The 288,358-nt window shown below is 38.3% G+C and overlaps 2 protein-coding genes across 2 annotated transcripts; both read left to right on the plus strand.

Annotated features, from left to right (window-relative positions):
• The first annotated feature begins 35,067 nt into the window (after positions 1–35,067).
• On the plus strand, positions 35,068–156,398 carry TNFSF4 (TNF superfamily member 4). Its single transcript, XM_058540055.1, has 5 exons — positions 35,068–35,151; positions 124,477–124,579; positions 137,164–137,325; positions 151,489–151,537; positions 153,076–156,398. Exons 3-5 carry the CDS (start codon positions 137,173–137,175, stop codon positions 153,423–153,425), a joined length of 552 nt encoding a protein of 183 aa, XP_058396038.1. The 5' UTR covers positions 35,068–35,151; positions 124,477–124,579; positions 137,164–137,172; the 3' UTR covers positions 153,426–156,398.
• A 103,907-nt stretch (positions 156,399–260,305) lies between these two features.
• On the plus strand, positions 260,306–269,440 carry TNFSF18 (TNF superfamily member 18). Its single transcript, XM_058540056.1, has 3 exons — positions 260,306–260,479; positions 266,612–266,642; positions 269,094–269,440. Exons 1-3 carry the CDS (start codon positions 260,321–260,323, stop codon positions 269,438–269,440), a joined length of 537 nt encoding a protein of 178 aa, XP_058396039.1. The 5' UTR covers positions 260,306–260,320.
• Positions 269,441–288,358: the final 18,918 nt, after the last annotated feature.

Here is a 288,358-nt window from a genome sequence, read left to right on the forward strand (position 1 = left end):
CTCAAAAAATAAATAAATAAATAAAAATAAGAATAAAAAAATTTTTTTGAAAAGATTTTTTTGCTTTCTAAATAACTTAGCTGCAAGTAACTCCTTTAAAATACCACTGGCTCTGGGGGCTGGCCCGGTGGCGCAAGTGGTTAAGTGCGCGTGCTCCACTGTGGTGGCCCGGGGTTCGCTGGTTCGGATCCCAGGCGCGCACTGACGCACTGCTTTTCAAGCCATGCTGTGGCAGCGTCCCATATAAAGTGGAGGAAGGTGGGCACGGATGTTAGCCCAGGGCCAGTCTTCCTCAGCAAAAAAAAAAAAAAAAAAAAGAGGAGGATTGGTAGATGTTAGCTCAGGGCTGATCTTCCTCACAAAAAAATAAAATAAAATAAAATACTGGCTCTAATTTGTTATCAATATTGGGAAGTGAAAAAATGTAACTTAAAAATAGTTTTCAAGAGAAACTTGAAAGCAAGAGAAAAACAACTAGTTATGTACAAAGGGAACACCCATAAGACTATCAGCTGACTTTTCGGCAGAAACTATAGGCCGGAAGGGAGTGGCATGACATATTCAAAGTGCTGAAAGGAAAAAACTTACAACCAAGAATACTTTATTTGGCAGGATTGTCACTCAGAATTGAAGGAAAGATAAAGAGATTCCCAAGTAAGCAAAAGCTAAAGGAGATCATCGCCACTAAACTGACTTTTTACAAGAAATGTTGAAGGAAGTTATTTAAACAGAAAAGAAAAGGCCATAATTAGAAATATGAAAATTATGAAAAGAAAAATCTCACTGGTAAAAGCAAACATGTAGTAAAGGTAGTGGATCAACCACCTATATAACTAGTATGAAAGTTAAAAGACAAAAGTAGTAAATTCATCTCTGTCTACAATAAGTAATTAAGGGCTAAACAAAATAAAAAGTTTTAAAATATATTTTAAATATCAAAAATATAAAATGGAGGGGGGAGTAAAAAATGGAGTGCTTTTAGAACACACTCAAACTTAAGTGACTATCAATTTAAAATAGACTGCTATACACATAGGTTGTTATATAAGTACCTCACTGTAACCACAGCCAAAAACTATAGTAGGTATACAAAAATTAAAGAGACAGGAATACAAACATAACACTAAAGAAGGTCATCAAATCACAAGGAAAGAAAGCAAGAGAAGAAGAAAGAAACAGAGAAGTACAAAAACAAGCAGAAAACAATTAACAAAATGGCAATAAGTACATACCTATCAATAATTACTTTCAACATAAATGGACTAAATGCTCCAATCAAAAGACATAGAGTGGCTGAATGGATTAAAAAAAATCCAGATGCATATATATGCTGCCTACAAGAGAGTCACTGGAGATCTAAAGAGACACATGGACTGAAAGTGAGGGGATGGAAAAATATGTTCCATGCAAATGGAAACAGAAAGCTAGGGTAACAATACTTATATCAGACAAAATAGACTGTAAAACAAAGATTGTAGCAAGAGACGAAGACGAGTATTACATAATGATGAAGGGATCAGTCCAACAAGAGAATATAACACTTGTAAATATATATGCACCCGACAAAGGAGCACCTAAATACATAAAGCAGATATTAATAGACCTAAAGGGAGAAATAGACAGTAGTACAATAATAGTAGGGGACTTTAACACCTCCCTTACATCAATGGATAGATCATACAGACAGAAAATCAATAAGGAAACATCAGCCATAAATGACACATTAGACCAGATAGACTTAATAGATATATACAGAACATTCCATCCAAACACAACAGAATACATATTCTTTTTAAGTGTACATGGAACATTCTCTAGGATATATCACATGTTAGGCCATAAAACAAGTCTCAATGAATTTAAGAAGATTGAAATATCAAGCATCTTTTCCAGTCACAATGGTATGAGACTAGAAATCAACTATAAAAAAAAAAAACTGGAAAAAAGACAAACACATGGAGTCTAAACAGCATGCTATTAATCAATTAACCAATGAGTCACTGAGGAAATCAAAGAGGAAATCAAAAAATACCTTGAGACAAATGAAAATAGAAACACAATTTTCCAAAATCTATGGAATGCAGCAAAAGCAGTTCTAAGAGGGAAATTACAGTGATACAGGCCTACCTCAGGAAACAAGAAAAATCTCAAACAATCTAACTTTACACCAAAAGGAACTAGAAAAAGAAGAACAAACAAAACCCAAAGTTAGTAGAGGGAAGGAAGTAATAAAGATCAGAGTGGAAATAAATAAAATAGAGACTAAAAGGCAATAGAAAACATCAGTGAAACCAAGAGCTGGTTTTTTGAGAGGATAAACAAAATTGATAAACCTTTAGCCAGACTCATCAAGAAAAAAAGAGAGAAGGCCCAAATAAATAAAATAAAAAATGAAAGAGAAGTTACAACCAGTGCCACAGAAATACAAAAGATAATAAGAGATTACTATGAACAATTACATGCCCCAAAATTGGACAACCTAGAAGAAATGTATAAATTCCCAGAAACATACAATCTTTGAAGACTGAATCAGGAAGAAATAGAAAATATGAACAGACTCATTACCAGTAATGAAATTGAATCAATAATCAAAAACCTTCCAACAAACAGAAGTCCAGGACCAGATAGCTTCACAAGGAAATTCTACCAAACATATAAAGAAATGTTAATACCTTTCCTTCTCAAACTATTCCAAAAAATTGAAGAGGAATGCTTCTAAACTCATTCTATGAGGCCAGCATTATCCTGATACCAAAATCAGACAAAAATACTACAAAAAAAGAAAATTACAAAATATCCCTGATGAACATAGATGCAAAAATCCTCAACAAAATATTAGCAAACCAAATTCAACAATACATTAAAAGGACCATACCCCATGATCAAGTGGGATTTATCCCAAGGATGCAAGGATGGTTCAATAGTCTCAAATCAATCAACGTGATCTACCACATTAAAAAAATGAAGAATAAAAATCATATGATCATCCCAATAGATGCAGAAAAAGCTTTTGAAAAAAGTCAACATCCATTTATGATAACTTTCAACAATGTGGGTATAGCATGAACACACCTCAAAATAATAAATTCCATATATGACACATCCACAGCTAACATCATAGTCAATGGTGAAAAACTGAAAGCGTTTCCTCTAAGATCAGGAACAAGACAAGGATGCCCACTCTCACCACTTTTATTCAACATAGTATTGGAAGTCTTAGCCATAGCAATCAGACAAGAAAAAGAAATAAAAGGCATTCAAATTGGAAAGGAAGATGTAAAACTGTCACTGTTTGCAGATGGCATGATACTATATATAGAAAACCCTAAAGACTCCACCAAAAAACTGATCGAATTAATAAATGAATTCAGTAAAGTTGCAGGATACAAAATTAATATACAGAAATCTGTTGCGTTTCTATACACTAATAATGATCTATCAGAGAGAGAAGTTAAGAAATTAATCCCATTTACAATTGCATCAAAAAGAATAAAATACCTAGGAATAAATTTAATCAAGTAGGTGAAAGACCTACACTCTTAAAACTATAAGACATTGATGAAAGAAATTGAAGATGACACAAATAAATGAAAAGATATATCATGCTTGTGGATTAAAAATATTAATATTGTTAAAATGTCCATAATACCCAAAGCAATATACAGGTTCAATGCGATCCCTATCAAAATACTAATGGCATTTTATTTTTCTGATTACAAACCAGTATTTATTTATGAAGAGAATTTGGACTATAGAGAAACCACAAAAGGAAAATAAAAATGACTCATAGTTTATCCCTGGAGATAACTACTCTTTTTATAAAAAAATTTATTGAGGTTATATTGGGTTATAACACTGTAAATTTCAGGTGTACATTATTATATTTCAGTTTCTATATAAACTGCATCCTGTTAACCACCATTAGTCTAGTTTTTATCCACCACCATACATATATGCCCCTTTACGCCTTTCATTCTTCCTCTATTCCCTTCCCCTCTGATAACCACTAATCTTTTCTCCTTATCTATGTATTTATCTTCCACATATGAGTGAAATCATATGGTATTTGTCTTTCTCTGTCTGACTTATTTCAGTTAGCATGATATCATCAAGGTCTATCCATTTTGTTGCAAATGGAGTGATTTTGGCTTTTTTATGGCTGAGTAGTATTCCATTGTATATACATATGACATGCTCTTTATCCATTCATCTATTGATTGGCACTTGGGTTGCTTCCACATCTTGGCTATTGTGAAAAATGATGCAATAAACATAGGGGTACATGTATCTTTTTTAATTATTGATTTCTTCTTCTTTAGATAAACACCCGGTAGTGGATTAGCTGGATCGTATGGTATTTCTATTTTTAATTTTTTAATAAATCTCCATACTGTTTTGCATAGTGGCTGTACTAGTTTGCATTCCCAACAACAGTGTGTGAGAGTTCCCTTTTCTCCACATCATGTCCAACACTTGTTATTTCTTGTCTTGTTAATTATAGCCATTCTGATGGGCATGAGGTGATATCTCATTGTAGTTTTGATTTGCATTTCCCTAATAACTAGTGATGTTGAACATCCTTTCATGTGCTGGTTGGCCATCTGTATATCTTCTTTGGAAAAATATCTGTTCATAACCTCTGCACATTTTTTGATCTGATTGTTCCTTTTTGTTGTTGTTGAGTTGTGTGAGTCCTTTATATATTTTGGAAATTAACCCCTTGTTGGATATATTGTTTGCAAATATTTTCTCCCAGTTGATAGGTTGCATTTTCATTTTGTTGATAGTTTCTGTTGCCATGCACAAGCTTTGTAGTCTGATGTAGTCCCATTTGTTTATTTATTTCTTTTGTTTCTCTTGCCTGAGTAGACATGGTATTCAAAAAGATACTGGTAAGACCAATGTCGAAAAGTGTAGTGCCTGTGTTTTCTTCTAGGATTTTTAGGGTTTCAGGTCTTACATTCAAGTCTTTAATCCATTTTGAGTTAATTTTTGTGTATGGTGTAAGATAACGGTCTACTTTCATTCTTTTGCACCTGGCTGTCCAGTTTTCCCAACACCATTTATTGAAGAGATTCTCCTTTCTCCATTGTATGTTCTTGGCTCTTTTGTTGAAGATTAGCTGCCCATAGATGTGTGGTTTTATTTCTGGGCTCTCAATTCTGTTCCATTGATCTGTGTGTCTGTTTTTATGCCAGTATCATGCCGTTTTGATTACAACAGTTTTGCAGTATATTTTGGATTGAGGGAGTGTAATATCTCCAGCTTTGTTCTTTTTTCTCAGGATTGTTTTAGGCAATTCAGAGTTTTTTGTTGTTCCATATAAATTTTAGGATTCTTTATTCTATTTCCATGAAGAATGTCATTGGGATTCTGATTGGGATTGCATCTAATCTTAGGTAATCTGTAGGTAATTGCTTTAGGTAATATGGACATTTTAACTGTGTTTCTTCTTCCAATCCATGAGCATGGAATATCTTTCCATTTCTTTATGTCTTCTTCGATTTCTTTCACCAATGTATTATAGTTTTTAGTGTATAGGTCTTTCACTTCCTTGGTTAAATTAATCCTAGATATTTTATTCTTTTTGTTGTGATTGTAAATGGGATTGTATTCTTGAGTTCTCTTTCTGCTAGTTTGTTATTAGTGTATAGAAATGCAACTGATTTTATAAGTTGATTTTGTACCCTACAACTTTACTGTATTCATTGATTATTTCTAATAGCTTTTTGGTGGATTCTTTAGTGTTTTCTATATGTAGAATCATGTCATCCACAAGTAGTGGCAGTTTTACTTTTTCCTTTCCAATTTGGATCCCTTTTATTTCTTTTTCTTGCCTAATTGCTCTGGCTAAAACTTCCAGTACTACGTTGAATAAGAGTGGTGAGAGTGGGCATCCTTGTCTTCTTCCTGTTCTCAGAGGAATAGCTTTCAGCTTTTCACCATTGAGTATGATGTTAGCTGTGGATGTGTCTATATGGCCTTTTGATGTTGCAGTACTTTCCTTTTTTACTCATTTTATTGAGTTTTTATCATAAATGGATGTTGGGTCTTATCAGATGCTTTCTCTGCATCTATTGAGATGGTCATATGATTTTTATTCTTCATTTTGTTAATGTGGTGTATCATACTGATTCATTTTCAGATGTTGAACCATCCTGGAATCCCTAGAATAAATCCCATTTGATCATGGTGTATGATTCCTTGAATATATTGTTGTATTTGATTTGTTAATATTTTGTTGAGGATTTTTGCATCTATGTTCATCAGGAATATTGGCCTGTAATTTTCCTTTTTTGTGTTGTGCTTGTCTGGTTTTGGTATCAGGGTAATGTTGGCCTTTTAACATGAGTTAGGAAGTGTCTCCTCCTCTTCAATATTTTGGAAGAGTTTGAGAGAAGGATACATAGTAAATCTTCTTTGAATGTTTGATAGAATTCACCAGAGAAGCTGTCTTGTCACGGATTTTTGTTTTTTGGGAGGATTTTGATTACTGTTTCAATCTCTTTACTTGTGATTGGTCAATTCAGATTCTCTGTTTCTTCTTGATTCAGTTTTGGGAGGTTGTGTGATTCTAAGAATTTATCCATTTCTTCTAGGTTTTCCGATTTGTTGGCATATAACTTTTCATAGTCTTCTCTTATAATCCTTTGTATTTCTGTGGTGTCTGTTGTAATTTCTGCTGTTTCATTTCTGATTTTATTTTTGAGTCTTCTCTCTTTTTTTCTTAGTGAATCTGGCTAAGAGTTTGTCAGCTTTGTTTATCTTCTCAACGAACCAGCTCTTAGTTTCGTTGATTGTTTCTATGTTTTTTTTAGTCTCTATTTTTCAAATTTCTGTTCTGATTTTTATTATTTCCTTCTTTCTACTGACTTTGGGATTTCTTTGTTCTTTTTTAGTTATTTTAGGTACATTGTAAGATTGTTTATTTGAGATTTTTTCTTGTTTGTTGAGATAGGCCTGTACTGCTATAAATGTCCCTCTTAGTACTGCTTTTGCTGCTCCCATAAGTTTTGGTATGTTGTGTTTTCATTTTCATTTGTCTCCAGGTATTTTTTAATTTCTCCTTTGATTTCTTCATTGATCCAATAGTTGTTCAGTAGTGTGTTGTTTAGTCTCCACGTATTTGTGACTTTTCTAGCTTTTTTCTTGTAGTTGATTTGTAGTTTTATACCATTGTGCTGAAGAAGATGCTTAATATGATTTCAGTCTTGAATTTATTGAGGCTTGCTTTGTTTCCCAGAATATGGTCTATCTTTGAGAATGTTCCATGTGCACTTGAGATGAATATGTATTCTGCTGTTTTTGGATGGAATGTTCTATATATATCTATTATGTCCATGTGGTCTAGTGTTTCATTTAATGCCACTGTTTCCTTGTTGACTTTCTGTCTGGATGATCTATTCATTGATGTAAGCAGGGTGTTAAGGTCCCCTACTATTATTGTGTTGCTGTCAATTTCTCCCTTTAGGTCTGTTAATAGTTACTTTATATACTTTGGTGCTCCTGTGTTAGGTACATATATATTAATAAGTGTTATGTATTCTTGTTGGAATGTCCCTTTTATCATTATATTATGCCCATCTTTGACTCTTGTTGTCTTTTTTGTCTTGAAGTCTGTTTTGTCTGATATAAGTATGACTACACCTACTTTCCTTTGCTTGCCATTTGCTTGGAGTATCATATTCCATCCCTTCACTCTAAGCCTATGTTTGTCTTTAGAGCTGAGATGTGTTTCCTGGAGGCAGTATATTGTTGGGTCTTGTTTTTTAATCCATCCAGCCACTCTATGTCTTTTGATTGGTGAATTCAGTCCATTTACATTTAGAGTGATTATTGATATATGAGGGCTTAATACTGCCATTTTACCTTTTGTTTTTGGTTGTTCTATATTTCCCTTGTTTCTTTTTCCTTGTATTTTTGACTGCCATTTCAGTTTGGTGGTTTTCTGTGATGTTTTTCTCAGTTTTCTCTTTATGATTTGTGACTCTGCTCTGATTTTTTGTTTAGTGGTTACCATGAGATGTGTATAAGTGTTCTCGTAGATGAGATAGTCCTTTTTCTGATAGCCTCTTATCTCCATTAGCTTAAGCAGGTTCCATCCCTTTCTTCTTCCCCTTCTGAGTTATTGTTGTCACAAATTATTCTTTTCTGTGTTGTGAATTTGTGACCAAATTGAAGTGATTATAGTTATTTTTGATGTCCTCTTTCCTTTTATCCTTTATGTTATAATGGAGTGTTTACTAACCTGTTCCAGTATAGAGCTGCCATTTTCTGATTCTGTCTGTCTATTTATCTCTTTGTTCAAAGCTTTGTAAACTTTTGCTGTTTTGTTTTAGATAGGAGGGTTCTTTTCAACATGTCTGGCAAGGCAGGTCTAGTGGTGATGAACTCTGTCAGCTTTTGTTTGTCTGGGAAAGCTTTTATTTCTCCATCATATCTAAAGGATAATTTCACTGGATAGAGCATTCTTGGCAAATAGTTTTTCTCTTTCAGTATTTTGAATATATTATTCCACTCTCTCCTAGGCTGTAGTCTTTCTGCTAAGAAATCTGCTGAAAGCCTGATGGGAGTTCCTTTGTAGGTTATTTTCTTCTCTCTTGCTGCACTTAATATTTTTTTCTTTTTCATAGACTTTTTGACACTTTTAATATTACATGCCTTGGAGAAGATCTTTTCACATTTGTAATTAGCTTCATGTACTTGCATGTCCAGTTCTTTCCCCAGGTTTGAGAAGTTCTTAGCTATTATTTCTTTGAATAAGCTCTCTGCTTCTTTCTCCCTCCCTTGTCCTTCACAGATACCTATTTTCCTTATGTTACTTTTCCTAATTGAGTTGAATATTTCTTGAAGAATTTCTTCATTTTTTAAAAATCTTAGTTCTCTTTCCTCCTCCACTTGAATCATTTCTAGGTTTCTATCTTTGAGCTCACTAATTCTCTCCTCCATATGGTCTGTTTTATTTTTATTGCTTTCTCCATTACTTCTCATCTCATTAATTGTGTTCTTCATCTCCAGAATTTCTGTTTGGTTTTTTTAGAGTTTCAGTCTGTTTGTGAAGTACTCCTTCTGTTCATTAATTTTATTCCTGAGCTCATTGAACTTTCTTTCTGACTTTTCTTTTAACTTGTTGAGTTTCTTTATGACAGCTCTTTTGAATTCTCTGTCAGTTAGATTGTAATCTTCTGTGACTTCAAGTTTGGTTTTTGGAGAGTTGTCATTCTCTTTCTGTTCTGCTGTGTTACTGTAGTTCTTCATGGTACTTGATGAATTGATCCTCTGCTGGTGCATTTGTGGTAGTAACCCCCTTTCTTATTTGGTTACAGCTTTGGTTACTTTGGTTCTGAGCTGCTTCTGGTTGTTGTTGAGAGCCTGCACTTTCCACCCTCCACTGCCTCTGCTAGAGGCATTGTCAGTGCCCTCCTTGTGCTGCTTGTGCCTCTGAGGTTTCTGGTGCCTTGCTGCTTATGATGTTGCTGCAATCTCAGGTGTCACCACCAGGGTCACCAGATGGTGAGCAGTTCTGCTGCTTCTGGGGTCATCTGGGTCTTGTGTTCCTCCACTGGCTTGACACAGGCTCTCCATGGGCTTGGATGCTGCTACCCCATGCACCACCTGCATTGCTGTTCCTGGGTTGTCTTGGGGTCCTGGTTGCACAACTGCCAGGGCTGCTGGGCTCATGACTGTTGCTGCTGCTGGTGGGGGCGTGGGGACCCAGGTACTTGTATGTAGCTCCTGCTGCTGGTGGAGGTGGTGTTGGGGGGTGCTGTCACTGGGGATTGGGTCACCAGTTGTGTTGTGGTTCCTGAAGCCTCTGGTCACCGGTTCCATGTACCACCACTGGGGGTGGAGCAGAGGCTAAGCAGGGAGAAGTTGTTGTTGCAGCTCCTTCATGCAGACTCTGGTCTCTGGTGCTAGCTGGTGTGTTTTGAAAACCCAAGATCAGGGTGCCCCACCCAGCTGGGAAAATTCGAGTTTTATATACTGTCCCCACTGTTAGAAAAAACTGGCCACTACTGGGGGAGTGGGCACCTACGCTGGATCTGCTGGGTAGTGGGCAGGGAGCAAGCCACACCTGTTTTTTCTTTTCCCATTGTATTCACTTGCAGTTTCATGAACTGTGGTACCTGCCGCCTCTGCTCTGCTCGCAGTCATGTGAACTGTGGTGTCCGCTGTTCTGCTCTGCGCCCTGGATCGCTGCTGTTGGGCAAGGGGGAGGGGGAGGGGTCTGCTCCCCTAGTTCCTTTCCCTCCTTGGGTTCAAGTCCACCCATCTTCAGATGTATAGATGCGTGGATCTCTTATGCATCCTGTTGTGCTGTGTAGGGAATCCTCTGTTGATCAATGGATGTCTGATTGCTTGTAACTTAGAGGGGAGAGACAAAGGGAACTACTCACTCTGCTGTGATGCTGATGTCACTCTCCCAATGGCAGTTTTCACAGAGCTAGAACAAATAATCCTAAAATTTGTGTGGAACCAGAAAAGACCTTAAATAGCCAAAGCAATCTTGAGAAAGAAGAACAAAGCTGGAGGAATCATGCTCCCTGATTTCAGACTATACTACAAAGCTATAGTAATTAAAACAGTATGGTACTGGCACAAAAAGAGACACATAGACAAATGGAACAGAATAGAGAGCCCAGAAATAAACCTATGCTTATATGGTTTATTAATCTACAACAAAAGAGTCAAGAACATCAATGGGAAAAAGATATTCTTTTCAATAAATGGTATGGGAAAACTGGACAGCTACATGCAAAAGAATGAAACTGGACTACTATCTTACATCATATACAAAAATAAACTCAAAATGGATTAAAGACTTAAATGTAAGACCTGAAACCATAAAACTAGGAGAAAACACAGGCAGTAAATTCTTTGACATTGGTCTTAGCGATATTTTTTTGGATCTGTGTCCTCTGGCAAGGGCAACAAAAGCAAACATAAACAAATGGGACTACGTCAAGCTCAAAAGCTTTTGCACAGTGAAGGAAATCACCAACAAAATGAAAAGGCAGCCTACTGAATGGGAGAAGATATTTGCAAATGATATATCTGACAATGGGTTAATATTCAAAATACATAAAGAACTCATACAACTCAATATCAAAAAACAAAAAACAATCCAATTAAAAAATGAGCAGAGGAACTGAATAGACATTTTTCCTAAAAAGATATACAGATGGCCAATAGACACATGAAAAGATGCTCAACATCACTAATCATCAAGGAAATGCAAATCAAACCCACAATGAGACATCACCTCACATCTATCAGAATGGCTATCATCAAAAAGACAATAAATAACAAGTGTTGGCCAGGATGTGGAAAAGAGGGAACCCTTGTGCACTCTTCTTGGGAATGTAAATTGGTGCAGCCACTATGGAAAACAGTAAAAAGCTTCCTCAAAAAATTAAAAATAGAATTACCATGTGATCCAGCAATTCCACTTCTGGGTATTTACTTGAAGAAAACAAAAACACTAATTCAAGAAGATATACACATCCCTATGTTCATTGCAACATTATTTACAACAGCCAAGCTATAGAAACAATCTAAGTGTCCATTAATAGATGAATGGATAAAGAAGATGTGGTATATATATATATACAATGGAATATTAGTCATAAAAAAGAATGAAATCTTGCCATTTGTGACAACATGGATGGACCTAGAGGGTATTGTACTAAGTGAAGTAAATCAGACAGAGAAAGACAAATACTGTATGATTTCACTTATAATCTAAAAACCAAAACAAAATAAATGAATAAACAAAACAAAACAGAAAAAGACTCATAGATATAGAGAACAAACTGGTGGTTGCCAGAGGGGAGAGGTGCAGGAGGTGGGCAAAACAGGTGAAGGGAATTAAGAGATACAAACTTCCAGTTTTAAAATAAATAAGTCACAGGGATGTGATATAGAGCATAGGGAATATAGTCAATAATATTGTAATAACTTTGTATGCTGACAGATGGTTTCTCGATTTCTCATGGTGATCATTTTGTAATGTATATAGATGTTGAATTACTATGTTGTATGCCTGAAACTAATATAATATTGTATATATTTTTATTGAAGTCAACTATATGTCAATTAAAAATAGTTTTCAAATATAATGATTTTTTATCAACACTAAATTTAATAACTAATAAAATAATTTATTAATTAATTATCATTATTTTAATAATGGTGTATTTTTTAGACTTTAATGTAGTAACATTTATTAATTTACATTTCTCAATAGTTATTTTTTGCAGCCAATACATATTTTTTAGCTCTCAAAATTTTCATAAGCCCCAGAAGAGCTGAAGGTCTTTTTACTGATCCTTTGGTGATTATAGTGCATAAAACAGACCTAATTGTGTAGGCTTTCTACACAAATTCTCTTTCTATGTGTTTGTTCTCTTCTATAATTGGTGTGCTCTTGGTTGTATCAATAGGAGGAGCGTTTCTGAATTTCTTTTGACTAAAAGAATCATTTCTTAATTAGAGTCAAAGCCATAAAGAAGTCTCAATTAAGTTGAGACACAAATGCCTGTGTTGGTTAAAGCATTAAAGATACTCTCATCTTGCTCCAGTCCTGCCTAAGGAACAGGAGAGGGGGTGTGGCTGCACAATTTAACCATTCTGTGACCAATATCATGTCATGAATATCAGTTTTATGATGCTTGTCATGCCTCCAAAGTGGTCCGTGGGCTGCTGCTAGTCCACCAACTATTAATAGTCTGCAAACAGATAAGAACAGAAATCGAGAGTAAATATTTAGAATATTATAAAGGCAATATGAGAGAATAATTTTATTTGTGAAATTTAATAATAATAAGTTGGGCTCACTTTTTTAAAAGTTATTTTGTTTAGTAATTTATTTTTATTATATTTATCATGATGGGTTGGGGAAAAAAGTGTTCCTTTACCATAGATGATTTGAGAAACACTGAGGTACACTACACTTAAATATAGTAAGTTCTTGATATGTGCTTGTTTTAACAAATAAGCTAAATATCATGTGGTTTTGGCCATAAGTTACATTACAAGTTTTCTTCTAGATCTGGAGTTTTCCCACTTGGAAAAGGCCTTTGCTCTGAAACATCTCATGTAGTCCGTGGTACTGAATAACTTCTTCTGAGTATTTTAGAGAAAATTGATATAGTCTTGAAAAGCTACTCAGTGATAAAACTGTAAGTTTAAATATATCTCATTCCAGAAAGTCAGAAGTACCTTCTTGCCCTTTAAAAATTGCCAAAAAATCTGTTTTTGCACCACAGTAGACTCCCTTTCATCATGTGCCTCTACAATTTAGGGTATACTTGAGTGATATATATATTTTTTAGCCTTCACATTTGGCTACAATATGATTTCATGGGGGTTTCTAAATCCTCAGTAGTCTTTTCCTGAAGTGGCAGGTTGTGGTTGAATGCAAATAGGTGAAGAACTCGCTTGTGATATTTCATCTTATATTCTTTTTTCCTTGATGACTAGACTTTTTACCCTGAAAGATGATTAGACTTTTTCCCTATAAGGAATATGAATGGAATATTTAATTTGTTAAAGCAACTTTTGTGGAGATTGAAAAAGCCAGATTAATTTTTAAAATCCTCTTACCATCCATTTCCATGCATGTGACTATATTGAATTTTTAAACATGCTAATTGGCCTATCTCAGCAAGTACCTAGGATGGCCAGCGTTTTTTTTTATCTAAATATTATAGTTTTAAATCACAACTGAAAAGCACAGAGAAGACTTAACCATGTATAAAAGGTAGGAAACAAGATCATCAACTTTTAGTGACCTTGCTTCTGTTCTCATCCCTCATCCTTCCTGATGTCTCTTTGTTATTAGATGCTGTTGACAACTTCTGCCACCTTGAACTCTCTCCCGCTTAAGTTTCTGCTGTGTTGATTCACCCTGCTGCCTACTTCTCTTCCTCATCACCCCCACCCTCCATTCTCCTGCCACTAACTGTGGGCATAGCTTGTGTTCGGTGCTCAGCCTGCTTCTCCGTTGTACCTCACTTGGGAGAGTGTGGCTATGACTATTAGATGAATGGCTCCTCAAAGGGATTGGTATCACCAACTTTGATGTCATTCAGCCCTCTCTTCTCTGTGTTTCTGTCTACAAGTTTAGCATTACAGCACAATAAACGTAAGTACAGCAGTGTTCCCAGTTATCAAATATTAAATAATGCAGCTAATGATTTTCTTCTTTCAACAGTGGTTGAGTCTCTATTTTGTGCCTTCCAGGCCCTTTGCAGCATACTGGAAAGAAAGCAGAGATCCCGAGAAAACAATTGCTCTCAAGGAGCTTAAATTCAGTAATGCACACACAGAATGAAAGAAGTTCTGTAATAGAAGTATGCACAATGGATGTGCTGTGAGAACACAGAATAGGAAGTTGTATATCATCAAATGCAGGGCATTGAAGGCTGAGAAAATAGTGTGAGTAGAGGCAGTAATATATACAGCCTGATTGAGAGTTAGTAAGTATTCTTTTGGTTCAGTAGGTTCAGAAATGAATCAAAATTAAAGAGCTCAAGAATGGGAAGAATGATGTAAAATAAAAATCAGTAAGCATAGAGGCCAGTAGATTTTAGTTGTTACTAAGATTATAAAACAATGAAAATGTAAACAATATTTCTTAGAAGATAAGATACATAAGTTAAGAAGAAATAGAATAGTCATTTGGATCAGAAAGTTCAGTTAAAGTTTGTGAGATAGGCAGAGGGGAAGTTGTCATATTTCGTAGTTGGAAATCATTGATTTTGATCTAGGAATGTGGGTTCAAATGTATTTATTATAATTATGTAAAGATGACTATAGGGTAAATAGGATGTATGACTAGTAAATCACTAGACAAGAAGAAAAAGCTAATAAAAGTCAATGCAGCAAAAGATAGAATTATAAGGAAGGGAAATATCGAGAAGTATAAAAATAGAAAGCATATAATAAGATGATAGTAGTCATATCAGACATATCACTTAGCGTAATTAATATGAATGCTCCAACTGTCCCTATTATAAGACACCCTAGGCTGGGCCCTAAATACAAAATCCAAATATTGCTATTTACATACAATGATACATCTAAATCTAAATGACTAGACAGTTCAGAATAAGGGGATGAGATTTGGCCTCTCTATAAAAATGTGTAATATGTAAAGAGAGAAGATATACTTCCCATGATTAATGAAAATTGACATGTCTTTAAGAGAAGTACTGATAGTCTATAAAAATATGCCGGATCCTAGGAGAGATTATCTAAAGATAGTATGCTCCCTTAAAAGAGAAAAAAAACCCAGAGAAGATCAAAAGCATTGGGAGAATTTCTTGAAAATCAGATCAGTCTTGTACCTTCTCAGAAAAAATATGACATAGCACTAATATATGAGAGATGTTAAAATGTACTGTTATAATTAAACATGTTACTGCTTAGGATATGACAAAATTAGAGGTATCTGTTTATGTGTAAATATGATATTCCAAAACAGTTCTGAAGCAAAGTGGGCACACAGTATGTATGTAATTTAAAACAAAACTGAGTTACCTTATTAAACTGAAAATGTTAATAGTTTTTATCTTGTGTTTCTAATGAATTCTTTATTGTCTTTGAATTTCCTATTAAAATTCTAAGTATCTAAAATATCTGTATTAAAAAATCACATAAAAATTGGAAGGCAAATTATAAACCAGAAGAAAAAAAATAAATTGTGTAATGGGCAATGAATTGATATCTTTAATGTATCAAGATCTGCTATGTAGAGGGGACCATTTTCTCTTCTTCCCAGAATCCCTACTTAGGCCACTAAAATAGAATTTTCAGCTATGTAGTAGAGAAAGGAAGGGAATTTCCACTCTACATTCTGTCCTACTCAAACCTTCAGTGAGATTGAGAGAAAGAATTATGTATGCATGCGGGCAGGGCTGCCACCTGACAGGGCTGCCCATTTGTGCTGGTGAGTGAGGGCTGACACTCAGCTGAACTTCCAGGCCTTGTGCCCTGGAAGAGAGCTAGGTTTACCTGGAGGAAAATGTTAATTCCAACAAAGATGTTGTGGAGTCTCTAAGCCCTGTGCCTGAGGGTCTGGATCCACCTGGAGGAGGTAGCTCTATCTACAAACTTGCCATTTGTGTTAGCTGGGGGCCCTGTGAGCATGTATATTTCAGCCTCTTCTAGATTCTTTCCTCTTAGATCTGCCTACCCCAGAGCCAGGGTGTTCTAGTTTCCTTTTCTCCATATGACAGGCTTAATGGGGGAGAGACATTGTCTCCTGAATTAAGAGGCCTATGGTTTCTGCATGTAACTGGGGGGAGGGACTGGTGTTGTCTGATTAATTCAGGAGTGAAGTATTAGCATTTGGCCTCTGCATTCCCCAAATTGTCTTTGTTGGTAAGAAAGCTGATAATTTGACTTGATTTGTGTATTCTGAGTCTTTGTCTGCTGTTTCCTCATGATTAGATTTAGGTTATGCATTCTTGGTAGGCATACTACATTAGTGATGTTTTGTCCTACTCAATACATCGATGGTATATAACTTAAAGGACCTGGCATAAAGTAGATTGTCACTATATATCACCTTACTTTTATATTTTTTATTGTGAGCAATTTCTCAGCATTTTTTGGGAAAAAGTAGAGAATGAATTGCTTTAATATATAAAATTTTCTTTTCTTTTCTTTTTTTTTTAGCATTTTATGTGTGTGTTTGTCTTAAGGTTGATGATGAAACCTGAAACAGAAGTGAAGTTGCCTAAGACTGATCATTCCAAGAGGAAATTAAGGCGATAGTGTTCTCAGACCTAGTGCGGATGCTTCAAGAGAACCATTGGGAAAGTTTTTCATGTGTTCCCCGAAGTTGGAGGAATGTAGGGACTGGCATCTGACTCATAAGTACAAAGTCTAAAGTTGATAGGTGGTGGCCTGAGCTCCATTGACTTAGGGCAGAGTGAGGAAAAAGGTCTCTGTTGGAATCCACCACAACTTCTAGCCTCTGGCATGACAAAGGATGCTTGAATTTCTCATGAACCCATGAGGCCCCGCAGGAGGGAATCGTATTGGGTTGTTCTGAATGGGACTCCACACAAGAGGACTGAACCCAATAGAGGGGTGGGCCACAAGAAACCGGTGGCTAAAGGGGAAGTTGTAAGAGGCCAGCTGGAGGACGCATAGCGTACGTCCAAGGAACTGTAAGTGAGGGATCTCCAGTGATAGAAGTTGTCGCTGAAAAAGCCACAAAACCACTCCAAGAAAGAAAGAATTGACATTTAGAACATCTCTCACAGAGAGGATACCTACACTAGAGTATAACTGAAATAATGCCTTACTTCTTTTCACTCATCTCACTCCAATCCCTGAAAGGTCCCAAAGCATCAATTAGAGAGTGAAGGAGAAGGTGGAATAAAAGCTAGAGATGAATCTAACCGCCCGCATCTTCTTTCATTATAGGCCTCCAAGCCTGAAGTGCGCCAGACCTCAAAGAAGGGAGAAGTTTTAAATTTGATGAGAACAGAGTTTTGATTACTATACCTGACTAGATTTCTTAATACCTGGAAAAAGAGATTACTAAGTTTCATTGAGTCTAAGATGCCATTGATTATGAGATGCTCCATTATTTTATATACCACTAAGAAAGAAAAAAAAAAAACCTTTCCAATTATGATTATAAGATTACATTGAGATTCAGAGATGAGATGTTAAAATGGAAAAATATGTTCATCTTAGAGTAGATGAAATATAGGAATATTTTTTTTTATCTGAGAATGATTGGAAAAGCCATGAGATCTGCTTGAAATTTCATCAAAGGGAGGGAAAATGAATTAATTATAGAGGGTTTAAAGAGGGGCAGTGGTGATAAAAAGTAAAATTTATTCCTGCCTGTACCCTACAGTGTCCAACTGGCCAATAAACTGGTTAAACAATGAAATTTCTTAGTCTAATTTCAAGCAAACAAACACATAGGAGCTACACCTGCCTTTCACATAAGCCTAGACAGAAAAGGGGATCCAGGTGCTCGAAGGCTCATTTTAAGGTTCACCTTCTCCAACTTAAATATGTCTGATTCTGCCCAGAAAGAACAGAATACATTCCCTGAATGCTAATATAGATTTTCTTGGTTGGAATTAAAAATTGGGGTACGTGGAAATAATGAAATACATGGGATGTTCTCATAATTTATGAGGATTAACAGGATAGGTTATATCTCATGCTCTCATTAACACATTTGGTAACATGTGGAGGGTAACAGTATAACTAAAATATCCTCTGGCCTCTCTGCCTCTTAGATGTCTAGATAAACAAAACGGAATCTTCCCAAGTCTGTGGTCTGTGAAAGTTTGAAGAACTCCCTTGCTTTTGTGAATTCCTGGAGAATTACATTTCACAGTCTCTGCAGCCTCTGGCTCTCATGTACATCAATCTGGATTTGGAACTAGACTCCTTTGGTGGTTTTAAAATATGTCCAAAAATTCTTTGACAGTCCTCCCTTCAAGAGATGGCTTTTAATTCGTCTCCCTTTGAGTGTGAGATGGACTAAGTGACTTAGTTTTAATGAAAGGAATATGGTGGACATGACATTGTGTGACTTTCTGAGATTAGGTTGTAAGGCACGTGGCTTCCTCCTTGCCCTGTTTCTTGGATTGCTTGCTCTGGAAGAAACTATCTTCAAGGTCATGAGGACACTCAAGAAGCTCTCTAGAGAGAAAGGTTCATATGGTGAGGAACTGAGGCCTCCAGCTAACAGCCATGGAATTAAGCCATCTTGAAAGTGGAGGTCAGTTTCTTTGTCAATTTATTGAAAGCAAGGGACATTTTAGAAGGATAGGCCAGAGTTTGTATTTATACTTCTGTCAGCAGTGATTATATCAAGGCCAAAAGTCAATTGGCCCCAACAATACGTAATACCTTAATAAAATAAAGTAATACTTTAAAAAGTATAGTAAAGGTAAAATATTAATAAGGTATAATACTTACTACCTTAATAAGGACTTTTCATTCATGAGCAACTGGGTCTCTTTGCCTCTGGGTTTTCCCCATTCTAAAGCATTATCTTCAGCCAGTGAGATCTCCCTATAACATTTATCTGATCATGCTATCCCTCAGCTAAAAAATGCATCCATGCCCCACCAGCTCCCATTGCCTCAGGATGAAATCCAAACTCCTTTACTTGGTTTATAAGAACTCTAAGTACTGCTGCAATGCGAGATTGTGGTTACTTCTCTGGCCATGGGATATTGATTTTGAATCTCATGCAATTAAAATTTCATTTTTCACAAGTTCTTTGTGAAGCAGAAGACACCATAACCTTTACTTGGAGACTTTTTTGTTCTAGAAATGAATGCTTATTTTATGTCAGTATTTCTCACATACACAGAATTAGTGGACTAAGTGACCAAATCTTCTGGGAAAGAGATGACTGTTTTCAGACCTATAAAGCACGCACAGCTATAACTCTGTGGGCGGTTGAAACTGGACAGGAGAATTAAAAGAATTTGGTAGAACAATATACTTTTCTTCTGAAAAGATTACTGTATTAAATTCTTAAACAATGAAAAAGAAAAGAATAGTTATGATATATCTACTATGTAGCTATTGAAAAAAAAAGGTAGATGTGTCTTATTGACCTGGAACATTGCCCATCATATGGAGTGGAAAAAATGGTTAGAGAACAGTGTGTAGAAAATGATCACATTTAGGTAAAAGTTTATATATGCATAAGCAAATACAATGTATAAGGCACTATATCAAATTGTTAATGATGATTATCTCTGGCAAAGGGGCTTGTGAGGGGAGTTTATGAAGTGCTTTCTTCTGAATTTTAAAAAATGTGTAAAGACATATCCTTTTATAATTTAAACAGATGGTTCCATTTTGTAAAGATCAAGGATCATTACTAGGAACTTTAAATTAACATCTATCCCTTTGTTTTCATGCAGACTCTCATTCAGATCCTCCTGGGATGATGGAAGGTTTGATGTCACGGTTTAATCACATCTTAAAACCATATTTCAAAGATGTCATTCATAACCTCATCAGTGCCTAAAACACTGTATCTGTTATTAAATTTTTCCTCATAGTTAATCCTCATGTTACTTCACATACATTTCCCCCCAGAGTTTAGTTAAATCTGGGAAAAAAAGAGTTGATAATTCTCCTTTGTTTAAAAATGATTAAGTGATTTTAATTTTCTTTTTATAGCTTGTTTCTCTTTTTCCAAATTTCTTGCCCCTGATCATTTCTTGGAAGCAACATGGTAAAAATGAAGAACGTGGGATTTGAAGTTGGAGGAACTGGCCTCATAGCCTATTGTCTTCATTTACTGGTAGGCTACCTGTGGGCACACCATGACCTTAAACTCTCTGGACTTCAGTTTCCTCGTCTATGAAATGGGGTGAGAGTGACTGAGAGGATCACAGGGTATAAGGAAAGCGAGAGTGTGATAAACAATAGCATCTTGCAAATATGCTGCTTGACCCTCCTCTTCCTCTTGCCCCTCTTTCTTGCTTTTTCTTACTTCTTTTCTTACAGAGTCAGAACAACTCTCTACATATCAATATCCTCTTCTGTAAAACAGAATGAAAATATTCCCTGCCCTCCTGTACTTCAAAGGGTCACTTTTGTAAGAATCAGCTGGGCAAATAGGCATGTTAAAGCCTATTGTAAAGAATAGGGTCCTAATGCTAGCTATATTTGTATTTTGCCATGTGAGACCCTACAACTGGGTTTGTCAGAGTGAATATCATCCTTCCCATTTTACAGACGAGGACATAGCTGGAGAGGCTGTGACTTGCACACTGTCTCACAGCACTAGATCCCAGGCTTCTGGATTATTAAAAGTCATTTTTAAAGTTTCTTTCTCTTCTGTAAATTAAATGATCTCAACTCTTAGTTTCTCTTCGTAAATTCCACACAGCAGCATAACCAACAAAGAAAAGCAAATGAATTGTTCAAATAACTTTCTTCTCTGGAATTTTGCTATTAAATTTGGGCTGAATTATGTGAGCGCTGAGAGAGTGTCAGCTAGCACTGTGCGGGGAACACAGTGGTTAAGTGGGAAGACAGGGTTTGTGCCTTTACAGAATGTATGTTTTCTGGTGGTTGGGGTAGAGTGAATGGATGGTAAGCAGAAATTAAATGAGTAAATAAATAAGTGAACAAGATAGTTTGGGGTAGTGATAAGCATTTTTTAATCAAATAAAGCATAGTGATGTGAAGGAGTGACAGTGTGGTGGTGTTGGGCGAGGAGGTGTGACCTATACCAAATGATCAGAGAAGGGCTCTGGAAGGAGATGTCAGTGAAGCTGAGACTTCAATGAGAGCAGGGACTTTGTCTTCACCACTGTGTCCCTGTTCCTAGTGATTAGACCAGTGCTTGGTAAACAACACGTGGTCAATAGATATTGGTTGAATGAATTAGTCAATGAATGAAGGAGCCATTCATGCAAAGATCAGGGAGTGTTTGGAAATGCTTTTGCTGTAATAGCTGCTCTTGATTTTGTTCTTGTTACGTGCCAGGAACTTACACTTGACGATTTATATTTATTTAAAAGTTGAATCCTCACAACAACCCAAAGAATTAATTACATTATTAACCCATTTTTCAGATAAGGGCTATCATGACATTTGTGATAAAGAAAATAGAATTTTATATGTTAAAATCTTTAATATTCTTGTTACTCCTTTTTATCTCAAATACTTTAAGAACAGTGTTTGATCACATTTTATTGGCCAAAATGCTGGGAAATATGGTGTTCTGATTTACCTCATTTTCTATTGAAACATATTTGTTAAATTTCTATATAAAAATAATAGTTTCTCTATCTGCTTTGTTCATAGGCTAGTTATAATTGAATCATAGAAAGTCTGAGTTGAAAGCAACCATACATTTCAACCGGTCCAATAGTACTGTTTTATATATAAGGAGACTTAGGCATCAAAAATTAAATGAACCTTTTTTTTTTAATGACTGTGGACTTTTGTAGTGAGTAAAACTATAATAGCAAGAATGGCTGTCATTTGTTAAGCATACGAATCACCTGTTTTGCACACAGTTCATTTGCTCTTCATAAGAGCTGCAGTGACAGAGACGTTAGAATCCTCACTTTACTGGTAAAGCACCTGAGGCTCAGGGGCCTAAGTAACTTGCTCTAGGTCACATTGACTCTAAATGGTAGACTTGGGATTCATAGTCAGATATACTCCTCCAATACACCATGCTGGGACTCCCCAAATAGGATCAGTTCATGGTAAAAATATTTTAGAGATTGAGCACAGAAATTACAGGAGTTTGGATTGAGTGTTTACTCATCCCAGGACACTGGAAAGTAGGTTGATTTTGTTTCTTTTGGGGGGAGGGGAGCAAATTTCTCTCCACCTGAAAGTAAAGGGTGCAAAAAATTCCAGTTACTTATATTTCAGTTAATGCATGTGGCCTCACACATCCAGTAATCAACAAAATCCAGTTCATTTGGACAGTGAGACAGTTGGCTCTTGACAGCTACAGGGAGGGAAACCCGACAGAGACTCTTGGGGAAATCCCTACCCTAAGAAAATCCCTCCATGACAACAAAGTGCCCCAGGGACCTTTGAGATTCTCTAAAGGCTGATAAAGTGCAATCTTAACACCAGTGGCAGATACTATCTTTCAAGTCTTCTCTGAATGAGTGAGGGTTTCTGCCTCTGATATTCTTCTCTCCTCCTCTTCCTCATAGGAAGTTACTGGCTGGAGAAACCCCCAATATGGGTGGGCTAAAGGTAAAGGAGTCTGGGGCTGCTTGGTCTTTCCCAGGGGCTTTAAAGATCAACTTCAGCTTTTATTTTGTCTGTCTGTCTATCATTATCACCATCTATTTTAGAGGAGTTGGGGGATTCTAATGAGCAACCATCAAACAACCAACAGAGTCTAGGGATTTACTGACCTCATAAAACATGCCTTCCAGAGATTGGGAGAAACCAGCCTAAAAGAAGTTTTAGACATTTGAGGCCAGTTGAGGATGGGTTTAAACATCACGTAGTCCTTGTATTTGAGGAAACCCTCAGTCCTGACACAATAGCCCCTACCCTTCACCCCCACCCCCACACACACTTTGGAGACATGCTGGAATCCTAATTTATCTAGTCATCACAGTCTGAGAAACAGATGAATTCTGCATTCATGATTATAAATTTAGATTATTTCTGGAAAATCATTATGTGTCATCTCAGAAAAAGCCTTAATTCCACGCTCATCAATCAGTCAGTACAAAAAGCACTTATGAGTTACTTGCTGTGAATCTTTTGATAAAACATAGTGAAATTTAGGTGCTGGGTTGTCCTAAACCAGTAGAAAAATATTTCTGGGAAATAGGCAGAAAAAATGCTCAGTTCCCTGAAATGATGTAAATGTCAAGCCTTAATCTTGTCTAGCTAGTCCTTTGGCATTTTGTCCTCACACCTGCGTGATATTACTCTCCCAAATGGATTACCCTAGCCTTCTTGGCCATCAAAATCAGTGTAATGACACAACAACAAAGACATTTACATTTTATAACTAAGGAATATCAGGGGATATACTTTTTTCTGTGTCGAGAATTTGCACACCCCATCTCTTCCCTAGGATATATTGCTCCATTGTAGACCTACCACCCTCTACTGTATTTACTCCTGTGCTGCTTTCCCTCCTTCACTGATCTAAGTCCTTTAAAGGCAGCTCACAATGCCTGTCTCACTGTGCTTATCTTAGACACCTTGGGTACCTCTAAAGCTGGGATGACCCCTTCAGAATCCTCTCACTTTGAGGCAAGGGAACTGGGTCTTTGTTGTTCAACCACTAGTCCCCATATGCAGGCGTGACCCTGGGCAAGGCAGCTTTCATAGGCTGAGGGCAGTTCCCAGAGAATGACTCCGCTGAGAGCTGTCAGCTGCTGCCAGTACTCCCAAAACCTGGTGAATAATGAGTGTGCTTCAATTCTGAATGCAGGGATCTAGGTGGCATACCACAGTATCCACTACAGTACTCAAAAAATATTATTAAATAAGTGACATTATAGTCCAGCCATTTCTCCAAGTGACTAGTGTTTTTGATTTCACATGCGTAAGTGGAATATTTTAACTAACTGAAGATGTATCACCCATAGTTTTTAGTTTATAAGCATCACTTTTAGGTACTACTTATAAAGCTATTAGATTTTGGCACAAATTTTATTTGACGTAAAATTCCTTTCATTCATCCAGTGTGATCTGCTTGAAGAAACTCTGAGACTTGAGTTAGAAGACCTGGGTTCTTATTAGAGCTCTGCCACTTACTATAGGCCAAGTCATTTTACTTGTTTGTTCTCAGTATTCTCATCTGTAAAGTGGCAAAAATGATATTTTGGCTAACTCTTTCACAGGGTTGTAGTGCACAATAACGAAAAGGATGCTTGTCAAGGATGCTTGAAGAAGCTGTGGGAGCCGTCAGTTGGTGAAAGAGTCCCAGTTAGCATGCAGAGTCCCGGACTTTGAGGGCAGTGTGGGTAGTACAAACAGAGAGGAATAGGGGCAGAGATTGCAAAGGGAAGGGCTGAAACAGAAGAGTGGAATTTTCCTGAGATTCCAGAAACCATCTCTCTACTTCACCATTGCAACTCAGGTTGGCTCAACTGAAGTAAATTCAAAACAAAACAGAACGAAACACAAAAGAGACAGACAAATCAGTTGACTGAATTATATACATTAAGTAAATCTTTATGTATCTTAGAACTTGTTTCTCACCCCCTGTCCCCACTAGGTAGAGGCCGTAGCAATCATATTATTGGGAGGAAAGGAAAACCACTGTATTTGTTTAGTTCTGGGGGTTCTTGGCTACAATATAGGATCTATCACCTCAACAACACTTTGACTCAACTTGTTCATCCGAAAGCAAGTGGGTGTTCATTTCTAAGTCTCTCTTTATCTCTCTCTCTCTTTTTGTTGTGGTTGCTTTGGTCTCATTTTTAATCTTTACCCGTGACAGTCCTTCTTAGTCCCTGTCCTGAAAGTAAGTGATCATCCTTCAGGTCAGGGTAGAGTTAGTGTGGACTTTCCCAGACCCTGCCCACAGCAGCAGAAATGGTTCCTTTGAACTTTAAACTTTTTCAACCCTGATGGCAAAACCTTGGTTTTGGTTGAAAACCGGAGAAAAATGTCATGTGGTCAACTCCAGGAGGTGTAGTTGGTTTATTTCTAACCAGAGGCATTCCTCGACTGGCTGCCCACATGAGGCTAGTTTTGTCTTCTACTCCAGAGGTTTTCTGTTGCACATTGTGCTCTTTTCCCTCTCCTCTTTCTTCTAACAATCCATGCATTCATCCCTCTCCCTCCATCCCTTCTGGTTAACAAGCAGGCTTGGGTTGCATTGCATATTTCATATTCCCTTTTGCAGCCTCATTGCTTGGGCTGGATGTGGATGAACTCTGCCTTCAGCTTGAGTGCCTTGCTCCTCCTGGGACCCAAATTTTTTTGGCTTGGCCTCCATCTCTGGGAGCTGGTAATTGACCAGGATAATTTCAGCAAAGCAGCAGGGCAGATCAGGGTCAGGCCTGCTTTGTGCTTCCTGTTATCTCAAGATTTATGGGTTGGATGAATCTGGCACTCAGCCCTGGCCTTGTCAACAACTTGTTTGTTTTTATCCATAAGATACCCTAGAAGGAGACCACACCAATGCCTGGGAAATCTGACATTACTTGGACTGTGACATATCTGGCCTCTATACCAATGCCCTTTTTCCTGTGTAGCGAGATAACTCCCCACTTATTCCCCAGGTTTCTTAAAGGAAGCAAGGGATCATGTATCGTTTGATGGTGTATGAATATAATGGAAGAATTTTTCTCGTGGAAGGGCACCCTGACCCCCTAAGGGTATTCTGGGTACCCGTCTTATGCACTTTAATGGCACTACATACTTTCCCCTGTATTTTCTGTATCCTTCTCTCCTACTAGACACTATGAAGTAAAAAAAAATCTCTTGTTCATCATTGTATCTCTAGAGTCTGGAACACAGAAGTGTCAATAAATATTTGTTCACTAATTAACTGAACTTTGGAAAGTCTGGATCCTCTTCCTGTTTCCTGGGAAGGAAGAGAATTAGCAATATCTGCTTTTCTGGGTGCTCTCTACCCAGGGCTCTGTGGCCTGTTGAGAGGCAGTGCTGAGAGTAAGTAGAGGTTGGGTTCTTACATGTGATTTTGCCTCTTCATCACTTCTGTCCAATCCATGCCATCCTCCTTGCTGTACCTAGAACTTGTCAAGCACAGTGTTCTCCATGGGGTAAGCATGGTTGGCAATGGGTAGAGGTGATCAGGAGGAAATAGCAAGCTGCTGATAAACTTGTCCTTTTCTTCCTGCCTACTCATGTCCATTAACGTGGTAAGGGGATGTGTGCTTAGCAGTGTTTTCCGTGCTGTAAAGATCCTGTCCAAGCCTCTATTCTTTCCTTCTTCTGTCTCTCACTAAACACCCTTTTAGTCTTCTCTCCTGCCAGTTAAAAAAGCCACCACATCTTACATAACTTAGAGTAAATGATCACTAGTATGTGGCTTAGGTGGCTTTTAAAGCTGATTTAGATTACTATTCAACCTCTGCATAATTTTTTATCTTTAAGCTCTATCCCTCCAACATATTGTGACCTCCTTAAAAGCATGACTCTTCCTCATGCTCTCCCTTTCTCTCTGACTCCAGTGTGTAGAATAGACACCTTCTGTGTAGCAAGATTTTAATCAATATTTGTTGGGTAGAATTGAAATTTAGGTGGTTAGATATCCAGGTTGTAATGGGTAGTTGTGCTTGATACATCACCTTTTGTCTCCAAGAGGTCAGGGCTTCTAGCTGAGCACATTCTCTTCCTTGCTCTTTGTCTAGCTAACTCATACTTATCTTAAAAATTCCTTCCTCTGAGAAGCCCTCTAGAGTGATGCGAATTTGGGTTAGGTATTCCTCTTATGTGGTTTCATAGCACCTTTTACTTTCTCATATCATAGGAGTGTATTATAATTCTATCATATTGTAATTGTTTGTGTAATTTGTCTTTTTCTCTCATGAGACCAAACGCTTCTTGAGGGCAGGGACCTTGTACGTGTCTTCTATTTTTTGTGGTCAGACTTCTTTGAGCGATGCTGTCCAGTGATGGTGGAAATGTTCTGTTCTGCACTGTCCAATAAGGTAGCCACTAGCTAGATGTGGCTATTGAACACTTGAAGTGTAAGTAGTGTGACTGAGGAACTACATTAATTGTATTCAATTTTAATTAATCTATATTTAAATTTAAATAGCCATGTGTGACTAATGGTTACAGAATTGACAGCACAGTTAGAAGTTTGTCTATTTCTGTTATTCTTTCCAAAGAACAAACTTTTGGCTTTGTCGATTCTCTATTTTGTTTCTTTTTTATTTCAATCAATTCTGCTCTTTATCATTTCCTTTACTTTTTTTGTTTTTGTTTTTCCTCTTATTCTTTTTCTAACTTCTTAACTTGGAAGCTTATATCATCAATTTTAACATTTCTTCTTTCTAATCTAAGCATTCAAGGCTGTAAATTTTCCTCAAAGTGTTCCTTTATTATATTCCACAAATTTAATCTATAGTATTTTAAATAAACTTTATTGAGATTTAATTTACATTAAATTATACATTAAAGTGTACCCTTTTAAAGAGTACAGTTAGATGAGTTTTGGTGAATGTATACACCTATTTAACCACCACCACAATTAAAATAAGGACTTCTTCCATCACCCCAAAATGTATCCTCATGCCCCTTTGCAGTTATTTCCTATCCTATTAATCTGTTGTCACTATAGATTAGTTTTGCCTTTTGTAGAATTTCACATAAATGGAAACAAATAGCAGGTACTCTTTGCCTCTGTTTTTTTGGTTCAGCAGAATGTTTTTGAGAGTTATCCATGTTGTTGTGTGTAACAATAATTACTTCCTTTTTTTACAGATTAGTATTCTGTGGGATGGATAGATCACAATTTGCTTATCCATTTATTTTTCGATGAATGTTTGGGCTGTTTTCAGCTTTTGGCTATTATGAATAAAGCTTCTATGAACACACACATACAGGTTTTTGTGTGGAGCTATGTTTTCATTTTTCTTGGGGAATTACGTAGGTTTGGAATTGTTGGGTTGTGTGGTGGAGTTACATAAGAAATGGCCCAAGTGTTTTAAAAAAATGGTTGTATCATTTTCAATTTCCATCAGTAATACATGAGAGTTTCAGTTGCTCCACATCCTCATCAATACTTGTTACTGTCAGTCTTTTAAATCTTAGCCCTTCTAGTGGGTGTGTAGTGGTATCTAACTGTGGTTTTATGTTGCTGTTCCCTGATGACTAATAATGATGTGCATCTTTTCATGTGCTCATCAGACATTTGTGTAACTTTTGTGATAGGACTTTTCAAATATTTTGCCCGTTTGAAAAATTAGCTTGATTATCTTAGTATTCAGTTGTAAGAGTTCTTTATATATTCTGGATATGAAATTTCTTGTCAGTTTTATATATTGCAAATATTTTCTCCTTGTCTGCAGCTTTGCTCGCAGTCTGCTCTTTGAAGAGCAGAAGATTTTACTTCCAATTAAGTTCAGTTTATCAACTTTTGTCTTTTATGGTTCATGCTTTATGTGTTCTATGTAAGAAAATCTTGTCTATCATAAGGTCACAAAGATATTTTCTTCTATATTTTCCTCTAGAAGTTTTATAGTTTTAGCTTTTATGTTTAGGTCTGTGATCCATTTTAAGTTATTTATTATTTTTTAAAATAAATTTTATTTTATTTTATTTTTTTATGGTTCTAGCATTTCACATTTTATTTCTTTTTTTATTGTGGTAACATTGGTTTATAACACTGTATAAATTTGACGTGTACATCATTATACTTCTGTTTCTGCATAGATTACATCAAGTTTTCATGTTCACCACCCACATACTAATTACAACCCATCACCACACACATGTGCCTAAGTATCCCTTTCACCCTCCTCCCTCCCCCCTTCCCCTCTGGTAACCACCAGTCCAAGCTATGTCTCTATGCATTTGTTTGTTGTTGTTATTATCTTCTACTTAATGAGGGAAATCATACGGTATTTGACCTTCTCCCTCTGACTTATTTCATTTAGCATAATACCCTCAACGTCCATCCATGTTGTCACAAATGGCTGGATTTCATCGTTTCTTATGGCTGAGTAGTATTCCATTGTGTATATATTACCACATCTTCTTTATCCATTCGTCCCTTGATGGGCACCTAGGTTGCTTCCAAGTCTTGGCTATTGTGAATAATGCTGCAATGAACACAGGGGTGCATGTATCCTTATGCATTGGTGTTTTCAAGTTCTTTGGATAAATACCCAGCAGTGGAATAGCTGGATCGTATGGTAGCTCTATTCTTAATTTTCTGAGGAATCTTCGTACTGTTTTCTGTAGTAGCCCCACCAGTCTCCACTACCACCAGCAGTGTATGAGAGCTCCCTTCTCTCGACATCCTCTCCAACACTTGTTGTTTCCTGTCTTGTTAATTATAGCCGTTCTGATCTGCGTGAGGTGATATCTCATTGTAGTTTTGATTTGCATTTCCCTGACAGTTAATGATGATGAACAACTTTTCATGTGCCTGTTGGCCATCTGTATATCTTCTTTGGAGAAATGTCTGTTCAGGTCGTTTACCCATTTTTGAATTGGCTTGTTAGTTTTTTTGTTGTTGAAATGTATGAGTTCTTGATATATTTTGGGGATCAACCCCTTATCAGATACATGGTTTGCAAATATCTTCTCCCAATTGTTAGGTTATCTTTTCATTTTGTTGATGGTTTCCTTTGCTGTGCAGAAGCTTTTTAGTTTGATATAGTCCCATTTGTTTATTTTTCTATTGTTTCTCTTGCCCAGTCAGACATGGTGCTTGAAAATATGTTGCTAAGACCGACGTGGAAGAGCATACTACCTATGTTTTCTTCTAGAAGTTTCATGGTTTCAGGTCTTGCATTCAAGTCTTGAATCCATTTGGAGTTAATTTTTGTGTATGGTGTAAGGTAATGGTCTATTTTCATTTTTTTGCATGTGGCTATCCAGTTTTTCCAACACCATTTGTTGAAGAGACTTTCTTTTCTCCGTTGTATGTTCTTGGCTCCTTTGTCAAAGATTAGCTGTCCATAGACATGTGGGTTTATTTCTGGGCTTTCGATTCTATTCCATTGATCTGTGTGTCTGTTTTTGTGCCAATACCATGCTCTTTTGGTTACTATAGGTTTGTAGTATATTTTGAAATCAGGGAGTGTGATACCTCCAGCTTTGTTCTTTTTTCTCAGGATTCCTTTAGCTATTCAGGGTCTTTTGTTGTTCCATATAAATTTTAGGATTCTTTGTTCTATTTCTGTGAAAACTGTTGTTGGAACTTTGATAGGGATTGCATTGAATCTATAGATGTCTTTAGGAAGTATGGACATCTTAACTATGTTAATTCTTCCAATCCAAGAGCATGGAATATCTTTCCATTTCTTTGTGTCTTCTTCAATTTCTTTCAGCAATGTTTTATAGTTTTCAGTGTACAGATCTTTCACCCTTTGGTTAAGTTTATTCCTAGGTATTTTATTCTTTTTGTTGCAATTGTAAATGGGATTGTATTCTTAATTTCTCTCTCTGCTACTTCATTGTTAGTGTCTAGGGATGCAACTGATTTTTGTATGTTGATTTTGTATCCTGCAACTTTACCATATTCGTTTATTACTTCTAAAAGTTTTTTGGTGGATTCTGTAGGGTTTTCTATATATAAAATCATGTCATCTGCAAGTAGTGACAGTTTCACTTCTTCCTTTCCAATTTGGATCCCTTTTATTTCTTTTTCTTGCGTGATTACTCTGGCTAGGACTTCCAATACTGTGTTAAATAGGAGTGGTGAGAGTGGGCATCTTTGGCTGGTTCCTGTTCTCAGAGGGATAGCTTTCAGTTTTTTACCATTGAGGATGATATTAGCTTTGGGTTGTCATATATGGCCTTTATTATGTTGAGGTGCTTTCCTTCTATCCCCATTTTATTCAGAGTTTTTATCATAAATGGATGCTGTATCTTGTCAAATGCTTTCTCTGCATCTATTGAGATGATCATGTGATTTTTATTCTTCATTTTATTAATGTGGTGTATTACGTTGATTGATTAGTGAATGTTAAACCATCCCTGCATACCTGGAATAAATCCCACTTGATCATGGTGTATAATCTTTTTAATGTATTGTTGTATGCGATTTGCTAGTATTTTGTTGAGGATTTTTGCATTGATGTTCATCAGTGATATTGGCCTGTAATTTTCTTTTTTTGTGTTGGCCTTTTCTGGTTTTGGTATCAGGGTAATGTCGGCTTCATAGAATGAGTTAGGGAGCTTTCCCCCCTCCTCAATTTTTTGGAAGAGTTTGAGAAGGATAGGTATTAAGTCTTCTTTAAATGTTTGGTAGAATTCACCAGGGAAGCCGTCTGGTCCTGGACTTTTATTTTTGGGGAGGTTTTTGATTACTGTTTCAATCTCCTTACTGGTGATTGGTCTATTCACATTCTCTATTTCTTCTTGATCCAGTTTTGGAAGGTTTTATGATTCTAAGAATTTTATCCATTTCTTCCTGATTGTCGAATTTGTTGGCATATAGCTTTTCATAGTAGTCTCTTATAATCTTTTGTATTTCTGAGGTGTCTGTTGTAATTTCTCCTCTTGCATTTCTGATTTTACTTATTTGAGCCTTCTCTCTTTTTTTCTTGGTGAGTCTAGCTAAAGGTGTGTCAATTTTGTTGATCTTTTCAAAGAACCAGCTCTTGGTTTTATTAATTTTTTCTGTTGTTTTTTTAGTCTCTATTTCATTTATTTCTGCTCTAATTTTTATTATTTCCCTTCTTCTACTGATTTGAGCTTTGTTTCTTCTTCTTTTTCCAGTTCCTTTAGGTGCATTGTTAGATTGTTTATTTGAGATTTTTCTTGTTTGTTGAGATAAGCCTGTATTGCTATAAACTTCCCTCTTAGAACAGCTTTTGCTGTATCCCATAAATTCTGGCATGTCGTATTTTCATTTTCATTTGTCTCCAGGTATTTTTTGAATTCTCCTTTGATTTCTTTGTTGACCCAATCGTTGTTCAGTAGCATTGTGTTTAATCTCCACATATTTGTGGTTTTTCTGAATTTCTTCCTGTAGTTGACTTCTAGTTTCATGCCATTTTGGTCAGAAAAGATGCTTCTTATTATTTCAATCTTCTTAAATTTATTGAGACTTGTTTTGTGGCCTAATATGTGATCAATCCTGGAGAACGTTCCATGGGGAGTTGAAAAGAACATGTATTCTTCAGTTTTTGGATGGAATGTTCTATACATATCTACCAGGTCCATCTGTTTTAGTGTGTCATTTAAGGCCAATGTTTCCTTATTGATCTTCTGTTTGGATGATCTATCCATTGGTGTAAGTGGAGTGTTAAAATCCCCTACTATTATTGTGTTACTCTCTGTTTCTCTTTTTATGACTGTTAATAATTGCTTTATATATTTAGGTGCTCCTACGTTGGGTGCATAGATATTTACAAGTGTTATATCCTCTTGTTGGATTGTTCCCTTGATCATTATGTAATGCCCTTCTTTGTCTCTCTTTACAGTTTTGTTTTAAAGTCTATTTTGTCTGATATGAGTACTGCTACCCTAGCTTTCTTTTCATTGCCATTTGCGTGGAGTATCTTTTTGCATCCCTTCACTTTCAGTTTGTGAATGTCTTTAGGTCTGAAGTGTGTCTCTTGTATGCAGCATATACATGGGTCTTGTTTTTTTATCCAATCAGCCACCCTATGCCTTTTAATTGTAGCATTTAGTCCATTGACGTTTAAAGTAGCTAGTGATAAGTATGTACTTACTGCCATTTTTTAACTCTTTTTTCTCAGTGTTTTGGTAGTCCTTCTCTGCTCCTTTCTTCTTCTGTTGCTCTCTTCCCTTTGGTTTGATGGCTTTCTTTAGTATTATGTTTGGGTTCCTTTCTCTTAGTTTTTTGTGTATTTATTATAGGTTTCTGGTTTGTGATTACCATGGGGTCCATATACAAAATTGATGGTCTCTTTAGTTTGACTTCTGTCTGAAGGCTCTACTCTTTAACTCCCCTCCTCCCACATTTTATGTTTTTGATATCATCTCTAACCTCTTTTTTGTGCATTTGTATCCATTACCCTCTTATCATTGAAATAGATAATTTTTCCTATTTGTGGTCTTCCCTTTTCCCCTTAAATTGGTCCCTTTAGCATTTCTTGTAGCACTGGTTTCTTGGTGACAAACTCCTTTAATTTTTGCTTGTCTGGGAAATTTTTGATCTCTCTTTCCATTTTGAATGATAACCTTGCCGAGTAGAGTATTCTTGGCTGTAAGTTTTTTCCTTTTAGCACTTTAAATATATCGTGCCACTCTCTTCTAGCCTGTAAGGTTTCTGCTGAGAAGTCAGCTGATAGCCTTATGGAGTTTCCTTTGTATGTAACTTGTCTTTCTCTTGTGGCTTTTAGAATTCTCTCTCTATCTTTTTATTCTAGACATTTTGATTATGATGTGTCTTGGTGCGGGCCTCTTTGGGTTTATCTTGTTTGGTGCGCTCTGTGCTTCCTGTACCTGGATGTCTGTTTCTTTCCTTAGGTTAGGGAAGTTTTCATCTATTATTTCTTGAAATAGATTCTCTGCCCCTTTGTCTCACTCTTCTCCTTCCGGGACACCTATAACACGGATGTTAGTGTGCTTGATGTTGTCCCAGAGGTCCCTTAGACTGTCCTCACTCTTTTTAATTCGTTTTTCTTTTACCTGTTCAGCTTGGGTGATTTATTCTAGTCTTTTGTCCAGCTTGCAGATCCGTTCTTCTGTATCCTCTACTGTGCTCTTGAGTCCCTCTAGTGAATTTTTCATTTCCACTATTTTATTCTTCATTTATGATTGGTTCTTTTTTATATCTTCCATTTCTTTGTTGACATTCTCACTGAGATCATCTATTCTTCTCCCCAGATCAGTGAGCATCCTTAACACTCTTTGAACTCTCTGTCGGGTAGGTTGCTCATTTCTGTTTCACTTAGTTCCTTTTCTGGGGTTTTGTCCTGTTCCTTTACTTGGAATGTATTCCTTTGCCTCCTCGTTTTGCCTCTTTCCCTGTGTTTGTGTCTATGTATTAGGTAGGTCAGCTACGTCTCCTGCTCTTGGATAGGTGACCTTATATAAGTGATGCCTATGAGGCCCGCAGTGTGCTTTCCTCAGTTCTCAATGTTCTAGGGGTGACCCCTATGTGGGCTACCAGAAGGACCCCTATGTGTGTCCTTCTGTTGTGGTGTGTTTCCTCTCCCTGTAGGTGCCCAGGGAGGCTGAGCTATGCTCCTGGCCAGCTGTTGTAATGCTCAGCTGCTTGTAGTTGTTGTGGGCCCTTCAGTCTCTTTATTAGGTGTGGGGAGCTCCAGCACAGTTGGCTGGGAGGTCTAATACCACATTTGTGTTGCAGTATTTCTTTTAAGTGAGTAGGCCCCCAGCGTGGCAGGTCGTTAGGCTCAGGGGCTTACAATTGCTATAAGCCTCCAGCATTTAAGTCTCTTGTCAGCTCTCTGAGGATTGCAGCTGGGTGGAGCTGGCCTCAGGCACGTGTGCACCCAATTGTTTCAGGCTTTGGAAGGTGGGGCCAATCCCCTACATGGCTCTTTGAGAAGCACAAGTCTTCTACAGCTGACAAGACCTACTGCCCACAGCTCCACACACACAGTCAACACAATCCTGCCCCATGTGCGCACGCCCTGACCTCCTGAGGTGGACCCAGCCTCTCCAAGGTGGGACCCCCATATACTCCACCGCTGCCCTGCTCTCCACCTGCTCCTTGCATACGCCCTGCCCCACAGAGGTGGACCCACTCACCAGGCTGCAGAGAATTCAGACAGTTCACTTAGCAGGTCCACAAGTTGCCCAAGGGCTTGTTGTTGGGTGGGGCCTGTCACTAGGGTAGGCTGCCTGCCCTGGCTGAGCTGGATTAAATCAGTGCTCTAGTGGGTGGGGCAGACCTTGGGCTAGCACGCCATGGGAAGAACTCCAATGATGTCTGCCAGCATCTGTGTCAGCACGCCCACTCCAGGTCACAACAATGGCCGACACCAATGTCCCAGTCCCTGGAGAGATCTCACCTCTCACCGAGATGCACTCAGAGACTATCAGGTGAGTCTCTTTTTAGCAAAGGACTGACCGCCTTTCTTTCTGGTGATTTTAGGTTGCTTTCTGAAACGGGTGAATTTGTGTGTGGGCCCTTTAAGAGCCAGCTTTAATTTCTTTGTGAACCAGCTTTTCTGGGGATATTCCCCAATGTTGTTAGCAGCAAGCAAAATCAGATATTATACCACTCATCTCGGTTGTGCAGGGTCCAGAAAATGCTTATAGCAGGCATGCTTCCCGGCTCAGGTCTCCCACTCCTCCAGGGAAGGCTCCCTACCTTTGGGTTGCTCCCAGGTGGCCGTGAAGTGTTGTGGCTTGTGAAGATGGTGTTTTTTCTCTCCAGAACGGAATTTTTGCCTCTTCTACCTCAATTAGGACTGTCATTTGTTGCAGGGGTTCCTCTTATCCAGTTTTCAGTTCTCTCTCAGGGGTAATTTTTCCAAGCGTAGTTGTAAATTGGCTGTGTCCGTGGGAGGAGGTGAGTTCAGGCTCTGCCTATGCCCCCATCTTGACTTCCCTCCTTGAGTTAATTTTTATGTATGGTATGAAAGGGTCAAAGTTTATTTTTTTTTCCAAATGAATATCAGTTGTTCAAGCACCATTTGTTCACTTTTCTTTCCCCAGTAAATTATCATGGCACTTTTGTTGAAAATAAATGGACCACGTATATGTGGGTAATGTAATGGGTCTATCTTTGGGTTGTCTATTCTGTTCTGTTCATCTATATCTATACGTTATGCCAATACCATACCATCTTGATTACTGTAGTTTTGAATTGTCTTGAAATCATATAGTGGAAGTCCTCCAATGTTGTTGTTCTTTTATAAAATTTGGCCACTCTAGGTCTTTTACTTTTCTATATAAAGTTTAGAATTAGTTTTGTCAATTTCTGTAAAAAAAAATGACCTTGGATTTTGGTTGGAATTGCGTTGAATCTACAGATAAGTTTGGGGAGAATGACATAATGATATTGAGAATTCTAATCCCTGAACATGGTATATATCTCCACTTATTTAGATTTTAAAATTTCTCTCAACAGTGTTTTATAGTTTTCAGTGCACAGGTCTTGCACATATTTTGTTAAATTTATCCCTAAGTATTTCATATTATTTCATTCTATTGTAAATATTTTTTCTTAATTTCAGTTTTAAATGGTTATTTAGACATACAACTGGTTTTTCTATAATTGTCTTTTGTATCCTGTGATATTGCTAAATCCGTTTAGTTCTAGTAGCCATTTTTTTAAATAGAAGGCTTAGGATATTCTATATTCACAAACAAGTTGTCTAAGAATAAACAGTTTTACTACTTCATTTCCAATATGTATGATTTTATTGTTTTTCTTGTACTGTTGCATGGGCTAGGAACCTCTAATATAATATTGAATTGAATAGAAATTGTAGGGTCCAACAACATTTCCCTCTTCTCCGTCTTAGGGGGAAACATTTAGTTGTTCGATATTAATTGTGGCACTAGTTGTATGTTTCTTAAGGATGCTCATTTATCAGGTTGAGGAAATTAATTCATTCCTAGTTTGCTGAGAGGTTTTATCATGAATGGGTGTTGAATTTTGGTAAGTGCTTTTTCTGCGTCTATTGACATAATCATATGGTTTTTCTTAATCTCTTAACATGGCTAATTACATTAATCGATATTTGGATGTTAAACCAACCTTTCGTTTCTGAGCTAAACCTCACTTTGGTGTTTATTATGGGGTATTGTCCTTTCTATGTATGGCTGGATTTGATATGCTAACATTTTGTTAAGGATTTTTGTTCAGGAGGAAAATTGATTTGTATTTTTTTTTTGGTAGTGAGTTTGTCTGGTTTTGGTATCAGGTTAATGTTGACCTCTTGAAAGGCATTGGGAATTGTTCTCTTCTCTATTTTTTGAAAGGGTCTGTGTAAAACCAGTATTTTTTTCTTCCTTAAACATTTAATATAATTCACTAATGAAGTCACCTGGACTTGGAGATTTCTTTGTGGGAAGATTTTTTGTTTTTCTTTTTTAATAAATTCAATTCATTGACTATATTGGGTTATGAAGTTTTCTGTTTTTTTGTGTGTGTTAGTTTGCCAATTTGTGTCTTTCAAGAAATTTGTCCTTTCTATCTAATATGTTGAAATTATCGGTATAAAGTTGTTCATAATCTTCCCTTATCATCATTTTAATATCTGTCAGCTCTGTTTTGAATCCACTCATTTTTTGTATTGATAATTTTTGTGTTTTTTTTCTTAATCACCTAGACAGAGGTTTAGCAATTATATTATCTTTTCAAAGAACCAACTTTTGGTTTCATTGATTTTTCTCTATTGTTTGTCAAGTTTCTTTGTTATTGACTTCTGTATATATAGTTATTATTTTCCTCGTTTGTATACCTTGGGCTTGATCTGCCCTTCCTTTTTAACTTTTTAAGCTTGAAGCACAGATAATTGATTTTAGAACTTTCTTGTATTTTAATATAATTATTTAGAGCTATAAGTTCCCTCTAAGTACTGCCTTATCTGCATCCCACAAATTTGGTTGTGATGTGTTTTAATTTTTATTTAATTTAAAATATTTAAAATATTTCTAATTTCCCTTGTGATTTCTTTTTTGACCCATGAGTTATTTAGATGTATATCTTTTAATTTCCAAATATATGTTATTTTACACATTTCTTTTAGCTGTTGGTCTCTATTTTTTGTCATTTCTAACTTCTATTTCTATTGTTTCAATCCTTCTAAATTTATCAAGACTTGTTTTATGGATGAACATATGATCTATTTTGGTCATTGTTACATGTATAGCTGAAAAGAATATGTGTTCTGCTGTTGTTGTTTGTAATGTTCTATAAATATCAATTAGGTTAAGTTGGTTGATAGTGCTGTTAAATTCTTCTATATCTTTATTGATTTTCTGTCTACTTGTTCTATCATTTACTAAGAGAGCAGTATTGAAATCTCCAGTTATATTTGTGGGCTTATATATTTCTCCTTGCAGTTCTGTCAGTTTTGCTTCACATATTTTGAAGCTTTGTTAAGTCCAGACTTAGGATTGTTATGTCTTCTTAATGAATCGACCCTTTTATCATTATGCAATGTCATTCTTTGTTCCTGGTAACATTCCTTATTTTCGTATCCGTTTATATGATATTAATAAAACAATTTTAGCTTTATTACAGTTATTGTTTTTAATGATCTCTTTCCATCCTTTTGCTTTTAACCTGTTTATATCTTTATAGTTAGACTGTTTCTCGTAGACAGCGTAAGTTACGCCATTCTTTTTATCTAGTCTGACAGTTGGTTTTAAGTGGAGTGTTAATAACTTTACATCTTTTATGATTAGCAATGTGGTTAAGTATAAATCTATCATCTTGCTATTTGTTCTGTCTGTTCTTTATTCCTTTTTTCCTCTTTCCTACCATTTCCTACTATTTGATTAATTGAGCATTTTTTTAGTATTCTTATTCATCTCTACTACTGACTTCTTAGCTGTATCTCTTTTAGGTGGTTGCTCTAGAGTTTCAATTTGTATCTTTAACTTAGCACAATGTACCTTCAGATAATATTATATCTCTTCATATAAAACAAAAAAAAAATCTTTCAACAGTATACATTAATTTACCCTTTTGTTTTTTGCAGTATTGTTGTCATATAATTGACTTCCATATGTGTTATAAAAACTACAATATTTTCATATTTTTACTTTAACAGTCAATTATCTTTAAAATAAATGAAAAAGCAAGAGAATTTTTATATTTATCACATATTTATCATTTCCAAGTCTCTTCATTCCTTTGTGTAGATCCCACTTTCCATCTGGCATACTTTTCTTTCAGTCTGAAGAACTTCCTATAATATTTTTTCTGTTGTAGATCTGCCAGTGACAGAGTCCCTCCGCTTTTGTTTGTCTGAACAAGTCTTTATTTCCCTTCATTTGAAGGATATGTTTTATGTATATAAATTCATGTTGACAGATTTTTTTTCTTTCAACACTTTAAAGATTTAATTCCCCCGTAGTCTAGTGTACATTATTCTGACAATCTTTAGTCATTCTTATATTTGTAATATCATGTCATATCATGTCATATGATACATATTTTTTCTGGCTGCTTTTAAGATTTTATCTTCATGACTTTTTTAAAGCAATTTGATTATAAGGTACCTTGTCAGATTTTATTTGCTTGTATCCTGCTTATGCTTAATTGAGGTCCTTGGGTCTGTGGGCTTATAATTTTCATCAGATTTGGAAAATGTTGAACTATTGTTTCTTCAAATATTTTTTTTAGCCTCACATCTTTCTCCTCTCCTGGGACTCCAATAACACTTCTGTGAGATTGCTTGATATTGTCCTACAGATCCCTGAGGCTTCGTTAATTATTTCCATCTTTTTTCTCTCTGTGCTTCAGTTTGGATGGTTTTTATTGCATATATTCAAGCTTACTGATTCTTTTGTGGTGTTTAATTTGTTGTCAATTCCATTCAGTGAATTTTTCAACTTAGATATTGCATTTTTTATTTCTTGAAGTTCCATTTGGTTCTTTTTTAAATCTTCCATTTCTACTCCCATGTTCATGTTCTCATTCACACCCTTGAGCGTATTTTTAGTAGTTGTTTAAATGTGCTTGGTTGCTAATTTTTTGTTACTGTCATCTCTTGGTTGTTTTTACTGACATTTTTCTCCTAGTTATGGATCACATTTTCCTGCTATTTGCGTGCCTAGTAATTTTAAAAAGTAATTTTTATGAAATTGTGATTGTTACATTGTTGTTTCTGGATTTGGTTTTAGTTCTTTAAAGAATGTTGGAAAAAATTTTGGCAAGCAGTTAATTTACTTGTGGATCAGCTTCTTCATTTTGAAGTTGTTTTAAACTTTGGTCAAGTTTAAAGTAGGCTTCATTAACTCAAACATTCCTCCACCTTATGAGAGCTCTGGGAATTTTTGCATCTTGGAGCTCTCCTATGATTCCTCACCCAGCCTCACAACATTTCACCTTTGCGTACCATTATGCACAATATTATATATGATGGCTTACTATTTAGCAGTGGACTAAAGGGGACTACTATGCCTATTTCTAGAGTTTTTTCTACGCATCTCTTCCTTTTCTCCAGTACTCTGCCTTGAAAAATATAATCTCTTTAGCATCAGTATCCCTAGCCAAAGCTCCTTTCTCTGTCTTTTCAACTCATTGAGGCGATTGGTCTTTGCTTGGATTCTCCTTCTCTGTACTACAGTCTGGAAATTCCTCCAAGCAGAAAGCCAGGGTGAGCAAAGGGTTCTCCTAGTTTATTTCCTTTCTGTGAGGGATCACAGTTCTGTGTTACCTTGAAACATTGTTTTATATATTTTATCCAGTTTTACAAAGGTTTATAGCAGGAGGACAAGTTTGGTTCTACTTATTTCATCATGGCAGAGGTGGAGGTCCTGATCTGTAGTATTTTTATTATTGTTTAGTTTTAAACATTTTAAAATTTTATTATGATTTATTTTAACCCATGAGTTATTCACAACTATGTTTTAAAATTTCTAAAAGGGGGCCGGCCCCGTGGCTTAGTGGTTAAGTGTGTGTGATCCGCTACTGGCGCCCGGGTTCGGATCCCGGGCGCGCACCGACACACCACTTGTCCGGCCATGCTGAGGCCGCGTGCCACATGCAGCAACTAGAAGGATGTGCAACTATGACATACAACTATGTTCTGGGGCTTTGGGGAGAAAAAAGGAGGAGGATTGGCGATAGATGTTAGCTCAGAGCAGATCTTCCTCAGCAAAAAGAGGAGGATTAGCATGGATGTTAGCTCAGGGCTGATCTTCCTCACACACACACACACAAAATTTCTAAAAGGTATGAGAGTTTTAAATTTTTTTGTATTAATTTCAAGCTTAATTGCATTGTGCCCTGCAAATGTATTCTATATAACAGAAAATTTCTGAAAATTTTTGGAATTTGACATATTGCTTATTATTTTATGAATATTTCATGTGTATGTGAGAAGAAAGGGTATTTTCTAATTGTTAGGGACTGGTTCTATACATGTCTATTAAGTCAATCTTTTTAATTGTGTTCAAATCTTTTATATCTTTACTAATTTTTTGTCTCCTTGGCTATTTATTAAAGAGAGAGGCATACTGAAATCTACTACTGGTCTGGTTGAGTTGTCAGTTTCTCTTTATAGTTCTATCAATTTTTGCTTTCTGTATTTTGACACTTAAAAAAAACTGAGGTGTAAATTATGCACGATAAAGTACACAAGTCTTAAATGTACAGTCCAAAGAATTTTTACACACACACACACACACACACACACACACACACATATAACTACCACCTAGATCAAGATGTGGAACATTTCCAGAACCACAGAAGTCTACCATGTGTCTTCCTGTCAATGAGCACTCAAGTCACTATTTGAACCCCTACCAACATAGATAAGTTTTGTGTATTTTTGAACTTCATATAAATATAAATATACAATATGTATTTTAGTGTCTGTCTTTTTTGCTAACATTATGGTTTTGAGATTTATCTATGTTGTTTTGTGTATTAGTGGATTTTTCTTTTTTATTGTTCTGAAGTATTCCATTGTGTGAATATTTCTCCATTCTATTGTTGACAATCATTTAGCTTGTTTCCATCTTGGAGCTATAATGGATAACTCTTCTATGAACTTTCTTGTACCTGTCTTTGGTAGAGGGATTAAGTGTTCACATTTATTGGTAAATGCCCAGGAGTAGAATTGCTAAGTCGTACGGTGAGTACATGTTTCACCTTAGCAGATACTGCCAAACAGTTTTGTAAAATAATTGTACCAATTTACTCTCCTACCAGTATTGTATGAGAATTCCAGTTGCTCTACATCCTTGCAAACACTTGGTATTGTCTGTATTTTAGTTTTAGTAATTCTGGTGGGTGTGTAGGGATATCTCATTGTGGTTTTTAGTTTGCATTTCTCTGATGACTAATGAGGTTGAACACAGTTTCATATGTTTATTGGCCATTTGGATGTCTTTTTTCTTTTTATTAAGTGACTATTTGGATTTTGGCTGATTTTTTCCCCTTTGGGTTGCCTGTCTTTTCCTTATTGATTTATAGAATTTTAAAAATATATTCTGGGGGCCGTCCTTGTGGCATAGCGGTTGAGTTCATGTGCTCCGCTTCAGTGGCCCAGGGTTTGCAGGTTCTGTGCATGGACCTACATGCAGCTTATCAAGCCATGCTGTGGCAGGTGTCCCACATATAAAGTAGAGGAATATGGGCATGGATGTTAGCCCAGGGCCAATCTTCCGCAGCAAAAGGAGGAGGATTGGCAACGGATGTTAGCTCAGGGCTAGTCTTCCTCACACACACACACACAAATATATATGATATATATTCTGGATAATAATTCTTTGTCACATATGTGTGTTAAAAAATATCCCTGTGTGTGTCTTACCTTTTCATTATCTTAATTGTATCTTTTGATGAACAGAATTTTTTGATTTTAAGGAAGTCCAATATATCAATCTTTTCTTTTATGGTTAGTGGTCTTTGTGTCCTGTTTGAGACCTTTGTCTTCTCCAAGTTCAAGAAGATATTCCTCTATTTTTTTTCTATTAGGATCTTTATTGTTTTAGCTTTCGTATTTAGGTCTATGATCCATTTAGAATAGATTTTTGCATGCATCATAAGGTTGGGCTTAAGGTTAACTTTAAAAATGGGTATCCAATTGATCTATCAATATTTATTGAATTGGCTATTGTTTCCCCATTGAACCACATCTTTGACACAAATCAGACTGTATTGTGACTGTACATGTGTGAGTATGTTTCTGGCTCTCTATTCTTTACCATTGCTCTATTTTTGTGCCAATATAATAGTGTCTTAATTTCTTCAGTTTCATAATGTCTTGATGTCAGATAGTGTAAGTCCTCCAGCTTTATTTGTCTTCTATAGCATTGCCTTGGCTATTCTAGGTCCTTTACGTTTCCGTATAAATTTTAGAATTAGCTTGTCAAATTCCAAACAAAACAGAGTTTAGATTGGGATTGAACTGAATCTATAGAACAATTTGGGCTGAAATGACAACAATTTTGAGTTTTGTAATCCATGAGCATGCAATAGTATGCTCTTCTATTTAGTTATGTCTTCTTTAATTTCTCTTGGCAGTGTTTTGTTATTTTCTGAGACTACTTTGTTAGTTGCAAAAAGTTAATTTTAAAAAATATCTTCTAAATTAACTGAATATTTTAACCTTGCCATGTCTTTTTATTTTAGGTCAGGTGTAGCAAATTTTTTTCTGCAAAGTGCCAGAGTGAATATTTTCAGGTTTTCAGGCCATACAGTCCCTGTTGCAATTACTCAGGTCTGCACTTGCAGAGTGAAAGCGGCCATAGACAATATGTGAACAAATGGGCATGTCTGTGTCCCAATAAAACTTCATTTATAAAAATAGGCAGTGAGCATAGTTCAGCCTATAGGTCATAGTTTTCTGACAGTCTTAGAAAGTTCTCTTGTAAATAGTCTATAACTGGCTCTCTTATAAATAGGATATAATTGAAGTTTTAAAAATCTGAGTGAACGGTCTGTGTCTTTTAATTGTTGACTTTAGTTCATCATATTTTTAAAAAAATAATTATTCTCATATATATTGACTTTTTTCCCTAACGTTTTACTTTTGTTTTGTATTTTTTCTACTTTTTCATGCTTTTTTCTGGTCTTTTTATTAATTGAATTTTTGTGTGTTTATTTTCTTCCAGTTTCTCCTATTTACTTCTATTACATTTAGTAATTACTCTTGAAATTTTACCATTATATTTATCAAAGTCTACCTTTTCTTTTTTTCTTTTCTTTTTTTTCTTTTTTCCCCCAAAACCCCAGTAGATAGTTGTATGTCATAGCTGCACGTCCTTCTAGTTGCTGTAAGTGGGACGTGGCCTCAGCATGGCCGGAGAAGCAGTGAGTCGGTGTGCGCCCGGGATCTGAACCCGGGCCGCCAGCAGCGGAGCGCACGCACTTAACCGCTAAGCCATGGGGCCGGCCCAAAGTCTACCTTTTCTGAACAATAAAAGATCTGGAATATTTTAATTTCATTCGCTTTCCTGTTAACATATACTTGTCACGCATTTACTTAGGTCTTTATTTTTTAACCCATCTATTAGCTTTTATTATTATGGTTTTCTGTAAATAAAATATTTGTTCAGGTTTACCTATATGTTTACCATTTTCCTTGCTCATATTTTTTTCCAGCACCTTAGACTTCTTTTAGAGGTCATTTTTCTTATTGTCTAAAATATATTCTTAGCAATCTCTTTAGTGAAAGTCTGTTGATGATGACTACTAGTTTTTATTTATCTGGAAATGTCTTTATTTCACCTTCAGTTTTGAAAGGCATTTTAATAATATACAACTCCTGGTTGACAGTTTTTTCCTCTCAACACCTTGTAAACACTAGTTTGGCTTCCATTGGTATAATTGAAAAGTCAGCTATCAGTTCAATCTAATTTTCATTCTTTTGTCGGTGATCTGCCTTTTCTCTCTGGTTTTAAAAACTGCTCTTCAACAATTATACTTCTTATTTCTAAAAGTTCTATTTTTCAGAAAACATCTGTGTGCCCATTTTGATAATCTTTTGATTATTGCTCATTTTTGTAACTCCATTTCAAGAAACATTTCATACATAGTTATTCTATATTATGTATCAGCTAGTTCCAGAATTTTAAGTAATTTGTCCTCTAAATTTGCTGTGTTTTCCCTCAGTCATGGTGCTTTTTGGTGACTGGGAAACTAAGCAGTTTCCCTGAGAGTTCCTAGCTGGTTAAAATTAATCTATGAGGGCCAGCCCCGTGGCTTAGCGGTTAAGTGCGCGCGCTCCACTGGTGGCGGCCGGGGTTCAGATCCCGGGCACGCACTGACGCACCGCTTCTCCAGCCATGCTGAGGCCGTGTCCCACATACAGCAGTTAGAAGGATGTGCAGCTATGATATACAACTATTTACTGGAGCTTTGGGGGAAAAAAATAAAAAAAAAAAGTAGACCTTTTAAAATTAGTCTTTGAGGATCCTGAGACCATAAATTGGGAGTGATTTCATCTAGAGAAGATTTCCAGTTGTTTCTACTAGCAATCAGGAAGCACTACCAAACTGCAACCGTTTTCGCCTCTTTCTAGGTTTCTGACTTTCTGTGGGAGTCTCTGATTTAGACTGCCTACTTTGAGGCTTAGTTTTTCACTTAACTGCAGTACTGATCAAAACAACCTACAGAAAATCTTGTCCTTTTCTCTTGTTTCTTACTCATTGATTCCCACGCTGGTTTCAACTCACTTTTTTTTTGGTTTTGTTTTCTGGCAGAGTTGTTGATTGGAGCCTTTAGAGATATTCCCAAAATGCATTCAAAGGTCTGTTTCATCCAGAATCTAGTTATTTTATAGCAGAAGGGTCCTTCAGAGTATGTAGCTCACCATATAACAAAGTGGAGGTCTTCAAGAACTATGTTTAGTTGAACCCAGTGCCTGTCACAACTATTTGTTGAATGAATAACTCACCTTTGACATAGATAGAGAAGGTAATCATCAGTATAGTGTGTCTTGATAGATCTGAGACAGGTTTGCTGCTGAAAGATGTTTCTGCATTTGCTTACAATTGATGCCTGCAATTCTTTTTCAAAATGAGTTTTCTTTCATTTAAATGAAAGCAGTTGTTATTTAGTAAATGGCAAATGCCTACTTGGTTGACTACTGCAGGTAGTCAACTACTTGCCATCAGTCACTTATCACTTATACCTTAGTAAGAATTTAACATACGCATAAAATCAAAGAATCATCACACATTTAAGCTGAAAGGAACCTTAGACTTTATAGAATTTAACAATTTTATTATACGTATTCATATACATATTACTCATATTCAGGGAGTTTAAATGCCTGACCTAAGATCCTAAAATTGACTCTAGAACCACAAAGGAAAGCAGATTTTTGATAAGGAGATTGGGGTGGGGAGTGAGCATGAGAAGTCTTGGAGTCAGACACACCGGGCCTTGCCACTTAGTGATGTATGACTTGGCAAATTCCCATTCTTTCTGTGCCTTAGTTCACTTTTCTCTGAAATTGGAATAATTTTAGTATCTCCTTCATAGGATTGTTGTGAATATTAAATAAGATAAGATATGTAAATCATTTAGCAAATATCTCATTCATAATGAGTTCAATAAATGTAAGTTGTAGATGTTATGATCACCCCATCCCTCTACCTGCAGCCCCAAAACAACATGGAGGAGAACCATTGATGTATAGATTGATCAACTCAAGCCACCAGAAAATATCTAACTGGTATCTTAAGAAAATAGGGTCATCTTTACTTTGTTATGTAAAATGATTTAAATAATAATAATAATAATAATAATAATAATAATAATAATAATAATGAAATTTTGCAGTTTGAGGGAGTATGCAATAACTGCCTGAGAGCTGCACTCGTGCATTAGTGCTTATTCAGTTTCTGATGGTGATATATAAATGAAATATGGTGTGTACATACTACTCTTCCAGATTCCCATTTTCTTGCTGCCATTTTGAGGACAAGGATATTGAGGCTTAGATGTAGGAGTAACTTGCCCAAGGTCATAGAGTCAAAAACCGGCATTCTATACCGAAGCATCCAGAATGTTAATCATTTGCTTTTTCCATTTAGAATATAATATACCCTCTATATCTTGATTCTTTCATATATTGAAAACAAGAAACAGTGTTGAAGGAACTAGAAGGAAAGCTAAGAGAGAGTACAGCTTCAGACCACGGGAGGAGAAAGTTGTATAAAGGAAGAGTGATCCACAACATTGAATGTAACTGAGAGATGAAAAGAAAGATGATAATGTAGATATACATCTGATTTTGAAATGTGGGGGGTGCCCTTGATCACCTTTTTTATAAACTAGAAGTTTATAAAAACTAGAAGTTGTAATTTTGGCCTACAATTTACTATAGGAAACTAGCTGGCTAACTTTTTAAAGTCCAAATAATAATTGAGTTGGTGGCCAGGAGAAAAGAGGTTTTCTGGCAATTTATGTTCATTGGACAAATAAGGCAGCTACTATGTTTCTTGTGGGCTAGTAAGAATTTCTCTTGAAATATGGAATTTTAATTTTACATGTTTGGATTACAAATATGATTTTTCTCAAGATGTTTTTGCAGACATTTGGGCAACCTAACCTATTTTGTGTGCAGCCACTGTTGCTGACCCTAAGATCTTCCAGGGTTTCTAGTGCTTTTACTGGGAGTTCTGGTCTCACTTTCCTTCTTGATTAATTGGCCAAATCATATCATCATACCAATTTATTTCAAGAATGCTTCTGGTAGCTGGGACATGTAACCTGGAAATCTCCCTTTGCTATGCCTCCCATTCCCTCAGCATCATTTGTGTGGAAAGATAGTTTCTCTATATTTATACAATCACTTATATACTAGCTGTGCTCTGGGATCAAATTTGATATATTAAAATGTTAAGTGCAATTTTTTGAGGACTTCATTTTCCAGTGAAAGTTTCATTGAACTCTGCTTCTTAGATATAAATGATTTTTGTGCTGGTGGTGGGAATGACATAAATGATGGTGGTAGAGTTACTTAATAGAGACAAAGACAAGTGTTATTCAAGTAGTCCATCCCAGCTGGAACCTGAAAAATCAGTGAGTGTAAAGGAAGAATAAAATATATTTCTTGCCAATCTCAGGGAGGCTAGAGATAACCAGAAATGCATCATTTTGAAGGATCAGGAAGAAGAGTATAAGAGATACATAAATTCATTCATTCTTTCACCATTAGTTTAAATAATTGAACATCTGTTCTATACCAAACATTGTACAAGGTGCTGGCGAAATAGTAAACAAGATAGTCAAAGTCTCTGGATGCCTGTAATGGGAGACCATAGGAACATATCCTTAATTCCAGGTTGCCTGAAAAGGCTAGGGAAAAATGAAAATGAGATTTGAGGTCTCCCACTTAAATTATCTGAGAGGATTTAGATGACATTTTCCCTGATGGCGAATTTCGTTGGGTACAGAATTTAGGTTTGATACAAGAAAGATTCAGACCTACACTAATACTTGTATGCTGCCTGGGATTCTCGTTGGTGTCATTCTTCCCCTAGTGTAATCCTCCCTCTTATACTCATCATGCTATTTCTGTCAAGAACCTTTTTTTAGAGCTTGGTCATATAACACAAGGGTTAAGAACATGAGTTTTGGAATCAGACTGACCACGGCTCCAGTTTCAGTTTTGTCATTGATGAGCTGTGTATCATTAGTCAGGGTACTTAATGTCCCTGAATTTCAGTTTTCTGTCTGTTAAATGGGGCAATAACAATACTTACTTCATAGGATTGTCGTGAAGATTAAATAAAGTGAATATCCAAACCTATTAGCATGTCTAGTTCATAGTTAGTGTCCATCATTGTTGGAATTGCCCTAGATTCATTTATTAAGTACTTGCTATGTCCCAGCTCTATGCTAAGTAGCTTACATGTGAGTTGACAGTATCTCTGTCTCCTTATCACCTTTCACGTCTCGTTTTTTGTTCTTACTGTTAAAATTCTCAGGAGTCCTAGAAATAGAGCATTCCCTAAAAATTGGAGTCAGTAGGCTAGAAGGGCTATACAGGCCATGGCAGGACTCCAATCTCTGACTCCCAGGTTTAAGACTCCACTTCCCCTCAGCTCTGTATTTAAACCTCCTTCTGGTTATTCTTATGGTCAAGACATCAGAAGCTGGTTGGACAGAACAGATCTGGTGCAGTTACATTTATGAAAGATAATAACTGCTACAAATTCCCCTGTGTTCTTCACCCTGGACAGGTTTCTGTCTGATCACTGTGGAAGGTGGTAGGGTGAATACCATGAAACCATGTGCTGCTTTCTTTTTTACCACAGGCAGAGTTTCACTCTGGTTGAATGGGTTCAAAGAGAAGGTTTCAATCTAACTGATGGCCTTACAAACACCTGGAACATTTGAAGCATTATTATAGCTGACTTGTTCTGAAGAACTAGGGCTCTTCTTATTTTTAGGGACTAGAATTGTGTGTCCTTGTATAAAGGGAGAGAAATGCTGCCCTCAGAAATCAAAATTCTATCACAGCATCACAGTTAGATGTCATACTTAACATCCAGCTGCAGAAAAGAAAACAGCAATGCCGAGTTCTCTGTAGGGAGGTTGAGGGACTCAGGAGCCTGGTTCTTGGGTTGAAGGGGCCCGCAATGAGCAAGTTCTCCCTGTGATTCTGCTTTTGATTCACCCAATGGCCTGTTTTGATCTCCCTTTCCAAAGTGCAGGTATATGGCAATTTTCTTATCAGTACTATTTAGCCAAATTTCTTGAAAATTTGAGGTGTAAAATAGGAAATCTCTGCCAAGTTGAGTTCATAAATTAATGATGGTCATAGGAGCTAACCAGGGATGCAACTGGTCTAGACATCAGCTCCTTTCCTGTGGTTTGGGGGCTCTGACTTAGTGGCTCCTCTTTTCTCTCTACTCATACTCTCTGCTGCTTCATTCACTTCCAGCTTAATGTGCTTTTCCCTTGGCAAGATTACAGGGGTTGACCTGCCATCATGGTGTTTGAGAGTCTTTCCCAGTCATGGGAGATTCGCAACAATTGTGAACGCTCTGAGGCTTTTAGCGGTAGAGATAAGGAGAAAAGGAAGAGGACAGCTGGGAGAAAGTCTGGAGCCTATAGTTTAGAAGGTGTCTTCCTAGGGAAAAATTTTGCTCATTGGACAGCAGAGTTATAGAGACAGGGTAGATTTGGATTAATCTTTCTGTAAACCTATATTGAGATTTTTTTTCGTAAAACAATTGTCACTGATCTTGTCTGTTGTTTTTCTCTCTTTGGCATAGGTTTAAAACAATTTTCTTAATTTTTTTATTCTTAGGTATAATGTTGATTGTTGGCTTGAAATTGATATTCTTTATCATGTTAAGGAAACATCTAGTATAAATTTTTAAAGACCTTTTAAATCAAGAAATAGTGTTCTATTTTATTGAATTTCTTTTTTACACTGACCAATTGAGATGTGTTTATTGTTTTTCTTATTTGATATAATGGTATTAGTGTCAACGACAGTGTTGTAAGATTTTAATGGGTGAATATATGCAAAAGTCGTAGAACAGTGTCATATAAGTATTAGCTGTTATTATTATAATGGATGTGCTATGTTATCTTAATAAATTACAGATAATAACCCATCCCTACATTCCTGGAATTAAACCCAGGAGGCGCTATTAACCTATGCCCCATGACTGACGTATGTGTCTCTGGGAGGGGGGGTCCCCGACAATTGAAAACAGCTTTTTCCAATGATTGAAAACACTTTTTTCTAGGGCACAGTGTGTGTCCTTGGGATTGTAATTCTTGTGTGTAATTCTTGCCTTTGTCCCAGAAAACACTGGTCATACGAGAAGTGTTTACAAATTGAACCAATTTGGTCTCATCCCCTGTCATTCGGATTAATTAGAGTGGCCAACAGAGTGGTGTACCCATAGAAGTATGGAAACCAGAGGTGGATTTGTTCGGAGGCAATTCTCCATGGTGTTTTTACACATCTTATGTCAGCTTTTGTTCCAGACAATCTTTTCAAGGATTGTATAGCACACAGCCTTGGAAGCTAGAGATAGTGTCTTCCTCTGGGTCAGAGGGCAGATTTGTTTCTTGACCAGGATAATGAAGATGATATGTCTCTGTGGGACAAAGTTTGGACAGGACTGCTTGCAGCCCCAGAAAACATTGGAAGTTTCCTAAGTGTGGGGTTCCTCAGCTGGGACATGAACCTGTGTGTGTAGCCTCCACACAGGCCCACTCCCTCCCCACATGGGACTTGGGGACAAGGGGAACAGATGTGAACATGGAGCTCATGTTGCCTGCTCTGCCATGCATAAAACCTTTCTAAGTCCATTTGGGCTTATTATTTTCTTATCCACTAAATTTTGAAAGTGCAGCAAGTTAGCTGCTTAGGGATTGCTTAAGCCCTTGATAAGAATTAAACAAATGACTCAATAGCAAATGGTCAAAGTATGTGAACAGGCAACTCACAGAAGGGGAAATCTAATGACTAAAAACATATGAAAGGGTGCTAAATATTATTCTTACTCAGAAATATAAAATAAAGATACTCATCAAAAATGTATCAAGAATGAGATGCTTTTTTTACTTATCAAATTGACTCACTTAAAAAAATATGTCTAGTTAACTTTTGATGCTGGTGAAAAGATGAAGAAAATAGATGCCTGTACATTGCTGTTGGGAGGGTGAATTCTTACTGTATTGATTTTCTGTTACTGTATAACATTACCACTCATTTAGTAGCTCAAAGTAACCATAAGTGTGTTGTCTCACAGTGGGTGTAGGTCGGAAGTCTGGGAACAGTGCGTCTGGATTCTCTGCTCAGGATCTTACTGGGTTGAAATGAAAGTGTTTGCCGGGGCCACAGTGTTTATTTGGTGCTCTTCGAAGCTCCCTGGTTGTTGGCAAAGTTTGTCTCCTTGCAGTCATAGGACTGAGGTCCCTGTTTCCTTGCTGGCTGTTAGCCACGGGCCACTCTCAGCAACCAGAGATGTCCAGATTCCTTACCATGTGGCCCTCTCCATCTTTAAGCCAATAATGGTGTATCAAATTCTTCTCGTGCTTGGAATCTCTGCCTGTTCTGTGATTAGCTGGAGAAAACTCTCTGCTTTTATTTTTTTTAATTTTATTCATTTATTTTTTTGTGAGGAAGGTTAGCCCTGAGCTAACATCCGATGCCAATCCTCGTCTTTTTGCTGAGGAAGATTGGCCCTGGGCTAATATCCGTGCCCATCTTCCTCTATTTCATGTGGGACTCCACCACAGCATGGCTTGACAAGTGGTGCGTCAGTGCACGCCCGGGATCCCAACATGCACACCCCGGGCCACCAAAGTGGAGCGTGTGCACTTGACCACTACACCACCGGGCCGGGCCTGAAAACTCTCTGCTTTTAAAGGGCTCATGTGATTAAGTCAAGCCCACCTGGATAATCTCCCTATCTTAAGGTCATATAACATAATGTAATCAGGAAATCTTCAATTATTCATGGTACTGGGGATTATGCAGGGTATGTGCATGGTGAGGAGGGGGAGGTCATCTTAGAATCCTGCATACCATTGTTACTATAATTGGGGAAAGTAATCTGGCAATATATTTTGCACTTAAGCATCCATATACCTTTTAATTCTGCATTCGTACTTCTAGAACTCCACTTTATAGAAACAAGTATATCAACATATAAGGATAAAAGTCCAAAGATGTTTATTGCCTTATTTGTAATGACCCCAAATTGGAAACCCATTCTTCATCAAAAGGAGACTGCTTGAATAAATTATAGTTTATCCATAACATTCTTAATATGAGTAACTTAGACCTTTATTGATTGATTTGGATAGTGAAAAAGCAAGTAGTTATGTGTTTAACAATATAATCCTGTTTTGACAATAAAGTTACAAAAATTATATGTGTATATGTACGTGTGTGTGTGTGTGTGTGTGTCTATGAACATGGAGGATGGACTTCAAGCTGTTAATTTGATTACCTCAAGGGACTAGAAAGAGTTAGATGGGATGGTGGGTGGGGGAATATTAGTAACTTCATCTTTATACATCTCTGCACTATTTCACTTGCTATAAGTATGTATCACTTATTTAATTAAAAATAATAAAGATTATAAAAACTAAACAAAAGTAATATATGTTTCTTGTAGAAAATTTACAAAATACAGTAAAACTTAAAGAAGCAAATACAATTACCCACAATCCAAACATCCAGACATATTTCCTGTTAACTGTTTGCTATATTCTATGCACATATATCCAAAAAATTCATAATGTAAATATTACTTTGAAACTTGATCTTTTTCACATGAGTATATAATAGATGAAAGTCTATCCTCAGTCTACATTATATGCATATTCATTAGCATCTTCTACTGCCATTATGGTCTAATTTTTAGACATTTAAATCTTCAATTCCTCTGGAGTTTATTTTGGTGTGCAGTGCTAAATGAGTGTTAATCAATGTCTATATTTTTTCGAGTTGGTTAACTATTATCCCAATAACATTTATCAAATAGCCATTTCCAATGATTAGAAATGCCACTTTTATTGTATGCTAAATTCTTATATATATTTCTGAAAATTCTGTTGTGCTCCCTTGGTAACAATAATCTGACACTGCCACTGCATCCTTTTATAAATGTATTATAGCTTTGTAATATGCTTTCATATCTGGTCGAGAAATCTTCCTGCTACTATTGCATTTCTAACAGTTTTTGTTTTATACTTTCTTCTGTATACCCTCAACTCCGTTGCTACTTTCTCATTTGCTTCGTTTAATCCCAATCCTGTCTAACTCCTGCACAGCCCAGTGTAGTTGGAAAAAAATGTACTACTATGTTGACTGGTCTCACTTTAAATTCACGACCACTCATCTTAAGCATTATGCTGCCCAACAATAGCCTATATTTCCCTAAACTATTCACTCTCCCACTCTCCTAGATGGTTATTTTGTTCCATCTCTTCTCTCTTCAAATCTGTCTTGGCCTATCCTCACTCTCAGTTGTAGATGCTACTTCTTCCTCAACTCCCTGACTTCTAAGCATTTGAGATCCCTAGGGCTCAGTCTTTGGACCTCTTCACTTTTCTATCTAAAGTCATTCCCTCAGTGAGCTTATCCAGTCTCATGACTTTAAATGCCATTTGTATGCTAATGTTCCCAAAATTATAGCCCTAATCTTGATCTCTTCTCTGAACTCTAGAGTCTAGCTGCTACTCATCTTTACTTTGAGGTATAGCAGTCATCTCAAACTTAACAAGGCCAAAATTGAACTCCTAAATATTTTGCCCTAAACCTGCTCTGCTCATTGTCTTCCCCATCTTAGTATAGAGCAACTCTAATTTTCCAGCGGCTCAAATCAAAACAACCTTGGAAGCATTCTTGACTTCTCTCTTTCTTACATACCACACATTTGCTCTGTCAGCAAATCCTGCCACATTTACTTTCAGAGTATATCCAGTGTCTGACTGCTTCTCAGCACTTCTGCAACCATTCAGGTTTAAGGCACCATTATTCTCAACTGGATTAGTGAATTATTGCAGTAGCCTCTGGCTGGTGTCTCTGCTTCTTCCCCTGACACCTCCTTCAATCTATCCTCAGCAGGCAGCTACTGTGATCCTCTTAAGAGATAAGTCAGACCATGTCATCCTTTTGTTTAAACCACAATATTCTGCCATTCTTATTTCATCTACCCATCCTCTTACTCTCCAGACCCCTTTATTAATTATTATTTTCAATAATGCTTTTGGAAATAACTTTTTTAGGCTAGAAATTGTAAATACATATAAATAGTAATTTATTCCACTTTAGTAAGCTGCATGCACAAAATGTATTTTGATATATAAAAATAGCTTTTATAATCAGGAAAGTAAAAGTTGTATTCTGACTATCTGAGCTGAAAGCCAAATTATCGATGACATGAAAAATGACTTCTCATCACATTTTTTGAGATCATGTATTTAGAACTGCAGCCTTTATCATTACCACTCAAGATTTCAAATATAGCAGCTGCAAAATGTCATGATGGGTCCTAGTAATTTTGGTCCCTAGTAATTTTTTTTGCTCTGAAGTCTACTTGTGTAGACTTCTACTTGTGTAGAATGTAGCCATTCCTGCTATTCCTTTTGGTTTATATGTGATATATCTTTTCCTTCCCTTTTACTTTCAACCTATCTATGTCACGATGTGTGAAGTGAATTTCTTGTTGATAGTATATAGCTGGATTGTGTCTTTTAAATCTACTCTGCCAATCACTTTCTTTTAATTGGTGTAAGTCTGTAAGTCTTTGTTACAAGCATACCTCAGAGATATTGCAGGTCCAGTTCCAGACCACCACAATAAGGCAAATATCACAATAAAGCAAGTCATATGAATTTTTTGGTTTCCAAGTGCGTATAAAAGTTATGTTTACACTATACTGTAGTCTATTAAGTGTGCAATAGCATTATCTCTAAAAAAAAGTACGTACTTTAATTAAAAAATACATTATTGCTAAGAAATACAAACCACCATCTGAGCCTTCAGCGAGTCATAATCTTTTTGCTGGTGGAAGGTCTTGTGAAAAACACGATATCTCTGAAGCTCAATAAAGCAAAGAGCAATAAAACGAGGTATGCCTGTACTTGTTTTCTGTTTGTTCCCTATTTCTTGTTCCTCTTCATTGCTTGCCTTCCCATGGGTAACTTGAACATTTTTAAGAGTTTTATTTTGATTTATTTATAACATTTTTGATTCTATCACATTATGTAGTTCTCTTGGTGGTTGCTGTAGGTATTTCCATATACATATGCAACTCTCAGCCTATTGGTGTGAATGTTTTACCACTTCTAGTGAAGTGGAGAAACCTTACTTTCACTTGAGGTCTCTTTAGCCTCTTCATCTTTTAAGTATAATTGCCTTAAATATTTCCTTTACATACATTGAGCCCCACATCAGATGATGTTATAACTTTTATATCAACCATGACATATGGTTAAAGAACCTCATACAGTGAAAGATAGTCTATTATGTTTGTCCCTAGTTTTGCTCATTCAGTGGATCTTCTTTCCTTTAGGAAGGACCCAGCCTTCTGTTATCGTTTTCTTTCTGTGTGGAGATTTTTAAAGCCATTCTTTAAGGATAAGTCTGCTAGCAACAAATTTTCTTAGTTTCCCTTAATCTTAATGAGGGTGTCTTTGTTTCCCCTTCACTCCTGAGGAGTAGCTTTGTCAGGTATAGGATCTGGGTTAACAGTTCTTTAAGCATTTGAAAAATATTGTGCCACTTTTTTCTGGCCTCCATGGTTTCAGATAAGAAATCTGCTGTTAAAATTGGTGTGCCTTTATAGGAACACCTCCTCTCCCTCCCCTTCCTCTCTTTTCTCTTTCTCCTTTCCTTCCTTGACCCCTCTGTCTCCCCTCTGAAAATTAGATTCTGTTGTACTGGCAGTCTGGTGGAGAACTGTTTGGTGCGTTATCTTGGAAGCAGATCCTCCAGCCCCAGTCAAGCCTTCAGATGTCAGTAGCCATGGCTGGCAGCTTGACTGCAACCTCATGAAAGACCCTCAGCCAGAACCATCTAGGTAATTCCTGACCCACAGAAACTGTGAACTAATAAATGCCTGTTGTTTTAAGCCACTAAGTTTGTGGTATTGTTATGCAGCAACAGATGACTAACACAAAATCCCACTAATTATTTTTTTTCTATTTTAATAAAGTTTATTTATTTTATTATACAAATATCGTGTGCTTATTATAGAAAATTTGGAAAATAAAATTTTAACTTTGTTTTGGCTTTTCCATTTCTCCTTTAATTTTAAATTTTATACACTTTTCTTTTTTTAATTTTTTGTTTATTGCAGTAACATTGGTTTATAACACTGTAAAATTTCAGGTGTACATCATTATACTTCTATTTCTGCATAGATTACATCATGTTCACCACCACAATACTAATTACAACCCATCACCACACACATGTACCAAATTATCCCTTTCACCCTCCTCCCTCCCCCCTTCCCCTCTGGTAACCACCAATCCAATCTCTGTCTCCATGTATTTGTTTATTGTTGTTATTATCTACTACTTAATGAAGGAAATCATACAGTATTTGACCTTCTCCTTCTGACTTATTTCACTTTGCATTTTACCCTCAATGTCCATCCACATTGTCACAAATGGCTGGATTTCATCGTTTCTTATGGCTGAGTAGTATTCCATTGTGTATATATACCACAGCTTCTTTATCCATTCGTCCCTTGATGGGCACTTAGGTTGCTTCCAAGTCTTGGCTATTGTGAATAACGCTGCAATGAACACAGGGGTGCATGTACCTTTACAAATTGGTGTTTTCAAGTTCTTTGGATAAATATCCAACAGTGGAATAGCTGGATCATATGGTAGTTCTATCCTTGATTTTTTGAGGAATCTCCATACTGTTTTCCATAGTGGCTGCACCAGTTTGCACTCCCACCAGCAGTGTATGAGAGTTCCCTTCTCTCCACATCCTCTCCAACACATGTTGTTTCCTGTCTTGTTAATTATAGCCATTCTGATGGGCGTGAGGTGATATCTCATTGTAGTTTTGATTTGCATTTCCCTGATAGTTAGTGATTTTTAACATCTTTTCATGTGTCTGTTGGCCATCTGTATATCTTCTTTGGAGAAATGTCTGTTCAGAAATTTTGCCCATTTTTTAATTGGGTTGGTAGTTTTTTCGTTGTTGAGATGCCTGAGTTCTTTATATATTTTGGAGATTAAGCCCTTATCAGATGTATGGTTTGCAAATACCTTCTCCCAATTGTTAGGTTGTCTTTTCATTTTGTTGACAGTTTCCTTTGCTGTGCAGAAGTTTTTTAGTTTGATGTAGTCCCATTTGTTTATTTTTTCTATTGTTTCTCTTGCCCGGTCAGACATGGTGTTTGAAAAGATGTTGCTAAGACCAATGTTGAAGAGCGTACTGCCTATGTTTTCTTCTAGAAGTTTCACAGTTTCAGGTCTTACATTCAAGTCTTTAATACATTTTGAGTTAATTTTTGTGTATGGTGTAAGGTAAGGGTCTACTTTCATTTTTTTGCACGTGGCTATCCAGTTTTCCCAACACCATTTGTTGAAGAGCCTTTCTTTTCTCCATTGTATGTTCTTGGCTCCTTTGTCAAAGATTAGCTATCCATAGATGTGTGGGTTTATTTCTGGGCTTTCGATTCTATTCCATTAATCTGTGTGTCTGTTTTTGTGCCAGTACCATGCTGTTTTGGTTACTATAGCTTTGTAGTATATTTTGAAATCAGGGAGTGTGATACCTCCAGCTTTGTTCTTTTTTCTCAGGATTCCTTTAGCTATTCAGGGTCTTTTGTTGTTCCATATAAATTTTAGGATTCTTTGTTCTATTTCTGTGAAAACTGTTGTTGGAACTTTGATAGGGATTGCATTGAATCTATAGATGTCTTTAGGAAGTATGAACATCTTAACTATGTTAATTCTTCCAATCCAAGAGCACGGAATATCTTTCCATTTCTTTGTGTCTTCTTCAATTTCTTTCAGCAATGTTTTATAGTTTTCGGTGTACAGATCTTTTACCTCTGTGGTTAAGTTTATTCCTAGGTATTTTATTCTTTTTGTTGCAATTGTAAATGGGATGGTATTCTTAATTTCTCTTTCTGCTACTTCGTTGTTAGTGTACAGAAATGCAACTGAAAATCCCACTAATTAGATCAGTGTCCCACAATGTGGATGAGCAATTATTATTACATGTACAATCTAGAAGACATTTTGTTTTCATAATTGGATGGACCTACTGGTATGCAGAGTAATATTCAATATCTGCCATATGTGCTGTACATATTTGAGGGAAAAGTGCACGATGACTTATTTTTCTCTTCATCCATGAAATCCCATGTTATAAAGAAGATATGTTTTCTTCTGATGATTTCATAAACCATAATGTAGCCTGGTAAGTGTGCATCAGGATACGTAATTCCAGGAATCCCACTATGTTTGTAGCAAGAATGAGTGTTGCCCTGCTAATAAATGAGTCTATAAGTTGTCCAAGTTCTATTCTACACCTTTTTTTTTTTTTTTGTGGAGAATAGTTGGTCAGTAATATGCCTCTTGATCTTAATTTATGTTAAAGGAAATAGTGAAAATTGTGTATATAATAGATGATAGTCACTGACTGTGTATATTTTCAGTGCTGTGTAAAGAAATGGGTAGCATGTGAATATAAAACTGTCCTTTTCCACATTAAGAACACTAGATATCAAGAGTAAGGGTCCTCACTTGAGTTTGTAAAATAACAGCTGGGTTAAAAACATTTCTTAATGTCACCGTGGTAATAAGAATGACAGTAGTGACCATTTCTCTGGTTCCATCTGGTTTTAACTCCCAATAAGTAGTTCTTGGATCAACAACATTTCAGAAACACTCACCAAACACATGGTAAACAATAAATGGCAGTTATCGTTGTCTTATTTTTTGAGTGCTCTTCAAATGTTTTGCACTGTGATATATACTAGGAATATAAAAATAAATGTGACCCTTGAAGAGATTCAAGTCTAGAAAAAGGAGTAAGGCACATAAAGCAATCATATGAATGCCAAGGTGTTGCTGTGCTGGAGGAATCCACAGGGAACACAAAGAAGGGCACCCAGTTCAATTTGGATAGGTGGCTGGGAAAGCTTTCCTGAAGGAAATATATTTGAGTGAAATCTTAAAAGAAGAGTTATAAATAGAGGCTGTTATTTGTTGAGGGTTGATTCATGTACTCCATATACCTTAGAAGCCAGACAAGCAGGTGCCTATCCTATTTTTGAGATGCCCAACCAAGACTCTTAGCTGATGGTAGGCCATCTCATTTCTCTACAATGTTGGGCCATATTTTCCTGGTGAAATGTACATACCCTACTTGTAATAACTTGCCTTGTTTTCTCAAACTGTATTTTTGCAAAAGCTGTTCCTGTTTTCTTCAAGTTCTTTTTACTATGTCATCCATTGAAGTAATTCACACCCATCCTTCAAATACTCATCCTGTGTCACTTCCTCTTAGAAAAATTTCCTATTGTCTTAGGTTGAATTGGATATTATCTTTCCACACTCCTCCTACCTCTACATACTCTTTATATTCATTGATGATTTTTTTGTGCTTGTGCTCCAGTATAGTTTTAGCTTTTGGAACACAGTTTATGTCCTATGAAGATGGCTTTATTATTATTCTATTTTATTAATCCGACAAGCAATCATTAAGACCTGCTATATGCCAGGCACTATTGGCCTCTAAGAATAAAACATGATTAAGTAAGGTTACTGCCATCCAAAGCCCACAGTTTAGCAGGAGAAACAAATATATAATATATTCTAGAGAGACATACAAGAATTATGACAAAGTTTTGTAGTAGCACAAGGTAAAAGTTAATCAATACAATGGGGTTCAGAGAAGGCTTTAAGTAGGAGATAACACTTGAACTGGTTCCTGAAGGATAATTAAGAGTTTGCTGGTGGGACAAAGCAGGCAAAGATGGTTCAGTTGAAACAAACTTTATGTTCAAAGGCATGAATAGCCACTTGGGCATTTGGAGGAGCAGTGCTAGTTCAGTATACCAATGGAGAATGTGAGAGGAAAGGAACACCCAGGAGAGACGAAGCTAGAGGGATTGTCAGTGGAGGGCCTTGTATAACAGGTTTAGCAGCCTATATATTATCCCAAAGGCACTGAGGGATTAAGGTTTAGAGGACGAGAGTTTATGATTAAATTTTCCATCTAGAAAGATGATTTTTTGCTATAGCGAGGATAGAGTAGAGGAGGAGGTATTAGAGACAGAAAGGCTAGTTCGGAGGCTATTACCACAAAAGAAAATTAAAATAATGAATGGGAATAAAAAAGATAGCTAGAAAATTTAGTGGAAAAGAATCTCATTCCCGATTGAAATGACAAATGTTGAATAGCTGGAGAACTATCCAAAGAAAACAACCTTAAGGAAGGCATGACTATGTGACAAAACATACCATATTTCTGATTAGGTGATCTCAATAGTAAAGATGTCAAATTCTCTGTAAATTACTTTATGAAGTTGATGATATCAATATAAAAATCACTACAGAATTTTTTGAACTTGACAATATGAATCTACATTTGAAGGAACAAATAGTAAAGAATAGTCAAGAAAGTTTTGAAAATAAGGAACAATGAAAATAAGGAACATAGACTTGAACCACTGGATATTAAAAACTAAAATGAAAACAAATACAGGTACTGGAATACAGAACTAAATGAAAAATTAGAAACAGACCCAAACACATAGAAGAACATAGTATGCAGTAAAGTTGGCAATTCCAACCAATGGAGATTGTAGAGAAAATTAATTAAACATTGGAAGGAAAATATTTTAATCCCTACTTCAATCCATTCATAAATAATTAAAATATTCTAGAAGAATTAAAGATATACATGCAAAAAATGAAATCATGAAAGTACTAGAAGAAAATAATATCAAATGCTTACATAATCTTAGAATGGTGATGACTTTTCTAATCAAAACACTAAATACAGAACCCATAGAGGAAAATATTCCAACTGTGGCTGAGTGCTTATTGATTTATTATTTTGGGATGAAATCTAAGTGTGACTCTTTCCCTCCTCAGAAAAATAGCATGGTGACTATTGTTATAGGAGTGTGGGGAGAGGAGTCCCACTGGAACTTGAGTCCAGCATTCAGAACTTCCTCCACTGTGGGAGAATTGAATTCTGAAGTTTTTAACATTTGAAAGATTGTTTACAATATTAGGAAGCAGAGGCATTTTTCCAGAAGCAACTAGTCATATACATGGAATAAATACATAACTCAAGTAATGAAAATAAATAGAAAACTTAGAGGCACACCCAAACATATTAAGAACATAGCATGCAATAAAGATGGCATTGGTTTTACGTGTCATCTCATGAATCATTTACAGTCATATTCACCTTCTTTTTATGAGATATTAATGACAGAGTGACACTTTAAAACTCACTGTATATACCTTGGTAGTCCCACCAGTTAAAGACAATCTATTTGCCAAGTAAACATGAAAAACAATTTATTAAAGAACATTTGTTAAAAGAAATATGATGTAACAGAAGGAGCATAGTTTCGGAGTCAAATTCTGGCTTCACCACTTCCTGTGTGACTTTGGGCAAATTAATCACTCTAAGTCTTCACATCCGCATCTGTGAAGTGGAGATAATAATCTCCACCCTGAAGGTCTGTGATAAAGATGAATGATAATGTATCTAAAGTTTCCCTTGTGGTGCCATAAAACATAATGTCCATTTATAGTAGCTATTATTCATCCAGGGTCTGCTTAGCTTTCATCTAAGCTAGAAGGAATTCTCATTTATTCATTCAACATATATTTACTGAGTGCCCAGCCCTTGTGCTAAGGATAAGAAACTCTAGAGGAAAAGTCTTTCCCTTTTAGGAGCTCACATGGATTGTGAGTGAGGCAGACAAATAAATAGATAGTACAACACAGAACAATTATAAGAAATGGTGCTTTCCCTCAGGTTGCACATGATCTAGTTAACAGAAACCAGGAATGTATACAAACAACAAGAAAACACTATAGCCCAGGCAACATTTGCCAAATTCTGTGACACAGATGACAGCGAGGAAGTTTTGAAGAGATGGAGATTGTGATATTGTAATTCATAGTAAGAAATATATATTTGGTCTTCGTCCCATTTCTGGCACAGAGCTCCTAAAACTCTTGAAATTTCGTAAGTCAGGAGAGTGACAAAGATGTCTTTTGTTATGTTAATGAGGTGACTTTTGGACCACACCTAAGGATGGGGGCTGGTAGCCAGGGGAATCAACCATGTGATTAGAACTTTCAGTCCCACCCTCCTGACCTCTGGAGAAGGGAAGGGGCTGGAGGTTGAATCAGTTGCAAAAGGCCAATGATTTCGTCAATCATGCCTATGTAATGAAGCCTCCATAAAGACCCAAAAGAACAGGTTTGGAGAGCTTTTGAGTTGGTGAGCATATGGAGATTCAGGGAGAGTGGTATGCTTGGAAAGGGCGTAGAACCTTCGAGCCCCTTCCCCATACCTTGCCTTATGCATCTGTTCCATCTGGCTGTTCCTGAGTTATAGCCTTTTGTAATAAACTGGTAGTGTAGTAAGTAGAATATTTCTCTGAGTTCTGCAAGCCACTCTAGCACTTAATCAAGCCTGAGGAGGGGGTCATTGGAACCTCCAATCTGTAGTCAGTCAGTCAGAAGCACAGGTGACAATCTGGGCTTGTGACTGGCACCTAAAGTGGGGAGAAGGAGAGGGCAGTCTTGTGGGACTGAGCCCTTAACCTCTAGAATCTGATGCTATCTCTAGGTGGATAGTGTCAGAATTGAGTTGAATTGTAGGAAACCCAGCTGGTGTCCAAGAATTGCTTGGTGTTGTGGGGAAAAACTCCCACCCACACACATTGGAATTGGTTCCAGAACCTTTGGTTCTGGATTGGTTCCAGATAAAGAAGGAAGTCATGTGGTTGGATATGAGTTGTCATCTGGAGAGTGAAAAGGATTTGGATATACAGAATGGGTGGGTAGTCATTCAGGCAAGAAGAAGAAAATATGAGCACATGCTTGTGAATGGGAATAATTGCTGATGGGACTAAAAAAGTAACATATCTAAAACTTCCTGTCCACTTACATAGCCACTGATACATCATAGTTCATGCAGGCACCCCATCTTCTGTTTCTAATTCTAAAAAAGTAGTCTGTCAGGACTTCCCCTATGTCCCTTAATCTGTCTACTTCATATTTATAGATCTCAGCTAACTTTCCTTCTTGCTGGGTCAGCAGGCTATAAGTAAAGTCTTACTTGGGGGTATATGATCATAAATAGTTGTAAGGAAACATGTTTCTAGACCTCAACTTCCAAATATATTCTTTTTTAAAATTAACTTGTGATATTCCACCACCTGGGTGTAGGAACATTCTGGACTGCTTTCTCAGCCTCTTTTCACAATTGGCCTATTTCTCTTTTACAAAAGAAAACCCCACCACTCCCCCATCCTGAATTTTACTATGTTACATTGCCCTAGGGGGTAAAAACTTTTGGGGGCTCTAAAGAAAGGGACCATTTGAAACATTGGTATTAGAGATGTCTCCTTTGGGACAAGGCAGCATAAGATTTTTTTTTTACTTCCTCTGCTTTACATATATTTCTATTAAAGGCAAAGCATGCCATGGAAATGCAATATTTTGCCTTGTGGTGTGATATTCTGAATTCAAGTTCACTGCAGAGTGGGGCATTAGAATAATAACCATTTTCTCTCACCAACTTGTCCTGCTTCCCTCTTCCAACTAATGTCACTGAATGCAGTAACCCCGAGGGACCCTGAGTTCAGGGTCATGTGTGAACAGCAGAATTTTAGGAGAAACCAGGGAGGTCAACCTTACTGCATTCAGTAACAAACCTATGACATGTTTCAGTAACTCTTCTCTCTTTCTCTTTCTCAGAATTATAATGGAGAAGGGAGCTGTTGTTACAGGGATGAGGATTAGCATGCTTTTAAAATTGAAAAATAATGTCAGATCCAGACAGAAAGTCAACAAGGAAACAGTGGACTTAAATGAAACACTAGACCAGATGGCCTTAATAGATATATATAGAACATTCCATCCAAAACCAGCAGAATACACATTCTTCTCAAGTGCACATGGAACAGTCTCAAAGATAAATCATATGTTTGGAAACAAAGGAAACCTCAATAAATGTAAGGAGATTGAAATCATATCAAGCATCTTTTCTGATCACAATGATATGAAACTAGAAATCAACTACAAGAAAAAAGCTGGAAAAGTCACAAATATGTGGAGACTAAACATATGCTACTGAACAACCATTGGATCAATGAAGACATCAAAGGGGAAATTAAAAAATACCTGGAGACAAATGAAAATAAAAACACAACATACCAACTCTTGTGGGATACAGCAAAAGTGGCACTAAGAGGGAAATTTATAGTAATACAGGCCTACCTCAACAAAAAGAACAATCTCAAATGAGTAATCTTAAATTACGCCTAAAAGAACTAGAAAAAGAAGAACAAACAAAGCCTAAAGTCAGTAGAAGGAGGGAAATAATAAAAATCAGAGCAGAAATAAATGAAATGAGACTAAAAAAACAATAGAAAGCCTCAATGAAACTAAGAGCTGGTTCTTTGAGAAGATAAACAAAGCTGACAAACCCTTAGCTAGACTCACTAAGAAAATAAGAGAGAAGACTCAAATAAGTAAAATCAGAAATGAAAGAGGAAAAATTACAATGGATACTACAGAAATACAAAGGATTATAAGAGAATACTATGAAAAACTATATGCCAACAAATTGGATAATCTAGAAGAAATGGATAAATTCTTAGAATCATATACCCTCTTAAAACTGAATAAAAAAGAAATAGAGAATCTGAATAGACCAATCACAAGTAAAGAGATTGAAATGGTAATCAAAAACATCCTAAAAAACAAAAGTCCAGGACCAGGTGGCTCCTCTGGTGAATTCTACCAAACACTCAAAGAAGATTTAATACCTGTCCTTCTCCAACTATTCCAAAATATTGAAGAGGACAGGATGCTTCCTAACTCATTCTATGAAGCCAGCATTACTCTGATATGAAAAGGACAAGGACAAGGACAACACAAAAAAGGAAAATTACAGGCCAATATTGCTGATGAATATAGATGCAAAAATCCTCAACAAAATATTGGCAAATTGAATACAACAATACATTAAAAGGATCATATGCCATGATCAAGTGGGACTTATTCTAGGGATACAGGCATGGTTCAACATCCACAAATCAATCAATGTGATACACTACATTAAGAAAATGAGGAATAAAAATCACATGATTATCTCAATAGTTGCAGAAAAAGCATTTGACAAGATCCAACAACCATTTAAGATAAAAATCCTCAATAAAATGGGTATTGAAGGAAAGTACCTCAACATAATAAAGGACATATGTGACAAACCCACAGCCAACATCATACTCATTGGTGAAAAACTGAAAGCTATTCCTGTGAGAACAGGAACAAGCCAAGGATGCCCACTCTCACCACTTTTATTCAATGCAGTACTGGAAGTTTTAGCCAGAGCAGCTAGGCAAGAAAAAGAAATAAAAGGGATCCAAATTGGAAAGGAAGAAGTAAAACTGTCACTATTTGCAGATGACATAATTCTATATATAGAAAACCCTAAAGAATCCACGAAAAAAACTATTAGAAATAATCAGTGAATACAGTAAATTTGCAAGGTGCAAAATCAACATACAAAAGTCAGTTGCATCTATATACTGACGATGAACTAGCAGAAAGAGAAATCAAGAATACAATCCCATATACAATCACAAGAAAAAGAATAAAATACTTAGGAATAAATTTAGCCAAAGGGGTGAAAAACCTATACATTGAAAACTATAAGACATCAGTGAAAGAAATCAAAGAAGATATAAAGAAATGGGAAGATATTCCATGATCATGGATTGGAAGAATAAGCATAGTTAAAATGTCCATATTATATAAAACAATCTACAGATTCAGTGCAATACCAATCAGAATCCCAATGGCATTCTTCATGGAAATAGAACAAAGAATCCTAAAATGTATGTGGAGCAAGAGAAAACTCCACATTGCTAAGACAATCCTGAGAAAAAAGAACAAAGCTGGAGGTACTACGATCCCTGACTTCAAAATATACTGCAATGCTATAGTAATCAAAACAGCGTGGAACTGGCAGAAAAACAAACACACAGGTCAATGGAACAGAATTGAAAACCCAGAAATAAAACCACACATCTATGGACAACTAATCTTTGACAAAGGAGCGAAGAACACACAATGGAGAAAGGAAAGTCTCTTCAATAAATGGTGTTGGGAAAACTGGACAGCCACCTGCAAAAGAATAAAAGTAGACCATTATCTTACAGCACACGTGAAAATTAACTCAAAATGGCTTAAAGACTTGAATGTAAGACCTGAAACCATAAAAGTTGTAGAAGAAAATATAGGCAGTACGATCTTTGACATTGGTCTTAGAAGTATCTTTTCAAATATGATGTCTACTTCAGGCAAGGGAAACAAAAGAAAAAATAAACGAATGGTACTACATCAAACTAAAAAGCTTCTGCAAGGCAAAGAAAAGCATGAAAAAAATGAAAAGACAGCCCACAAAGTGGGAGAAAATATTTGCAAATCATATATCTGACAAGAGGTTGATTTCCAAAATATGTAAAGAACTCATACAACTCAACAACAAAAAAATGAACAACCTGATCAAAAAATGGGCTGAGGATATGAACAATCTACCAAATCAGCTTCTGGATTATGAAACTTCTTAAATTCATTTTAACCTTATCCAACTTGACTGTGTACAAAACCCATTTCTCAGAGTTTTTATTTCATAAACCTTCTATAACCTTTTTAACAAACAAAAGTATCTATTATACCTTCTTTACTGAAAACATACATCTTACTTTCCTTGAATACAAAGATGTTTTCCTTTTTAATTTTTAGTAGCTTTGATCACATATTAGAATTTTTAACCCTTAGAAACCTTAATTTTAAGTAAAAACTAAGAAGTAAGCAATAATGAACTGTCTTTTACATTAGCATTTTGTGGCTTGGCAAGTTTATAAATACTTTTGATAATTTCTAGAAACGTGCTACTTCATAGTAGAATCTTTTAATAGAATACAAGATGTGCTTACTAATAGATCTAAACATCTTTTAGTTTCTCTGTAATAAGAAGCCAAAAGTAGATAAACCTATATTTAGTAAATAATGTCTAATATTTTATCTTATCTGGAAATGATTTAGACAGTCAATGAATTTTCTATTAATTAATTTAACTGAGCAAATCTTCAAAGTTTTAAGTTACCAAGGAGATTTTGGAAGTTATTTTAAATACACGTCATAAAATATAATTATTGTTAAATGTTTATTTATAAACTCTTATCTCACTTACATCTAAATCATTTGCTCCCAACAATTATGTTTATATTATGCATAAAAACTTCATGAGACATTAGACAAAATTAGCTATCATTCTAACTTATTAATTTTGCTGACAAATTTTGTAACTGAGATAACATGAGCTTTTTTGACTAGTAAACCCAGGCTGCATGATTGCATCATGTCCAGTGCTGATAACTCTGAGGACATGTCCATTTTAATCAAACCAACAAACTTAAATAAGCTTTTATTTACCAAAGATTATTTTATATCATCTTAACTTGAAAATCATTTGGGTTAGTTTCTATTACATTTAGAAATAATTTATGTAAGCACTTACTTTAAGCTAATTAAATAGAGCCCTTTTAGAAATTATAGCATCTGGAGGTAAAATATCACACATATATAACATAGACAAACATACACAGAGATTCCACAGCTGTTGTTTTAAATTTACTGTCATGAATCAGTTACAGTAATATGAGACTCACTAGTTATGAAAGAATGACTGGATCCAAATTTTGTTTTAAAAATTGGAAAGAGTTAAGTTCACCTGCTAAATCTCTTTACTAATATTTGTGGAGAGGACATTTAAAATCTTTAATTTTAAAATATTTCTTCTCCCTTTTTGTAAGACAAAGATAGTTGCTTTAAATTTCTCAAATACTTGGGTTGTAGCCTGAATGATACCGAAAGGTGAATCTGCTCATTTAATTACATTTTCTTTAATTTGCTTCTTTATATCAGGGAGAATTTTAGCTAAGAGGTAAATCAAAAGATTTTTATGTTAAAAAGACAAAATTGTCCCATTTGCAACAACATGGATGGGCCTGGAGCGTATTATGTTAAGTGAAATAAGCCAGAAAGAGAAAGACAAACACTGTATGATCTCACTCATATGTGGAATATAAACCAACACATGGACAGAGAAAACTGTACTGTGGTTACCAGGGGCAGTGGGGGTGGGGGGTGGGCACAAGGGGTGAAGGGAGTCATATATATGGTGATGGACAAACAAAAATGCACAACCCAAAATTTCACAATGTTAAAAACCATTAAAACATCAATAAAAAAAAAAGAAAAAAAAAGATTTTTATGTTCTAAAACTTTAGGACAATGTATCACACCTTTAAAAAGTCTGCATAAAGCTTTTAACAAAGGCCGTCTTTCTAAGTGCACAATTTAACCCTAAACCAATTTAACTTGGGAGGGGGGAGCTTTTATCTTTTTTATTAGCACCTCATATTAGCCTCTAGTTTTTATCTCATACTATGTGAGCTCAGGCAGCGCTACTGACTTTCTTTAGTATGTTTAACATTGTCTGAAGTGCAGATTTATATGCTGTCTTACAATATCAAAGGAGAAACATTCCCAGTGAGACACAATGTCTATCCCTACAATAAAGTTTATAATACAGTCATGTAAGAGAGATGTAATCATTTCATCTAAGGCCAATTTAAATATACCAATTTTCCTACAAAATTCTATCTTAGTTCCATCAACTCTTATACCTCTAACCATAGCTTCTATTAGGACTTCATCAACAAGTCTCGATCTTATAATATTGGGTAAGGGAAGCATTCCCAGCCAAACATAATGTCCATTTTCAAGCCACACTTAGGCAAAGTTGATATAGCCTTTTCACATAATATTAGCTCAAACATTCTAACCTTTGTAATCCTATCAACTCTTATACTTTACATTTTTTTTTCAATCTAATTGCAGCCTGAGTCAGGGTCTCAACAATAGGTTTTGGTACCACAGCTTGTGGGATTCCTGCATCAGGGAGTCTCAGAAATTTCTCTTCTCCATCTCCTGGTTATTTTACCCATTTTTGTGCAAAAGGCTTTAAGTCCACAGCAAGAGGTCGAGCCAAGGGACTCTGGCCCTTTAGTTATTCTTTAACTTGATTAACCAGCCTAACTGTTGCCCCCATGTGATTTTTGGTCAGGTTTCTCATTTTGATATCTGCCTTCTGGCTTTTTAAAAAGAGCAGACTTGTTGAGGCCCTTTAATATTGGGGGGGCCAGTAGAGGATCCCTTTAGCCTGCCCAACTTTAGACAGTACTGTTAAACCTTTGTTCTAACCTCATTAATGTCCATTTTATCTCATTTTTTGATAACGGTCTTAAAATTTCCATCCTGCTGGGATGAGTCTCGTGACTCTTCTCTTTCTAATTCCTCTTTGTTTCCCCTTTTAAATATTTGCTTTATTTAGCTATTTTCTACAAGCCCTTTAAAAACTTTTTTTTACCTTGTGGAAAAGAGTCCCTAGACTTTCCCTGGGCTTCTTTTTATTTTTTTATTAATTAACTTAATGCTTTCATTAGCATCTGTAAGACCATGAAAGGAAGCTGAGACCCCAAACTTGATTAAGTTCTTAAGGCTAGTCATTATTTCTTTGTATTTCCTTGTTAATTTGGTCTTTTTATAGGTACCAATAAAACAGCTGTTTATGAGAGCTCTCTAAAAATTTTTCCAATTTAGAAGTTTTTCCAACTTAAATGATCCATTGTCTGGCCATTGATGAGTAGGATCTTAATAGTGACTCAAACTGATAAGACTTTTATGGCTTAGCCATGGGCATAAGAGGCATCCCCAAAAGAGAGTACAAAAGCAGCAGCCCTCACAAGATCCAGAAAGTTCACTCCCAAAAATAGTCTAAGAAAACAAAGGCCTTCGTTGCACAGGTGGAATGCACTAACAAGCAATGAAGGTTGAGATCACAAAGGCCCACATGGACTGGGACCCCTTAAGACAAACTCCCTTGAGAGCTGATACAGCCAGACAAAGAGAGTGTGTCTCGGAACCCCAGTCTATGTGACTGGCCACCAAGATGCATGCCGGTATATGCATCCTCCAGATGGCAGATGGTGGAGACCAGAAATGTCACAAAGCCAAGATCTCAAGACATAGAACAAGACAAAAGAAAAAAAACCTCATCTTATATGCACATTAATGGCTTTAGCTAAGCCTTGGGTCTCTTGGAGCCAAACTAGTACTTAGGAGGGAGGTGCTGTGGGGTTGGGGATTGTGTGTGTTTTACAAGGTATTGCATGGAAATATTCTTGAGGTTGTTGGGGGACCTGTGTCATATACCCTGTTCTGTGACCAACTTATCCTATCACAGAATCTTCTTGAGGTGGCAAGCACCCTAATGGCTCTTAATGGCTTGACCCATGCCCACCAAATTTGTGGCCTCTTTGGCTTCCAAGATGCCCCCTGGCAACGGCTTTTACCTCATGTGCATATTAACCCACAGCAAAGTTTACTGCTGGACTAGCCCAGACAACAGGCTTATAGAGGTGCCTGCATCTTGTCCTATGGTTTTTTCTTTTTATGACAAATGACACAAAGACAGAGACAAGGGAAGATAGTGACCATCTCTGGGAGGAGAAGGGTCAATAAACCAAGAGTACGCAAACCAAATTTCCCGAGTTGCTGAGTCTGTTACCGCACAAAATTGGGTCTCTTGCCCAATGCACATAAACAAGCCAATTAATTATAGCATCAGCCTTTGGGAAAGGAATCAGCTTTATTCTGTGAGATCAATCTGCAGAGAGACTGGGAACGTATGTCCTCAGATCTGTCTCCCTGATTCAGGATTTGAGGCAAAATTTAAGAGGTTAGGGAGAACAGGTTGGCATGTGGAAATGCTGGTGGGACAGGTTTTGATTGGTGGGCTTCAAGCATTTATGATAAGGTTCTAAACATTTATGGTAAAGTTCTAAACATTTATTATGAGGTTCTAAACTTTTACGGTAAGGTAGGGAAGTAATTTTAACACTAGATCTTCGTGAATGACGGCCCACCTGCTTCTGGTAAGAGTCCAACTTTTAAGTTCTGATCATGCCCCAGTCCTTTGGTTCCTTAAGGAAGAAAATCTTTAGTTCTGTGGTCATTCCAAGTCAAGATTTATTCTTCTGTGCATGCTCTGGCTACATGAATTTGCAAATTATCTGAAAGGAAATTCTTAATCACTCTGCTGATGAGAGATGGAGTCAGTTGAATTTGTTCTGGAAGGCCCACAGTTACAAGTCCAAGAAGCTAGCTTCACCAATATTTTCTCCTGCTAATCTAAATTTAGAAAAGGAAAAAAACTCACCACTCTCACTTCCATTGGACTGTGCAGGCAGAGATCTGGGAGACTGATGTGGTAAGAACTCTTACCTCCTACTGGCTCTTGTCAGGGGTCCAGGATCTCTCAGTTGCAGTAGTCCAGGAGTGAGCAGCATCCAGCCAGTGAAATTTTCTCCCATCCTTGTCACCAAACTGTAGGGGAGGAATAACTACTCCTTTATCCTCTAGGTTCTTCTGGCTTGTTAAGAATTAAATTGACATGAGATAGAATAACAGGAGAAGATCAAACAAAGTTTAATAAGATGTGGGAGAAACCCAGGAAAACTCCTTCCTGGAACAGGCCTTCTATCTTAAATTTTTTTAGGCAGAGGGAAGGTCAAAATTTCTTTCAGAGTCTTTTGGTCTTAAAAATAATCAATCCAAAGAGACACATTTGGGGTGGTAAAATCTGATCCCGCCTGATGAGATGTCCTAGTTCAAACAGTGAGGCAGGAATAAAAGGGGTGAATTCCTCCTTCCTCCACTTTTCGTTTTATTCAGGCCCTCAATGGATTGAATGATGCACATCCACATTTGGAAGGCAATTTACTGAGTCCATGGGTTCAAATGCTAATTTCATCTGGAAGCACACTCATAGATACAATCAGAAATAATGTTTAATCTGGGCACCCCAGGGCCAGTCAAATTCATATATAAAGTTAACCATCACATAGTGGTTGCTGCTGTGTGCCACACAGATCCTCCCTTCAGGACCAAGGTATTGATTTCCCTGGTTGCTTGGAATGGTGACTGCTCACAATTTCTGTGGGAATTGCCCTCTGCTAAGGGAGCTGCCCTTCCCAATGCTACAGCCCTCCCTGGGGTCAGCCTACATGCAGTGACTAGTCCAATGCAGGCATCTAAAGTCCCCACCACTGCCTCCATTTGGAATAGATCTGAAGGGCCATCCCAGTTCTAGGTCTCAAACTAAAGGAAGCACCTCTCCATGAAAGAGTAACAGCTACAACTAATAATCATTTGTTAAGCATTGGTAAAATCCCTTTTTTGGTTTACTTCCCAGAAATTGAGAAAGTGAATAACCATAATTGCTGTAGCAAGTTGGGTGGTTTTCAATTTTTTGCTTTCAACAAAATTGCAGTAGGATCAAATCAAGTTGTCGGGTGATGCATATTAAATATAATTTCTGATGATAGCTTATTATCTGATTTCTAGATGTAACTCAGAAAAAGTCCAAAGAATCGAGTAAATTGCTACAGTGAATCTCCTCCAATTCCCATATATTTGTATGAACATAATTTCTCAGTTTAGTTTATAAAAAATAAAATAGGAATAAAGTTGATGCTGGATCATGTCTCATTTTAGAATGAAGTATTATTCATCCAATGATAAATGAACTGTGTTTTCTTAAAAGTTCCATTCATCTCACTAAGAAATACATTTCCAGTAAAATTATGTTTCTACATATTCCTTGATTAATTGTATACTACTAATAATTTTAATTATAATTTAATCCAGAAGAAATTTACCAGAGTCTTATAGTTACAGGAAATAAAATAAAAAATTTCAACCAAGATATATATTTTATTGAAGGGAAATATGATAGGATAATAATTAAAAGTATTTAAAATATAAAACAATTTTGGATAAAATTCTGTGGGTGAAATGGAATGGAAATATGATTTAAAGGAGAAAAAGAAATGATGTAAAATTTGCAACCATTGAGGAAGTATTTACTCATTTATTTTAAAAAATGGATGATGATAAGTATCAAGTTTCTACTCTACCCATCAAATAAACATAAAAGAGTTGCAGTGTTATTTTAAATGTTAATATTTATAATATAGTAGGAATTATATAATTCCCAACTATTTAAAGAGGAAAATATTTTAGATATCAAGTTAAATATGTGTGAGGAGAGAACATAATTTTTAAATTTCTTTTAGGGAGTACGTAAGCAAAAAAAATTGATAATCATTGCCCTAGACTAGATGTTCCTGCCATGTGCTTCCATAGGAAACTCATAATTCTCTTGATTGCATTTTATTGTAATTTGATATTAGTTTGTTTTGCATAATGGTCTATAAGATCTGAAGGCAGGAACTCCTTGCTCATCATTATATCTCCAGAGCCTTCTGTGTTGCCTGATATAAAGCAGCTCAATAATATGTTTTCTTAAGCATCAAAATGTTATTCAAAGTAGAAGAAAGCTGAAAACAATTTAAATGTCCATCAGTAGGGGAATGGTTAAATAAATTATGGTACATCCATATGTTGGAATACTATGGATATACTAAAAAAAAATCATGTTATCGAAAAATGCTTAATTTTAAGGAGCCAAGTCAGAGTGCCAATCTGGATTCTGGTTAGATCTGCCGTAGAGTTTTCCTGAATGGAATAAAAAGTATATAATCCCATGTTTTGGAGAAGCCTCCCTCACATGCGTGTGCCTATGTAATAAATAATTTGGCTGGCCTTTCTCCCCAGTTCCTGGGCAGTATCCTCTAAACCCTTGGAATAAAGAATTTGGCTGGTTTTTGGCCCTGGTTCCTGGAAGTAGCCTCTAAATCCTTGGAATTTCCCAAGTAATAGGAATATCTTTGTTACTCTTGGCATCCTCTGATAGTCTGTGCTAATGAGGTGACTCAGGATGGGCCTCAGAAAGACCAACCATGTGATTAGAGAGCCACAGTGATGTCAGCCTGACATTCAAGGAGGGAAAGTGGACTAGAGATTGAGTTCAACTACAGGGGAGATGGTGTAATCAATCATGCCTACATAATGAAATCCTAATTAAAGACTCTGGACACCGAAGCCCAGCTTAGCTTCCTTGGTTGACAGTACTCTATATTGTCACACATGATGTGCTGGGAGAGTAATGCTAAAATTGGTGTCAGGGGTATAGCAACTCTCCAGCCCTATGCCATAATTTAGTTCACAGGGATCTAGATTACCTTTCCCTTTGACAAGATTTTACACTGGTCTGTTATATTGATGACATTATGCTGATTGGACCAAGTGAGCAAGAAATAGCAAGTACTCTAGACTTATTGTTAAGACATTTGTGTGTCAGAGGGTGGGAAATAAATCTGATAAAATTTCATGGACCTTTGACCCCAGTGAAAATGATAGGGGCCCACTGGTGTGGAGTATGTCAAGATATCCTTTCTAAGGTGAATCAAAAGTTGTTGTATCTGGCCCCTCCTACAACCAAAATGAGGCACAATACCTAGCGGGCCTCTTTGGATTTTGAAGGCTATATATTCCCCATTTGGGTGTGCTATTTAAACCCATTTACTGAGCAACTTGAATGGCTTCTAGAGAATAAGAGAAAGATGTCGGCATAGGCAGACTATGAACTCACCTCCTCCTGCAGACACAGCCAATTTACAACTACTCGTGGAAAAATTACCCCTGAGACAGAACTGAAAACTGGATAAGAGGAACTCCTGCAACAAAGGACAATCCTAATTGAGGTGGAAGAAGCAGAAACTCCCTTCTGGAGAGAAAAAACACCACCTTCACAAGCCACCAGCTTCACGGCCGCCCGGGAGCTGCCCAAAGGTACGCAGCCTCCCTGGAGGCACGGGGCCATGAGCTGGGGAGTGCCCCTGCTGTAGGCATTTTGTGGACCCAGCACAATCGAGACCAGTGGCATAAAATCTGACTTTGCCTGCTACTAAAACATTGGAAACATTGGGGAGTACCCCCAGAAAACCTAGTTCACAAAGAAATTAAAACCAGCTCTTAAAGGGCCCACATGCAAACTCACCCATTTCAGAAAGCATCCTAAAATCACCAGAAAGAAAGGTACATAGTGCTTTGGTAAAAAGAGACTCACCTGATAGGTCTTGAGTGCATCTTGGTGAGAGGTGAGACCTCTCCAGGGACTGGGACCAGGCCATTGTTGTGGCCTGGGGTGGGCGTGCTGACACAGATGCCATTGGAGTTCTCCCTGGGGCCTGCTAGCCCAGGTCTGCCCCACCCACTACAGCACCGATTTAATCCAGCTCAGCCAGGGCAGGCAGCCCACTCTAGAGACTGGCCCAACCCAACAACAAGCCCTCAGGCAACTTGTGGGCCTGCATAGATTGGTGACTGGATTCTCTGCAGCCTGGCAACTGAGCCGACTTCAGTGGGGCAGGGCATGCACAAAGAGAGAGTGGAGAGTGTGGGGCAGTGGTGGAGTGTGTGGGGCTCCTGATGTGGAGTGACTGGGTCCACATCAGGAGGTCTGGGCACACACACAGGGCAGGACTGTTTTGACTGTGTGTGTGGACCTGTGGGTGGCAGGGCTTGTCAGCTGCAGAAGACTTGTGCTTCTCAAAGACCCACATAGGGGGTTTGCCCCACCTTCCAAAGTCTGAAACAATTGGGTGCTCCCATGCCTGAGGCCAGCCCCACCCAGCTGCAATCCTCAGACAGCTGACAAGAGACCTAAAGTGGAGGCTTATAGCAATTGTAAGCCCCTGAGCCTAACAACCTGCCCCGCTGGGGGCCTACTCACTTAAAAGAAATACAAATGTGGTATTAGAACTTGCAGCCAACTGTACTGGGGCTCCCCACACCTGATAAAGAGACTGAAGGGCCCACAACAACTACAAACAGCCTGAGCATTACAATAGCTGACCAGGAGCATAACTCGGCCTACCTGGGCACCTACAAGGAGAGCAAACAGGCCACAATAGAAGGACACACGTAGCCCACATAGGGGTCACCACTGGAACATTGAGAACTGAGGGAAGCACACTGGAAGCCTCCTAAGGCATCACTTACATAAGGTCACCTATCCAAGAGCAGGAGACGTAGTTGACCTACCTAATACATAGAGACAAGCAAAGGGAAAGAGGCAAAATGAGGAGGCAAAGGTATACATTCCAAGTAAGGGAACAGGACAAAACTCCAGAAAAGGAACTAAGTGAAACAGAAATGAGCAACCTACCTGACAGAGAGTTCAAAGTAAGAGTGTTAAGGATGCTCACTGATGTGAGGAGAAGAACAGATGAACTCAGTGAGAATGTCAACAAAGAAATGGAAGATATAAAAAAGAACCAATCAGAAATGAAGAATACGATACTGGAAATGAAAAATTCGCTAGAGGGACTCAAAAGCGGAGTAGAGGATACAGAAGAACGGATCTGTGAGCTGGACGAAAGACTAGAAGAAATTACCCAAGCTGAACAGGTAAAAGAGAAAAGAATTAAAAAGAGTGAGGACAGTCTAAGGGACCTCTGGGACAACATCAAGCGCATTAACATCCATGTTATAGGTGTCCTGGAAGGAGAAGAGTGAGACAAAGGGGCAGAGAATCTATTTGAATAAATAATAGATGAAAACTTCCCTAACCTAAGGAAGGAAGCAGAAATCCAGGTACAGGAATCACAGAGAGCCCCAAACAAGATAAACCCAAAGAGGCCCACACCAAGACACATCATAATCAAAATGTCCAGAATTAAAGAGAGAATCCTAGAAGCTGCCAGAGAAAGACAAGTTACATACAAAGGAAACCCCATGAGGCTATCAGCTGACTTCTCAGCAGAAACCTTACAGGCTAGAAGAGAGTGGCACGATATATTTAAAGTGCTAAAAGGAAAACACTTACAGCCAAGAATACTCTACCCAGCAAGATTATCATTCAAAATGGAAGGAGAGATCAAAAATTTCCCAAACAAGCAAAAATTAAAGGAGTTTGTCACCAAGAAACCAGTGCTACAAGAAATGTTAAAGGGACTGATTTAAGGGGAAAAGAGAAGACCACAAATAGGAAAAATTATCTATTTCCATGATAAGAGGGCAATGGATACAAATGCACAAAAAAGAGGTTAGATATGATCTCAGACCATAAAAGGAGGGAGGAGGGGAGTTAAAGAGTAGAACTTTCAGACAGAGGTCAAACTAAAGAGACCATCAATTCTGTATAGAAGGAGAAAGGAACAGAGAAGGACTACTAAAACACTGAGGAAAAAAATTAAAAAATGGCAGTAAGTACATACTTATCAATAGCTACTTTAAACATCAATGGACTAAATGCTACAATTAAAAGGCATAGGGTGGCTGATTGGATAAAACACCAAGACCCATATATATGCTGCATCCAAGAGACACACTTCAGACCTAAAGACGCTCACAAACGGAAAGTGAAGGGATGGAAAAAGATACTCCATGCAAATGGCAATGAAAAGAAAGCTGGGGTAGCAATACTCATATCAGACAAAACAGATGTTAAAACAAAAACTGTAAAAAGAGACAAAGAAGGGCATTACATAATGATCAAGGGAACAATCCAACAAGAGGATATAACCCTTGTAAATATCTACACACCCAATGTAGGTGCACCTAAATATATAAAGCAATTATTAACAGACATAAAAACAGAAATAGACAGTAACACAATAACAGTAGGGGACTTTAACACTCCACTTACACCAACAGGTAGATCATCCAAACAGAAGATCAATAAGGAAACATTGGCCTTAAATGACACACTAGAACAGATGGGCCTAGTAGATATATACAGAGCATTCCATCCAAAAACCGAAGAATACACATTCTTTTCAAATGCACATGGAACATTCTCCAGGATTGATCACATATTGGGCCACAAAACAAGTCTCCATAAATTTAAGAAGATTGAAATAATACCAAGCATCTTTTCTGACCACAACGGTATGAAACTGGAAATCAACTATAGGAAGAAAATCAGAAAAGCCACAAATACATGATAATTAAACAAAATGCTACTGAACAATGACTGGGTCAATGAAGAATCAAAGAAGAAATCAAAAAATACCTGGAGACAAATGAAAATGAAAATATGACATGCCAGAATTTATGGGATACAGCAAAAGCGGTTCTAAGAGGGAAGTTTATAGCAATACAGGCCTATCTCAACAAACAAGAAAAATCTCAAATAAACAATCTAACGATGCACCTAAAGGAACTGGAAAAAGAAGAACAAACAAAGCCCAAAATCAGCAGAAGAAGGAAAATAATAAAAATCAGAGCAGAAATAAATGAAATAGAGACTACAAAAACAGTAGAAAAAATTAATAAAACCAAGAGCTGGTTCTTTGAAAAGATCAACAAAATTGACAAACCTTTAGCTAGACTCACCAAGAAAAAAAGAGAGAAGGCACAAATAAGTAAAATCAGAAATGAAAGAGGAGAAATTACAACAGACACCTCAGAAATACAAAAGATTATAAGAGACTACTATGAAAAGCTATATGCCAACCAATTCAACAATCTGGAAGAAATGGATAAATTCTTAGAATCATACAACCTTCCAAAACTGGATCAAGAAGAAGTAGAGAATTTGAATAGACCAGTCACCAGTAAGGAGATCGAAACAGTAATCACAAACCTCCCCAAAAATAAAAGTCCAGGACCAGACGGCTTCCCTGGTAAATTCTACCAAACATTCAAAGAAGACTTAATACCTGTCTTTCTCAAACTCTTCCAAAAAATTGAGGAGAGGGGAGGCTCCCTAACTCATTCTATGAAGCCGACATTACCCTGATACCATAACCAGACAAGGACAACACAAAAAAAGAAAATTACAGGCCAATATTACTGATGAACATCGATGCAAAATTCCTCAACAAAATACTAGCAAATTCCATACAGCAATACGTTATAAAGATTATACACCATGATCAAGTGGGATTTATTCCAGGTTTGCAGGGATGGTTCAACATTCGCAAATCAATCAACGTAATACACCACATTAATAAAATGAAGAATAAAAATCACGTGATCATCTAATAGATACAGAGAAAGAATTTGACAAGACACAGCATCCATTTATGGTAAAAACTCTGAATAAAATGGGGATAGAAGGAAAGTACCTCAACATGATAAAGGCCATATAAGACAAACCACAGCTAATATCATCCTCAATGGTGAAAAACTGAAAGCTATCCCTCTGAGAACAGGAACCAGACAAAGATTCCCACTGTCACCACTCCTATTTAACATAGTACTAGAAGTACTAGCCAGAGCAATCAGGCAAGAAAAAGAAATAAAAGGGATCCAAATTGGAAAGGAAGAAGTGAAACTGTCACTATTTGCAGATGACATGATTTTATATATAGAAAACCCTAAAGAATCCACCAGAAAACTTTTAGAAGTAATAAATGTATACGGCAAAGTTGCAGGATACAAAATCAACATACGAAAATCAGTTGCATTTATACACACTAACAACGAAGTAGCAGAGAGAGAAATTAAGAATACAACCTCATTTACAATTGCAACAAAAAGAATAAAATACCTAGGAATAAACTTAACGAAAGAGGTGAAAGATCTGTACACCAAAAACTATAAAACATTGCTGAAAGAAATTGAAGAAGACACAAAGAAATGGAAAGATATTCCATGCTCTTGGATTGGAAGAATTAACATAGTTAAGATGTCCATACTTCCTAAAGCAATCTATAGATTCAATGCAATCCTTGTCAAAGTTCCAACAACATTTTTCACAGAAATAGAACAAAGAATCCTAAAATATATATGGAACAATAAAAGACCCCGAATAGCTAAAGGAATCCTGAGAAAAAAGAACAAAGCTGGAGGTATCACACTCCCTGATTTCAAAATATACTACAAAGCTATAGTAACCAAAACAGCATGGTACTGGCACAAAAACAGACACACAGATCAATGGAATAGAATCAAAAGCCCAGAAATAAACCCACACATCTATGGACAGCTAATCTTTGACAAATGAGCCAAGAACATACAATGGAGAAAAGAAAGTCTCTTCAACAAATGGTGTTGGGAAAACTGGATAGCCACATGAAAAAAAATGAAAATAGACCATTACCTTACACCATACACAAAAATTAAGTCAAAATGGATTAAAGACTTGAATGTAAGACCTGAAACTATGAAACTTCTAGAAGAAAACCTAGACAGTAGGCTCTTCGACATCGGTCCTAGCAACATATTTTCAAGCACCATGTCTGACCGGGCAAGAGAAACAATAGAAAAAATAAACAAATGGGACTACATCAAACTAAAAAGCTTCTGCACAGCAAAGGAAACCATCAACAAAATGAAAAGACACCCTAACAATTGCAAGAAGATATTTGCAAGCCATACATCTGATAAGGACTTAATCTCCAAAATATATGAAGAACTCATGCATCTCAACAACGAAAAAACTAACAACCCAATTAAAAAATGGGCAAAAGCCCAGAGCAGACATTTCTCCAAATAAGATATACAGATGGCCAACAGACACATGAAAAGATGTTCAAAATCATTAACTATCTGGGAAATGCAAGTCAAAACTACAATGAGATATCACCTCACGCCCATCAGAATGGCTATAATTAACAAGACAGGGAACAACATGTGTTGAAGAGGATGTGGGGAGAAGGAAACTCTCATACACTGCTGGTGGGAGTGCAAACTGGTGCAGCCACTATGGAAAACAGTATGGAGATTCCTCAAAAAATCAAGGATAGAACTACCATATGATCCAGCTGTTCCACTGCTGGGTATTTATCTAAAGAACATGAAAACACCAATGCGTAAAGATACATGCACCCCTGTGTTCATTGCAGCGTTATTCACAATAGCCAAGACTTGGAAGCAACCTAAGTGCCCATCAAGGGATGAATAGATGAAGAAGCTGTGGTATATATACACAGTGGAATACTACTCAGCCATAAGAAATGATGAAATCCAGCCATTTGTGACAACATGGATGGACATTGAGGGTATTATGCAAAGTGAAATAAATCAGAAGGAGAAAGTCAAACACTGTATGATTTCCTTCATTAAGTAGTAGATAATAACAACAATAAACAAACACATAGAGACAGAGATTGGATTGGTGGTTACCAGAGGGGAAGTGGGGAGGGAGGAGGGTGAAAGGGATAATTCAGCACGTGTGTGGTGATGGGTTGTAATTAGTATTTGAGTGGTGAACATGATGTAATCTATGCAGAAATAGAAGTATAATGATGTACACCTGAAATTTATACAATGTTATAAACCAATGTTACTGCAATAAACCAAAAATTAAAAAAAGAAAAAAACAACAATAAGAGATTACAAAAAAGGAGCAATTAGCAACAAGTAAAGAGATCTTGTAAACTCAAAGATAGTACGTAAAATTGCAGGAAAAACATAAATGCAGAAAGGTAAGTTGAAGAAATATCACAGAGTGTAGAACATAATGAGAGAGACATGGAAAATGGAACAGAAGACATAATAAAATTATCTGAGTCCTCACTTGGACTGATAGCAGTTGCAGAATAAGTAAAGAGAGAAAACATGAAAGCAGAAACTGCCAACAGAACGATACAAATTTCATTGGCAATAGAGTACAGATTGAAGTCATTTAAGTGCTCTGTAAAAGGAATAAAAATATTCCAAACCCAGGCACATTACTGTGAAATTTCACTACCCCGGGGGTAAGGAAAAGATCCTAAAAGCTTCATGAAATTAAAAAAAAAACAAAACATGACATACAACAGATCAGGAACTGAAATAACCTCAGATGTCTCATAGTATCCTCAGATGGTAATAGTCACTGAAGGAAAGCTTTTAAAATTATCAAGCAAAGTATTTTCAGCTGTAATTCTATACCCAGCCAAGCTATCAGGTGTGAAGGTAGAACAAATATATTTTCAGTCATGAAAAGACTTGGAAAATATCCCCCTTTTAAAGCATTTGTTTCATCAAAATGAGAGTGCAAACAAAATGAGGAAAATATGGAATCCAGGATGCCCAACAAAGGAGAGCAATGAAGAAAACTTCCAGACAAAATCTGCATCAGTATTAGGTGCAACAATCCATCCAGATTAGAGCAGGAAGATGAACAGATGAGGGAAAGAGTCTTCTAGTTAAGGAGAAAGAGAAAGAAAGAAGGAACAAACGTACAACGAGAGAGAGGAGTTAAAACAAACAGTTTACTGGATGTATAAGAGAACTTGGAAAAATTATTCTTTGATGGTTGACCAATCATTTTAAAAATGTGTGGGAAAATAGCAGTATGGACATAGAAAACTAAGCAAATGAAACATGAAACAATTATTAACTTGAGGAAAAACCAAAACAAGAAGTTGTTTGAATACCTTGGCTAAACTATAAATGATATTTGCATAGTCAGAGTAATGTAAACACTGATTGTGGATTTTGAAAAATTGTGATATAACTTTACTGAGAGGACAAAGGAGGAGAAAGTGGGGAGAGGGCATGGTGACATAAAAGAGCTAAATTTCCAACTATTGATAAGAGAAAGTCAATAAAGATTGTTAAATATTGGTAAATTGAAAAAAAAACAAAAAAGAAAGGCTTCTAGTTTCTAGAGGAGCCCAGACCAAGACAAGGCTCTGCAACAGGTCCAGGCTGTTGTGCAAGCTGTTCTACCACTTGGGCCATATGATCCAGCAGATCCAATGGTGCTTGAAGTGTCAGTCATAGATAGGGTTCCTGTTTGGAGCCTTTGGCAGGTCCCTAAAGGTAAATCACAGGGTAGGCCCTTATGATTTTGAAAGCTCTGCCATCCTCTGTGGATAACTACTCCTTTTTTGAGAAATAGCTCTTGGCCTGCCACTGGGCCTTAGTAGAGACTGAACATTTAACCATGGACCATCAAATTACCATGTGACATGAGCTGCCCATCATGAACTGGGTGTTATCTGACCCACCATGCCAAAAAGTTGGGCATGCACACGCACACTATTTCATCAAATGGAAGTGATATATATGTGAAGGCGCCTAAGCAGTCCCTGAAGGCATAAGTAAGGTATATGAAGAAGTGGCCCCATTGCCTATGGTCCTTGCTCCTGCCACACTGCCTTTTCTCTCTGCCTGCACCTATGGCCTGCTGGGGAGTTCCCTATGACCAGTTGACAGAGGAAGAGAAGACTTAGGCCTGGTTTACAGATGGTTGTATGATATGCAAGCACCACCTGAAAGAGGACAGCTGTAGCAGCACAGCTGCTTTCTGGGACATCCCTGAAGGACAGTGGTGAAGAGAAATCCTCCCAGTAGGAAGAATTTTGAGTAATTCATCTGATTATTCACTTTACTTGGAAGGAGAAATGGCCATATGTGTCATTATATACTGATTCATGGGCTGTAGCCAACGGTTTGGCTGGATGGTCAAGTAGTTGGAATGAACATGATTAAACAATTGGTGACAAGGAAATTTGAGGAAAGTTTTGTGGATAGACCTCTCTGAATGGGCAAAAGATGTGAAGGTATTTGTTTCCCATTTGAATGCTCATCGAAGGGTGACCTCAGCAGAGGAGGATTTTAATAATCAATTGGGTAGGATGACCCATTCTGTGGATAGCAATCAGCCTCTTTCCCTAGCCACCCTTGTCATTACCCAATAGACACATGGACAGAGTGGCTGTGGCAGCAGGGATGGAGAATATGCATGGACCCATCAACATGGATTTCCACTTATGAAGGCTGGTCTGGCTATGGCCACTGGTGAATGCAGCAGCCAACACTGAGTTCCCAATATGCCACCATACCCCAGGGTGATCAGCTGGCTACCGGGTCACAGGTTGATTATGTTGGACCACTCTCATCATGCAAAAGGCAGTGTTTTGCTCTCACTAGAATTAGACACTTACTCCGGATATGTATTTTTCCTACGCTTCTTTTGTTCTTATGGCTAGACTAATAATAAAATTGACACAAGACTATAGATTAACAGGAGAAAAACCCAATTTAATTACATGTGCATGGGAGAATCATGAAAATGATGCTTGAAGAGTGAACAAAGCAGGCAGTATATATATCTTTTACAAAAAGAAACAATAAATTTGTGAGGAATTTACAGGACAAAGAAACTTAATTTGTGGGTTCATAATTAAGGAGGAATTTAAACAGAGTTTAGGCTTGAGGTAGTAAATTAACAAGGTTTATTTATTCAGGCTTCTCAGCTCAGTATTCCCTAGCTCTGGTGATAAGCATGTGGGGAGGGCACCTTTCACATGGGAGATTTATTTCCTGCTTTCAGGGGGACAGAGACAGGAGGCTCAGAATGCCCTTTTTGTTTCTCAAGTAACTTTACTTCAAAATAATCAATATGCCATTTTGGGTATTTTGGGGTGCTGCCTTGAGCACCAACAGTTCATGACTCTGAAACTTCCTTGAAAGTTTCACATATTAAAAATTCAGCTGGTAGGTTGTTCCATTATTTCATTGAGTAAATAAGTTCAGTTGAACAGTTGTGTCTCATTTCAGGAGGCAGTGATGCAGATAGGAAACAAAGAAAAACAATGGTTAATGGTTGGAGAAAATTATAGACTAGTTTCTGAGCCTAGGGTACAACCAGTCAAGAAGATATCTAGATGTCAGGGTTGAAGCATCTTTTGCAGTTTGAAATATCTCTGATGATGTCTTTAGGTGCTTAGGTAAACTTTCTAAGTGGCTTACATGGCAACAGGTGTGAAGTTTGTTTAAATATGGGCTATCGTGGCAATCTTTCTTAAATTTATATCAGGTTGTTCAACTTCAGTTTGCAGGGCTGCAGGGAAAAAGGGCAGCTTTAGTTCTTAATGATTCCATGTCAAAAGTGGAGAAAAATTGGAAACATTAGTTTGGAAAGTTGTAGCCCAAATATTGGAGGAAACTAGAAGAATTAGGATCTAGTCCATTCTTTTAGGTAAATAGCAAAACTTCAAGGAAAATGAACAGTACAAGAATCTAATATCCACAAGTTTGTGTTATACTTTCTACTGAAACCAATTTTCCTCTCTAAAATGACCCTTATTTTTATCAAAGATAGTCAAATTAAGACTAATTTGTTTGTAAAATAAGCTTAGTTTCAATAAACTTGGCTTAGTTATTTACGTAAGTACAGCAAGAGTAGTGATTGATCATATAGGCTCTTTTAAATTTGCTTTGCTGTTAACTTTTCACAAGGAATCTCCAGACTGAACTTTTAATAGCCTCTAAAGGCTAAGAAGCCAAGCCAAATATTATGCCTACAATGCCTATAGATTTGGGTGAATTCCTCTTTTCTTGAGGTTCCCAGCATACCTTGAAGTTCTTGCACCTGCCAGAAAGTGATGTTCTTTACTCACCTGGTTAGGCTGTAAGAAATCCTGTAAGTAAGGTACCAGGCTGTCTTTCCAAGGGGTTTTATTGGCTTCATAGAATCAACCTTAATTCCTTAAAGATGTTTGATCATATCTGAGTTTACACATCTCTATCAAACGTGACTTTCCAGTCAAAGCCTTGGTAATATAACCAATGTTTCCAATTGTGTCCTGTTTTAAGGAGAACAGATTCTTATCGAATTTATGCAAATAAATATATTGTCATGAAAATCAGAATACTAACTGAGTTTCTGAACTTTGAAGGGATTAGATAGGGAGAAAAAGTAATTGTTTCAGTTCTGCTTACAAGGATATAATTTACCAAGTTGCTGTAAGTCATAGAAAGCTTAAGATAAAAGAAAAAAAATAGATTTCCTTAAATGTGGAAAAACAAAAGATTAAAATAACAGTAATATTTTAGATAAAAAGTCACCAAAATTATAATTATCCTCATCAGTTAATTCGGTGTCATGTAATTAATTATTGTTCTGTTTGAATCCAGTTTTTCCATTAGCTTTCTCAGCTTTGGTGACTGAGGGTGATAGGGACGGTGATAATTCCAAGAAGTTTGCAAGTTTTTTGTTAAAGCTTGTATGATTTTCCCAGTGAAGTGGGTGCCTGGATCACTGGAGATTGTGGAAGGTATACCCCAAGTGAGAAACACATTTTCTAAGTTTTCTTTGCTACTATGAGGGCATCAGCTTTGTGGCAAGGGAGGACTTCAACCCATCTGGAAAACATACATACAATAACAAGAACATATTGGTAACCCATACTAAGCGGCAATTGAATGAAGTCCAGCTGCAGGTATTCAAACGACCTAGAGGGAGGAGTTCTGAGGGCTCTGGGGACAGAAATAGTTTTTCCTATAGTGGGTGAAGGGATGTAAAAAACCAAAAAATGGGATTTGCCACGGAGCCAGGAAGAACCAAGTGGCTGTCTTGGGTTTCCCACAACTCCAGCTGTTTTTTTAACTTACAGTCATTGTTTACTCATCTTAATTTCTCTGATTTAGGAGCAGACTGTCGCCATGTTACAAGGACATCAGGATTGCAAAAAGTCTGGCAATGAGTGGCCAAATTTTTTTTTTTTTTGGCAGAAGCAGAATGGACCTCATCTACACGTGTCATAACCTTTATAGATTCTGTTATTGCTGCCTTTGCGTGAAAGTCAGCTAAGGTGCTTTCCTGATATTTAGTGTGAGCCTCAATTTTGATGACAGACAACATTTTATACCAGGATATATTAGACTTCCAGGAATTTCACATAATTTCTAGCACTCTTATAGCATATATTTATAGATACAACATAAAGAAGGCTTAATGTTTTTTCTTATTTGATAATGCTTCCAAATAATTTAACATATCAAATAAGCCTAATTAGTTTAATATCCCTCTTTTTTTTTTTGGTGAGGAAGATCAGCCCTGAGCTAACATCCATGCCTATCTTTTCTCTACTTTATATGGGGCATGGCCTCAGCATGGTCTGACAAGTGGTGCCTCTGTGCACACCCAGGATCTGAACCCGGGCCACCAGCAGCAGAGCACGTACACCTAACCGCTACGCTACGGGGCCGGCCCTATAACATCCCTCTTTTTATAAGGAGAGAGAACAAATATTTTGAGATGTTTCAGGGATCCTCTGAAAAATCCCAAAGTTAGCTAGAAGTCAAAAAAATACTTCATTTAGAATTTTAGGATGTTTGTCACAAATACCAAAGGGGTTTTAAAACACTTGCCTAGATAGGATCACAGATCATTATGAAACATAATATTTAATTATTTGTTTAACCAAAGTGACAAAAAAATTTTCAAAGACAAATATAAAAGGTTACATAGCAAAAATTTAGCTCTTTTTAATAAAGAAGACTCAGCTTTTAACCTAAAACACAGAAAATCATTCTGATAAAACACATAAAGGTAAGGAAAAACCTTTCACAGTCTCTTATCAGGAGCAGACCAATATTCCAAGAATACTTTGTTCTTTTAAAAGATGAAAAGAAAATTAAATTTCAGATTGTGTGTGTCTTTTTAAAGTCCAGTTTTATATAAATATACTATTAATATTAAAGCTTACTTTTAAAATTCTTAAAATAACAATAATGTTAGCTAACTTGACCATACAAGGTAAGTTTTTCTTCTCTCTCTCTTTTTTAAACAGGGAGAGAAAACCAAAATTTGATTTTGTACTAGCTTACTTTTGATATTGAAACTCCTTCACTTAATTAAATTTATTCCAATCTTAGCCAGCACTGACCACATATAAAATCTCTTTCCAAAGATGCCTTTTCCATAAACCTTCTATAACTTCCTATGTCCATTTTAGTTAGTCCCTTGTTCTCTTTTTTATTCAGGAATAACTAGCTTTATTTTGGGACAAAATTATTTTTCTTTCTCTCAACAAAATGCGTCTCCATTCCTCACACCTTTTTTTTTACAAAAAAAAAAATCTTATTTTCCTTGCATACAGAGATTTTTTTCCCTTATTAGTAGCTTTAATTATGTCTATTAATTAGAATTCTTAACACTTAGAACCTTAATTTCTAGTGAAAACTAAGAAGTAAGCAATTGTGAACTGTATGTTGTACCCATATTCTTTAGATTGGAAAATTTTTGAATACATTTTATAATTTCTAGAAACATGTTTCTTCATAGTGCAATTTTTCAATAAAGCACACCACATATTTATTAATAGATCCAAATTTATCTTTTAATTTTTTTGTAATAAGAAGCCAAAAGTAGATAAACTCCTGTTCAGTAATTAATGTTTTATTATTTTACCTTATCTGGAGATAATCTAGATATTCAATGAACTTTCCATCATTTAACCTTACCTAGTAAAACTCTACAGTTTTAAGCCATAAAAAAGACTTGGGGAAGTTATTTTTAAGTACATATACCATAAAACATAATTATTGCACCTAAAAATCCTTATTTCAGGGACCGGCCCTGTAGCGTAGTGGTTAAGTTTGTGCGCTCCGCTTCATCAGCCTGGGGTTCGCGGGTTCCATCCATCCATCCTGGGCGTGGACTGACACACCACTTGTCAAGCCATGCTGTGGCGGCATCCCATATAAAGTAGAGGAAGATGGGCACAAATGTTAGCCCAGGGCCAATCTTCCTCAGCAAAAAGAGGAGGATTGGCAACAGATGTTAGCTCAGGGCTAATCTTCCTCACACACAAACACAAAAATCCTTATTTCATTAACATCTATATAATTTATTTGTTCTTAACAATCATACTTAGACTATTCATAAAAATTTCATGAGACATTAAAGCAGTTAGCCATAATCTTATTATTCTTTTTTTGCTGACAAATTTTATAACAGAGATAACATGAGCTTATTTGATTAATAACCCAGGCAGAATAAAATTTGCATGTATGCATTATATCCAATGCTGATAACTCTGAAGACATGCTTATTTTAATTAAACTGACAAACTTAAAGAAACTTTTATTTACCAAAGATTATTTTATATCATATTAACTTGAAAAACATTTGGGTTAGTTTTTATTATATTTAAAAATAATCTATATAAGCTCTTACTTTAATTAAATAGAGTTCTTTAGAAACACATTTTGCTAATACCATCTGGAGGTAGAAAATACCATATCTATAGCATACATACATATATATGGACAGACACAGAGATTTTATAGCTTTTATTTTAAAAATTTCAGCCATGAATCAGGTACAATACAAAACTCACTAGTTTATAAATAATTGTGTCACTAGAAGATGCAACAAGTTAAGGTTACCTGCTTAGAAGGTTTTTGTTGTTGTCAATATTTGTGAAGACTTAAGATTTACATTTGCCTTAGACAAGGAGGCTGTGAGTTAGATTTGGGCTGAGAGAGCCTCTCCAGCAGCTTGCGTTTATAATGAAACATTTTTCCCTTTTTTTTTCTTTAACCTTAGGCTGTACTGATTGCACTAGCCAGATTTAGTCTCAGGCAGTTGTGGGCTGTTATCTGCTGGGGTGTTTACATTCTAAGGTAAAATCAAAGGACAGAGAGAAAAAATGCAAGTGTTTTTGGTGAGAGTTTCAGGGTAATTGTGATTTAAAATTTTCCTTCAGTCTTAGGAATTGAGGATGGTCTAAAGAAGAGTTTCCAGAGATGTTACAAGCCTTTTGAGATAAATAGGAGGAGGTTTTAGGATTGGGGAAAGGAAATGGGTGGAATCTGGACTGCCTTTAGAGCTGCATTTTCAGTTTTGTAAAGATTTGTAAGATAAAGACAGTTCTCAATTCCTCAGAAATTGGGTTGTAACTTAAATGATATCATAGGTTGATCTATTCATCCAATTACATCATCCCTAATTTGCTTCTTTCCTCTGGGTACATAGTTTTACTTTAACTTAGGGAAGAAGGCCCAAAAAAACATTTCTGTCAGGCTCTGAGTATCAGCTTTCAATTTGGCCGCGTATTGGCCGTAGAGCTACCAACAAAAATTCCTTCTAAATATCTTGTCAGTTTTCAGCTGGGACAAGCAGTGAATATTTCTGGCAGTATTAAACAACTCCATGGACCCAAGAGGCATCCTCCAAAGTTATTACCTTCCCAAGATCCAGAGTCATTCTCAAAGAGAGTCAAAAGAAAGGACTGATAGCTTGCATGTCCCAGGCAGGCAGAAAGTTAGGCCAAGCCCTTAGGACACAAAATGAGGCAAGCAAGAAGGTAATAGCTATCCCTGGGAGAGAAAGGGTCCATAGCCAATGGGTCTGGATTTGGAAAGAAAGGGACAACGTGAATTTTTTTTTTTTTTTCCTCTTGACAGGGCATTAAAGAATGACCATTGAGTAGAGATAAAAAGGCTATTGTTCAGGGGACATGAATTCTCTGGGAGGGAGTTCTAGGATACATCTGCAAAGAATATTGCTTGGGAAGGCCTGAGGTTAGCAGAGACTGATTATAAAGCCCAGGAAATCACTCTTTACTGCCTGTCCGAGGTACTTCTGCTGAATTTATTTTATGGATTTCGGTAATTACATGAGTAACCTGTATACTCCTAGAGATTAGGCTGGAATGTTCTCTGTAAATGTTGTAGGAAAATAAAGCTAAAACAGGCAGATGGGGCTGGATTTTAAGAAGGGTGTTTTACGTTGGATTTTTGTATTAAGTTTAAATTTTTTGTTCTCTCATTTTCTTAGGGAGTCCCTAGGCCCAGCTGTTATATATATATATATATTTTTTTTTTTAAGTACTGGACAATAGTACTTTCAATGTCCTGATTTTTAACAGTATTTGCAAATGTCTGAAGGCAAATAGGAAGGGGTCTAAGTGGACTTTGATTTTTGTTCTAATTTCTGTCTTTCCATCTTATTAAGGAAGTCTCAATGGCTATCCATTATACCAATATGAGAGCTCTCTAAAAAAGTTTTTTTTCAATTTAGAAGTTTTTCCAATTCAAAGGATCCATTGTCTGGCCAATTGAGGAGTAGGATCTTAATAGTGACTCAAACCAATAGGCTTTTTTATGGCTTAACCATGGAGGCAAGAGGCATCCCCGGAGGAGAGTGCAAAGGATGCAGCCCTCAGGAGATCCAAAAAGCTCTCTCCTCAAAATACTGTAGAGAGTGTGGGAGATCGGGATTTGGCCATCCTGAAATCTATCTCTTTACCTTGGTTGTTTTCTCTGAGGACATTTGACCTCCCCCACTAACTGCCTAAAGAATTTGACATGGTAGCTCCTTCCTGGAACAGATCTATCATGATGGCTGTAAAGATAACGTCGGGTAAATGTTACAATAGGAAAGGCACCAACAAGCCCCTCTTATCAGAAGTTCTGTCTCTCTGGCCACATTCTCTGGATGACCCTGCGAAGAGTTGCCAGACAATCATTTACATTTATAAGGGAAATCTCCATTTGTAAAGGTATCTCCCTCTCTGTTTGGAGAAGAGAGGGAGATGAGCTCATTTCTAGTGACTTGTCAATGTGGAAGGTGAGGCCTTGAGCTACATAATAAACCTTACTCTTGTTTACTGTGCTTTAGTGGTAATCTCCTGTAACTGACTCCCCCCCCCCCAACTCCTCCTTTGTCATTGGCTGAAAATGATATTTAAGACGAGAATTTCTGCTATTGTGTTGAGAAATGCAGTGTCCCTGCTTTCTCCCATGTATACATGTTATTAAACTTGGTATTATTTTCTCCTGCTAACCTGTCTTGTTGATTATTTGGCCAGCCAGAAGAACCTTAAGGGAAAGGGCAGAGGGAGATTCTCTCTCTTCCCCTGACAAGAGCAAAGACCTTTGTTGCACATGCGATAAGGATGATGTAGTGAAAACGGTGTCTCCAGTCTCCCCTGAGAGCGTGGGACACCTCCGATCACAAACCCACTAATCTGTGACACTGGGCAGGCACTACTGGAATGGGATTTTTCCAGCACTCACAAGCAACGAAGGTTGAGATGACAAAGGTCCTTTATGGACTGGACCCTTTATGACAATCTCCCCTGAGAGCTGGCATGCTGGACAAAGAGAGTGCTGCTTGTGACTGCGTGTCTCAGAATGCCAGTGTTTTGACTGGCCACCAGGTGCACCTTGGTAAGTACGTCTTCCAGATGGTGGAGACCAGAGGAAATATTCTCACTGGTCACAAAGCCAAGTGCTCAGGACATAGAACAAGACAGAAGGAAAAACCTCATTTGGTTTTTACACAGAGGTTTGGTTTTTACACAAACCACAGCAAAGTTTGTCTAAATAGACACCAGTCTGGTGAGAACCGTGGAACTCCCCAGTCTGTGAGGCCGGCTCGAACAGCAGGCTTATCACGGGCCTGTACTTGCTATCCTGCCCTATGCTTCTTCCTCCTTATGACAAATGACACAAGAGATAGAGACAAAGGAAAACAAAGACCTCTGGGAGGAAAGGATCAACATAAGAAATCAAAAGTACTCATTTAACAAATGCCAGAGTCGCTAAAGTCCAAAAAATTAGTTCCACAAATATTTTCTCCTTCTAATCTAAATTTAGAGAGAGAAAAAGAAACTCGCAACCCTTTTATTCCCATCAAATTCTGCAGACAGAGATCTGGGAGACTGACATGGTAAGAAGCCTCACCTTTTTGCTGGCTTCTATGTCAGATGTCCAGGATCTCATAGCTGCAGCAGCCTTAGGGAGAAAGCAGCTTCCCAGCCAGTAAGGTTTCCTGGCTGGCTCACCAAAACTGTCGGGGCATGGGAAAATCCCCTTTCTTCCCTTCTTGTGTTCTTATGGCTGGACTAATAATAAAATCGACACAAGATTAATAAGAGAAAAACCCAATTTAATTATGTGCGCATGGGAGAATCATGAAAACGATGCTTGAAGAGTGACCAAAGTGGGCAGTATATATTTCTTTTGTGCAAAGAAACAATAAATCTGTGAGGAATTGACAGGACAAAGAAACTTAGGTTTGGGGTTGCTAATTAGTGAGGAATTTAAGCAGAGTTTAGGCTTGAGGTAGTAAATTAGCAAGGTTTGTTTATGCAGGCTTCTTGGCCCTGAATTCCCTAGGTCTGGTGATAAGGATGCAGGGAGGGCACGTTTCACATGGGAGATGTGTTTCCTGCTTTCAGGGGGAACAGAGACAGGAAGCTCAGAATGCCCTTTTTGCTTCTGAAGTAACTTTAATTCAAAGCAATCAATATGCCATTGTGGGATATTTTGGGGTGGCCTGTCCTGGGCCCCAACACCATATAGCCAGGCCATTGGTCACTGCCCATGAGGCAGTAAAATCTCAAACATAGGGGTAAACAGCATGCAATTTAGCTCACTGAGCTGATTTGTTTTTACCTTCTTTGATCGGAGTGATGGCTTTCCAAACAGAATGCTTTCCATTTACCCTGGAACTGGCATCCATAAACCAAATAGCTTTTTTTGGTCAATTGATAGCTATTTATAGGGCACTATCCAAGTGGTGATAGGGTCTGGCAGCTTCTCAGGTGGTTTCAAAGGTAGTCCTAGGGGAAAAGAGGCTCCCTACTTACGAGGACCTTATTGCAATCCCCCAGTAGCATGTTGCTGTATAAACTATTTAAACTAATATTATGGAATGCTTCTGGGCACTGTTTTCTCCATTAGAACTGTTTTGTCTGCCAAAAAGAGAGACAGCAATTGCAGATGGCAATGAGGCAGATTCCTGGAGGAAGGCCCTGCACATAGCTGGCAAGTTGGACTGATGCCTGTAGCCCCAGTAGGCTACAAATGGGTCCAGACAGGAATAGATACTGCCTCCGGACTAGGCTTTGCATACCTTTTGGTAAATGCAAATGAAAAAATACTATAAAAGGACCAGCACAGAAGATATTGCACCAATTTGGACCACTGAGTCACATTTCTTCAGACTAAAGAACACATTTTACAGTCCATAATGTCCAACCATGGGTAGAGAGATATCCTTTCAGTGTAATAGTTGGAAAGAGAATTGGAATGGGCAGCTGAAACATTGGTTGTCTAAAATGGGAGGAAGTATAGGTATAAAGGATTGGCTTACATACCTTCCTGAGTGTGTGCTCACACTCAATAGGAGGGGGCCCAAAGGAGGGTTCCCACCACATAGATTCCTCTGCTTTTCTGACATTGTTACTGCACAAAGGGCACGATCTGCTCACCGTGAGACAAAAGCCAATTGTCAAGAGGCAAGATGGTGGAAAAGAAAGGGCAATTTATAAGAGCTTGCTAGCAAAGGGGAAGATGGCCAACTAATATCTCAAAGAACCATCTTATAGAACAAAGACTGCAGGCCAGTTATATAGAGGGCTGGTATCCAAGTGGGGGAGGCATCTGGTCCCAGGGTGGGGGCATCCATCTGATTAGTGGGTGGAGGCATCTGGTCTCAGGGTGGGGGCATCCATCTGGTCTTAGTTCCTGGCAGTCTTTTGTTTTACTTGATATGCATCAGAGACTGGAGCAACGCCCTATACCCTGATCTTCCAGTTGTCATTGGTGATGGCTATCAACATAGACTCTCTGATCACATTCCTAAGGAACTCAAAAGAACAAAGTTATCAATTTATAGCAGCTAGGAGGGGCCATAAAGTCCAGAGTTAGTCAGAGGTCATCCAAAGTTACAATATGGTTTCTTTTCTACAATATGGCTTCCCTTATGTCAACCTTGTATTGAGCCAGTATCAACATATCTGGGGAAGAGGAGGTGGGGGAGGATGCTGGTTTGACAATGACTATGTGTGTATATATATATATATATATATATATATATTTTTTTTTTTTTTTTCTTTCTATCCCACATCATCTCAACTTGCCTTTTTCCTACTGATGCAGTGCTCCTAGGATGAGGGCTACAACTGCCAAGTGTTAGAAATGAGGATGATTCCTAAGCAAGAAAATGTAACTATATATTTAAACCTTTAGGTTAGAATTCTTAAGGGCTTGATGGGTGGATTGTGCCTTCACCACATCTGGCAAAATTGGTGTTTACAGTTGATACAGGTGTACTGCATAATGGTAGAAATAGCCCATCAGTGCTTCACTTGTCATACCACCCTATACGAATGGGAGTAGACTGAGGGAGTGGCACTTGCTAAACTAGTATTGCTTCTGGCAATCTAGACCAGCCTAACATCCCTTCCAAAGGTAGAAAATTTGGGGTATAAATAGAGGGGAGGAGGAATAATAGCTGAGGCAAAAGGAATAAATAAATCGGTCACACAATGAGGGAATACCAATGTATTACATTAACACTTGAAAAAAGGCTCAGAGCAAGAGATGATACTGTCTTTTAGCTCAATTATACCAGATGCCTGAAAGGGTGAAACTGTATGTTGCTGAGACTGAAGCCGGGTATCTGAGGGGTACTGTAGATATTAAACCAATTTGCTATTTTTCCTGTTTAACTTGAGAGGTGACTCAGGGGTCTCGAGGATTTGTGAGCCTGTTTTGCAGGAGAAAGAGAACGCCTTCGGGGAGGTTGCGGATCACCGGATGGCTGATCTCCTGAGGGATGGCAGGCCTCAGCAGCTGTGGAAGCCCAGAAGTCAGATTGCCCAGAGGCTTATTGAGAGTGACCCCTTTTTTTCCCTGAAGCGCCTCCTACCAAGCCCGTTAGCTCTATAAAACCCCCTGCTTTCCGTTCTAGGGGAGGTGGATTTGAGTGAACCAGGCTCCCACCTACTCGTTTTCGCCAATTTGAATAAACCTTTCTCATCTCCAAGCACCGATGTCTCAGTGTTTGGCTGGCTGGGCATCAGGCACACGAACTTGAGATTAAGAGGTTCAGTATCAAGACTACTCCTATTTTTTGAACATGTTAAGATTTAATGGAAGCCTGCAAATCTGAGTGGCCTTGCCAGGAAGGACATTTTGGTTATACTATATGATGATAGACTGACCTAATTGCTAAGTACTGAGTGGGATTCTAGTAATGTGCCAGTATCTTGTTACCCTTATTTTTTGGGTTATATCTACCATACTTATGGTCTAACACTGGAATTGTTGGTAAGATTATAATACCATATCGGTGGTCAAATGTGTTGTGACATTGAGTCAAAAGTTTCCTATACCTACTCCATATTGGCTACTCCAAATATCAGGCATATATTAGAACCGCGGGCAAAGGCCAGGGGGTGGCCTGTATAATAAAGAATTTGGCTAGCCTTTGTCCCTGGTTCCTGGGAGGTAGCATCTAAAACCTTCGAATTTCCTGAGTGATAGGAGAGTGTCTTTGTTATTCAGGTTAGCCCTGATAGTTTAACAGGCTGACTTGTGGGTGGGCCCCTAGATAGTTTGTGCTAATGAGATGATTCAGAATGGGAAGCTGGCCCTGCCCAAAGACCAACCATGTGTTTAGAGAGTTGGGGCTTTGAGCCACAGTGATATTAGCAAGATCTCCAGAGGAGAAGGGTGGGGCTGGAAATTGAGTTCAACCAATGATTCCAACAATGATGCCTATGTGATGAAATCCCAATAAGACTCTGGACCCTAAAGTGTGGTTGTTCTTCCCTGGTTGGCAGATTTCTGTGTATTGCCACATATAATGTGGGAGGAGGGTAATGCATCTTGACTCTGGGGAGAGGACAAGGAAAGCTTTGAGTGTGAAACCCTTGCAGACCTCGCCCTATGCATCTCTCCCTTTGGCTGGTTCTGTTTTTTATCCTTTTGCTATAATAATACTTTAATCATAAATATAGTGGTTTTCTGAGTTCTGTGAATTATCAAAACTGAGGGGTAGTAGGAATCGCCAAATTTGTAGACAGTTTATCAGAAGTGAAGGTGGCCCAGGGACCTTGAAGCTGGTGTCTGAAGTGAGTTAGTCTTGTGAAGGACTATGCCCTTCACCTGTGAAGTTTGGCCCAACTCCGGGTAGTTAAAGTCAGAAGTTTTGCAATACCTCCCTCCCCCTTTTGTTAATTCTGGTTAAGCATATTAGTAAAGTACTGTCTAAATGTATTCTTCTCACTGTAGATGCTATGTGTCTAAAGCCACAACTACACTGGAAATAAAGAGGGACTAGATTAATGTCAGAATCTCCACCATACGGTATTTGGAGTTTTGTGACTTTACTTACGCTAAAGTTAAAGTGCAGTTATCAGTGCATAGGTGTTATTTAAAGCAATTAGACTGGATTAATACTCTGGAGAAATAGAGAAGAGGTTCTTTCTCAGGATTCTAAAGTAGAAGGATTGGATGGTGTCTTCTCCCAGGGAAGAGGAAGTTCTGGGCAATGAGTTCAAAAGTGGAGATGTGATCTAAAGAAGAACAAATATCCAAGAAGATGATTTAATTTCTTTGCCTCATCCACCAAAAGCTTCAGTGTGACCTAATGTTATCTTTAAAATCTATTTATATTTGAACCATATTGGAACTCTTCTTTGAAGGGCTATGAACTCAAGAGCAGGGAATGTGTTTAAACATTTGAGTTCCCCTTAGAGGTAAGTATGTGGCTAAAGATAGAGCAGGAGGAATGGCCTGGCTGCCCACCTCAGAGGGTCTTCCCCAATAGATAAGGGAAGTATCTGTTTTTTGGTTGTTGCAAGTCATGCTTCTAAGGTAGAGTAATAGGGTAATGCAGTAAGAGATGGGTAGAAGCCTCATTGTACCTTCATTCTATCCAAGTTTACTCTTGTTTCCAAGGTCAGCATTTAGATCAGGTTATGAAAGTTTCTCAATTTGACCCTCTCTCTTCTATGGTTGCTATGGGCAGAACTGTGTTCTCTTAAAATTCATGTTTAAGCCCTAACTCCCAGGTGATGGTATTTTGAGATGAGACCTTTGGGAGACAATTAGGTTTAGATGAGGTCCTGAGAGTGGGGCCCTCAGGATGGAATTAGTGCCCTTGTAAGAAGAGGAAGAAACACAGTGTTCTCGCTCTGCCATGTGAGGACACAGTGAGAAAGCTGCCGTCTGCAAGCCAGAAAGAGGGCCTTCACCAGAAAATGAATTGGCCAGCACCTTGATCTTGAACTTCCCAGCCTCCAGAACTGTGAGAATAAATTTCTGTTGTTTAAGCTATCCAATCTGTGGTATTTTGTTATAGCAGCCTGAGCAGACTAAGACAACAGTTTCTGGCAATTTTGCTCAGAATCTGGTAAGTCTTTTACTAAATATTTTATGTAGCTAGTATTTTTCTGTTTGTGTGCTTCCTTCTGTCTTCCTAGGTATGTTAATTGACAATTGAGGCAAAGTCAGGCACTGTTATCTTTCTATTATTTAAACTAAGAAGTTCAGTCTTGGTATTTTTGACTTACTTACTTTATCTTTTCAAGGCTGAATTGCAAGAACTACCTTCTCTTCCAAACTTCTTTTCTCTTTCTTTTAATAATACCCAAGTAAAAATGGGGCTGTGATTAAAATGAATCCTGACCTACACCAACCCTTCCTTCATTGTGAGATTCCTTGGCAGCAGGTGGAGGGAGAGTGAGAGGGTGAGGGGGAGAGAAAAGCTGACAGATGATGAAGGTGAAGCAAGACAAAGCAAAGAAATATTAGGTTAGCTCTAAGCCTAATGCAGAACTCCAAGAAGTTTCAATGGACCCCATGAAGGACTCTTTTTTGCTCTGCTAATATATGCCTAGTTAGCCAACAGCATAAATTCTCTATTTCTGTCTCCCAAACAGAAACTCAAGTTTGGATCTGACCCTTCTTCCCTCTCAGTTTCCAAAGAAGAAGAGAATCCAAAATAGTCCACAACTACATTATAACAATTGTTAACTTGGCAATGTGGTACCATCCAATATCAAATAGCCAATAAAATCCTAAACTTAAACCTAAACAATGCCTCTACTTACAAAACAAAACCTAAACTTAAACCTCTCCATAGGGAGTGGAAAGAAGGGAGGTGGGGAGAAGGAGCCTTGAGCTCTCCCTACAGGTTAGCAATAATGTTTCCATAAATTACGTTTTCTATTATACAGACGTGACTAGCTTAAAGAGGAGGATACCTTCTGAGAAATGCGCCATTAGGCAATTTCATCATTATGCAAATATCATAGAGTGTACTTACACAAACCTGGATGGTATAGCCTACTACACACCTAGGCTATATGGTACTAATCTGATGGGGCCATTGTCGTATCTGTAGGTCTGTTGTTGACCTAAACGTTGTTGTGCAGCATGTGACTATAAACTGACTTTTGCTTTCTTATATAATTAAATTTTGCCACATTGATCATCATGCCAAAGTCTGCTCATGACTTTGAGGAGCATTGAAGTAATTAACAAATTGAAAAGAAAGCATAAATAAAGCACATGGGCTAAAAAAAAGCACAAATATGCTATTGTTATACATCCATTCTTTTTGACCCTTGTTACAAGCATTGTGGTATCAACATGAGTGTCAAGGTCCAACCGAACTTCAGTCAGACCTGACCAAATAGGTTGCTTGAAAGAGAGGAAGCTTGTCTTACCTCCTTTCCCAAGCCACCCTTCGGACCAATTAATTAGAATCTCTGGAGGTGGGACCCAGGCATTAGTATTTAAAAAAAATTTCTTAGGTGACTCTCATGTGCAGCCAAGTTTGAGAACCAGTACACTAGGGCAAAGATGTGTTTCAAACCTAGTTTCTTCCTTCTGAGCTCTATGTTATTTTCTCCTTTTATATTTTATGATTTCATTTTCTATGGTTCCATTTTATTGTAAGCAGTTCCTCTTTTGGTCTCCTTTATATGTCAATTTTGTCAAACTTATTTTCCTCTTGAACACTTCCTTTCAACTCCTGTTCAAATGATGCTTCTAAACTGCATTTAATAAACCCAAGATATTCTAGGTTTGCCGCATTATTCTTGATCTGGTGATCACTCCTCCAGGACCTTGGAACTTGTCTATGAGAAATAAGGTAGAGATCTATATCCAGTCACAGGTCCTCATGTAAAGAATTTGAGTGTTAATGATTTTCCTATACTCACCATACTTTATCCTAGAGTTGCCTTTGCATTACATTCGTTCTTTAAAATTGCTCCATTGAGAACTTGCTTTTTAATAGGACATCAAAGAGTTTAAAGTCTCATGGAGAAAATCATCCAACCGTAACCCTAAACTCAATACTAGACCTAAAGCCTCCATGTCCTCAGTTCTGTATCTGTCATTCTGGGATGCCTTTCAGAAGAGCTGGGAAAGTAGGACTGATGATTACATACTGAATCGTTGGCGACTCTGCCCACCTTCTCCTACAACTAATGTTTAGCCGTGACTAAAGAGACATAGAGTAACTTGGAATCTTTGAGGAAAAACTCAGCTCACTTTAATTTATTTGCTTGCTTCAGCTTAAGTAGGAAAACTCCGTAATGCCAGAGGAGCTTGTCTACTGGCTTCTCAACATTAAATAGTATTATCTGACCACAAGTTCTCCACACCAGAGTAGGGCAGAACCCAGGAGCTGATGTGTCTTGGGTTTATTCCTTTTACCTATAGCTCCGCTCTCTCTTTCTTACCAAGCAAGAATCCCCCTCTCAAACCTTTAACTTTAATTTTTCGAATATTCATACTACTAAGTTTCCTGTGAGAACCCTTTGCCAGCATGGCAAAAGGCAGTCACTTGCTGCTATGGATCCCGATTCTTCTAGGTTCTACTGACCGTCTTCTTTGCCATTTGCCCTTCTTATTCCATTCTTTCTAAGTAAATTTGTTTGCTCGTGTTTCGAGATCCTTGCCCTTGATCTCCCTCTTGGACAAGTGGAGATCTCTGAGCTGATCTCTTGTGTTTGGGATGGATGTGACTGACATATAGGTGTAGGACTTAAATTAAAAAAAAAAATGCTGATAGTTAAGCACTGAGGAAGATCTGGCTATGAGGGGAGATCTGAAATATCAAGTCCAAATGAGCAGAGGAACAGAAAGACATTGATCAAAACTGAAGGGTTGGTAAAAAAAGGACTGGCAAGACACAGCGAGTGGGTTCAAGAGAAAAAACTTGGACATATTCCCAAATGCAAGGAAGTGCAGGGCATGGGAGTCTTATAGTTGCCCATAGTTAAGGCCATGGAAGGGAGGTGTGAAAGACTCCCAAGAAGTTCTGAAACTTATCCTGCTGTAAGAAAGCTGGTAATCATTTCATCTGCAACTTCTAAAATACATTTTAAGTAGAACTTGTATCAAAAATTTAGGTGGAGGTTTGCTACCTCCAAAGTGTTCTATGAAGTGCCTGCTGTAGTTCCTTGTTCACCAGGGGAAGTCTTTCTTAGTCTTGCGCACTCAGGGTTCAGTGCTGCTCAGCTCACAGTGATGGAGCACACATCCTACTCTGGTGGGAAAGGCTGCTTCCTGATTGGAGTCCAAGCCATCCTGCAGTAGATAGAAATATAGACATTAGACACTTTCTGTGCAAAGCAAATAATCATTCCTACACCTTAGACTCAGGGCAGGGTACAGTGTATATTTAACCATTAAATATTGTATAGATAATTATCCCAAAGAAAGAGCAAAATGGGAAGTTCCATGCAGGAAGTACTCCTTAAGTAATTCCCTATATTAATCTCAATGAATGATTTTGTATTTCAATAATAACTATCAGAGCTTCAAATCTCTGATTAGATTTGTATGAAGATTGTATGAAGATATATCAAGAGATCCATAATTAAGCTGTTGGAATCTTAGGCCAGCATTCCTTCAACATAATTGTTAACAATTGGACTTATCATCCTTTAAGATAGAATTTCAGGAAGATTTTTATTTCCTCCCCCTCCCCCTCTGTCTCCTTCTTCTTATTTTCCTTTTCTATCATGAGAGCTAAGGACTGGAAATATCACAAAAAGTGGGCAAGTCTGTACTTTGGCAGACATACTTTATAAAAAAGCCAACTGAAACCTGCCTAAAACTCAAGAGCCAGACAATATCAGGACATTTACCTTATTCTCTAATCGTAATTCTCTGCCTTCTAGAAAAGACTTCAATGAAGGACAGGTTCCTCTGTTTCTTTTCAGGGAAAACATGTTGTCATATTGGGTAGGCTTAAGTCTTTATAGTGTAAATTGAATAAGATAGGGGCCTTATTCCTAAGCATTGACTCCTCCAAAGTAGTACTACTATAATTACAAAAATGATAAAAAATAACCATAAGACCTACCATTAATTGACAATTTCCTATGTCTCAGGCACTCTGCTATGTCCTTTACATACATTTTATTATCCTCAGAATAACTCTCTGGGATAGAGACTGTTATCATCTCCATTGTACATGTAGGGAAAATAAAGCTTAGAGAGATTAAGTAATTAGTGCAAGGTCACACAGCTGTAAGAACTGGGACTGAAGCCCAGGTCTTTATCAGCTACCTTCCCATTTAGACCATCTTGAGGGACTACCTGGGCCAGCCCTTCCCACAGGTGAAATAGCCCCGTTCATTCAACAAATAGGTATTGAGTACCTTCTATGTGCTAGGTGCTCTCATAGAAAATGGGGGTCCAATAATAAACACTTGTCTCTGACCTCAAGGAGTTTACAGATTAATACAATTTTTTCCCACTTTGTTTTATAACAAAATTCCTCTTCAGATCTCTTTGGGCAATTAACCAGAAGTGGAAACTCAGATGCCTGTAAGGATTCTGTAGTTAACTTAAATGATGTGAAGTGTGCCTGGTGAATGTAGAATTCTGGGGGCAAAGATGCTTTTAATTTGACTAAGATCTACACATCTGCCTAGTATTTGCCATTTTAAACACCCAGTGGCCCTATAAAGTCTATGGACCCACTTTGTACCTTCCTCTTTAATGGCTTCCAAACCTGAGTGTGCATCAGAATCACCTGGAGAGCTTGTTAAAACAGCTCGCTCAGCCCAACCCCTAGAGTCTCTGATTCAGTGAGTCTTAGGGGGAGCCTCAGATTTTGCATTTCTAAAAAGTTCTCTGGTAATGTGGATGGTGCTGGTGTAGGGATCACACTTCGAAAACCTTTGGTAGATCATCTATGCATAATTTTAGCCATCTTAGTTATATTGTGAAATAATTTTTTCTAGTTGGATCCCTAATGTGTTTAATTTCTCAATAGACATTTGATCCTTAAAGCCTCAGATCGCACTCTACTTCTCTCCCTTCCACCTTTCAAAAAATGTTTATTGAGATCTGTGTTAAGAACCTGCAGATACTGAAGTGAATAAGACCCTATAGCAGAAAGTTTGTATAAATAAGACAAAAATTTCTATCTCTTAACCTCTATCTCTGCTTTCAGTGTAATCCATTAAAATTTTAAAACAGGCATAATCTCTCTAATGTTGAAAGTTTCTTTCAAGGTGATTAGCTAAATCAAAAATTAAACTTAAAATTCATCTAAGTTTTGTTAATGTGCTAAAATGATCAAAATTAGTTAGCTATTTTAAAAGTTTTCATAAAACAAAGAGATACAAAACAGTAATCAGGCAAATTGCAATACAGATCTCAGTTTAGCCCGTAGATGCCATATACATAGAATAGTTAGATATTGAATGGCTTATCTGCTGTATTCATGAACAAGGAGTTGCCATATATAGATTACCAATTTTTAAATGCTCAAAATACAATTAAGAATATTTGGCACTAATTTTTTTTTTTTTTTGGAAAAATACATGAGAATGAAATGATTTGATGATTTAGGAGTTTCAGGATCATGTAATGCCTATGAGTCATCAGTATGACTACTACCGCCACTGCCACCACCACCACTCAACATTTATTGAGTACTTACTATGTGTCAGGGACTATGCTTAGTGTTAATTATGCATTGTCTTTTACTCCTCACAAAATCTGGGAAGCAGATACTGTTATTATCTCCATTATACTAAGGCTTAGAAATATTTAACACTAAGTGTTGGTACTAACTGTTGTTGTTATTGCTAAAGGCAGGAAGCTTTGGAGTCCAGGTGCACAAGCTTTGACTTCAGGGGAGGGGGTGTATTGTGAAATGAGTGGGTAGACTCAGGCTACTTCCCAGCAGTCACAAGTGCTCTGCCCAAGTCCTCCCACTGACTTTAAAACCTAGCTGAGCTTTGCCCTTTTCTTGTGTCCTCCCACCCTGTGGTGTGCAGGATGTGGCATTGCTACAAGAGTGACATCACAAGGAACAGGACATACAGTCCATCCAAAGACACTAAGAGTATAGCTCCCCCTTGGTAGGCCATTTTGGAGAAATTGAATGGACAATTTTATCTTTGGCTATTTCCCTCAACCTTGCATTTCGATAATGTGAGGGATGTCCTCAGACACTAACAAAGAACTTTTTCTTGATATCTAGGTCAACTTTCAGCAGTCACAAGTCCTCTTGCTGCTTTAAAATGTATCTAATTTTGATATGTACAAAACTAAACTTACCATCTTTCAGCCCCTGCAAACATGTGTCAAGCCCCTCTAGTGTTGCCCACCTTAAAGAATGGCCCTGCCATGCACATAGTTGTGCAAGCCAGAAACCCATCCCTCACTCTGGTTTCCTCCCTATCCCTCACCCAATCTAATTAATCAAGTCTTGTTAACTCAACTTCTAAAAGATCATCCACTCCTTTCCCAACCCGCTGCATCTACCCTTCTTGTCTTCTTTCCTTCTTGTTAGTTACTCTCTCTTCTTTTATTCATGTTGCTGTCGAAGTGATTCTTCTAAAACATAAATTATTATGTCACATTCTTACTTAAATGCCCTCTAACAGCTTGCCATTGCTATTAGTATAAGCTCCAAATTTCATAATGTGGGTTACAAGATGCTCCATGACTGGTCCCCTAGCTTCCTCTCCTGTCTGTCTCTGACCACTTACACTCCCATCATGATGAATTTGTTTTTGCTTCATGAAAGGGCCACATGCTTCTCTCCCATCTGGGCCTTTTTGTATGCTGTTCTCTCTATCTGAAACACTCCTCAATTCCTACTCATACTTCTGACATCAGCTTAAATATTCCTTTCTCCAGGAAACTTTCTATTCTTCTACATTAAGAAAAGTATGAAGGTTAGAACTTCTCTGACGTAACACTTGTTCACTTTATTTTAAATTCTTGTTTATAGTGTATCTTCTCTGCTAGGCTGTAAGCTCAAGATGGCAGAGACCGTATCCAGTTGTTCATAAGTGTATCACAGGGCCTGGCAAATACTAGGGGCAAAATAAATAGCTAATTAATTAATTAACGAGAGACTTAAGTAGGACCAAGTATTATATAATCTTGTACCTTCCTAAGTCACTGGAAACGTGCACGGCATTTTTACTTCTACCATCCTTTGCTTTTCTTTGGTTTTAAAAAACAAAAAATAAAAATCCCAAACAATGTCAGCAGGGTCTGAAGCCTTGGTTTATCTCTAGGTAAAACTGTGAGATGGAGAAAAGATGAATTCAGTGGTCCCTATTGTCAGGGGGCTGAGGTTCAGATTATGCTCTCTTCTGCCCAATGTTCTCAATTGAGAATCTTGATAGGCCTAGTTTCCATTAGAATTTGCAATTTTTCCTATTAATCTTTTTAACTCATTAAAACTCACCTCAGCTCTATCCTCTCTCTCTCTCCTCCTTCAGAACATACCCTATGTTCTGCTTTATCATGGAGCCATTGAATCACAGAGGTTTGGAAGAACCTCAGACAATATGTTAGTCTACCTCACCATCCTATACTTTTAATTTCTCTTTTTCATTTTCATGTCAAGAGTTATCCAGCACTAGTGACACTAGATACTCAGTGACAAGGAACTCCCTGTCTCCAGAGACAGCCCATACAGATGGTACTAATAGGTCAGAAGCCCCTGTTGAAAGGGCACCCATTCCTGGAGAGAGGAGACATTTGGCTTCATTACCAATATAAACTTTGAGGGAGTTTATCCATCTTTTTCTGAGACTAGGTTTGGTAGGGGATAAGAGGAGATAACATCTAAGGCATTGGGTTCCCTGGGAAAAGGAGGTTAGAAAGAGGCCGTATGGAAATATAGGAAAAATTTTACAAAAACGGAGATCTGGCACATTCAGGAAAGTGGAGCTACCCCCAAGTTTACCAAGTTCTTTTGTTAGACTTGAGGATGCTTGGAGGACAGAAGACTCAGAAAGACTAACACTGATAGGTAGTGGTGGTGGTATTGTGTGTGTTGGGGGGTGGGGGAGCAGGAAGGAATAGCAGTTGCAAAGTTGTGTTATTATTATTATTTGTACACACTTTATCATAAGTGACAATTATGTTCTAAGTGTAAGAAAAAAGATTTTTGCAGCTAATACTTCAATATGCATGTTCATAATATATTAAGATATTTCATGTCCACACTATTGCTAAATATATTCAGGAAATTTATATTGAGCCTTTCTGAAGAAGTTCTTGTTAAGAATTGATCGTTGTGTTTGTAATAAATTGAACATTTTGAATGATGAGAAAAAAAAGAGAACTCAGAATAATCTCTCCAAATCAAAGATTATCTCCATGAGAAATGAAATATTATAAAAATAATAAATAATAAAAAGTACTATCATCACAAACAAAAATGGTTTATATCTATAACACCACGGATGAGAGCCTTTGTTGGTCACCTAGTCCAGGGGCTTTAAAACTTTTTTTAAAAAAAAACAATCTCCGTTTTTGCTTTTTTTTTTTTTGGTGAGGAAGCCTAGCCCTGAGCTAGTCCTTGTCATTTCGCTGAGGAAGATTGCCCCTAGGCTAACATCCGTGCCCATCTTCCTCTACTTTATATGTGATGCCGCCACAGCATGGCTTGACAAGCAGTGTGTCCGTGTGCCGCCTGGGATCCGAACTTGTGAACCCTGGGCCGCTGAAGCGGAGCATGCGCACTTAACCGCTGCGCCACTGGGCTGGCCCCCTGTTTTTGCTTTTTAAATGAGATATCATGCCAAAACTAAATAGAAAACAGTTAAAAGCAAATTGTTTGGTTGAAGTTGGGGTGGGACCCTCTAAGTTCTGTCTGCTTGTTTCCTCTTCCCTTCATTTGTGGGAATTGAGGGTTCTTTGGAATTTAGTTTGAAAACTACTAATCTAGTATAACCCATCATCACACAGATAGTTAAGATCATGCCAGGTTTATCTTACTGTGTCAGATGCCCTTCTAAAATAGCATAGACAAGAAAAGATCCAATTACACAGGAACAGAACTAAGACGTAACATATTCTATAAGCATATATTACTTACACACACACACACACACGCACACGGTGATATAGACATCCCTGATAAGATATTCAGAGCAAGCTATGTTATATAGTACAAAGTAACAGACATATTCTGTACACATATCCAAATGTCACCTGGGCAGCTGGGTTCACCTTGACCCTTATGGAAAGTTCCACGTGCTCCTAAAGATTTTTACTGATTCCAGGGCTTATATTTTCATAGTCATTTCTGCCTCAAATCTCTTGCTTCTATGGGATTAGCTGGATTTATGAACTGTTGCGCTGTCTAGCTGATACTTTCTCTCCTTCCTACCATGTCACACCATGTGTGTGTGGTAGGGACTCAGCCCTAAAACGTAAATAATCCACTACATTTGGAATGTCTTTATTTGATTCTAGAATTGTACCTCCTGAAATGACAGACTTAATTTTATTTCTGTCAGATGCATCATTTTTATAGTTTGAGCTTTATGATTTGAATGTTAATATTTATTCCTTAATATGTAAACACTTATAAGATCAGGGGAAGAAGAGTGCCTTTGACAGGGCTGGTAAAAAGATTAGTACACTGACGTAATTTTTAAGTTATGAGTGGCCACTCCCAGTTCTGGAAAACTCCTCCCCATGATTTATCAAGACAAACTTTGCCCGGTCTAGTCTAAGGGGAGAGAGATGATTAAAATAGAAGTATACCTGAAATTTATATAATGTTATAAACCAATGTTACCACAACAACAAAAAAAAATAAAAAGAAACTTTCCACAACCTAAAAAAAAAAATTGTTGTGGCAGAGAAGGGGACAAACCTAAAAGCGGAGATATAAAAGAGGGGACTATAGAAGAGCCTCACCACAAACCAGTGGAACGGGGAAGACAGGGATACAGAAAACATGGGCAGGTCTAGGTGTGTCCTGGAATGTGGTATCAAAGGAGAGAAGAGATGGCGATGCCACCACTGTGAGTTGCTGAGTGAGGTGTGAGAATGTAGTGGGAGACGGCAGGCAACTGGAGGTGGTGATATAAAAGGGGAAGTCATAAGGAAATGGAAAGATTTTTATCTTTGACTTTTCATATTCTGTTTTGGGGATGGCTAGATGCATTTTATTTTCAGACTTGCCAAAATTAGAGATGTGTATTAGTTTTCTATTGTTGCTGTAACAAATTACCACAAACTTAGTGGCTTAAAACAACACAGATTTATTATTTTACAGTTCTGTAGGTCAGAAGTCTGACATGAGTCTCATTAGGCTAAAATCAAGGTGTCAGCAGGACTGTGTTCCTTCTGGAGGCTCTAGGAGAGAATCCATTTCCTTGCCTTTTCCAGCATCTAGAAACTTCCCACATTCATTGGCTCTTGACTCTCTTCCTCCATCTTCAAAGCCAGCAACGTTGCATCTCTTTCTGACCACTCTTCCATAGTCACATCTCCCTCTAGAAAGGTCTTCTACTTTTAAGGACTCGTGATTAAATTAAGCCCACACAGATTTAATTTAATCACATCTGCAAGATCACTTTTGCCATGTAAGGCATCATTCTCACAGGCTGTTATTCTGCCTACCACAGGATAATCCCTTCTCTGGTTTACTTTAGTTCTTTTAATCAAAATGAAAGGAGGACACTAATACCAAACAAAAAGATTCTATTTCCTATAAAATTTGTTGTTAAGCATTATCCATACTTTTTCTACCCTGTCTAAAGATGGGAGTCTCTAAATATCTGAATGGTCCAGGGCACCAGGACTGGCTGAGTTTTTTGGTGTTTGGAGGGTGGATTACAAAGCAGGAGTACTTGTGGTTAGTAAACAGCCGTCTGTCAGCATAACCAGATTATTTCAAAAGGAGAATGAATATTTTGACCACTCTCATTTCCTCAGGGAAGACATAGTGGCGTGTAGTGCTATCTAATTATAACACTGTCATCTCATTTCAGACTGTGAGGGCTACATTTTTTTCTTTTCTTAAATATAAAATCAAGCAGGCATGATTGGTAGGGAAGAGGGACTTCTCATTGTGAAACTGTAAGCATTACATATTGTAAGATTAAAGTGTTAAGTGCTGCTTTGATATCATTGAGCCTCACTGGACCCCAGAGGCCCAGCCATGAGTTCACTTGCTCTTGCCAGATATGCCCCCAACCTAGCAGGGAAGGCTCTCCACCTGGCTAGTTCCCATTTCAGCCAGACCTGCTGCCTCCCACCTAGTCCTCAACCTAATGGGCTTCACCTTCCTGCCAGCCCATAAAATTATTCAAACAAGCAAATCACATCCTCCCACAGGAACCAAGGGTCACCCCATTCTCTTGTTACTACAAAACCTGCATCCCACAGTCCCTGCTGGTTTGCTCTGCTCCCAAGTGCCATCCCAGTATGGCCCTGCATGATGTATGGTATACTCACTCCCCTGGGCTGTGATGAGATATGACTAATGAACTGCTGCCAATCTCATCTGTCCAGTGTAACGTGTCATGTGTTCGGCCATCTTGTGCTATTTAGGGCTGTGAATTCCTCCTTCACCAACTGGGTGAATAGGAAGTGATAAGAACATGTTTGCTTTCCTTATTGCAAAATATTTGGTCTATGCTCTGGAAAGAGACACATGAATGCTCCCAGTCCCTTACCAAGAACCACAGGCCCAGTCTTCTTCACGGGAAAGGGAAAAAAGTCAATACATAGTGAGATCAGAGGCTCTTGGAATTTTTCTAGGGAGTTCAGTAACACTGCTGAAATGTGACAGAGGACAGAACATAAAGAAATTGGTTTCACATGCAGCTCACTAGCTTCTTTGGGTGTACCCTGACCTTTCAGGCACTAAGTGAATAGACATTGGAATGTGTTGGGGAGGGATTAGTTCTTGGCAAGACAAAGCCCCATTCCATTTCACTTTGCCAACAAAACTTTTTGTCTTGACTTTCGTGGAAATAGAAAGTATGTGAGTAATAGCAAGATCTACACTGAGAAGAGATTGATGTCTAGAATATAAAAGTAACTCCTACAAATCAATAAGAAAAAGACGGGAAATTTAGTAGAAAAAAATTGTCAAAGATGTGGCTAGGCAATTGGCAGGAAGGGAAATCCTGATGGCTAATAAATGTTTTAAGAGATGCTAAATCTCACCAATAATCAAGGAAATGCAAATTAAAATAACAATACTACTTTACATTCATCATTTGGCAAAATTAGAAAGTCATTTCTAATTTCCTTACGTCCCACATGTGAGGAAACTGAGGATGTGAGGAAACTGAGATCCTCATGCACTCCTGGGGACAGTGTAAACTTGTGTAGCTATTCCAGAGCACAGTCTGATGTAATTAGTGAAATTAAGCGTGTCTATACTCTATGACTAGCACTTCTGCTCTTGGGAGTATATCCCAGAGAAGTCCTCAGGGAAATGTTTATGAGGGTGTTCAGCCAAGTGGTATTTGTGGTAGCAAAGAATTGGAAGCAAACTAAGTGACCATTGATTTCCAAGGCAATGGATAAATAAAATGTATGAGAAGATTGGATTCTTAGCATCAGTCAAAAATAATAATTTAGATTTACATTTAGCAACATTGATAGATCTCAAAACACAATATTGAATAAAAAATAATTCCAAAACAAGATGACATTTATAGACAACTGCTTTTCTTTAAATTACAACCCAAACATACAACATGCCGTATGTTTTAAAAATACGCGTATCTCTAAGTAAATGTATGAAACGTGGATTGGAAAGAGCGTTTGTCATTGGAGCAGGGGAGGGAAATGGAATTGTGGGTGGGGAATGAAGATGAAAAAATAATAAAGTAAGATACAACACATGAGGTGTCTTTTCCTAACTGAAATGATGGTGTCCACAAAATGGGAGTTATGATTAACTCAATTCTGTGTAACTGATTCCAAAGAAATAAGAAATGAAGGAAGGAAGGAAAGAAGAAAGGAAAGGAAGAGGCAGAATGTGGGGGCCAGATTATAGGAACCTGACTTTTGGGGAGTGGATTTCCAACCACTGAGCCAATTCTCTTGTAGCCACTTTGGACTCCTCCTAGTGAGGACAAATAGACATGAAGGCATCCTGGTTTAGCTGGAAGGAACTTGCAGTGGAAGACAAGAAACTTACACCTTTCTTTCAGCTGTCACAAGCTGGTTGGATAATCTTTGGTAGGTCACAGACATTTCTGTTAGATGGAGAATAATAGGACCTGCTCTATGCACCATGCCGGGTCCTTGTGAGGATGAAATTAGGGGAAAATGTGACAGAAAATGTTGAAAGCTTTTCATAAATATCAGATGATGTGTCTGTTGCAAGACTGGGGGTGGACAGATGACTCTAGTTGAGAGAATGAGAGTTAAATTAGGTTTCCTGTGCCCTGAACTTTCCTGGGTCTTTGTTCTCCTGAGAGTGAGAGGACAAAAGCCAAATCGAAGGGAATTTCTCTGAACTGCCCTCCCACCCTGGTTTATTCACTTGCTCTCTTCCTCCGTTCTTTCTCTTCTCTTCTCTCCCTCCCACCTTCCCTCCCTCTCTCCCTCCCTTCCTTCCTTCCTTCCAAGTTAATGCTGTTAATTTTCAATGTCAACAGGTATATCCTTGGGTTGGCAGATTTCTGTTCTGGGACATGAGGGCAGACTTGGCTCCTGAGTGAACTGGGCATTAGGTTAGGTTCCAGGAGTGGATCACTGAAAGAAAGAAGGAAGGGATGTTGCGTTTCTTGAGTGCCAAGAATTCATATTGGAAACATCATTTGATTATACAATAGTCCCATGAGGTAGTAATCATCATCCTCATCTTAGAGACAAATGATAGGCTTAGGGAGGCTAAAAATGTGCTCAGCAATGCACAGAATCACACACAAAGTGACAGAATTGGAGTTTGCATCTGATTGATGCCAAAACCCGTTATTTTGTCCTATACCCCCATGGGATCTTGGCGGTCATCTAGTATCCTTCTCCTCCTCCAACACCCTTCCTTGCATTTTCAGATGAGAAAACTGAGGTACTCAGAGATTACGTGTGTTGTCCTAAGTCAGGTACTAGTTAACGGCAAATTTGAGGTTGGAATCTGATGCTCTGGATCCCATTATTTGCCACTGTTTTATACTCCCGAAATTAGTTACAAAATTAGATTATACATAATCTAGTCAGGGTCGTAAAAATCAAGTGATACTTTCTTTGCTTGAAGACATTTCTTAACGTCTTTTGTTCCAGCTCTTCTGCTACCTGTTTCACCACCACAGCCTGCAGTATGCCTTCTTTTTGGAATTGTCTGCTGCTGCATAGAGAGAGCTGTAGAGTGCACTTGTCGCTGGAAATTTCTAGGCACTCAATGTAGAAATATGAAGGAACCAAGGACCAGAAGCTGGATCTGAAGGCACTGTAAGGAAGGAATTGATTCTCTAGGAAGGTGGTGAGCCCTGACCATTGAGTGTGATGCAGCTGAGACTGGGAGATCCTTGGTAGGAATATACAAAGGTGACTCAAACATAAATAGGGACTGGGGATAGATGGTTGGTCAGATGATTGACTCCCTATGGCTTGTAATTAGTTTCTGATCTGAACTTAAAATTACATAGACAAGAAATGGCTCTTCAGCAGAAAAATAAATGAATGTATCAACAGCATCTACAGGTCCCAACAAGCCCGTTCTGTAGTTTATGTAAATCCTATTGCCTTTAAAGGGACTTGAACGTGCCAACGAGCAACAGATGATTGTCTGTGCCTCTTGCCCCAAGGCTGTAGACTCCACTATGTTAGAAGTGGCCTGAAATTATCCATCTCATCCTCCCTTTTCCCTTTAATTCAGGGTCTTTTTTTCAGGATCATATGAGATTCTAGTTACTATGTAAAAATCTGCTGGCCTCCCTGATCAGGGGAAATAGGTGAGATACAAGTTCCTGGGGAGTGGAAGTTGTTCTTGAACAGAGGGGGATGTGAGGATGGTCTAGGAAAGAGGATGTGGATATGAGAAAAATCACACATTTACAAGAAGGACAGATAACATTGTAGAACGAGGTAAGCTGGGTGAAGGGTTACAGATGAAGGATCAACCTAGAAAGATCCATGGCTGGACCCTGGGGGGACCGGACATGAGGGAGGGAGGTGATGAGTGTTCTGCTCTGTATCTGGGAGGTGGCTAGCAGGTTTTCAGACTTGCCGTTGTTATGTCTGTGATATGCATTAGAGTTTAGCAGATTGATTCTGAAATGATTGAATGACGTTGTGAGTCTGAGTGGCCCTTTGTGGAGGGGTGGTGGTATGGTTGATAGATAATGGATGGATTCCAATGGGATGTATCATAGGAAAAAGTTCTTTCTAAACCTGTAGTGATATTATCCTATGCATCTAAAAGTAGAAGTTAGAAAGTGAGTAAGAATATAGAGGCCCTCTGATAGCCTTGTTCTGTAATACCTCATCCCTACCATTGTGTTCATTCTGCCTTCTTTTCAATAATAAGTTTCCTGGAAAAGATGGATTTTGCCACTAAATTATAAGTCTCAAAGCCACAAGGGCTGGAGCACATTCTCACTCACCCACACCTTATATGAACTATGCTTTGAAATTCCTTTCAACAGAAGGTGCAGGCTTTCTTTATAGCCCATTCTGGAAAACTTTCCTCACTTCTAACCAGAAGCCCTTAAAGCCACCTTTTCTAGATTGCTGGTTTTGATAAAGATGGAGTACAAGTTTTTTTTTTTTTGCTAAAGATATTTTGAAGTTTTATCCTCACAGCCTGTTCCAGAGAAATCAATTAAATGTACCTTTGTATTTGGGGCATGATAGAAAAATGAACTTTGCATGTCAAACAGACCTGATTTTAAATGCTAGCTCCATTACTTAGTGGCTGTGTTTCTGCTTCAGGGTTGTTATACTTGCTGTTTCTTCTCTCCAGATCTTTGCCTGGATCTCTCCTTTATATCATGTGGGTCTCTGTTCACTCCCTAGCTTCCTACCCTGCTTAGTTTTTTTCATAGTTCTTATGATACTTATTTGTTTGTTGTTTGTTTTTTTGTCTGAGTAATCTTTTATTGTCTGTTCCTCCATTAGAATAATATCTGCCATAGAGCACACACTCAATAAATATTTATTAAATGGATGAATAAATGAGTGATTTAGTGACTTTGAATGGCTTAGTAACTTTCTCTGAACCTCAATTTCTTTTTTTCTGTTAAACAAGGTAAATAAATCTCCCTCAAAGGATTGCAGTAAAGATGAAATGACAAAACAATACACCTGGCACAGTGCCTGTCACATCAGATGCATTCAGGACTTGTTTTTCCTTTCTTGCTGATAAATGATTCCTTTACAATGTTTACCTAATGGATGCTTCAGGATCTGTACCACTGAGACATAATTAAGTTGGTATCTGATGACAACGAATAACCAAAAGAACCCAAACGAAAAAACTCAATGCTTTCAATGGGTTATCTGGCCAGAGTAAGAAAAAAACTCAGTGAAAATTGACAAGAATGTTTTGTAAGACGTGTTTGCTGGGATAAAACTTCGACGTCTTTGGTTTTCTGATCTCCTCCTGTTGTGGATAAGGCAAGGTTGGTACAGGAAGGTTGGGTCATTTGCCCAGTAATTAGCAGCAGAGTTGGGGCTGGAACCTAGATGCTTCAGACCTGCTTTGTGCTCTTGCCTCCTACACTTCACTTGCCTCCAAACACAAATTGGTTCGTGCTAGTTTCAGAGTTTAGAGGTCTATAGATGGAAAATGTTAATCACTATGGTTTCAGATTCTTGGCTGATTCCAGCTTTCTAATTCTTTAGTTATAAACATGTCTTAACCTTTGTCATAATAGCACCTTAATAAAAATAAACATTTGGAGACATTTTTTCTTTCTTACTAAATTAGGTGACCTCAAAATTTTCTTTGTTTGTAGGCCTAAAATTATATTGTAGAAAACAGTTGAAAAAGAAGACATAAAAATAAGGGAAACACATGTGAGATGAAAATAACAGAACATAATGCTGGAAACACTTTAAGATGAAACTCAGTCTCATATCAGAGACTTATAGTCTGAAAGTGCCAACATCAATCAGTAAATGTTGTAAAAAGATGAGGTAAAGCTATGAATATGATCTGAAACTGTGGTAGAAAATAAGCCCAATAATAAAAAAAAGTATGGTTTAAAATCTCACTTTCAATTCTTAGACATGGATACTTTTCTGTGAAATTTGATTTGTTCTGTAATAAAAGCTTTACAAGCTTAAAATAATTAGACATGCTTTATGCTAAATCAGCTTTACAGAAAGATTAAAAATAAAATGTATATTAGACAACCACATTTTCCATGCAGCTCATTCTGGGTGGAATCATAATAGATATCTTTTTTAAGCCTAGTTCCTAAGAATGAGCTACATGTTTTTCTAACGGGCTTCTAATAACTTTGCTAGTTCAGGTTACAGTTGGATGGGGTTCTCCAAGAATGAGTTTAGTCATTAATTTCTTCCCTTTCACATCCTGTCCTCATCCCCTTACTTTTCCCTTCTCTCTCATGTCTCCCAGCTTCCCTCCCTCCTTCTCTTCCTTCACCCCCGCTCCTCTCTTTCTTCATAGCCCCACCCCTCATGCCACTCTTCCTTCTCATTCCCCTGATTTTATCTTTGTCTCTCCCTGTCCCTCTTTCTTTCCTTTTATTGGCCCAAGTGAATTTGAAGAAATCATGTGAGTAACCAAGGGTCTTAGTGTCTTGAAAAACCGCATAGGTAAGCCTTTTAATTTAAAATATGCTATCATTTTTATCAGAGATGAAAGTGATCTTAGATACAGATTGTAGTGTATGTCGTTAATGGCTCTGGTTCTTCCCTGCAACCACGTTCTTTGCCCTGGGACTGTGAAGTTCTACTCCCTGAAAAGGCAGACATACATTTCCCTACTCTTTGACTTTGTTTTGGCCATATGACTTGTTTAGGCCAGTAGAATAAGGCTGGATGATGGTATGCCAATTCCAAGCCTGGAACCTAAGAGACCTTATGTGTTTCTGTTTTGTCTTCTTGCGCCTCTATCATTGCCGTGAGAAGAAGTTGTCCAGATTCTTCCACTGGTCCCAGAAAGAGAGTGAGAGACATGTGGAGCAGAACCACCCAACCAAGTCAAGCCTCAGTCAGCTGACCTGCAGCTGACACACAAATTCCTGAGCTAAATATTTGCTTATTGTTATGTACCACTGATATTTGGTAGTTGTTTATTACACAGCATTATTATAGCAATAGGAAATTGACACGCTATCTAATGTCTTCGATTTTGAACATGTAGAGACTAAGGTCCAGAGAAGTCTAAGGTTACAAGGTAGTTAATGACAGATCTGGAACTAGGACTCAGAGCTCCAGATAGCTGGACCTGTGCTTGTCCAATAAACCATGCCTTGCTATGAAGTGTATTTGCAAACTCCTAAAACTCTTGATACCTTTTTACTTAACTTCTGTTAATACCTCATTATTATTTCTTTAACCAATTTGAATCTATCATTTCAGCAATCAGTTGGGTTAACTTGATTATTCAACTTACGATGAAAGGCAGGAAGCAGAAGATAGTATTGTATTGTTAAAGCTTGTCAATCTTGCTGTGGTCTGTTGTGTGTGTGTTTGTGGTAGAAAGCTAAAAAACTTGTCATAATAGCAACCATTAGCTAACTATTTGCTATAATTAAATTATATGCCAGGTATTGTGATAAGTAATTTTTATTCATTATCTCATTTGATCTATACCAGGGGTTAACAAACTATGGCCTGGGGCCAACTCCTGTCTGCTGCCTGTCTTTGTAAATAAAGTTTTATGGGAACACAGTCATGTTCATTTGTTTATATGTTACCTATGGCTACTTTTGCGCTACAATGACAGGATTGAGTAGTTGTGGCAAAGACTGTATGGCCTGCAAAGTCGAAAATATTTACTATCTGGCCCTTTACAGAAGAAGTTTGCTGATACCTGGTCTTACAAAAGTAGTTCTCAAGTGTGATCTTTGAGAATTGCTGGTCTACATCTATTCTATGATATAGGTATAATTATTATCCCCATTTTACAGATGATGGAAAAGAGGCTTAGAGATGTTAACCAACTTGCCCAAAGTCTAATAGCTTGTGGGTTGTAGAGCTAAGATTAAAACTCCAGCAGAATGACTCCAGAATTTACACTTGTCACCACTAAAAAATGCCTTCCTTATTTCTGGGTTTAGAGAGCTGAAAATTACAGGCCAATATCGTTGATGAACATAGATGCAAAAATCCTCAAAAAAATATTAACAAATTGAATACAACGATACATTGAAAGTAGCATACACTATGATCAAGTGGGATTTATTCCAGAGGTGCTGGGATGGTTCAACATCCACAGATCAATCAATATGATATACCACATTAACAAAATGAGGAGTAAAAATCACATGATCATCTCAACAGATGCAGAGAAAGCATTTGACAAGATCCAACATCCACTATGATAAAAACTCTCAATAAGGGGCCAGCCCAATGCTGTGGTGGTTAAGTTTGCATGCTCCGCTTTGGCAGCCCGGGGTTTGCGGGTTCAGATCCCTGGCATGGACCTGCACACTGGTCATCAAGCCATGCTGTGGCAGTGTCCCACATGCAAAATAAAAGAAGATTGGCACACGTGTTAGCTCAGTGACAATCTTCCTTAAGCAAAAAGAGGAGGATTGGCAACAGATGTTGGCTCAGAGCCAATCTTCCTCACTGCCCCCCAGCACAAAACCTCTCAATAAAATGAGTATAGAAGGAAATTACCTGAACATAATAAAAGCCATATATGACAAACTCACAGCCAACGTCATACTTAATACTGAAAAACTGAAAGCCATTCCTCTGAGAACAGGAACAAGACAAGGGTGCCCACTCTTGCCACTCTTATTCAACATGGTACTGGAAGTTTTAGCCAGAGCAATTAGGCAAGAAAAAGAAATAAAAGATATCCAAATTGGAAAAGAAGAAGTAAAAGTCACTCTTTGCAGATGACATTCTATATATAGAAAACCCTAAAGAATCCACCAGAAAACTATTAGAAATAATCAACAACTACAGCAAAGTTGCAGTGTATAAAATCAACTTACAGAAATCAGTTGCATTTCTATACACTAAGAATGAACTAGCAGAAAGAGAAGTTCAGAATACAATCCCACTTACAATCATGACAAAAAGAATAAAATATCTAGGAATAAATTTAACCAAGGAGGTGAAAGACCTATAGACTGAAAACTATAAGACATCAGTGAAAGAATTAAAGAAGACATAAAGAAATGGAAAGATATTCTATGCTCATGGATTGGAAGAATAAACATAGTTAAAATGCCCATATTACCTAAATGATTCTACAGATTCAATGCAATCCCAATGAGAATCCCAATGACATTCTTCATGGAAATAGAACAAAGAATCCTAAAATTTATATGAAACAACATAAGACCCCAATAGCCAAAGCAATCCTGAGAAAAAAGAACAAAGCTGGGGAGGCATCTCAATCCCTGGCTTCAAGTAGTAATCAAAATAACACGGTACTGGCTGAAAAACAGACACACAGATAGTGGAACAGAATTGAAAGCCCAGAAATAAAACTACACATCTATGGACAGCTAATCTTCAACAAAGGAGCCAAGAACATACAATGGAGAAAGGAAACTCTCTTCAGTAAATGGTGTTGGGAAAACTGGAGAGGGAGGTGCAAAAGAATGAAAGTAGACCGTTATCTTCCACCATACACAAAAATTAACTCAAAATGGATTCAAGACTTAAATGTAAGACCTGAAACCATAAAAGTCCTAGAAGAAAATATAGGCAGTACACTCTTTGACATCAGTCTTAGCACTATCTTTTTGAATCCCGTGTCTACTCAGGCAAGGGAAACAAAAGAAAAAATAAACAAATGGAACTACATCAGACTAAAAAGCTTCTGCAAGGCAAAGGAAACCATGAACAAAATGAAAACACAATCCATCAACTGGGAGAAAATATTTGCAAATCACATATCTGACAAGGGGTTAATTTCTAAAATATATAAAGAACTTATACAACTCAACAACAAAAAAACAAACAACCCAATCAAAAAATGGGCAGAGGATATGAACATTTTTCCAAAGAAGATATATAGATGGCCAATGGGCATGTGAAAAGAAGTTCAACATCACTAATTATTAGGGAAATGCAAATCAAAACTACAATTAAACATCACCTTACCCATCAGAATGGCTATAGTTAACAACATAAGAAATAATAAGTGTTGGAGAGGATTTGGAGAAAAGGGAACCCTCATACACTGCTGGTGGGAATGCAAACTGGTGCAGCCACTATGGAAAACAGTATGGAGATTTCTCAAAAAATTAAAAATAGAAATACCATATGATCCAGCTATCCTACTACTGGGTATTTATTGAAAGAAGATGAAATCAATAATTCAGAGAGATTTATGTATCCCTATGTTCATTGCAGCATTATTCACAATAGCCAAGAGGTAAAAGCGACCCAAGTACCCATCAATGTATGAACAGATAATGAAGATGTGCTGTGTATATATATATATACATATATATATATATGTATATACACATATATACATATATATATATACAGTGGATTGACCTTGAGGGCACGACGTTATGTGAAATAAGCCAGACAGAGAAAGACAGGCATCGTATGATTGCACTCATATGTGGAAGATAAACAAACATGTGGATAAGGAGAATAGGTTTGTGGTTACCAGAGGGAAAAGGGGTGGGGGGAGGGCAAAAGGGGTAAAGAGGCACACACGTATGGTGATGAATAAACTAGACTATTGGTGGTAAACACAATGCACTCTATACAGAAACTGATGTATAATAATGTACACCTGAAATTTACACAATGTTGTAAGCCAATATGACTTCAATAAAATAATTAAAAAGAAAAAAGACAAAGCTCTGAAAACTCAGGACAGTCCCTCCCCTCTCCACCACTTAGAACAGAATTTTCTATGCTCACTTTTATTTTATTCACTCTTGTTTCTTCTCAGTTTTGAAAACATGGGCCAGTTTATCTGCAAAGCTGCATTTAATAAAGTTACATAAAACACAGCTGAGAGAAAAGAATTGTGGAGAGAGGATGACTTTAGACCTATCTGGGTAAGGCTTTCCACTTACTGCGAAGTAGGAAGAGGAAAGAAGGCAGAAGTTGGGAGTCTGGGGAAGGTTGGATCAGTTGGCCAGGGTGGGCAGCAGGAAGATTTGACTCAAGACTGGATTTTGCCCTGTTCCACGTCCTTAGGTCAAGAGTATCCCAGAGATGACACTTCCACATCCTGGTCCATGACAGACACTGAGAATAAGTCAAAGCCCTTTTTCTCACTGAGCTTAGAGACAACCTCAGTCTCCTTCTCAAGGCAGGGCCCCATATAGTCACTCCACATAAAGGATGTGGCATATCTGGTGAAACCTATTACCATCCTGGCTTTATGCTATACCTGTAACCCCACCTGTGTAGCAGGTGTGAGTCTCTCAAACATAGAGACTATACATGACTCATTCCAAGTCCTGGAAATGCAATTCCTGACATGTCTGTGGAGTTTTCACTGGTTGAATTAATTAGGAAAGATTTGCATATTTTTCCTCCTATACATATGAAATTGAACCTTCTTTTGTTATTCATGCCTTGTAGGTACAGAATGTGTAGTAGTTAATAACATGGGTTCTGGAGTCAGATTATCTGGGTTTGACCTTCTACTGATATTGTAAGGATCAGATGATTTACTGTAAGTAAAGCACATTTAACAATATCCAGGTTATAGTAACACTCAGTGACTATCAGCTATTATTATTATTACACTGTGTCAGAGTCCTTATTTAGGAAAATGTTAATTGTTTAAAATGAGGAATTGCAAACTGCCAACAAGGGAGTTAGGTATCCTGAATTACCCTCCAGTTGAAAACAACCAAAGGAAATGGATAGAATACAAAGAATATTTTAAAAATGCATCTCTGAGCCAGCAAGAAAAGAAGACGTCCACAGAGGTTAAAAATTATTGGAAATGGGAACCTTGAGGGCAAATAAACATCAAGGCAGATTTCATTTGAGGTTATCTGACAAACTTTGGTAACCTTGAAGTTTTGTTTTGATGGATGCACAGGACTTGGAAGATAAGGGATAAAGCCTAAGCTTGGCCTAAGCTGGGGCTCTCAGGAGACCTACACATGAGGCTGGGACACCAAAGAGCTATGGCTTCAGTTTAAGGCTAACCTCAAAATGAACCTGCTCTGTAGAATGAGACAACAAGGCAACTTGTCTGGTTTGATCTTGGTTTGAGTGGAGTTAAAAAAACTCCCCTGAGAATTTATAACCACAAGCCAGTCCTCTCTGGGGTTTGAGCATGAGTGGAAAGTCTGAGTTACAAAAAGAAATGATGAGCAGATATGTGACTAAATATTAATAAATAATAGTTCAATTATTAAACTATTAGTAGTTTAGTAGTAAATAGTAGTTAAATAAAAACAAAAATTGACTATATAAAATAACAATAGTAATGATAATGCCTAATTGGTAGGACAAATCAAAACAAGATAGAAGGAAAATACTAGACAGCTGTAGCATTTGAGTTCAGGGAGTGATGCTGATTGGAGTTAAAACATTCTAAGATCTGTGTAGTGTTTGAGGAAGGTAAAAATATTTGTGACATTTAGAGTTAGTTCAATATGCAAATTAAAGAATCTAGGTTAACCACTAAAAGAATAGACATAACAACTCTCCATTTCCTGAACACCTTTTGAAATCCTTCTCAAGTATGAGGATTGGCACTTAAGTAGTATTATCCAAGTCCCTGCAGTTAAGACATAAGGAGAAGCAGAAGTTTTTTACAATATAAAATATTTACTAATGAATTGGCTAATAATGAAATTAGTCCCCACATAAATATCCTTCCCCATCTTCTGTAAGTCTATGGTTGTGAACATTTGAATACGAAGTAAATTGAGCGGTGCAAATCTTGCGAGAGTCAAGATATTAAGGAGTCTGTGAAAGGACAATTGGAGAATCACACTTAAACCTTTTGAAAAATGAGGCTCAGGCAGATTCAGATCAGTTGACAACCGTAGAAGAGGGAATCAACAAAGATGATAACATGATTGGATGATTCAAAGGAGAAGGATTTGATACACAAAGATTAAGAAGGCCCTTGAGAAAACTGATGAATCTCTCTCTAATTGTATTAATTATAGAAAAAGCTAAGATGCTGAAAAAGGGACCCTGAAATACAGTGACTTAAAGAAGATAGAAGTCATGTTTCTCTCATATAACAGTCTAGCTCTATGAGGTCAATCACGGGCCCAGGCCCCTTCCATCCTGTTGCTCTGCCTTCTAGGGAATGGTGCTCCTCTGCATGGTCAAAGCTAAATCATGTAGCCTATCCCTGTTTCAGTTCAAAGGAGCAGAAAAGAGAGGAAGTCTAGGGGAAGCAATTTCCTTCTGAGTAAGTGATAAAGAAAATATATATATATGTATATATATATATTTATATATAACTTCCTCTCATTCCTCTGGAAAGAACTAAATCACATGACCACAACTGCTAGGGAATGTGGGAAATGTATGACAATGTGGGAACCTGGATGACAAAAGGCCTAAGAATAAGAGAAAAATAGATTTTTGGGGACAACTAGTAATCTGCCCCATGGATATTTGTACAAAATTGACTCTGTGATCATGCTCTGAAAAAACATGAAGTGAAGGATGATGTACCTATAATTAGTTATGATGAATTATGCCCACCCAAATCGATACCTGACTCATTCTTTAACTTAAAAATAATCACACATATCATTATTACTCACATTTTGTCAACAGATAAAATAAACTTATTTTAAAAAATAAACAAATGAGAGTTTACTAGATTACTGGATGCTTAATAGTCTTTGTTTTGTTCTTTTATTATCTAGTAAAAGGACCAGAAAATTCTTATTTCTCGTCCACATTTGTAGTTGGTGTGATTCTCCATCTACAATCTCTGTGTTCAAGAATTATAGCCAACTTAATTTCTATTTTTCTATTTTTAAGCTCCCTGTATTTTGACCCAAGCGTGGCAATTTAATTTCAGTTCATAGTTCCTCTTTTTACTCAGGTTGTATCTAAGTTCTAAGGGCTTACATAGCACCCAGAAATTATTGGGGCTCTGTCTAACCTGACATTTGCTGGCACAGCTATCATCCATCTGGGCTTCATTCATTCAAAAAATGCTTAAAACACCTACAGGTGGCAGGCCCTGAGAGACACATCAGTCCTTTCCCTTATGGAACATATTGTCTTGTGAATTTTGGTGCATTGCAAAAAATTCTGGCCCAAGGGCAAGGTCAAGCATGCACACGTGTTAGAGAGAGAAGTCAATTTAAAAGATTGGCTCAAAGTGAGGAGGAAGAAGGTTAATGACCAAATGGAGATCTGGGGATTATTTATGATTTTCCATTTTCAATGGATTTTCATTCCACCGTGATCTATGAAAATTGAGTGTTGGTGATATTTAGAGGTCAGAAAAGACTTAGAGAAGAAGATGTGTATGTGTGAGAAAGAGTGACTTCTGTTTTTCCTGGGGAATTCCTCTTTCAGTGTTGGGTAGAGGGGAGGAAGTTCTCTATAAAAATTCAACCTAATTCAGGAGAGTTTAACCCACCTCTTACCACAGGACTGTAACTTTCTAGTTGCTGTGGGATAACAAAGGGAGTAAGAGCCACAGTTCTGAAAGTTGCTTAGAGTCTCTGTGCAAAGAAAAATTACTGCCAGGATAGGCAGGAAACAGAACTCTACTAATAAAACACTGTGGCGGAAATAAGGCGTAACCATGAAGAAGGTTAGTTCATAGATAGGCAGAGAGGAGGTGGAGATGATTATAAGATGGGAGAACAGTGTGGTCAATTAATTGCAAAGGGGTGGCAAGAAACATAGTGGGCAGAGGGTCTAGGTGGCAGGGAGGACAGGCCTGGCTGGAGCTGAGGTTTGGGTGGGAAAGTTTGCTACTGTGGCCATGCCCTCTCCATCTGCTCATGCTGCACAGCATTGCAAACCCACTCCCGTGCACTCAATTTAATCTCATTACTCTTCTCTGCAGCCTCATGAGTGAGAATACTGGCTTTGCAGCCAGATAGACATGAGTTTGAATTTTTGCTCTACTACTTGCCAGTATGTGATCTTGGGGAAGTTACTTAACCTCTCTGAACTTCAGTTTCCTCATTGCCTTGCAGGTTTTTGATGATTATAATGAGCTACCAGGGACAAAATATCCAGTAGAGTTTTCAAAGTACTCCATAAGAGCATCTATCATCATTATGGCCTACCAATGAGGTGGTGAGTGCCGGGACCTGGGTGGGAGCATGGACCCCAGGATGCAGTGCTTTAGCTTCAGACAGTTATGAGTTCACATTCCAGCTATATCACTTCCCCTATAATTCCCACTCTGCAGGATTTACATGAGACCATGAATATAAAGTGCCCCCTCGACAGGCCTGGTACACCAGAGTGCTTTTAAAAAATGTTTGTTTCCTTCCCCAGCACTCATCCACCCTTTTTTCTTTCCTTTGCTCCCCAACAAACATCTTCTAGTCTTCTAGTTATGTGTTTGTGAATAGAGTGGAACAATGGACACTGACTAGCGTGGTCATGTCTTGACTTGCTTGGACAGTCCTGGTGTGTGCTGTTGACTCAGCATTATTTTGAATAGTCTTCCCTTTTACTCACAAAGTGTTCTGATTTGGTAATAAATTACCCTAGTAGCATCTTCAGCTTTCTGCCCCCCAGTCTAGTGTTCTAGCCATGAATCTAGCTCAGGCTGCCTTTTCTGAGGAGGAAATCACCTGGGGGCTTTGGGCTGGGCATATTGCACCAGAGTTACTGTGGCCTTCACAGGCATCCCCCCAGGCAAACCCCTCATTTGTGTCTTCTTCATTGTCTGAGTGTCCCCAGGGTTAACTGGCCAGCTCTCTGCTTTCAGCCACCACGTATTCTTTCCCCTGGGGTTTCTCTCCTCCTGGAGCTTTTAGTGAAACAAGATACAGACACACAATCGAGTTTCTCTACTCCCCTTTCCTATTTGTTTCCAGCCAACCATTTTTCTAGTTGTCTAGGTTTCTATGATATATTTGGGAAAAGAAGGAAGAGGGATCAAAATAATGTTCAAGAGGAAATCACAACTCTACAACAGATCAGAAATGGTCCTAACTTTCACGGGCATATGAAAGCTTGTCTTTCTAAGCCCTCCTCACTGATTCATCTCTTCCAGTGAACTTCTGAAATCCACCTTTGTCTAGTCTTCCTGTGTCTCTTTCTTTTTATTCTTGAGACTTTATGTTCTCATAAAGGGGCACCTAGTGGGTGCTGAACAAATATTCTTTTCTAGAGTGGTGGCAAGCCAAGAAATGGACTGAAAAGGAACAAATTCCTGACAGTTTTTTAAAAAAGACTTATTTCCACTAAGAAATCCTCGTCTAACCAGAATGAAGCTCCAGACAATGGTATAATAAGTGTAAACACTTATTAAAATCTATGTGCCAGGTGCTTTACATGCATTATCTCACCCACATCTCACAGCAACTCTGTGAAGTTAGGGATCAGAGACAATCATTATACCCTTCCCACAGTTATTAATGAGGAAACCAAGGCTTAAAAAAATTAAGCAATTTGCCCAATTACTCCAATAACTCTTACATTATGACTGAAAAGGCAGCCTGTCTCTGGAACTCTTGCTCAGTTATACTAGACTATCTCCCCAGAGTGTAGGAACCAGGGACTCACCCCACAGGTGTAGCCAGGATCCAACCTGGAGAAAGCCTGCCTGGGATGAGCTGAATTTTGGGTGGGGTGGGCCCTATACTTCTGAAAAAAACCACAACACTTCAGCCGTTTCGACTCGTCTCTCTGTGGTCTGGCTTGTGCCTTGCTTCCTCTGATAGATTTTCATATCAGTCTTAATGATCGCATCCTCATTTTACCTTGAAAAGTTATTGAGAAGGCACCATTTTGTTGACTCTTCAGAAGAGTTCCCTCTGTCCTCCCCATCCAGTTGGCACTGATTTTTCCGCTGCTGTTTGTTTTGGCCAAAGGGCATACCATGATAGAGAAGGGACAACATCACCAAAGGCATTCTGATGTTAGAGTGTCCATTGGGATGGTGGAGGAGGCTGCTGCACCTCGTGGACTCAGGGAAGGAATTTTCCAGGCGTTTAAGCTAAAATCGCTCAATCTTGCTGATTATGAACCAGTTCTTCCTGTGAGGACAGTGTGGGGGGGAATGCTCTCGAATAACCTCACCTTTGGCTTTCCAGTATCAAGATCTCTACTGCCTGATTGTATCATGTGTGGTTATTTTTTTTTCACTGATGCAACTAACTTTCCCTGATTAAGGTTGGGACTTTTTCTCTTTGGTCATTTCAGACCCTTTCAGTGGAGTTTTCATGTCTTGTCTTTTGCCTCTGATGTTTCCTTTACTTAGTCAGGATTTATTTCAGGTTTACTTATCACTCTCCCTCCCACCCCCTAATTTTTAGACGTCAGAAAGTATTCATCATAGGCAAGCAGCTTTTCATTTTCTAATATGCAGTTTTAACAATGAGAAATAGGACCAAAACTGAAGGCCAATTGGAGGGAGAAAATATACTTCCAGATGGGTTCTTTTAGTTGGAGTAAATTCAGGATCATAATGCTACAATATTCTGAGCTTTGGAGGTGACCAACTATAATATTAGGTAACATTTACTGAACATTTATTATATTCTATGTCATGCACATTGCCTGTCTTGTTCTCTTAACCCTCACACAAACTCTGAGCAGAAAACTTTCCATTTTCAAGAGGACAAAATCAAAGCTGAGAGAAATTAAGTGCCTTGCCAAAGGGTCACACAACTAGTGAATGGTGGTCCTGGGACTAGAACTCAGCAATCTTAACCTCTACACTGCTGTGTAAGGAAAAATATCACATGAAGTGTGTTAGCCAAATGAACTTGGCCAAGTTACATAACCTCTCTGTGCTTTAGTTTCCTAATCTGTAAAATGGGGAGAATAAAATGACTCTTGGAGTCATTTTAAGCACATCCGTGGTGCTTAAATGAGGAGCTGTCCAATACTGAGCTCTTGATTTGCAGACTGCCTCCCCCCATCTGCTCTCCTCAGTCTTCCTCTTAACTCAGTTAGTGGCACCACTACACAGTTGCTCAGCCAAATCACTCAAAAGTCACCTTTGATTCCTTGATTTCCTTCATTCACCATATCTAATCCAGAGAGTCTTATTCCTCTACCTCCAAAGCATGTCCCAAATCTGATCATTTGTCACTGTCTCTATTGCCACAATCCTGGTAGTCATGGCACTTTACATCTTGCCCAGATTACTGTGTGTTACTGCTCATATAAGTTGTTAGTATTAATCAATCTTCTATACAAGTAAAAAAAGAAAACAAACAAATGAACCTTTCTCTCTTTTTATTTTTCTAAGCAATAACTAAAAGACCAATGAAAAATATTGATTTTTACTAACCTTGTAATAACAGAATCCCACATTTTACACATTATGAAAGAGCTTTAATATAATGTAAAAGTTAAAGGTGGGGGCAGCTAGGAAACATCAATGTATGTTAGGGGAATTTTAGCCTTCGTAGAATTTTGTCCTTCTATCCCTGGGCCAGGGATAGAAGATGAGGTCTTAGTAACTGGAGAGAGAGTATAAGAAGATGGGGCTTCTGTGTATAAGGATCCTTAGGATTTTTTCATTGGTGGGCATTGAGTTGGCCCTTCCCTTGCCACCTGGAAACTGTGAAGTGGGTAGAGACCCTTGAGATAGAGATATTGGGCTCTTGGGTGCTGTGAATAGACATTCCTAGTACCTGTGGATCTTCCACAGCAAATAGGAACAGGGATGTAGAGAGATCAGCCTGGAATGTCAAGGTGATTAGACCATGCAAAGGGCCTGAGGACTCAGGAAAAATAACGATTCAAAGAGAGAACTGCTGACAAAGGTGACAAGCATCAACCTATACCAATTTTTGGAGGATCTGAGCTTTTCCTGGGATGCCCAGAAATACATGAGGACCACATTGTGGGGTGAGATAGGGTCAAGCTACCATGTGGGTTAGGGTCTATGTAGCCCAGCACTTCCTAATGGAAATATCACAATGTCATATAAAATTTTTTAGTAGCCATATAAGAAAAGTAAAAAGAAATAGGTATAATTAATTTTAACAATGTTTTATTTAACCTAATAGATCCAAAATATTATCACTTCAATATGTGGCACTAGACTAGTGGTGTGCTGGTACAGCAGCAAAGAAAAAAGTCCCAGTTTGTGCTATTTACCAATTTCCATGGTGTAAACACTCTCACCATGGTCAATTTCAAGCTACAATAATGATACTAATAACGACAACTAACAATTACTGAATGCTACCATATATCAGACACTATTTGTTTCTCTCTTTCTCACTCTCTATATATAATCTATCTATCTCACTATCTATCTATCTATCTCTCTATCTATCTATCTATCTATCTATCTATCTCTCTATCTATCTATCTATCTATCTATCTATCTATCTATCTATCTGTGTATCTATAGTAGATGACTAAATGAAGGCTGGGAGGTTAAATAACTTGTCCAATGGGAAGTAGCAAAGCTTGATTTGCAGACAGGTCTGACTTTTGCCCAGAGTGTCAAGAATAAAAGCAAAGTGGAGTCAAAGAAGGGTGGGGAATCACGGAGCTAAAAGGGTAGAAGGAAAGAAGGATAGAAGCTCTGAAGAACTGTATTGAGCACAGCCATGGACTAGAGCTGGGGGGAGCAGGGCCATATGAAAATGGATGGGACCTGGAGTCTCTCCCTCGTGGGGAGACAGGCACATACATGCAGAACTCTGACACAGGGCAGACCATGATCTGGGCTAAAGAAAGAGCCTAATCCTTCTTCCCCAGACTGAGCGTAGAGCAGAGGGAAGGTGATGTGGTAGAGAACACCACATTGGGGCAGAGGTATTTGGGAGACCTGGAGCCTGAGCAATTCCTAGCAGGGCATCCTTTGGGACTTCTGGGTCAGTGATGAAACAGGAAATTGCGACCTAGTTTCTGAGTTTAACCAAGACAAGTTGAGAAGTTTGAGCCAATATAGGAAGGAAAAAGAGCAGGAACTGCAGAAAGCACCAAGGAACACAGCAGCAAGTAGGAAGAAGAGGCCTAGAGGAATTCCCTACGCCAATTTACATAAAGCTGCAGGGCTTTGTGTGTGTGTGGTTTTTGCAGAAAGGACATACCCCAAGCACTTAGTAGTACAACTTAGGGAGGGAGAAATGAGTGGACAGACCACGTACCATGGTATTGGGGGTAGGGAGATAAGGGGATACTGCCCTCTGAAAAAGAGAGTGCTGACTGGACCTGCAGAAAGCTTTAAGAAATGGTTTATGTAACATATGTTAGTGAAAGAATAAGCACTGAGCAGCCCTTACAGGTTTAAAAAAACACAAAACATTAACACCTGTTTAGGGCCTACTCTGTCTAGACACATGGTTGCTCAGTGCTTCGTATAGATTATTTCACTCTAGCTCCAAAATAGGAAGTATATTCAGGAAAGAGTTCCTTAGAAGGACATTGAAAAATGACCATAACAAGAGTTTTATCTTGATAACAAGATTTATATATATATCTGAAGGTAGAAGCGAGAGTTTAAGAAACAATGGTTTTTTGGTACAATTTTTATAATTTCTAGCTGTCTTAGTCTGCTTGGGCTGCCATAACAAAATACCATAGACTGGGTGCTTAAATAACAGAAATTAATTTTTTTGAGAGTTTGGAGGCTGAAGGCCAAGATCAAGGAGCCAGCATGGTCAGGGTCTGGTAAAGGCTTTCTTCCTCTCTTGCAGAGGGCTGCGTTCTCACTGTATCTTCACTTGGTAGGTAGAGAGAGGGCGTAAGCTCTCTGATGCGTCTTCTTATAAGGACACTTATCTCATCAGACCAGAGCCCCCTTCTCATGACCTAATTACTTCCCAAAGGCCCCATCTCCAAATACCATCATATTGGCAGTTAGGGCTTCAACATATGAATTTTGGAGGGACACAGACATCTAGTCTATAACACCAGCTAATGAAGGTCTGTTACAGTTAAACAAACAGACAAACTAGATGATTTTGGTTTAAATCCCAACACTGTTATGGTTAAGTTACTCTGAGATTCTGGTTCCTCGTGTTAAAGATGTGGTTAGCAATAACCATGTACAGTGTTCCCAGGAGGATTGAATGAAAGGAGGCTTTCATGCCTGGCACATAGAAGGAACAAAAAACATAAGCTATATTCCCATTCACCATTAATTTGGAAAAAAATAAGATCTAATTGATAGGAGGAAGTTATTCTCTCCTATTGAATTAGTGGCTGTGTGCATTTGACATGTTAATATCTGCTTAGATGTATTGATTGTTTACTAAGTGCCCAGGCCAGACATAGAGCTTATATTTTCATTAAAAAATCAATAGTATCACACTGAGTTTAAGAACAGCCTCCAGAGTAAAAGGACCTGGATTCAGATCCCAGCTCTGCCATGTACTAATTGTGTGACCTTGGCCAAGTTAGTTCATCTCTCTAAGCCTCAGTTTCTCTCAATTATAAAATGGGGAGAAAAATAGTACCCACCTCACAGATTAGTTGTTGGGCAGTGGAGAGGCATTTCAGACAGGACAATAAGAAATGCAAAGACTCGGAGAGTGAATATGGTATTGCCTCATTCATGGTCAATTATGGATGTGGACATCTACACCAGAGTTTCTCAACCTCAGCACTGATGATATTTTACCAATAATCCTTTGTTGTGGGAGGCTGTCCTGTGCCTTGTAGGATGCTTAGCAGCATCCTTGGCCTGTATCTACTAGAGACCAGTAGCACCCAACTCCAAATCTAGACAACCAAAAATGTCTCCAGACGTTACCAAATGACTCCTGGGAGGCAAAATCGCCCCCAGTTGAGAATCACTGGCTTATACTAACTCCAATTTATACCCAACTAAATGTATTTTGGAAAGAGGAGGGAATCTCTTGTGTACTCAGTTTAGATTTGCTTTTGGAATGATTACTATTTAATGAAAATTATCTTTTGGGGATGAGTAAAGGTTCTGTGTGTGATGGTGGTTGCACGAGTGTATGCAACTGTCAAAACTCATCTAATTGTTCACTTTAAATAGATACAGTTTATTGTCTGTAATTATATTTCAATAAAGATGATTTTGTAAAAAGAAAGTTCTCTATATTCTGTTATGAATTGAAATATCTACTTACAAATTTTTATATATTCTTGGCATTTCATACACATTTTAAATACACAACTTAAAATGTAATTTTGCGAGTGTGAGAAACCTGTCTAGATATTTGCTTTCCATAGTGATGTAGTACTTCAAGGGCATATTTCCACAGATAGAAAAATTGTTGTGGCTGTTTTGTGCCACGAAGTTTTAGAATCTATCATCACACCCTAAAATAACTGCCAGTGGTCAATTCCAGATAAAGCAAAATGGCAAACATGAAGAATGAAAGGGAAAATCAGCACCGGAAGAAAAGGGGTTGATAAGAGGGGCTAAGGCATCTGAAACCCAAGTGGAATATTATTATACGAGTTCACATTTGCATTTGAACTAATGGTGTACATCCGGTTTCAATGAAAAGTACACATTTCAGGTTTGCTAATCTTTCACATCTAAGATCAAAGTCCAGCGATCAGGAGACTTCTGTATTTAATAGTGCCATTTTCAGTTTTGTTTAGACTCTCATTCGTTTCTGGTCCTGAAAATAGCATGCTTCAGATCTACTGCAAATAAATTCAATTTAATTTGGCAGATCTTTATAGAAAGACTATTCTGGCCCTGTGAGTGAGTGCGGTACAGGACTTGTGACCTCAGGATCATGCGACATCATGGGGAAGACTGAAATAGATTTAAATAGTTATAAGACAAGACAGAGCATGATAAATGCTCTCAACGCAGGGGTGGAGACAGCGGCATTTTTCTGGGAGGCCCAGGGAAGGGAATCATGGAAATGTAACAGCGAAGAGACTTTAAGAGGTCATTTGGGGAGATTCACAAATCAGGCTCTTATGGAAGCTTTTAGAAATACAGATTCAAAAGACACTACTCCAAACTCATCTCATCAGAATTTTTTGAGTGAAAGAATTAAGAATCTGCATCTTTTAAAAGCTCTCCTCGTGGTTCTGATGATCAGCTAGGCTTTGGGTACTACTGATCCCACAAATCTCTACTCCATGCCAAGATCCCCTGAGCAGTATTCCTTCAGGGCTTTTGTTTAGCCTCTTCTGGAACACTGCAAGCAGTCCACAAGGCAGCCACCCAGCCCTTCATGGAAAGTGTGTCGTGTGTAGGAATTTGATTGTCAGAGATGGAGCGCAAAGATATTTGAGGCAAAGTGACTATCAGAAATAATCAGGAAATAGAGGGAGAGAAGTTTGGAAAGGACACTTGGGGTTCCATTATGGAACAAATTGAATATCAAGCTAAAGAATCTCAACTTTATTCTCTATGAGATGGAGGCCTTTGGTAGGATCTTCTCATCACTGGGTTTAAAGAGCCTGCCAAAGCAAAACGGATTGGAGATTAAGAGAATGGAAGTAGGGAGAACAGTTGAACGTTTAATTCAAGAGTTCAAGTGAGGAGTAATAAGGACTTGGGTGAAAAGCAGTCAGAATGGCAAAGTGGGGCAAAGTATGAGCCATATTGCAGGGATAGCCCTACAAAGCTTGACTGATTGGAGGCAGGGAGGAGTCAAAGCTGACTGTAGAGTTTTGAGATCCTAGAGTGCTGAAACATTAACCAGAATGGGGACATTAGGATCAAAAGCAGGTTGAGAAGGCAGATGGCAAATCAGGTTTTTGACATTTGAAATGCATTTGTTTCCATTACCTCCCCTCTCACTCTGTCACCTGTGCCAGGGCAGAGCTTAATAATGACTCTCTTTGTATGCTCAGAGGTTGACACAGAGTAGGCTCTCAAAATGTTTGCTGAATGAACAGCCACTATAAATATCTTCTCCTGTCTTTACCCTCTCTACTTTGGTTTAGGACTTACTATATCTCACTTTAATTGCAAGCCTGAGGACTGCCCCAGCTCATACTGCTGTCTTTGTGTGAATTAGAACAAGGTGCCCTCTATGAGTTTATGAAGTAGAAAAAGGGGCCTTTATCTGGGTGGATGCAGCACTTTATTCAGGGCTTGGGAAGCAGAGCACACTTCTGTAGGAAGATAAAGGATCCCCTTCCCATAGGATGAAACCTCCCACTCCCAGATGGAGGGCTTGGAGAGCTGACTGAAGAGGTGGGTTTTAGATTCCACTCATCTCCTCAGCTGGCACAGAGCACCCTGGAAAATTCTCCCAGCTGGGAGAATTTCTATTTCACTCAGAGAGATTTTTTTCTAAAACGTAATCATATCACATTCCACTTCAAACCTTTCTGTTTCCCCACTGCTCTCAGCATAAAATTCAAAATTCTTAACTTGTAACAAAAGCCCATTCAGGACAGCTTCTCAGCCTCTCTCGTGGGCCACTCGCCTTCTCCATCCTCCTCTCTAGTCACAGTTCCCTGAATGGGCAGTGCACGAGTGGGCTTCTGCCCAGGCTACATTTCCCTTGCTCCCTGCTCAGCGATTACTGCTCCTCCCCACTCCCCTAGATGGACAGACAGCTTCTGGTTTCCCCAAGATTACTTGACTCATCTCAAGCTGTTCCCGTCTTAACTCCAGTCTGAACTAGAACTCGCCCCCACACACCCTTCCCTCCTGCACAGCCACCTCGGACCCAACACTTTACTGGCTGTGCTCGTCCTGACTTCCTGTCTGTAACCTCCCTGAGGACTAAGAATATGTTTTGTTCCTTTCTTTTCCCCCAACACCAGTATGTAGGCACCTGGCTCATGCTTGTTGAATGGAAAAATGACTTAGAAACAAAGGAAAAGTGCAAATTTTACCACCAACACTCCCCCCACCCCCAAGAAAAAAACCCAACCAAACCAAAAAAGCAAAACAAAACAACAAAAAACAAATAAAACCCCTACAACAGCCAAAAAATCAAAAATAGTTTTGGCTGCTTTCTAAACATGAAGTATTCCATCAATTGTCAAAGCCTTTTTATTTTGCATACCTTTCTGTTGTCTTAACATGGCTATTCATTTAGAGGTTAAAGATCTATGGGAAGACAATTTCTTGGAATGAAGTCTGAGGCTCCTATTTCAAGGCTGGTTCCCTCTGGTGTATCTGTGTTTGATTTTTGTGAGATGCTTAAAAAAAATTGCCCATAGATTCAGGTAACATACTTGAGCTCTTTAAAAACATGTCAACTTTGGGGGCTGGCCCCGTGGCTTAGCAGATAAGTGCGCGTGCTCCGCTACTGGCCGCCCGGGGTTCAAATCCCGGGCGCGCACCAACGTACCGCTTCTCTGGCCATGCTGAGGCTGTGTCCCACATACAGCAACTAGAAGGATGTGCAGCTATGACATACAACTATCTACTGGGGCTCTGGGGGAATAAATAAATAAATAAAAATAATTAAAAAAAACAAAAATAAAAACAAAAACGTCAACTTTGAAGATGGAGGATGTGTCCATCTGTTTGAGATTAAAATGCCAGCGGTAATATCTCTGATGGTGATTTCACTTGTTCCAAATGTTAGACCACCCAGTAATGAACTTAGAAATTCTTACACAGTCTATCAAAAGATCTTGCCTGGAACTTCCAGGCTAATTTATTTTTCCGTGTATATTCCTCGTTGTCCCACAAAAACTGTGAAGAAGCTGTGAGAATGTGTTCAATAAAAAAAGAAACAATTAAACGTAAAACGTCACTTAAACTTCAACAAAAACTTACAAATAGGCAAAATCTGGCAGTAGGAGACTGAGACAAGGGAGATGAAAGGCGTGCCTTAGCTGTGCAGGCCCAAATGCTGGTATATTGACGCTGTGCTTTCCTGGGACAGCACAAAGACGGAAATTCGTTCTGTTGCACAGTTCTCATTGTCTATAAGGAAAAATAGTAGTTGTCAATTTTTCTTCATAGAAGCCATGATGTTAACAGTGAGAAGAGATGCTGCTCAGGGCACAAGTATGCACTTTAAGTGTTTATTTATTTCATCCTTTTGGCAGTCATTTAAAAATATTGTCTATGATTTGTAGCGTTAATAGTTTTCACTATTTCTTTTTCAGCTGGTCTCTTCAGTTTCCAATAGTATTTTAGGCTTTTTTGCTGTGACTTGTTTAGTCAGTTTTTGAAAATAAATGAGTAAATAGTTACCAATTTTAATGTTTATTTATGACTATTAACTATTACACAAGAATTGGGCTCTACACACTGATTTTTCTCTTATAATTTTTCTCCACACCCTGTATGTTACACATACTTTGCTCATGGGAATAACTATCTAGAGATAAATTTAGATGAACTGATTTTTACTTTTGGCTTGGAGTCTATAATAGAGTATCTGAGTTACCTTATCTTTCAGACAAAAACTTGAACTTCTGAAGACTGGTATGTTCTCTAAATGCAAGGCATAATGATTATAATGAGAGTATTAATTCATATTTTAATTGATTAATACTATAATAATAAATGTACTTTCCATCTCTCACAAACTGTTTTTCTTTTGAATATGCCTCATAGCCATTTTCTATAAAATTAAGTTGCATACAACATCTCATACTGTTGATATCAAAATATTCCTCCCTCCTTTCTTTCTTTAAATATCTGTTGAGTGGCTGATGGGGAGCTCAGAGAGATATACCTTCCCACGGAAGAGACAGAATACTATCTTAAACAGCCCCTCCCACTATCCCTATGTCGTCCAGTACAGCACTGGGCTTACTATGTACTCAGTAAATATTTGTCCAATTGAACTTGACATTATAAATAATTTTATCATTTATTTCAGCGGTAAAGGGTAAGTAGTGTCTGTCTATTGGTAGAATACTCTTACTTTCCAAGTTCTGAGTCCGCCCCGACCTCAAAGAAAGGAACAACCTTCAAAGCATACTTCAATCTATTCATTTGTTCATTCATGCAAAAATTATGCATGGGGAAAATGTAAAGTGGAGGGAAGGGGAGAAAGACAGGACACTCTTCTGCTCCTTTTCTGCTATGCTTAAAATTAATCATATAAGTATTTACTAAACTTGCCTCAAAGGATTAAATGAGAATAAGATTGTAAGGCTGTCCACACAGCGTCTGACGTATAGTCGATGCCCAATATATACCAATTTATTTATTATAATGTAATGGACTAAAACTAGAGGATCTCACTCCTTTATTTCTACATGACCCACCATCCTATTTTCTTCTTTTCTCTTTTTCACCCCAAGGATGGTCTGTGTGTGCTTTTTTTTTCTTCTCAATCTATAGAATGGGTTCTATGCTTAGTTACCTACTAAAGTACAGACAAGAACTTAAGACCAGCATTTTCCTTAAGTCTCTTCTACGATTTAAGACACCTCGGGGAAGGGATAGCCAAGCTCCTACATCAACGGATGATGATTTTTATCTTTATCAAGTGACCCACAATTTGGTTACTGGTGCAATGAGAAATTAAGAAAATAGCACACTTTTATGACTGTCATTTCACAGTCACTCAAATCAGAACTGGAATGCCACAAAAACAACTCCCTGTTAGCCCAGAGAAAAAAAAAAGAAAGAAAGTAAAGGGGAAATTCAGATTAGTCACAAAGAAGTTCCCCCGCCTGCCTGCAAAAGCTGCAGCATTAAAACTGAGAGAATCCGCTCTGCTCTTTCAATCGCCCTTTGGTCCTGGGACCTCTGTGTATTTTCTAATTATTACACTTGTTTTGCCTTCAAGTCTTTTGTGGGGAAGAGATCAGTCCTCTCTCAGGTTCCCCTTTGCCACAGTTTTCATCTTCCCTGTATCCAGCTTGTGAAGATGGAAGGGGTCCAACCCCCGGAGGAGAACGTGGGAAACGTGCCGGGGCGGAGATTCCAGAGGAACAAGCTATTGCTGGTGGCCTCCGTCATTCAGGGGCTGGGGCTGCTTCTGTGTCTCACCTACATCTGCCTGCACTTCTACGCTTCTCAGGTAAGATGCACCACTGGGCACTCTGTTGCCTCCAGCTCATGCTGATGGCAGCTCCAACAGCTGCAAACAGTCACTTGGAAATAATCTGATGCCAAAATCGTTGAGTTTTTTTTTTCCCCTCAGCAATTGTAAAGTGTGGTCACATACTCTCCTGTCTCTCTTTTCCTTCCTTCTTTTCAGCAGTGGTAGTGGTGGGGCACAGGAGAGGTAGGGGAGGTGTGCTGCTTCTGGATGATTCTCCTTTTCTTTGCAATGCAAGAATCCTGGTACTCCTTTATGAGCTGTCACTTTGAAGCTTTGAGTCACTGATGTACTTGGTTTACCCATTCTGCTGGTAAGCGTCTGATCAGAGAATTATTATAAAAAGGAAATAAGAAAGAGACCAGTTCACTTTCCCATTGTATTCATGAACCCCATAGAGACGCAAGGAGATTTGCTTTTAGAAGAATGCCAAAGGTATCAATATTAAGTTCTTTCAAACAGCGAACCAGTGTATTTTAAGGGAAGAGATGTGTGTGTTCACGTGCATATGCCCACATGGCCAAACATTTACCCCAACAACTTAATCAGATATTGTTTCTCACAGTCTTTCTCTACCAATCACAACTTACACACATCCTTTGTCTTTTTTTCACTTTGTCCAAGACATTATGTAGTGGATAATCATCCTTCTAGTATTTCCCCCACTTAATGAAGATACTTTTTCCATTTTTCCTTCTCTTTATTCTGGTCCCTTTTACATTATTTTTTCTTATTTACTTGTTCATATCTACAAATATAATTAGGTCTCTAAGGATGTTCTTGACTGCAGGAGACTCCACTGAAAAGAAAATCAATATATAGTCTCGCCATGTTCCCTTGTTGGGGCTAGCGTGATTAATTCTTGTTTCCTGGTGGTTTGCTTTGTGTTGGAAAAGTCTCTCCCTGGTAAAGGTCATACAATAGGAACTTTTATTTCTGATGGCCATGTCAGAGACTGGGTACCTCAAATTAGACCAGGATAAGATGAGCCGAGTCCTAGCCAATGCCTGGGCTTGTCTTTGCGTACAGGAAATGGGGGTTTTTGGTGCACAGAGGCTGGTGGGAGTGTGGTTGTGATCACTGTACCGCAGAGAGGGCTCGTGTCCCCAAATTCCAGAAGTGTAGCCGGTGTCATGCTCTAGTCTGCAGACCAGTGAGCACAACAACACACCTGCACTCTCTTCATCATGCCACGCGCTTCCTTCTCTGTGTAGAACCCTTTGGGTGAAGTTAGAGTAGGCGATTTGGGGAGAAGGTGCGGGGGAGGAGCAATGTGTCCATGGCAGGATGCCCAAGACGTAGACCGGAATTAGGCTCTTCCGAGAAGAAAACAATGAGAGTGACCAAAAATAGAACAACTGAATGTCTTCACCAGGTCTGGGAGCCCTGAGAGTGCTTTCTCAAACAACCACAGTGTTACATGTTTCCTTACACCGTGGGATGATTAAAAGACAGGACAGATGGCCCCCGGCAAGGCTCAACAAATGCACTGGGGCTCTGAGCAGGACAGAGCAAAAGGTAAAACAGATGTATAGTCAGCGGGTGGCAGGGCTGCCTGGACTGTCAATACCTGGGGGACACTGAGAAGGAGAGGGGTCCTTTCTGGCAAGTCACCCAGCAACTCTGACAGAGCCTGAAAGGAAGGCTGAGGGCAGGTTTCCAGGACACTAGACTTCACAGTGAGCTGATCTCTGGGAGAGAATTAGCTTTTTCTGGTCCTGGCACAGAAATGGAAGCAAAGACATAGGAGGTACATTAGAGCTGTTTGCTCAAGAAACATGCTCTCATATACTCTGGATACAGAATTTTTTTGGCACAGATATTTGTAATTTTTCACTTGACATTAACTTTAAATTTTTTTCTTATTTCTAGCTAGACTGTTTTAGCTAACTTAATTTCTTAACTGTTATAGGACCCAGGGCAGCACAATGGGTTCTACATTTAATCTCATAGACTTTATCAGGAGGAAGGATAGCATAGCAAGGTCATGCGTGTTCTCCCTGGAACTTGATCAAATGGTGGTGAAGGCAGGGGTGGCAGCACTGTGTGTGTGTGTGTGTGTGTGTGTGTGTGCGCGCGCGCGCGCGCGTGTGAGAGAGAGAGAGAGAGAGAGAATGAGATTAAGAGATATTGAGAGAGAAAAGTGTAGAGTTGCCATTGTAAAAGGTTCATAGACTGGTAGCCTTTCTATAACCATCGATAAGGTTGTTTGGAATTTTGGTTGAAGGTTGGGGTAGGTGGTGATGCAAATCAAACCTCTACTTTCATAAGACATACTATTACAGTGATGTATATCGGGGGTGACATAGAGCTGAAATGCTCATCATTTACCCAGTTAAATTGGATCTCTTTTATTGTAGGAGAAAGATATTTGGCAAATGATCATGATTTTTCCTTATTTCTTAGATTTAATTTTTAGCCTTATAAAACAATTGGCTATGTGGCTGGCTCTGTGAAAAGTACAGATGTAACCATTAAACTCCATTTAGTGGAGTTGGGCCTTAACTTTCTCTTCAATCAAGTTTATTTAGGTAACTTTTGTTTTCTCACCACTCGATTAAGTTTTATTTACTTATGTGGAAAGCAGTAGTTTTCATTTTTGAGATGCCAGACAAAAAGATAGACCTTACCCACTCCTCATATAATTCACTTCCCTCTTTGGGCTTTGATTTTCTCACCTGTAACGTGAGGCACTTGGATCAAATGATCAGAAAGATCTCTTCCAGTTCAATACCCGGTGAGTATGTAGTTTATATACATTCTTAGAATGGCTATGAGGATTTGAGAAATACAAAATATAGGGAAACAAATTTTTGTGTCTAAACTTATGGATTTCCTGGTTCTTAGGATGGGGCTGGGGGAATAAAATTTGCACATATATTTGTAATCCACACTTATTTATATACTGTGTTCATATCTAAATAACCTATTCTGGGTTAGCAAAAGACTTTATTTAGAAAGGACAAAGAAGTGGATGCCCTAGGAGAATATCTATGATACAAGTTATAAAGTTGAGTGATTCTGTTACCAAAAACAATACACACTATTTCGATATTTATTGGGGCTGCCGTTTAAAGCGGCAGGCTTCCAGTCCTACCTGTAACTTCAGCTGGGAACAATGGCAGAAAAAAGCTACCAATAAAGTGAGAAGCTTTTGTAAATTATATCCATGTGTCTCAGGGCTATTGAAGCTGGGGTCTCCCAAGATTTGTATCATCTTATCATTAGCACTTTATAGATGTGAGGGGTTTTAGTGATAATTTTTCAGCCAATCCCGCAGTTAAAGGTTTACATTCTTATCATCTTTACCGCTGGGAAAAGCAGAAGTGGAGGTACTCTGAAAGTGAGCTGACCAGTTCTGTATCAACGATGGCCAGAATTAGAATTCACACTTTCTTGGTGAAGTTTCAGGCTGTAACTTGGACTTTTGTTTGTATCACTTAGGAAGAAAAAGAGGCATTTTTGTCTGAAAAATCTTGTCTCAGATTAACTCAATTTAAATGTGTCCCCACGTAATTGAACAAGTTTTTTAGAAATTCTTTTTTTATGACAGACAGGCAAATAAATGATTTTCAATGCCATAGAATTTGCATTTCATAAGAAATTCTATGGGAATTAAAAAGAAGCATCTGAAACATTGAATTGATTTGTCATTAAGTGTTTTGAAGCTCTTCAAGGAGGTACTAATAAAAACACATAGAATCATTGGATTTTTGAGCAGGCGTTAGATATAGTCTGTTTACAGTTAAGAAAACACACTAAGAGAGGGTAAACGCTGGGGGAGGAGGTAATGCTTCAGCTGATATTAGAAGAAGTGAAATTCTTTAAATAGACAAGAGGGATCATGGTCGTTGGGTAGGGGGCAGAAAGCTTTCTAGGTAAAGTAGCAAGTTGTTCATAATGGTTGAAGTTGAGTGTTCATAGGGGAAAGTGGCAGAAGATGAGGCTGCGAATCTAGGCAGGGGCAGATCACAAAGGATCTTGTGACTCATGCTAAGGGAATGCACTTCATTCCATTCTATACACAAGAAAATACAGGAAAAATTACCAAAATTGTTCCTTCTCCAAATTTCTCTTCTCTTATGTGGTCCACATATTGGCAAATATAGAAAGTAAATCTAATCTCATGGAGCACTAGGGGGCACCACAGTAAAACTAACCGTGCTCAAATATCTTGAAGAGAGCTGACTCTTTTCCTGAGCAGTTAAAATTAGAAAACTTTTCTCAGGAAGCCAAGTGCTGATTCACATGTAAGAGGATGAACAACATCAGGGGGGGTCTAATATTGTTCACTATTTACACAGTGATGATATATTCTAAATGAAAAATTTAGATATACATTCTGACCCAAGTACTCAAATTAGGACAGAATAATTTGGACAGGGATCATGCTGGAAAATGCCACACTGTCACATATGTACACACATATAGAAACAAATATACACACACAGATGAGAGTTGGGAAGAGAGCAGAAAGGCTCCTGGTATAGATCTAGGAATATGATCTCCTGATTTCTTTTCTCTGACCTCAGCCCCTAGCTGAGAGCACTGAGTAGACCCAGCCTTGCCTAGGGGCTGACCCAACCCTGCCCTTCCAATTTTTTTTTAATAGCAAGTACTTTTGTGCAGAATCTCAAAGGACTGCAGCTTTCCACCCACTTCAGGGATTCTCCATTCATGGAAAATGAATGTTAATCTTCTGGAGTCATTTATGTTAGAGGAGCCTTGTAGGATGTCATTACTATTTCTCCAGTGAAAAGAAACAACGGAGCTACAAAGTAGAAAGGTTATTTCCCACAGTCACAGATGAAATGTATGGTAGCATTAAGATGAAATTTATTCTCCAACATCCTAAGGCTTGTGTATTTTGTTTAGCCACCCAAACTTTTCATATCCATATCTTTTCAAATGAAGGAATTAAAACACTTTCTTATACAAAAATACAAAACATCTTTTCAAACTTTTGGGGGAGTTATTGGGGTGCAGAAAAGAGTATGCTGGACCAGGAACTAGAAGATTCTGGTTCAGTCCAGTCTTAGCTTCATGACTCTGGGTAAATTCCCTGAGTGTCAATTTAATCATTTCCAAAATTGTAACTTGGTTGTTGTAAGGAGCAAATGTTGTGTTACAGAGCTTTGTAAATGCTGAGATGATTATTCGTGAAATGCTTCTATAAGTATACCACTACTAAAATGTTTACCTTGTAGCACGTACACATACACCCCATGACTCAAACCTCGGAAAGCATATCATAGTTAAGGTTAACTTTAACTTCGTGGACCTTGACTTCCCTACTGTAATTTTTAGGATTGAAAAAAAAAAACCCTTGGAATAATTCTGGCATTTTTGAACATAGATTTCTAATTAACAGCTCATGGCTGCATTAGACAACAAAGGAGAAATGAAGGGGAGAATTTATAAGAGTATAAACTATTTTTAGGTTCAGTAGTCTGAAAGTGGTTCAGAGATCTAAAGTGACACACTTAGAACACATGGCCCAGGCTGGTTCCATTTCTTCCCACTTTGATATATTGCCTCTAATTCTCCAATGACCTGACTGACAAATAGGGCAGAAAATTATATTTAGAAGAGGTATGCGGTCTAGTTCACAATACTGGGAACATTGGGATATGACTGACATAATTAAAATTGTTTTTTCTTTTCAGCAGACCTCTCATTCTGAAATGCACCTTAGGTGGATTATTAATTTGTGTAAATTTGTCTAGCTTTGACAACTTGTAAATGCGATTTAAGAACATACTCTGACAGAAAAATAGACAAATAGATCCAAACTTGAATTCTTCCAATACTAATTTAATAAGAACTTGTGGATAGAAAACTTTCATTCCCAAAATGTTGCATTGTATCTGTGGGGAACTGAGAGGTCCAGTGAGTTTAAGTGATGTACCCTCAGGGCTGGGCTTCCCTGTCAGTAGCCGCAGCATGAACCTAGAGAACCAGAGAAACCGTCAATGAAGGTCACGATGAAAATGACAATATTACAAAAAACTATAAACAAGGATCAAAAGTCAGTAAGAGAAAATATGTTGGGTTATAAAATAAGTTGTAACACATGTATTTTACGGTTCAGTAATATAAAATATATTTTGAATTACTTGTGTGTTGGGTTTTTAACTTCCAAGCCCCTAAAAGTCTTAATTTGGCCCTGTATATGGTACGACGAAGACTGGGAACTCGAAGCTCTTTTTGGGGGGATAACTGAGGGGTATCACTGCTGGTGCTACTTGCAATAACAGTCCCTTGTTTTTGCAGATCTTTTCCCTACTTTTGTCCTCACTTCTTCGCTACGACCATGGAAGAAGATACATATTTGTGTGCAGTTTTACAATGAGGAAATTTGAGGGCTTAGAGACTTGCCTAGGTTTAGATAGAAAGGTCAGAGTTAGAACTTAAGACGAGATCTAAATTCTAGTCCTGTCTCTTTCCATTACACTTGGCCATGACTTCATGACTCTTAGCTTTAAGAATTATTGCTGGCTTTTTAAAAATTTGTTTTCTTTTCTGGCGTTAGCTGTTTTTGAAGAAAAATTGAGGGAAAGATCTGTGGTCTGGTGTAGAGGGAGGAAAGATTACTTTCTAAAGGGATTTAAATATACTTACACAAATGTAGATAACATGATCAATGAAGCTTTAACAATCACTTAGTAACTTATAGGTTATTTATTCTAAAACAGAGCCTTGCATGTGTGATATATTCATAGAAGGGAAAAGGGACCTGGATTTGGGCACTAACTCATCGTTTATTTTCTCTGAGCCTTATTTCTCTCTGTCTTTTTTTTTTTTTTTTAAAGCAGTAAGAAGATTAGACTATATAATCTCCCCAGGCCTTTCTAGTTCTATGAGACTCTTATTCAAAGATCTATTTTAGTGTGATAGTGTGATTTGCACACTATTTAAAAATACCCGTTCAACCACATATTAGTTTCATAGGGCTGCCATAACAAATGACCACAAACTGAATGCCTTAAGACAAAAGAACTTGATTCTCCCACAGTTCTAGAGGATAGAAGTTCAAAATCAAAGTGTTGGCAGGGCCGTGCTCCCTCCGAAGGCTCTAGGGAAGGGTCCTTCCTTGCCTCTTTCTGGCTTCTGGTGGCTCCCAGCAGTCCTCGGTGCTCGTTGGCTTGTAGTTGCATCACCACAAGCTCTGCATCCATCTTCACACGACCATCTTCCCTGTGTGTATCTCTGTGTCCTCTTGTCTCCTTTTAAGAACACCAGTCATATTGGATTTAGGGCCCACCCTACTCTAGTTGACCTTATGTTAACTTAACTAATTACATTTGCAAAGACCATATTTCCAAAGAAAGTCACATACTGTATTTCCAGGTGGACATGAATTTTGGGGAGACACCATTCAACTCAGTACAAACCATTTATTCATTTACTTATTCAACAATATCTATGGAGCGTCAGTTACCTGTCAGACACTGAGGAAACAGTGATGAGCAAGACATGGTCTTCCCTGTGCTCCCATAGTCTCCAACCCAGTGGGGAAAGAGGATGGTTAAAGAAGCAATAACATAGTGTGTGATAAGTACTGGATAACCAAGTAGGGTACAATTCTCCAGTAAGAAGTTTCACAGAAAGCTATCTACCAGCTTCAGTACCTACTTTCTTGACTGGAATTATTCAGTGAATGTACTTTTCTTCTGCATTAGGTGCTTTGTTTCTCTTCCATTAATTAATAGGAAGGCTTTAGTTTAAAATGTCATTGTTGTTGTCACCACCACCATCATCATCCCACTGCCATTCTGTGATGATTTTTACAGTCACCAATCTCAGTTCACGCTAGAGTACAAGTGTGAAGTTGATGATTATCTAGCCTCATGCAAATGAGGCTAAGGGCTTCATTGCATGAACAGTCCTAGAGATACTCTTGACTGCTCATTAACCATCAAAGGGAGCCGCTTGGGGAGGAGGCCTGCTGCTTTTGTCATAGCAGAGGGGTTTATCATGTTGAAAGGATCTTCTGTTCAAAAGGTCTTCTTATCACCCAATCCCTTGGGATTTCTCTTTTGAATGTTGTGATTTACCTAATCTCTGATATGGAAGCGTCCTTAGACACTGCTTATTCCACCATCTAATCGGGGTGGACATCATGATGAGGAAATTAGAAACTGAGGGAGGGAAAGGGCTAGTTCTGGCCTAAGACCACAACCCAGGTGTCCCTATTCTCAGCCCAATGCCTTGTCCGTGCTACTAGGTTGCCTTCCTAAGGCAATGGTGCCTCCTTTTTATGTAGCAAATGAGATGGGGAAGGAGTGACTTCAAATAGAAAAATACTGATTATAATAATTCTGCTACTCCATTTGTGCTCAAGGATGAATGGAGCAATTTCAAAAACCTTGAGCAATGTATGGTGTTGGATAGAGCCAATGTCAGATATTATGTGATTATGCAGCCATTAGCTAAGATCTGGGATAGTCTAAGGGGCTAAGTTCCACCTTAGCATAGCAAATATTTGTTTACTGAATGCCATTATGTTTGAGGCATTGTAGGATTTATGGCAATGCAGTGGGTACATTGTAAATTGACCCTTCCAGTTGCTTAGAGACTAAGCTGCTACAAGAGTATTATGGTGGAGACTTACCCAATCACTGAGGTGAGGAAGCAAGTGCTTAGAAACGTTTTGGCAGATCCCTCTGTCAGTCTACTTTGAGGTCTTTGGGTTAATGTGGAAAGGGAAACCCAGATATAAGAAAATCTTCCCCTTGAGGCTATAATGAGTTGGTTGCCTTAAGTCAGTCACATAATATTGAAGGTGTGCTCATGTCACACGGATGCTTTTGGTTCATTTGGTTGCTTACCTGAATACCTGAGATTCCGCTTAGGAATCTGTTAATTACTAAGCATTCAGGGCAATGAAACCTCAGTTCTTGTTCTCTGAGATAGAGAGGAGAGGGTCAGTAACAGAGGTCCTTCTGAGGGATAGCCATTACTAAGTAAATTTGACAAGAAGAGTGTAAGTGGTTAGAGAGAGGAGGCTATATGGGGATATCACATGGGCTGTGTAGTAGAGAGGAGAGTGAAGGTTAAGAGAGATTGCAGCAAAAAGGTGCGGGCAGCGATGGTGAAGGGTGGTGATGGAGAAAGAGAAGATTTTGGATGACAATTAACATAGCTTTTGTTTGTGTTCATTAAATCCCAGTAGACTCTTTATTCAACAAATTTTTCAAAGCTACACATCTTCATCTCTAAGAAATGTAGCTTTTGGGATAAGGTTTTCTGAATGTGGAAGACTCTGTGGCCAAAGAACCAGTTTTTGCCCATTATTCCTCTTCCTTTCTCTGAGTGGGGATCTGAACTTCCCTGATCAGAAGTGGGGGGCTTTCCCTTTGTAAGGAGGCTGTTTGCACTGATTACAGACTAAGTCCATCAGGATGAGAGTCTACCTTTCCCGCCTACTGTAATGGGTAATATGGAAAATTCCATCTTCGTCTTCAGAGGCTCCTGGAGACACACCCTGAGAGCTTGTGAGGTCATGCTTTCATGATCTCTCAGGTCTCCTCTGATTGACATGAAGCCCGGGGTGGGGGGAGGAGAGGTTCACATCTCAAAAGATGTGGGATAGTGAACTGGGGAGTCCCCATCACAGATCTCTTTCCCCACCATCCTCCACTGGCTCACACCCCACCCTACTCCCACCTAAGATCTTCATACTATGGTATGGCCTGGTACCGAGTGAGGAAGGGCAAGGCCCACATAGTGAATGCAGAGCCCACATCCTGGTTTCATACTTGATGAGCATCCTTCCCTCCTGCCACAGATACACCTCCAGGACAAATGCCAAATGAGTATAAGGTTGGCAGCCTCATGCCACATCTGTCAGAATTAGAAACTTACACTCTCCAAAGAGGAGCTATTGAAACAAGCATCACCTTTTTGGGAACAGGGTACAGGCTGCTGGGTAAACGCTAGACATCAGACATTTCCCATCTGTGTTCTTAGACAGCTCAGTGATCAAAGTGCAGAGAGAGGCCAGGAAAGGACCTAATTCAGACTCTTCTTTGCAGCACCTGCTTGCTGCCTACTTTGTAGTTATCCATGGGCCTGCAGCTCTTTGCCAGAATACTTGCACCTAATCAGCTAAAGATTTGCCAACCTGTACTACACAGACAACCTTGTAGGGTTGGCTGAGAGCTCTTTTCTGGAGAGCTTCTGGGTATTTTGAGACATATCTGAATACTCTGACAACTATCTAGAAACTAATATTTTAATCTTGTTCAGTATTGATGATGAAAATAATTGAAAGTAATCTTGGATCCTCAGACAAATGCTTTCCTAAGGGCTCTTCACTCTTAAGATAGTGAAGTTATATTATCATGAACTTGGGGTTCAATCAAACTCAAGTTAATATCTGTTTATCCCTGAGTAAGTTTTTAACAGCACTGATTCTCATTTTCCTGCCTGTAAAACATGGGTAATTATTGTTCCTACTTCATAGGATTATTTTGAGCAGCAAATAAGGTAATGAATTTGAAAAAGAATAACACAGTGCATGGCATGTTGTAAGTTCTCAATAAGTTTATATTCTTTTTCTTGAATACACAGAGAACAGTCTCATTTCTAGACCTTTCTTCCATACAATGTCTTTTTCTTATTAGAGTTCTCTCTCTCTTTCAAGACCTAAGTCCAAGTCTTTCCTCCTTGAGCTGCCAAAGCCTGCAATGATTTTCGTGTTTTCTGGAACCTTATGGCATACATTGCCTATAGGTGTTTCTCAAAGGTTTTATGTAGAAGCACTATTTCCCCAACTGGCATATGAGTTTGTCAAAAATAAGGAATGTATGTTCTATCCTTTTGTGTTCCCAGACTTGAATGTAATGCCTGCCACATAGCAGGTACTCGATAATTATTGACAAAGCACCAAATAATACGATAATCATATTATTCAACCAACTACTGAATAATACTTAACAGTAGAGCAAACATTTCTTAAGCACCAGCTTTGAGTCAGTCATGCTTTTTGCCAAGGGCATGGTTGAAGATACATTCTCTGGATTTAGGTCTTCAGAAGGTCACAGTTTAGTGTAGTAATTTTCAAATCCTAAAGCTTGGATGCTTGTAAAGATACAAATTCCTGGGGCCACCCAGACCTTTTGAATCAGAGTCTTTAAATAAGTCTTGAATAAGCTGGCCATCTGCACATTTTTACAAATTTCCTAGGTGATTCTAATGCGCATTAGAGTTTGAGAACCACTGGGCTGGCAGACCTTCCCTTTGCATCATCAGCTGCTCCTTGGCATGACATGTGTGTGTTATTCAGTCAGTTGGTCAAATAGCCCATATATCAACTGCCTACTGGGTGCTCTGTTGTTCTTGTTTTCTTGGCTTCACTTATGACAGCCCTCAAACCCAGGAGGGAAGCCTGAACTCTGGGCTCTCCCCATGCAGTCTCATGTGAGACCACCACCCTGCCAATCTGCTGTGTGTGGCAACTTCTACTTTCCTCTAAGCTTGGCACCTAAGTGGACACAAGAAATGGAACACTAATGAAATCTTCATAGCAGTTTCTCCTCACTTGAAATTTGCACGAGGAGAAAAAAACCTGCTTGTGTGCTTTAATGAATATTGTACTGGATCAGAGGGCAGGAGTTGAATCTCTTCACTTCTGAGGGACTCAGTTTCTTCATCTGTAAAATATAAGGTTCAACTAGAAGATGACTTCTTTTATACTCATGCTTCTGAGACCATCTCATTCAGACTTCAAGGCTGTATGTTGATTCTGGTGTGTAGACTTACAGGAGTGTGCATTTCACCTTTGAGGATGGGATGAGCTCTTCAGATTTTCCAGACTGAAGGAGCTTTTATTCTATAGCTTGTCCTTACATGGAAAGCCTCTGGGCTTTGATATTTTCCATTTTCTTTTAGTATCTGGAGAAGACCTGAGGATTTTGCTTTTCTTGCTATAAAAAAGACCATATTTGTGCATGTGGGTAAAATAAATATCTTCTGATTGTTTTCTGGCAACCTTTATCATGAAGACCAGATCCTTGATGGTATTGATGCTGGTAAGGGACTTCTGAGAATATGCAGATTTCTAATGCTGGGTAACCTTTAGGAGAAGGAAGAAAAAGCCTGAGTCTGGAGTTCCAGTCGATTTACCCAAGAGAGGAAGTCATGTGTGCTTTGCTTGCTGCCTGTCAGCATCTTGGTCTCAGAGAATGTCCTCTTGGTCACTACCACTACTGCTTCATCAGGGCACTTCAAAATGTTGGGAAATTTCTTTGATTCACAGAAAACTTTTGGAGATTTTGCAAAGCCAGTCAAATAATCAAATCATGAAGGCTTTTAGATCAGAGAGCTTGACATAAATTTGGGGATGAGGAGGCTTCATGTTTTTCTCTCTTATTAGAATTGACTTAGAGTTGCAGTTTTTAAAATCTAAATCATGGACAGTTAGTGCTGAAAGGGGTGCCTGTGTTCTTCTAGGTATTTTTAAAGATGAGAAAACTGATGTCTAGGGAAGTTGTGAAATTTGCCAAAATGACATTGTACCTGCCTGGCTGGCATTAGAATCGGGGTTGCTACATGCTGAGTCCTGCGCTCTTTGTGCTACTCCACAGGCTGCTGCTGACTTTAACATGAATGTGGCATTCAGGCTGGGGACAGCTGGCCAGGAGAGCAGTGGGGGCATTTATTTACCCAGGGGATTATGGTGGGAGGTTAATATGCCTTTTGAAGGGCCTTCATCCAGAACAGTGCCTTAAGCACAAAGGACACTGATTAAGCCATCTCAATCAGTTTGCAGAGGGGAGAGTCAAAGACTCAAGTCAACCCGAGTCAACACCACTCTCCATGTGCTCACCACTGAACTAATACTGCCTCTGAGGACCAGCCACTGGCAGGGCTCAGACAGGATCTCCCTCCTTCTTCCGCTGCCTGTTGGTTTCAGCTTAGTAAGCCTTGTGATTATACTTATAAGGGAAGTAGGGGATTCCTCATCTGTGAGCAGTCCCCAGTGGAATCTGCTTGACTACAGCCACTAGTGTGCCAGAATAGTGGGAAGCAGGGATTCCACTTCCCAGGGTATGAAAACAAATCCCTCCCCACACCTTTGATCAGGACATCTTGCCAAAAATAATGTTGTGGGAAGAGCTGTTGTTCTTGGCAGGCACACTGGGCATTTTTTTTCGGATTTTTCTTTTAGTAGGTTATAGAAGCATGTGGTACAAAGCTTAAAATACATAAAAAAGTAGACTATGAAAAGTAAGAGTCCTTCCCACTCCTGACCTCAGGCTTCCAATTCTTTTCTCCAGAGGCAACATTTGTGACCAGTTCCTTGGGTATTCTTTCAGATAAATTCAATGCCCATGTGAGCATTATTATCATTTTTTAACACAAATGGCAATCTACTTTATACAGGATTCTGCCCTTTGCTTTTTTCACTTAATATATTTTGGAGTTTGCTCCATACTGAACTTCTTTGTTCTTTTAACCACCAAATTACTCTAGACATTTTATCTACCAGGCTTCCTTTCTTCATTGCTTTATTTCTTTCTTGCTGTTGAATATACAATTGGTTCAAGTTATATTTTTCAAGCTGTTAAAAACTCAATGTTAAAAAAACTACACTCAAATATACTGAACTCCGAAGGATTAGACCAGTTTTTATTGCCGGTATGCCCTGAAAATAGGACACTTTTACAGTGAAAGAGCAAGCAGCCAGGAAGCTTCTAGAATTCACTCCCAGTGTACTCTGGGAGTCTGGGGCAATGATAGATTGATTGGTCACAACATTCTCCATGATGGGATCTCTATGACTGAATGGGTTTCTTAACAAGGTGACCATTAAATGTTCTCTTATCCAAAATGGGAAATTGGGGCTCAATGAGCCAAAATGACATACCAAAGAAGAGTTTGGCAGAAATGGCGACAGATCTTAGATGCTTGATGAAAGAGCAGAATACTCCTAACTTATCTTAAGAGATGTTATAGAAAAGCAAGAGAGGCAAGTAGGAAGTCTGGGTCTAATCTTCACAGAAAAAGACCAAGTCTCTTGTAAAGTTATTCCGTCTTTAGGCTACTGCATTCCTGCTTGACAGGACATGACTTGTCAATTCCATTGGTTCACTTTTTTTTTTTTTCTCTAAAAATATATCCTTTTTCTTCCTTCAGGGGCCACCTCAGTATCCTCCAATACAAAGTATCAGAGTACAGTTTACCAGTAAGTATTGTTAAAAGTTTAATTGATTCATGTTTTAAAAAGAATCTCTCTAGGCTCTTAATTTTCTCTAGAACACAAGATCTCTCCTTTTCCTTAGGGAAGCATTAAATCCTGGAATTGTTGGAACCTGCATATTATTTTCATTAGGGACAAAAAAGATGTATAAAGAAGAAAAGGGGAGTAATTAGTTACCCAATATGTACTTGTCATTGTACTAATTACTTTATATGCCTCACTTAATCCTTCCAGGAACACTTTGAGTAGGAATTATTCTCATTTTTCAAGTAAGGAAACTAAGGCTTTACTTCTTACAAGTCTGTCTGACTGTAAGACACGTCATCTTCCACTAATTCTATTATAGGACAAGATTTTACCTTAATGGGAGTTGGAGGAGGCCCCAGATATGAAGGCAAGGTGATACTTTAACTACTAGGAGAGCATTATTTGGATCCATGATTAATGCTTGGACAACCACCTCTTTTATATGGATATTCGTTTGTTTATTAAGTTCTCCTGAGCCTGAATAAAGTATATCTTGCCCTCCATAAGGGGTCCTCATTTTCAATTCCAAGTATGCCCCCTGGGGCTTGGTACAAAGCAAGAATTAATGAATTGTGTCCAGTAGAGGGGACCTCTTCTTTCCTTCACCAAAGGACATGGGCCAGAGTGGGGAGTCTGAGATGTAGTTGCTTGGCCATTCAGAATGATATTGGAGCTGATGTGGAAATAAAAGAAATTTAGACTTTTTGGCGTACACCTGGAATGGCCTCACACAAAGCTACCAAAGCCATCACTCTGCATCCTCCTCCTTTTCTTCCCCCTGTGGCAGCAACTCTTCCCAAGTCACCTTCCAGGGAAAACTAGCAATAAAAAGGTAGACTGGAGAAGCAAGTCTATGTTCTTGAGCCCTTCCACCTGCATTTTACTGAGCCCATCCTGAGCCCATGGATGTGCATAGCTGAATTATTAAGCTCAAGTGACTGCTGGCAAAGGTCAGTGGTAAATGCTGTTGGTAAGTCTAATGGCTGGGGCGTGTGAAAAATTTGCATTTCATGATCGGGTGGAGAGAGGATAGGGAAGAGTTAGAAGCAATTGCTTTGTGTGGAGGTGGTGTGCAGGACCCGGGTAAAGGCACTCCTGTCACGCTTTGCCCTAGTCTATCCACTGAGCAAGAAAAGAAGCACTGAAATCGCCAACCCTTCCTGGTTTTGAAAAATCAGGGAAACCTCGAAGCTCCATTTCCTGCCACAGGTCTGTTGTGACAACTACCAATTGCTGTACTCTTTCAGCTCTCGAATCCCAGCCCCATCTCAAACTCTCTTGGCCACTAGTATTAGCTTGCCTCTTCTTCTATTCCATAGGTAAAGCAGATTCCAACCCTATGTAGAAACATGAAGCTCTCTTCCTTTCATTCTTCTCAAAATCTCTCCCTATCACTTCCTCTTCATATGTTTCTAGACATTTTGGAAGGTTGTTGCCCAATGCTGTGCTAAGAAATCATTCTCTTTTTTTTTCTCTTCTTGCCATACCCTCCTTAGAATGTGAGAATGAGAAAGGTTTCATCATCACATCCCCAAACAAGGATGAAACCATGAAGGTGCAAGACAACTCAATCATCATCAACTGTGATGGGTTTTATCTCATCTCCCTGAAGGGCTACTTCTCCCAGGAGCTCAGCCTCAGCCTTCATTACCGGAAGGGTCGGGAACCCCTCTCCTCCCTGAGCAAGGTCACGTCTGTCAACTCCATCGTGGTGGCCTATCTGGCTTTCAAGGACAAAGTCTACTTGAATGTGACCACTCACAATACCTCCTGCGATGACATCCAGGTGAATGGTGGGGAATTGATTCTTATTCATCAAAATCCTGGTGGATTCTGCGCCTACTGAGGACCTGATGGCTGCACCTAAGCCAGGCACCAGCATGAACACTGAGCTGGGGGTGAACAGAACACTGATTCTTCCTTGGGAGTGGAGGAGTCATCCCAGCTCAGCCCCTGTATCTGGCCACACCGGATGTGACCAGAAGCAGATCCCCTCTCCCCTCCCACTCAGGGATATTTAAAACATATTTTACATACCAGTTAACTTTATTTATCCTCATGTCTTCTAAATCACCTAGCCCTTATCCCTCACAATTGCCTCAAGCCTATTAGGCACCTCTGTGAGAATGAGAAAGTAGGTGCCACTTCCTTAAGATGCATTGCTTCTATTGGTCAGGAAATTGTTATAATAAACTTTCTTTTTCGAAAAAGACACTTGACTACCATTTGCTGGAAATTTGACATCTGGCATTGTCAAAATGAAGAGGACCAAGGAGGGGGTTATGAATCTGCCAAAGGTGGTGTGGACCAATCCCTGGCAGCCAAAAATGCCTCTCCAAGATGAAATTGGTTGCACTTTGCATATTGCCTAAATACTTCTCTCATTTGGTGGAGTTCAAGAGGAAAATCAGCTTGTGAACAGCTGTCAGGAATTGATGAAGTAGCCGGCTAAGGAATACTCTGTGCTCTGGGGTTTTTTTCTTTACCACTTTGCTTTCACGGCCTCCAAATGTTCTTAATAGAAATTTCCCTCCAAAGAACCATCCTGGGGATGTGATGCTGCGAAAAATCTATTCAGTGATCAAAGGAAAACCGAGAGAGATTTTTCTAATCTGGGAGAGTGAGATAATTTATCGCTCAGGAGAGCCATGAAACTGGACCTCTCAGAGTAAAAGTCAATAAGGATTTAAACAGTCTGGGGAGGAAAACATATTCTTTGCCATGGACAGGCAAATCAGCACCTGTGCATCCTCCTGCTTGTGGTGAGATACACACTCAGCCCCATGCGTTGGACGCATATGCCGTATTGCTAGTTTCAAAAAATGAAGTGATTCTATTGTCAAATGCAACTTGATGTCAAAAGACCCTGAGAAGCTATTGTATCATATGAAGAATAATCATCTCTGTCTAGAAACACTGTAATATCACATATGATCTCACATTGATAACTGACTAGAAGGACCAATAATCAGCCAATACCAAGGCTGATTTAAGGGAATAAGATCCCCTTATGTTTAGTTTAAATGTCCCTCTTGATGTATCAGGCTTATGGCATTGTGGACAAATGTGATTTTTCATAAGTCAAATTTCCAGATTATTTGTTAGTTCTCAAATTTTTGAGAAAAATTTTTTTAATGGTAGCAAATATTTCCCTTCCACTTTAAATAGAGTGCACAACATATCATAGAATCTTTCTGGATGATTTTGTGTCGTTACAGTAATTATATTGTGCTACAATACACTGATATCTTCAGGATCTCCAGAAAGGTGGGCGGCAGCTTGCCCCTACACTAAATGGTCTCAATTACATTTGGATTTTTTTTCTGTCTGTTTAACACATTTTTCCATCTCCTCTTAAGTGTCTGTCTATCTCCAACTATGTTCCTGCTCCTCTCTTTTAATCTGTTATGGAGAGAAGCTAAATAAAAATGCTACATAAAAAGAAGCTAAATAAGAGAAATTGTGCATAAGGTAAGGGTAACTGAGCTCTGAGTGGCCGCTGAGGCACTCACATAATTGTAATCATAGGCAAACATTTATGGAGGGCCTACTGTGGACCAGGTTTTGGGCTTAATGCTTTACATGAATTGTTCTGAGCAAGATATTCTGTGACATCTGCCTTGACTACTCAGAGGATTTAAATACGTGTGTGTGTGTGCATGCGTGTGTGTGTGTGTGTGTGTGTGTTGTATACTTTGTTATTGACTATGATCTGCAAAGTCAAAGTTACTCAGTGAGTGATATCTAATAGGTACATGTTTATGACTATAGATAATATTTAAGAAAATGTATGTTTACTTTTTTGAGTTTGGGATTTCTGACTGTATTTCTCCTGCACATGCACATTCCAGACCTAAGCATAGTTGTTCTGTGGGTCATTTGTCTCTGGTGTCACGGCCCCTCCTCACAGATGCCCACTCCATTAGGGTACACATGGCCTCCTTCAGCCACAAAGGGATATTTCTGCCATGCATCAGCCTCATTCCCCCACCTTCCACTCATCAAAATATGTATGTCCCTTTCAAGTCATTCCTTCAAAGGAATAATTAACCCTTCTCTGGATACAACAGAGTTTTGTGGAAAGAGAACTGAATGAGAAGTCAGGAGATTAGAATTCTAATTTTGAAGATTTTATTTATTTATTTTTTCCCCCCAAAGCCACAGTAGATAGTTGTATGTCATAGCTGCACATCCTTCTAGTTGCTGTATGTGGGACGCGGCCTCAGCATGGCCAGAGAAGCGGTGTGTCGGTGCGCCCCGAGATCCGAACCTGGGCCGCCAGCAGCGGAGCGCGCGCACTTAACCGCTAAGCCATGGGGCCAGCCCTGGAATTCTAATTTTGACCCAGTCACTAAGTAGCCAAGTGACCTTGGGCAAATAATTTCCCATTTTTAGATCCTGCTTTCTTCTTTTGTTAAATGATTATTTTAGAATCTTATGTTCATTGTGCTGTGAATGTACATATGAAATGTGTATGTACTGGTTGCTATGAGTCAAGATGTGTCACATTCTCTTTCAGCATATGGATTTTTTTTGTTTTTTTTGGACAAGCTAACATCTTCCCTCAGCCTTCCTGGTGATTCCTGCAAAAGCAGTACCACTTGTTACTTAGTGATTCCTATTTAGGGAATGGCTTAAGGGATCCCAATCTTGATCCAAATCATAATTTGTTCTTAAGCATACTGGGCAGGTCCCCTATTTTAAACCATAATTTTGTATTTAGTGCTTTCCTGGCTCTCAGAGAGTATTAATATTGATATTAATAATATAGCTAATAATAATATTGATATTTACATGGAAACAAATAAAACAACTCAGTATTTACTACTGGTTAGAGTGTTGGAGTTTTTATTTATCTTTCTCTTCCTTTCCTCATTCTGATCAGCTAATTCTATGATGAGGGAAGATGGGACAAACATTCTTGTTTCCTATCTGCCTCCAATTTCAGTCATCAGAACTATGTCCAAGGGGTGGGTGAGCTACCAAAGTCCATCTTTGCTTTTGGAAAGACATTCACTGCATGTGCTCAAGGCTCCTCTTCATGGTTGAAGGAACTGATTCAAATAGAATTCTGCTATGTACTATTCTTCTTTCCCTTGGGACTTCTTACCTCATTTCTACTCCTGGGATGATCTCTTTGAGTATTATGTCCCTTCTCCCTTGTAGTAATTACATCTACAGTCTCAAGAAGAGGTCCCAACTCTTAGTGGGTTTGTGTGCAGTCTGGCCACCATGGCCCCTGGGCCACCTGTGATGGTGTTGGTGCCTCTGTCCTCCTGGAGATGCTCCTCTTCCCTGGCTTCTTTGACTTCACCCCTTTCTGGTCTCCTCTTTCCCTCTGTTCTCTGCCTTTCTTTGTCTCCTTCACCCCTCTTCTTCCTCCCCCCAACCCCTTAATGCTGGTGATCTTCAGGGCTCTACCCTCAGCCTTGTTCTTTCTCTACACCAGAGGTCACAGTCTGGCAGCCAAAAAGCCACAATCTTGACTAGGTATGAGTTAAATTTGTTTGTTAAGTTGAATTTAGTTGCCAACATTTAAACATTGGAAAATTTATGGCTTCTTTTGATAAAACAAAACAAAACAGGAGCTCTGGGGATGCTGGGCCTGATTTTGGCCTGGCAACAATCTTCTCAAGCAGAGCAGCAGCCTCCCTCTTTAGAGAGACTGTACTCTCCATTTCCCCCGAGTTCCCTCCAGTCAGACAATGTGCAAATGCGCTCATACCAACCTGCTTCACTCGTTTGCTGCCTGGCAATGGGGTATTTGAGTTGTGATCTCTGCCGTATGCACTTGCCAATTTCATTGATTCTTATACCTTCAACCACTGCTCATTCACCAATGATATCTAAAACTATTCTCCAGCTCAGATGTCTTCCACTCTGGTGTCACACTTATCGTAATCATCTGTGTGATTAGTAATAAAATGCCATTTGTTAAGTAGTTATGATATGCTAGGCATCATGTTAGACATTTTATAGAAATCATTTAATTCTATCTTTTAACAACACTTTGAGGTAGGTATTATTATTCCTATTTTACATAAGATAACCTGAGACTCTCAGAGGTAAAGTAACTTGCCCAAAAGCATGCAGCTAATAAGTGGTGGCACTCAGATTCAAGAGCAGGGATAGGTGACACCAAAGACCATGCTCTTAACCACTGCTACCCTGCCTCTGGGCAGCTCCATGTGGATGTAATGGGCACATTTACTCAGGATGCTCACAATATAACGTCTTTTTCCTCACCTAGCCCCGTCCTCCTCCTGATTCACTATGTTGGTTAAAGGCATCAAAATCCTTCCTGAAGCCAGAAGCCCCAGCGTCATCCTACTTTCCTCCTTCTCCCTGTCCCTACCCACTAGTCTGGGGACTATGGCTTCACTATGGACTATGGCTTCTCCTCATTAGCTCTCTTTTAGACTATTGCAGTAACCTCCCACCAGGCCTACATGCCTCCATGAGTTCTAGCCATATTAAGAAGATGATACACCCTAGTTCAATGAATGAATGAATGAACAAAATGAAGCAGAATTCCATGGTGGAAAGCTTATGGTGTTTGGAGCCTAGTTTTAAATCCTGACTCTGCCATTCACTAGTGGATGCTCTTGGCAAGTTTTTATTCTTTCTTTTTTTTAAACCACTCTAAATATTACTTTCCTTATGTGTAAAGTGGGCATATTAATACATCCATTCTGAGTTATTGTGAACATAAGAGTACCTAGTATATTGCCTGGAACATGGTTGGTCTCAATACCTAATAATTATTAATGTACAAAAGTCACTTGCTTCACAAGGCAGAGTAAGTGCCAAATGAATAACAGAGTTGTGAGAGTTAAGGGCTGGAGAGATCACTGAAGCATAATGGAAGCGCTTTGCAGGATTTAGATTGGAGAAGAAGAGAGAAGGAGAACATAGTGGGGGAAGAACAGCATGTGCAAAGGCCTGGGGTACAGATTCTCATGGTGTTTCCTGGGGACAAGGAGCTTCCACTGTGGTTACGGCACTCATACACTCATTTCTTTATTGGAGCATATTCTATTTTCCAAGATAGGAGTTTGTATTTGGTTATGGTTGGAGATAAGGATTAATGAGTAGTTTGGGGACAAAATAGTGGAGGCATTAAAGACACAGCTAAGAATTTTGGATCATGTCCTGCAAAGGGAGACACTGAAGGTTTCTGAATAAGGAGAATTTATCATGATTTGGGGGAAGAGCCTAAGTTCTTGACAATATCACGTTTTGTTTTGACCCAATTCATATGAATACCTTATTTTTTGTCAGTTGAATAAAAGCTTTTAATTACTTTTACTAGAAGAAAATAAGAAAAACAAATGTCACAAAAGCTAAGTTTTTAATAGTTTTGGCAAAAGATATGTAGAGAGCTTCTCATTAAATTCACAGTGATTGTTTAATAAAGACCATACTGGGTGATTTTTAAGTTATTAATTAAATATTTTTTGAAAAGTAGTGTTTTAAAATATCAACCTGAGATGTTATGAGCATTGAAAAATAATCCTTGAGGATTTCAATCACTGTGCACATTTATTTATTTGTTTATGACTTAAATATATCCTGTTTCTAACATTAAGTTTTTGGCAGTGCTTTGGAATTGCCTGCTTATCTATCTATCATCTCTCTCTCTCTAATTTTCTTTCCCTTGCAGTAGCCTCCCTCTCAGAGTATATGTGTGGCCTGTAACTTTTCCCTACAGCATACCTAGTAACTAGCCACGGTGGCTGTTACAGCCACTCATTCAATCCATGATCCATGGGATCAAGACATGGAAGGACATTGTTAAAAGTTAAAGGTAAATATTACTTAGAAGAGCTGACACATGAAGTGTATTAACGCCTTACCACCACCACTCCCTGCTCCAACAAAAAGCTGGTCAGATGGTTCATTTTCAATCATGAGGGCACGGGATGTAAGGCTCTTTAGTTCTGACTGATGGCTGGGGGACAACTAGGGTAGCATTCAATCCAGAAGCAGACAGGGAACTGCCTTAGGAAGAGGATGCTGAGCTTCCAGGGTATTCTACTATTCTGCCATAGCCCTTGAGAAATCTGGAGCCACTGTGCATGGGTCATGGTTAAACATGGGCCTTGACCAGCATTTTGCCTGTGGGAGGAAACAGAGGGATGCTAGGGGCTGAAACACAGACTTTGTATTTGGGTTTCCTTGGAGTCATGCCCAGGCTGAGCAATACTTTTTTTTTTGGTGAGGAAGATTAGCCCTGAGCTAATCTGTTGCCAATCTTCCTCTTTTTTCTGAGGAAGATTGGCCCTGGGCTCACATATGTGCCCATCTTCCTCCACTTTATATGTGGGGCACCTGCTGCAGCATGGCTTGACAAGTGGTGCATAGGTCCATGCCCAGGTATCCAAACGCTCGAACCTCGGGTTGCAGAAGTGGAGTGTGCGAACTTAGCCACTACGCCACAGGGACGGCCCCCCTGAGAAAATACTTTTACTTTCATATACATTCTCTTTATTGCTGATGGATATAAAAGACCTTTCGTTTCCTCTTGATTTATGCGGTCTTGACCTTCTTTGGTTTATGAAGTCTGAGATTAAAAGAAGAAGAAGAACAATAACAAAATAAAAAGTAATCAACAGGAAGACTTGATATTCTAGAAATATAAGCAAGAGGTAATCTCTAAAGGTCATGTCAGTCCAGCTATCTACTTTTATTTAGGATGCACTATTTATTAATAAGCACATATATCATCTTAGTGATTTTTAGGGTGTGATAATCTGTATCCCCCCTTACAATCAGTTTCAAGAGGTAACATTCTATAATCCTATGACCATTCCTTAAGGCAACTTGAACCTTTCAATTTATAAAAATCTCATTTACTGTTATAAATCAAGCAATAGTCCAGCAGTCAACATAAATTTGTTCTACTCCTACTATATGCCAAGCACTGTGCTAGTCACTTAGTGATACATTTTTTTTCTCATGAGAAGTGGAAATGAGCTGTTATTCTTGATCTTTTACTCTCAAACCCCAAATACTTGCTCCTATTATGTTTACTGCCCATCCCACATGGGCATTACCCAGAAGAACTTCAAAATACTATTCAATAAATCAAAAGCATTGATCAAATGTACCACATTATTTTTATATCTTTTTCTTTAATACTATTTCTGTCCCTTAATCATGTTCATACTATTTTAAACTCTTGAAAATTGATGCAAACGCACTTCTTTTAGGTGAGTAATAAACAATTCTCATTCTATTTACAGTTAAATATCATTTTATTAGAGGTCAAATACACAGTATTTTTTGAAAAAGCAGACATTTGAAAGTCCAAAATAATTTCACCCAGAAATTTTCATTCTTACAGTGTTGAATTCATGAGATAATGAGACCAGAGAGAGAGTCGGTAGTTTTCTTATCTAACATTCCTTACATAATTAATGATCTTTTCCCCATTCATCCACAGATAATTATTAAATTTCTCCTCTGAATTATCATTTTATTACTGTGCTAGGTATTAGAAATATAAAAACAAATATGAAATAGTTTCTCTCCACTAAGTACTGAGTATAGTGTGTAGTGTTAACTGGAGTGGGGAAAAGCTAGAAGCCAGGTTATCAGATAAGAAACTGGGTTTTGATGACTGTAAAGAAACGAATGGATCTGAAAGATATCGGGAACAAAAAACTAATAGGATCTGGTGATTGGTAAAATGTGGGTGGTAGATAAAAGGAGGAATTCATTTGTTCATTCATTGAAAATATTATTTTTTTGAGAGTCATAAAGAAATAAGAAACACACAAGCAAAAACAAGGAAAGAAAAAACCAGAGTGTTATGAGAAAAAAACGACAAGGATTATCTACTCTAAATTGGGAAGAGACCTCATTGAGGAGATGACATTTAACTCAAGATCTGAAATTTGGAAGAAACCAATTCTGTTTGAAACCAGAAATGTTGGCAGGGGCCAATAAAGTAGCAGAGGGTAGCAGAGAAAGGAAATTAAAAATACCATCTATGACCATGTGACCAATTTCCAAAATGAGGACTGTAACAGTTATGAGTATTTCTTCCTTATTTTGATATGACTATATTTATGTATATATTAACCAATGTTTTCCTTCCACTCTCTCATTCCTCTGCCATCTAACATAATATGTGTTGATGGTAGTTAACTTTACATCTTATATTTTAAGTTACAGAATGTTAAAGAGGGAGTGTGACTCAGCTGGAAGAGGAATGAACATCATCCAAAGGTGGGTAAGTGAACTTTGCATCTCATTTGGGGGAGAGAGCTAACATGTTTTCGGCTGTACAAGAGATGGCTGCGTCATTGGGTGGAAGCGTCATTTTGCTATTGTCTTTATTTGGAAGTTAAGTATGATTAAAGGATGCCAAGCTGGCAAGGGGTGAACTGTAGGTTTGTGTTAGTACAAGTTAGCTAGGCTACAAGTATAATTCCTAGAATTCTTTTCCCAGCATAGTTACAGGGTGAAGTTTGCATGAGATTTAGAAGGTGGAGATGAAGGAGCAGCCATTTTTGTACTTGAAAGGTTCGAGTACAGGGCCAGGCACTGTGGCAATTCGCAGCCATTGTTGCTGCTCTGCTGGCTCACCATGTTGCTATGGGGCAAAACCCAAACCCACAGCTCACCTAGATCCTTCTCCAAGCTCTGGACCAGGCATTTGTGCAACTCTGTGGTAAAGGGATCTAACTTCTCCCACAACTCACCAGTGTCCCCAAAGTTGGCGGTGTCCAGAGACAGATGTGGTTCCACCTTATCTTCATGGGTCCAGTGTTGAAGAGAAGTGATAGTAATGAGAATAGGCAAAGAAGATCCAATATATAAAATAATAGGAGTGCTTGAAGATGAAAACTAATACAGAAGACAAAAGAAATGCTAAAAACTATAATTAAAAAAATTTCTTCTGAAATAAAAAAGATTTTACATCACATATTGAAAACCATAGTGCACACTTGGAATACTGACCCTAAATGACGAATACCAAGACTTATTATAGTAAAATTACTTAACTTAGAAGAAAAAGGAAAGAATTCAATAAGCATCTTGGCAAAAATAGTATCACCAGACTCTTTGAGACTAACAGTCTATTAGTTTCCTATTTCTGCTGTAACAAATTACCAAAAACTAATTGGCTTAAAACAACAGAAATTTATTCTCTTACAGCTCTACAGTCTAGAAGTCTGAAATGAGTCTTTCAGGGCTAAAATCAAGATGTCAGCGGAGCTGTCTCCTTCTGGAGGCTCTCAGGGAGAATCCATTTCTTTGCCTTTTCCAGCTTCTAGAGGCTGTTCTCATTCCTTGGTTAATAGTCCCACATCACCTCACATTTTCTCCCCTTGCTTCAATCATGACATTGCCTTCTTTTCTTTTCTGTAATCAAATCCGCCTCTGCTTCCCTCTCATAAGGATATTTGTGATACTTAGGGCCCATCTGGATAATCCAGGATAAGCTCCCTATCTCAAGATCTTTAACTTAATCACATCTGCAAATTCCCTTTTGCCACGTAAGCTAACATTTATAGGTTCCAGATGTTAGTACAGGGATGTCTTTGGGGGAAGGGGAATTATGCACCCTATCACAAACACTTGAAGCAAGAAAAAAATGGAAAATATATTTAAAATACTCGAGGAAAAAAAATATGAGCCAAACATTTTATATCCAGCAAAACTGATATTCAAGTATAATGGGCATAGATAAATTGTTTTCAACTTTCAAGGACTCAGGAAATATTGTTCCCATGAGCCCTTCCTGAAGAATCTATTAGAAAATGAGCTCTAGACAACTAAAATAACTAGAGAGACATTGACCTAAGGACTTGTGATCATGAAACATCTAGTTTTTTAAAAGATAAAGTTTAAGAGGAAGAGATTATAGTATACAATGGCTACAATTCTCTGACAATATAGGTACATTATAACTTTAAAATGGGTAGGGGTGAAAGGGGAAGCTATATTAAAAATACGTTTTAAACTATTCTTAGTAGTTGTTTGATGGTAGTTACACTAGTATTGCTATTCTGAAACTGTGTAGTGTATAATGTGGAATAAAGTAAATGTATAATCATCATTCAAGGCTCAGCTCAAAGAAAACTCCTCTATAAGGCCTTCTTTAATTCCACGAGGAAGAAAAAAGTCTTTTCCTGTCATGAATTCCCCTTATACTTTATATAATTTTTTATGACACGTTATTGCTTATTTTTCATTATAGTGATTCAATGCAAGCTTTTTCTCAATGATCATGATGATGAGTTTCTGTATTTGGCACAGTGCTAAGCATATGAAGTTGGCCAGAAAATTTTTTTTGTGAATAAATAAATAATTTGTCTTGAAGAAACTTAGCAGGTACAGAGAAAAAACATTGATATTGTTAATAAAATTCTTATACTGGGTCCACATTTCTTTTTCCCAAAGTGATGCAGTATCTGAAGGCTAGAGTATCTTCATTAATAATGTCTCCTCATTAAATAGTGAAATGTTCCTTTCATAAGTCCAGGTTCTGTCCCTGGTGAATGTTTTTTTTTGTTGTTTGTTTTTGTTTTTTTTTTTGGTCTAGATTGCAGAATGGAAATAGCTCCCCAAGGACCCATAATTTTACTGTTTTCGGAAGATAGTTTGTATGGATATAATTTGTTAGACAAGCCTCATAAACCATAATTAGCTGCCCACAAAAAAACAATTACACCATTAGTAGTTACCTGCCCACAGCTTCCTTATACACAGAACAAGGCACTTTGTACAAGATAATAGGAAGATGCAGCATTCATTTTGAGTCTGTAGCCCAGCCATGTGCTTACAAGCAGAAGACACTTGTAAGAGGAGGCAACCAGCTGGTCTTAGACCAGAAAGAAAGCATGACTTCAATTTTTGACTTGGCAGACTGTCCTGTTAATTTAGTGTTAGTTGAAAACATAACTCACACACCATTTAGCAGGAGTCTTGCTGGAAGAGGAATAAATCTAGGTAAGGAGCCTGTAAAAAAAATAGCATCCCAAGCTAAGTCTAGACGTGCAGACAGTTGGGTCTAAATCCACATTCCACAGGAAGGTCTGGTCTGAATCAGTTGTTTTTCCCATAAAGTTAAACAAGACAGGAACCTCTCTCAAATTACAATAAGTCATGCTATTTGTAAGACTTGTGCCAGAAATTCTCAATTGGCTAAGAAGCAGCACAAAGCACACTGTGATTTCCTAAACAAAAGCTTCCTTCTCAGGGGGGTGAGATGGCCCTTGGGAGCATCAAGAAAAGGAAACACAAGTGAGGAGAAAGCAAAAATAAAGCAGGCATGGAGAAGACAAGAGATCAAGGAAGGGACAATGTAAATGTTCTTTGAGAACATAGATTTACACTAGATGGTTATTAAACTTGAGGGTATAGAAAATTCGATTCAATTTATTTGAACAAGTATTTGTTCCATTTCTTTCACCAGGTGCCTGACAGTGTGCTAAGTGTTCTGGGGGAATCAGAGAGAAGCAGAAAAGCAGCAGAATAATGTGATTGGTATAAACTCAAGATTTGGAATCAATGGAGACTTGAGTTCAACTTGGGACTTTACCATCATTTACCAGCTATGTTCTCTGGCTGTTTAATTGTAGGTCCCCTACTCATGGCTTCCCTCACTCCGCCATCGCACAAACAAGGATAATGAAACCTATCTCACTGGATTGTCGTGAGGATTAAATGAAGCACTAAGCACTGTTCACAGTTCACGATGTTTTCAAGATGTCTAATAATCTTTAGTTACTACCAGTAGAAACCATAGCCTCTGTCCCGTAGGATCTTTTTTCACAGAAACCAAAGACATAAAAGCCTCTACAAAGTTTAGAGAAAGACAGACATTTATGGGTTTTCAAGAAAGGTGAATAAGATAAATGGAGTATCTCGCATTACTAGCAAATGGTGAAGACTTTATGATCTTTATGAAGTGGTAGGCCTGCAGCTTTTTGTTTTATTATTGAGAATTCTACAGGCTTAAGAAAGTTTTAATAAAAGGCAGACTTGCCATTTTATAGATGAGAAAACTAAGGTTAACAATAGCAGAGACTACTAGCTAATGGACAAAACTGTTTCCTCTTCTTTCTGGGACTCCCAGCCTCCTTTGCAGTTAGAAGTGGCCATGTGACTGAGTTCTAACCAATGGAATGTGAGACCTAGCCCCTCCGAGCACTTGCAGTCCGCTATGCTCTTTTCTTATCTAGTGGCTGGATATTGACCTCCAGAGCAACTTTGAAGCCTTCTTCGCCTGGGTTTGTAACCAACTGCGGGGAATAGAACCTCTTCCTCGTCTCATGTCACCAATTAGAAACACCTGTTTGGTCTATATACGCAAGAAATTTCCAATATTTTAAGTCACTGAGATTCTGGGGTTTTTTCTTTTACAGTAGCCTGGATTGCTCAATTAAAACACTTGGAGAGAATAAGAAATTGACTGTATATAGAACCACTCACAGAGCCATGTTTAAAATCTCAGAGCATCAAGGAATCAGACTATACATCTACCTTTATCATTTTTTACACGTGCTGCATCTGTAGATATAGCTTAAAACTCATAAAACGTGTTAGTCTGGTTCCTATGTGTGCTGAGGTTGATGCATGTCAGTGGGGAGAAATCATGCTTATATTTGTATTAAAAATATGGTTCATCAAATGTAACCTTTAAATCACTCTTCTGTAACTGGATGACATTTGCTTTTTTATGCTTTCCAGTGCTATTCTAAAGATTAAGTCAAGCAATATGGCAGTACTACAAACATTATTCTTCAGAGGTCTAAATATTTAATAAAACCATTAAAATAAAGTCCTGCATACACACAGCAGTGGAGTCTTCAAATCATTTATTTTCCAGGGGCCTTTCCCTACTTTAACATCATAGAATAATGGTTATGATGATAGCAACTAATTTTCATGTAGCTTATACTGTGCCAGGCGTTGTGTTAGGTGTCTGGGGTATAACTTTATTCACCACCACCCCAAAGGGATCTGAGACTCCACATCACTCTACTCAAAAGAGATTTAAAATGACTTATTGAAGTTGTTACAAACAAGGGTCTCTAGATACCATGCAGCACTGATCAAGGAGATAAATGAAAACTTTACCACTAACTTGTCTGGTATAACTTACTGCATATGCTTTATTTGCAAGTCAACAGTTAAGGTGTCCTTTGAAACCTAGCCAGTCTGGTGTACTAGAATGAGCAATATATTCTTGGGTTCCAGAATAAAGTTTACCACACACCTCACAACCCTGGCCTTTATATCTGTAATTTCTCATCCTAATTCTTGTCAAGAAGTTCTAAATCTATGGAATGGGTAGATCTGTCAGTATAATCTCTAAAACTTCTCCTGAATCAACATTCTACTAGAGGAGCAGCCATATTTAAGGGAAAAAGATACCACCAGCACTACCACCAGCACTGCTACCATCATCATCATCATCATCCTCACGATTCTACAGACAATGGTATAGTATAGTGGCTAGGAACAGTCTCTGGAGCCAGATGACCCATTTGAATGCTGGTGTCACCATTCATCAGCTCTGTGACCTTGGGTAAGATATTAAACCACTCCACACCTCAGTTTATTCATCTATAATATAAGGATGAGGATAATAATATTTACTTCACAGAATCATTAAGTAGATTAAGTTATTTCATATATGTAAAGCATTTAGAAGAGTGCCCGGCATGTAGTAAATACTAATTATGTATTAGCTATTATTGTTATGGTTTTAGGGTAAATCATGGCACTGAGGTAAATATGAGGCCGTTGAAGCCTCGTATTGCTGTTACCTTTCCTTATCTGTGTGTATATAAAGAGCAAGGTCATAGGTAACTCAAAAGCGTGGGTATTTTGACTCTATGTGGGTGCTGGCTTTTAAACATGAGAAAGTATTGCTAGCATTCTGATTCTTAAGTTGGACAATGGATAAAAGTGGGTAAAAGTGTTAGTTTTAATTTTGTGTCCCGTAATGTACATATACATATGTATTATTTTGCATGCATCAAATATTTCATTAAAAATAATAGGATTTGTGAAGTCCTATTTATGAATTTATATAAAATTATATAAATGGATGTATATATGTAATAAAAATAAATTTTTAACACTTAAAAAATCATAGGACAAGCACTCTGATTCCTCCAGTTGTACAGTGACTTCCAAAGAGCTGAATTAGATGAAATGTTGGCTTACTTTGCCCAGAAGAAGGGGGCTCAATGGGGATGAGCCAGATCAGATATAATGGTAAATGGGTGAGATTTGTCTTTGATGCCAACAGGATCCTTCTCTTTACTCCTTTACATTCCTGGTTTCCTCTTAGTCTCATCTTCTATCCTTATCAAATCACACTTTTTGGCCACCATCACCCATTGTCTAATTTTTTACATTCTCCTAACAGATCCCCTTGCCACCAATCATGTCCTCTCCAATAGTGTCTCCACCCTGCATCCAAGAAGTGTTTTTGAAAATACAAATTTGACCATGTCACTTCTTGGCTTGAAACTCTTGGATGACTCTCCAATGCCCTCAGGGTAAAATTAACATGGTGTGGTGTAGCAAAGACTACCAGTTGCCTTTAATATCTTTTTCTCCTTTTTCCTTACTAACAGAAGCCTGATTTAGGAGAGCAATTGTGATCAGCTAAGAAACTATATTTCCCAGCACCCTTTGCAGATAAGAATGGTTGTATGACTAAGTTCTGGCCAATAAGATATAAACCAAAGTTTTAAGTGTGGCATCTAGAAAAGTTCTGCCCAAAGGGAACTAACTAAGGGGGACTGTAACCTGTTGCTCTTTTTCTATCCTTTCGTCTCCTTGACTGGAAGAAATAGTGGCTCAAGCGGAAGTGGCCATCTTGAGACCTTGAAATGGTCTTATGGAGAGAAATACTGCACTAAAGATGGCAGAACTAAAAGCAAGAATGAGCTGAGATCTTTAATGGTTTCTCCATCATGGAGATGGTTTGGACTGCCTGCTCCTGGATTTGTTTTACATGAGAGAAAAATAATCTTATATTTTATTTAAATCAGTGTTTTGGTGACTTCCATTTCTCACAGCCATACACAATTTTTAAATGATATCCATGGCTTTAAGGCCTTGGGTCTGCCTATCTCTCCAGCCTCATCTTCTACCATGCCTACCCACTTTTACCCTCAACTCTCAAAGACCTACATCTCAAGCAAAACAAATTACTTTCAGTTCCCTAAACTTGTTGCTCTATCCTCTCTGGCTGAAAGATTTTCTTCCCTCTCTTTGAGTAGTTTAATGTCTAATCTTTCTATTCTTAATTATCACTTACTCTAGGAAGGCTTCCTTTTTATTCCAAGTCTGGATAGTTCTCCTTCCTATGTACTCTCATTAAATCCTGTACTTGCTATCTTGTCTGATATCAATTGTAATTGATGAATTGCTTACCTCCTTCCTTCCCTAGGTCTTATGTTCAATGAGAGTGAGAGCTGTGTCATGTCTACACTTTTATCTCTAAAATCTAGCAGGAATCCTGGCACCTTAGAGCCAGTCAGTAAGTGTGTGGTGACTAGTGAATAATGAATCAATGAACAGGTGAATAAATTCATATCAAAGTGAAAATTATGGATTTACCTTAATGAGATCCTTCTAACGGGGATCTCATTTTGCTTGTAAAAAGAGGTCAGAGTGTAGCTCCTAAGATAGACATAGGTGGTCCTTTTTGTTCTCCCGATATCTCATGACACAACATTCTGTTCCACAGAAGCAAGAGAAGATGGCAGATTTCCACTTTGTCTATGATTTGCCTTTATCAATATGTGCACCCCACTCTTCCTCCTCCTCTTCCCATCCCACACACCATGGCTTAGAGGAAGATTCAATCAAGGATGAGTATTTCTTCAGAGAAAGCATTGTCTCTAATTTAAACCAAACAAAACCAGAAGAGTCATTCTGTCTGGGTTTGGAGGAGTGTTGCCATATGCCAGATGCTGCACTGATACCATGAACACTTTGCGTAAGTTTGAATTCTCTTTCCAGTTTTTATTGTTACTCACACTTTCATAGTCTTTGTTCCGATAAAGAAATAATAATTTGCCAAAAGTTGTCTTGGAGTCTGTGTCTATGGAGAAATGGAATCTGGCTGGAAATATTTGTTGACCAAGAGTGAATTACACTGCTTATGATTTACTTGGATGCTTTTGTGAGTCTCAAATAACCCACATAAAATTGTTACTTAAAATAGAGGACCTACTTGGGATTTCCAATAATTCATATGATTTTGCCAAGGAATGAAATGTCCACCCTAAAAGACTGACCAAAGAAAGTAGCTGTGTTTGCAGAGTTTGAAAAATCAGTTCTGTGTTTCCCTGCCTTTATGTTCTGTCACTGAATAAAGGCATACTTTCCAAATTTCCTGTTTTTAAGGTACTCAGATGGAATTCTGAAATTCTAAAAATGGGGTTTGGGACTGAGGACCAGAGAAGCAGCATTTCTGAGACTTATATATCAACTTTTGTTTGTGTTTGTTTAAAAATTACTTAAGATATACATATTAAAAAGTTTTTATCAACAGTCACCTACTCCTAGCTCCATGGTCAATGTCAGAATAGACTGAAATACAAATAAAATTCATGGTGTATGTGGATTCTTTTTTGGAACTGTAGCAAATTTGGTCAAAGTCAGCCAAATATTTTAAAAGTTGTTGTGGAACAAATACATACATACTCCTGAAATGCCAAGTTGAAAAAGAGGCTTTACTTTTTTAAGAAATCAGAAATAGCTAATACACTTGAATCCCATACCCATTAATGGAAACTTGGCCAGCAGAAAAGAGAGGTGATGGGGAGGAGAGATGGAGGCAGAGTGAGTGGGGAAATTATAGGGTTAAGTGTCTCAGAGGCTGTCACCATCCCCTTTTCTGCATGGCAGACATCACTAATTGATTTAGACATTCTCTTCTGCTATGCCTGATTTAGCATCATGATTCTTGTTAACCCAGTGTTCTAGGTAGATGCTGAAATTGATTGGCATTAATAAGATAAAAAAGAGCTCTTTGCAACTAAAGTATTAAAGGTGTAAGTTTTGGAGACACTTAAAACTTAGTGAAAATCTAACCAAGGAGGTGGGCTTAAATTAGGAGTTCCAATCAATATAGTTGAGGGATTAATTGAGTTAGGATTCGAGTCCTATAGGTCAGATAGTTGTTCCAGTGGTGAGAGAGAAAGTGGAGGGGGCTCTTGACCCCGTGCAGGAAAGCTGAGCATCCTGTTACCTACTTGTATGGCATAAAGTGCAAAGATTCCATCTGCTTCATTTATGGCTGTTGACAGGTCACTAAACTTCTCCGAATTGCTCTGTCTTCATCTGTAAAAGTTCATGACAAAGTTGTGAGAATTAAATGAGATAATCAAAAAAGTTTTGTAAATTATAAAGTGTTATGAAAACCTAGGATCAAGGGACTATTGATCTGTAATAAATAGTAGTCTAATAGACTTAAATAGTTACTACGTCAATGGATGTAAAATTTTGAAAATATTGGATGGATAAAAATCATTAAAGCCAATCAACAGAGTAATCAGCTCTCCAAAATTGTGAACCAAATTACAAGCAGGAGAAAATAATGGTGAGAGTAGGAGTGGGTGAGGGCCTCCAAACCTAGATTTCACAGATATAGGGTGTGGGAGGGAACCCTGGAGTCTTCATCAGGTAATGAATTGAGTTGCTGTAGTTGGAGTAATTAGGCTGCTGTGCTAAGCAGTGGGCTGTGTGGCAGTGTGTATTGGTGCTGGAGGCAAAGAGGTGAGGCTAAGGTCCAGCTGCAGGCCCTGCTCCCCTTCCACTGTGACTGGAGGCAGGTGAGAGTAAACCAGAATAGGTAGGCCCAGAACCAGGTTCCCCAATACAGAGATGAGCAAACACTTAAGGAAAACCCACACCATGAAAAAGAGGCACCAAACCCATCAAACAGAAGTATTCTTTCTGGTTAAGAAACAGTGTTAGAAGTAACTCATATGAGGAAGAAGGCACTAGTTTTCAAAGAAGGGGGTCATTTGATGCTAATCCAGACCTAGTTGTTTTTGAGGGCTCGCCTGGCTCCCAGAAACTCGTCAGGAGCCACCGACCTACAACATACGTCACGAGTCACACAGCTTACTTATAACACGTCCTCATTACTTACACTTTGGTATTACACAAACTTTCTTCAGAGAATTATGAAAAAGAACTTGGAAGCCAGCAGTGCTTCTGGGATTGACACTGGAGTGGGCAGAGACACAGAGACATTGGTGTGGCAAGCAAGCACTGAGTCGGATACGCTCTGTGGGCAGGCTCCCCATAAGCCACTAGGTAGGGGTGGGTGCATGCCGAGAAAGTGGCACAACTTTGATCACATAACTGGATTGTTTCTCAGAAGCTTACGACCCAGTGGTGTCCTGACTTCTAAATGTGATGATTATACAAATATTGGCTGAACACTTATCATGTATCAAGCATGGGAGGGGTATGTATAAATGTCTATGAGAAATAACCCCCAGTGGAGTTCTCTTCACTCCACATCAGCTGCCTTTACAAACAAGATAATAGTTAAATAACAACACAGTGAAAGATGCTACAAGTGCAGAAGAGTGGGACAGACATGGACTGCTATTGTATTGAAAAAGAAGTCATTGTGAGCTGGAGCTCCCTGAGCAGTTTCTATGGATGTGGTGAGACATAGCTGGATGTTAAGATTTCTGATTGAGTAGCAGAAAAAGTGAAAATGTTAGGCAGCTAGCTCTGCAACTTGCAATCTTCGTGGATCCTAACAGGCACAAAGCTCCTATTGCCAAGAAGAGCTACAAAACCGAGACATTTCTCCGGGCTTTGGGAAAAAGACAAGAAACACTCCACAGTGCAATGAACAGGATGAGAAACCAGAATAAAGAGCAGACAAAGTACTTACATGCCATGAGTTAAGAACATCTGTCCAGTCTTAGAATAGACTCTAAGCTTTGATTCTTCCCCTCTTTTGATTCCTACCTTTGTTGGGTAGACTGGCGCTGGCATGTAATCTAGATTCCACCAATGAGACATGCAACTTTGGAGTGAGTTATGTGAGGAAACAGGCTGTGTGCAGTGGCTTGGTTCTGGGGTCAATGGTGGAAGTGTTGTTCTGTGGTGAGGTTCCGGGAGGAGTTTTTGGAGACTCAGCCATAAGTTTATATCTCCAGCCCCTTGAGTTACCTAATATCCCATAATAAATTCCTCTTCTGCTTAAACTAGCCAGAGTAGGTTACCTTTTTTATAACTAAGAGGCCTAGCTGACATTCTATTGGCTCTAGATAACCTTTGTAGGTCCAGGGTTTAGAACTGCCCTTCATCCCTCACTGGTTATTGAGTGGATCACGTGATGTCTAAGCAGTAGAGTGACCATGTGTAGTTCATGATATAAGCAGAGTACAAGTTCATTGTCTCCCTCCATCTCTTTCATGTTTATTCAGAGGAGATAGTCTTTCTCTATTCCTGGAAGAAAACTCTGGTGGATCCCAACCCACGGTTTTTCTATTCAGGAGGTATGGTTATGTTAAGTAATGAACACAGTCTGAAGTCAACAATTACAATATCTAGAAGATATTAAACAGATCTCATCAGAAGATATTAAACAGATCTCAAAATGTCATTTAACGGCTTATCTCCTCCTACTCCTGGATCAGCCTGTTTCAGGCTGGAAGCTTCTAGTTGGAAATGGGGACGTGGTTGGCTGCTTCTCTATCTCCCTGTCTTCTCATCCTTCCCACAGAACTTGCTGGTCAGGGAGTGTAAAAGGGATAGAAAAAGCATCAACTGAACTGACCAAAGAATGTCAGTTTAAACATGGCAGATGTTTAGAGCAGAATCTCTCATGAAGCACTTTGGCGGCTCTCTGGAAGCCATGATCAGGCCTCTTAGACTTCAGTTCCATTGTTTTTGAGCAAATACTTCTCTAATATAGATGGTTATTTGTGCCTTTTGTAGTTTCTGGTCATCCAGCATTCATCTCCAGCTTTTTGCTGCTGGGGTTCTGCTTCCTCTTTAGGTGGCCACATAGGATAAGTACCCAAGATGATCTCTCACACCTGGTTCCCATCAACATCTTTTGCTTTGACAAACCCTAGGAATATCAGCCAATATCAATATAACAGCACTTGTTCTGTCCTTGCCACCAATGCAGTTAGCTCATATTTTGAGTTGCGATTCTCTGGGTGGACATTAGACCTCAAACCCCTTTGACCTATAGTGGTCACATATTAAGCTCTTTCAGTAGCCCCGTGGGAGCCCATGCCCCTTCTATGCGTGAGATGAAGGAGCAGGCACCTCTTTCTAACATCTTGTTATAGAAATCAAGGACAGGTATGTGTTTTGTTAAAAATAAAATGCTTTGAAAATTCAGTAAACTGAATTCAGCAAACATAAATGCAGCGGGTAGTGAGTTGGGCACTAGGGATGCAGAAATGAATAAAACATGGCACTTGCTCCCTGCATAGCAGATTTATAATTGCAGACAAGTAATTGCAGAATGGGATGTATCAGGTAGAAATGGTGGTGTAAATCACTTTGCTGGAATGATTTGGTCGGAGGAGTAGATACTTAAAAGAATGAGTAATGATATCTTTGAGAGAAAGTAAAACACATTAGCTCAATGGAAAATGTCTAGATCTATGAGATTGATGGGAAAATACGGGAAATTTTGAAACCAAGAAAGAAAATTTTGATACGAATTTGGCTCATGGAGGGGGTAATCTCCCTTCAGCTAGCTGCAGAGCAGTTTTAGATTGTGATGTCTTATCTTGAAGAGACACTTCAAGTGACATCTGGGAGGCTCCTTGCTTCAGACATCTGCACACTTTGTTTGGCTTCCAGTATCTACATATGTTGTTTGACTGAGAACATCAGTCACTGTCAACAAGACTTTTGCTTCTTTAAAATAATGTCAGGGAAAATAAAAGCCAAGCACCAGGAATTTCTTAATGGGGTGAATTCTTTTCCTTGGATCAGGGTCTCAGGATTCTGGGGTCAGTATGCAGGAGACTTAAAAGTTATATCAATCCTTGTGAGGCCAGAGGCTTCACTATACACCCCTATGGGAGAGTGAATGTGGATGGAGAGGCCAGAGGGAGGATAGCGGGAAACCCTGTGAAGAAATAATGCTATGTTCAATTTACGTAGGTCTTCAAAATAATCAAAAGGCACACTTTTAATTTCACTTTCTTCATACAACATGCCTGCAAGATAGGTAGACACCAGGATTACCTCTTTTGAAAAATAATATCACTTAATGAGTCAACACTAAAGCTCATGGCTACTGGTCACTAGTCCAGAGCTTCATGCAAGAAAGCTTAAATAAATGACACTATGTGCATGAATTACCAAGAATTATACACGAAAATTCTCTTCTCTCCTTTTTATCCCCTCTTCCTGGAGTCATATTATTTCAGTATAAAAATTTTAAAGCGAAACTCAACAAATGGAATAAAGAGAGTAATTTTATATTGGTAAAAGGCACAATAAGCTTTGAAGACAAATATACTGAACCTTTAGGCACGGATTAATGTATAACCAAATTATGTAAGAGAAAAACAATCAGAAATTCAGAATAAATTGACAGAAATACAGAGTGAGCAATTTTAGACACCACAAGCAGGCTACAACATATAAAACATAAAAAAGAATCTGAGCCTTAGTTTCCCCATCCATAAAATGTGGTGGATATTTGTTAACTTTTAGGAGTGTTGTGAGAACATGCAAGGCACCAAGCACAACAGAAGCCATGAGTGCATGCTCAATCCTTGGTAGCTTAAGAAAGGTAGAAATCTGAGCCAGCACTGATGGCCTAGCAGTTAAAGTTCAGCGCTCTCACTGCTTTGGTGGCCTGGGTTCGTTTCCTTGTCTTGGTACCACACCACTCGTCTGTCAGCAGCCACGCTGTGGCAGTGGTTCACAGAATAACTGGAACAACTTACAACTAGGATATACAACTGTGCACTGGGGCTTTGGGGAGGGAAAAAAAAGAGAGCAAGATTGGCAACAGATGTTAGCTCAGGGCGAATCTTTCCCTGCAAAAAAAAAAAAAAAAAAAAAGGTAGAAATGGTAGCAGTACATGGAAGTTTGTGCCATAAAATGTATAATTCACTTTCTTGCAGATAGTCATAACACAAAAATTAGACATAAAAGAAAATCTGAATAAATTAACAACAGAAGAAATTCTCTAGGTTGTGTTCTCTGGAGTCATATGCAATAAAATGAGAAATAGTTATTAGTATTACTTTATTGTTTTTTACTATTGATACAAGAATTCAAATAAATAACAAAAACCACCTGGAAAATGTTTAAAACTCTCCAGTATAACCACTAAAATAAGACATAAGTCAATTAGTTAATAACAGACTTGGAAGAAAATAACAAAAGTTAGAACTCCTCATAGTACAGAGAACCTTTGGGATGAAGTCACAGAAATACTCAGAGGTCAATTCATAGTCTTCATTGCCTTTACTATTAAAAATAATAACAATGAGGGGCTGGCCTGGTGGTGTAGTGGTTAAGTTCATGTGCTCCGTTTCTGTGGCCTGGGGTGTGCAGGTTTGGATCCTGGACGCAGACCGATGCACACTTATCAAGCCATGCTGTGGCAGCCTCCCATATAAAGTAGACGAAGATGGGCACGGATGTTAGCCCAGGGCCAATCTTCCTTAGCAAAAAAAGGAGGATTGGTAACAGATGTTAGCTCAGGGCTGATCTTCCTCACACAAAAGAAATAATAATAATAAGGAGAAAATAAACAAATAAAGCATTTAACTTGATTATGTAGGAAGAAAAAACACATTAAAAGTCCTAAGGCAATTTGCAGAAATGAAATAAAACAAGTCGAAAAAATAAATTGTTAAGCAAAAAATCCTAAAGTGGAACTAACAAACTCAAGAGCTATAATTACACTTATAAGAGTCTGCAGATTTTATCAAGGAAGAAAAAAATGAAAATGAAAAAAACCCAAAACACCGTAGAAAAGATGATTAGCAGGGGTTCCCTGAACCAAGAGAGAGGAAACCTGTCAGAGGGCATAGTGGCAGAGTCTCAGCATTGCAGGGCAGATGACACAGGTAATCAGATGGCAATGGCCAAAGAAGAGCTTCTGGTCTTCTTGCTGATCAGGGACCCTCCTTAGGCAGGCAACCGGCATAGGGAGCTCAACTCGAGACAGAGACAGAGAAGGAGGGGCAGCTGCCCCTCAGAGTGAACCCAATACATTCAGGAGTGATGATTTTCTGATCTTTTCCATTGCTTCCTAGTAGCTTTGATGGTCTGGATCACAGGAGGACCACACTGTCCTCAGGGTTAGGAGTGAGGAGAGTGAGACTTAACATCGGGAACAGGTGTGATTTAACGCAGGAAGAGGCAGGGGCTGTCCTCGCTCTGGGGTCCAGGACTCACTGCTGTAGCTGCCGTTTAGAAGTCAGGAAGCTCCACGAAGTGGGTTTCCAAATAGAGGAATGCTGCGTCTAGCAGCCCAAATGCCTCAAATGCCTGTGAACCCACAACCCTGGTGCATTTCAGGTGCCAGATCATTGAGTCCAGTTGCAGCCACTGCCTTGAAACACCTCTCAGGAATGTACTTGCTAGACAGAACTGCAGCAGAAAGATGGCCTCACCTCCCTTCTGCCTTCCAAGTCTCACAGGAGAGCACTGGCAGAACCTAAATCACATCCAGGACCTCAGCCCAGAAAAAGCCTGGGAAATGTGGTCTGAGCATTCCACATGAACAATCAAACCAAACCAAACCCTAGAAGGGAGTTGGAAATTGATGCCAGGTGCTGATAACCATATTCAGCACAATGTGTCTAGATGTGGGTTTCCTTTCATTTACCTCGCTTGGGGCTTCCTGAACCTGAAAGTAGATGTCTTTTATCAATTCTGGAAAATTCTCAGCCATTGTGCACTCAGCTGTTGCCTGCCTTCTCTGGGTTCCCACTTTCTCTTGGTTTTTGGCTTCTGAAGATTATCATTACTTTCTCTCTATTGACTCTCTGAGAAAACAACAACAACAACAACAACAACAAAAAACCCAGCTTTTTGGGAGAGAATAATTTACCCAAAATTTTAGGTTGTTTTCAGCCTTTCAGTTGGACTCTACTGAGTAACAGAAGTAATAAAAATGGTCTTGAGGTGAAGTCTAATGCTGCTTTGATTGTGTGCTTAATTTCCCCCCTTCAGCAATGGGACTTTACTAAGGAACAAAGGCCGGGAGCCTAGGGACCATGGAGTTTACATGGCTGTCTTCATGGTTTTCATAGAGGCCTAAGGCTGCTCCACACTTGCTGGCTGTGGTTAACTATTAGGTCCCGCAAGGATGCCTTTGGACAGTCTTCTGTTAAAGCAAAATTTCTTAGACAAATTGACCTATGACACATGTCAAGCTTATTGCTCATTAAGGAGGAAAGTAGCAAGTGGATAATGGAATGCCGATTCTCAATGACAGGCAAGAAAAGAAGGCTAGTGTTCGGCAGCTTCTAACCCTATCAGTGGTGTGTTCAACAGTAGCATGGATAATTCAGAGCCCTCTCCCTAGAGTTGCTAGGCATGAGCCATTAATCAGAATAACAAGTAATATTTCTGAGAAGGAAGCAACGAACAAACTGATCTGTAGCAATTAGACAATGCCAATAAACAAGACTTTGTTCCTCAAGAGGCCAAATTAGGAAGGAGGTGCAAGACAATTTCAAATCCAAGTCACTTGTTGGGGGTTCAGAACACATTACTTCAAAATACGGTGCCTTGGTATATTGAATATTTTAAGCTGAAGAAATTTGAGAACTGGCAGATGCAGGAAGGATTCTCTGACTTTCCCTTCTCCCCTGAAGCAGCCCTCCATATACTTGGCGGAAAGGAGCATTCTTATCTCCAAAGACAGAAGGACACTGAGAGGAATCTGAATGAACAGGCTTTGCTAAGTTTCCCCCAGTTTACTACTCTTAGCTCACATCCTTTATTCCTGTCATGTTTTTCCATGACTTTCCACTGTTCATCAAACCTTGTATAGAAACACTCAGGCTTAACTGTTTCTTCAGGTTTTCATTTCCTTCTAAAGGTTCCAGTGTCACATAAAACTTATATTGAATATATTTGTTTGCTTTCTCCTGCTAATCTGTCTTTGTCGGTTTAATTTTCAGGCCCAGCCAGGGGCCTTAAGAGGGTTGAGGAAAACTTTTTCCTCCCCTGCACTGAAGTACAGACACTCCTGTAGCAGTTCCCAGATACACAATTAAAAATATTTTTTTTTCCCCTCACTTAATGGCCATAATGACTCCAAGGAAAGAAATGAAGGCTGCTGCCTATTACCTGAATCCCTCACTTGCATTCTCTCACAGCTAGCAGGGGGCAGAGAGAGTATGGGAAAAAAGCCTCTTTGGGAGCAGAACCAACGAATATTCTCTCCTTTAACCCTGGGTCAGGAATAAGTGTGTTCCACTAGATTCTGCCCATTCAATCAAAAGGGACAAGGAATCCCAGCTGTTGATCAGGCTAAAAGCTAAAGCTCGGGCCTAGGTCATTGCTGCTCTGGGCCTGAATTTTGCATAAGGCACAGATGTGCAAAAGGGAGACATTGTAGTTCACAGGCACTAATGTGTGGCTGTACAGACTCAATCCTCTCCAAGCCTTCTCTTCCACATTACAATGTGCTTATTAAAATATACTCTTGAGGGGCCGGCTCTGTGGCATAGCAGTTAAGTGCGCACACTCCGCTGCTGGCAGCCTGGGTTCGGATCCTGGGTGCACACTGATGCACCGCTTGTCAGGCCATGCTGTGGTGGCGTCCCATATAAAAGTGGAGGAAGATGGGCACAGATGTTAGCCCAGGGCCAGTCTTCCTCAGCAAAAAGAGGAGGATTGGCAGATGTTAGCTCAGGGCTGATCTTCCTCACCCCCCCACAAAAATAAATAAATAAATAAATAAATAAATAAATAAATAAATAAATAAATAAATAAAATATACACTTGGGGCTGGCCCGGTGGCCTAGCGGTTAAGTTGACGCGTTCCACTTTGGTGGCCCGGGGTTTGCTGGTTTGGATCCTGGGCGCAGACCTGCTCACTGCTCATCAAGCCATGCTGAGGGAGTGTCCCACATAGAACAACTAGAAGGACCTACAACTAGGATATACAACTAGGTACTGGGGCTTCGGGGAGAAAAAAGAAAAAGAGGAAGATTGGCAACAGATATTAGCTCAGGGCCAATCTTCCTCAAAACAGAAATAAAGAGTTAATCTCCAAAACAAAATTAAAAAAATAAAATATACTCTTATCCCGCCACTACTCTGTTTAAAATTCTTTGATGACTCCTTCTTTACCTTCAAAGTAAAACCGAAATATGTTATAGAAGACCATTCATGGTCTTAGCCACTGGCTACTTCCCCACTCCACCCATTCAAAACACTTGGGTTTTCTGTGAATATATCTCCACTGTTCCAAATCTCTGGTCAGAGTAGACCATTCCCTGGGTCTCTCAAGCTGAATCAATGAATTCTTTGCCCAAGGAGTTTTGGGCTTGAGGAGAGGGAGAGGGGGGGAGAGAGAGAGAGAGAGAGAGAGAGAGAGAGAGAGGTCAGTAAGACCATCTCTGGTGATAGAAGTTGCAAGAGGTCAAACTCTAGAGTTGTTAGTGACCATGTTTAACCCAAATGTGGAGAAAACCACTCAGCAGTGAGAGAGAATGAGGCCCATATGCAGACAAAAGAGAAAGAGACTGAAAGAGAGTCTTGAAAGCATTGAGTCCCCAGTTCCAATTAGGTTTTATTAGTTGTACCCTGATAACTCCTCCTTATCCTTAAGAGTTGTGTGTGAGACATTACACAGAAATAAGGAAATGAGTTTCTGATCTCCAGTGAGACTGCCATAAAGAGCACACTGTACAGAACACTCCCTTTGTTCTGCTTGGAATAGCATATGACTGTGAAGGACCAAAGACATCCAGTTATTTCTAACTTTGTCCTTGACTCAAAGAAAGTGCCCAAAGAAAGTTTTTTTTAAAAAATGTTTCAGGCTTTTATTTACTTTTTAAAAAATTCTTTTAAGGTTAATTCTTCTCAGCAATTAAGACAGGATCCTGAGCTTTATGAAAATATCTGATAACTTGAATCTGAAAACGGTAATATGTTTGGAGCATTCAATGGAAAAAATACACATTGTTAAATATTTATTTCTCCTTCTGCAAACTGCTCCTTAGGTACAAATCTAGGCTAGTAATGTTTGGAATGCAAAAAGAATCTAGGGAGATGTCCAGGCAGGAGTCCATGGGGACACTGGAGAGTCAAGATGGCGGCGTGGGCAGACTCGGAACTCACCTCCTCCCGTGGACACAGCCAATTTACAACTACTCGTGGAAAAATTACCCCTGAGACAGAACTGAAAACTGGATAAGAGGAACTCCTGCAACAACGGACAATCCTAACTGAGGTGGAAAAGGCAGAAACTCCCTTCTGGAGAGGAAAAACGCCGCCTTCACAAGCCGCAGCACTTCACCTCCGCAGGGAGCAGCGGACAGGTACGCACCCTCCCTGGAGGCGCGGGGCCCTGAGCCCGGGAGCGCCCCCGCTGTGGGCATTTTGTGGACCCAGCACAATTGAGACGAGTGGCATAATATCTGACTTTGCCTGCTACTAAAACATTGGGGAGTACCCCCAGAAAACCCGGTTCACAAAGACATTAAAACCGGCTCTTAAAGGGCCCGCGCGCAAACCCACCCGTTTCAGACAGCATCCTAAAATCACCAGAAAGAAAGGTGCACAGTGCTTTGGTGAAAAGAGACTCACCTAATAGGCCTGTGTGCATCTCGGTGAGAGGTGAGACCTCTCCAGGGACTGGGACATTGGCAGTGGCCACTGTTGTGGCCTGGCGTGGGTGTGCTGACACAGACGCCATTGGAGTTCTCCCTGGGGCCTGCTAGCCCAGGGTCTGTCCCACCCACTAGAGCACCCATTTAATCCAGCTCAGCCAGGGCAGGCAGCCCACCCTAGAGACTGGCCCCACCCAACAACAAGCCCTCAGGCAACTAGTGGGCCTGCATAGATTGGTGACTGGATTCTCTGCAGCCTGGCAACTGAGCCAACTTCAGTGGGGCAGGACGTGCACAAGAGTGGGTGGAGAGTGTGGGACAGCGGTGGAGTGTGTGGGGCTCCCACTGTGGAGACCCTGGGTCTGCTTCAGGAGGTCAGGGTGCACACACGGGGCAGGACTGTGTTGACTGTGTGTGTGGACCTGTGGGTGACAGGGCTTGTCAGCTGCAGAAGACTTGTGCTTCTCAAAGACCCACATAGGGGGTTTGCCCCACCTTCCAAACCCTGAAACAATTGCGTGCTCCCATGACTGAGGCCAGCCCCCCCAGCTGCAATCCTCAGAGAACTGAAAAGAGACTTAAAGGCTGGAGGCTTACAGCAATTGTAAGGCCCTGAGCCTAACAACCTGCCACGCTGGAAGCCTACTCACTTAAAAGAAATACTGCAACACAAATGTGGTATTAGAACTTGCAGCCAACTGTGCTGGGGCTCCCCACACCTGATAAAGAGACTGAAGGGCCCACAACTACAAGCAGCTGAGCATTACAACCGCTGGCCAGGAATATAACTCAGCCTCCCTGGGCGCCTATTGGGAGAGGAAACAGGCCACAACAGAAGGACACACGTAGCCCACATAGGGGTTACCCCTGGAACATTGAGAATTGAGGGAAGCACATGGCAGGCCTCCTAAGCCATCACTTACATAAGGGCACCTATCCAAGAGAGGCAGACGTAGCTGACCTACCTAATATGTAGTCACAAGTACAGGGAAAGAGGCAAAATGAGGAGGCAAAGGAATACATTCTAAGTAAGGGAACAGGACAAAACCCCAGAAAAGGAACTAAGTGAAACAGAAATGAGCAACCTGCGCGACAGACAGTTCAAAGTAAGAGTGTTAAGGGCGCTCACTGATGTGGGGAGAAGAATAGATGAACTCAATGAGAATGTCAACAAAGAAATAGAAGATATAAAAAAGAACCAATCAGAAATGAAGAACAATACTGGAAATGAAAAATTCACTAGAGGGACTCAAAGGAGAGTAGAGGATACAGAAGAATGGATCTGTTGAGCTGGACGAAAGACTAGAAGAAATTACCCAAGCTGAACAGGTAAAAGAGAAAAGAATTAAAAAGAGTGAGGACAGTCTAAGGGACCTCTGGGACAACATCAAGAGCACTAACATCCGTGTTATAGGTGTCCCGGAAGGAGAAGAGCGAGACAAAGGGGCAGAGAATCTATTTCAAGAAATAATAGATGAAAACTTCCCTAACCTAAGGAAAGAAACAGACATCGAGGAACAGGAAGCACAGAGAGTCCAAACAAAATAAACTCAAAGAGGCCCACACCAAGACACATCATAATCAAAATGTCCAGAATTAAAGATAAAGAGAGAATCCTAAAAGCCGCAAGAGAAAGTCAAGTTACATACAAAGGAAACCTCATAAGGCTGTCAGCTGACTTCTTAGCAGAAACCTTACAAGCTAGAAGAGAATGGCATGATATATTTAAAGTGCTAAAAGGAAAAAACTTACAGCCAAGAATACTCTACCCAGCAAGGTTATCATTCAAAATGGAAGAAGAGATCAAAAATTTCCCAGACAAGCAAAAATTAAAGGAGTTTGTCACCAAGAAACCAGTGCTACAAGAAATGTTAAAGGGACTGATTTAAGGGTAAAAGAGAAGACCAAAAATAGGAAAAATTATCTATTTCCATGATATTTATATTTCCATGATAAGAGGGTAATGGATACAAATGCACAAAAAAGAGGTTAGATATGATATCAAAAACATAAAAGGAGGGAGGAGGGGAGTTAAAGAGTAGAGCTTTCAGACAGAGGTCAAACTAAAGACACAATCAATTCTGCATAGAAGAAGGAAGGAACAGAGAAGGACTACTAAAACACTGAGGAAAACAAGTTAAAAAATGGCAGTAAGTACATACTTATCAATAGCTACTTTAAACGTCAATGGACTAAATGCTCCAATTAAAAGGCATAGAGTGGCTGATTGGATTAAAAAACAAGACCCATATATATGTTGCATACAAGAGACACACTTCAGACCTAAAGACACTCACAAACTGAAAGTGAAGGGATGGAAAAAGATACTCCATGCAAATGGCAATGAAAAGAAAGCTGGGGTAGCAGTACTCATATCAGACAAAATAGACTTAAAAACTGTAAAAAGAGACAAGGGCATTACATAATGATCAAGGGAACAATCCAACAAGAGGATATAACACTTGTAAATATATACGCACCCAATGTAGGTGCACCTAAATATATAAAGCAATTATTAACAGACATAAAAACAGAAATAGACAGTAACACAGTAACAGTAGGGGACTTGAACACTCCACTTACACCAATGGATAGATCATCCAAACAGAAGATCAATAAGGAAACATTGGCCTTAAATGATACACTAGAACAGATGGACCTAGTAGATATATACAGAGCATTCCATCCAAAAACCGAAGAATACACGTTCTTTTCAAATGCACATGGAACATTCTCCAGGATTGATCACATATTAGGCCACAAAACAAGTCTCCATAAATTTAAGAAGATTGAAATAATACCAAGAATCTTTTCTGACCACAACGGTATGAAACTAGAAATCAACTATAGGAAGAAAATCAGAAAAACCACAAATATGTGGAGATTAAACAAAATGCTATTGAACAACGACTGGGTCAACGAAGAAATCAAAGAAGAAATCAAAAAATACCTGGAGACAAATGAAAATGAAAATACGACATGCCAGAATTTATGGGATACAGCAAAAGCAGTTCTAAGAGGGAAGTTTATAGCGATACAGGCCTATCTCAACAAACAAGAAAAATCTCAGATAAACAATCTAACAATGCACCTAAAGGAACTGGAAAAAGAAGAATAAACAAAGCCCAAAATCAGCAGAAGAAGGGAAATAATAAAAATCAGAGCAGAAATAAATGAAATAGAGACTAAAAAAACAATAGAAAAAATTAATAAAACCAAGAGATGGTACTTTGAAAAGATAAACAAAATTGACAAACCTTTAGCTAGACTCACCAAGAAAAAAAGAGAGAAGGCACAAATAAGTAAAATCAGAAATGAAAGAGGAGAAATTACAACAGACACCTCAGAAATACAAAAGATTATAAGAGAACACTATGAAAAGCTATATGCCAACCAATTCGACAATCTGGAAGAAATGGATACATTCTTAGAATCATACAACCTTCCAAAACTGGATCAAGAAGAAGTAGAGAATTTGAATAGACCAATCACCAGTAAGGAGATTGAAACAGTAATCACAAACCTCCCCAAAAATAAAAGTCCAGGACCAGACGGCTTCCCTGGTGAATTGTACCAAACATTCAAAGAAGACTTAATACCTATCCTTCTCAAACTCTTCCAAAAAATTGAGGAGGGGGGGAAGCTCCCTAACTCATTCTATGTAGCTGACATTACCCTGATACCAAAACCAGACAAGGACAACACAAAAAAAAGAAAACTACAGGCCAATATCACTGATGAACATCGATACAAAAATCCTCAACAAAATACTAGCAAATCACATACAACAATATGTTAAAAAGATTCTACACCATGATCAAGTGGGATTTATTCCAGGTATGCAGGGATGGTTTAACATTCACAAATCAATCAACGTGATACACCACATTAATAAAATGAAGAATAAAAATCACATGATCATCTCAATAGATACAGAGAAAGCATTTGACAAGATACAGCATCCATTTATGCTAAAAACTCTGAATAATATCGGTATAGAAGGAAAGTACCTCAACATAATAAAGACCATATATGAGAAAGCCACAGCTAATGTCATCCTCAATGGGGAAAAACTGAAAACTATCCCTCTAAAACAGCAACCAGACAAGGATGCCCACTGTCACCACTCCTATTTAACATACTACTGGAAGTCCTAGCTAGAGCAATCAGGCAAGAGAAAGAAATAAAAGGGATCCAAATTGGAAAGGAAGAAGTGAAATTGTCACTATTTGCAGATGAGATGATTTTATATATAGAAAACCCTAAAGAATCCACCAGAAAACTTTTAGAAGTAATAAACGAATATGGTAAAGTTGCAGGATACAAAATCAACATACAAAAATCAGTTGCATTTCTATACACTAACAACGCAGTAGCAGAAAGAGAAATTAAGAATACCATCCCATTTACAATTGCAACAAAAGGAATAAAATATCAAGGAATAAACTTAACCAAAGAGGTGAAAGAGCTGTACACAGAAAACTATAAAACATTGCTGAAAGAAATTGAAAAAGACACAAAGAAATGGAAAGATATTCCATGCTCTTGGATTGGAAGAATTAACATAGTTAAGATGTCCATTCTTCCTAAAGCCATCTACAGATTCAATGCAATCCCTATCAAAGTTCCAACAACATTTTTCACAGAAATAGAACAAACAATCCTAAAATTTATTTGGAAAAACAAAAGACCCTGAATAAGTAAAGGAATCCGGAGAAAAAAGAACAAAGCCGGAGGTATCACACTCCCTGATTTCAAAATATACTACAAAGCTATAGTAACCAAAACAGCATGGTACTGGCACAAAAACAGATACACAGATCAATGGAATAGAATCGAAAGCCCAGAAATAAACCCACACATCTATGTGTGGGACAGTTAATCTTTGACAAAGGTGCCAAGAACATACAATGGAGAAAAGAAAGTCTCTTCAACAAATGGTGTTGGGAAAACTGCAAAAAATGCATGCATTTTTTTGCCACATGCAAAAAAATGAAAGTAGACCCTTACCTTACACCATACACAAAAATTAACTCCAAATGGATTCAAGACTTGAATGTAAGACCTGAAACTATGAAACTTGTAGAAGAAAACCTAGGCAGTACGCTCTTCGACATCAGTCTTAGCAACGTATTTTCAAGCACCGTGTCTGACCAGGCAAGAGAAACAATAGAAAAAATAAACAAATGGGACTACATCAAACTAAAAAGCTTCTGCACAGCAAAGGAAACCATCAACAAAATGAAAAGACAACCTAACAATTGGGAGAAGGTATTTGCAAACCATACATCTGATAAGGGCTTAATCTCCAAAATATATAAAGAACTCATGCATCTCAATAACAAAAAAACTAACAACCCAATTAAAAAATGGGCAAAAGACCTGAACAGACATTTCTCCAAAGAAGATATACAGATGGCCAACAGGCATATGAAAAGATGTTCAAAATCATTAACTATCTGGGAAATGCAAATCAAAACTACAATGAGATATCACCTCACGCCTGTCAGAATGGCTATAATTAATAAGACAGGAAACAACATGTGTTGGAGAGGATGTGGAGAGAAGGGAACTCTCATACACTGCCGGTGGGAGTGCAAACTGGTGCAGCCACTATGGAAAACAGTATGGAGATTCCTCAAAAAATCAAGGATAGAACTACCATATGATCCAGCTATCCCACTGCTGGGTATTTATCCAAAGAACTTGAAAACACCAATGCATAAAGATACATGCACCCCTGTGTTCATTGCAGTGTTATTCACAACAGCCAAGACTTGGAAGCAACCTAAGCGCCCATCAAGGGACAAATGGATAAAGAAGATGTGGTATATATACACAATGGAATACTACTCAGCCATAAGAAACGATGAAATCCAGGCATTTGTGACAACATGGATGGACATTGAGGGTGTTATGCGGGCTGAAATAGGTCAGAGGGAGAAGGTCAAATACCATATGATTTCCTTCATTAAGTAGTAGATAACAACAACAATAAACAAACACATATAGACAGAGATTAGATTGGTGGTTACCAGAGGGAGGGAGGAGGGCGAAAGGGCTAATTCGGCACAGGTGTGTGGTGATGGGTTGTAATTAGTATTTAGGTGGTGAACATGATGTAATCTATGCAGAAATAGAAGTATAATGATGTACACCTGAAATTTATACAATGTTATAAACCAATGTTACTGCAATAAACAAAAAATTTAAAAAAAAAAGAATCTAGGGAATAGAGTCAGAACACACTGATTATCTACAAAACATTCCTCTTAGGCTTCAAGATTGAGCAATCTTCTGCTGTTTGAAGTTGAGGTGTGGAAACTTATGCCTAAGAAAATTCCCTTTCATTGTTAGCACAAGTCATTACCTGGGAAGCTGCTTGTGAAATGTGCAGTGGGGTGTGCCCTGTGATGATTCCTTCCTTTTCATTTGTATGAAATTGGCTCAGCTCTCCCAACTCTGGGGAAGCAGTGACTGAGCAGTCTGTACAGAGCCAGCAAACCGAGGTAGAAAGCCTGTGACGTAGCTCCACAGACTGCAGCTGAGAAGGGTACCACGAGCGCAGTGACACCAAAGCTGGAGGGAGAGGAAAGTGGGTAAGGGTAGAGGGAGGAGCTGGGGCGCTGGATCAGTGTAATAGGACGTTTGTAGCCAGGTCTTCAAACAGGAGTCCCCTTCAACCTATAGGTGCAGCAAAGATTAAGGAGAACATGCTGGGTTGTCCTTTCCAGCCTTTCTTTATTAAAAAAAAAAAAACAAGTCCTTCTCAGGCTTTAAATAACAAGGAGCTCAAAAAAGGGAAGGGGGCACACTGTTGCTACCTTCAAATCCTCCTTTAATTAGGCACTCGTCAGAGTTCCAGTTGCATAGTTTGCACCATTTCAAGGAGAATCATTATTCCAAGTCTTCGGGTGCCAGATCACCTCGGCACTGAACCCCAGGCACAGTTTACTCCAAACTCCTCAGTCTTTCCAGGAGCAGGAACCAGCCTGGATCTCCTTATTTGGGTATTAGAGAGGCAGGACCTCATTAGACCACTAAAGAAGCTGAAGCTGGGGGAATTCATGGCAGGTTAACAAAGGTGTGGGTGGAACTGGGCTCTCTGAATCAGAAGGGAGGAAGCCTTCTATCGCTTCTAAGCCCAAGGCTCCCTTCTTTGCTTGGCTAATCCAGCGAGTAGCTGCAGCTCCTTAGGATTGTGCTAAGTGAAGGAAGCAGATGGTTGGTTTCACTTTTAAAAGTAATAACAATTTAGAGAAACTGGCAGAGATAAGATCCCTCCAGGGCTTCCACTTCTCTGTGATGCAATTGGGGCTGGGAGGGGGTGGCTGTGATGTAAATAGTTCAGGCCAGCCCAGGAAGAATCTCTGGTGGGTGGAACAATCAGAGGGGATTTTCTTTCTGTTAGGACAAAAACTGGCATCCCTGCCCAGTGGGAGGAGCAAACAGCTCAGACTTTTGCTTTCTTGAATCCGCCCACTGAGTGGAGACACAGCTGCAGGGGATGAAATCCTTGTTCCTGATCATTCTGCTCCTCTGATTCTAAGGAGTAGATTTTTTTTTTCCTTTGTGGAAGGGTCTTGCTTTTGGCCACCTTAAGCAAAGAATAAAATAGCTTGTTCTCTTCAGGAAAGGAAATTGATCCTCCAGGTCTGTGTCAGCACCCTTATTTCACACAGCATATTTGTGACCCGTCTGTACAATCAGGAAGCTGCAGTTCACAAGAGGCTCGCAGTTATAGAAAGTAGAAGGCAGCCCAGACCAAATAATGCCAGCCCTTAAAATGTATGTGCAGGAAGAACAGACTTCCTCAGGAGGTTACTCTGTCCCTCTGTGTCAAAACAGAACCGCTGACTCCGGCGAAAAGGGTATGTGCTTTGCAAGATCATTTCCAGGAGTGATGACAGAGTTATGATGGGGCCTCATAATTTCACTTAATTTATGTTACACCCTGCCTTCTCCTCCCCATAAAAAAAGATTTGTGGTGGCCTATTACAAAAATGAAGTGAGCAATCACATGATCACTGTGGAAATGGAAGACCTAAGACGGAAAAAAGGAGTTAGTAAATAGGCCAAAATGGAAATTAGTATTATTTTTGTGAATTATACGTTCAAGTAGCCAAAAGAAAGTAGTCAAAGAAAATAGCTAAGTAACCAAAGAAAGAAGGAAGGAAGGGAAGAGGGAAGGGAGGAATCAACACATTGAATACCTAGCATGATGCTATCACTGTGGTAGGCACTTTTCACAGCTTATTTCCTCCCATCCTTAGAACAGCCTAGGAGGGAGATACTGTTTTCTCTGTTTGCGAATGAGGACAGAGAGATTAAATACATCAGCCCAGGATTGCAGGACTAGTAGCTGGAACTAGGATGCAGCTTTTTCTTTCCTGCCCAGTGAAGACCCAGGAAGACAGTGAGGCCCAGTGCTTAAGAGTGTGTTCTAAGAACCAGCTGCCTGGGTTCAAGTCCTGGCTCCACTAAGTACTATCTGTATGCCTTCAGGCACATTCTTTAACTTCTTCATGCCCATCTCTGAAATGGGGAAAAAGAGGATTACATGAGATAATCTGTATAAAGCAAATACACTAGTATCTGGAACATAGTGAATGATCAAAACCTGTTAACAAAAACTATTATTATACAGAAACTGGTAGGAGTAGGTGGGCACCAACTGTGTTTTGTTTAGTTTGTATTTTTTTCTTCTTCCTAGATTTCTGTCTTAGTCTGTTCAGGCTGCTATTACAGAATACCATAGACTGGGTGGCTTATAAACAACAGAAATTTATTTCTTACAGTTCGGGAGGCTGAGAACTTCAAGATCAAGACACTAGCAGATTCTGTTTCTAGTAAAAACTTCCTGGTTCACAGATGGCCATCCTCTCGCTGTGTCCTCACATGGCAGAAGGGGCAAGAGAGCTCTCTGGAGTCTCTTTTATAAAGGCACTAATCCCATTCAGTACTGCTCCACTCTCATGACCTAATCATCCCCCAAAGGCCCCACCTCCTAATACCATCACATTGGGGGTTAGGATTTAAACATTTGAATTTTGAGGGGACATAAACCAGTCTATAGGGATATCTTTTTAAAATAATATTGAAATAGTGTCTGTCTTACACTCCTGTACCATAATTATCCCTACATTTATGACTGCATACTCTTTATCATCTCTGACTGGTAAGTATTTTTGGTAATACTCTCTATAGAGAGAATAGAAAGATAATTCAATCTTTCCTGTTACATAGCTGATCAAAATTTGTTTTTTTGTTTTACATTTTGTCTAGATATTTTTTTAAAAAATAGACTACTTTTTAGAGCAGTTTTAGGTTCATAGCAAAATTGAGAGGAAAGTATAGAGATCTCCCATATCCTCCCGCTCCCACATATGCATAGCCTCCCCTATTACCAACACCCCCCACCAGAGTGGTACATTTGTTACAAGTGATGAACCTTGAACAGTGACAATCATAATCATCCAAAGACCACACTATACATTAGGGTTCACTCTTGGTGGTGTACATTTTATGGATGAATGTGTAATGACATATATCCATTGTTACAGTATCATACAGCATAGTTTCACTGCCCTAAAATCCTCTGTGCTCTGCCTATTCATCCCTCCCTCCCCCTAACTCCTGGCAACGTTGATCTGTCTACTGTCTCTATAGTTTGACTTTTCCAAAGTGTTATGTAGTAGGACTCATACAGTAAGTAGCATTTTCAGACTGGCTTCTTTCACTTTGTAATACATATTCAAGGTTCATACATGTCTTTTCATGGCTTGATAGCTCATTTCTTTTTAGTGTTGAATAACATTCCATTGTCTGGATGTACCACAGCCTATTCATCCATTCTGCTACTGAAGGCCATCTTGGTTGCTTCTAAGTTTTGACAATTATGAATACAGCTGCTATAAACATGCCTGCGTAGGTTTTTGTGTTGAAAATATAAATTTCCAACTCCGGTGAGTAAATACCAAGGAGTGCAATTACTGGATTACATGGTAATATAAGAGTATGTTTCATTTCATAAGAAACCACCAAACTGTCTTCCAAGTGACTGTACCATTTTGCATTCCCACCAGCAATGAATGAGAGTTCCTGTTGCTCCACATCCTCACCAGCATGTGATGTTATCAGTGTTCTGGATTTTGGTCATTCTGATAGATGTGTAGTGGTATCTCATTTTGTTTTAATTTGCATTTCCCTGACATAGTGTTGAGCATCTTTTCATATGCTTATTTGCCATCTCTATGTCTTCTTTGGTGAGGTGTCTGTTAAGGTCCTTGGAGCATTTTTTAATTGGGTTGTTTGTTTCCTTATTATTGAGTTTTAAAAGTTCTTTGTATATTTTGGATAATCGTCCTTTATCAGATATGTATTTTGCAAATATTTTATCCCAGTTTGTGACTTGTCTTTTCATTCTCTTGACAGTATCTTTCACAGAGTAGAAATTTTTAATTTTGATCAAATCCAATTTATCAACTCTTTCTTTCATGGATTCATGCCTTTGGTGTGATGTCTAAAAAGTCATCACCAAACCCAAGGTCATCCATATTTTCTTCTATGTTATCTTCTAGGAATTTTATAGTTTTGCCTTTTACATTTAGGTCTGTGGTCCATTTCAAGTTAATTTTTGTGAAGGAAAATGCCTGTATTTAGAGTCATTTTTTTAAAATGTGTAGATGTCCAGTTGTTCTAGCACTATTTGTTGAAAAGACTATCTTTGTCCCATTATATTGCCTTTGTCCCTTTGTCAAAGATCAGTTGACTATATCTGTGTGGGTCTATTTCTGGGTTCTCCATTCTGTTCCACCGATCTATTTGTCTAGTCTTTCACCAATACGAAATTTCTTATGAATAACAGCTGGGAAAATTTTCTTTCATCTTTACCACTCATTATTAAATGTCACAGCTATAATTTCTTGCCCAAGGATAAAGCCTCAGAGATCCAACCCTGAGGTCTAGAAGGACATGTCTCCCCGATGGCTGATGGCTACTGCCTCAGCAGCTGGTCTGAACTGGCCAGGCTATTCAGCTCCCAGTTTCTTGTCCCCACTGGGCTAGTCTTCAGTGTGAGGAGGCCATGAAGCCTGAGTTGCACTGGCCTTCAAAGCAACATCTCATTCAGATTCTCCTCCTTGGGTTCAAAGATAGGGTCCAGATGCCTGATGAGGGTCTCCAGGGGCAGGTTGTTCTTGGGGGCTAGGTGCGTGTGTAGGTAGTACTGGCAGCCCATGGGCTGCATGCCAGCCTTTCCTTGGCTGCACCCTTCCCTGGTGACGAGTTGGCAGTGACAAGTGGATATGCCTACCTGGAGCCTGTGGACTACTATATTTACCTGCTTCCAGGCTTATGTGCTTGGGCCTTTTCCCTGGGTCCATCCTCCAGAGAGTAAACCACATTTGTGGTATGCACATCTCTAGGCCTCAGAGTGGTCAAGGGGCAGCAGTTTGCATCAAGGATAGGAAGGGGTGGGGGGGGTGGTGAGGGCTGTGGATAGCTTGGATGTGTAAGTTAATGTGTCGACACATATGCATATGAGATACCTCAATGTGTAGGAAGGAGACCAGTGATGGAAGAGCAGAGGTGGGAGTATGGAACAGAGTCAGGCTTTTGGCACCATCATTTTCCATACCAACTTTGAGGAGGCTAAGAATTCGGAGTTTGTACCTGGCCTGCCAGATCATTATGAAGGCATATTTGTCGAAGTGAGAGGACAGGCCATACTTTATATAACAGGTTGATGCTTGACTTTAACTTCTACCTAGCTAGATGTATGGTATGAGGACCTCCCTTTGTACTCTTGCTCATGGCACCACAAATATGAGGGTGGACCTATTGGTGGTGATAGATCTGGGACCACAATTGAGTATTCTGGGCTACTGTGCCAAAGACCTTTCATCTCTTTTAATGAGCTTGGCTCACCCTTACCAAAAACAATTGTTTCTCCTAGATTTCCTCTGGTTTTATCCTGCTGGTCAAGTGTGAAATCTGAGGCTGAATCATCATCCTAACTTCAGGTAAAGTACAGTTTTTTGGGGGGCACTCAGTCTCCCCTGACTCGACTCTTTTCAGGTACCAGTAGCTTATGCCGTGGTGCATGAGCTCACCTTCTTTCTCTCGCTAAACTTCACCCAAGGGATGACCTAAGGGTAGGTCCAAGAGCTAGCCACAGGATTGCTATTTGTAGGGATACAGACGGAGCTTGGATGGGCAGGCTGAAGTGCCCAAACACATGTTTTTGGCTCATCATATTATGGAACAGAGCCAGAGGAGGAAAGGGGGAACAGGCTGTGGGCTGAGGGTCTAGGGACCAGCTCTCTCACACTGCCACGTTTAAGCATGAACTCTGAGCAGAGTCTGCAAATTCTAAATTTGAATTTGGTCTTCCAAACTATTATAATACATGTAAGATAATAAAACATATTTAGTTTAACAATGTCTTAGTTTGACTTAGAACTTTCAAATATTTAGAATATGGTATGTGGATCTCTATTTTTTCACACCTGGACCTGAGAATGTTAGGAGTAGGCCTGCTTAGGAGGATTCCTCCCCCTACAGGAAATGCTTCTTTTCTTTCTGGATAAAGGCCTTGTGAAGTTTCCATCATAAAGTCCACTGTCTGAAGTGGATAGAGAACCTGACCACTGGCTGATCTTTACTTTCTTGCTCGTTTAAGGCAGGAGGGTCTTACATAGCTTTTCAAATTGGGCCTCAGCTTGTATCTGACCTTCCATGTTTTCTTAGGTCCTTCCTGAAGTTTTTCCCTATCCTGGAAAATTTGTTGAGAATTAGCAGAGAAGGATAAAGTCCTCTTCACTCCACCCTCTCTTTTTTCTACTCCAACCTCAAAAACACATGCACACACATGTACAGCCACACAAGATTCCTGTAAAAACTGGAACCCCTGTTCTCATCACTGAGGTTTTCTGGAGCTTCCTTCCTCCTCCTACTGCTCTAGGGCATTTTCCACTCAAAACCATTGACTCAAAAGAAAAAAAAACACCCTTAAGAAAAAAAGGGAAGGCTTCTTGTCAGAACATGGAAAACAAAATTCTAAAAATAACTCGTATTCCCCTACAGACATGATGCAAGCATTATCAAGTTGAGGAAACTGCTGACACCGATAATAAGATTTCTGGCCCTTTGCTCTTCTCCTTTCCCATCAATGTTTTCTCAAGTCTGGGTTCTGGGCAGTGACTCTTGAATGTAACCTTGTAAACAATCACCCACAAATGGCGACAAGAAAATCTTAGAGCTATGGCCCCTTTAAAACTTGCAATTATATTTTTATAGAGATATATACCGATTGGGGGCTTATTTGCTATAAATAGCTCCTTAAATTTTCCTGGTATGGTGAAGGGGATTAAAGAAGATAGAGATGGGATAATGCAATCAGGAGCAAATCAAAATTTAGGAGCTGACCAACTGATGTTGATAAAATTGGGCACAACCCAACAGGTTTTAGGAGGCTCAAGACAAGATAATTCATCAGTCCATTCATTCATTCAACTAATATTTCTATTTCCCTTTTCCTACTCTAACAAAAAGGATTAAAGCAACTAAATTATATTTATTATGTTTACTCACAAGGATTGTGTACACTATTCTGGAAAATATAAGATCGTGACACAACTGTTCAGAAGCTCAAAACTATTGGGGAAAGAAAACAGGTATCTGCAAAAGTTAAAACAGTGTAAGACTTTATCAGGTATTGTACCTTCAGTTTTACCTCTTTTCCCCAATCCATATTATATGTTATGATGAGGGTAATCTTTCTAAATGAAAACCTCATCACATAAATCTGCTTAAAACCTTGTAGTGGTTCTCTATTACTTGTTAGAGAAAGTTGAAGTGCCTTAGCATCGTGTACAAAGTGTTTGTGATCTTGTCTCGGTCTACCTTTTTGGACGCATCTCCAGTCACCACCCCTCCTTCCTGTGTATAGAATGGGAGCTTCTGGAGAGCCATGACTATGGCTTACTCATTCCCAGTGTCACGGTGGAGTCTTCTTCAAGAACATTTTATTTTTAATTAATACAGCCTTTCCCACATATCAGTCTCTTTTCTAAACCGTTTTACTGTAAAATTTAACACATACAGAAAATTTCATAAAACAAATGGACAGCCTAATGTGTGTTCTTTTTACAAAAAGAAGACTCATGTAATTACCACCTAATTAAAAAACTAGAATGCTGCTGGTTCCCCAGAAGTCCTCTGCCTTTTCCTAATCACATCCTCTTTCTTCCTTGCCAAAGGTAATCACTTACTCCACCTATTTGCCAGTTCTCAGCTCAAACCACAATCCCACACTCCACAACCTCTGTGATCTTTTTCCTGACCTTATACAGCCCTCTGAAGGCTTTCTCTCTCTGATCTTTAAAGCACTTATTTTCTTTAGCATTCATTTTGCATCTAGTCACCCGTAGCATCCCAAATAAAATATTATGTTTTGTAAATTTACATTTATGATATTCTTCTTGTGTTATTTTTATTATTTTGCCTTAGCTGTAGGTATCTTTATCTGTTCAAATAGATTTTTTATGTCTACTCTCTATATTGCTATTGTGTATGTTCTACTTTTATAGTTAAAATCTCATTATAGATGCTCAATGAATATTTATTGAGTGAATAATTAGTGACTGAGTGAATAACAGACATCAAAGCATGTAAGAGGCAGAGATTTACTCAACCAGAGAAAGAGAAATAGCACACTATAGTCTACACAAATAAACAGAGAGAGTAAGAGAGAAGCAAGATATTGTTCTGATGTAATACATATGAATATTCAAGAGTTTCACACTGAGAATCACTATTTCTGTCTCCTCTATTCTTCACTTCCTCAAACTAGAGCAGGTGTTAGGAAATCCAGATATGCTTCTAATATAATCATCATACAGTTTTAAGCCACTGGTTTTGAGTAAAGAAGGCATTTAGGATCAAGCAGTACATGTCCCTCTTTAGCATTTTACTTTAGAAGAACTATGGTCAGAATATGGGCCAGACTATGGGATGATGTCCTGACATGGATACTCCGGGAATGATTCCCTATTGTCGGGGAAATCCGAAGGGATGACACTGAAGATGGTTTCCCACTTTATGATGGCATGGGTAAATGAAAGCCATTGGCAATCTAAATATAATGATTAAATCTGTAGTTTTCCTTGGAAATTAAGTTGGCACTGAAAGCTCAGGTGTAGAACATGAGGTTGTAACTCAAATATCTCCTAGATTCCACCCAGGAAACACAGTTAAGGCTTTTAGTCAACCTATATCCATCCTTTCAACACTTGGATGGAATGATAAATGTTAAACATGTAAACTTGTGGGATGGCCTGGTGACCTAGTGGTTAAGTTCGCATGCTCTGCTTCTGGTGGCCCAGGGTTCGCAGGTTCGGATCCCGGGCACTGACCTACACACTGCTTATCAGGCCATCCTGTGGCAGGAGTCCCACATATAAAGTAGAGGAAAATGGGCACGGGTGTTAGCCCACAGCCAATCTTCCTCAGCAAAAAAAGGAGGATTGGCAACAGATGTTAGCTCAGGGCTAATCTTCCTCACACAAAAAAACCCAAAAAACAAAAACATGTAAATGTGAATTATTCTTCCTTGCTTTTCACATACTGTTCAATGACCACCGCCCTACACACACCCATACTTTTCTTTCAGAATTTGACTTATTCTTTGAGATTCAAAATAAAAAAAATGTATCCTTTTATATGAAGTCTACCGTGATCCCTCATGAAAGTTAGGGCTGTGTCTATTCTGCTCCCATAACACTTTTTTTCTTGAAGTGTTCAACACATTGTACTTTGAAGATGTATTTATCTGCCTCACAGAATTATAAGCTCCTCAAGTTTAAGGATTGGGTTTTATTTAGTTCAAGACCTATGGTAGGTACTCAACCATTTAAGTGAATAAAAAGTACAAGTAGCAAAATTTGAGGCACAGAATCAAAAGTAATAAACACCCTGTACCAGAATGAATACCTTCTTTTTTCCAGGTACTAGATTAGGTGCTGAGAAAAGGCAAGTGGAACACAGAGCAAGCATCCAGGAGCTCACAGTCTGGTAGGGGAAACAGAGAAGTGAACACATGCAACATTGTTGGAGGGAGGGAGATGGAGATGCGTAGGGTGCTGCAGGAGCCCAGAGGGCTGGTCTTAGATTCAGACTGGCAAATAGGAGACAGATGTTCAAGTTGATTCACTAAGGACAGGTAGTCAGGTGGAGAAGGGGAAAAGGTAAAGGACATTCAAGGCAGAGAAAACAGAAGCATTGGATTCCTCTGTCTTAATGAAAACATGGTCATATGGTCTTACACAGAGATTCCCAGTGGTGAGAACAAGCACAGAAATTTGCTTCTGCCAGGTGGACCACTGCCCTAGCACCTCTGCTGGGTATACTGGAGAGGAAAAGAGAAAGGAGAGGAGAGCACAAGAGAATAGCTGGAGAGAGTAAACTCATGTTCAACTACCAGGGAGAGCAGCATACTTATGCTGGACTGGGAAAAAGAGAGGAGATGCAATTGAATCACAAATGGACTTGCACTACGGTTAGATGTACAAAGAAAATGAGTTTCCTTATTTTCTATTACATCTCTGATCTTCTTTATAATCCCTTCACATCCCCTTGGGAGGGGAGGTCAGAGACTTTCAACTTCTCATTTCTTGCATCACAGGCTCTTCCAGTTTGAACAGTGTATTTTGAATGACTCAGTCTCTTTTGGGTAAATGCTTTGCACATTTCCTCTCCTCATCTCTGCTCCTGCCTCCTTCCTTTGTTTTTTTATCAAGGGTAAACTCATGAAAACAGGCAATATAAATGATTGGAACTCATGTAGCATGTATAGAGCATTATTGGTCTCCTCTGGGCTCTGTTATGGGGCAGCCACTCAGATATGCCCCCTGCACTGGTGACCTTTCAGTGCATCTGATCTTTTGGAGGACATGCAAGCGTCTGTGACTAGAATCCACAGTCTAGGGCACTTATATGATATTTTAAATGGAGCAATCACTTCATTCAGACCCTGGGTCTTAGCAAGTCTGCTGCTTCTATCAGCACCTCAACATCTGGTCACATGGTTGAGTACCATGCCCAGGCCTTGAGGAACAAGAAAAGATACTTTAGAATCATCTTTCTGACTACCCTCCCCCAAGATCCTCAGGCATATGCATCTGGATGTTTCCACTGGGTCCTTTCCTTGTGGGTCTTTTCTCCCATACTGAGTGGGAGAAATGAAGTAATGAAAGATATCTCCATAGTATTTAGTCATTCAACTCTCTTTTCTTTCCCATAATGCATCAGGACAGAAGGGGCAACTGATTTACTCTTCCTTCCTGGCGTAGACTTCTCTTACATCATCTCCTCCCCCTTCATTCTTAAAAGAAGAGGGAATATTACTTTCATATCGTGGGAAAAACTAGAGATAGTCAGTGAAACTGTTCGCTCATAAAAACATAGAAAATACTGGCAAAATAACTAAAATCAACCATTTCAGAACTCTGAAAATTAACCAAAGCCACAGAACAAACTGAAAATTATCTATTCAAGAGAAACTACTAAACCTCTGTAAGATAGTGGTATCTATGTCATTTGAACCTGGGCCATTCACATCCCAGTGTGGTAGTCATGAAAAGCCAGCAGTCTCACAGCCAATGAAGAGGACTGACCACTTCTGGAACTTGATTAAAAGCCCCATCCATACAGTGCAATCAATATTTTGTCTGAATTAGCAGCAACCTGGAAAAGTTCCATTTCCAGGATGCTGGGACTATTTGATTTGACTCAGAGCTTACCTTAACGACAACAAAAAAGCCCTATCCCCAGGACGTTACCTAAAATAATTGTATTCTGCTGGCAACATCATAGCTGTTGGCCTAAGGCTGTGATTTCAGTTGAGGCATAAAAGGTCATGACCAAAAATTTAAAAAGAGGTCCTGGAGGTCTAGACAACTAGAGCCAGGAAACTTCAAAAAGCTTCAACACATTTCTGGGGATCTACAAGGCAGTACAAGTGCAGGACTTGACCTAGGAAAGTAGAAGGTTCCAGTCATTCCAGTCCATGTCTGGCTGACACTGAGGTCCTGCACAAGCAGGAAGTGAAACTTAAGACTGTTTTGTAAATTGCCTGAAGTTTGATGGCATGCCTTCACACACAGATTGCCTTGGCAAAGGGTGAAAGACATATAAACAAAGAATTTAAGGAAATCTTCTGATAGATCATTGGCTGGCCACTAAATAATACTAACTCAAGGATGACCTCTAGGAACCCAGCTTAAAAATAAAAACAAGAACTTAAAAACCTAGCAGAGAACTCAGTGGCTACATATTGCAGACTATCAGCAACAATAACAAACTTTAGAGTGGAGGGTGATCTGATACCATAGTTGTTATAATATATTATCTAAAAATATCCAGTTTCAACAAAAATTATGAGACATGAAAATATGACACATACACAGGAAAGAAAGGAGCTAAGAGAAAATGTCCCTGAGGGGGAATGATGGTGAACTTAGTAGACAAAGACTTTAAATCAGCTATTATAAATACGTTAAAATAACAAAAGAATTAAAGGAAAGTATGACAACGATATTTTACCACTAGAGAATATCCATAGAGAAAGAAACAATTAAAAAAAAAAACTCAGTAGACATTCTGGAGTTGAAAAGTACAATAACTGAAATAAAAATGTTCACTAGACATGCTCAAAAACAAATTTGACCTTGCAGAAGAAAAAAATCAGTGAATTTGAAGACAGGCCAATTAAGATTATCCAGTCCCAGAAACAGAAAAAGAAAAAGAACAAAGAAAAATGAATAGCACCTCACAGACCTGTGGATACAATCAAGTATAGCAACATATATAAAATGAGGGTCTTAGAAGACAAAAAGAGAGAAAGTAGAAGAAAGAATATTTGAAGAGATAATGGCCCCAAACTTCCCAAATTTGATGAAAAGCATTAATCTCACATCATAGAAGCTCAATGAACTACAAATGAGATAAATTCAAAGAACTCTACCTAAAGACACATCATAATCAAACTTTAGAAAGTGAAAGCCAAAGAAAGAATGTTGAAAGCAGCAAGAGAAGTGACTCATCACATACAAAGGATCCCATCAGAAACCATGGAGGCCAGAAGGCAGTGGGATGACATACTCAAAGTCCTCAAAGAAAGAGACTGTTAACCAAGAATTCTATATCCAGCAAAACTATGCTTCACAAATGAAGGAGAAATTAAGATATTCCCAGATAAACAAACTCTGAGACAATTTGTCACTAGCAGAGTTATCCAATAAGAAATACTAAAGGAAGCCCTTCAGGCTGAAACAAAAGGACACTAGATGGTAACTCAAACCCACATGAAGAAATAAAGAGCACTGGAAAAAGTAAGTACACAGATATATGTAAAAGGCAGTATAAACATATTTTTGTTTCTCTTTTATTATCTGATTTTAAAAGACAACTACATAAGGCAATAAGTATAAAACTGATGTACTTGGAATGTATAAATATACCATTTGTATGAAAATAATAGCACAAAGAAAGGAAGAAGGAGCACAGTATATTGGAGCAAAGATTTTATATACTATTGGAATAAAGTTAGTATTAACCTGAACTAGATTGTTTTAAGGTAAAATGCCAATTTTAATCCCTAGAGCAACCACTGTTAAAATAAATTAAAAAATATAGTAACGGAAACAAAAAGGGAATCAAATTGGTATAGTAGAAAATAAGCATTTAACAAAAAAGAAGGCAGTAACAGAAGAAGAGAGGAACAAAAAGACATAAGACATATACAAAACAAATAGCAAAATGGAAGACATAAATCCTACCTTAATAATTACAATAGATGTAAGTGGATTAAACATTCCAATCAAAAGGTATAGGTTGGCAGAAAATATAAGAAAACATGATCCATTTATATGTTGTCTACAAGAGACATTCTTTAGATTCAAAGACACAAATAAGTTGAAAGTAAAAGGATGGAAAACAATATACAAAGCAAAGAGTAACGAAAAGAGAGCTGAGATGGCTATACAATATAAGACAAGATTTTAAGACAAAAATTCTTACTAAAAAAAGGACATTTTATAATGATAAAATCTTCAATCCATCAGGAAGACATTAATTATAAACATGTATGCACCTAAATACAGAGTCCCAAAATAAATATAGGAAATACTGACAGAATTAAGGGGAACAATAGAAAACTAAATAATAGTATTGGAGGGTTCAATTCCAAAAGATCAATGAAAGAATGAGCAGACTTGAACAAAACTATAATCAACTAGATCTAACTGACATTTAAAAAATACTCCGGTAAACAACAGAAGAATATATATTTTTCTCAAGCACACATAAAACTTTTGTCAGGGTAAGTCATATGCTAGACCATAAAACAAGCATCAGTGAATTTCAACGGCTTGAAATCATACAAATTATTTTCTTTAACATCATTAGAATTATCTTAGAAATCAACAATGAAAAGAAAATTTAGAAAATTCACAAATATGTGGAAATTAAACATATTCTTAATTAACCAATGGATCAAAAAATAAATCATGGGGGAAATGAGAAAAAACATTGTGATGAATTCAAATGAAAACACAGTATAGTAAAACTTACAGAGTGCAGCTAAAGTAATTCTTAGAGGGAAATTTATAGTTGTAAATGTCTATATTAAAAAAGAAGAAAGACCTCAAATCAATAATCTACTACCTTAGTTTCTTCCACCTTAAGAAACTCAGAAAAAAGAGCAAACCAAACCCAAAGCAAGCAGAATGAAAGAAATAAGAGAAATTAGAACAGAAATAAATGAAATAGAGAATGGAAAAACAATAGAGAAAATCAAAGAAGACAAAAGTTGGTTTTTTGAAAAGGTCAATAAAATTGACAAACCTTTAGTAACACTACCAAGAAAAAAAGAAATAATATTCAAATTTCTAGACTAACATAATGAATGAAAGAGAGGACATCACTGGCAAACATACAGAAAGACTATAAGGAGATACTATGAAAAACTATATGACAACAAGTTTTATAACTTAGGTGAAAAGGACAAATTCCTAGGGCACAAACTACCAAAATGGACTCAAGCAGAAATAGGAAATCTGAACAGACCTATACAAATAAAGAGATTGAATTAGTAATTTTAAAACTTTTTATAAGTAAAAGCCCAAGTCCAGATGGCTTCATTGCTGAATTCTAGCAAATATTTTTTTAAAAAAACAGTTCATGCTCATTTTTTTTTTTTTATTTTTTTTATTTTTTTTTTTTTATTTTTATTTTTTTTTTTTTTTTGTGAGGAGATCAGCCCTGTGCTAACATCCGCCAATCCTCCTCTTTTTTTGCTGAGGAAGACGGCCCTGGGCTAACATCTGTGCCCATCTTCCTCCATTTTATATGGGACGCCGCCACAGCATGGCTTGCCAAGCAGTGCGTCGGTGCGCGCCCGGGATCCGAACCAGCGAACCCCGGGCCGCCGCAGCGGAGCGCGCGCACTTAACCACTTGCGCCACCGGGCCGGCCCCGAGTTCATGCTCATTTTTCACAAACTATTCTAAAAAAAAGAGAAGAGAAGGAAACACTTCCCAATTTATTCTATAAAGCTGGCATTATTCTGATATGAAAATCAGACAAAGCTATCACAAGAAAAGGAAATTACAAACCAATATCCCTATGGATATAAACACAAAAATCTTCAACAAAATACTATCAAAATGAATCTAGCAATGTATAAGAAGGATTATATACGATGACCAATTTATCCTAGGAATGCAAAGTTGTTTCAACATGTAAAGATCAATAAATGTAATATGCCGTATTAATAGAATAAAGGACTAAAATCACGTGATCATTTCAATTAATGAAAAAAGCATTTGACAAATCCAACACTCTTTCATGATAAAAACACTCAACACACTAGGAATAGAAGGAAACTTCCTCAACTTGATAAAGGGCAGCTACAAAAATCCCACAGCTAACTTCAAATTTAATGGTAGAAGACTGAATGCTTTCTCCCTAAAGTCAGGAAAAAGACTCTTTCACCAATTCTATTCAATTCTACAGTTTCTGCTGGAGACTCTAGCCAGGGCAGTTAGACAAGAAAAATAAATTAAAGGTATCATATAAGAAGAGAAGAAGTAAAATTATCTCTACTTAAAGATTTCCAGCCAAATAAAATGATATGTGTAAAAGTACTTTGACATGTGTAAAATATCACCCATAGGTGATTTCATGATTTTGTATATAGAAAATCCTAAGGAATATACAAAAATTCTATTAGAACTAATGAATGAATTCAGCAAGGTTGTAGGATATAAGATCAAAGGACACAAATCAATTGTATTTCTATATATTAGCCATTAATAATCCAAAAATGAAATTAAGAAAACAATTCCATTTACACTAGCATCAAAAATACTTAGGACTAAATTTAACAAAAGAAGTGTAAGAGTTGTAAGCCAAAAACTATAAAACACTGTTGAAAGAAATTAAAGATTTAATAAACGGAAAGACATCCTATGTTCATGCATTGAAAGAGTTAATATTGTTGTAATGGCAATACTCTCCATACTGATCTGCAGATTCATTGTAATCCCTATCAAAATCCCAGATTCCTTTTCACAGAAATCAACAAGCTTATTCTATTTTATTTTATGAAAATGAAAGCGATACAGAGTTGCCAAAAGAATCTTGGGAAAAAAGAACAAAGTTGAAAACTCATACCTCCCTATTTTAAAACTTACTACAAAGTTACAGTAATCAAGATAATGTGGTACTAGCATGAGGGTAGAAATATAGATCAATGGAATATAATTGAGAGTCCAGATATTAACTCTTATATTTATGGTCAGTTGGTTTTCAATAAGGCTGCAATAAAATTCAGTGGGAAAGAATAATCTTTTCAACAATTGGTACTGGAACATCTGAATGTTCACATGGAAAAACACAAAGTTGGACCCCTACCTCACGTTGTGAGGATCCTCAACATGGATCATAGACCTAAAATTATAAAGCTTGTAGAAGAAAACTTAGGAGTAAATTCTTGTGACCTTGGGTTAGGCAACAGTTTCTTAGATATGACATCAAAAGCACAAGTGACAAAAGAAAAAAGAGGATAAATGAGATTTCATTAAAATTAAAAACTTCTATACTTCAAAGGACACTATCAAGAGAATGAAGACAACCCATAGACGGAAAGAAAATATTTGTAAATCATCTATCTGATAAAAGATTTGTATCCAGAATATATTTTTATTAAAAAACCCCTTACAACTCAATAATAAAAAGAAAGACAAGCCAATTAAAAAATAGCAAAGGGTTTGAATAGACATTTCTCCAATAAAAATATACAAATAGCCAACAAGCACATGAAAAGATCCTCCACATCATTAATCATTAGGTAAATGTCAATCAAAACTACCATCACTTCACATCCACTACGATGGTACAATAAAAAAGACAAACAATAACAAGCGTTGGCAGGGATCTGGAGAAATAAGAACCCTCATACATTGCTTACAGGAATGCAAAATGGTGCGTCCACTTTGGAAAACAATGTGACAGTTCCCCACGTTGTTAATCATAGAGTTACCACACAACCCAGCAGTTTTATTCTTAGGTATATACCCAAGAGAATTGAAAACATATGTCTTCACAAAAATATGTTTATGAATGTTCATATTAGCCAAACAGTGGATCAACTCAAAATGTTCATCAACTGATGAATGGATAAATGAAATGAATGAAATGTCCAGAATAGGCAAATCCATAGTGACAGAAAGTAAATCAGTGGTTGTCAGAGCTTGGGAGAGAGGAAGCGATTGCCAATGGGCATGGAGTTTTTGTTTGGTGGGATGAAAATGTTCTAAAATGAGATTTAGGTGATGGTTGCACAGTTCTTGAATATACTAAAAGCCATTGAGCTACATACTTTAAATAGTGAATTTTACAGTATGTGAATTATGTATCAATAATGTTATTAAAAAGAAAAGTGAGCGAGAGGGACCATAAAGAATGTAATGGGGGCTCAGCCCGGTGGCGCAGCAGTGAAGTGCCCGCACTCTGCTTCGGAGGCCCAGGTTTCGCAGGTTTGGATCCCGGGCGCACACCAACACACCGCTTGTCAAGCCATGCTGTGGCGGTGTCCCATATAAAGTAGAGGAAGATGGGCACGGATGTTAGCCCAGGGCCAATCTTCCTCAGCAAAAAGAGTAGAATTGGCATTGGATGTTAGCTCAGGGCTGATCTTCCACAAAAAAAAAAAAAAAAAGAGTGTGACGGGGCCAGCCTGCACCCAGTGGTGCAGTGGTTAAGTTCACATGTTCTGCTTCAGCAGCCTGGAGTTCACTGTTTGGGATCCTGGACATGGACCTACTCACCACTTTCTAAGCTATGCTGAGGCGGTGTCCCACATAGAAGAACTAGAAGGACGTACAACTAGAATACACAACAGTATACTGTGGGCTTTGGGGAGAAAAAAGAAGAAAAAGAGGAAGACTGGCAACAGATGTTAGCTCAGGGTCAATCTTCCTCAAAAAAAAAAAAAAAAGAATGTGATAGGTAGGAGGAGGAAGGCGTGAAATCTCAGGCTCACCTTTTCAGAGAGCATGGCTCTGTTAACCAGGTGCTTTGGAAAGTCACTAACACACTGAGTTCCCTTGCTAATGTTTATTTAGAAGCCCAGATTTATCCTGATTTCTTTATTTCTAAGCACTAATTTTAAACTACTAAGCTAGATCACATGGCCTATGGGTGATATTTCACACATATCAAAGTACTTTTACACATATCATTTTATTTAGCCAGAAAGGCAAATATTATTAATGGTCCAAGAAATTTTTAATTTCTTCTCCATCAAAATATTTTCTAAGAATTATAACAAGAGGCACAAATAATTGATTTAGGAGGTCTTTCAACAATATTTCCCTAAATGTGTGCTAAGGAACATCAATTTTATTAAGTGTTTTGGGGAAAAAAGAAAAAGAGTTCTACAGTCAAAAATGTTTAGGAAGCTATATACAGCATTCCTTTCTTGGAACTTGATAATGGACATGAGGCTTTTAAAGGCTCTGAAAAGTTATTCATTCACTCAACAAATACTCATTCAGTGCTCCTAAGCGTCAGGCACTGTTCTGGGCCTGGGGACACAACAGAGAACAAGACAGACAAAATTCATCATTTGAGGGAGCTTGCTTACTAATGTTGCACAGAGAAATCTGTTTTAAGTGTTCTAATTAAGTATTTCTTAACTCGTTTGATCACAGAATAACTTTTTCAAGAAATATACATTAATATTCTGCAGAATACACTTTGTTAAATAGGAGTCTATGTTTTCATATATCAACCTTCTAATGGAAATGCTAAAAGACAGTCGAGGGGGAAAAGCAGCATATGCAAACATCCTGAATCATGCACAAACTATAGTTTTAGTTTTTGGTGTGATCAAAAGGCAGTGGGGGGCCGGCCTCGTGGCTTAGCGGTTGAGTGTGCGCGCTCCGCTGCTGGCGGCCCAGGTTCGGATCCCGGGCGCGCACAGACGCACCGCTTCTCCGACCACGCTGAGGCCGTGTCCCACATGCAGCAGCTAGAAGGATGTGCAGCTATGACACACAACAATCTACTGGGGCTTTGGGGGGAAAATAAATAAATAAATAAAATCTTAAAAAAAAAAAGGCAGTGGGAATTGAAGGTTTATCTTTAAGGAGTAGGATGGGATGGCCTGATTAAAAGTGAGGATGGGAAAGAAAACACAAGAAATGAGTGGTCAAAATATTTGTGCACATATTTTAGGTGACCCAGTTTTCCAGATTTTTGCAATTATGAATAAGCTGGCAAAAGCCAAATGCAATTAATCAGGGTACTATCGAGGAGTAGGGACATATGTACTAAATTAAGATACCGTCTGAGAAATCTGAGTGCAAAGAATTGTGAATCCCTCTTAAAAAATATATTCATGTGACGGTAAACTATGAATTCAGGCATCACAGTAGGTTGGGCTGGATAAAATTGAGGCTAGAGCAAATTTAAACCTAAACGAATTATCCTCAAAGGCAACATCACAGGTCATGACTTTCCCACTAATTCCTACTGAAGAATCCTCTTTACACTCATACTCTTTTCTCTAATAAAGTCTCCTTTCATATAAATGGAATCATAATATGTGGCCTTTTGTGTCTGGTTTATTTCACTTAGCATAATGTTTCAAGATTCATCCATATTTTAGCATACACTAGAATTTCATTTCTTTTTAAGGCTGAATAATATTCCATTATTCATATTCCTTTATACAATATTTTGTCTATCCATTCATCTGTTGATGGACATTTGGGTTGTTTCCACTTTCTAGCCATTGTGAATAATGCTGCCATGAAAACTGGTGTATAACTTTCCATTTGAGTACCTGCTTTCAATTCTTTTAGGTCTATATCTAGAAGTGGAATTGCTGGATCCTATGGCAATTCTATTTTTAACTTTTTGAGGAACCACGAAACTCTTTTCCATAGCAGCTGCAGCCCCACGAGCAATGTATAAGAGTTCCAATTTCTCCACATCCTCACCAATACTTTTTGTTTTTTCCTTTTTTTTCTTTTGATAATAGCTATCCTAATGGGTTTGAAGTGGTATCTCATTGTTGTTTTGATTTATATTTCCCAAATGGCTTGTGCTTTTGAACATTTTTTCACATATGTATTGGCCATTTGTGTATCTTCTTTGGAGAAATGTCTATTCAAGTCCTTTGCCCATCTTTGGACTGGGTTGCTTATTTTTTGTTGTTGGGTAGAAGAAGTTCTTCATATGTCCTGGTTATTGATCCCTTATCAGATATATGCTTTGTAAATATTTTATCCTATTCCATGGGTTACCTTTTCACTCTGTTGATAAGCATTCTTTGATACACAACAGTTTATAATTTTGATGAAGTCCAATTTATCCATATTTTTCTTTTCTTGCCTTGGCTTTTGCTGTCATATCCAAGAAACCATTGCCAAATCCAGCGTCATGAAGATTTTCCCCCTATGTTTTCTTCTAAGAGTTTTATTTCTTATGTTTAGGTGTTTGATCCATTTGAGTGAATTTTTGTATATGGTATAAGGTAAGCATTCAACTTCATTGTTTTGCATAGGGATATCCAGTTTTCCTATCACCATTCATTGAAAAGACTAGCCTTTCCTCATTGAATGGTCTTGGCATCCTTGGCTGACAATCAAAGACTATATAGGCAAGGGTTTATTTTTGGACTCTATTCTATTCCATTTGTCTATATTTCTGTCCTTATGCCAGTACCAGATGATTTTGATGGCTATAGTTTTGTTGTAAGTTTTGAAATCAGGAAGTATGAATTCTTCACCTTTCTTCTTCATTTTCAAGATTGTTTTGGCTATTCTGGGTCTCTTGAGTTTTCATATGAATTTTTGAATGGGTTTTTCTATTTCTGCCAAAAACTCCATTGGAATTTTATAGAGATTGCATTGAATCTGTAGGTCCCTTTGGGTAGTATTGTCGTCTTAACAAAATTAAGTCTTCCAATCCATAACTATGGAATGTCTTTCCATTTATTTATGTATTCTTTAACTTCTTTAGGTAATGTTTTGTAGTTTTCAGTGTACAAATCTTTTGCCTCCTTAGTTAAATTCATTCACAAATATTTTATTCATTTTAATGCCTTTGTAAGTGTAACTGTTTTCTTACTTTCCTTTGTGAATTTTTCATTGCTAGTGTATAGAAATGCAACTGAGTTTTATGTGTTGGTTTTGTATCCTGGAACTTTCTTAAATTCATTTATTAGCTCTAACAATTTCGTGTGTGTGTGTGTGTGTGTGTGTTATCTTTAGAGTTTTCTACATATAAGATCATCTCATCTGTGAACAGAGATAATTTGACCTCTTCCTTTCCAATTCGAATGCCTTTCATTTCTTTTTCCTTTCCTAATTGTCTCATTGCCTTTGATCAATACCAAATACCTCCGTCATCCAAAGCCTTCCAAGGGCATTCTGGATTGTATTTCTCTTTCCATGTCCTCTTTCTTCTTCACAGCCCTCCCTTTGTTGCCTCAGATATAGCTGCTCAAAAATCCTAAACTTCAAATCTCTGAACTGCTTTGACAAAACAAAAAAAAGAGCTGCCTTATCTTCCTAGGAAGTGTTAAGACCACCTTCCGCAGGTCCAGGTTGAAACTAGGCCTGCATATTCTGAAATGAGTCTCAGAGTAAAGTCCCTTCCTTCAAATATTCCCTTTTATCTGACAGAGTCCCAAGTGTGATGGCATGAGCACTATATTTGGAATCAGAATATCTGGGTTCATGTCCCCATTCCATCTCTTACTAGTTTTGTGCAAAATGGAGAATTCTCTTACCCTAACTCTGAATGTTGGCACCTGTAAAAATGGGGTACTAACAATATCTGCCTTACTGTATAATATTTTGAGAATGAAATAAAATAGTGTACCTAAATACACTCTGTAAACTCTTAAAGTACCATCCAAATGTATATTATTATTGTAAATAACAATTATAAAGAACTATATCTAAGTAAAACGTTATTATTCATTCATTTATTTATTCCACAAAATGAACCAAACTTCTGTTATGTTCTATGAGGGAGAAGAGGGGAATTTATCAAAAGGGAAAAAGACAAGTCTCTTTCTCGGAAAAGTGCTCACACTTCAGTAGGAGTGATATGTACATCAACAATTCCAATTTGGCATGACAAATGACACAGTAATGGTGTGAGCAACTGGTAAGCTGGAATGACTGGTTCTTCCAGGAGGTGTTGGGGAAGGCTTCACAGGTTGTGTGTTTGAGCTGAGTCTGGAAAAACATTGGTGAGCTCACCATAGACAAAGGAGGGGACCCCTAGAGTGCCATACAGAACACAGCAATCTTAAAAAGGAGGTGATGTCTGCTCCTTTGCCTGAGTTTAGGGTCCTGAGATTCTAAGGAATGAAGCCCTGAAGAAGCAGCAGGGGAAACAAGCTTTCAACATACTCACTTTCACATCCACAAGCCATTTTGGTAATCCTTCAAATTCCTTTTTTAGCCTCTGTGTGAGTTTAAGTTTCTCTCAGACAGTCACTTGATACAATAGAGCCACACCTGTAGAATAAGGCAACACCTTTACATTCCTGAAAAAAATGATAATAATAATAAAGCAATCAGAAGGTCACAGGGTGGAGAAAGAACCATTTTTCACAGGATCAGGCCATAACCCCGTTTGAGTTGATTTAGAACTTGCTTCTGGACCCCAGGTCTTGGGACTCTCAGCTAACAACATTGCACTGACCTGTGGCACTGCCAAAAAAAAAAAAAAAAGAAATAAGAAAAATATCGTCAACTGAAAAACTATCTGAGTGGTTAACTAATTCCACTGGGGTTGGAATACAGTGATCCCAGCAACCAGAAGAGGCTTCCCTTGAGAAAAAGCTCCCCAGGACCTATTACATTGTGGAGTACTCCCAGAAAGACGAAACCAGGAGCTCACCAACTTTCTTCAAGCAGAGTCCCTGATAGACTGCAGACTTCAAAAAGATGGGGCCCCTGATATTCTCTGTTGTACTCCAGCACCTACCACAGAAAGGATGACAATAAATGTGTGTCGTGGTGAACTGAATGGTCCAGAGAATGCTCCTTCACCAAGAAAGCATCATACTGAAAGTGAAATTCTGCATCTGAACAAAACTGTTTCTTTGTTAATAGAAAAATTTTAGCTCTTGCCTCTTCCTCATGTCCTTCAGAGAAGAATTTATGCTTTGGAAAGAAAAGATAGGAACAAGCAGGGTTGCCTTCCTTGCTCTGTCTTCTTGTTCCACAGCATTTTTATTCTTTCTCTCAGACTACAGTACATGAGGACCTCTCCCCACATAGTCTCCTGACTCTAGAGGGACTAAAATTTCATTCAGTTGGTCCCCTTTGTAGTCTCAGCCCTTGGTCACTGTTCCACAGATACCACCTGAGGGTTCAATAAAAGGGAGGTAGTTTTCTTTTTAAGTCGTGACTATTCTCCATTCTTTTTTAGCAATAGCCTTTTTCTTGTGTCATATTCTGAGAAACACAGTCTCTGTAAAATCTTGCAAGAAAGGATTCCAGGACCAAGTTACACTCAAAGATGCTAAGTCACCAGCACAGAGTCACACAATACAACTTTTGGGGAAATTGGTTATTTTTCCAAAAATTCAGAGACCCATAATATCATTAATTGATTTATATCCTCAAGTTCTGAGTAATAGTTCTGAAGGCAATACTTTCTGAATCCCAGATTGGTGGCAAATAATTCTCTTGGCCAAACAATGATTGGCCTTGAGGGCTTAGAGTCTGCCACCATCTGCTTGAGTGGAATCTATACCATTGGCTTGAAACCTCAAAATTCATTTTGGTTGGAAAGCTTTGGCAGGTTTGGTGTTCTGGCAGGCAGAGAAGGTAGGAAATAGATAGGACAATGTTCTACATTTGTCTGTATGTGTGGTCCAACTCTTGGTTTATAAATGAACACCAGCCCATGAAGGAACACTCACAGCAACATCTTCATGAGCTGATATGAACATTCTAAAGAGGCATGTGTGGTTGGCAAAGCTCTACTTCAGGAATGAATGGGCCTTCAGACTTGCAAAGCTCTTCTTGAGGAAAAAAACCCAGGAAGTTAGTGGAGTGGGACTTCCAATTCTTTGTTCCAAAGGAAGAAACCATTTGTCTGGGCTGACTCTACTCCAAGTAGATTCTGTGCAATTGAAGTAATTCCAGATTCTGAGCCCACAAAACCTTAGGTAATAATAACGGGGGAGCTTGCCACTCACAGTAGAGCTGGTCAGGCCCTGGCAGAGGGTTGCTGGGTCTCAGTGCAGGGCCTAGAGGCATGACATCTGTTTTCTCAGCAACCCCTGCACCTTGTATTATTTAGTTCCCCTTTGCAAGCACTGAATATCAGACAACTTGAGAGCAATGCTTAACACTTCCAATAGAACATTTAATGTCTAAGTTTGTATCCACTCATATTTTTTAGAGATTTAGGTCCCCTTGATTAGGTTTCCCTCCATGCCTTATGTTCTCTTCAGCCTAGGACATTGGCCTTTGAATACCTTTGCAGAAAATCTCTTCTTGCCTTCCTCATTGGGAATTTGACATTCTGCCATAGTCTTACACATCTGTCCACCTTGGGAGGTATTGTGTGCTTTTCCCTGAGAGTAGAAAAGAGATAAATTCAGATGGAGATTTATGTAAGTAAATTTAAAACACATACATATCCAAAGCAACATTATATTTTTTCAAATATGTATGTATATTTATATAAATGTAAAATTTATATAAATATACTTATTATATTTATAATATATATTACATAAAAATATAAATAAAAATTTATATATGTACTTTGGAAAGATACACACACACGTACACACACAGGAACATATATTGGACATATTACAGTCAGTTCTTATGGGAATAAAAGGGATGAGAATGGGGATTGGAGATGAAAAAAAGAGAAAGAATGCTTTTCATGGACCAGTGATGACATACCTGAGGCCCAAAATGAAACAAAAGATGGGAAAATATTTTCTCACATGGGCAGATGAGGTGGGAGAATATATAGGCAGAGAGAATGATATATAATTTATTCACTTATTAATGAACTCAACTCATATTTACAGAGTATCTACTATGTGCCCAACACTGTGCTAGGCACTAAGGATATGACAGTACACAAGGCAGAGGTCAACCCTGAATTTGCCAGGCACTGTTCAAAGCATATGACATATACGATATAATCTTCACAATAATCCTATGAGAGCGATAGGTGCTATTATTATCCTCAGCTTAGATGATGATAAAGTGAAGGTGCATACAGATTAAATAACTTGCTTAGGGCCACACAACCAGGAAGTGGCAGAGCCAGGGTTTGAATATCAGCAGTATGACTCTGTAGCCCACATGACCACAAACTTAATCACTCCCAATACTTGCCGATAAACAGACAACAATAGTATCTGAGAGAAGTACTCATGCAATTCAAATGCTTCAAGTTCTCCATCTTTCTTTTACTTTATTATTGAATGCACTGGTTCATTCTCCATCCCAGAAACTGTCGGAAGTCTGGTGCACTTCCCACAGTTAGAAAGCCTTTGGGGGTAAGGGGAAGCGGGCAAATCTACACTCTCTTGGTCAGTCAATACTGCAGCAAACTTCCCTGCTCTAAACCTAATTCTGGACATGGCTGTCTTTTCTCTCTGCCCATATCAATTTTGGCATGAAATATTATATGATTCCTTTTTCTCTTTGCAATCCCCCTGGCCCACTCCCCCTCCCTAGAACTATTTATAAAATATATTCGCAGCAGAGTTTTACTAAAATTTGGGAGTTAATGGGATGGAGAGTCTGCTGAACAGCTCAATACAGGCATCAACTTAACCAAACGTTACATGTTATCGTTTCAACAGTCCATCAGCCGATTTTGCAGGTCCAGGGAATGCTTAGCTTCAGCTTGCTGCCACATGCTCTGGTCTCTTGCTCTTTCTTTTTTTTTTTGTCTTTGTGAGGAAGATCAGCCCTGAGCTAACATCCGATGCCAATCCTCCTCTTTTTAGCTTAGGAAGATTGGCCCTGGGCTAACATCCGTGCCCATCTTCCTCTACTTTATATAGGATGCTGCTACAGCATGGTCTGACAAGCGGTGCGTTAGTGCACTCCCCTCATCGGAACCTGCGAACCCTGGGCCGCCAAAGCCGAGCGCAAGCACCTAATCGCCCCACCACCACTCTTTCTAAATACTCTTTTCATAGAGTGGTAGTCTCCAAACCCTAAAATCCTATTGGGTTGCCCAAAAAGTGTGATTTGGCTCTCTATGTTAGCTCTCTCCTCCTCAAATAGACCTAGCAATTTGGAGTGGTAGATGGATGGGCAGAGAGCATGCTTCTTAGCCAAGAGATTTCAAAACATTTTTTTGACAAAGAGTTACCTCATTTATTATGAATTGTACCACTGCCCTAGGATATGAAGGTTTCTGCCATCAATTATTTCTTAAAATAGGTGATGTTTCTCCCTACATCGTCCCAGAGGAATAGTACAAAGTGCAGTCAGAACACATAGGATGGGCATCTAACCTAGACTGCAGGGGTAGTGTTGGGGATGGCCAGCAGAGGTGATAACTCTGCACTGAAATCCTGAGGATAAGGAAGAGTGAGCCAGGTGAATGGAATGGAGGGAATGGTAAAAGTGTTCCAAGCCAAAGAGCCTACTCTAAAGCCCAGATGTGAAAGAATACCCATTTAAGAAGCAGAAGATAGTTCTGTGTTATTAGAGATTAAAGATTGATCAAAAGAGCGGTGAGAGATGAGGAAAATTGAGCAGAGTCATGGTAGCCAGACTAAGGAGTCAGAATTTATCTGAAGGCAGTGAAGATCCATAAAAAGAGTTTTATGGGCAGACTATTGTGATCAAAGTTTCCTCCTTGCCTCCTTCTCTCCCTCTTCTTCCTTCCTTCCTTCCTGCCGTCCCTCCTTAATTCCTTCCTTCCTTTCTCTTTCTTTCTTTCTATCTTTCAGAAAGATCATGGTGGCTGCAGTGTGGAGAATGAATCGGAGGAAAGCAACAGTGGAGGTTACTGCTAAAGTAATTTGGGTAATGGCTGTGAGGCCAGAGAAAAGTGGGACGGATTCAAGTTACTCAAGATTTGGATGGAGAGAGGGGAAGCAGTGAGGAAGAAAAAGAATTGGCTGCTAGATGGATTGGAGGTGGAGTGGTGAATTCCTTAGGATAAGGAATCCAAAAGGAAGGAAAGAGTTGAACGGGTGTCTAATGAGTTCACTTTTGGACACGCTGAGTAATAAGATTTCCAAATGAAGACTGGCCAATAGGAAGTTGGGTATGTGCATCTGGAGCTCCAGTGATATCTGTCTTGAGATATAGAGTTGGGACTCGTCACCAAATAAGTGGTATTGATATCCCTGGAGTGGATAACATTACCTACTTAGAGCGGCAACGTAAGAGAAAAGGATCATGGACCAAATGTCAGTGAATGCCAATATTTTAGGGATGGACAAGGAAAGAGGAGCCCACCATAAAGACTAAAAAGGATGGAACAGAGAGATAGAAAGTAGGACAGAGAAACTAAGGTAAGAATGTTTAGAGAAGGAGAGAGTCGTTAGTCGTGTCAAAGCTCAGAGACATGTTCCAGAAAATGTGCTCCTGTGAGTTATGTTTCCCCAATTTGATTATAAGCTTCTCGTGAATTTGTTGAGTGTGAAATCTGTGCTTAATAAATACTTCTTGATTGACAGCCCACATTCCTTCCCCCCTCCCCAAATATTGCAAGTCCATGTTCTCCTGATAGCACAGACATTGTTTTCCTTAGTGAAGAAAAACTGGAAACTCTCTTAATAAAAACTTTAGAAAATCTGAATTTGAGTTCTTTGTACAGATACGTATGACAGCAATTAATTTCTTAGTATGCCATCTCATTACATGGAAAATAATATATACTTTAGGAAAGGGTAACTTTTCTCCTAACTTTCTCTTTTACTGCCTACTAGGGTCCTTTGGTGAACCTCTTATTCCCTAAGGCAATTAAACACTTAAATAATTTATTATTTATTAATAAATATAGGAAATGGGGCACTGGTGTGTGTTGTAAGAGTAGATCTCTTAGGTTGTATACTGTGAAGAGTGGCTGGTATTACATAATTTGCTAAAGCTGGTATTAAGGATTCATGAACACTTGATTTGTGGTCCACACAGCAGTTTCCACTTGGACTTAGCAGTACTATGAGTCAGCAGACTTGAACATCTTGTTACGGTTCTGGAAATTGGGTATCCCATCAACCACTCAGAAAGGGAAAATAAGTTGGAAAAGTATTTCTTGTAGTTAAAAACAGGAATAAAAAAGCTTTCACTTCCTTTAATTAGTGTGAAATTTGTTTTCTCAGGCTTGTGAGTGCTTGGAAATTGTCTACTTCTTTTTTTTTTTTTTTTTGCGTAAAGCCACCTGACCTCTTGGCAAGCATGTGACTCTACGTGACTCAGTTTCCTTATGTGCAAAATGGATAAATGTAGCCTCCTTTCATCAAGTTATTTGTGAGAATTAAATGAAAATCTGTGTTGTAGCCTTCAGTAGGAACTCAAGATAAGTTAGTTTACTTTCTTTAAGCTGGACCACTTTGAGTTTTATTCTTTTTTTTTTTTTTTTTTTTTCTTTTTTATTTATTTTATTTTTCCCCCCAAAGCCCCAGCAGATAGTTGTATGTCATAGCTGCACATCCTTCCAGTTGCTGCATGTGGGACTCAGCCTCAGGATGGACGGAGAAGTGGTGCCTCGATGCGCACCCGGGATCCGAACCCGGGCCACCAGCATCGCAGCGCGCGCACTTAACCACCAAGCCACAGGGCCAGCCCTGAGTTTTATTCTTAAATACTTTGCTGAGTTTAAATCTGTTTACGGTGGGATGCTGACTGGAGACAGCAAGTGCATTGTTGCAGCTAGAGCTGAAAGGCCATTTATTTAGAGGGGGAAGAAAGCCTGCGGAGAGCCAGAAAATTGTTTACGCTCTCCTGCGCAATTTGAAAATTGAACTTTGGTTGCACTTATTTGTAGCAGAACATGCTTTTAGAAACATGTTCAGCACCCTACTCCAAGAAGCCACTACTAACTGGTTGGCATTAGAATGAGAGAACTAAATTAAGTTGGCATCTCTATGTTGTCACTTAAAAACCTGGGCATGTCTTAATGAATTTCTCTTCTAGAATAAGACAGTAATTAATGTGGCTTCTTCCACACTTTCTCATCTGATTTATACTAGAATTATAGACCTCATTTTCAAAATGGCTATTGGGGAAATCAAGATCGTCTCTAGCCATGGACAAATTTTTATAAGAAGATGTAAGAGACTCAAAGCAAGCAGGAAAATTAACTCTAAGTTGTAATCTCTATTTTATTATCGATCTCTTGACTAGCAAGTAGCAAGTATAACTTAGTTCACCAGTGGATTATTTTTTGAAACTAAAAATAGAGGTAGTTTAGAGTAGAGGCTCAAAGCATAGACTCTGAATTGGCATTTGGATCCTGCTTTGCCACTAACTAACAATCTGGCTTTGGGAGAACTACTTAATCTCTCTGTGTTTCAATTTTCTCACCTCATCAGATGAGAACTTAAATTCTCTATGCCTCAGTTTCTTCATCAATAGTTGTGAGCAGTGATGATACCTAACAACCAAAATATTTTTATGAGGATTCAATGATTTAATACTTGAAAAGCACTTAGTGCCTAGCATGCAGTAAGTTCCTTATAAGCATTTTTTAACTAACCAACTAAATAAATATAAGCCAGTTTACAATGAAGGAAGCATGAGCAGGAGAGTAAGCAGGTTGCTATAAAAGAAGAGCATAGTCTTTGGAGACAGACAGGTTGAATTTTGACTCTACCACTTGCTGACTGTGGAGACTTGGACCAGTGAGTTTTCCCATCTGAAGAATAAGCTTAATAGTCACTTTGCAGAATTGTTGTGGGGATTTGAGCTAACCTGTATAAATAACCTAGCACAGTGCCTGGGATATGGGAGGAGAGCATATTAGAAAAGTACCTATTTAGCATTGCCCTTAAAGAATGAGAAGGTAGAAAAGAAATTACATGCATAGCAGGAGCAATGTGGATTAGCCAACAGGAAGATTTTTCTGGCAGTAGATCTTATAAAAAGCTGGAACAGTCCGCAAGGAGAATGCATGGACTCTCCCTTTAAGATAAACCTTAACTCCACGATAATTGGGCATCTCAATCAGTTTGGCTAGGTAGGGTATACATTCTAGAGACATATCCCACAAATTTCTTCCCTTCTTTCCTCCCTTTCTCCTTCTCTCCCTTCCTCTCTCCCTCACTCACTTCACTTCCTTCCTTTCTTCCACACTGATTGCGTGCCTATCATATGCCAAACGTTATTCCAGGCAATGGTGGTACATATACAACAGAATCCAGTTCCTCTCCTTCAGAGGGTTGCTATTTAGTGCCTGTGTTTTATAAATGGAGAAACTTTGTTGGTGCTAAATATGAACTGCAGATATTAAGAAAGTCAACTAGGCCTGTTATCCTGACACAGCTCTTTATTTCTACAAAGCACTTTTTTCCTTCTCCCAACTCTTTCAATCAATGAACTAAGATCTTCTAAGCACCTATTGTGTGTTAGGTGCTATAAGGAGCTCTGGGAATAGAAAGTTCATGAAAACAGAGTCCTGCTCCCCAGATGCTCACAGTGTCAAGGAGAGATGGATAGGCATGTAGACAATTGCCAAGCATCACTGATGTGCTGGAATAGAAACAAGAGCAGAGAATTGTAGGAGTATAGAGTAGAAAGGGTCTACATTTTCCTAGAAACATCAGGGAAGGCTTTGAGGGTAAGGAAATTTTTTTAAAAATTTTTTATTGATGTCATACTAGTTTATAACATTGTGAGATTCCAGTTGTACATTATTATTTGTCAGTCACCATATAAATGCACCCCTTCGCACCTTGTGCCCACTCCCCAACACCCTTCCGCCTGGTAACCACCAAACTGTTCTCTCTGTCCATGTGTTAGTTTATATTCCACATATGAGAGAGATCATACAGTATTTGTCTTTCTCTGTCTGGCTTATAAGGAAAAATTTTTATCTGGGCCTAAAGGAGGAATTGGTGTTTTCTAGATATAGAAGGGAGAAGGTTTCCAGGCAGAGAGAAGAACTTGAAGGCCTGAGTGTGCATAATCTTTGAGGGAAACAGAGATACTCAGTGACCTGTAGGCCTGAGGAGACTTGTAGACCAGTGGCAGGGAGGAGGCTATAAAAACAGTTGGCTGTAGGGAGCTTTTCAAGAAGGAGCTCAGACTCATCTTCTAGGCACTGAGAAGACAATAGAAAGTTTTAAGAAGGTAGTGCTTTGATCCAGTTCTGCAGGTTTCAGGAATATATTGCTGGTGGAGTAGGAGAAAATGATGATAAATGGACCAATGAAGAGGCTGTTGCAATAAGCTAGGAAAGATAAAATGAAGGCTTAAACTAGGGCAATATCATTAGGGATGAAGGGGAGTGGTAGGACTTATAAGCTAAATGTGCAGGATTTGGAAACTGATAGGATCCAAGGGCTGAGAGAAAGAATTAAAGTAGATTCCAAGATGTCAAGATGGGTAATTTGATGGATAGTATAGCCAATGACCAAGTCCTGGAATACAGAAGTAGGTTAGTGAAGAAAATAATACATGGTTTGAACAGGTTAAGCTTGAGGGCTATTTTTAGCTCTTTCAAATTTTAGCTATTGTGAAAAATGCTGCTATGAACGTGGCTGTACAAATTTCTCTTTGAGACCCTGCTTTCAATTCTTTTGGGTATATACCCAGAAGTGGAGTTGCTGGATCATATGGTAATTCTATTTTTAATTTTTTGAGAAAATGCCATACTATTTTGCACAGCAGCTATAGCACTTTACATTCCCACCAACAGTGCACAAGGGTACCAATTTCTCCACATCCTTGACAACACTTGTTGTTTTCTCTTTTTTTGGTAGTAGCCATTCCTAATGGGTGTGAGATGGTATCTCATTGTGGTTTTGACCTGCTTTTCCCTAATGATTGGTGATGTTGAGCATCTTTTCATGTGTTTATTTCCCATCTTTATATCTTCTTTAGAAAAATGTCTATTCAAGTTCTTTGCCCGTTATTTTTTTATTTTATTGAGGTCATAATAGTTTATAATTGTGAAATTTCAGTTGTACATTATTATTTGTCTTTGCCCATTTTTTGTGTGTGTGAGGAACATCAGCCCTGAGCTAATGTCCATGCCAATCCTCCCCTTTTTGCTGAGGAAGACTGGCCCTGGGCTAACATCTGTGCCCATCTTCCCCCACTTTATATATGGGATGCTACCAGAGCATAGCCTGACAAGCAGTGCATCGGTGAGCGCCCGGGATCCGAACTCAGGCTGCCAGCAGCGGAGGGATCCAAGCCCAGGCCGCCAGCAGCGGAGTGGGCGCACTTAACCGCTATACCATGGGGCCGGCCCCTATCTTTGCCCATGTTTGAACTGAGTTGTTTGATTTTTTTGTTGTTGAGGTATAGGAGTTCTTCACATATTCTAGATATTAATCCCTTATCAGGTATAGATTTGCAAGTATTTTATTCCATTCTGTAGGTTGCCTTTTCACTCTGTTGATAGTGTCCTTTGATGCACAAAATTTTTAAAAATATTATATGGATTCCAGTTTGTCTATTTTTTCTTGTGTAGCCTGTACCTTTGGTGTCATATTCAAGAAATCATGGCCAAATCCCATGTCGTGAAGATTTTGCCCTTTGTTTTCTTCTAAGGGTTTTATGGTTTTGGCTATTATGCTTAGGTCTCTGATCCATTTTGAGTTATTTTTTGTGTATGTTGTTATGCAAGGGTCCAGTTTCAATCTTTTGCATGTGGATATCCAGTTTTCTCAACACCATGGGTTGAAGAGACTGTCCTTCATCCATTATGTAGCCTTGGCACCCTTGTCAAAGATTATTTGACCATATATGTGGGAGTTTATTTCCGGACTTTTTATTCTATTCCATTGGTCTATATTTATGCTGGTACCATACTGTTTTGATTATCGTAGTTTTGCAAAAATATTTTGAAGTATGGAAATGTGAGGCCTCTCTTTGTTTTTCTTTGTCAAGATTGAATGGCTATTTGGGGTCTTTTGAGATTTTTGTATGAATTTTAGCCTCTGCAGGGGTTCCTCTACTCCATGGCTCTGCAGGGTGATCCTACATCCAAGGCTTCAAGTGGAGGCCATATGGCCTGTTGAAACCAAGGCACTGGCCCCACCTTTTGAAACCAAAAATGTAGCCCTGATGATCTCTGTACAGCCTTTGGGGTCATCCTGCCCTTTTCTTGTAGAACAGCATGTGCTTGGAGCTGAATAGCTTTATTGTCCCATCCTGTAGAATCTAAGAAGTCTGACAACCTTCCTTCATTGCTGCCTGACTCTGTCCCCTTCAGTTAAAACTGGCAGTGTTTCTGCTTATATAATCCCATAATCTCTTTGTCAAGTGATAGTCCAGATAGTCCAGGCCTTAAGAGAATTTTCTCATTTTTTGTAATATGGACAAGCGGAGAATTTTCCAAATCTTTAAGTTTAGTTTCTTTTTGCTCAACAATTTCTTCAATTTATTTCTCTCTTCTTGCATTCTACTTTAAGTGTTAAGGAGAAACCAAGCTGTTCCTTCAATACTTTGCTTGAAAATCTCCTCAGCTAAATATTTAATTTCATCTCTTGCAAATTCTATCTTCTAGAAAACACTAGAACACAATTCAGCCAAGTTCTTTGCTACTTTATAACAAGGATCATATTTCCTCCAGTTTCCAATAATCTGTTCCTCATTTCTGTTGGAGACCTCACTAGAATTGTCTTTAACATCCGTATTTCTACCAACATTCTGTTCATGATGATACATATATTCTCTAAGGTGATAGAGGCTTTCTCTACATCCTTGCTAGCATTTGTTATCTCTTGTCTTTTTGATAATAGCCATCCTAACAGGCTTGAGGTGATATCTCATTGTGGTTTTGATCTACATTTCTCTGATGATTAGTGGTATTGAGCACTTTTTCAATACCTGTTAGCCATTTGTATGTCTTCTTTGGAGAAATGTCTATTCAGGTCCTTTGCACATTTTTTAATTGCGTGATTTGTTTTTCACTAGTGAGTTGTATGAGTTCTTCGTGTATTTTGGATGTTTAATCCTTATTAGATATATATATATGGTTTGCAAATGTTTTTCTCCAATTCAATATGTTGCCTTCTCATTTTGTAAATGGTTTCCTTTGCTGTGCAGAAGCTTTTTAGTTTAATGTAGTCCTACTTATTTATTTTGCTTTTGTTGACTTTATTTATGGTGTCAAATCCAAAAAATCATTGTCAAGACCAACGTCAAGGAGTTTACCTCCTGGTGTCTCCTCTTATAAGGATACTAACCCTATCAGATCAGGGTCCCAGCCTTATGACCTCATTTAAACTTAATTACTTCTTTAGAGGCCCCGTCAGTAAACAGAGCTAAACTGGGGTGTTAAGGCCTCAACATATGCATTTTGGGATAGGGGGAACACAAATTTTCAATCCATAATATACATTTTGTTTATTCATTCATTTGTTGATGGATACTTGGGTTGCTTCCACCTTTTGGCAATTGTGAATAATCCTGCTATGAAAATGAGTGTACAAATATCTGTTCAAGTCTCTGATTTCAATTCTCTTGGGTATATGCCCAGAAGTGGAATTGCTGGATCATATATTAATTCTATGTTTAATTTTTTGAGGAACTCCCATACTCTGTTTCATAGTGGCTGCACCATTTTACATTCCCACTAGTAATACATAAGGGTTCCAATTTCTCTACATCCTCACCAAATTTATTTACTTATGTATGTATGTATGTATGTATTTATTTATAACAGCCACCCTAACGAGTGTGATGTCATATTTCATTGTGGTTTTGATTTGTACTTCCCTAAAGATTAGTGATATTAGCATCTTTCCATGTGCTTATTTGCCACTTGTATATCTTCTTTAGCGAAATGTCTATTCAAGTCCTTTGCCCATTTTTGGACTGGGTTGTTTGTTTTTTTATTGTTAAATTGTAGGAGTTCCTTATATATTCTGGAGATTAATCTCTTATCATATCTATAATTTTGCCAATATTTTCTCCCATCTATATGTTGCCTTTTCACTCTATTGATAGTGTCCTTTGATACACAAAAGTTTTTAATTTTGATGAAGTCCAATTTATCTATTTTTTCCTTTCTTTCCTGAGCTGTTGATGTCACATCCAAGAAATCACTGTTAAATCCAACATCATGAAAATTCTTTCCTAAATTTTCTTGTAAGAGTTTTATAGTTTTAGTTCTTATGTTTAGGTTTTGATCCATTTTGAGTTAATTTTTGTACGTGGTGTAGGGTAAGGATCCAACCTCATTCTTTTGCCTGTGGATATCCAGTTTCCCCAACACTATTTGTTGAAGAGACTATCATTTCCCCATTGTGCAGCCTTGGAACCCTTTTTGAAAATCATTTAAACATGCTGGGGTTTATTTCAGGGCTCTTTATTCTATTCCATTGGTCTTTGTGTCTGTCTTTATGCCAGTACCACACTATTTTCATTACCATACCTTCATAATAAATTTTGAAATAGGAAGTGTCTGACTGCCAACTTTGTTCTTCTTTTTCAAGATTGTTTTCGCTATTCTGGGTCCCTTGAGGTTTCATATGGATTTTAGGATGGATCTTTCTATTTCTGCAAAAAACATTGTTTGGATTTTGATAGAGATTATATTGAATCTATAGATCTCATTCAGTAGTATTGACATCTAAAGAATATTAAGTTTTATAATTCATGAACATTGGATGTCTTTCCATTCATTGGTGTCTTCTTTAATTTCTTTCAGTAACATTTTGTAGTTTTCAGGTACAAGTCTTTCATCTCCTTGGTTAACTTTATTTCAAGTATTTTATTCTTTTTGATGCTATTATGAATGAAATTGTTTTCCTAATTTCCTTTTTAAATTGTTCATTGTCAGTGTATAGAAGTGCAAATGATTTTTGTATCCTGCAACTTTGCTGAGTTTGTTTATCAGTTCTACAGGGTTTTTTCGGTGTGTGTATGTCTTGACAGTTTTCTACCTATAGGATCATGTTGTCTGAAAACAGAGATAATTTTACTTCTTTCTTCCCAATTTGAATGCCTTTTATTTTTTTTCTTCCCTAATTGCTCTGGCTAAGACTTCCAGTACTACGTTGAATATAAGTAGTAAAAGTGGGCATCCTTATTTTGTTTCTGATCTTAGAAGAAAAGCTTTCATTCTTTCACCATTGAGTATTATGTTAGCTGTGAGCTTTTCATTTATGGCTTTTATTATGTTGAGGTAGTTCCCTTCTATTCCTAGTTTGTTGAGTGTTTTTATTATGAAAGTGTGTTGAATTTTGTCAACTGCTTTTTCTGTATCAGTTGAGATGATCATGTTTCCCCCCTTCATTTTGTTAATATAATGTATTACATTGATTGCTTTTCATATTTTGAACCAACCTTAGATTATAGGAAGAAATCCCACTTGATCATGGTGTATAATTCTTTTAATCCACTGTTGAATTCTGTTTGCTAGTATTTTTGTTGAGGAATTTTGCATCAATATTCATCAGAAATATTGGTCTGTAGTTTTCTTTTCTTGTAGCATCTTGGCCTGGCTTTGATATTAGGATAATGCTGCCCTAGTTAAAGGAGTTTGGCAGTGTTTCCTCCTCTTCGTTTTTTGCAAGAGTTTAAGGAGGAGTGTGTTAATTATTTAAAAGTTTGGTAGGATTCACCACTGAAGTCATTTAGTCCTTAGATTTTATTTTTGGGGGGTTTCTGATTACTGATTCAATCTCCTTACTAATTATAGGTCTGTTCAGGTTTTCTATTTCTTCCTGATTTAGTTTTAGTAGGCTGTGTGTTCCTAGGAATTTGTCCATTTCATCTAGGCTATTGAATTTATTTGTGTGCAATTGTTCATAGTGCTCTCTCATAATCCTTTTTATTTTTGTAAAATTCGTAGTAATTCTCCCTCTTTCATTTCTAATTTTAGTTATTTGAGTCCTCTCTTTTTCCTTAGTCCATCTAGATAAAGGTTTGTCAATTTTGTTGATTTTTTTAATGAACTAACTCTTGGTTTTAATTTTTTTTCCATTTTTTATTCTTTATTTTGTTTATCTCTTCTCTAATCTTTCCTATCTCCTTTCTTCTACTAAGGGCTAGGTTTAGTTTGTTATTCTTTTAGTAGTTTCTTAAGGTGTAAATTTAGGTGGTTGATTCAGGAATCTTTCTTCTATAGCTATAAATTTATAGCTATAAATTTTCCTTTATGACTGCCTTTTCTGGATCCCATAAGTGTTGGCATGTTGTGTTTTCATTTTATTTTTCTCAAGATATTTTCTAATTTCCCTTGTGATTTCTTCTTTGGCCCATTGTTTGAGTGTGTTGTTTAATTTCCACATATTTGTGAATTTTCCAGTTTTCTGTCTGCTATTGATTTCCATTTTCATTCCACTGTGATTGAAAAAGATATTTTGCATAATTTCAATCTTTTAAAATTTATTAAGACTTTTTTTGTGGCCTATTATATGATCTATCCTACATATACTTGAGAAAAATATGTATTCTGCTATTGTTGGGTGGAGTTCTGTATATGTCTGCTAGGTCCAACTGGTTTATAGTGTTGTTCAAATGCTCTGTTTCTTTATTGATCTTCTGTCTGGTTGTTCCATCCATTATTGAAAGTGGGGTATTGAAGTCCTCACTCTTATTGTTGAGCTGTCTATTTTCCCCTTTAATTCCACCAATGTTTGTTTGATATATTTAGGAGCTCTAGTGTTTGGTGCATATATGTTTATAATTGTTGGTGAATTGACTATTTTATCATTGTATAATATTCTTCTTTGCCTATTGTAACAGTTTTTGACTTAAAGTCTATTTTGTCTGATAACACTAATAGCCAGCCCTGCTCTCTTTTGGTTACTACTTGCATGGAATATATTTTTTCATTCTTTCACTTTCAACCTATGTGTGTCCTTAGATTTAAATTGAGATTCTTGTATACAATATATAGCTGAATTTTGTTTTTATATCTAGTCTTCCAATCTCTGTCTTTTGATTGATGAATTTAAGGCATTAAAATTAAGATAATGACTGATGGGAGAGGATTTACTATTGCCATTTTGTTATTTGCTTTTTGTATGTCTTATAGTTTTTTTGTCCCTCATTTCCTCCCTTTGTGCCTTCCTTTGTGTTTAATTGATTTTTTTATAGTGACATGTTTTGGTTCCCTTCTCATTTCCTTTTGTGTACATTCTATAGATTTTTTCTTTGTGGTTATCATGGAGATTACATAAAACATGCTAAAGTTATAACACTCTATTTTATACTGATAACAACTTAACTTCAATCACATATAAAATCTCTATTCCTTTACAGCTTCACCTCTCTCCACTTTATGTTATTTATGTCACAAATTATATTTATATATTGTGTTACCCATTAACATAGATTTGTAATTATTTTTAATGTTTTTATCTTTTAAATTCTATAAAGGGATTAAACATGGAGTTATAAAGCACAATTACAATCATACAGGTTTTTATATTTGTCCATGTATATACCTTTACAGGACAACTTTATTTTTTCATATGCCTTCAAATTACTAGCATCCTTTTGTTTCAACTTGAAGGACTCCTTCTAGCATTTCATGTAGGGAAAGTGTAGTGGTAATGAACTTTCTCAGTTTTTCCTCATCTAGGAATGACTTAATTTCTTCCTCATTTTTAAAGGACAATTTTGCTGGATACGGAATTCTGTGTTGACAGTTTCTTCCTTTCAGTACTTTAAATATATCATCCCACTGCCTTCAGGCATGTAAAGTTTCTGCTGAGAAACCCACTGATAATCTTATTTAAAATCTATTATAAATAATTAGTCATTTTTCTCTCACAGCTTTCAATATTCTCTTTTTGTGTTTTACTTTCTTTTTTTTTAAAAGATTTTATTTATTTATTTTTCCCCCCAAAGCCCCAGTAGATAGTTGTATGTCATAGCTGCACATCCTTCTAGTTGCTGTATGTGGGACGCGGCCTCAGCATGGCCGGAGAAGCAGTGCGTGCCCAGGATCCGAACCTGGGCCGGAGAAGCGGTGCGCACCCGGGATCTGAACCTGGGCCGCCAGCAGCAGAGCGTGCACACTTAACCACTAAGCCACAGGGCCGGCCCTTGTGTTTTACTTTCAATAGTTTGATTATAATATGTTTTGGTGTGGGTCTCTGAGTTTATCCTACTAGGAGTTTGTTGAGTTTTTATTTCTGTATCAATGACCTACTCAAATTTGAGAAGTTATGCACCATTAGTTCTTCAGATAAGCTCTCTGACCCTTTATCTCTCTTCTTCTTCTGGGACTCCCACAATGCGTATATTCATCCACCTGATGGTGTCTCGTAAATATCTTAAACTCTATTTACTTTTCTTCATTCTTTTTTCTCCACAGAGTACATACTTTCAAATGACCTGTCTTCATGTTCATTAACTTTGTCTCCTGCTTGTTTGAATCTGTTGTTGATCCCTTCAATTGAATTTTTCAATTTAATTATTGTAGTCTTCAACTTCAGAAATTCTGTTTGGTTCTTTTTTATAATTCCTATCTCTTTGTTGATATTCTAATTTTGTTCACCTATCATTTTCTGATTTTATTTAGTTTTCTGTCTGTGTTTTCCTTTAGCTCTTTAAGAATATTTAAGAGAATCATTTTAAAGTCTTTTTTAAGTAATTCTGAAGACTGTATTTCTTTAGAGTTGTTTTCTGGAGATTTTTTTGTTCCTTTGAATACGTTTCCTTGTTTTTTTTGTATGCTTGTGATATTTTGTTGAGACTTGGACATTTGAAAAATTACCCACCTCTCCCAGTCTTGAGGGACTAGCTCCATGCATGGAAAGACCTTCACCAATCAACCTGCATGAAAGCTTAAGGTGTTCTCAGAACTTTTTTGTGCATTCATCTTCCCTGAGTCTGTGCATGGGCTTTTTTCCCTGTATGCATTCCCCTGTTATAAATGACTGCTTTTCTTAAAGATTGTTTTTTTTAGAGAAGTTTTAGGTTTATAATAAAATTGAAAGGGAGGCACAGAGATTTCCCATATGCCCCCTGCCCACACACATGCATAGCCTCCCTCATTATCAACATCACTTACCAGAATGACACATTTTTTATGAAGTATGAACCTACTTTGACACATCGTAATCATTCAAAGTCCATAGTTTGCTTTACCTCACTCTTGATGTTATACATTATAGGGTTTTGGACAAACGTCATTATACATGAAATATATCCATCATTGCAATATAGTCATGCACCACATAACAACATTTCAGTCATCAACAAACTGCATATGTGACAATGGTCTCACAATATTAGTACCATATAACCTATGTGTGTAGTAGGGTATACCATCTAGGTTTGTGTAAGCATACTCTACGATGTTCGCACAACAACAAAATCGCCTAATGACATATTTCTCAGAACGTATACCCATCATTAAGTGACCCATGACTGTGTATGTTATTTTCACTGCCCTAAAAATTCTCTTTGCTCTCTCCTTTTATCTCTTCTCTCCACTGTACCCCTGGCAACCATGATCTTTTTATTGTCTCCATAGTTTTTCCTTTTTCAGAATGTCATTTAGTTGAAATCATATAGTATGCAGCTTTTTCAGATTGGCTTCTTTCACTTAATAATATGCACTTAAGGCTTCTCCATGTCTTCTCACAGCTTGATAGTTCATTTCTTTTTAATTCTGAATAAATTCTGTTGTCTGGATGTAGTACAGTTTATTTATCCATTCACCTACTGAAGGATATCTTGATTGCTTCCAACTTTTGGCAATTATTAATAAAGCTACTATGAACATCAGAGTGCAGGTTTTTGTGTGGATATAAATTTTCAACTCCTTTGGGTAAATGCCAAGGAATGCAATTGCTGGATCATATGACAAGAGTATGTTTAGTTTTGTAAGAAACTGTCAATCTGTCTTTACATGGCTGTTAAATGTCTTAATTTCCCTAAGAGTCTAGCCCTTGCTTCTTCTTGGAGTCTTAGTCATTATATTGTGTTCCTCTGCCCCTAATCTTTTGTCTTCAGCCATCTGGGGGTTTGTAGTTCCCCTACGTCTCTCATGCACTGAGGTGCCTGCTACTGCTTTCAGTGGCTTCCAACGTGATATCCAAACTATGCTTCTGTTCCTGTCTGAGCTCTACATTAGATGAGACAGAAACCATTCCCTCAGGAACCTCAATACAGGGCAGAACATTGCAAACGAGTTACACTTTTCTCATTCTGTCCCAAGGGAGGAACCAGGGATTGGGTGCCTTCCTTCTGACCACACTGCACCGTGATGGGGTGAGGATGGTGCAAGGGATAGCAAAAATACCACAAAATTTCCTACCATTTTGAGTGTGGATTTTCGTTTATCGGGTATTTTCTTTGTTGCTGAAAATTCTTGACTGATTTCTAGAGCTCCCACAAAGCTACTTTTGCCAGTCTATTGTTGTTTACTTGGTGTTTCTGAAGAGAAATGGGGGCCTCAAACTTTCTAGTCTGCCATCTTGCTGATGTCATCTTCTCCAGAGACATTTTGTAATCTGAAAAGAGAACTAAGTACTGAATCCCAATGGACCCTAGCTTTAAAGGGAGATTGAGAAAGAATCCATAAAGATGCATGAATATGAGGCAAAAAGGCAGAGAGAGAACCAGAAGAGAATGGTAGCCTAGAAACCAAGATGAGAAGGGTTTTCAAGAGATGTTTGGTTAATGTTAAAATCTACAAATATGTCAAATAAGATAATGACTGAGACAAGATAATTGGATTTGGAACTTTAGAATGTGGAGGTGGAAGCAATAGTGTATGTGGCAATAGAGATAGTCCCCCTGAATGGAAAAGCTGCATAGACTCATCACTATGGATTTCAAAAAAGTGAAGCTTGAATGATATCTCACCAAAGAGCATTGAGGAGAGGGCTGAAACATTAAGGCTTTATGAAATCATATTTACATAGCTGAACAGAAAACTGCTTGCCAAAACAACTCCAGCAAAATGTTGTCTTCTATTTGATTTTCCCTTTCCTTAAAATATATGTCTTTTGATCATGTGTCACCTTTTGTTTACTGCTGCTGTTTCAAATGACACTTTTATGGCTAAGAAATCAAAGGCAAGAATTCTCTTTTCTTCATCATATGAATTCCATTTAACTACTTTTATTTTCTGAACTTCCTTTTGCATCCTATCCTGCATCCTAACAGCATTAGAGATTTCTAATTTGACAGTATCATATTCTCATGTTTTTTATCTAAATCCAAATGTGTAAACTCATCTTTACATACGTTATCAGTCAGAATTAAAAGAAACAAGCAAATAAGTAGTTCTAAGGAGATCAAGATGTTGGGTCTGACTACAGTAGGAGCCAGTTAATTTTTGTTCTGAGCCAAGGCCAGAGAATGCACTTACCTTATAACCCTAGCCTGTAGCTCACTCAATGTACGCCTTTGGCCATTAAAGAATATAGGACAGAATATGTGAAAGGTGATGGGCAAGCCTATTCCTACATGGAAAGATAATTCAAATTATTTGTGACATTTGACTCAAAGAGGATCAATATATTCTTTCATTTACTCATTCACTCACTCTTCCCATACAAATTTATTGAACACCCACATTATGTGAGGCACCGTGGATAAAGAGATAAACACAATCTCAGCCCCTCAGAGGCTTGTACCTTTTAATACAGAGACATAAATACTATTATGAAGGTAGGTAAAAGGCAGCAAGATAAGTGAAAGGAAGGAGTGAGCAATATTATAATTACAAATTGACAGAAAATCCAAGAGTTTCTTGGGAGGCATGCCACTGCTCAGTCCATTTTAAATGAACTGATCACTGTCATCCCTCTTGGTAAGAATCTACTCACTGTATTTACTTCTTTAACAAGGATGTGGTTTTGTGGCAGGGTTTACTCTGTAGCATGGTTTGATATACATCAGGAAACAGACATACAGAGTAATCACTCCATGCCTACAGGGTGTCTAGTAGAGTCCTTGTAATTACAAATCACGGGCAGGGTGCTAGTGGGCTTCCAGTTTGGACAAGACCAATACGAGTCATGCTGTTTATACGATAGGCTTTAGGCAACATGATGAGCACAAACACTGCTCTGCTTCCTTTCCTTGGTGTCACCTCAAAGCCCTCAATAGTGAGAATCTCAAAGGAGAGAGAGCCTGGAGTATTACATCCAGCCATAAGACCACCAGATCATAGCTATACAATAAAAAATGTTGTTTTCAGTGTTATGATGCTCAGGGGAAAAACCACCGTAGAGTTAAATGTGAAGCAAGAAATTCAACGTAGACTTGGTTCTGGTGGTAGCTGATTCTGATTAGTTGGGGTAGAATGGGGTGAACATAGTACTCATAAACTCAAGCCTTAATAACTGAATCTGGTCTGAGTGCTACTCTGTGATGGTCTACTGTTAGTAAAATCATCCACCCACCCACCAGCCAATTTATCCATCCAATGTTCATTGAACATCATCGATGAACCTGGCCTTAGGTAGGTTTTGGGTGTAGAGATAAAAAAATATCGCCTCTAGGGGCTGGCCCCATGGCTTAGCGGTTGAGTGTGTGAGCTCCGCTACTGGCGGCCCAGGTTCAGATCCCGGGCACGCACCGACGCACTACTTGTCGGGCCATGCTGAGGTGGCGTCCCACATACAGCAACTAGCAGGAGGTGCAGCTATAACATACAACTATCTACCGGGGCTTTGGGGAGAAAAAGGGAAAAGAAGGAGGAGGATTGGCAATAGATGTTAGCTCAGGGCTGATCTTCCTCACAAAAAAAAAAATCACCTCTAGAGGCCTACATCTCAATGAGGAAGATGTATAAGTAAGCATATGATTATACTGTGGGATGATAAGTGGGATGATAAGTATGGATAAATATGGTAAGATTTGGGAGCAAATAAAAGAGGCACTTAACTAAGATGAAAAGGTCAGGAGATGGTTTCTCTAGGAAGTAGTGCTTGGTTGAATTTTAGAGGATGATAAGAGTTTGCCAGCACAAGATTAAGAAGGGGAAAAACTGAAGAGTTTTTATCTAATACTGGCCTCTCTAACATTGGTACTTCTAGAAGGCAAAGTCCTGCCATAAGCTAAGATATTTATTAGCCTATTTTGGGATAAGAGCTTCTCCTGAGCGGGAAACCAGAGGAAGAAGCATACTGAGAACCCTACTCAAATACAAAGAACTGTAACTTGTAATGCCTAGACCGTTTCAGCAGCAGAACAACAGTAAGCATCCTCATATAACCCTTAGACAGTCTGTCCCTTAGGTGAAGAGACTTGTAGCATATCAGAAGGAACACTAGTTAGAACTTAGACATCTATTCTAAACAAACCCTCAACTCACGCATGAATAACCAATACATCCAGTTTTGAGCTCAGGTAATAAGCTTGAGGATATAGCCTACAATCCATAACAGCTTTTCTAGTGGTTAGGGCCTACCTGAACATTTCCTGTTGATTTTTTTTTACACTGTTTAGAACCAAACAGAGGAAGAAATGTCCATGTGAAAGTGCTTAATTATATACCACTCTTTATAGTCCTGAATATTTTTTAAAATTATTTTAAAATTTTTCCAACAATAAGGTATTGCTGTATCCATTCAACGTGAATACCAGGCATCCTTTAACTATTATTTTATGTATTATTTAAAGACAATGCCAGTTATGCTATACTAAGGGTAAAAAGCAAGTTATGTAAAAAATATTTAAATATTGGGGCTGGGCCTGTGGCCTAGTGGTTAAGTTCCCTGCTTCAGCGGCCCAGGTTCAGTTCCTGAGCCCAGACCTACACCATTTGTCAGCAGCCATGCTGTGACAGCAACCCACATACAAAATTGGCACAGATGTTAGCTCAGGGCAAAGCTTCCTCAGGCCAAAAGAGGAAGATTGGCAATAGATGTTAGCTCAGGGTGAATCTTCCTCAGCAATAATAATAATAATAATAATATTTAAATATTAAATGGATTAAACTGTATTAGTCCATTAAATGTTATTTTGTGGATTGTTTTAAGACAATGCCAGTTATGCTATACTAAGAGTGAAAAGCAAGTTATGTAACTATATGAAAAGTATGGGTTTTCTAAATTTGTATATATAAAAAACGTATCCACCTTCCTCCACTTCAGCACCTCACCCCTTGATGACTGGAGCAGAGATTACTATAGACACAGCTCACAGCAAAGAACACACAAATGATGTTATGTTCTAAGGTTCAACTTCTAAGTTCAAAAACTTCCCGTTGCAGATTTCACAAACAGGGGCGTTCCACCAAATGTTATAGCAACCTCCAATTTCCTACATGGATAAAATGGCTTGAGTTGGGTAAAGGGGTCATTTGCAGCAAGGGAAAATACTAGAAGAGCATCTGTGAGGACAAGCCTTCCCACCGGTTACCTAGAGTGTCATGGCTCCTCTTTATGTCCCACTCCTGGCTCCCATCTCTGCAGAGTGAGGCACATATGACATTGATTTAATATGAGCCTAGGCCGTGTTACGGAGGGAGTAATAGGCAGGGAGTGGCTATTGGGGGGAATGATGAACCTGCATCAGGGCACCCCTGGAAATAACCCAGTGGGAGCGGAGGGAGGATGCGATAGTGCTCTCCAAAGGACTCCTTGATGTCAGAAAGCAATAAAGGGCCAGCTGGCATCCTGTGGTAGGCAGAAGGACCACCCAAACACGTTCACACACTAATCTCTGGAATCTCTGAATACATTACCTTATATGGCCTAAGGGACTTTGCAGATGTGATTAAAGTTATGCACCTTAAAATAGGGATATTATCCTGGATTATCCAGGTGGGCCCAGTGTAATCACAAAGGTCCTCAAAAGCATAGAACTTTCAAAGATTAAAGTTACAGAGATGTCACCAAAGAAGAAGAGAAATTTGAAGCATGAGAAGGATTTGACCTGCCACTGCTGGCTTGAAGATGGAGGGGAATTAAATTCTGTCAACTACCTGAATGAGCCTAGAAGCAGATTCTTCCCCAGAGCCTTCAGATAAGAGGCCAGGATGACTGACATGTTGATTCTCTTGTGAGACCCTAAGCAGAGTACCCAGTTGAGTCCCCCAGATTTCTGACCTTCAGAACTATGAGATAATAAATAGGTGCTGTTTTGAGCTACTAAATTTGTGGTAATTTATTATAGCAGCAATAGGAAACTAATTCACACCAAGACCACTAATGGGTGACCCAAAGGGATCACGGCCCAGCAAAGTAATACCAAATCTCCACTAATGGCCTTCACTGGCCTAAGCAGTCTCCCCTCCTCACCTCCAACTCCACATGTGGCCTTCATGTTGAACTGGTGGGCCAAGGCACAGGAAATGTACGACAGAGAGAAAGCAGGTAACATTCATATCACCTCTTCCTCACTGCCACAGCTTGCGGGTATAGCATGTGTGTGGGGTAGGAGGTGGTGGGTAAGTGGGTAAGGTTGTAAAAAGGGCAAAATTTGGCAATATTTATTGGAAAAAATAAACCTTTCTCTGTGTGTAAATTGATGAGTTTGGACTATCAATCTTATTAGTTTTATAGATACAGAAAAAAGATAGGAAATTAATAAAATCTGCATGTTAATAGTGGTTATATCTGGGTTATATACTTATGTGTGATTTTATTTATTTATTGTGCTTTTCTGGATTTTCCAAAATTTCTGTTATACTGTTATTTTAAAGAAAGTATATTTAATGAGGGAATTCAATTATTGTTTCTTTTAAGGGTTTGTACATTTTTGAGGGTAGACTCCATATCTTATACATTTTTTTTCTTATTTTCCAAAGTACCTGTAGTAATACTTGCTTATTTGAAAATTTGAGCAAAATTAGCATTCAAATTTTTTATATCAGTAAACGTTGTATATGTTCATACTCATCAATTACTAGGGTAATGTTATTGCAATACTTACTTCCTTTTCTTCCCCCACCTTTACTGAGATATACTTGACATATAATATTGTGTAAGGTTCAAGTTTACTATGTATGGAGCTGATACACTTATATATTGTGAAATGATTACCACCGTAGTGTTAGCTAACACCTGAATCACATCACCTAATTACATTTTTTTGTGTGTATGGTGAGAACATTTAAGATCTACTCTCTTAGCAACTTTCAAGAATATAATACAGTTTTATTAACTATAATCACTATGGTATACATTAGACCCTCAGAACCTATACATCTTACAACTGGAAGTTGGTACTCTTTGACCAGCATCTACCCTTTTCCCACACCACATGACCCCTGGTAACTACCATTCTATTCTCTGTTTCTATGAGTTTGGCATTTTTAGATTCCACATATAAGTTGTATCATGTAGTATTTGTCTTTCTCTGACTTATTTCACTTAGCATAATGCCCTCAAGGTCCATCTATGTTGTCACAAATGGCAGAATATTCTTTCTCATGGCTGAATAGTATTCCATTGTATTTATACTGCTTCTTCTTGATCCATTCCTCCTTTGATAGACACTTAAGTTGTTTCCATATTTTGGCTATTGTGAATAACACGGCAAGGGACATAGGAGTGCAGATATCTCTTCAAGATCCTATTTTCTTTTCCTTTGGATTGACAAGAGATTTTCACATATTGAAGTATATGGGATGAGTATTCTGGTTCAAAAACTGATACAGGGGCTGGCCCGGTGGTGTAGCGGGTAAGTTCATGTGTTCTGCTTCGGCGGCCCGGGGTTCACATGTTTGGATCCCGGGTGTGGACCGATGCACTGCTTGTCAAGTCATGCTGTGGCGGTGTCCTATATAAAGTAGAGGAAGATGGGCACAGATGTTAGCCCACGGCCAATCTTCCTCAGCAAAAATAGGAGGAGTGGCATGGATCTTAGCTCAGGGCTAATCTTCCTCACACACAGACAAAACTGATACAGCTTGAACTAAAGAAGCCTGACTAATGGCCTATCACACATACATTGTACATCTTCTTTAACCATTAAAGTAAAGAATGCATTCTCTTAAGATAAGAATGCGTGCCTCCCCTCATATGCGCTATTGGTAATGCCCTATTTGTAAAGCTCACATTAGTCCCTTTCCTGACATCAGGGTCATGTGGACCTGCTAATTTGCAACTGATTACCTCTTTGAAACTTTGATAACTATGTATCCTGGGCATGTTTAATGTATGTTCTTTGTTATAAAAAGATAAAAGACTGTACTGAAAACCATGCTTCTCCAGAACGCTTTCTTCATTTCTGGAAAAGGCCTTCCAGGTTGTAATCCTCACTCTGGCTCAAGTAAAACTCACCTATGTCTCATAGAATGGTTATTGGTTATTTTGCATTGACAGGATGTATACCCAGAAGTGGGAATGCTGGATCTTATGATAGTTCTATTTTTAATTTTTTCAGGAACCTCCATACTGTTTTTCATGGTGGCTGCACCAATTTTCATTCCCACCAACAGTGCAAAAGTGTTCCCTTTTCTCTACATCCTCCCCAACACTTGTTGTCTCTTGTCATTTTGATGACAGCCATTCTAACAGGTGTGAGGTGATATCTCATTGTGGTTTTGATTTGCAGTTTCTTGATGATTGGTAATGATGACCAATCTTTTCATGTACCTGTTGGCCATTTGTATACTTTCTTTGGAAATTGTTTATTCAATTCCTCTGTCCATTTTTAAATCATATTGTTTGTTTGTTTGCTATTGAGTTTGCTAGTGAGTTCTTTTTGTATTTTGCATATTAACCCCTTATCAGATATATGATTTATATATTTTCTCTCATTCCATAGTTTGTCTTTTCATTTTATTGGTGGTTTCTTTTGCTGTCAGAGGCATTTTAATTTGATGTAGCCTTTTTTGTTTAGTCTTGCTTTTGTTAGTTTGCTTTTGGTGTCCAATCCAAAAAAATCATTGCCAAGACTGATGTCAAAGAGCTTACCCCCTATGTTTTGTTCTAGGCATTTTATGGTTTCAGGTTTTATATTCAAGTCTTTAATCTATTTTGAGTCAATTTTTGTGTATGGTGTAAAATAGGGGTCCAGTTTCATTCTTTTGCATGTGGCTGTCCTGTTTTCCCAACATCATTTGTTGAAGACTTTTTTCCCCCGCTATCTATTCTTGGTTCATTTGTTGTAAATTAATTGACCATATGTGCATGGGTTTGTTTCTGGACTCTCAATTATGTTCCATTGATCTATGTGTCTGTTTTTTTTTGCCAATACCTACTATTTTGATTACTATAGCTTTATAACATAGTTTGAAATCAAGAAGTGTGATCCTCCAACTTTTTCCTTCTTTCTCAAGATTGCTTTGGCTTTTTGGGGTCTTTGTGTTGCTATACAAATTTTAGGATTTTTTTTTATTTCTGTGAAAATGCCATTGGAATTTTGTTGGGGATTATTGAATTGTAGATTTCTTTCAGTAGTATGGACATTTTAACAATATTAATACTTCCAATCCATGAGAATAGAATATTTTTCCATTTATTTGTGCCTTCTTCAATTTCTTTCACCTATGTCTTATAGTTTTCAGTGTATAGATCTTTCATCTCCTTGGCTAAATTTATTCCTAAGTATTTTATTCCTTTTGATGCAATTGTAAATGGCATTGTTTTCTTAATTTCTTTTTCTGATAGTTTGTTGTTAGTGTATAGAAACACAACCGATTTTTGTATATTGATTTTGTATGCTCCAACTTACTGAATTCATATGTTACTTCTGTTTTTTGATGGAGTTTTTAGGGTTTTCTATATATATAACATTATATAATTTGCAAATAGAGACCATTTCCAATTTGGATGACTTTTATTTCTTTTCTTGCCTAATTACTTTGGCTAGGACTTCCAGTACTATGTTGAACAAAAGTGGTGAGAGTGGGCATCTTTTTCTTATTCATGACCTTAGAGGAAAAGCTTTCAGCTTTTCACCATTGAGTAAAATGTAGCTGTGGGCTTGTCATATATGGCCTTTATTATGTTGAGGTACAGTCCCTTTATACTCAGTTTGTTGAAAGACTTCTTTTTTAATCATGAAAGGATGTTGAATTTTGTCAAATTGTTTTTTTGCATCTATAGAGTTAATCATATGATTTTTATCCTTCATTTTGTTAATGTGGTATATCATATTGATCAGTTTGCAGATGTTGAACCATCCTCGCATCTCTGAGATAAATCCCACTTGATTATGGTGTATGATCCTTTTAAGGTACTGTTTAATTTGGTTTGTTAATATTTTTTGAGGATTTTTACATCTATGTTTATCAGGGATATTAGCCTGTAACATTCTCTTGTAGTATTATTGTCTGGTTTTGGTATCAGGGTAATGCTGTCTTTATAAAGTGAGTTTGGAATTGTTCACTTGTCTTCTATTTTTGAAGATGTTTGAGAATGATTGGTATTAATTCTTCTTTATATGTTTGGCAGAATGCAACAGTGAAGCCATCTGGTTCTGGTCTTTTCTTTGTTGGGAGGTTTTTGACTAATTTACTGATTCAGTCTCCTTACTAGTAATTGGTCTGTTCAGATATTCTATTTCTTCTTGATTCAGTCTTGGTAGGTTATATGTTCCTAGGAATTTACCCATTTCTTCTAGATTGTCCAATTTGTTGGTGTATAATTCTTCATAGTTGTCTCTTATGAGCCTTCGTATTTGCGTGGTATCAGTTGTAATGTCTCCTCTTTCATTTATAATTTTATTTAAGTCCTCTCTCTTTTTTTCCTGTTTAGTGTAGCTAAAGGTTTTCTATTTTATCTTTTCTATTTTCTGTTTAGTCTCTTTTTCATTTATTTCTGCTATGATCTTTGTTATTTACTTCCTCCAGCTAAATTTGGGCTTAATTTGTTCTTCCCTTTCTAGTTCCTTGAGGTGTAAAATTAGGTTGTTTATTGAAATCTTTTTTTTTTTCTTGAGGAATTTGCTTATTGCTATAAACTTCCCTCTTATAACTGCTTTTGCTACATCCCATAGTTTTAGTATGTTGTGTTTCCATTTCTATTGGTCTCAAACTATTTTTTGATTTCTATTTTGATTTTTTCTTTGACTCATTTGCTGTTCAGGAGCATGTTTTTTAATCTCTATGTATTGTGAATTTTCCAATTTTGTTCTTGTAATTGATTTCTAGTTTCTTACCATTGTGATTGGAAAGGATGCTTGATATGATTTCAGTCTTCTTAAATTTATTAAGACTTTTTTTGTGGCCTACCAGGCGGTTTATCCTTGAAAATGTTTCATGTGTGCTTGAGGAGAATGTGCATTCTGCTGCTGCTGAATGGAATGATCTGTAAATATCTGTTAAGTCTATCTTGTCTAATGTGCAGCTTAAGTACAATGTTTCTTCACTGATTTTCTGTCTGGATGGTACATTCATTGTTGAAAGTGGGGTGTTAAAGTCCCCTACTATTATTTTGTCTCTGTCTATTTCTCCCTTCAGGTCTGCTAATATTTGCTTTATCTATTTAGGTGCTTCTATGTTGGGTACATAAATATTTACAAATCTTATCTCCTCTTGATGAATTGACACCTTTGTCATTATATAATAACCTTCTTTGTCTCTTATTATAGTCTTATTATAGTCTTTGGCTTAAAGTCTATTTTGTCTGACGTAAGTCTAGCTACCCCTGCTTTCTTTGGCTTCCATTTGCATAGAATATCTTTTTCCATTCCTTTACTTTCAGTCTATGTGTGTCCTTAAAGCTGAAGTGAGTTTCTTGTAGATAGCATACAGATGGGTCTTGTTTTTTAATCCAGTCAGCCAGTCTATGTGTTTTGATTAGAGAATTTAGTCCATTTACATTTGAAGTAATTATTTTTAGGTATTGACTTACTATTGTTGTTTTGTTAATTTTTGTCTTTCTCTTTTTTTTTTTTCTATAATCCTTTTGTTCCTTTCTTCTGCTCTTGCTCTCTTCCTTTGTGGTTTGATGACTTTCTTTAGTGGTATGCTTAGATTTCTTTCTCTTTCTCTTTTGTGTATCTATTATATGTTTTTGCTTAGTGGTTACCACGGGGCTTACATAAAACATCTAATATTTGTAACAGTCTTTTTAAAGATGATAACACTTTTGTATGTATACAAAAGTTCCACATTTATACACTCTTCCCCCAATATTTTAGGTTTTTGGTGTCACAATTTGCATCTTTTTTCATTGTGTAACCATTAACAAATTACTGTAGTTATAATTATTTGTACTACTTTCATCTGTTAACCTTCATAATAAAGCTATAAATGATTTACCCACAATTATTACATTAGAGTATTCTGAACTTAACTATATATTTACCTTTATCAGTGAGTTTTATACTTTGATATATTTTCCTGTTACAAATTTGTGTCTTTTTGTTTCAACTTGAAAAACTCCCTCTAACACTTTTTGTCAGGTTGTTCTAGTGGTGGTGAACTTCTTCAGCTTTTCTTGTCTGGAAAACTCTTTATCTTTCCTTCAGTTCTGAAGGACAACTTTGCCAGATACAGTATTCTTGGTTGGCTGTTTTTTTCTTTCAGCACTTTGACTATATCATGCCAGTTCTTTCTGGCCTGCAGTTTCTGCTGAAAAATCTGCTGATAGTTTTTTGGGGGTTCTTTTGTATGTAAAAAGTTGCTTTTCTCCTGCTGCTTTTAAGATTCTCTTGTTTTCTTTAACTTTTGACAATTTAATTATAACGTGTTTAGTGTGGGTCTTTTTGAATATATCTTGTTTGGAAGTCTCTGGACTTAATGCATCTGGATGTTTGTTTCTTTTCCCAGTTTAAGGAAGTTTTCAGCCATCATTCCTTTGAATAAGTTTTCTGTCCTTTCTTTCTTCTCCTTCTGGAGCCCCTATAATGTGTGTATTGGTCTGTTTGATGTTGTCCTATAAGTCCCTTAAGCTATCTTCATTCTTTTTCATTTTGCTTCTCTGACTGGATGAATTCCACTGCCCCATCATCAGTTCACTAACCCTTTCTTCCACTTGATCTAGTCTACTGTTGAACTCTTGTATTGAATTTTTCAGTTCATTTATTGTATTCTTCAGCTGTGTGATTTCTGTTTGGTACTTTCCTTTTTTTGTGTGTGAGGAAGATCAGCCCTGAGCTAACATCCATGCTAATCTTCCTCTTTTTGCTGAGGAAGACCAGCTCTGAGCTAACATCTATTGCCAATCCTCCTCCTTTTTTTCCCCCCAAAGCACCAGTAGATAGTTGTATGTCGTAGTTTCACATCCTTCTAGTTGCTGTATGTGGGACGCGGCCTCAGCATGGCTGGACAAGCAGTGCATCAGTGCGCGCCTGGGATCCGAACCCAGTCCACCAGTAGCAGAGCGCGCGCACTTAACAGCTAAGCCACGGGGCCAGCCCTGTTTGGTACTTTCTTATATTTTCTACCCCTTTGTTGAAATTCTCACTTTGTTCATGGCTTGTTCTCCTGAACTTGGTTAGCATCTTTATGATGATTATTTTGAACGCTTTATTATGTAAATCACTTATCTCTATTTTATTAAGTTTGTTTCTGGAGTTTTATCTTTTTGAGGCGTACATATTCCTCTGTTTCTTCATTTTCCTGGAGTCTGTTGGTTTCTGCACATTAGATAAAACAGCCACCTCTCCAAGTCTTGACAGAGTGGTCTCTTGAAAGGAATGAACCTAGTCAATCAGCCCAGCCTGAGTTCTTGGTTGTCTCTCAAACTTTTGTGATTGTCCAAGCCACTTTCTTTGTTCTGGATGCCTCCCTGTAGTTGAGCATGTGCTAAGACCTGTCAGTGTCCCAAAAGGAGGATCACAATCAGAACCTAGATTCAGGTTGATTAGAAGCTGGACCCTTAGGCAGCAGCTAGAAAAGTATGTACTTACGCCACTTCCAGGGATAAACTGGGAGATGGGCATTTTTGTCTGCTCCCTCTGCATTTGGCCTGGAGGGTATAGCTGTCAGAGGGTGCTCCTGCACCCATTAAAAGCTGATTCTTTGTTTGCTACACTCCTATAGGAATTTTGAATGCGAGCCCCATTGGCTATCAGAGCCAGGTAATCCAGGAGCTTGTCCCTTGGGTGGCAGCAGCTAAAGCTGGGGTGAAGATGTGTGTTCAAGCTCCTTCCTAGGAGATACTGGTGATTTGGAGCAGGCTAGAGGGATAAGGTGGGGGAGGCATCCACTGGCTTCTCTAGTCTCTGGGGAGGGTGGCAATTAGTCCCTAGATGTGTGCTGAAAAAGAAGCCTGACCTCAGGCAGCAGCTTTTAATGTATGTAAACAGATCCTTTTTCAAGGAAAGACCGGGACCTGGGCATTTCTTTGTCTGCTTCTGCTAAGCCCAAGGGAATAGCCACAGGAGTCCTCTAGAGCCCATTAAAAACTATTTCTTTGTGTTTAATATGAGTTGGCTTTCAGAGCTGGGTATTTTGGGGACCTGTCCCTCAGGTGGGAGTCTTAAAAATTGGAGCACTAGGTGTAGAGTCCAAACCCTTCACTCTTCGTGGAGAAGCTGGGAGTTGGGAGTTCCCTCTGATAAATAAATGACAAGCAATAGGATGTATTGGAGTATACAAGGAAGCCATTTGGGTTAAAACTAATTCAGCCTGACCTTGTTTTTCCAATAGGGCCTGACGTGGCCATTGAGCATGCACTGTACATCTGCTTTAAGTATTTACTATGTACCAAAGACAAGAACAATGCCTTTAAAGATAAAGGTGTAACTTCCCCCACATAGACATTTCTTTAAGATAAGTATCTCTCCCTAAACTAAGGATTAATGCTGACCTGCTGCATTCACCTTGTGACCACCCACGTTGTGACCACTGATCTGCTGTGTTCACCAAATTGCTGTGCCAGCAAAGCAATCTCATGACTATTGTAAAAGCGACATTCCTATCACATATGATGCGTGCTCTTTGATGGTATATAACCACTCTGTACACTCCACTTCTTTGGAGTGCTCCCTTCCTTTGTGAAAGGGCTCTCCTGGGCTGTATTCAGAGTTGGCTCATAATAAACTCACTCCAATTTGATTTATAGATTCTTTATGGATTATTTGCATTGACATTTCTTGATGTAGTCACCAAGATTTCAGAGAAACACACTGGAGACCATCTGGAATCTACATTGAACTGGCACTTGGTACCACAGGGGCCCATTAGGTCCCCGGCAGATCACTGCATTCTTCAGACGACCCTGGTGAGTTCTCCTGAAACTTGGACCTCCTTATTTTTAAGTTGACAGTCCAAGAGTTTATATGAGCTGTTTAAGGTCTTGAGAGTAGAAAATTTGAGGCGTACTGGTACATTTCCTAGATGGAGAGAAATCTAGGGGGACTTTCCTAGGCCAGGGGAGTTTAGGGGGAGCTTGGAGTGAACTGGGTTGGTTGTCCTTGTAATTTGGCTTTAAAATTGGGAAGAATTCCATTTATAAAGTCCGAACAAACTACTTGATAGAGAAATGAGAGTCTGAACTTGTTCAGCTCTGAAGAAAAGGGACACCCACTCCTCCCAGGCAAAAGGTGTTCTCAGGTGACTGAGAACCTTGTGGGAGTGTCAAAGGATCAATATTTGTGACATGTAGCCATCCCATAGGGAACTCCACTATCATTCACGTTAATTAATTAAAGGCTTATCTGGGGAAGCACATATAAGAGTTGGTCACTCTCATGCTCTGAGCCCCCATGGTGGTTTTAGACTGCTGGTGGGAGAATGCAAGACATGTAAGAGTGTTTATGGCCTTTCTTTAGGGAGTAACACTCACAAGCAGCACACTTCTGACCCACTACACTGTCCTTAGAAATTGTTCAGACTTTGTAATAAAAATAAAACTAAAAGAAAATGGGAACTCATGCTTCTAAAGTCAGCCAGCTCCTGAATGGACAACCGCCCACTGGAACTCCAGCTGGTTTCATATACAATGCATACAGGAACAATGCTTGCAAGTATTTAACAAAATGGGAAAGATTAACTAAGGATGACTTAAGTCTTAAATGGCCAAGGTGGGGAATGTTTGATTTGTCAAAACTACTGTATTTGCATGCACCAGCTGAAAAAACCCACTGCAAAACTAAAACAAAAGAATGGGTGGCGTATTATAATTGGCATTTAGAGGCTTCAAAACATAATAATGATAAAATGACTTCTTTACAGGAGACTAACTGTAAATTGATGGAAACTGTGTCTGAATTAAAGGGAGATAAGAAGTCAGAAGCTGTCCCATCCCTTTTATCTCTTCTATCTCCTCCTTTGCTGCTTTTGGCACCTCAGAGCTCATCTTTTTCTCCCTCAGCACCCTTATATCCTTTCCTTGCTGAACTTCCATACCCCGACCTGTCCACTTTACCTCCCCCTCCTCCTCTTTCACTGCCTCCTCCTCCACCGCTAGAGAAAACAAGTGTTACACACAAATGGCACGATCTGCTCACCGCAAGACAAAAGCCAATCATCAAGAGGCAAGATGGTTGCAGAGAAAGGGCAGTTTATTACAGCTTGCTAGAAAGGGGGAAGATGGCCGACTAATGACTCAAAGAACCATCTCACAGGGCAAAGACTATAGGCCAGTTATATAGAGGGCTGGTCTCTGGGTGGGGGCATCCATTTGATCTCTAGGTGGAGGCATCCACCTGGTCTTAGTTCCTGGTAGTCTTTCGTTTTACTTGATATGAATCAGAGACTGGAGCAATGCCCTCTACCCTGATCTTTCAGTTGTCATTGATGATGGCTATCAACATAGACTCTCTGCCTGGGGGTCAAAACATTCCTAAAGAATTCAAAAGAACAAAGTTATCAACTTATAGCAGCTTGGAGGGGCCATAAAATCCACAGAGTTAGTCAGAGGTCATTCAAAGTTACAATATAGTTTCTTTTCTACAATATGGCTTCTCTTATGTCAACCTTCTGTTGAGCCAGTATCATAAGGAGTAACTTTCAGGGAACAGATACTGAAAGTCCTAAAGTTGTAATGGCTCCCTTTAAGGAGAAACCTGTTACTGGGAGAGGTGAGCCTGTTCTTCTGTATACTCCCTGGACTAGAACTGAACTTAAGAATTTAATGAAGGACTTCCCAGACCTTTTGCAAGATCCTTTAGGGTTTGCTCAAGAATTTGATTTAATTGTTAGAACATATGCACCAGGATATTCAGATTCATATCAGCTTGTGCGTTTGCTGGTGCCTGAAAGCAAAGCAAAGGAATAGATAAAAGAGGCAAATTGGAGAGATTCCCTGGAGGATTTCCATAAACATGAGCCTCACGACCTTAAAAAGTCTAGAGATATTGCTCGAGACTTATATAAAGCCATTCCTGTAATTTTTCCCAGGAAAATAGATTGGGCTAAAGTCCATCAATGTAATCATAGACCCAAAGAGTCTATCTTTGATTATTTTGAAAGGCTTGAGAAAACCTTCAAACAATACTCTGGGATGGCCCCCAAAAGTTTTTAGGATCATCAAAATGATCCAATTTTAAATTCAATTTTTGTAGAAGGATTAGATGAGGAATTAGCCAAGTTAATTAAAATATTTGAATTGGATTGGACTTTAATGCACACTAGTGCTCTTGTCACTATTGTGGATAAACTATCTAAAACCCTACAGAAAAAAGAAAAGCCACTAAGGTTATGAGTATCCAACTACAACAGCTTAGTGGCCCAATCCTTTTAAAATCTAACCAGAAATGAAATGACTGAGGCTGTTACTATTGCAAAAAGTCTGGTCATTTCAAACAAGATTGCAGTAAACTCAAATGGGATTTAGGGTATGACAACAATAAGCAGGAATAGGGATGCTCCAAGGGTTACAAGAGGGCATTTCCCCTCCTCTTCTTAGGGGAAATTGAGTGAAAATTTCAAATGACCTTGTAGATACTGGGGCTACATTATCTCTCTTCTACCTTACCATTATTCATTGCCCTCTCCCTCAGAGTAAACAGCCATTCAAATGGTAGCGGTTTCAAATTTTCCGATGCAGGTTTTTAAATCTGAACCAATAATTTTTCAGTTAGGAACCATCACAGGGAAACGTGTTTCTCCTGGTAAAATGTGCTCCAAGTCGTTTGATTGGATGAGATCTTCTAGAAGCATACAATGCCCATATTGCCTTTTCACAAAAGGGTAAAATGCTTCTAGATTTAGAAAATCAGTATGCTGATGCAAATGTAGTTACTGAAAGGTTGACTATCGTGAAATCAATGACTCAAATAGAAGAGAAAACTGATGACCTATTATTACAAGTGCCTAGAAAATTATGGTCATCATCCTCTTCAGATATCGGGAAAATTAAATCAGCCACTCCTATTAAGGTGATTGTTGACAACTCTAAGCCTCTACCTAACATTCAACAATATCCACTTAAAACAGAGACATTAAATGGGATAAGGCCTATCATTCAAGAATTTCTTGAAAAGGGACTTATAATTCCTTGTACAAGTCCCTGTAATACACATATCTTGCCAGTAAAAAAGCCAAATGGGAAAGGCTGGAGATTTGTTCAAGATCTAAGAGCTATAATTAACATTGTGATTCCCTGACATCCTGTGGTTCTAAACCTACACACTTTGCTCTCAGCCATTCCCACCAAGAGCTGCTATTTCTCAGTCATTGATTTTTGCAGTGCCTTCTTTAGCATTCTCATAGAAAAGAATAGTCAATATCTTTTTGCCTTCAGATGGGAAGATCACCAGTATAACCGGACAGTTATGCCACAGGGCTATACTGAAAGCCCTTACTTACTTTTCCCAGATAGTCAAGGCTGATTTAGCTAAAATAGATTTCCCTAATGACTCCACTTTAATTCAATACTTGGATGATATGCTCTTGTATTCAAAGACTAAGTTGGATTCTCAGAAGGACACAATTTATCTGTTACAACAGTTAGCATCTAAGGGACATATAGTGTCCAAGGACAAAATACAATTTTGCCTGCCTGCTGTAAAAAATATAGGACACAGTATCTAATGATGGACTATTGATTGATTCTGAAATGCTTAAAGGAATCTTGGCTTTTTCTCTCCCTAAGACAAAGAAACAATGAAGGGGATTCCTAGGACTAACTGCATATTGCAGGAACTGGGTACCTAACTTTTCACTTATTGCCCTGCCCTTATATACATTACTCAAGTCTGACCAGCCTGATTTAATTGAATGGACACCGGAAGGAGAGAAGGCAGTAACTATCTTAAAGTCTATTTTGGCTCAAGCACCAGCCTTAGGACACCTTAGTTGCAGCATACCATTTTCCTCTTCGTACACGAAGATAAAGGAAATGCCTTAGGTATCTTAACTCAAAAACATGGAGATCAACATCGACCTATAGGGTGTTACAGTCAGCAGTTAGACTCAGTGGCAAAAGGGCTTCCACCTTGTATGAAAGCCATTTCAGCAGCAGCCCTCTTATGCAAGACCACTGAAGCAATAGCGATGGGTCTCCTTTATGTTCCTCACTCAGTTCAGTCTCTCCTAAATTCTCCTCACACTCAGCACTGCTCTGTGCTAGCCTTTAGCCAACTAGCCTCCTATCAAGTTCTGTTGCTCTCTGCACCTAATATTACCTTAGCCCTATGTAATAATCTTAACCCTGCAACTTTACTTCCAGCATCACAAGAGGAAGATGACTGCATGACTGCATTTTATTAACTGATTACCTACTTACTCCTAGGAATGATTTATAAGAGACTCCCATTGATAATGCTGATCTAATTTGATTTACAGATGGGTCTTACTTAAAGGATGAACAAGGACATTATCGGGCTGGATATGCAGTAACATCCTCAGTGGGCATAATTGAGAGATAAAATCAGCACAGCAAGACAAATTAATTGCTTTAACTAGAGCTTGTCAGTTGGCCAGAGACTAGGTAGCAAATATCTACAATGACAGCTGTTATGCTTTCGGAGTAGCACATGACTTTGGAATGCTGTGGAAACAACGAGGATTTTTAACCTCTTCAGGTCAACCTATAAAGAACAGGAAACAGGTTGCAGCATTATTAAATTCTATACAGGTACTGAGACAACTAGCGATTATTTAAATACCAGGGCATTCCAAGCCTGATACTTTGGAAGCTAAAGGAAACTGACTTGCTGATGCGACTGCTACACAGGCAGCCCTGAAGCCTTGCCCTACCCGCCCCCAGAACGCCTGCTGCTTCCCATTAACTCTGCTAACCCTGTAAAAGACTTCCTTCCACAGGCTCAAGAAGTCAATACAGAAGAAGAGAAACAGATACGGCAACAAAAAGGGGGAATTTTTGACACCCCATCTCAGATGTGGGGTTCGGGCCCAATAAGAAACGCATAGTGCCTATTGGAGCACAATTGCCACTGCTCCAGCACATACATCAGGTGACCACTGGGCACCTGAAAAGGTGATTTTACGGGGAAAACAATACTTTTGGAAACTTTCTCGCACAGAGGCCCGTAAAGCCTATACTTGTGTTATATGCCCAAAGTAGAATCCAAGGAAACTTAGATCACAAGGCCACTTTCCCCTTCCAACTCTCCATTGCCCCTCCCCATTGTCCAAACGCTGCCAACTCAAGGATGCAAATATATCTTGGTAATGATCTGTATGTTCTCACATTGGATTGAGGCCTTTCCTTGCAGAAGAGCAACAGCTCTAACAGTAGGAAAATTACTATTAGAAAGAATAATCCTGCTTGGGGAATTCCTACTGAATTACACAGTGACAGGGAACTCATTTCACCAGACAAAAATTAAATCTATTTGTGACATTTCGCCAATGATGCAGCATTTCCACCGCACTTACCATCCCCGATCCTCAGGACTGGTGGAAAGAACTAATGGCACAATCAAAACTCAGTTGGCAAAGCTTTCAGAAGCATTTAATCTCTCACGGCGAAAACATTTTCTGCTAGTGCTCCTCAATCTTATATCTACATCTTTTGGTAAACATTGGCTGTCTCCTTTCGAGATAATAATTGGACGGCCTATGTAATTAGACAAAGGAATGTATGAACCAACTTTACTTAAAGGAGGTATTTTACATTATTGTCAAAGTCTCATTAAGTCACTGAAAAGAAATGAGAGGTTAGTAGCTAATTCTTTTCACAGTGAGCTCCCGGGAGACGAAGACCTTAAGGATCATGGATTACAACCTGGAGATTTTGTTTATTGGAAAAGACACCAGATAAAGGACTCTTTGCAGCCCTGTTGGAAAGGACCATAACAGGTGCTTTTAACCAACCCATGTGCTGCAACATGTAAAGGCATAGACTAATAGATTCACATGACTCATTTAAAAAAGCCGTCTCCGCCTGAATGGGCTTCAACTCCAGTCTCTGACACTCAACTTCAAGTAACCAAGACAACTATCTCCAAGCCAGGACGAGAAGAAGATGACATTTGTTGTAGACAGCTGTCCCAAGACTCCAGACCAGGCTTGTATTCCTAACCTTATATCTCCTCATTAAACCTTATGTTTAAACTTTATGTAATTGCTACAGTAATCAGTTTCTAGATTGCCTTACCTTTTTCCTACCCCAATACTTTACTCCCCCCAACTTTATGAGAGAGATTGGGACCTAATTAAAAGACCTTTTAATTAACTACAGAAATGCCATTTAAATTTTCCTGATACTATGTTTTCCAGTCCACATCTGAAGGGGCCTCTGACGGCAATGTTTTTCTGCAGCAGGCACATTCCTTTGCTACACACAAAAATCAATCCCATTGTTGGATATGTGGCCAACTTCCATTTCTAGTACCTGTGAGTTGCCTTGGTGGGGCTCTCCCTTTCAAGGCATGGATTGGAAAGCTCTAAAGCAATTTATTATGTTGGAAAGATCTAGTTGCAATGATCACAGTTTGTCTGATATTAATAATTATGATCCTGAAACACAGCCGTAGCCCATACTGTTAATGATATAGGGCACAGCTACTCTTTTTCTGTCACTCAGACCATCCAGTTATCCCAACAATTTATAAAGGAACAAAAGAAACACGATATTACAGTGAGAACTATGGAAGGTTTCACATAAATTTGGGATGGATATGTTTGGCTTACTCCTAGCCATGGATCTTTAAAAATACCCACACCTTTATGTTGGGAACAAAGAAATCATTCCAAACAAAATCTACCAAATTACAGTTGAAATATGGGCTGGATATCCCCCAAGTCATGTCAGAATACTATCATACTTAAAGAAAGTGGTTGGTTTGGAACAGACTGGTCTCGGAGACCAGGCATTCACTAGGCGGCTCCTAATGGGACTCAGTGGTTATGTGGAACAAACCTCTGGCCTTAGCTACTGCCTGGATGGCTAGGATGGTACACCCTGGGTTTCCCTTAGATGCAGGGAAGGATTCACCCTGAGCTAACGTCTGTTTCTGATCTCCCTCTCCTTAAGGCCAGATGGGCTCATTCAGTGTTCCACTGATATGATCACCCAGCGGCTATATTTGTTCCTTCCTTGGGGCTAGAAAATGTCATATCACGTATAGAGGCTCTGACCAAATTTAGTCAACAAGCCCTTACGGACAGTCAAGCAGGAATAGCATTATTAAATACTGAAATGAGAAAGGCTGTCCTTCAAAATAGAATGGCTTTAGATATTCTAACAGCATCCCAAGGTGGTCCCTGTGTGATCATTCAAACTGAATGTTGTGTCTTCATACCTGATGAATCTCGCAATCTGTCATCTCTGCTAAAGCACATGAAAAAACAGGTGAATCCCTTAAGCAATCCTACACCCAGTCTTGATTTGTTTGGTTGGCTCCCTTTAGGTAGTGGTTCCCTTTTTTGATCTGGATTGCAATTCCTATTTCTATTACTTCTTAGAATTCTTGTGTTAGTCATAATATTCAAACCAATTACTGTTTTCTTTACTCAGTGTTGTAAGACTGGCAAGCAAGCTAGAGTAATGATTGCTCGGTGACTTGAGATGGTCGATCTATCTTACAACCCTTGACAAATTTCCTTCTCTGGTAAAGACTGTGCCTAAGAACTCATTTTTAAACTAATTTTTTCAAATATTGAATTATTAGCATTGTTGCTATACTTGTTCTATAACTGTAAACAATGTAAACATACGGATTCATAAAAAAGCACACGTACAATGTTTGTACAACAACCTAAAATTAATTGAAAAACCTATAAAATGCTTCCTCTGTTAATGTATATACCTCTATGCTTGTCCACTATACCTGACTATTTCCCCTCAATGTGGATAACTTGGCAAATAAATGAGATAAAAGCCTGGCACCAAGGGACATGATGGACCCAGGGCAGGCAGCAACCACCCTTGTGCCAAGGGACAATATTTTGATCATAAATGCTTTCTATTGAAAGATTATAGATCAAAAGGGGGAAAATGATAAATAAAGGACAAGCAATAGGATATATTGGAGTATATGAGGAAGCCATTTGGGTTAAAACTATTTTGGCCTGACCTTGTTTTTCCAAAAGGGCCTGACATGGCCATTGAGCATGCATTGTACATCTGCTTTAAATATTTACTTTGTCCCAAAGACAAGAACAATGCCCTTAAAGATAAGGATGTAACTTCCCCCACATCGGCATTTCCTTAAGGATAAGCATCTCTCCCTAAACTAAGGATTAATTGCTGACCTGCTGCACTCACCTTGTGACCACCCACCTTGTGACCATTAATCTGCTGTGTTCACCAAATTGCTGTGCCAGCAAAGCAATCTCATGACTGTTGTAAAAGGGACAGTCCAATCACATGTGATGCATGCTCTTTGATGGTATATAACCACTCTGTACACCCAACTTTTTGGAGTTCTCCCTTCCTTGTGAAAGGACTCTCCTGGGCTGTATGATCCTAAGAGTTGGCTCATAATACACTCATCCCAACTTGATTTATAGATTGGTTATGGATTATTTGCATTGACACCTCCAAACTGTATGGTGTGTCTCAGCCTTTCCTACTAGTTTCCATGTGGATTTTGTCTCATTTACCCAATGTATAGGAGTTGCTCAGCTAGTTTCTGGATTTCTTTCAGAGCGAATTGCTTCACATGTAGCTATACATTTGGAATGTCCATGGGAGGAGGTGAGTTGAGGAGCCTTTTATGTCACCATCTTGGACCAGAACTGGCACTGCAATATGTTCTAAGTAAGTATTTAATTACTTAGAGAAATAGGAGTAATTCATCAAGAGTCTTAAGTAGTTTCTCTCTGTGTCCACAGTTGCCTCATTGGAAAAATGAGGGAGTTAAAGTAATCCTGTCCAGCTTTTACATTCTAGGATTACAAGATGACAAAAGAACATCCTAAGGATCCCATCTGTACACTCACATTTTAGACTCAAAGTGTCCATATTCTTTGCCACTTTTTTAGGTACGTGAACATAGCAACTAAATAAACATTTAAGAAATTTGGTTACTTTATAGTTCTATTAATTTCCCATCACATAATAATGTGTGTATGTGTGTGTGCGTGTGTGTGTGTGCGAGTAGTGAGGAGATTCCACAGGGAAACATATATCAAATTTTTGTAACAGAGATAAAATAAAATAAGTGGTGAAGTATGGAGTGGCTAGTGAGTTCAACTGCAAAGGCAGGAAAGCACACCAAATATCTCACATTTGTATAGGGCTTTAGAGTTTAAAATGCACTTGACATTTTTTTTTTACAGATTAAAAAGACTAACGTCCAAAGAGATTTTTTTCACACGCTCAAAGTTACGTGGTAGCTAAGTGGAAACTATCTTACCTAGACTCTGGAATGCTTGACCCCTTGGCTGGGCTCTTTCCACCTCACCAAGGATCTTTCCTGAGGCTTTTTCTCCTACCCCCAAATGTTACAGAGCAATACAAGCTGAGAAGGCCTGGCCTCTCCATGTCCACCAGCTCCAAGCATCTATGCGAGACTGAGGTAGACAAAGCCAGACTGGACTTGGAAAAGGAAAATGATGGAGCAGAAGCCATTTCTCTTTTTCTTAGCTCATACATTTCAGAAGTCCATGCCATTTAGTTTTCTTGTCTTTCCATTCACTGGCAAACCACATGCTTTATGTTCATATAGATAAAATTGATGGTGAATTTACATATTTTCTACTCTGAACCTAAAACAGTCTTACACATTGGTTGACTTCAAATCAACATGGTCAAATCCTTATTATGGGCTGATCAATTCCTACTTAAAAGAGAAAAGTGCTCAAAAAATGTTAGATGTTGTTGCTGTGGTTGCTGTTAATATTGTTACTACCAATAAAATCTTCACTCCAGTCTTTGTGCTTTTAGCATATTCATGAATGACTCTAACAGTTGTTGAAATCATTTGTCATCTTTACCACAGTTACTGTCCTGTCTGTCTTTCCTTTGAAACTTTTGGGACCTCTATTTTCTTCTACATTCGAACTATCACAACTAACCTTTCCATTTGGTTTCCACAACTCTACATGGCTCTAAATTTCTTCTTTAATTAATACACCCTCTGACTCTGTGTTTGCCTACAAATTTTACTGTTATTACTCTCATCTTTAAATTAACATGAAGGATAAAATTTAAACCAAATGCATGCTATCTATACACTATTGGAGTGTGTAGATAGAGTTTCTTTTTCTCAGTTGGCATCATTTTCTGCCAAGAAAAATCGAATACCATGGGGAAATTTTGTGGCTGGAAATAGTTTTAATATTTCCACTGCAATTAATATCTTTATCCTAATTTAAAATTTGGTTTCAAATCTGGCTCCATCTGGAAACCTGAATCATTTTGAGATTACGGAGAAATAAAAGGAAGAAGGTGAAATTGAAGACAGAGCAAAAAATTATTTCTGTTTAAAAGGGTTACTATTCTTTAGTAAGAGCTTTTTCTTCAAAAGATATATTAGTAGATGTCATATTCAGAAGTGGGGCACATAAGGATCCTTAAATTGTAAATGGTGTCTCATTTTAAAATCCTTCTACTAAAGCCAAGTTCTGCTGCTTGTTTATGCTTCAAGACAGAAGGGAAAGAAGAGGTTTTACAGTTAAACGGATCTGGATTTGAATTTTAGTAGTTTTGTGGCTTTGGTTAAGTTGTTAAACACCTGCTAACCTCAATTTTCTCATCTAAATAGTAAAATGAGACTAGTAGGGGCTACTTTGTACTGTTAGTGTGAGGATTAAATAAACCTAACAACGCATGTGGCAGTTTCAACTTTAAACACTGTGCCTGGCAGAGAGCAGGCTTTTAATACATATTTGTCCCCTTGTTTTCACTCTTTATAATTTTCTACCTTCTTATTTTTACGGTTTACGCTTGAAAGCAGCACCCAGTGACGCAGCCATCAGAGAGGCTGCTGCCTAGCACGATCCAGGGATTCACAGGAAGAGGGATCAAGCGAGGGTGTAACAGGCTGTGTATGTGTGGGGAGGAGAGCCACCCTACTGTCAGCCAGAGATTTCCTTTAGGCTTACTGAGTGATGGACTTGACATAATATAGGCCTTGTCTTACATAACATTCACAGCTAGCTCCTCAGGGTTATTTGTTCTTTATTTAGCAAATGGAAACTGCCTGCTACCTTTAGTTGGCACCATTTCCTCAGGCAGCATTCCACAATATTGTCTGTGATTCAGTGTTTTTTTCCCTTGGCATACTAGCCTGAGATTTCCTCTTTATGGTGGCACATACTACTGTATTTACTGCTACAGTCATCACACTGGATAGATGAGTACATTGGCCTGAACAACTCTAGATGCTTTGTCAATTTTCGCCCGAATTGAATTAACTGATAAAAAAGATAAGTGAAACTCTATCTTGAAACTGAAACATATTTTCAATGCAAGTTGGGAAGGATTAAATGTGAAAGAATCAGCAATTCCCAGACAATGAATTCCTTAAGATCAGGAATCCTCTCTTACTCCTCCTGATTTCTCCATTGGCAAGTAAAGTGCCTGAAATACTGTAAGACTAACACACAAGCACGCACATAAAATTTAATTAATTTAATTTAATTAATTGATTGAATCATAGTTGATCAGCTTAGGGGAATGGAATATCATGAGGTTTTTTGCATTTGGCTAACCTCTCTTCAGACATATATCTCAGGCTAGACATTGCCTCCTTTATCAAACTTCCCCTTACCCTGAGTGAGATCAGGTATTTGGTTCTCATCCTATTACCACAGTTCTCCCTCTATTGCCTTGTATATTTGTCTCTCTCCCCACCCACCTGTAACAATCAAACCAAACCAAACAAAAAAGCAATAAGAAATTTAAATTTAAAGATAGGGACTGGCCCTTGTTTGTCAGTATTCAAGTTCCTAATATTGTACTTGGTACCTGGAAGGCATTCAATAATGTTTTCTAAATGAGCAAGAGGAATAACACGCCTTTTTGCTATATTTTTGAATCGTTTCATACAGAAAAGCCAAAACCTTTCTTTACTCATTTAGATCCCCAGTGCCAAAACCAACAAATCTAGCTATGAGCCAGAGTATCTAAATCGAACGGTGTAAGGCCAGAGCTAAAAAGGAAAACCAGAAGAGAAATCATCTCATAGATTTCTGTAAGAACACGTTACAGCTGGGTGTTGAATGCAGTGAATGTGCTGATTGTTCTCCATTGGTGTAGCTGGTGTGTGGTAGCTTGTCAAATGAGGAGACCAAGTAGAAGAAGAAAAGGGAAATACCTCCCCCTAAACCCTCTGCCAGGGCTGCCCAAGGAAATCCAGGAGATTTGGGAAATACTTAGTCTCAGGAATATTAAGACCTTCTTAGTTCAATTAGCTTGATAAATGAAATACATAGTTCTCTGGTGATCTACGTGATATTGGGCAAGATATGATTCAACAGCAATGCCCATTCAATACAGCTTCTACGATGATGTTTGATGGTTTTAAATAGGAAGTGTCATACCATATTGCACAATAGAAAATCTATTTTCAATCCAGATTCCAAGCAGGAAGTAATTCTTCCCACCAAAAGTGTTTAAGATGCTCCTCCCACGGCCAGGATATTGACACAGTGCTGGTTAGGCTAGAGAGGACACACACACGCACACACACATACCCACTCTACCCACTCCAAAACAAGAAATCACTCACACAGAGGACTCAGGCTGAGACAGGGACCTACAATCCCACACAGCCTTTCTCAAAGACTAGTGGTAAAGTAGGTAGCTAGCACAGAAAGGTTTCCATGGAAATTGGCCAGTAGACTTGTTACTTAAAGGCTGTACTTGAGCCAGTGAAATATAGACAAACAATGAAGAATTTGCTAGGGGGCTCCAAAAAAGTGGACATGCCAAAACAGATCGCACAGAATAAGACAATTTGGGGCATTGAAGAGGGTCCTCAGGTGTAATGTAAACTCTGACAGTTGTTTGATTTTTTCTTTTTTGTAGTGCAGGTGCCTGACTTAAGCTTTGATTGCAGAGGCATCCCCTTCAAAGATGGCTACCTCAAAAAAAACACGTCGCCAGCCATGTGACTCAAAGAGTCAGGCTGCCTACCCCACTGAGGCTCCTGTGTTTTAGAGATCTTGCTTGATTTCAATCACTGACCATTTGGGCCACTTGTTTTTTCTCTTCCCATGCTTTAAATTCCCGCTCTTATGTTTTAAATTCACCAAAAAAGAGTGAGCCCATGAAACCCTAGGCATCTACCCTCAACTCCAATAAAAGCAGAACCCCGGGCCCATGTGTGCTCTCTCTCTCTACCTCACTGTGTGGCCCCAGGTCTGCTGTGTAACTTCCAGGTCCTGTAAGTAATAAACCTTTACTTTTTCAAAGTTTCCTGATGGTCTTGCAATCATAATAAGAACCACAAGGGCTGGTCCAGCCACAACACTGGTTGTTGATAGGCTGAGACTGACACACAACACCAGGTCATGGAAGAAAAACATAGTTTGAATTCAAACTATTTCCTAGGCCATCCTGATTAGGGTTGTTATTAGTTCCTTGGAGAGAATGATCTGGAGATTGATATGAGAAGTCTCTGTATATCTTTTAGAATTTATTGTACATACAATATGTAATTATTTGTATATCTATATATGTATAGATGTACCTATATATCTATTTATGTATAATGAGCCAAACACAATTCTCTTTACAGAGTAGGCATTTATTAATCCTAACAAATACTGCTGTTGCCTTCATAAAATTCTTAGTTTAAAACCTTATTTATGTATCATGTCTGTCTGTCTATTTTTTATTATTCGTCTATCTATCTATGTATCTTCAAGCCAAATGGGCTCTATTTGTCATAACAATGAATACTCTGATATCCAGAGTAGGTAAAAATCAGTTGTGTGGTATTCCTCAATGAGTTCTGATATATTAAATATTTCTGACTGAATACTACACCATACACTATAAGGATACAGTCATGGTAATTAGTGTGTAAGGGGAATGCGCCAAGAAGTGCAGACCTGAGTAATACAGGATTTTGGAGGAATCTGGTGTCCATCTAATGCTCTCTCACAGATTTTAATATACATTCCACTCTTGACATATATTTCAGCATAGGGAGGTGGAAAAAATATGAGTTTTAGAGTCCAACAGATGGGGATTCAATTCCTGTTCTACCAGTATGGGGAACTGATTCATCCTCTCAAATGTCAGTTTCATTATTTTTATATATGGAGAAGTCAATACAGGGCTTCTTGATGTTCAAATGTAATCATTTGTGCACATAGAAGGCACATAATTGGTGCCCGGTTCGTTTTAGTGTAATTTAGTCAATAACTGAACTGTAGCCAAGTTTCTATATGTCTAATTCATTCCAAATTCAAAACAACCATGAATACAGTTAAAATTGCTTATTTAAACATATCTTGCATACTTTTTTAATCCGAAAAATATAGAAGGAAGATTTTTTTACTAATTTTTCTGGAATTCCTCCTTTTGCAGCTCTTGAATGAGAACTACTAGATCCATCCAAAAGTTTAGTGTTTGGTCAACGTTCATCTTGAGTTCTTTTTTACGTTTCTAACATTTATGGATTTTCATACCTCTGAATATTTATTCCTCAAGTTTTACCACTTCCTCAAGAAAGAGCTCCCTCCTTCCTCCTCTCAAACGATTCATTTCCAACCTGTCTTCTCAACTATTTAGCTTATTTAGATCTCTCTGTTCTCTGAGGCTCTGTCATCTAGTGTTCGTGTGGGCATCTGTCTCCCTATGTATAGGGTTTTAATCTAGTTGGGTGGCAAATTTCTTGACAGCTGTGATTTTTTTATTTCCCCCAAAACTCTTAGCACAGTAGTGGGCCCATAGTAAATGTTCAACGTGGATATGCTAGTTGGACTTCATTGAAAAAATGATCTCACTTCAAGTACCTGAACCAGTGACAGGTTATAAATACAAAAGCTTGGGTTTGATGCTCGTTTACCTCTTGTCAAATCCTGAGATGTCAATTCTGATAGCTTACACCAAAAAGGTACCAATGGTGACCATTACTCCAGAACTTCAAAAAGTCTTCCCTACTGTCACTTGTCCTAACTTGAAGTTTCTTCATTTCTGAACCTTGTTTCATGAAAAGAAGGCTTGGAATGTATTCTTCTTGAGATAAGCACGTCATCTTTCTTAAGATATTTTCATAAGGTTAAAAGAATTAATCAGTATATACCAGAGCCAACTCTTGGTTAAAGGCAGAAGGAGGAACTGGATTTTATTTGGAACAGTTTCTCACTTGAATAAATGTTTCTGAAGTAAGTAAGCAGAGGCAGTTCCATCTAAAATTTGGAGAGGAGACAGGAGAAGAATCAGAGCAGAGAACCAGGAAGGAAATGGTCTAACTTTTCAGCGGTCAATTTTAAATTCTTTGCCTGTGCATATGCATTTCAGACGTGATACGAGTGCAAGAGTTATAGGTGCAATGCATCACTCTTCTTCTAGAGTCAGTTTATTATTCATCCCTGCATCACAGTATCTAGTACAGAGACACAAAAACATTGTAGTATTGAAAAATTATTCCTGTGTGACTCTGTGACTCCTTTCTTCAGAGATAAGTTTATTGATCAAGGTAAAATAGGGCCAAGTTAAAATCTGACAACTCAGTGAGAAGTGGTACTAAGAGAAGATGTTGGGTCACAAAATGGTATCCCTGGGCTCAGGTTCCCACTCCACGCTTACTCAACCGTTAGTGGTGTGATATACCACTCAACCTCTGCGATCCTTAGCTTCCTCTTTCAAATATGAGGATGTTAAATCTCTAGGCTTTTTTCCCCCTAATTTTAAAACATTTTTGATTCTCTCTTAGATTAAAAAAATTCTTCAAAATAATTTCATTTATACCTCCTTTTATTTAAATAAATGTTGGTAGATTTACACCCTGTGGTAAGCATTTAAAAAAATCATTCTTTTCTCGGATTTTATATTTGATTCAATCTTGACAGCATCTGTAAGAAGAGTGGAGAAGAGATAAACATTTATGGGACTCATCTTATGAGCCAGACCTTTCACATCTATTTCATTCTTGAAAAAGCTTTATGAAGTGGAAATTTTCTCCATTTTACAATTAAGGAAACAGAGAAGTCTAGCAACATGATGAAGGCCACTGAGCAGGTAAGGGCTGGCCACGCCAGGCTTCCTTCTCAGGCCTGTCTGATTTAAAACTCTGTGTTCTTTCTAGCACAGGATACTGGCATTCTGTAAAAGAAACAGGTATTCCATTCAACAAGTGGAAAGACTGAGGTATAGAGAACCAGGGGATTACCTCAGTTTTGTAGTAAATCAGCATTTTTGGTGCCAGAAAGAAAACTCAAGTGTTTTGGAATAGAGTATAAGCTCAGACAGGCAGGCAGGGTACAAGAAAATATCCTTTTATATGATAACTTTATTTCTATTTGATGCCAGTGTTGAATTTTCAGGGTTTTAAAATGGTGAGATATAAAAGAATTGAGCTTGTCTTCTTTATATATTTTTTATTAAATTCTAGTAATACACTGGTGTTTTCTAGAGACTATCTCAACATGAACACATTTTATACCCTAGAAATTGATAAAACTCTTTACTTTTTCCAAACCACACATCCTAGCCTCCCTGCCTCCCCAAACCTCTGCCTCACACATACTTGATATCTGGAGTATGAAAAGATTTAACCTGGAACTTTATTTCTTGTTATAAAAAGTAATTTTCTTATCTGGAAATAATTTGTAACGCTGGACAGCACTGTACTTCCTCTTGCTTCAGGAAAGAATTTTTTCCCCCTGAACTTCCGTCGTGTTGGTTTTTTCATCCTCTGTGTTTGTGTTGGCTTTTAGCCCAACGTTCCTTTCTGTGCATTTGGCCTGGTGCCATGTGAGAGTCAGCACTTAGACTAGAAGTATCGTTTTCCAACACACAGAATCAAAAGGAAAACTCCGCCTCTTACACCCACTACTAATTACCATAATACTACAAAACTGACTAGTTGCATCATTTACCCATCACTTGTGAATTTCTGCTTTTCACAGCTCTCATGCCTGCAAAGAATGAGTTTGAGCCACATGGAGAATATGCCTTTAAGCCATTCAAGTCCTCAAGCTGCACAGAGACCATCTTGGAAGCAATGGCTCCTCTACTCAGCAATAGTTATCTTGCTATTGCTTTGCTCCTTCGGTACACTAGTCCTTACTTCTCTCCCACTCAAGGTAAGGGGACAATAGTACCCAAGGTTGCTATTTATTATAATCCTTTTTGCTTTTGTAAGTCTAGTTATCATCATTGTCACTTAGTATTGTTTGAGCTAGTTGGAAGGAAGAGGCATGTGGGTATAGGTCATGTAAATATAATTCCAATTTTGTCGTGGCATATGGCTTTTGAGGCTTATATAAGTGTTTTGAAATGAAAAGTATTAGAAAATGCTAAATGTTAGCTGTGGAACTGAGTTAGATGGAGAGAATCACTTAATTAAGTCAGTCAATTGACAGATGCCAGTGGAGTATTTTCTCCCTTTCTGCACCTCTGCTAAACCCTCTTGGTGGAATGAAAAAGGAGTAAAATGTGATGCTTGCCCTCAAGGAATGGGATGCAAGCTGTAGTCTTATTGAGGGAAAAGATAATGGAAGATAGGACAAGGTAAGTGACAGGTGGTTATGTGTCTTTGAGGAGAAAAATGACATCGAACTAGGAGTAAGAAGATCTGGATTCTGGTTCTAGGTCTCCCAATAACTAGCTGTACGAATTTGAGAAAGACATTTAATCTTTCTGGTTCTGTTTCTTTTCTTCTGAAAAATGGTGGTAGGAGAATGGATTTGTTTATTGTAATGTCAGTGATTAATAATTAATCTAAGGGTAGTATAGAATATAAATGTTTTAGGAATTCAAAAGGTAGGGAATAACTTTGGGCTAGGGTGATCAGGGAAGGCTTCAAGGAGGAAGGAGGAAGCACATTCCTATTTGGGAAGCCCCTGGTGCTTATCAGGAATTTCCCATTGAGCTCCTGTCCAAGTTTTGGGTCTAGGGAAGGGAATGGAGACACGTTAGGTTCTTATTAGGTTTTTCTGATCATTGACTACATAGCACTGACCAAAAAGAAAATAGGAAATGCTTCATTTACTTTAGGATTTATCCCATTTCTGGGTACATTTGAAGATTCTGAGCCTTGGGGAGAATAGGGTGGTATATGCCCATCTAAGAAAGGGCTGTGATATGAAATTAGTGACTTCGGAGACATTTTTCTCAGGGGATTGGCCAGCAAAGATTTCAAAGATATGGTTCTACTACTTAAGATGTTTGAAAGCAATTGAGAAAAGATGCAGGAGGAAGCAGTACACTGTAGTTGCTGGTGTTCATTTAGTTAGGGCAAGTGTAGCTTTGGCCAAGTTTTACACAGTAGCCCATTAATTTGTATTCTATAACTATAGACAAGAGTATGCAACAGAGGCATTTCTAATCACATCCCCACTCTCTCAAGGAATGTATCTAACAGAAGACTGAACTTTCTGGAGCAGAGGAGCTTTGAGCAGAAAGAAAAGAATTGTCAGGAATTCTGAGTGTTTAGATTTCTGAAGAGGGGAAGAGTGAGAATAGCAATAGCTTAAATTTGGAAGTGCTTTTTTCCTTCTAAAAACCACCTCAAGTCTTATTAGCCAGATGACCCTAAAGAACACAGGATATGTTGCAGGTGTCATCCGTTCCTGCACATGACTGTGGGAACCAGTGCACAGAAGGAAAGGCAGCCGGTGGCTCTTGGAAAGGGAAAGAGGAAGTGTAATAATGTCAGAGTCATCTAGGACACCTCTTGCCAGAACTGAACTTGATCAATCCCATGGGTTTGAGCTCTGATTCTGGATTCTCTCTCCAGACAACATGCAGCTGCTCAATGAAAGGTTCTGTCTCTAAAGAAATAGCCCAGAGTTTGTGCCAAATTTGGAGAAGTTTAAAAGATGTTCAGGATATTGTCCTCACAGGATGCCATGGAGGCTTATTTCCCATGGGAAAAGCCAATGGCCTGGCCAACAATGCAATGATATTAGCTCATGTATTCTACTTTCCTCTTGCCTACACCTCCCTTTCCCTTTTGGCCACAAACGACTATCTTTGGAAAAGAGGACTGGCTAGCGGATGCTGAGTCATTATGAGGTAGCCGCTTCTACCTTCTTACAATATCTCACAGTTTATATTATTTTGGTCCCCACTCTAGTTTTTATACACAAAATCCCCCTTCCAGCTTCTCTAGGCACTAATCCAAAAAGTGTTAGGAAGATTGGCTTTTTCTAGACCAACAGAAATTTTCTTGGGAGAAAATTTTTTTCTTTCTTTCCCCCTTTTTTCAGAAGACGTTCAACTGAAAGGACTGGCTATATGCTCAAGGAGTTTGGTCTACCCCTCAGGGAAAATAATTTCACGGAAGTTGTCTCTAAAAAACCAAATGTTCAGGAGAGTCCCCTGCTTCAGTGAAATGAAGGATACCTCCAAAGGGGAAGCTATGCTTGTACTTAAAAGCGGAGTAGATTCTATTTCCAAATGATGATCTGCTTAGGGTTAGTTTAAGTTGGATTAAGTTTCAGCCATTTGAACCCAACTATGTAAATCTAAGCTTAAATCAAAACAGGGTTATAAGAGCAACTGATCCTTCTAAGCAAAAATGAACTAAACTAAATTAAACTGAGAGTCCCATATGCATCTTTATCAGTGGATATTTACTCCTTCTGAACGTCACCAGAACTATAAATAGAAACTACCCCCACAGAGTGGTGGGGGTGAGACTTTTGAGTCATAGAGGCTCTGTTTGGATCTCAGCCTAGCCTTTTATCAGCTGTGTAACCTTGGGCTAGATACCTGACCCCTCTCATACTCATTTCCTCATCTGCAAATGAGCAAGCCAATTCTTATCTCATAGAGTTGTGGTAAGGATTCATGAGACAGTACAGTGCCTGACGCGTAGTAGCCTCTCAGTAGATTGTAGTGATTCATATTGACACCATTATTATTAATGACATTACAGTGAAGATAAATTTAAAAAGACTTTTTAACAAAATGGATAGTCCTTGCTTATCTATTTCACTTTCTTAGCCCAAGACTATACCTTGCTGCCAAATAGATGATTTTTGTAATTAGATAGATTTTCATTTGTGGCAATAATTAGAGAATATCACAATGGTGGTTTCTGTAGCTCTAAACGGACATTAAAGCAGCCCATGGTACAGTATCCAGGATTTCTGTCTCTGGCAATTAATTTGTCTGTGGCTTTAGGTTTCTCTGCATGCTTTTCATACATGAGAGTAGACAGCAGAGATGCCATCTGTGGCACATATTTTGGCACTCATTTACATTTAGATTGTTACCAATTGCTTCATGTGTGTCATCATGTCTTTCTAGAAAGAATATAAACTTCTTAAGAGGCAAGGACCATAAATTACATTTGTTTCTCTTGCTTACAATGCTAGTAATAACATTGAGAATATACATGTTTAAAGTTTTGTTCAAATCTTTATTATAATTAGTATCATTATCAAAACAACTAATATTTAATAAGCAGGACCAGACAGAATACCTGGCAAAGACCTTTATAAGAATTACCTCATTTAAACTCATAAACAACCTCAATGAACTAGGTGCTATTATATACCCCATTTTATAAGTGAGGAAATTAAAGTTGAGTGCCTCTTACATGCCTATCATGGGTTAAACTAGATTGAATTTCAACATCTCTTCTAAGAAATCCCAAACTGATGATAAAATAATTGCAAAAGCAAAAACAACTGTAGGAATCCAGTGATTTATCTCCTAGAATAGCAGCTTCCAAAATTTTGATTGCACCTCCTTATCAACAAAATGTTTTTGAGTACGCTCTCGATATATATGCTAATTATTATGTTATATACAAGTACTAATACTATGTGTCTTAAAAAGATACACAAATTAGAAACGTATAAGGATAAACCAAATAATGTGCTTAACATAGTTTATTCACAGTGCAAAACCATCTTGTTTTTACTAAAATATTATATTTCAGTAATATGTTAATATATAATATAAACATTTCTAAAATAATTGAAATAACATTCTAGTAGAGTAATTTGATAAATGTATTTCTTTTATTTTCTTAACGTGAGTTTAACACTTTGTGTTATAATAATTTGAAGGTTATATGCTAAGTTATTTAACCTTGATTTACGGTTTTTGGCTGTCATAACTGAAAAATTACCTCACAAAGATATATAGATCAAAATGGAAGAATGCATCTTTAAGTATGCTTACCACAAATGACACTAAATTTTCAATCTATCATTCAATGATGCAAAGCTGTTTTTTTTTTAATTAAAGTGATATTGTTCCCACTCCATTCATGTCTTTCCTTCCTTCCTTATACAACTTAAATTCCATGCTCCATAATTATAATCCTTCCCTTGCGTTAACCCACTCACTTGCTTCTGTCTCTCTCTGTTATACTCGAATATTGAAACCTCAATCCTGGAAAATCCCCAACACTGATTAAATCCAGCTGCTCTGTGTCTTGCACAGTTGAATGAGGCTGAGGAAAAACATAAGGCCTTGTTGAAAGGTCTTACTTTAAATTCATGGCCACTAACTTCAAGAGGGACTTCAGCATTGCTCTGTAAACCACCTACATTTCCCCCATCCATTTACTCTCCTCTACTGGACTGTTTCATTCCTTTGACTGTTTTTTTGTTTGTTTGTTTTTGTGAGGAAGATCAGCCCTGAGCTAACATCCATGCTAATCCTCCTCTTTTTGCTGAGGAAGACTGGCTCTGAGCTAACATCTATTGCCAATCTTCCTCCTTTTTTTTTTTCCCCCAAAGCCCCAGTAGATAGTTGTATGTCATAGTTGCACATCCTTCTATTTGCTGTATGTGGGACACGACCTCAGCATGGCCGGAGAAGCGGTGCGTCGGTGCGTGCCTGGGATCCGAACCCGGGCCATCAGTAGCGGAGCGCGTGCACTTAACCACTAAGCCACGGGGCCGGCCCCCCTTTGACTCTTTAAACATCCAGTGTCTCCTCTCCATTCTCACTCTCACCTGATAACCTTGCCACCAGGTTCTGTGAGAAAATAGAAGCACGCAGGCAAGTAGTTCCAAAGCTCCCTGTCATATCTACTAGTCACCTGCAATTTTGTCCACGTATCCTGTGTTTCCCTCTTGTCACTATGTATGAATTGGTCATGCACCTGTCTAAGGCCACCCATGAACTAGATTCTATCCCCTCTTACCTACTCAAGGGCATTGCTCTAACAATGATCTAGCTCTTACGTAGCTCTTACATATTACCCCTCTCTGCTTTACTGGAACATTCCTATCAAATGGCAACTTATAACCATGTTGTCATTTCTCTCATAGTAAAACAAACAAGAAATCTCTTTGATCTCTCATCCCCATCTAGGTTCCATGCAATTTTTCCACTCTACTTCTCAGTGTCTCTGCTGCTAGCACCTTGGTCAGAGGCACATGCTTTCTCGCCTAGATGGTTACAATGCTCTTACAGCTTGTCTCACTGCTTTTACTCTTGCCTCTCTTTAATTTATTTCTAGCATAGCAGCAAGAGAAATCCTATAAAAGAAAAATGTGCAACACCTTTAAGTTCAAAAATTCTCTTAAGCGCTTTCCCACAAGGCAACCAATGAACTTGATAGAGCACAAAAAATTTTCATGGTCATACTTTATCTTACTATTAACTATTTTAGAGCCTTTAACATTTAAATACTTGTATTTATAAAATTAACTGCACTGATGGCCTCTTGTAGCCTGTAAACTGTGGTATGTTGCAATAGTTTGAAACTGAGTTCTCCTCAGAGAATCTCAGTTACTGTATACGATGCATGATTGCCTGAATATTAAATGAGTGGCTTTATCAATCTGAGTTGTAAATATTTCTATAGCTTAATTTCTTATTTTTTTAAATAAAATAAACATAAATAGAAATTCTATTGTTTTGGTCTCACGTGCCAATGGATCACCTTGCACAGTGACTGGAGTGCAGAGACTACAGTTTATAGAAAATTTCTATAGCTCAAGAGAAGAAGAGTCCAAGATCAAATAGTTGTCCTGTAGGTAGAGGTTAGGTGGGTGGAAAGAGATCTTAACCTTTGCCTATAAGATCCAAAAAAGTAGCTAGGCAATGAAAGGCAAAGCATGGAGCCAGTCATCTGTAAAGGGAAGCTGAGACAGCTGAGACAAGGTAGAGAGAGGGAGTTTTTTCTTATATGGCTGAGGAAAAGAAGTTTGTTTCAGGAATCTGCAACTCTGTAGAATAAATCAGTCAAGAAAGTTGTGACACTGCCATCATCCTGACCAATTCCTCTTTTTCTTCCCCTACAGACTGCCAATGAGCCCTGTGTAGCTAAGTTTGGTGAGTAACCGGTCTTGCATGCATCCTTTTTACTTATTTTAGTATTTGGTGCAGGAAAGCAAGCTCCAGTGTTGTCAAGGAAGCCAGTATTCTATTTTCTTCATTCTTCAGCTACTGTTTATAACTGCTTATCTTGTGCCAAGCAGTTATCTAAGAGCTGAGGCTTCAGAGGTGAAACACACAGACAGGCCCATGCCCTGATGGAGCTTACACTCAAGGTCACGCCTTTGGGCAGGAAGGCACATCACTCTCATAAGCCTGGGAATCTGAGATCCAGGAATCTACGTTTAATTTTGTGTTTTAATAAGCATAAGTTTTAGATTTCTACAAAGTTTCCCTCTGACAAACCCAAAGTCCTTCTCACATTTCACATATCACTAGTGTCCAGTAGAGTTCGTGGGGGCGTCATTTTTGTTTCCAAATGAATAGGAGAGGAATGAGAGCTAGGGGAATGGTCACTTCCTCTTCTTTCTCCTCTTCTCTTAGTTTCTGAGTCACTTTCCCTTGTAGCGACCTGGTATTTGCTTAGAAAACACGTTCAAGTTTACATTTACACTGAGCCTTAGGGTATTTCTTAGAATACATACAAAATTGAAAATAAATACATTTGGGGTTGTTTACAGGTTTCAGGCCAAACACACATTTTCAGCTGACAGCAGAACATTTCTAGAGTTAACGGCAACCCCTGTTTCCCTACACAGCTCAAACTGCCAGCCTTCCTTGGCTTGTGGGAAGTAGGGAATCTCTTTTTCCTTGTCTCTGTCATTATGATTTGTTTTTCTAGTGAATGAAGTAGAATTCATGATATGTTTGAAATTCCTCTTGGTGTGGTAAAAGTTGAGAAGCTCAAGTGATGCTAAAGTGTTCTTTAAGGGGCCCCTATCACAGAATTAAATAAGAGAGCCAGTGACACTTCTTTCTGGTGACTTACCTGTTGCCTACCACATGTCAAGCAGGAAGAAATTTACTAAGCTCTGGGCTCATTGGAGATACAGGGAGACTTTGATTCTTGCTCTAGTGATCTTCCTTCATTCTCCTTCAGAATCTACTCTTGGAGTCTTATATCAGTCATTTATAGATAAATAAGAATTTAAGTCAATGTGTTACTCTTCCAGGGTATCTTATCAAGATTTCTTTCTAATTATGGGATAAAGGCTTTGCTCTCATAGCAAAAACTATGGAGAATTAGAGAACAGGCTAGATAAGTATCTTGGGTGGTAAAAGCACTCCCTGAGGCTCTGAAATCACACTACTGCATAAAAACAATTAACATTAGGAAAATGGATAAATTCCATATATACCTAGGAAAATAGATGACTAGGTCTTAACCCTTTCCCCATCCATTAAACTAGGGATAGTTATATTTAAATAGTCAAATAATTTCCATTTATAAACTCATGAATTTACCAGTAACTATTTTTGGACAGTTTGGATAATGATATCCCAAGTGGATCTTGAATGATATGTATCCAAAACTTATGAGAAGAGGCGTAATTTAGACACAATGCATCTAATTCAGGAACACGGATGTATCATTCAATCAAGAAATATTTATCTTTTAGGTGCTGAAGATATAGCAGTGAACAAAACAGAGAAGTACTTCTCCTCAAAGACGTTATATTCAAGTGGGTATAAGACAGACAATCAACAAATGAACAACTTGGGGCCGGCCTGGTGGCGCAAGCAGTTAAGTGCGCATGCTCCGCTGCAGGGGCCCGGGGTTTGCCGGCCTGGATCCTGGGTGCACACCGAGGCACCACTTGGCAAGCCATGCTGTGGCGGCATCCCATATAAAGTGGAGGAAGATGGGCATGGATGTCAGCCCAGGGCCAGTCTTCCTCAGCGAAAAAGAGGAGGATTGGCAGATGTTAGCTCAGGGCCAATCGTCCTCACAAAAAAAAAAAAAAAACAAATGAACAACTTAATTTATAATATGCTAGGTGATGAACACCTTCCATGAAGGAAACTAAAGCAAAGTAAAAGAGTGACAGGAGAGTACTATTTTATATAGATTGATGAGGAAGGTCTCATTGATAAAGTGATACATAGTAAATCATATTTACGTAGAAAAGCATGAATATGCATCCTGGACTGCCAACTCTGGTTATCACAATCCTGATGTGTGATTCCTCTCTCCATGCCTCCTTCTTTCTTTCCTTTCACAAATATTCATTGACAAGAGATGCAGTGTCACCTAAAACATAACCCAGTTTTCTATTCCAAATCCATTTCCTTAGAGATCCCCAAGGAAGAGACACTCTTAGGATTTGCAATTTCCCTAAAACAAGGAGTAGAAGCTACTTAAAATATTAAAATTGTGATTGTAGAGAACTAATATAGACCAGGTACAGGAACAATGTGGAAGTGGGAAAGAATTATAATCAAGAAGGGAATGAAATAATTAAATAACTATGCTTTCCATTTTTTTTCTCCCTTGTAAAATTATTATAGGACCATTACCTTCAAAATGGCAAATGGCGTCTCCGGAGCCTCCTTGCGTGAATAAGGTAGCGGACTGGAAGCTGAGAATACTTCAGAATGGCTTGTATTTAATTTATGGCCAAGTGGATCCCAATACAACCTACAAGGAAGTAGCTCCTTTTGAGGTGCGGCTATGTAAAAACGAAGACATCATACAAACTCTAACAGACAATTCTAAAATCCAAACTATAGGAGGGACTTATGAATTGCATGCTGGAGATATAATAAACTTGCTATTCAACTCTGAACATCAGGTCTTGAAAAATAGTACATACTGGGGGATCTTATTGCTAGCAAAACCCCAATTCATCTCCTAGAGACTTGATTTGGTCTCGTCCTCTTCAGCACATGCAAATACACCGGTAGGTGGTTTAAAGGAGGCAGATTTTCAACACCTACAGTTTGTCTGGGTACACAAATCAACACAGACAGAACTCCTCTGCATGTGAATTTTCGTCTCTCATGCTTATCTGAAAGAGACTCAGAGGAAGGGCCAAAGACATTTGGTTACCCCTGACATTGGGTTGGCAAAGACACTTTACTAATCCATGATAAAATAAATATGGGTGGCTAGGGGACAGAAGCTCTTCAGAGTCTTCATCTAATTCTTGAATCCTGGGTGGAAAAATGAAGTCTTATTCGCACGGGAGCCTTACTTGGTTTGCAAAAAAGGTCCAGGGCAAGTAGTCTGGCCTTGTTCTCGTATTCTTGGGCTGCTCCACTTCGTTCTTCCTGTATTCCCATCCCTGAAACCCTCCTGATAAAAAGCAGTCAGACTGGCAGAGTGGCCACAGATATGCCAAGAACACCCCATTTTATTTTTATTTTTTTTGTGAGGAAGATTGGCCCTCAACTAACATCTGCCAGTCCTTGTCTTTTTGCTGAGGAAGACTGGTCCTAGGCTAACATCCATGCCCATCTTCCTCCACTTTATATGGGACGCCGCCACAGCATGTCTTGACAAGTGGTGCGTCAGTGTGCGCCCCGGATCCCAACCGGCGAACCCTGGGCTGCTGCAGCGGAGTGCGTGCACTTAACCGCTTGCACCACCATACCGGACCCAACAACACCCCATTTTAGATGTGATGATGTTAGAGGATGGAGAACAGTCTAGAGAACTATTGGGTCAGTGGCACAGGTGGCATGGAATGGAACACACTTACGTGGGAATTTTCCTTGATTTCATCATACTCAGGATGCAGGGTGCTTTATGAAACTAGTTGTTCAAAACCCTTCACATAGGGCTTCACGACAACTTGTGATTTGTGTATGCGTCTAAAATTGTCAATGGTAAAGAAAGAGTAATCATTTGTATTCATGAGATTTAATCCCAGTAAGTTGTATTACCAGTACTGTATTTTGTCATGTAATGATTTCATATTTTTTCAGCTGGCTTTCCACAGTTCACAAAGTGCTTTCATGTATCACATGGCAACTCTATGAAGTTAATGGGGCAGGTATTTTTGACACAATTTTAACAATGAGAATACAGAAGCAGATGGAATATGGGTAACTTGCCTCAACCCATAGAACTAGTGATTAACAGGGCCAATGGGCTTCCCACTGTATCACACTGTCTCAGCTTTAGAGTTGGTATATCACTATCGTGTTATAAGTCTATCGAGTTTAGCAGATTCAATTTTCAGGAAGTATATTCCTTTTCAGCCCAAGGTGGGTAGAGGGAAGCTACAACAGATCTTTCCTTTCTCAGTGAACTTCTTTTCCTTTTCCTGCGTGGAGCAGGGAGTCTAAGGGTGTTGCTCAGGGCTTACTGCAACCAGATTCCTTTCCTCACCTTGAAGATCCTGTCTTGGTCAAGTGTTAACTTCTAAAAATAATGAATAGCACTCAATTCAATGACAGCCTGCTAAAGTTTTGAATTCTGTTAAATTAATTAGCTGCTTGTGGTTTCTTTTTGAAAGGTATGTAATATGATTACATGATAACCTGACTTAAAATATTTATAGATATTTGTAAAAAGTTATATGTTAATTAATACTATCATATATAAAGCTAATTTAGAAATTTTTGTATTGTGTGCAACAAAAATCACGTGGGAGGAGGCTAAGTCTGAGGCCAAGATGTTTCTTGGTAAGCATTTTTTTTAAACACCTGCTGAGTAGCTGTAGGGCCAAAGACATGGATGCCTTATTCCTCTTGCATTTGTATATCTTCTCAGGAAATTAGAGATATATCACATATATTTATGGAAACTTGGTGTTATTGATCGTTGTTGGGTTGTAAGCAGCAGTGTGCTGGAATGGTCTAGCACTAGCTCGTGAGAGCTGATTGTTAAATTTTCAGAAATTTTGCGATGGTTATTAAATACAGCCATCCTGGAAATTGGCCATGGTGGAACTATTCATACCATGGGAATTGGCAAACGCTACAAATCAGGGTCTTTCTTTTTGGAGTTCTGTTCACCAGCATACCACTGTTTGTAAAACACTCCTTCTTAATGACTCCTCTCTGCTCCTGCCACATTCCTGAGACAATCAAGGCAGACAAAGGAGAGAGTGAAATTGTCTTACCCCCAGCAAAAGCCCCACACGATGGTGATTTCTCAGGGCAAGAAGAGGGCTCGGCAGCTGCAGCCAGAGAGAGGGCTACAATAGATGATCTTCCCTGGTGGTGTAATTTCAGTCTTTGTTTTCAATGTATATTCTGTTTACTTGTTTCTTCACACAGTGTTTACATTTTAAGCCTTAATAAAACGTATGTTGGTAAGTGGACTGTAGCTGACTTATCTGTAGGTTATAAGACTAGAGTTATTGATCTAAACAACAGGACGGTGTGTCAGAGAAATCCTCGCCCATAGGAAACACTGCTTGGAAAGTGTTTTGGTTATAGCTGTCCCAATTTCTGATGGGTTAGTCAGACAGTTTCACTATCTGACTTTCACCCACCTCCTCAACTCCAACCCACCCACCCTCACCATCAAAGCCGTCACCAGCCCTTTTCACACTTATTGTTTTTCACCTTCCTTTTGCCCCATCAGAGCTATCCTAGAGTGTGTTATGTCACTATGGGTTAAGTCTTTGCTTCTGAAGATGGCAGGTAATTGAAAATTGATGCAGTCTTGCGCATTTTAAGGAGCAGACTAACTCCTTAGATGAGTATATCTGTGCTTCTTGGAGATGAAATTCCTGCTTTTGTGTGTCCTATCTCAAAGAAGTAATCTCATTGGTGGGGGCTGGAGGACATTTTTTTATTAGAGAGAAAGAGAAGCAAAAACCTGATGAACATATGGGTGAGGGGTCTGAGGATTACCTTCAAGTCCAAGTTATAAATGATGCCTTGGCACATAGGCTTTCATTGACCTGAAAGGATGCAACTCTATTTTGGGGGCCACTTGTGACCCTGACAGAGTCACTCCACTGGTCATGACCCTCCTGTGAGTCCCACATCCATCTACAGGAAACTTATACCCATGGTTTGCCCCTACAAACTCAGAGAGGACGAACTCACCTCAATGTAGCAAGATTCTCCCATCTCTGCTACCAAGGAATTGCCCTCTCTTCCTGTCAGATTTCCTGAGGGGTCAGACTCGAGCCCTCTGTCGGCTTTAGCTTTCTCCCAATCTCCCAGTTGCAAAAACCATATTTTAAAGCTCTTTTAGGGGTTCCCTTGAAGCCCTCAATCTGACTTGAGGTTAGAAAGTTTCATTGCTCCCCATCCCTCCTGCAAAGAGAGTGGGCGAGGACTCACAGCCCGGCCACTGCTCAATCTTTATATAAATGTGATCACCATCTCTCCTTCTCCCCACTCTGGCCTCATTTTATGTCCTTGATCCAGTTGAAGTGTCTAAGAATAGTGGGGACGGGCATTTACCTTCATTCCTTTTGTCAATTCTGCATATTGCCGGGGGCAATTGTCTTACTCTCACTTTGATATCTAGGTATCAATCATATTACGCCTGAGTTGAAACTGAGTCATGTGAGTCCCACTTTAACATCCAGTTATACTCTTATATGTCTAAAAGGGATCTGGGAGGCCTACAATAAAGTGCAGACATAGAAAAAGCCCCAAACCATCATCACAGTAGTAATAAAATAAGAGCTTAATACAAAGGCCAAGGGAGAGGAAAATTATTGTTCAGAAAAGTTGGACTTAAGAACATTGTTACAAATGAACATAAAACATTGTTTTTAATTTCTTGAAAGTCAAGGAAAATTAGAGAAACATGATGGAAATAGAGTTGTTTTATCTATTTTTCTTTTTTTAATGCACGCTGTTTTATTAGGAGAAAGAAACTTTTCCCCAGTACTCAGCTCTAAGCAGACTCTGTCTCCAGATCCACAAGGAATGCTCTAGATAGCAAAATGCAGACTCTTCCATTGGTTTATTTGAATCTACATGTTTCTGTTAGCACTTAACAACTCTAAGAATTCAAAACAGTTTAGTTGAGTTATCACTCTAAGACACACAGCAGCATTGGTGAATCCCATTAATAGTGTTCGGGAAAGTAGGCTAGAGGGTTTATGTGACCTCTTCAAAGAACCCAGGAAGTGTTTGGCAACAGAAAAATGAAAACTCAGTGAACAGGGTCCGTTAGATTAAACCAACTTCCTCATTGATTCAGTTGCATAATCAGAGTAGGAATCTCTGATTTCAGTGACCAGAGAGATTGTTTCTACCCAGCTTTAGTGTTGTGCAGGGACACCACAGGGGTGGCATGTTCTTCATGCAGTGCCTCAATACACAGAGTCTGAGCTGGACTGAGGTGAACTGGTGAGTTTAAGTTTCTTAGAATGGAAGGCACAGAGAGCCTCTTCATCTTCCCTCCCTGCTTTTGGGTTGTACCTCTTATCCAATGGACTAGTCTCTGAGAGAAATCTGATGAATGAGTGTCCAGGGTCTGACACAGTGCCTGGCTCATAGTCCTAATTGTCTACTGAGCGAACAAATAAATGAATCATAAATTTGAGTGTTGGTATGAAGTTAGCAATATAATATGTATTCTGCATAATAGAATCCAGTGGGCAAAACCTTCAGTCTCCCTTTTTTTTACTGTCTCCCATCCTGTCACCTACTGTTCTCAAGTGCTCTCTTCTTTCCCCATCAAAACCTGTTCTCAGGAACATTGTTAATGTAATTGAGAAAAAGAACTTTATAAACTCACTTGCACTAAGGAAAAATGGCCAATAATCTACCTTGCATCACTAAAACAGGACAAAATCCTATTTGTTTTAATCTTTGCTAGGAAGATGCACCAAGAAGAAACTCTCTTTACAACACCCTAAGGCAAAACAATTTACTCAATGATCAGTGGTAGAGTTTTTCAAAGTGAGGTCTATGGACTCCACATCAGATTCACCTAAGATGTTTGGAAAAAAAAAAAAAAAAAAAAAAAACGTGATTCCTAGGCCCCATTCATAGGCTACTTAATAAATGTTTCTAGGAGTGAGGCCTAGGAATCAAATTTTTAACAAGCTCTGACCCATAGATTATTCTTATGCATGCTACAGTTTAAGAACCATTGCTTTATGGCATGCAACTTTGAATCTCAGCTGACTATTTCTCCAAGTATTTAAAAAGATTCAAAGCTTCTAAACAAATAAATAAAATAAAAAAGCAAAACAAAAACAAAAAAACCCAAAACCAACATTGATGACATGCATGAGATTTATCATAATCCATCTCTCATCACAAAAGCAAATGGCCTTCTATCCTCTATTAAGGTCTGAACGAAGGTCAGGCTCTTCACTATTCATATCCTAATACCAACATTGGCACTTTGACGTTGGCAATCTAAGGCATATGAGACTTGCCACAATCAATATTACATTAGCTACCTGTTTGCTGCCAACTCGGGAATATTTTTCTCTAGCCCAATTTGCTTTCCTTTACTTCAGACTTGTAAATCCAACGGCTACTCAACAATTTCACATTGGAGGTATAATGGACATCTCAAATTCACTACGTCCAAAAGGAATCTCTTAATGTTTCCCCAAATCAGCTTTTCTTGAAGCCCCCTCATTTCGATTGTATTGCTTGGGCCAAAAACCTCTGAGTCATGGACTCATTCTTGACTCCTGTCTTTGACCCATCTAATCTGTTAGGAAATCATATTGTCTTTACCTTCAAAGAGAATTTGATCTCTTTTCTGTTACAACTCTTATCTGTGGCACCCAGATTATTCAATAGATTCATAACTGATGACTCTGCTTCTACCTTGTTTTTTTTTTTGTGAGGAAGACCAGCCCTGAGCTAACATCCGATGCCAGTCCTCCTCTTTTTTGCTGAGGAAGACTGGCCCTGAGTGAAAATCTGTGCGCTTCTTCCTCTACTTTATATGGGACGCCGCCACAGCATGGCTTGACAAGCAGTGAGTCGGTGTGTGCTGAGATCCGAACAGGCGAACCCGGCGCCGCCGCAGCAGAGCGCGCGCACTTAACAGCTTGCGCCACCAGGCCGGCCCTGCTTCTACTTTTGTAGTCAGGCAAACTTGTTTTGAAATCTCAGTTTTGCTGTTTACTCCTTATTTCGATCTTGGACAAATTACTTGCTCTCTCTGAGACTCAATTTCTTGTTGGTTTTTGTTGTTGTTGTTGTTTACTGTTGTTTATCCAATGCCTGATGCATAGTTGGAGCTTTAACTCTTTGTTGAATCAAGGAATAAATTTAAAATAGGTTTAAAATACCAGCTAACATATGCAAAGTTCCTGATACGTGGTAGATACTAAAATGGTGGCTGCCGTTGAGTTTATTTTTATTAAAGATTTGGATTTATTCCTAAGTTTTTGAACTTTGTCATTTCTCAAGCTGAGATGTTTATTTAACATCTCTCTTATGCTCTCTTCTCCCCAAGAAAAGGTAAGCCCCAAGAAAATAAATGTGTTTTATTTATTCAATGCTGTTATCACCAGCACCTAAAATAGTGCTTGGAACATTGAAAGAGCTCAACAAATGTTGAAATGAATGAACAAAAGGATAGAACAGAGGTTCTTGGTTAGAATGACCAGCAAGACATACGATAAATATGTTGCAAACAACCTCTCAAAACAGTGTGTTCACTTCCATTCCTCTAGGTTTTTTAAAATTCTGAGTAATGGAGGAAAAGTTCTAAGTACATACATAACAAGTGCTCAGTAAAAGGTGGCTGCCATACCACCATCATCATCAGGACAGTCATCATTTCCTTATCCTTGTTTCCTTAGGGAGCAGTATCCCACAACACACTAGCTTGCTTTGCCATAGTAATGCTTTCCCCCAATTGTAAGTTAAGCTTGTGCTTTTTGGCTTTTATTAAATATTTATATTAGAAACAGCCATGTGCATCTTCTCAAAATGATTCTTAGAACAATATTTATTACGTTGCTTATCATTCTGTGTGGCAAACACATTCAGGAAAACTGATCTCTCATGAACTTGAAGCCATATCTCCATGGAAAGTTTTTTCCTCACGTATTTCTATAGAGCAACAAAGAGTTCAATAAGATGTAAGATTTTGGAATGCTCACACTTTCCCTCCACAAAGGCATCATATGTCTCTAGAACCTTGAATTTGTTTTTCTTTTATTCATTTATTCATTAATTACTACAAATGAATATTTTTACATCTTTTATTCATTCAATATTACATCTTTTATTCATTAATTACTACAAATGAATATTTTTGGAAACACAAACTGTGGTTTCTGAGCACAGACATTGACAGATGCTGCCTTGGGTGGTGACTTGTTTTTTCAAGAGGGCTTTTCAGAGTGGTTATTTCAGAATGGTGAAATTACCATGTCTGAAGTTCAGTCTTCACGTTTATGCATCCAGAAACTGAGTTTTATCAAAGTCTTAGAGATTATAAAACTCTGAGGGACTGCATAATCATACTCAAAAAAGAGTGAGAAATAAACTAAGGAGAAAGTTTATTAATCGGTACATTCTCTCCTGAAGGAGCATTATATAGGAATTCAAATTATAACCAGAAAGTTATTGGCAGGCACGAAATCCAAGCCAAGGTGACTAGGAATGGACAAATAAGGGCCTAAGATACCAAATACATCTTTTATTCATTGAAAAAATATTTCCTGGGGCCAATTATATCCTATATATTATGCTAGGTACCAGAAGGGATACAAAAATGAAAAGATATAATGCCTGTCCTCAAGCACTTCAAAGTTTAGTAAAGAAACAGATATGTAAACAAATTATCAGAAGACTACGTATAGGATAATTACTTTAATGGAAGTAAATTAGTCCACTAAAGAGATGAAGGAGAACCTGAACAAGGACAACGGCATTGGTGATGAGGATAGGGAATAGATTGAGAGAAAAATTTATGATACAGAATCATTGAACTTTAGTGATCATGGTAGATACTATGTGGGTTTCTGCCAAGCTCAAAATGATTTTCTTATCCACAGGAGTGGGTTTCAGCAGCCTTGTATTCACTATGTAAGACCATTCTCTCAGCCAGAGTTGACTTGTTCAGGATTAATTACCCTGGGGTGAATGGAGAAGAAAAAATTTGGGAGCTATGGGGTAGCCATATTCCTCCTGTAAAGTGGACTGAGAAGCAGAGAAAACCAATCTGGCTGAGATAGAAGAATGAAAGGGATATTTAGAGAGAAGCAGAAATGAAAGACGGGAAGAAACTCCACTGAACTGTTCTTGACCTTGGATTCTATGAGAATCACCGTCCTTTTATGACAAATCCCCTCTCCCCTCTCTCAGGTAGCTTAAGTTGGTTTCTATTAATTGAAATCAGAGCTAATAAAGTGATTGATTTGAGGTGAGAGATGAAGAGGAGGGAAGGACCTTCTTGGACACACTGAGGAGGATGGTGGTGTTTTCATGTGGGGGATATAGAAGGAAAAACTAGATAATGTTTGGGATGGATGAGGATGAGTTCAGTTTTGTAAATGTGTGGTTCGAGACATTTGTAGAATGTCCAAATGGGCATTAGTAGCATGTAGTTGGAATTCAGGAGGAGTTGCATGGGATGGAATGAATATTTGAAAGTCAATAGCCTTTAGTGCGAAGTCACTGACGTGGATGAAATCACTAAAGAGAGGATTTAGAGAGAAAGGGAGAAAACAACTGAGACCTGAGGAGCACCAACATTTGAGGACAGGCATCAGAAAGGAATCCTAGAGAGTAGCAGCCAGAGACAAATGAGATCAACTGGAAGCGAGTGGGTCCACGGAAACAGGCCGTGAGAGATCAAGAATGAGAGAGTGGTCAACAATGTGAGAGGCTCCAAGAAGTCAAATACTATAAGAATTTAAAATTGGTCATTGGATTTTGCTGGTAGATAAGTGTTGGTGACATCAGCAAGACCATTTTCAGTGGCATAATGGGAGAAGAACCCAGATTTCAAGGATCAAGGAACAAATGGGAAGTATAATCGCCAGATGAGGAGTACATGGAAAGTGAGACAATAAGTTATACTACTCTTTGTAGAATCTCAGTTGTGAAGAAAAAAGAGTTGTGGAGTGGTAGAGAGTAATCTCAGGGCTAAGGGAGAGAAAGAGGCATCTACCTGGCAAGCAGACTAGTATTAATGTTGGCTGGTCAGGGCACCCTCTTCCCAGCAGAGTGCTGGAGACACACAGGATGAGCCAGCCTTGTGCGATAAAATGAGCTGGGCAAATCCAACTCACTGTCTTAGGAATTTGATCTGGAACATAGGAGAAAAAAGTACCATTTAGCAGTGGAGAAGAAGTTAAATGACTCCACGGAGCTGTTGACAGGCAGGAAGGATAGAGCTGATGTAAGAGAAAAAGCAGGTGCTGCCATATGAACAGGAGAGAGGGAGGGAGAGACCATGTAACTTGATGGAAAGAAAAAGTTGAGGACCGGCCCCATGGAGTAGTGGTTAAGTGCGCGCTCTCCGCTGCTGGCGGCCGGGGTTCAGATCCGGGCGCGCACCGACGCACTGCTTGTCAGGCCACGCTGTGGCGGCGTCCCACATAAAGTGGAGGAAGATGGGCAAGATGGGCACGGATGTTAGCCCAGGGCCAGTCTTCCTCAGCAAGAAAAAGAGGAGGATAGGCAGATGTTAGCACAGGGCTGATCTTCCTCACAAAAAAAAAAAAAAGTTGAAAACAGTCAATGCCCAGAGATGCTTCAGTCTCTGACATAATTTCAGTTCCTGATCCAGGCCTTGTGAATCATTTCAACAAACCACTCTTTCTCCTTGAGTTAGTGAAACGGGTCTCTTTTCTTTCAACAAAATGAGGTCCCTCAACTTCTAAGGTGTCTTTTCAAGATATTTAAAAACATATGTTATTTTCTAGGCTGTATCATCTCAGGGGAGGCAACTGAGCGCTGTGGTTAGGAGATGGGTTTAGATTTAGATAGGCCTGAATTTAAAGCCTGACTCTGCTACTTACACTTTGTGTGAGCTTGAGCAATTTGTGTAATTTCTCTGGGGCTAGGTGTTCTCATCTGTAAAGTAGGGATAATTATTTCTACTGCCTGGGATAGTTTAAGGATTAAAATGAAAAAATGCGTAGAAAAAGCTCAGCTCAGTGTCTGGCAACAGAAAGTTCAATAGACGCCAGTTATGTTTATGTTATTATCAGCTTACAAGTAGCTATGTTAGGTAGCCTTTGCTCTATTTTAAATTTCTATTTTCTTTTTAGCTTCAAAGAGTTCCTTCTGGCAACCAAGTACATATTCAGCCTCTTCACATTGTATATATTTGCATAATGATATTTGCAAGGTGTTTGGATTGATGAATATTGAAAAGCTTTTATGTCTATGGCTTGTTCTTACTAGTTGTCTTTTCTTAGGTCTTCTCTAAAAATACAGTTAAATGGAGGGGATACTTTATTTAAATTACACACATAAAGACGACTCAATTTATTTTATATAAAGAAAATATCTAATTATTCATTCACTCATTCATTCATTTACTCTACAAATATTTATCAAGGTTTTCCTAGGTACAACAGGCAGTTAGGTACTAAAGACAATGTGAAGATTTATAAGACATTGTGATTTAAGAAGCTATATCTAATGAGAGAGATAGATGGATTCAAATCACAGAATTACAGAGCTAAAAGGTATCTTATACAAAGATAATTAATCCCAAATCTCTCATTTACAAATGGGGAAACTGAGACACAATGAGGTTAAGGAGTAATGCAAGAATTAGAATCTGGATTGTCCAAATGCCAGCCCAGTTCCACTAGATCATCCAATACAATAAAAAAGAAAGCAAGTGCTATGAAAAGCATAGGGCTACAATCAAGGAACAACAAGTTCTAGCCAAATGAGAGAAGGGGGCAGTATTTAAATTTATGTCTGATGAAAGAGTAGGAGGCAGGCCTCCAGGCAGAGGGTGAAGTGTGAGCAAAGGCACTGAAGTGTGGAGGAGAGCATGTGTGGTCTCATGGCTTGGTGAAGGTGATGTGTGAAGATATGAGATGGGAACTGACACTGGCCAAAAAGAAGGCAAAATCCCAAGCAGCTATCGTGCTAGTCCAAGGAATCTCTGTTTCACTATTCAGGGGCTTTTAATTTTTCATTTTAGACGTTTATGGCTTGATGGGACCTGTTTCAGAGAAGGTAGCTCAGGTTGCATGATGAAAGATGGGTGGGAGAGGCAGAACAAGACCACCTGAGAGGCTGTTGAGTCAGCCCAGGTGGGGAGTGGTCTGCAGTGGCAGAAGCAAGAGAGAGGAGAGGAGGCTCTGCCAGAGGAGCAATAGTAGGAAAACACGGATCTTGAACAATAAGACATGGTTGTAATAATGATGGTTTTAGTTATAACTAAAAACAACCGTTTCAATATTTTGGATAGTTTTGTTTTAGCAACAAATGGACAGAATTATTGTCATTACAACAACGAGATGCATTTTGAAGTTTTGGTAGTTTAAATAACACAAGAATATGTTTTTCAAAATCTTTTAATGATTTTGAAACCAGCCTTCAAAACTAGTCCAAGTATCTTCCTTGCTGGGATCTCTTTGCCTTCCACAATCACCTAAGCAGAATTGACAGCTCTGTCCTCTGTACCACTAGGTACTGGATATATATTTGTTATTATAGTAGGTATTTCTATAAACATCTATTTTCCCTAACCAACTATAACCTTGAGTATTGGAATATGCTTTTACTTTGTTTCTCTTGTGTCTAGCATAGTTCCTCACCTGTGTGTATTACCACAGCCTTCTGTGTACACTCCTTTCCTGGGTACTTGGTAAGATCCTTTAACTGACACTTGGTTATGGACATACCTACTCAGAACATCAACGAGTACACCTGCATGCATTTCTCCATCTTTTTTACAAGGATGGCAAAATTCTTTGGTAAAATCCATATGTGCTAGGTCTACAAAATCCCTTTCCCATGCCAGAAAAACGCATATGCCAAAACAGGAAATGTGTGGGGGTTTGAAATGACTTCTGATTAGTGAACCCACCCTGGTCCTAAAATATCACCACTTCCTTTTTTAAGAGTCTTTTAAACCTTCTATTTTGGAATCGTTTGCGTAATTGAGGCCAACCACTTTGGTCTGTTGTTTGTAGAATTACAAAACAGCTCATAGTTATTGAGAGCTTACCATGTGCTAGCTACTCTTCTAAGCACTTTCCACGTAATCCTCACTACAACTTCTTTGAGTATATCCTCTTATTCTCCCATTTTATAGATGAGGAAACTGAAGAACAGAGATGTTGCATAATTTGGTTAAGGTCGCCCAACAGTAAGGAGTAAATCCAGTCTATCTTAGCAGTCTAAATCCAGAGCCCATTCTTTCAAACAATCTACATTGTTTTTCTTTGAATCCTTCCTCTTAAAATTGAAAATCTAAATAATATTTATCAATTTTTAGTCCTCTGAAATTTCTCTGATTCTCTACTGTCTTCAAAATTTACCAGGCATTATGAGATCTTAGTAAATGTTTTTAGCAAACTGAAAGAATTCACCAGAGTCGATACAGCTAAACTCATTCAAAATGACAGGAAGTTCTAGCATATTCTTATCTTTTGTCTGTGTTGCCTTTTCCAGGTTGTACAGCATTTCATTGACAGATGTCTTAGTCTAAACGCTATTCTTTCTGTGAATCGTCCTCTAGATCCCCCATGCAGATTTGGGTATTTTTTTTAGTTATGTTTCCCCTGGGTTTTGTACTCACCTATATTGCTATAATTGTTTTAGTATATTTTATTATATATTTTATATTTATTTGCATGCCTATCTTCTTCCTGGACTATCAACCTCTTGACAGAAGAGATTATATTTCCTCATTATAAATGGCTCGGCATTTGGTATGATGCCTGACACATAGCACGTACTCAACAATATTACTGACAGAAATTGGAGGAAAGCAAAGTAGGTCCTAAGAAACTCAGGTTTCTCTGTCATAAAAGTTAATGTGACACTATTATCCTCAAGGAATCAGGTTCTTAACCTTTCCTTGTTAGTCTTCTTTAAACCAACAAGCAAGAAATAAAAACACAAGCAAAGCAATCTTTTTTCTTGCTTCAGATTTTTTTTTCACATGCCTTGTTCATTTTGGGCTATAGCTTTCCTGCCTGTATTCTGGGATGTTTGTGCCACTTTTTAAAAATTGTTTCGGTTGCGTGCCCCATCTCTCATCTTTTATTTATGTGCTTTTGGGTCTGAGCCCATCAGAAAATCTGTTTGTGTAGCCACATATATCCTTCTATATGCCCTTCTTTACTTACTCATCTGGGAGATAGGGTATTGTAATGCCAGGAATTTCTTTCTGATAGTTTCCCACCTTTCTTGATCAGCTCACTGTCCCTCTTCCAATTGTACTTCACTGAATTCTATCTAACTTTATTTGAAGTTTTTGAAATCTGCCTTCTCCAAAATATAGGGATTATGACCAGTGACTCTCTTTATTGAATCTACATGATAATCTCATATGTGTTTTCATATCCATAACTTTAACTAGCATATGAGGGAACTGAAGTTGGAGGAATTTTAGTAAAGTGGTCAAGGGGAGACATTTTTTAACTGGCAGAGAATTGCTTAAAACCAGGTCTGGCTGATGCTAAAGCGTGTGCTCTTAATCTGTGTTACACAGTGTATGTGCATAACTTCTATATGAGGTGCCACAGAGCCCCATTGCCTAAGGTAAACGTGAGTGCAAGCTTGCCCAAGGCCAGTCAGGTAGTACTTAACAGAACCGGAATTAGAAGCAGATTCTGACTGCTAGGTCAGTGCTTTTTCTACTATGTCTTGACATCCTGCATTACTGGGATTAGGTAGAGAGAGCAAACACTGATTTGGTGTTTTATATAATATTTTGAAGGATTAGAATGAATTTTAAGGGTGTAGAAGGATAAAGCACCGCTAGATCCAAACATTATTTTGGAAAAAGATTGGCCTCTCGTCCTTTACTCCCTGTCTTCATTCACATGGAGTGGGAATAAGTGGCATGTTCCATAAAAAGTTTTGCTGATGCAATCTTAAAGTTTGAGACAGATGGCACTATCAGTGGTTCCTTTTCCAGAGTTATGTTAATCTATCCTCCCTCTCATTTTTCCACTTCTGCTTTCATAATGAAAATAAAGAGAGGTTTATAGAAAAAAGGAGAGTAAAGGAAAAATTTTCACAAACTCTTGTTCAGGAACGTTCTCTGAAGCTATTAAAAAAAGTCATAGATTTATTAGGGAATACAGTTTAGTCTACTGACCCCCCTTAGTTATATTGGCTTTGTCTTACATTCTCTTTCTTCAGCTTTCTACTCCTTCGATGACAGTCATTCAGTCTTTGCTGATATCCAGTTCTCTAAACATCTATCCACTGTCTCATTCCAGAGTAAGTCTAATCTCTTGCTCATATAATGGTCCTTAGAGTGTTTGAAGAGCGTTAACATGAACCACTAGTCTTCTCTCCCTAGGCCAAACATCAGTGTACAGTTGTTATAGGATGGTACAGATGAAAGAATGGAGGTCTAGGACTCCATGACCTGGCTCTGCCACTTATTAACCATGCTATCTTGGTCAAGGCACTTAATGTCTCAATTGCAGCACTGTCATCTATAAAAATAGATATAATAACATTTTATCTCATATCAGAGAGTGTGTCAGACTTGCCTATTATAAATTGGAATGTAAATGTGATCACGGCTGCCCTGCCCCTGCTCACAGTCCTGTTGTTGTTATACTTAAACTGGAATAAAGCACTTTGGAATGGGGCTGATCTGTATAAATCTGTATAAAAGGGAGATAATTTGCTCTCTCGATGAAAACACTATTCTTCTTTAGTATGCTTAAAGTGGCACTGGATGTTGTTAGTAGCTATGCTGGCTCATCTTAAAGTTGTGGTCAACTAAAATACCCAGATCTTTTGCTCAGGTCACCTCTCTTTTGTTCATATGCACACGTGGTATTTACCCTAGATTCAGGAATTAATCTTTGTGCCAGTTAAATTTCACAATGTCGGTCTTGGTCCAATGCTTGAGTATGTTGACAATATTTAGAATACTGAGTGAGTCTTCTGGATGAGTTCTGCTACCCAGCTTTGCAGCATCTGCAAATACATCATTTTTTTTTTTTCTCAAATATCCTCTGCCTATGGCAAGCATAAGGCATAGGTTTGTCCTCTACTTTTCCATTGCAGGGCTAAAAGAATCTGCACCCATAGATGTAAGAGGTCTTGAAATACTTTGAGATGGTATCTTCCAGGGTATCTGACTCCATAATCCCTTGAAATGTCTAAGAAAAGCCCCATTGATGGAATTTTTTGTTGTGGCTGTTGGGTTGGTGGTATGGGGAAGAAGTATTTGGTGGCTTATTTTCCTTGCCAACACTTGTGAGAGGTCCCTACTTTTTTATGAAAGATTAATAATGCCCTATGGAAGACGACGATCTGAGAACTTTCCATTTGGTTACTACAATGATGAAAAAACAGCCTGACTCATCTCACTTCAAATTCTGAAGACCTTTACACACCAATTTATTGCATATGAGCACTTCCCCTTTTCATGGGATGGAGAAGACTATATTTATTTGCCAGAATTTATTTTTTATGTTGTCTTTCCATACCCCAAGGATATGTGACTTAACAACTCTTAACGTCATCTTAACATCATCTCAAAGATGAAGATAAATGAATGGGATCCAACATGAAAGTGTCCCACTATAGATAGACCAGGTGATAAAAAGACAAAGCTTTTCAGGAATGTTATTATAGATAGCCCGTAAGTAAGTATCCAGGGAGGAGGGCAATGAGAAGGATTGGCTTTGGTACTTGGGCTTTAAAAATATGCACACAGATCTTTTTTGGAGCCTTCTTGCTCACCTGGGCATTTCATTATAGCTCTTCCCATGTATCCCACTTCCTTAATCTTTTTTTATTGAGATATAATTGACATATTAATTTCAGCTGTACAACATAATGATTCGATATTTGTATATATTGCAGAACAATGACCACAATACGTCTAGTGAACACATGTCGCCAGACACAGTTACAGAATTTTTTTTCTTGTGATGAGAACTTTTAAGATCTACTCTCTTGGCAACTTTCAAGTATACAATACGGTATTATTAATTATAGCAACTATGATGTCTGTTACCACTTCCTTGATCTTTAATTACTTCATGATATCTTTAATTTCTACCTTTATACCCAACCTTTCCCCTGTGCCTTCAAACATGTTTAAATTTTTTTTATCTTGAAAAAACTTTCTTTGACCCTGCTACCAACTCTAGCAACAGGGGAATCGAACTTTTCAGACTGTAATCTACACACTCTTTGCTTCTACCTCCTTTTCTTTCAATCACACATGGAGCTGGTGTTCCACTTCTACCACCACATGGAGAAAGTTAAGGTCATCCACGAAGTCTCAAATAGCCTATTCTCAGTTCTCTTATTCTTTGACTTCCTTATAGGGTTAATGTGATTGACTATATTCCTGAGACTCTCCCTGCTCCTTGACCTTCAAAATATTCTACTATCCTAGTTTTTTATGCTGCCCTAGTTTTTGTCTTGCCATTGCCCTTAAAATAAATTACAAGGTCCTCTATGACTTTGGTCCTTTGTCTAACTCTCCAGCCTCACCTCTTGACTTTTCCATCTTGCATTTTACACTCATCATGCCAAAATTCTTTTGGTTTCTTGATAAGTGCTATTCATCTTCATCCAACTCTGGTCCTTGGGACATGATGTTCCCTCCCCCAGGAGTACTCCTCTCCACTTCCACTTCATCTGGCTAACTCCTTATTCACCCCTTATATCTCAGCTGAAATGTAAATTCCTCAAGGAGGCCTCTCAATCTTTAAAGCAGAGCTCTCTGCTCTTTGATCTCAGAGATCGATATCATAACATTTATCTTATCTTATTGTTACTATCTCTTTAACTGTCAGGCACTTTCATTAAGCTATAGGTTTTGTAAAGATTTGCTTTATTGCTATATCCTCCCAGAGCTTGGCACATGTAATTATTCGTTAGTGGTTGTTGAATGAAGGGATGGATAAATGAATGAGTGGCCATCCATTCTCTGTCATCTCTACTGATTCCTCTTCTTTCTGTCTTCTCAAGTATAAGAATATGGATAATTATATCTCTTATAACTATTCTAATGTTGTGAGGATTAAATGAGGTAAACTATATATAAAATGACTTATTTATAAATTACAAAGAGATACGCTAGGATGTCACTTGCTATTATTATTGTTTCTTCACTAACAAGACAGTTCCTCATCTGTGGTGAAGAATGCCTTCAGAAATATTTGTATTAGAACAGATGTTGTTTAAGGGTACAAACTTGCAATGAGTAGTAAATAAGCCCTAGAGATTTAATGCACAGTACAGTGAATATGGACAATAATATTGTATTATAATCATCAAACTTGCTAAGAGACTAGATCTTAATTATTCCAACCACTAAAAAGAAAGGATAATTATGTAATGTGATAGAAGTGTTAATTATCACTATAATAGCAATCACATTACAATATATAAATGTATCAAATTAACATATTGTACACTTTAAATTTACACAATGTTACATGTCAAATGTATTTCAATAAAAAAATGAAATATTTGTATTGGAATTCTTAGGGACTTCTGCGATTGGACAAATTTGTGTTATTCTGATTAACCAAAGATTCAACAGGACTTGGATGAGAGTTGTAAAATCACTGACATCCTTGTGGAGGGTTCTCACGATAATTTAAGATTTGCATTTTGCAATTTTAACTGGGGCCACAGAAAAATTTTAACAAAATAATTCCTACCTAATGTTATCCTACTCTGTAAGTGAATCCATATTAAACAACGTCTTTCCTCATACCATAGGCTCCTCTTTCTAAATTCTCTGTTTTTGATGCCAGAAAATCATCCAGCTTCTTTCTCAACTAGTTTATTATGGAAACACAGAAAGATAGGTTTGAGAAATTACCAAATCAGGAAGGGTTTTTATTTCCTTGCATTTTGCTACTGTTTGGGAGGAACTCTTGGAGGGCTTCTAGACATTCTCTGATAGTAGCGAAGGAACAAATATTATTTAAAGATTATCTTGGGGAAAATCCAAATCCAGGAAGGAAGTAATTTGCCTAAATTTCTCCAGACAGTGCAGTCTCAGAATTAGAAATAGAAATAAGATAATTTCTTGACACCCACTTCAAGAAGTTAATCACTAAGCTGTTTTCACAGGTCGTGTTGATCACAGCACATTCCAAAGGACTATCCAATTCTAAGTATTTGTATTGGACTTTGTTCTGATCAGATAACATTTAAGAAACAAATCATCTATATGAGGCCCTGGAAATTTCCTTGTTATACAGTGGTCTGGCTTGTACTAGTGTTTTACTGAAAAGGAAGCAGTGAAGAAAGAGAAAACAAATGTAAGCTGTTGTCATGTTGTCACAGAATGTGTCTTGGATCATCGATGTTCATTTGATCTCTGGCAAGCCAGCAGCCCTGGACCACACTCACTGCTTCCTGCTCTAGCTCCACAGTGCAAAAGGATGTTCACTGTTCTTCTACATATGGCCATGCAGGAGGGAGCAGTGTTTATCTTCCTTAGGCCCTTAAGATAGGGTAAGAGTCTCTGTTTCAGAGTGGAGGTCCCAAATTCAGAGTCCAGAGAAAAATATGTCCGGAACTCCAGGTGGCTGACATACCCTCAAGGGCTAGATAAGAAGAATAACTAATAATAACCAATATCTACTGAACATTTAATTGGTACCAGGTGCTGTTTTAAGTACTTTATGTAGATCATCTCATTTAATTCTCATAACAAATCCATGTCAAATAAGAAGACTGAGATGTAGGGAAGATAAAAAACGTGCCCAAGTTCATGTAAG

The sequence above is a fragment of the Diceros bicornis genome, chromosome 4 (genome assembly GCF_020826845.1).
Source record: "Diceros bicornis minor isolate mBicDic1 chromosome 4, mDicBic1.mat.cur, whole genome shotgun sequence".
Classification (NCBI taxonomy): domain Eukaryota; kingdom Metazoa; phylum Chordata; class Mammalia; order Perissodactyla; family Rhinocerotidae; genus Diceros; species Diceros bicornis.

Bases quoted from the DNA above. Each gene is read 5' to 3' on its own strand.
- TNFSF4 (XM_058540055.1), top strand. From the start codon at position 137,173: ATGGAAGGGGTCCAACCCCCGGAGGAGAACGTGGGAAACGTGCCGGGG. The intron at 137,326-151,488 runs GTAAGATGCACC...TTCTTCCTTCAG, and splicing joins TGCACTTCTACGCTTCTCAG to GGGCCACCTCAGTATCCTCC. The intron at 151,538-153,075 runs GTAAGTATTGTT...TACCCTCCTTAG, and splicing joins TATCAGAGTACAGTTTACCA to AATGTGAGAATGAGAAAGGT.
- TNFSF18 (XM_058540056.1), top strand. From the start codon at position 260,321: ATGAGTTTGAGCCACATGGAGAATATGCCTTTAAGCCATTCAAGTCCT. The intron at 260,480-266,611 runs GTAAGGGGACAA...CTTCCCCTACAG, and splicing joins TTACTTCTCTCCCACTCAAG to ACTGCCAATGAGCCCTGTGT. The intron at 266,643-269,093 runs GTGAGTAACCGG...AAATTATTATAG, and splicing joins GCCCTGTGTAGCTAAGTTTG to GACCATTACCTTCAAAATGG.